Source organism: Saimiri boliviensis, chromosome 2 (assembly GCF_048565385.1).
Source record: "Saimiri boliviensis isolate mSaiBol1 chromosome 2, mSaiBol1.pri, whole genome shotgun sequence".
Taxonomy (NCBI): domain Eukaryota; kingdom Metazoa; phylum Chordata; class Mammalia; order Primates; family Cebidae; genus Saimiri; species Saimiri boliviensis.
The window spans coordinates 63,661,676-63,905,468 of record NC_133450.1 but is presented as its reverse complement, the minus strand read 5'-3'; the positions used below and the strand labels follow the sequence as shown (position 1 = coordinate 63,905,468).

At 41.4% G+C, this 243,793-nt stretch overlaps 4 protein-coding genes, 1 long non-coding RNA gene and 1 pseudogene across 15 annotated transcripts; 2 read left to right on the top strand and 4 right to left on the bottom strand.

Annotated features, from left to right (window-relative positions):
- Positions 1-490: 490 nt before the first annotated feature.
- TRIP11 (thyroid hormone receptor interactor 11) lies at positions 491-80,955 on the bottom strand. 3 transcript variants are annotated; one of them, XM_010350557.3, is made up of 21 exons: positions 80,403-80,952; positions 73,551-73,612; positions 67,660-67,770; positions 62,784-63,062; positions 59,468-59,536; positions 57,119-57,284; positions 54,990-55,352; positions 52,861-52,901; positions 52,412-52,498; positions 48,794-49,006; positions 44,903-47,932; positions 39,744-39,884; positions 39,024-39,217; positions 34,754-34,917; positions 33,262-33,365; positions 28,174-28,273; positions 10,985-11,066; positions 9,805-9,919; positions 8,964-9,080; positions 7,163-7,307; positions 491-4,384 (listed from the first exon to the last, which is right to left on the bottom strand). In XM_010350557.3, the coding sequence occupies exons 1-21, from the start codon at positions 80,539-80,541 to the stop codon at positions 4,164-4,166; spliced, it is 5,943 nt and encodes a 1,980-aa protein (XP_010348859.2). In that variant the 5' UTR covers positions 80,542-80,952; the 3' UTR covers positions 491-4,163. The 3 variants fall into 3 exon arrangements, with proteins under 3 accessions (XP_010348859.2, XP_074249564.1, XP_074249563.1); XM_074393463.1 differs by having other exon boundaries at positions 73,551-73,609; XM_074393462.1 differs by lacking the exons at positions 491-4,384; positions 7,163-7,307; positions 8,964-9,080; positions 9,805-9,919; positions 10,985-11,066 and adding an exon at positions 19,035-21,265 and having other exon boundaries at positions 80,403-80,955.
- On the bottom strand, positions 19,000-19,515 carry LOC101044343 (transcription factor Sp3 pseudogene; annotated as a pseudogene).
- Positions 80,956-81,154: 199 nt separating the features above from the next.
- Positions 81,155-140,925, top strand: LOC120363892 (uncharacterized). 2 transcript variants are annotated; one of them, XR_012516235.1, is made up of 3 exons: positions 81,155-89,715; positions 100,515-100,625; positions 140,187-140,925. It is a non-coding gene; the product is annotated as an uncharacterized LOC120363892 (long non-coding RNA). The 2 variants fall into 2 exon arrangements; XR_005579300.2 differs by lacking the exon at positions 140,187-140,925 and having other exon boundaries at positions 100,515-104,450.
- On the bottom strand, positions 94,996-141,662 carry ATXN3 (ataxin 3). Of its 2 annotated transcripts, none has more exons than XM_039468626.2 (11): positions 141,589-141,662; positions 132,725-132,889; positions 132,154-132,198; positions 129,223-129,308; positions 128,731-128,797; positions 125,470-125,557; positions 119,644-119,776; positions 118,821-118,987; positions 117,558-117,654; positions 110,203-110,357; positions 94,996-100,571 (listed from the first exon to the last, which is right to left on the bottom strand). In XM_039468626.2, the coding sequence occupies exons 1-11, from the start codon at positions 141,610-141,612 to the stop codon at positions 100,477-100,479; spliced, it is 1,122 nt and encodes a 373-aa protein (XP_039324560.1). In that variant the 5' UTR covers positions 141,613-141,662; the 3' UTR covers positions 94,996-100,476. The 2 variants fall into 2 exon arrangements, with proteins under 2 accessions (XP_039324560.1, XP_074249565.1); XM_074393464.1 differs by lacking the exon at positions 94,996-100,571 and adding an exon at positions 115,270-115,323 and having other exon boundaries at positions 110,289-110,357.
- A 5,719-nt stretch (positions 141,663-147,381) lies between these two features.
- On the bottom strand, positions 147,382-153,843 carry NDUFB1 (NADH:ubiquinone oxidoreductase subunit B1). Of its 2 annotated transcripts, XM_074393461.1 has the most exons (4): positions 153,735-153,839; positions 149,769-149,887; positions 148,769-148,913; positions 147,382-147,496 (listed from the first exon to the last, which is right to left on the bottom strand). In XM_074393461.1, the coding sequence occupies exons 3-4, from the start codon at positions 148,906-148,908 to the stop codon at positions 147,460-147,462; spliced, it is 177 nt and encodes a 58-aa protein (XP_074249562.1). In that variant the 5' UTR covers positions 148,909-148,913; positions 149,769-149,887; positions 153,735-153,839; the 3' UTR covers positions 147,382-147,459. The 2 variants fall into 2 exon arrangements, with proteins under 2 accessions (XP_074249562.1, XP_039325162.1); XM_039469228.2 differs by lacking the exon at positions 149,769-149,887 and having other exon boundaries at positions 153,735-153,843.
- A 289-nt stretch (positions 153,844-154,132) lies between these two features.
- Positions 154,133-201,929, top strand: CPSF2 (cleavage and polyadenylation specific factor 2). Of its 6 annotated transcripts, none has more exons than XM_074393456.1 (16): positions 154,133-154,220; positions 159,764-159,821; positions 162,215-162,406; positions 166,770-166,929; positions 167,008-167,113; positions 167,595-167,724; positions 170,580-170,695; positions 174,770-174,957; positions 175,611-175,901; positions 188,670-188,770; positions 189,940-190,140; positions 192,471-192,623; positions 193,650-193,875; positions 194,940-195,239; positions 197,416-197,550; positions 197,959-201,929. In XM_074393456.1, exons 3-16 carry the CDS (start codon positions 162,258-162,260, stop codon positions 198,049-198,051), a joined length of 2,349 nt encoding a protein of 782 aa, XP_074249557.1. In that variant the 5' UTR covers positions 154,133-154,220; positions 159,764-159,821; positions 162,215-162,257; the 3' UTR covers positions 198,052-201,929. The 6 variants fall into 6 exon arrangements, with proteins under 6 accessions (XP_074249557.1, XP_039325159.1, XP_039325160.1 ...); XM_039469225.2 differs by having other exon boundaries at positions 159,764-159,827; XM_039469226.2 differs by lacking the exon at positions 154,133-154,220 and adding an exon at positions 154,533-154,618.
- The last annotated feature ends 41,864 nt before the right edge of the window (positions 201,930-243,793 follow it).

Here is a 243,793-nt window from a genome sequence, read left to right as displayed (position 1 = left end):
TCTTGCAAAAGGACCAGAGGCCAATGATATACAATACCCTCTGAAGGAAAAAGAAAAAAAAGGTTGGTTAAAAGCTCTCAGATTCTTTTTTTCTCTTTTTTGAGACAGAGTCTCACTTTGTCACCCAGGCTGGAGTGCAGCAGCACAATCTTGGCTCACTGAAACCTCTACCACCCAGGTTCAAACGATTCTCCTACCTCAGCCTCCCGAGTAGCTGAGATTACAGGGACGTGCCCCCATGCCTGGCTAATTTTTTATTTTTGTAGAGATGGGGTTTTGCTTGATTAGTATGAAAAAAAGGATCCTTCTCTCATACATAATCTCAAGCATCTTTTAAATCGTTCATACTTAAAAATTTCCAAGGCTGAAATAGTATCCTAATAGCAGACATCCGGTGAATAAAGACATTAGCTTCAGTAGTTCATCAACTACTGCTACAAACAACATGTGCAAGTCATTTCTCCCCTTCTAAAGAAAAAGTCAGCAGCTGTTTGCTAAAAAAATTTTTTATTGTGAATGAAGACATTGCCAACTTACATATATCATTTTTATTTGGAGTATTTTTTTGCCTTGCAGAGCTCCTGAGAAATTCAAAAATGCATTAACTTTAGCTCTATAAATAACACAACCTAATATTAAGGTTGGGTTGGAAATTTCCCACATTTAGATATTTCCCTAAAAATCAAAAGATAATTTATCAGTTTTACATAGAGATACCTATATAAGTATTTAACTTTTTAATAAGTTAAATAGTAAAGACTGGCAAATAATCACAAATGTCAGAACATTAAAGTAGCATTTTTTCCATAGGAATATGTAAAATAAATATCATCTATACTTACTAGATATTTACAAAATTTAAAGATAAGTTTTTGTTGATGGAAGATGTTTTAAATACTTCAATATGTGGAGAACTTCATTATCTTTAAAAATCACATTCAAATGCTTTTAAGTTTGATGCATAATAGGGTTTTCTAAAAAGTTCCCATCACTCTCCTGTCCCTGAAGACAAAGTTTTCCCCACATCTACTGACTGGATAAGTATTTTGATAGTTTCTGTACTCTGTTCAATTAACTGTTAAGAGGTTAAAAGAAATGAAAGGCTTTATTTGGGGGGATACTGGACACTTAATTGGATAGTGGGAAAGAAGCCATTCCTTTATTCCTAGGTTTTTGTTGTTTAGCTCTGTTTCATTTCTTAAAAATCAAGAATGACAGGAATGAAAATTCAAACAATTTAATCCAGTATTATGCTAAAATTAAATTCAATAGTTGGATGAATTTTCTACTACAGTATAGAGGTTGAAAACCATTTGGAATGTGGTGAAAAACTATGGCAGCGAAGGCGGAATTCAACCACAAATTCTACTGAGGGGATAGAGAAATAAACAGAAGAATTACTGTAGTTAAAATATTGCAGTTAAACACACGGTTAGCAATGTCCTATTGCCAACATTAGAATTATATGCTTCATCACTGTCTGGTTACTAAGACGATTTGGTGAGCAGGTGGTTCATCTCTGACACAACTAAGTCTCAGAAAAGTCAATGACTTATATCTGGTTTAGATCAACGAACACTTAGTATGCATACCAGTCAGCTATAGTTTCAATGACATAATGAAAACATTAGGTACTATAGCTTTTTTTTTTTTAAAAGATGGGGTCTCACTGTGTCTCTCAGGCTGGAGCGTAGCGGTGCAATCTTGGCTCACTGCAACCTCCGTCTCCTGGCGTCAAGAAATTCTCCTGCCTCAGCCTCCCGAGTAGCTGGGATTAAAGGCAACTGCCACCCACGCTTGGCTAATTTTTGTATTTTTAGTAGAGATGGGGTTTCACCATGTTGGCCAGGCTGGTCTCAAACTCCTGACCTCAGGTGATCCACTCGCCTCGGCCTCCTAAACTTCTGGGATTACAGGCGTGAGCCACCGTGCCTGGCTGGTACCATAGCTTTAGGATAAGGTCACATACTAATTTAAATAGCAGCCATTTAATATCATGCTCTGTGATGTTTAGCTATGCAGTCCACCCACAACAGCTTTTAAACTTATATTAAACTACGGGATGAGAGGGGGACAGGCTCTTTTGGTCAGAGAAGGAAATACTCAATAATGTCAGAAAAGGCATTTCAAATATGATGATATACTACTTAAATACCAACCATGCATCTCTTTCAAATTAAAAGAGAAAACTTTTTACATATTCTATTTCTTAAAAATAAAGTACCATGTGTCTTTTTTTAACCTAGAAACTAGTATTTCATTTGCTCCCCACTGAACTGAAACTTTAATGGCAGGCAGCAAATACTGTAGGATAGTCAGTGAAAGTGTCTTTGTCAGGAGCATATGAAAACCAAGGAGTAACTCAGAGAGAAATAATAATGGGCAAAAACCAAGAGGAGGCGGTTGGACAGTTCTAATACTGAACCTGTATGATAACTGCCTTTAAAGCATACTAAATAAAGAATGGCAACATAAACCAGTTATCTGAGGAGATGGGAGACATTCTGAAGCAGCATTCTCAGTTACTTCATTTTTCAGAAAAACAAGTTTCACCTATCAACATATAATTAAGACTTCCAGTCTTCCAAATACATTAGAAATACAGTTAATCACAGCAAAACTTACAAACAACCCAATTTAGTTCTGGCCTCAGCCAGGCCTATTTACATATTTGAATTTGTTTTATCTTTTCTTGTTATACAAATGTTTATATTTTAAAAGCATATAGAAATTTATAAAATTTGCAAGAAATATCTTTTTAAATGTACAACTTCAACAACTAATAAAAATATGAACATCCAGATATAGTTAAGTTTCAAGTTGGGATTTTTTTATGATGGCTTTATAAAAAATTAAAGAAATACTCTCTTAAGTTTCGAACATCTGGGTACTGGTGCTATCAAAGTGATTTCACTGCCTCTGTGAACACCGTGATGAGAACAGCTGAGTCTCGGACTGCTGTACCTCATATGTCAACACCGCAGACAGGCAGGAAGTGGCACGCATGTTCAGTGATATTGCTAATTATACTTATGTAGATGCAGCTGTATAGTTTAATTTATATGAAAGTTTTATGAATTTGTGTAAAGAAACATTTAGTTTTAAGATGATATCTTTAAATAGATACCTTAGCTGTTAAAACTAAGTGATACATCTGCACTATATACTCAACAATAAAAAGAAACAACTGGTGATACATCCAAAAACTTGGATGGATCTCTTATGCTGAGTGAAAAAAAAGTCAGCCTCAAGAGGTTACATATTGATTTCACTTATAGAACATTTTTGAAATAACAAAGTTGCTGAGATGGAGAATAGTTACTGGTCGCCAGGGATTAAGGAGAGGGCCAGGGAGAGAGGTGGCTATGATTATGAGAGGGTGACACGGGGGATACTTGTGATGGAGGTGCTGTATCTTGACTGGTGGTAGTCACATGAATCTACACAGAGGGCCAGGTGGAGTGGCTCATGCCTGTAATCCCAGCACTTTGGGAGGCTGAGGTGGGAGGATCACTTGAGCTCAGGAGTTTGAGACCAGCCTGGCAGCATAGTGAGACCCCATCTCTGTTTAGAACAAACAAAAAAAGCATCTACACACATGATGACATTGCATAGGACCAAATACATACTTCATCTCAGGGCACCTATGACCTTCCAGGGACAATCTTGTTGGCCTGTCTCCACAAAGTCCTCTAAAGATGATCAATATATACTTCAGATCAACTTTCCGCAAAGCAGAGAAACCACTACTAGCATTTTTTTATTCTTCATTAAAAAAAAAAAAAACAAAAAACACTCTCTTGATAAACCACAATCTCTAGCTTAAATGAGCTTGGAAATCACAGCAGGAAATAAAAAGCTGACATACAGCTACCAGCATGTTTGTCTGTCTGTATTTCTGTAAATTAAGATAAAAGATAAATCAAATGTTCCTAGTTTAAATAAGATCAAATCAGAAGGAATAAAGCAGATTACATAGCAAACTTTTGCTCCTGACACCTGCAATTTCTAAAAGCATTAGGAATATTTTTATTAAATTCAGAGAAAGCACAACTGCAAACAAATACATGACTTTTTCCCAAAGGCCACTTTGTGATAAAGTACATACGTATAGTGTTCATGGTTCCTTTAAAGTGCTAGATTGTCTCTGGCTTGAAAATTATCTATTGCTTCAAAAGGTCTTTCAGCACAACCCCAGCGCTGTTGTCAGGTAACACTGGCAAAGGTGTAAATGTGGGCAAGACATCTGAGATGGGTTTCAGAAGAAGATGCCCGGGTCCACCAGGTCCATGTCCAGCTGGGTTAATAAGAGGCACAGCTGCCGAGCGAGGAGCCAAAAATGGATTTACATCTGTTCTTCTACCAGATCTGGATTCTGCTGTATCTAAAGAATAAAATGTGGATTTAGTCACCTATCCTTCACAAAGAAGTCAAAATGAGATAACTCTCTGAATATAAGTAATAGCATAAAAAAAGTTATCTGTGTGGCTGGGTGCAATGGTTCACACCTGTAATCCCCTGTAATCCTAGCACTTTGCGAGGCCAAGGCAGGCAGATCACGAGGTTAGGAGTTCAAGACCAGCCTGGCTAACACGGTGAAACCCCGCCTCTACTAAAAATTCAAAAATTTATCCAGGCGTGGTGGCGCACACATATAATTGCAGGTACTCAGGAGGCTGAGGCAGGAGAATCACTTGAACCCAGGAGGCAGATGTTATGGTAAGCGGAGATCACACCATTGCACTCCAGCCTGGGCAACAGAGCAAGACTCCATCTCAAAAAAAAAAAGAAAGAAAAGGAAGTTATCTGTGTAATATTGTTAAATAATTGATTAACAAAGATATTTTAAAAAATCAATTTCCCACTACTGTCAACTTAAAAATTCTACCTCGACGGTAATAACATTGGTATTCAGCACATCTTTTTGGACTGTTCTTTATTCAAAATAAAAGCACAAATAGGCCGCAATTCCTAAACACAAATACTAATTTGTATGGCTAAAATCCGACTAATGTTCACTCTTGGTAATTCAAAACATTTTCTGATAAAAACAATGCTATATATGTGTTTTAAGTTCCCAGATTTGGCCCCTGAGCAAAAGTAATTCATACGCTGCTGGGTTCTAGCTCCCATAAGCAGGGTCTATGAAACACTGGAGGTGAAAGAGGTGAGAAATAAGAGGAATTAATAGGGAAAGAAAAGGAGAGAGAAGAGTATTTGTATGCTTATCTAATACTTTATTAAACACACTAAAACTCTTGCTTTATACTTCAACACCAGATATATAACTGAAGAACTTCATTTACCATAATAACAGCTTTTTAAATGGTGTCATCTATGTTGCAAGGCAAACTCTTTACTTACCCACCTGAATAATGAAGGACTTGAGGAGTTACGTTTTCCCCAAATAATTGTAATCATTAAGAAAAACAAACCCATATTACAATCATAACAGGTGAATTAATATTACTTTACCAAAAGAAAAGACATATACATACCTTACCTGATCATCTTTTAAGCAGTCAAAGGTTTGAAAACAATCTTGATTATTCTTCTATGAAGTTGGGCTATACAATTCCTTTATATTGGAATAGTTAAATTCCTAATGTCTTAGTAACAGATTCTGCTTTAGTGCCCAAAACCACTGACAACTTCATTGGTAAAGGACAAGCAATCCTTTGAAGGTGCCCACTTCAGCAGTGAGAAACTCAAATAAGAGAGACTGGAAGCAAGGAAAGCACTAAGACAAATTCATCAAATCTGCTTATCACTGGGCACCCTTAGAGGTCTCTAGCTGTGCTTTCCTGTGAATGACAACTTTCCAAACTCTGGGCAAGTTCCTGGTGTTACCTAGTGTTACACATTTCCAAATTCAGGATTAAAGACTAAGCTTGCTTAATTCATGCAAAGCCTGTATCAACCCAGACCATCACCAGCTTTCATCTCCCATCAATACAAACCAAGCTGGGCACTGAACTTGATAAAAGGAAGGGGAAAGGTAGGAAGCAGGAAGAAAATAAAAGAGAAAAAAAGTGGAATGGAGGAAGAGGTAGAGAGAAGAGAGAAGGAGAAGGGAAGAAAAGGGAAAGGAAGGGTGGGAAAAGAAGGGGAAGGGAAGAAGGGAAGAGAGGGAGGGAAAGAGCCTGCTATAATGAATTTGGGAATCTGTTTCAAGATGCTACAACCTAGTGTAACAAGAAAAAATGTTTTTAGTATAGTTTACACCTCTTAGATAAAACTATGACTTTTCACTACATTTAGTAGGCAAAACTATTCTCTAAATGACCGATAAGTTTTACTACTTTCCCTTTCTATGTAAAATATTTGTCTAAACATTAGAAGTTTTAAAAATTTCAGAATATAAATTCTTTATCCAAATTTAAGCATCTGATGTGATATGAGTATATAACATATAACATAGTACAGTCCAATTAGTAAACACGTTAGTCTATATTAAAATATGAAGGTTTCAGAAAAGAGCTCTTCCAATAAACAATTTGTTTACAGTCCAACAGCTTATAATTCAATTTCAACGTGGGAAATTTTCCTGCATGCTGGCATACATGATATGAACATAAATAAAATCCTTACAATCTAGTAGGACAGAAAAATATGTATACACGTTAGCAACCACCAATTATCCATTTCTAGACAGATCTTTCAACATAAAAAGAGTGCTTTCTACATTCTTAAGAGTCCAGTCAGCTTATTAAACTGCGCTTATATATATTAACATACCAATGTTCAGTTACTGACTGCAGCACTTAAATTTTAAAAGGAGAAAAACCCTTTTCAAACTATAAACTATACATCCAACTCAGATTAGCAAGAAGCACCATTAGAGAGGAAGGAAAGCAGGTGGTTTAACTAGGTCTCCACCACTTCCAGAGGAAGAATTCAAAGCTGGTTAGGCAGATAGAGAAGAATTATTCTGATATACAAAGGGAAGATATTTTTACCATTTAAATTAATCTAAACCAATTAAATATCCAATTGCTACAAGAATATATGACGCAAAAGCCTAATGCCTGATTGGAATTCTGGAAATCTTCATTGCACATTTTCAAAAACGCTAAAAATTTAGTTAGTATCACTGTGAAACATAATCATATTAAACATTCAATTTTTAAAATATAGAAAAAAAACAAATCTCTAGTTTTACCTTTAAAACTTTCTGGAGTATTTGCATCTAGTTTTCTCCTTCCTGGTGAATCCAGAGGTTTCATATCATGAACAGAAAGCTTTGGTGGTGGAATGGATGGATGAGATTCTGTTTCCAGAAATTTAACAAAAAGTTCTGAAAAAGACTAAGAAAAAATACTTTGGTTTTATTAGGCTAGATAATTAAGTTATATTCACTACAACTAAGAGAATTTACCAGCTTTTCTAATTAAATATTAAAAACTAATCACGCCATTTGAATCATTTTTTTTTTTTTACAAATCAGTTTTACGAACAATTGAAAACAGCACTTTAGATAGATGATCGTTACTACAAAAATCTAACAATTTAATCCAGGCGTCCCCAAACTACGGCCCGCGGGCCACATGCGGCCCCCTGAGGCCATTTATCCGGCCCCCTGCTGCACTTCAGGAAGGGGCACCTCTTTCATTGGTGGTCAGTGAGAGGAGCACAGTATGTAGCGGCCCTCCAACGGTCTGAGGGACAGTGAACTGGCCCCCTGTGTAAAAAGTTTGGGGACGCCTGATTTAATCAATAGTCATTGATGATAACACTCACTTTTAACATCTCATGGTCAGAATTAATTAGCCAACTGATGATATTTATTTTTCTTGCCATCAATGAATAGCATTTAATGAATCTGATCATTTTAATAACTATTGACATAAACAAAAAATTATACGAGGGGCTGGGCATGGTGGCTCATGCCTGTAATTCCAGCACTTTGGGAGGCTGAGGTGGGAGGATCACCTGAGGTTGGGAGCTCCAGACCAGCCTGACCAACATGGAGAAATCCCGTCTCTACCAAAAATACAAAAAAATTGGCCAGGTGTGGTGGCACATGGCTGTAGTCCCAGCTACTTGGAGGCTGAGGCAAGAGCATCTCTTTAACCCAGGAGGCAGAGGTTGCAATGAGCAGAGGTTGCACCATTACACTCCAGCCTGGGCAGCAATAGCTAAACTCCGTCTCAAAAAAAAAAAAAAAAAAAAAATTATACGAAAGGAAAACACACATTAGACATAATTTTCTAAAGTCAGGTCCTACCAATGAATATAGCAAAAGATCACCAATAACATTATCAGATTAAAATAATGTACTGTAGACCTTTCCTTTAAATTAAATTTTATGCCAGCCAAGTAAAACAGGGTTTCCTCTTTAACCAGCTCTGGGTAAGTCATCTATCCTCAGCATCCTTTTCATTAAAAAACTGTGAGAAAGAAACTCCACATTCTAACTCATACTACTACTCAATTCAATTAATATTCATCTAGAGCCTACAACATACTAGGCACTGTGTTTTAATGTTCATTAACTGCCTCCTCCTTTAAGAATACAAGTTTTATGAGGGCAGGCACCTTGTCTATCCAGTTTGCAGCTGCATCCTCAGTGCTTGGAAGAGTCTAGCTCACAGCAGGTACTCAGTAAGTATTCACTGGCTCAACAATTTGGAACACACACGAATAAAATAAATCCTCTATCTTGCTACTATAATTTAGTAGCAATACTGCCTATGGCAGCATGATCAAGTACAAAGGAAAAATTAATATTTTGAAAAATAAAAGCACCATATAGAGTTAAAATAAAGCCTATATGCAATAAAATTATGAAAACTGTCTTGTTATCCTTAAGCTTAATCACCTCTCTGGAACTCAGTTTCAGCAACTTCAAAATAAAAGGGTTGTGTAAAATAATTTTTAAAAGACATCTGATTCTTTGCAAATGAATGCAATATACAGTCATTTCTCTGTTCACTTTAAGCAAGAATAAAATTGGTTCTTACACTATTAAACACAGATTGCTGATTTGGTCTCAAAGGTGTGGTGGGAACACTTTTTGATCCTCCTCCAAACCATCCAGTCATCCACCTGGTAACACCGCCCTGATCATCATGAAACAACTGAAAGATCATTTTAAAACAGACACATATCAGCACAAGAAAAAAAAAAGAACCACTTTCACATGATTTCTGATAGTTGTAGCATGGTTTTCAAGTTCAAATCCTAGTAAATGTTTCCTACTGATAGAGGCTACAGATACAACAAAATGCCACCCCAAGCACAATCTCAAATGAAAGTTTGGGAATATTTCAACATTTCAGCATCCTGACATGAGAAGCGCTTTGTAAGTCATAAAACATTTAGCCTGGGCGCAGTGGCTCATGCCTGTAATCCCAGCACTTTGGGAGGACAAGACGGGTGGATCATGAGGTCAGGAGTTCGAGACTAGCCTGGCCAAGGTAGAAAAACCCCGTCTCTACAAAAAAATACAAAAAAATAGCCGGGCATGGTGGCGGGCACCTGTAATCCCAGCTACTGGGAGGCTGAGGCAGGAGAATCACTTGAACCCAGGAGGTGGAGGTTGCCGTGAGCCAAGATCACGCCATTACACTCCAGCCTGGGGAACTCCGTCTCAAAACAAAAACAAAAACAAAAACACAACATTTAAACTAAAATCATACATACTGAACAAATCTACCTCCTCAATGTTGTAAGAAGTAATTCCATTTCCGCACTGAGAAAATTACACTCAGTAAAAGCTACATATAGTAAAAGGAAGTACTTGTCTACAAAGCCACTATCCGGGTTATGAATGTGTTCAGATGGCTTTCATTGTCTCGTCACCTGCTCCATCTCCTCCCTCCTGACACCCAGGATGCTCCCCATCAACCGTAACACTTCATGACGCTGATTTTTCGGTGTGTGGAAATGACCAACGAAGAGGTTTCTCATTAGGACTCTATGAAAAGAAAGGCAGAAACAGCTCAAGCAAACTCACATTAAGTGCACCCAAACACTAAACAGAGAAATATTTAATTAAACAATTACATATTTCTTTATAAAAAAAGTCTAAACAAAATATTTTAAAGTGTCTTAAAAAATCTTGACAAGTCTAATTAATATTTCAAACAAAACAAAATAAAAAAGTATTTCAAACATCCCAAAATGTATACCTTTTAAAACATCACTTCCTAGCCTCCCACTTTCTTCAACCCAGTAACTGACTGAGGTGGTACCACCTTAGTAATTCCAAGCGTCTGACTGGGCTCATGTTCACCTGAGCAGAAGCTCATATGGTGACGACTACTGTGTTTAATGTTATGCTTTTATTTCCCCATCCAAATACATTTTAAAAATATTAAATGAGCTATTGTTGCATGTATATCTAGGTTTCAGAGATAATACATTTGAGCAAGATTATGTTCACTTAAGGACAGTAAAAGAAGCAAAAAAGAACAGTAAAATTAAATTTTTTTATTTTCTAAATACTTTTTACTGAGGTGATATTTTTTAACTCTTCCTTTTTTTTTTTGGAGTTTCGCTCTTGTTGCCCAGGCTGGAGTGCAATGGTGAGATTTCAGTTCACCACAACCTCTGCCTCCTGGGTTCCAGCAATTCTCCTGCCTCAGCATGTGCCACCATGCCTCGCTAATTTTGTATTTTTAGTAGAGACAAGGTTTCTCCATGTTGGTCAGGCTGGTCTCCAACTCCCAACCTCAAGTGATCCACCTGCCTCAGCCTCCCAAAGTGTTGGGATTACAGGCATGAGACAACATGCCTGCCCAAGCTCTTCCACAGTGTTTTAAGAAAAAGAATGAGTTGAAAAAAATCTACACTAAAAAATAAAGGAAGGTAAGTGATTCTGTTGACCCCTCATTAAAGCTGCATCTTTCTTCACTATAGAGTAAGAAAAAGAAAAGGCTCTTGAAAAATTTAATCACATATAAATATTTACATGGAGGTTTTTTTTTTTTTAAACCATAATTTCCACAAAACACACAAACATTAACAGGAAAAAGCATACTTGTCCACTTTTCCTTCTGAGCTGTTTGCTAAGTTCATCAATTTCTTTTGTACATCATCCAGCATTTCTTGTCGGAGCTCATCTGTTTTAAAATATGTGAATAAAGATAGCCATTAACTGATTAAATAGTCTGGATGACTATATAATGACATTTATGAGATCTTTATTATAAACTGAATATATGCACTTATTCTAATTATATTCCCAATTACTTCATTCAATTGGAAATTCAATTACTTCCATCTCTTCTTTGGTCCAGAGAACTAGGCTCTCATACAGAAATCCTCTAGAAGCCAGAGTGCATTAATTCACATGGTTTACTCCCAAGAAAGTAATCAACTCTGTAACAGAACACTGAAAAACTAAGAAAGGTTTTTATCCTCTTTAAAAACTTAATAGCAAAGAAGAGATTTTCATCACTGCCTCCTTGCATGAAACATTTCCAGAGCCACTCTAATGGGAGGAAGTGGAAAGGACAATTTAATATTTTCCTTTTTCTATTTTCCTGGCCAGACACTGTTTTTGGTGAGCTAAGAAGTGTATCTAACACAACTAAGACCATGGCTCAGGATGTAGCTGATAGGGCAAACTATTCTGGGGGTAAGGAAATTGCAAAACATAATTTAGGCAATCAGCGCTAATATACAAAATCAAGATACTATAGCTTATGACTGACTTAGAAGGATGCCTGGACTACTTTATTTTTAAATCATTCTTTAAAAAGGAAGCAAAATCCATAAAATCTTGGTGGAATAGTTGGAATTTAAGCAGTATTAAAGGCAAAGTCTAGAATTACAACAAGAGATACCCTGTTTATAAATTCAGCCATGCCAAGGGGCAAGGATTTCTGGACTAAGGAACTCTGAGTCAAACATGAAGTTTATACCTGTTATACCAGAAATGAATAGTTTGAGCTGAAAGAGATGCTCACTAATTTTAAGCTAGATTATAAGTTTTTGTTCTGAAAGAAATGAAGAGGAGAGCTCCATTCTAGAAACATTCACATCCAAATGCTAGACTCTGCCACAAACGTTTTCTTTGGATTATGCTGCATTTTTCTAGTAATAGCTGGATACAACCTCCTTTATCAGATATATGACTTACATTTTTTTTCCCATTCTGTGAGTTGTCATCTCACTTTCTTGATACTTTTGAAACACAGGTTTTCCATTTTTATGAAGTCCAATGTACTTTTCTTGTTGCGTGTGCTTTTGGTATCTTATCTAAGAAACTATACCTAACCCAACACCTATGTTTTAAGCATTTTATGGTTTTAACTCTAAAATGTAGGTCTACCATCCATTTGAGTTAATTTTTGTGCATGGTGTGAGGTAGGGGTCCAGCTTCATTCTTTTGCACATGGATATCCAATTGTTCCAGCATTATATGGTGAATAAACTATTCTTTTGGCACCCTTGTTGGAAATCAACTGACCATAAACGTATGGTATATTTCTAGACTTTAAATTCCCACTGTAAGAATTCTCCAAATGTTTTGTCTTTTTTTTTCCTGCCTGGAAAGCTCTTTTCCATCAGTACTGCCTATTAACTCCTGTTCACCTTTCATGTGTGTTTCCAACTCACTTTCTTAAAGAATTTTCCTCTAAGCCTTAGAGATTAGGCCAGGTCTGTTTATGTTTTCATTCTGCTCTGTACAATGCCCAAAATTCTGATTTATGGTACTAAATTCATAAACAAAATATCTTGTTTAACTGTTTACGATGGCCTGTGGTTTTTCTAAATTGCAAAAATCTAACTTGCAAAATGTCATTCATGTAATAGGCCAATTTTACCAAAATAGAGATGGTTGCCATAACCATATTATAAAAGCAAGGTTTGTATTTGGAAAATCTACTACACTTTTCCTTTCCTGTCTTTCCAGTAAGGAATTTAAACTTGGACGAAAGAGAGAGAGAGAAAGAGAGAGAGAGAGAAAGAAAAGGTGGGGGTGGACAGGACTATTATTAAAGTCTGAATCAGTAAAAGACACTTTAGATTCATAATGTACACATGTATACTACTAGCATATGGTGTTATCTGGGCCTTTTCTACCACAACATTCATTCTCAATGTAAATAGAACTCAGCAAATAAATTAATCTCCTGTCCCTGTTTTGACTTAACCATTCCCCTCACAAACTAAAGTAGGAGACAGAGTAAAGATGAGCATGATCTTCTCCTTCCTCATCCATTCCTCCCCAAGGCTACAAAAAGGCAGAGGACAGCTGGGCATGGTGGCTCACGCCTGTAATCCCATAACTTTGGAAGGCTGAGTTGGGTGAGTCACATGAGGTTGGGAGTTCAAGACCAGCCTAACCAACATGGAGAAACCCCGTCTCTACTAAAAATACACACTTAGCCAGGCATGGTGGTGCATGCCTGTAATCACAGCTACACTGGAGCCTGAGGCAAAATAACTGCTTGAACCCAGGAGGTGGAGGTTGTGTCGAGCCGAGATCATGTCATTGCACTCCAGCCTGGGCAACAAGAGTGAAACTCCATCTCGAAAGAAAGAAAAGAAGGAAGAGAGAGAAAAGAAAAGAAAAAGAAAGCAGAGAAATAGAGATCAAACTTAGCTACCCTGCCCCCAATCCCCACCTTTCCTTTCTCTGAGATTTCCCTTCTCCTACCTACTTTCCTCTAAAATTAATAATTTGTACATTGATTACATGTTTCTATGGTAATAATTTGGTTATACTGGGCTATATAAAAATATATGTAAGTACATGTATTTGAGACAGGATCTTGCTCTGCTGCCCAGGCTGTGGCATGACCACAGCTCACTGCAGCCTCAAACTTCTAGGCTCATGCCATCCTCCTGCCTCAGCCTCAGGAAAGAGCTAAGATTACTAGTGTGTACTACCACAACCAGCTAATTTTTAATTTTTTGTAGAGATGGGGTCTCACAATGTTGCCTGGGCTGGTCTCAAACTCCTGCGTTCAAATAATTCTGCCACAGTCTTCCAAAATGTTGAGATTACCAGTGTGAGCCACTGTGCCTGTCCCTACATAAAACATATTATGAAACTTAATTTCACCTATAGCTTTTTACTGTCTTAACATGGCCACTAAAAAATTTAAAATTACACGTGGCTAACAGTATACTCCCACTGGACAGTACTGCTTTAGAACATAACCAGGATATAACATTACACTATACTGTCTCTTATTTAAAAAAAGAGGCTGGGCGAGGTTGCTCACACTTGTAATCTCAGCACTTTGGGAGGCTGAGGTAGCTGTATTGCTTGAGCTCAGGAGTTTGAGACCAGCCTGGGCAACATAGCGAAACCCTGTCTCTACAAGAAATACAAAAATTAGCCAAGTGTAGTGGCATGAACCTGTAGTTCCAGCTACTTAGGAGGCTGAGGCAGGAGGACTGCTTGAGCCTAGGAGGCAGAGATTACAGTGAGCTGAGGTCACGCCACTGTACTCCAGCCTGGGCAACAGTGCAAGATCCAGTCTCCAAAAAAAAAAAAAAAGGAGAGAGAGAGAAAGTGAAATGACAGACATCTTCAGAGTAAAATTCACAAAGCAGAGCTGAGCCGGCTAAACTTTTTAGTAAAATAAAGTAGAAAATTTTAACTTTGCTCTATGAAAAACTGATGAAGAAATCAAACTGTGTAAAAGTCCAAATCAAAAATACTTTCTTGATGAAAACTCATTAAGATTGGCATAATTTGGCCAGGTGCGGTCGCTCACGCCTATAATCCCAGCACTTTGGGAGGCCAAGGCGGGTGGATCACCAGGTGAAGAGATCGAGACCGTCGTGGTCAACATGGTGAAACCCTGTCTCTACAAAAAAAAAAAAAAAAAAGATTGGCATAATTTTTATTAAAGTCTCTGTATTCAGAAAGGTAGAGTCAAAACATCCTTAAAGTGAAAATGACAAGGTTAAAATTTCCTAATCTATCAGAGCATGCAGTTTGTCCCTGAGCTAATGTGATGTGGAATGCAAAGGGCTGTTGCAAATTTAAGCAATAGTTAAAATATATTCTGATGTTTGAGGAATATATTTAGGGGGAATATGTTAGGGGGAAAAACTCAGAATTTAAGGGGCAAGGCTAGAAGGATGGTATTAACTATGAGGGGTTTGGAAAGGAAAAGAAAGTCAAACACCTACTACAAAGGTCCCCACCGATGCCGCTTCTTCTCCAGGTACCCTTACTTTCCTCCCATCAGACATTCTGAGTATTTCTCTACAAAAACTAAACTCGAATTCAAACCACAATTTGAAATCAGAACTGTATTTATATGGGCAGGCAAAATATGGTTATTCAGAAATGAGTTTTAAGCCAAATAAAATATTTCTGTGAAATAATCTCACATGCCAAAATAATTTTTTGGAAGAAAAAAAATAGGTGGAGGGGGCACATTAAAAGCTCAGCAATAAAGCAATTGAGATTTAGTCTAGTTTGGAGACAGAGTTACTCTATATCTGTGACATAGTAAAACTTGCCATAGCAGAGTCTCTTCTCTTGAACACCAAAGATGGTGCCATGGTCTTCAACATTTGGTTTGAAATAAAAATTGATAACAGCACATTGGCACATCATAATTTTACATTTTGTTTGTAATTAATGACAGTACACTATAATACTCCCTTCAGACAACATCTTAAAATGAATCATACTACATCTTAAAGTGAATCACACTGCTAACAAAGTCTTTTGGATATTTCATGACTAAGCTCCTGTAGGCAAGATCCAAGTCAGATTAGCTGAACGGTCACCTGACTGAGGAAAAAAAAAAAAACAGACCTTGAGAGTCAGAAGTGGATATGAATCATGTTCCTATCACCAGGGCCAGACTTTGCTGCCTATTTTGTAAAATGAACATGCATATCTCAAAGGATTTGAGAGAATCAACTGAATGATCAAATGTGACTTTTCTAAACAGTTAAGTGCCATATAAAGAATTAGTATTTATCTAATTTCTTATAACTAAAAAGTTCATATTTCAATCTAGCCTGAATCAGTATCACATATATTACTCTGTTTAATGTTAATATTTTGTGAGGTTCCCCCCTCCATTTTGCATGTTTGTCATCTTTGAGGCCAAGGAGTCAAGAGAAGGAAGAAAAAACTGTTAGATCATTTCACAAATATATATATGTGTCAAATTGCATCTGGTATCTTATTTGCATCTAGACGCCTTAAAAATTTAAGTCTAATATAATATTCAACCTAATAAGGAAATTTAACCTCTTCATTTAATTAAATAATCAAAACTAGAAATTAGATCTTTTTTATTACAGAATTTCAAGTTACACAAGATCACTTTTAGCATCAAATTATATATATAGGTATACATACTTTTAAAAAAATTTTTTTATTTTCATTTTTTTGAGACAAGAGTCTCACTCTGTCACCCAGGCTGGAGTATGGTGGTGCCCCAGCTCAATGAAACCTCTGCCTCCCAGGTTCAAGCAATTCTCCTGCCTCAGTCTCCTGAGTAGCTGGGATTTCAGGCACCTGCCTCTAGGCCTGGTTGATTTTTGTATTTTTAGTAAAGACAGGGTTTCACCATGTTGGCCAGGCTGGTTTTGAACTTCTGACCTCAAGTGATTCACCCACCTCGGCCTCCCGAAATGCTGGGATTACAGGTGTGAGCCACCATACCAGCCTAAATAATATCTGTTTTTAAAAGATACCATATATATTTGCAATTTGAGATTAAGCTTTATAAGCATCTGCTTTTTTTTTTTTTTTTTAAAGACAGAGGCTCACTCTATCACCCAGGCTGGAGTGCTACAGTGGCACAACCTCTGCCTCCCAGGTACAAGTGATTCTTATGCCTCAGCCTGCTGAGCAGCTGGGACTATAGGCATGCGCCACCACATCTGGCTAATTTTTTTGTATTTTTAGCAGAGACAGGGTTTCACCATGTTGGGCAAGCTGGTCTCAAACTCCTGACCTCAACTATCTATCTGCCTTGGCCTCCCAAAGTGCTGGGATAACAGGCATGAGCCACTGTACCTGGCCCTGCTTTGTCTTTTAGCTCAATTATTTTCAACTATATCTGATACAGAATTTGAAGGTCTAGAGTATATGGTAAATGTTTTATTGTCCCATTATTATAATTGTTCATTGTTGAGTGAAAAGTATCTTTTAAAATTCTAGGCCAGGCCTAGTAGCTCACACCTGGGAAGCCAAGGCAGAAAGATCATTTGAGGCCAGGAGTTCAAGACCAGCCTGAGCAACATAGAGAGACTCTGTCTCTACAAAATAATAATAATAAGACCTTGTCTCTTAAAAATAAAAATAAACTTCTACTTCTTAGCAATGAACTCACAGGAAAAGAATTTTATTAATATAGTATAATAACCTCATTAATCTGAATTCCACTAGATCAGAATCTGTGATTGGTTGAGGTCTACTGGATACTTTGTAGACCAAATTTGTATTCATTGGAGTTACTATGTACACTTGATCTTATATAAATACGTGTGTGTGTGTGTGTGTGTGTGTGTGTGTGTATGTGTACATTTTTTACAAGACCAGCAATGTAACTTATTTTGTACATATTTAAATTGAAAATATAAACAATAATTAAAAAATAAAAAGAAAATACAGCATAATAAAAAACATATGTTTCTCAATTAAATGTACTGGATACACATAAATTTTAAGGGAAGAAGTAAAAAGGAAAATGATGATTAGTCTTCAAGTGCAGACTGACTACCTAGACCAAAAAAAAAGACTGTAAAAAAATCGTAAAACCTCTAGTTTTTCTAAGACTAAGATCCATATGGTTGGAGCATCGTCACCATGGAAGTGATTTTGTTATATGTGCATATGTTATACTTTACTGGTAATTTACGTGATGGCTTTTAGGGCCCTGGGAGACATACAGTTTTTGGAAACAAGACTGGATAAAAATCACTGCTAAGATGAAATACACCTTATTTTTTTTTTTGGTACTCCAATAGTCAAGAAAAGGGATAACTCACTGTAACATTTTCTTACCACCCAAATGCCTGGACCTATACATTTTAAACTTTTTTAAACATTGGTTATATTGCCCAACTTCATTATTGAAGAATATTTAACAAGACATTATTTTGGCAAATTAAATCTTAAACCTGGCTTTTCAACAGTATTCCGTGTTAAAATGTAGTTTTCAAAATCTTACAAGAGTAATGCTTAAAATAGTGTATACAGTTAACCTAATTAAAATAATTGGCCGGGCGCGGTGGCTCACGCCTGTAATCCCAGCACTTTGGGAGGCCGAGGCGGGTGGATCACGAGATCAGGAGATCGAGACCATCCTGGTCAACATGGTGAAACCCCATCTCTACTAAAAATACAGAAAATTAGCTGGGCATGGTGGCGCGTGCCTGTAATCCCAGTTACTCAGGAGGCTGAGGCAGGAGAATCGCCTGAACCCAGGAGGCGGAGGTTGCAGTGAGCCGAGATCGCGCCATTGCACTCCAGCCTGGGTAACAAGAGCGAAACTCCGTCTCAAAAATAAATAAATAAAATAAAATAAAATAAAATAAAATAAGTAGCTTCAAAATGCCAAATTGATAAGCTAAGTAAAGCCTGCATTATGTAACATTTGCTTGGAAACTTGATTTGTCAGTTATGCATAATAAAAATTCCAGTCATCAAGAAAATTACAAAATTTTTTATCATACCATGATTTCTTTCACCCACCAGCGTTCTTATCTTACAATAGATAAATACCAACATGTTCTTATTTTTACACTAAACCACACAGGATTGATGCATTTGGTTAGACCACCATTCACACTGTTAAATTCCATTTTCTCTTAATATAACTTGGTAAAATTTCACTTCTTCTAGATTCCAGAAGTACCTACAAAAGCCATGCAATTTTACCATTTTTAATATACTATGGAATATCACACAAAGGCATTTCAGTGTCATGTATAACCAAGTTACTGTCAATCCAAAAATTTTTGCACATCAATAAAAAGATATCTAAGAACTTAGGAACAATATTCTTCTTACTACTGTATAAAAATAACCACAATGAATAAGTATTTGTGTAATATTTACGCCACTGTCTCATTTCCAGAAACTGTGACAAGCTGTAAAGGTATTTCAGTGTTGGTAAGGATATCTTAATTGCTGGTGGCCAAAGTATTAACAGTTTCTATCCCTGAAACAGAACCTTGTTGAAGATCTGCAAGGATAAGTGTTGTTCCTCCTGCAGTAACCAAAGTATTATCTCACACAGCTTCCACAGATGCCAGCACTGTACTGCTAGAGTGAATATCTTTTTTATTCTGGTGTTTTAATATGTTTGGCAAGGTGGTCACTTCTCACAAAGCATTTTGAACATTCTGGACAAATTTCTTCTCACCTGTATGTGTTCTTCTGTGCCTCTGTAATTCATCACTTCGAGTAAATCTTTTAGCACAGTACATCCAGTTACAAACAAAAGGGTGTTCTCCAGAATGCCAATGCAGATGAGCTCTCAGATGTGAGGTCTTCCCACAGACTTTACCACATCCTGGTATATGACAAATGTGTTACTTGTTTTTCCCCAAGATTGGTAGTTCTCCCATCACCTTCTTTACAGTTGGGACAAGTGCAAGCTACCCTCCGAAGTCTTTTTCCTTCTTGATGTCGTTGGCCCACTTCTTCATCTACCACTTGTACTCTTAAGTGTGTTAGGTCACTGGTATTCAAGGTAGAATTACCACTGAGCTGCCACTCTTCAGGAACAGGTTCTTTTTCCTTGATCCTAGTATCTGCAGGACGGTCAGCATTCTCTCCTCGATGTAGCTGTATACCAGTAGAATCTATAGAGTTCACTGTAACTGTAGATTTGGCTACTGACTAGTGCTTAGACTAACTGGAGTGGAAGTGAAGACTCTACCTGCTGCAACTTGACCAAGTGTGAATGTTTGAACATGCATCAAAGTTATTTGTTGGGCAGTAGTATGCTGTATTTGCAAATTTTGCAAATTCTGGACCCCTTTATACTTGAAACGTTTGCCAAGTTATCTGTCCAGAAGGGGTCATTGTCAGTGCGTGAATTAAAATGGTTCCAGGATTCAGCTGCAACTGAAGATTCTGCAAAGCTTGTTGTGACATATTTTGACCACTGGCTTGCACACCATGGATTGTCTGTGGTGTAATACCTTGCACAATTTGGGCTTGACTGGTTGGCTGCTGAGACTCCTGAAGTTGTAGATGTTGTACAACAGGCTGTGCTGTAGAAATCCGAACATTTTGTGCCTGTGTCTTCAGAAACAGGCGACTGGATATAATTTCCCTGAAGATCTGAAGAATGAACTGGCCCACTAGATGTAGTCAAGCTATTTGTGTTTTGTTGTAATATACCTGAACTGTCTATCGTAACACGCAACTGTGATGAAGAGGATATTAGCACAAATAAATCTGTATCAGTATTAGTTTCATTAATATCAGGAGAAACCACAACAGTCCTTTCTGAATTTTCTGAACTAACCATAGCTTGTCCTGTGTTTATCAAATGTCCATCAGCATTAATGCCTGCAGTCATTGTATAAGAACTGCCCGAAAATCCCAAAGTATCTTGATCGACACTATTGATTGGTACAAACGTAATATTTCCTGGCAGACCAAGAGGCACATTAGCAACTACTTGGGTTTGACCAGGAAAAGATGAATGACCAATTGCAACTGCCTGAACCTGGACTTGACCAGTCTGAGATATGAGATTCTGGATGTTAGCAGGAGGTGTTCCAGAGGCAAGCAAGGTTTGATTAGAGCCAGGAATGATCAGAATTTGACTGCTTTCTTGATTTATACCCCTATTATCTGAAGAGCCTGTGAAACCAGTTTGAACCTGTTGACCATCTGTTGACTGAATCTGTGGTATTACTTGATACTGAACATTGGACATGGTATCATTTGATGAATCTGATCCTGGTACAACTGAAAATATTTGTTGATTCTGCAAATTCTGCCCACTTGAAGCAGTGGCACTTGGAATCTGTACTAGATTACCAGCTTCATCTTTTATACTTGTAGGTGTGGCTGACAAAACCTCCCATTGGTTTGGTGCTCCTCCTAACTGCGCAGAAGCCAAATCACCTGTCGCTCCGGCGGCGGCCGACTCCTCCTCGTTGTCGCCAGGCGGTGGTAGCCCTATCTTGCTGCAGGTAGTGGCCAGCAGAGTGAGGGGTGACGGCTGAGTGTCCTGGGTTGCCGCCGCCGTCGCCACACCGTTTCCATGCTGTTGCTGCTGCTGCAGATACTCGCTGTGGCCGTCGTCACTGTCAATATCCATGGCAGCCATTTTCTCTTGTTTCATGGGCTTTTCGGGAGCTGCAGGCACAGAGCAGGATTGGGGGAGGGGGTGTGCGGGAGGAAGGCAGGTGGCAGACAGGGAGGGGTCCCAAAGCCTGGACCCAGGCCCCTTTCCCTCCCCCTCTGAACCCCTCCCAACCCCATGGCCTTTGTTTTTTTTAAAGGAGTCTCGCTCTGTTGCCCAGGCTGAAGTGCAGTGGCATGATCTCAGCTCACTGCAACCTCTACCTCCCATGTTCAAGTAATTCTTCTGCCTCAGCCTCCAAGTAGCTGGGATTACAGACGTGTGCCACCACACCCGGCCAATTTTTGTATTTTTAGTAAAGACCAGGTTTCACCATGTTGGACAGGCTGGTCTTGAACTCCTGACCTCAAGTGATCCACCCGCCTCGGCCTCCCAAAGTGCTGGGATTACAGGTGTGAGCTACTGCACCTGGCCATATTTTATATAAGCATTTTTAATGTAACCAAATCAAATTTATTTCTCCACTCCATTCTCCTCCCTCAACCCTTTATTGTGAATTCAGATAATCTGTACTGTATTTTCTCCATACTGAAACAGAACTAATCTTTTTAGAAAGAGTAAATATGAGTGATTATATATTTAATTTTTACTCCTCTGGCATGTGAGACAGAATATCTATTTAATTTTAAAAGTGTTACCCACTTTCTTACTTACAGGTGGGAGCCAAACATTGGGTACATATGGACATAAAGATGGAAACAGTAGACACTGGAGACTACCAGAGGGGGAGGAATAAGAACTGAAAAACAAACTAATGGGTACTATGCACACTACCGGGGTAACAAGATCATCTGCACCCCAAACTTCAGTGTCAAGCAGTATACCCATGTAATAAACCTGTAGATGTACCCTGAATACACAATTTGCAATCAATTTTTTTTCAATGGGATATTTCACACACAAAAAAAGCAGATTTCCAGTATCTCTTGAAAGATCTGAAGACATGGCAACACTGGGCCTACATTCCTGCATGGCAGCAGCTGGGTGGAGCAGAGAATCTACTGCCTCCATAAGAAACACTCTTCAATTGATCAATCATTCAAGTAAGTTCAAGCCCTTCACTAGCCTTTTCTACCTTTCCATGCTACTAACAGCAAGTAGAAAGGATAGCTCTTTCCTTTCTAAAACATGTGTTGCATGTATTTGATGTGTGTCATCTTCCCTTCCTGCCTGACTGTAAACCTCCTGAAGGCAGGACCCTTGTCTCCGTCTTTGGATCTTTAGTGCCTACTGCAGTGCTTAGCATAGAGCAAATAAACAATGAATACTTGAGAAATAAGTCAACGACTGATTGATTTCTCTGGGAAAAGAGAATATCTGCAAAGAACACTGGACAAAAAGAACAAATACTTTATGTTCTGAATTATGTATTCACCTGTGCATAAAGAAATAAGGGCAAGTACATAAAACTCATTAACTCGAAACATTCTTATTGCTACATCATGTACTTTCCCTTTAAACTTAGAGGAATTTTTTTTTTTAAACTATAATTTCTAAAATGAGGCTCAGTTTAGATATTAATATTAGGGAGACTTACATTTAAAAATATGATAACTACGTTGAAAAAGATTTAATTGTTTATCTAATTAACATACACTTTTTTCTTAACTCATATTTTGTCATTGTCTAGTATACCCAGATGTTTATATCATCACAATTTTTTAACCATTTATGGCAATTCAGAAAACTGCATCTGGTACTTCTTATATGTTTCCTCTAAAATCACCAGTTCTGCCAAAAACATCTATAAAGAAATCCCTCAAAAGGTTTGGGTAACAAAGCGTCTGGGAATGTATTTGGCTTCTGTTCAACGGGACATTATATGTTTTCTTGTATAAATCATGTCCTGGAAAAACGGAATGTCCGTATTTAAAATAAAAACTTTACCATCCAGCACCATAAAGGTAATTCCATGAAAAACATTTTAAGTTTCATTTATATCTGTAGTTTTAAAACATGATTTTATGCTTCATATTACAGTAAGTTTAACTGAGACAATTTTATACATTCTTCTAGATTTTCTTTTAAAAAATGGTCTAAGGAAATTTTCCATTCTCAACTCATAGGAGACTTTTAAAAGTAGTCATTAAATCTTCTTTAAAAAAAAAAAAAAAATCAGGCCGGGCACGGTGGCTCAAGCCTGTAATCCCAGCACTTTGGGAGGCCGAGGCGGGTGGATCACGAGGTCAAGAGATCGAGACCATCCTGGTCAACATGGTGAAACCCCATCTCTACTAAAAATATAAAAAATTAGCCGGGCATGGTGGCGCGTGCCTGTAATCCCAGCTACTCAGGAGGCTGAGGCAGGAGAATTGCCTGAACCCAGGAGGTGGAGGTTGCGGTGAGCCGAGATCGCGCCATTGCACTCCAGCCTGGGTAATAAAAGTGAAACTCTGTCTCAAAAACAAAAAACAAAAAACAAACAAAATAAAACAAAACAAAAATCGGCCAGGCACAGTGGCTCACACCTGTAATCCCAGCACTCTGGGAGGCCAGAGCGGGTGGATCACCTGGGGTCAGGAGTTTAAGACCAGCCTGGCTAACATGGTGAAACCCCGTCTCGACTAAAAATAAAAAAAGAAATTAGCTGGGCATAGTGGTGGACGCCTGTAATTCCAGCTACTCCGGAGCCTAAGGCAGGAAAATCTCTTGAACTGGGAGGTGGAGGTTGCAGTGAGCCAAGATCACACCACTGCACTCCAGCCTGGGCAACAAGAGCAAAACTCCGTCTCAAAAAAAAAAATCAGTTATGTCACCCTTTCAGATACAGGTATAAACTAGCAAACACAACAAAAGATCTTTGTATTGCTTATGAAAACTCACTTTTCTTCCCACATTGTAAAATTCACCACCCTTCTGAATCACAGTTATCAAAATAACTATCTTGTGCTATTTCAATTTATCCAATCATTTTCTTTTTCTTTTTTTTTTTTTTTTTTTGAGATCGAGTCTCACTGTCTTGCCCATGCTGGAGTACAGTGGTGTGATCTCAACTCAGTGCAACCTCTACCTCCTGGGATCAGGTGATTCTTGTGGCTCAGCCTCCTGAGTAGCTGGGATTATAGGCATGAGCTACCATACCTGGCTCATTTTTGTAATTTTAGTAGAGACAGGGTTTCACCATGTCGGCCAGGCTGGTCTCAAACTCCTGACCTCAGGTGATCCACTCGCTTCAGCCTCCCAAAGTATTGGGATTACAGGCGTGAGCCATCATGCTCAACCAAATCATTTTCATTTAAGCAGGAATTTATGTCAAGGATGATGGTAGAGAACGAGACGGAAAGGGAAAATGTCAAATCTTACCACAAATATCACAACACAACACATAATGGTTCAGTCACAGGTGTATATTTTCTCATCAGTAATAATTCCATAGAGATTTGGAACTCTGATCAACTCCGAATAGCTAATGGAAAACACTGTCATATGTGCTTCACAGGCCACTATACTGAGTTTGGATATGGGATGGCATGTGAAGTCAGTCTTTGGAACCGTATTGAAGAACACTTTCAGGTAAAATGCTGGAAGAATTATTTCTAAAAGGAAGGATAGCAATAATTCTTTTACCAGCCAAAATTATCTATTAAACTCTAGTACTCTTAGGATCTTAGGATTTATTTTCATTGTTACTTTCCCAGGAAGAAGGATAGAGGGGGAGGGAGACAGGGAGAAGATTTAAACAGTTCCCTACTACTGGTTTAAGTCTTTACTCAAGTTCCTTTTCTCCATGGAATGCTGTCTGACCCTTCATGGGATTCTGGAGGAACTAAATATGCACTGTCTTATGATCACTGCCGTGCACCACTGTCTTAAATTACTAACCTATGGCGTATCTACAGTACGTGTCATTTCCTTAGCTAAACTCCTTGGAAAGAGATACTATCTAGCATCTCATACAGCAGCTAACAGGAAGCCAAGCAGTTGGTTCTCATTAAATACTTAGTGTCTGATTAGCATATGTCTTCATACTTTTCACAAAGGCCTGAAAATACTCTTAATTCATAACCACAGTTGCATATACATACTCTAAGAAATGACTGAAAAGTATCAACAGTCTACTGTTTCAATATTGGCGTTGTTTGCAACAGCTTTCTTTTTCATGTGTTTGACTAGACTGAATCATCTCATCTCTGGTAGCAATGACATAATCAACCATTTTGAATAAAATACTTTTAAAAGTGAGTTTCCTAATATTGTTTAAATGTTGAAACGGTATATCAACTAATCATTAGTCTACAGATGCTTACAAGTAAAACAATACTTTGTCTTTACAATTCAAGTCTCCGTGTACTTTCTTCCAACAAAAGCCAATCTGTCTTTTTCAAAACTGTTTCTCCTGGCAAATATTTTTGCTGTCTGGCCAAGTTTTGTGTTAAAAATAAAGTACAGTATTACAACATCAATCAACATTTAAAGTACTTAATGATCTAGGAGAGAAAATATACAGTGATTCTTTTGAAACAAGTAAACCAATCAAAGTTTTGTTTATATTATCAAGAGTGCAGCTTTGAGAAAATAAAATTGCATTTGTATTTAGAGATATAAAAGTGATATTAAAGCACTTAGGTAATACGAGAAAACAGATTAAGAAGAACTGAAAATGGCAAGAATGACTTAGACATAACGGAACCAACTGTCTTTTTACACCCCGTCCTGTCTGTGCAACACTGGCCTCTTGCCTGCCCTTTCAAATACCAGTTGTACAAGCATAATCAGAGCTTTCTCTGATTATTATTAGCTAATACTGATTCCACAAAATGAGTCCAAAGTTCCTATACATTCACAATGATTAATATTCTTTACATAAGAAATCTAGGCCACCTAAGCCTTATCATCTATAATCAAGAACATCTGAAAATATTCTACTAGTGGGAGCTTAAATGAGAGCCTCAACAAGTACTAAATACAGGTTGAGTATCCCTTATCCAAAATGCCTGGAACCAGAAGTGTTTCAGATTTTGGACTTCTCAGACTTTGGAATGTCTACATTATAGTACTACCAGCTGAGCATCCCTAATCCAAAAATCCAAAATCCAAAATGCTCCAATAACCATTTCCTTTGAGCATCATGTCAGCATTCAAAAAGTTTTAAGACCTTGGAGCATTTCAGACTTTGGATTAGGGATGCTCAACCTGTACTTCAAGAACTCTGATAATACTTATTCACTAAAATAAATCATAGAATTTTACATTTACCATCAAGTATTGGGAATGACTCAGATAGGTGTCTAAAAGAGGATGTTGCCTTAGATATTACAGTAGCATAACATATAGCATTGAGTTGCCACAAACCAATGAGTTGGTTCACAATACTGCTGTTTCACCTCCATTAGTTTAGCCCAACCCTAAGATACCAGTTCTCAGTGTCTCCTCTCAGTTGCCCATATGACTTCCAGATAAGGCTGTAGTTACACTGGCCTTTAATCTAACTAGACTGTTTTCTTAATAAATATTGCCTCTTGGTAAAGGCAGCCATTTCGACATTTAGGACACAATACAGAAGATGCTACCATATTTTCAGAGGAAATTGGAGATATATGGAACAAAATACACTAAGACTATAACCATTTTCCTGATAGGACTACAATAACATAGAAAGATCATGAACTATGGTAATAGGTGAAAAGACTGGAGTTCAAATCTCGCCTCTTTAATCTAGAAAACGGAACTAATACCGTCTATTTTAGAGATGCTTATAAAAAGTAAATGATGAGAAAACTAAATAAATAAATGTTATGTCAAATGTTTGTAACAGACACTCAACATATAATTGTTTCCTTGCTGCCCATTTCCAGGCCCTCGACTAGATCTAGAGATCCTAGGCTGGCCAAGTCTTACAAGGTAGAAGACTTTTGGTTGGGCAGTAACTTGCCTCAGAATCAAATCATTTTGAGGACAATTACTTCCATCTGTCTTATTTTTCTCCTTTGTATTCCTAAAAACCTCCCCTCTCCGGTCTCCTGCTGGATTTAGGTCAACTTACTTTGGCTTGTTCTTTGATGTCCATGCTTCAGTGGCTCCTGCCTGCTTGCCTCCCTAGTACCTAAGTCACTGCTTCTGTTGTTGACAGTTCCTCTGATGTACCATCGCCTTCTATTTTTGCTTATTTCTAAGTTCATGTTAGGTGGTATGTATTTCTTAATTACATGCCTGGTTACTATTGTGCCTAACCTAGACATCTAGAGTTGATGCATTCTAGGTTCTGTTATCACCTTTCCAATAACCTTGAATCATTACCTACTAAATGCAGCCCTAGAATAGTTTTGACTTCCTGGTTGCCTCTAACTTAGAGATGAAATGAGGATATACCATCTTTGTCAGCTATTGGATTCAACAAAGCCCTATAAGCCACCTGATCATTGAACCAACTAATAATCCTAAGCATATGACACACCTTAGGAATTGACAGGGCATACGAGACACCTTATAAACATCAAAAAACACATGATGTCCCTGTGGTAAAACACGATCTACAATCATAAAAATCTAGTTATACCTAGACACTCATTCCATAGAAAGTTATTCCTTTACTTGAGAATTCTGCCTTAACAGATCGGATGGCTTTAGGCAGCATGCACATGAACTGATAAGGGAGAAATCACATCCATAAAAAGTCAAATCAGTCTCATCAAGCCCTCTGATGGTCAACAGGTGACAGCCAACACAATGGCATTCCCTCAACATCCAGGAAAACTAACTGGACAGCCAGGGCCAACTTAAAGACTCTGGTTTCACTAGGACCATACTTAAATTGAAGCAAATCAGTAAGGGAAGATGCAAATGGAAGTCCCACATCAACGAAGTTGGTCTCACTCAACTCTGCCAATTTATGGCTGAAGACTACATTTGATGCTATATCAGTATTGTAGTGGGGGAAAAAAGAAAAAGAAAAAAAGCCTACTTTGTTTTTTAAGTTCTTCGATTTGTTCTTCTTTTAGGTCTAACTGTTCTGTAAGTCTTGATGCTGAATCCAATGCAGCATTTGCTTCATCCAAACGTTCCTGAGAAAATAAACTTTATTAAAAAGTATACAAAAATTATTTCACAAACTGTAAGGCTTAGAGACATTTTAGAGTCAACCTTTACATTTCGGCTGGTGAAGCTGCACCTCTATGACCTTAGGCAAATTCATCCAACTAATAAGTGTCAAAGGCAGAACCCACATTCTTTTCAATACAATACTGCCTCATTTAGAGGAACTAAATAAAAAGAGCAGATGTCACTAAAGACAACATGATGATAGAAGTTAAAAAAAAAAAGTAACAATAAGAAATAAAACTCCAAAAAAACACAAAGTCCAGAAACATAGCAACAAATGTTCTTACTCTTTTTAATTTTTTAAAGTCTAATAAAGCAATGCTTGATTATGACTTTGTTACTTTAAATTTTATTTCCCTGACCTCTACTAGTGAATTTGAGCATTACTTTTCATGTTTACAGGGCAAGTTGGATCTGACCTTCTGTGAAAACCTCTTTGCATACACTGCCCAAGTTTCTACTGAGCTATATTTCTCTTGTCCATCTGTAAGAGCACCTTGTATAGTAGATAAGAAACTTTTTAACCTGTGCTATGCAAATAGTTACCGTATCTGCCATCTGTCTACTGACTCTACAATATCTTTTGCCATGTAAACACATTACATTGTATATAATCAAACATGTTCTACTTTGCTTTTACAGCTTCTTAAGCCTTGGTCTTTGTTAGAATCCTCCTTGCCCTTAGAATGTACATGTTGTCTTCCAGATTTTATTACAAGATATTTTGTTTTTTTTCTTACAAGATATTTTATAATATAATTAAATTTTTAACACGGTGTTTCTTAATGGGAGTGGCTTTGACATTCCTTGCCCAATAAATGCCAGGTGAGACATCTATCCCCAGATAATCAACACCACTCCCAGTTGAGAGTCCCTGCTTTAATACACCTAGACGTGACTTTTGTTCATGCTGGGAGAAGGGGGTCTGTTTTTTCTTTTTCTTTGTTCCTTATGGACAGCTGCTGTGTCAACATCATTAATTAGATAAGCTATCCTTTTTCTCATTAAATTAATTTAAGATTTAGTTTCAACTTCTCAAATATATCCTGGGCTCTATTTCTGGATTCTCCTTAATCCACAAATCTAGTCAATATTGTATCAATTTATGATACTATCAGGGTATCTAGTAGGCAGGTCTCTCTCCTCACTGTATTAATTCTCATAACTTTTTTTGGCTATTCTCAAGTATTCTCACATGTAAATTTCAAGTCAAGTTTTGCCATCTTCAGTCAGTGTGACAGCCTTTTTAATGTATTATCTTGGATAGGTCACAGTCCCCAGTTATTCAATCAAACATAATCTAGATGTTGCTGTGAAGATGTTTTGCAAATGTAATCAAAGTCCTTAATCAACCGAATTTAAGAAAGGCATGTTATTCTGGAATACTTTAGGTGGGCCTGATTGAACCAGTTTTAAAGTTCTTAAAAGCCAGGGCTTAGGCTTCCCCCTAAAAGAGAAGAAATTCCCTCTTTAAGCCACAGCTTCCACCTGTGCCTATGGAGTTCCACACTGCTTGCGACTTTCCTTTCCTGGCTGCCTGTGGACAACAGCTCTGGCTCATGCCTGCTGAGTTTCAGCCTGCCTTTGATGTGGTCTTCCCATCCTGACTGCCAACATACGAATTTCAGACTTGCTTAGCCAGCCCCTACAATCATGTAGCCAATTCCTTGTAATAAATTGCATATGTGCATCCATATATATCACACATATAAATTTGACACATATACATACACACCCTACTGATTTTGCCTTTAGGGACTGAACTCTGATTGATATATAGAGGGACTGAAATTAAACAATTTAAATAAAATATTTACTATTCAAAAATCCACAAAAGTAAATTTAGTGTGAAGGAAATTTAAACTTTCAAATGATGTTTTTAACCCCACAGCATTTGTACTTACAAAGTTATTAAAGCTTAAATCTACACTTAGACTTTTCCAAAATTAGCATTTAGATTTTGCTATTCTACCGATAGTTTGGTTTTTATTTCATTAATTACAGCTTTTATTTTTATTAATTCTTCTCATTTATCTTGTTCTTCCTTTAAATGTGTATTACATTTTACATTTAAAAAAAAAAACAACCAGTTTTAAAAGAAGATTTGGCTGGGTGCTGTGACACATGCCTAGAGTCCCAGCTAGTCAAGAGGATGAGGCAGGAAGACTGCTTGAGCCCAGAATGCAAGGCTGTAGTGCACTATTATGATCACATTTGTGAAGAGCTACTGCATTCCAGCCCAAGAAATATAGCGAGATTTCATCTCTAATTAAAATAAGAAAAAAATGCCAGGAATAGAGGCTCTCACCTGTAATTCCAACATTTTGGGAGGCCAAGACAGGAGGATTGTTTGAGCCCAGGAGCTTGAGACCAGCCTGAACAACAAAGCAAGAACCTGTCTCTAAGAAAAAAGAGAAGATCTGGAATTCCATTCTAGCAGTTCCACAGACTGTATACTCTGGATCCACTAGAAACTACTACTTGGATAAAATACATCTTTTTAAATGTATTAATGACATGACAAGAAAGTAAGTATAAATGATCAATAAACAAAAGATGCTTGGCCAACTTGGTGAAACCCCACCTCTACTAAAAATACAAAAATTAGCTGGGAGTGGTGGCAGACACCTGTAGTCCCAGCTACTTGGCAGGCTAAGGCAAGAGAATTGCTTGAACCCAGGAGGCGGAAGTTGCAGTGAGCCAAGATCCCACCACTACACTCCAGCCAGGCAACAGAGTGAGACTCTCTAAAAAAAAAAAAAAAAAAAAAGATGCTTGACCTCACTGGTAATTAGAGACATACAAATTAAAACCACAAGAAGATAGCCCTTCTGCTATGGCTTCAATGTAGCCCCCAAAGTTCATGTGCTGAGAACCTGATTCCCAATGTGGCAGTATTGGGAGGTAGGGCCTAATGGGAGGTGTCTGATTCATGGGGGCATCACTCTCATGAATAGATTAATGCCCTTATTGTGAGAGTGGTTCATAATCAAGGGTGTGGGTTCCTTACAAGTGGAGGAGTTTGGCCCCCTCCTGCTCTCTCAGCCATGAGATGATACAGTAAGCAGATCCTTACCAGTTGCTGGCACCTTAATCCTGGATCTCCCAGCTTCCAGAATCTGTGAGCTACTAAGTTTCTGTTCATTATAAATAACTTGGTTTGTGGTGTTCTATTGCATCAGCACAAAATGGGGTAAGACATTTTCCTACCCATCAGATTGGCAAAAACTTTGAAAGTCTGATAATGTCAAGTGTTAACAAGGATTAGAACAAGAACTCATGTGAACTGCTAGTAGGAGTAAATTAGCACAATCACTTCAGAAAACAATTAACCATCATCTAATAAAGCTAAAGTTGACCATATATATCCTATAACTTACCAATTTCAATCAAGATATACACCTAAAAAAACTCTTACATGTATTGAAGATATCTTAAATATCCTTTATTAATGGGTAAATTATATATTCATGCAATGCATACAGAAGTGAAAATAATGAAACACCTACATACAGTAACACACAGTAATATGACTGAATCGCGTAAGTTTTTTTTTAAAAAAGCAAATCTCAACCCGGCGCAGCAGCTCACACCTGTAATCCCAGCACTTTGGGAGGCCGATGTGGGTGAATCACCTAAGGTCAGGAGTTCGAGCCCAGCCTGGCCAACATGGTGAACCCCTGTATCTACTAAAAACACAAACATTAGCTAGGCATGATGGTGGATGCCTGAAATCCCAGGTACTCGTAAGGCTGAGGCAGGAGAATCACTTGAACTTTTGGCGGGGGGGGGGGGGGGGCAGGAAGGAAAGAGGTTGCAGTGAGCCAAGATCCTGCCACTTCACTCCAGCCTGATCAAAAGAGGAAAACTCCATCTCAAAAAAAAAAAAAAAAAAAAAAAAAAACCAAAAGCAAGTCTCAGAAGAATCATTGAATTTACATATACATCAAATGCCATTTACATAACTTCAAAAATATGCAAAACCAAACAATGGATTGTTTGGCGCTTCAAATCTATGTGATAAGAACCATAAAGAAAAGCAGAAAAAGAAATAGAAAACAAAACAAAACAAGGAAGTAATAAACATAACATTTTGGAATCCTGGTTACCTAAGAGGTGGAAGATAAGAATGGGATATGAAGGAATGCATAAAGAACTTCAAAGGATGAAGTTTTATTTCTCACACTGGGTGGTGAGAATGCGGGCATCTGTTGCATTGTCAGTCTTATATTTTATACATATTACCTAAATTGCTTTGCAGCCACTCAACACTTAATTAAAATGTTAAAACTTTATTAGGACATATATCTTCACTTACTTGGGACATTAATGTTAAGAACAGCAAGATTACCTCCACTAATGCCAGGTAAATGAACTTTAGCTTTTCTACCAGCTATTGACAGTCTATTTATGACTTAGAAAAGTTTTTCCTAAATCTAAAAGCAAGCTGTTTTGGTGTCGTATCTCTTCACAGGAGTTCATTTTTCCTTATATATAATTTTTATATGTATGAAATACAGCATGTAATAGAAAAATCTTTTAAAGGATGATGCTATTATACAAAAGAAAAAGATTTAATGGCATAATATATATTGTTTTAATCCATGTGAAAGAGTGCTGAATAAATTTTGTTGAAAAGAGAAAATTATAAAGTTAAAATTGTAGATAAATTTGGATGCTTTTTTCCCCCAGAGATCTCTAAAATTCCTGTGTGTGCCAAGAAATGTAAATTATCATCTTACATTTGCTGTGTCTACTCTAAACTATGACACCTTAGGGAAATCCTGGGTATCTTATTCACTGTCAGGCTGCAGCAGAGAGCTCGATTCAGGGTAGCTACTCAAAAGTTTACTAACTGAACAGTTTAAGAGATCATTTCCAAGACAAAGACTCTACAAGTAACTGTTTCATGAATAATAAAACCTAACAAGAGGAAACTATTTTGTCCTACCTGTAAGGATACCACTTTTCCTTCCAGATTTTCTGCCTTTTTCTTCCATTCAGCTATAAACTGTTTTTGCTTTTCGAGTTCAGCAGAATACATAGCCTTTTCCTCTAAAGAGAACAGAAAGTCACATTAGTATTTGGCAATTGTGTGATAAAACTGGAATGTTAAGCCATTTGAAATTTTAATAATCCAATAAAAACAGTTCAAATGTCTCAAACAGAAAGAATACATGCCTCAGTGTAATGCTAAGTGGTACTTAAGTAATGAGATCACTTTGCTCTGTGTAAACCTTCTCCATCTTGTCTACCTTGCAGATTCTTCTCTCCCTTCATAAACCTACTCAAAGATTTCCTCTTTGGCAATGTTTTCTCTATAGCCTCAGTTCCATACTGCTTTGTATGCATACCCACTCGAATAATTACATTATATTGTAAAGTAGACCTGAAGAATTTTTCTTTCTTGTTTTTTGCTCTGTCACCCAGACTGGAATGCCGTGTTACAATCTTGGCTCACTGCAACCTCCGCCTCCTGGGTTCAAGCAATTCTCCCTGCCTTAGCCTCCCAAGTAGCTGGGATTACAGGTGTCTGCCACCATGCCCAGCTAATTTCTGTATTTTTAGTAGAGACGATTTTTAGTAGAGACGGGGTCTCATCCTGTTGACTCAGGTGATCCGCCCACCTTGGCCTCCCAAAGTGCTGGGATTACAGGCATGAGCCACCACGCCCGGCAATTCTTATATCTAAAATTTAAGATTTCAACCCTGAAAGGACACAGAGGTACAAATTTAAAGTTTTGCTTAGACACAAAAATAAAAGCCTCCGTTACTTCCTCATTCTCATATCCCCTAATCACTTTCCCCAACTAGTAGTTAATTTACTGTCAATAATTACTGAATGTACGAATAAACAAATGGATGGATGAATGATCTAAAGTGAGTAAATCTAAGGATAGGAAGTAGAATGTGAGAAGATCTATTTGGTTTTCAGGGTAAAACTGCTCTGGCTACTATTATTGTGTCTCCAAAAAAGCATCTTCCATATGGACTAGAGAATGTAGTTACCTCAAAGCATAGACAAATAGCTATGAACATGTGAATCACTATTTGAAAGAACAGTAATTAATGATGATTATCTCAAGTAGGTTCAACCTCCAGCCATTACCTTAAAACCTAACTATTTTTTCTAAGCACATCTCTCTCTTTCTTTGTATTCTCCTCTTTATTACTTGATCATCTTTCCTTATTATTTCCTCAACTCTTACCTCTCACTGGTAAGAGGATAGTAAAAAAATTTTTAATAATTACTAAATAAAGTTTGTTTTCTCGTCTTAATTGTAAAAGGAGTCTAAATTAACTTTCTGATGGCTACTCACCCTATCCTCTGAAAGGGTAACCTTTCAGAGATTTCCCCATGCCTCAACTAAAATAGCTCTCAAATTAGGCAAAATTTCCCGTAACTACAAGTTTTCTTCATTGAAAGTGACCGTAGAGCTTACCTTGTTGGAAATGCTCTAGTACCATCTGCAGGTTGGCCAGTGACAGAGCATACTGCTTTACTTGTTCCTGAGAGACAGAAAGCTGCAGCGCAGTTTCATCCCTTTGCTTGGAGACCACATTCAATTGTTCTTGCAATGATTCTACCTGCACACTGGCTTGATGGCTTCAAACAAAAAGAACAAAAGTCAAACCGCTTCTATCTATTTAGATACTTTAACAAGAAACCACCTTCTCTACATCTCATTGCATTTTATTTATTTTACTGTGAGACAGTCTCACTTCGGAGTGCAGTGGCACCATCTCAGCTCACTGCAACCTCAGCCTCCCGGGTTCATGCAATTCTCCTGCCTCAGCATCCCAAGTAGCTGGGATTACAGGTGCCCACCATCACGCCCCACTAATTTTTGTATTTTTAGTAGAGACGGGTTTTCGCCATGTTGGTCAGGCTGGTCTCAAACTCCTCACCTCAGGTAATCCGCCTGCCTCCGCCTCCCAAAGTGCTGGGATTATAGATGTGAGCCATCATGCCCGGCCTCTTATTGCTTTAAATTCAGGTTAGATATCAAAGTGTTTAGATACTTTAGTAAGATGAAACATCTTCCCTGCATTTTTTATTTTGGTAAAACATACATAAAATTTACCATTTTAACCAGTTCTAAGTGTACGGTTCAGTGGCACTAAGAACATTCACACTGTTGTACAACCTACCACCATCCATCTCCAGCACTTTTCTCACTTTCTCAAACTGAAACTCCACACCCATTAAATAGTAACTCCCCTTTCCCTTGAAAACTACCATTCTACTTTCTATCTCTGTGAATGTCATCTTCCTTTATTGCATTAGATTCAAGCTAAATTTCAAAGAAACTTGAAGAGTTCTTCTGGTACTTATTGTCCCTATTTTTGTAAATTCAATTACTCTTCCTGTGAAAGTGACTTTGAACAAATGGCAGTCCTTTTAAAGACTAAGAATTAAGTTAAATAAGAAAAGTCAGCAAAATAAAAATGTAGGCCAAGTGAGATAGCTCTCACATGTAATTCCAGCCCTTTGGGAGGCCAAGGCAACATGACTGTTTGAGCCCAGAAGTTTGAGGCTGCACTGAACTATGATCACACCACTGCACTCTAGCCTGGGCAACAGAGTGAGATCCTGTCTCTAACAACTACAAATAAAAGAAAAAGAAAACTGTACAAGTAAATAGACTGTAATTTTTGTGCTTCCAGGATAAAACTCTTAAGAAGTAATTTATCAAGAAATATTTTATAAGGAACTCTGGAAGTCATTTTGTCTAGCTCCCAATTTAATACAAAATGGATTCTATGACACTCCCTTGCCTTTGACCCTCTTGCATGCATGGTGAACTCACAATTTTCCAAAGGCTATCCTACTTATTATTTGCTCTGAATATTAGTTATCTTTTATTATCATCTTTCTTTCTGACTATATTAAACACAATCTCTTAACTCTCCACAGATTTCCAAGAGGTTTATATAGCACCTATCTAGGCTTATGTCACTGGTGTACTTCCTTAATGTATAATGATTATATTCAAAATACTGCACCAGTCTCCCAGGATTTTTAATTTCCAGTTAAATTCTTATTCAAGAGCAGTCCATGAAAGCTCATTAAGATCAACTCATTTTGAAGAGACTTTATCCATTAGCACCCTCTTGTGGAAAGAGCCTAAGCTGGTAATCAGAAGACCTAAATTCTGCTGCCAAATATCTCTGGACCTTATTCAGCTTTGCTGGTTAGCAATCACTTAAAGGGTGACTGTATAGGAATGAAATAAGCTATGATGGCACTCAAAAAGATAATAAATACCAGGTGTTACTATTGTTAAGTAAGAGCTCACACCACCATAATCAGGTTTATAGATCTGAGTTACTGATACAACAAATATTTACTGAGTAGCTATTAAACTATATGTAATATATACAGTGTGATGGGTAGAAAATGAATGGCCCCATTTCTATCCCCCAGTGACTTTACACTTCATTGGGTGGGAGACAGTATGGGACATGTCAACAATTACCTGTACCCTAAATTAAAGTATAAGTGCCCTCAAACTGTAAGACTCAAACTAAGTATTATGCAAGTTCAAAGGACAAACATCACACCAGGGGAAGGTTTGTTTTTGGATATGACAAGTGGGGTGCTAAATAAAGCACCCTTTAGGAGAAAATTGATTTGATGAATAGTCAAGATTCACAGGTAAAGTACAATTTATATATATATATATATAATATATATATTTTATATATATAATATATATATAAAATTTATATATATATAAAGATTCACAGGAAGACTTGCTGGGGATCTGGTTGACTCTTCAGGCAGAAGGCGGCATATGAAAACAAAAAGCAGGAAAAAAAAGAAATAGGAAAACAGTGGCTCTGAGAAAGTGAGTAATACAGTCTGGCTAGATGTAGCCGATAATGTGAAATAAGGCTAACGCGGAAGGAGCCTGGGACCATCATTGGAGTCAAGATCAGTTTTCGAAAAAAGGAGTAACAAGATCACAGCTCTATGTAAGGAAGGTTATTCTGGAAGTTATGAAAAATAAACGAAAGAAGCAGGGACTAGAAACTATTTTAATTAAGAAAAAATAAGGGCTTGAAAAACACAAAAAAGGATGAGAATAAAAAATGTTATGGCATTTCCACCAAAGTGAAACATAGAGTCAAATGATCACTCATTGTCTTAATAGCCTTTTGTTTTCCAGCGGAATCTGAAGGTGTAACAATACACTCTGCAAAGGTGGGGTAGGGGGTTCGTCCTCAGGAATATTGTCTCTACTGGCCTATAACCTCTTTGCAGATAGACAGTATCTATCGTCTCATTTTATCTCCCTTTGTGTTATAAATCATAAAAAGATAAATAAAAAGATGCACATGCCAGTAAGAAATATAAATTGACACAATTTTTTGTAAAATAATTTGGCAGTATAATCTCAGAAGTTCTGATCTTGATCTAGAAGTTCTGTTTCTCAAAACTTACACTAAGGAAATAATCTGTCATCAACACAAAATACATGTCTTGGGATATCATGTCAACACTCAGTGATTTTGAAAACTTAAAACACAATAAATGTCCAGTAATAAATGACTGGGTTAATCATGGCAAATCCAAATAACGGCATATTATGCAGCCATAAAATACTGCAAACATACATGGTTTAACATGTACTGCCATTAGTATTATTGATGGAAACAAGTTACAAAACAGACTATTATAATCTCAGTTTTGCTTTAAAAAAGATACACAATATATACACACAGACATAAAAGTATAAAAAGTCGCCGGGCGCGGTGGCTCAAGCCTGTAATCCCAGCACTTTGGGAGGCCGAGGCGGGTGGATCACGAGGTCAAGAGATCGAGACCATCCTGGTCAACATGGTGAAACCCCGTCTCTACTCAAAATACAAAAAATTAGCTGGGCATGGTGGCACGTGCCTGTAATCCCAGCTACTCAGGAGGCTGAGGCAGGAGAATTGCCTGAACCCAGGAGGCAGAGGTTGCAGTGAGCCGAGATCGTGCCATTGCACTCCAGCCTGGGTAACAAGAGGGAAACTCTGTCTCAAAAAAAAAAAAAAAAAAAAAAAAAAAAAAAAAAAGTACAAAAAGGCACACAAAAAGATGATTTCTGGGCGTGTGAGGCTCTGTGTTCTTTTGGATTTGTATGATTTTCCTAAAGAGAAAAATAGAATGTTTTCATAATTAAAAAAAAAAAAAAAACAAGAAAAAAAATTTATTGAGAGAAATTAAAATATATAAACAGGGACCAGCATCACTCAAGTGTTCTAATAAGCCCAGTTAATTCTTCATCCTGACCTTGGTCTTTACTTTGCTACTTCCTTTACTATCTTCCTTCTAATACCCACATCCTGCTCAACTTTAGATCATTCGATGAAAAATAAAACCACATAAACAGTTCTTTGGGAGTTGGACAGAGCCAATTAAAATCAGTCAGCATTTCAAACTGTACTCCTAAAATGGTAAGAGGCAATGATCTAGGTGATGAACAAGATATAGACAGTCTGAATGCCAGATCTGCTTTAGAGTCACAGACTCAAGTGTGAAACCCCTACACATACTGTGTGTGCCTACCTTGGGCAGGTTATTAAATCTCTTTAACCCCAGTTTCTTCATCCATAAAATACAGATAATGAATTTTGCAAGGATGAGCTAACATACAAAAAATACTGAGTCTGATATGCAAGAAGAGTTCAGTTAAAGTTAATGCAAAAAAATGAAAAAATTACCTTGCATTTTCCATCGCATTAGAGGATGAAACTAGCTTTTCCTCCAACACTGTGACTTTCTTTCTTAGTTTAGCCTCTCTATCTTCTGCAGCCAAAGCTTCACGGGTATAAGAATCTTCTGATTCTAAAAGATGATTACGCAATCTCTCTAGCTCCTGGTTTGACCGAAATTCTTTGTCACGTAAATGTTGAACCTAGGTAGAGGACATTATTTTTCTTCTACAAAATGCTCCCTTTCCCCAGATACAAACCACTTTGTTATCAAATATTTTCCCCATTACTGAAGTGTATTATTTGTACCAATTTCCCACACTGCAAAACGCATTTATACTAGGAAAAAAATCATCTTGAATATTTAAACGGAAGCTTTACTTTGCAAAATCTTATTCCCTGTGACCATAACGGAAAATGGAATTATACAAATCACTCTATTGTATAAAGTACTCTTTGTGACAGGCCACTTTTCCAGCAAATGTCATTTTTTTTTCATACTGTATGGGTGAGCAATTTTTTTATACCCAAGATATGCCATAGTTTTCACTTCTGAAGACTGAAAAAAAATACACCATGGGAGACTAAAATCCTACTACCGCACAGCAGAGGAAGACCAAGAAAAATCACCTAAGAGAGAAAGTCATTTTCATTGATCAGCTTTCTAGTTCTCTTAACAGTTACTAAACTTACTGTCTGACTCGTAATTCCTTTAAAGTGAAAGTGTACCTCATTCTGTAGGGCAGTGTTTTCCATTTGTTTTTGTTTCAGGGCCAACATGACTTGGTCTCTCTCCTGTTGAAACACAACTGTCTTCTCCTGCATTGATTTGACTGCGTTTAAAAGCTGATTTAACTCCCCAGTCTTGCCCTTTTGGAAAGAAACAATTTTAGATTTAAAAAAACAAAACATATTTAAAAAGAGACATTTTCTCCATTAAATTATTAATTCATTTAATTTTTAAATCAGGCAGCCTTCCGAGCCAGAGTAGGCTCAGAGAGACTCCTATTTAAAAACGTAGTTAACTATGTCAAAGTCATGAAAAACAAAGTCAGAGAATCTGTCACAGTCTAGAGGAGCCATGGAGACACAACATCTAAATATAATGCAGTATCCTGAATGACATCCTGGTACAGGAAAAGGATACTTAGCATACATTAAGGAATTCAAGTCTAGTACGAATTTGAGTTAATAGTAATACCTCAATATTGGTTCATTAGCTATGACAAATACATCATAGCAATGTAAGATGGTAACAAGGGAAACTGAGTATGAGGTCTACGAGACCTGTCTTTGCAAATTTTCTATAAATTTAAAACTCTTCTAAAAGAAGGTTATTAGAAATGTTTTAAAGGCTGGGTGCAGTGGCTCACACCTGTAATCCCACCACTTTGGGAGGCTGAGGCAGGTGGATCGCTTGAGGTCAGAAGTTTGAGACCAGCCTGGCCAATGTGGGGAAACCCCATCTCTCTCTCTCTCTCTCTCTCTCTCTCTCTCTCTCTCTCTCATATATATATATATATATATATATATGTATATATATATATTAGCTGGTGTGCTGGCCCACCCCTGTAGTCCCAGCTACTTGGGAGGCTGAGGTGGGAGAATTGTTTGAACCCAGGAGGTGGAGGCTGCTGTGAACCGAGATTGTGCCACTGCACTCCAGCCCAGGCAACAGATTGAGACTGTTCAGGAAAAAAAAAAAAAAAAAGAAATGTCTTAAAAGGTACCCAAAGGACAAAAATGTCTTCAAATTTACCCTATACAACAAAGTATTCAGAATCCCCAAATCAACAAAATGTGTATGTGTGTGCGTGCGTATCTGTCCATTCATAAGGCATCCACAATTGTTATCAGAGAAAGCACCTGCACTGCAAAGTACGGCCACAAGTTTCAGATGATAGCTGAAATTCTAAAAAGCACAAAAATGTGTCAGACTGCTTTACAGCCACTTCTTTTTTTTTATGAGACAAAGTCTTGCTCTGTCGCGCAGGCTGGAATGCAGTGGTGTGATCTTGGCTCAATGCAACCTCCACTTCCCAGGTTCAAGCAATTTTCATACCTCAGCCTCCCAAATAGCTGGGATTACAGGCATGTGCCACCAAGTCCAGCTAATTTTTGTATTTTTAGTAGAGACAGGGTTATACCATATTGGTAAGGCTGGTCTTGAACTCCTGTCCTCAAGTGATCCACCCACCTCAGCCTGCCAAAGTGCTGGGATGACAGGCGTGAGCCAGCGTGCATGGCCTCTAGCCACTTCTTTTCTCCATTTTAAACATGCATATCATATGAAACTATTTATAGTTTAGCATATTTTAAGTTTTCATGTAAACTTTCCATTTCTTTAAGAATATATAATGTATCCCCCAGGATAAATCATTATAACAAAAATATAAAACCATCTGTTCTTTTCCTATTAACACCTCTCCTGGATAGGGAGGCCGATATTTTCCAAATCAGTTTTCAGTTAATTTTCTTTTTACATTACAGAGAAAGAATAAATGTTTGAGAAATTAAATAGATTTGAATATCTCCTGTTGAGAACACTCTTTTCTCCCTTAAAAAAAAAAGTGATGTTACTCATTATGTTCAAGATATAATCTAAAGGCACTCTTCAATTATATAGAGAATATTGGAAGAAATTAGTTTATACTAATTATCTTCAAGTAATATAATAGTTAAGTACTACTTAACTTAGGGAACCTTCCTAAAAGTGAGAGAGTGTTAATAAAATCTGCACACTTTAGATCTGTAAATGTCAATGAAACAGAACTAAATTGCACAAAATGCTAAAACTCCAAAATGTCTCTAAACGACAGAAGACATCATTGCTCTATATTCCTCTGTTCTACTCTTATAACTGTAAGAAGCTACAGCTAATTTAGGTTAGTGAACAACAGGAAGCTCTAGCCTCTAAGATTCTCTTCACATCAATTACAGATCAGTACCATGAAAGCTAAGAAGTTATCTCGGAAGAACACCTTAATACTGATCATCAGTGTGCCCACTTCATCAGATGACAAAGGAAAAAAATGAAGTTTTCACAACTTTCATCTAAGAAGAAACTTAATTGTCAAATGAAGTTAAATCAGTTTGTATCTTAAGGCTGGCAGCATGTAATGCTCAAGAAGCACTAATTGAATATTTTATTGTTCTGCCTATCATCTCTTTTCCAAATTTCTGCTACTAAAAGTATAGAAATCACAGAAAAAAGGCACTACAAGCCCTACACAGCACCCTATACACTACCAAACAAGCCCTACACTATACTATCAATATACTACAGTATATAGTAAAACAGGAAATCCTCATAATTCTTACTAAAATGAATTGCATTTAAAAATTTAAATATTACCAAAAGCTACTGGCACTATCCATATAACTGCTATGACCTTCTGTCTTACGGCTTAATAAACAAATCAATAAGGTCAAAACACATCCAAAGGTGCAAAACTGACAGAATTGGGATTACAATATTTACTGAGCCTACCATGAGAAAAGCATTACTCATGTCCAATACTTTTCAAATTACAGGTTGTGACTAATCAATTCATAAAAATTAATTTAATGAGTCATCTAGCACTTATTTATTTATTTATTTGAGACAGAGTTTTGCTCTTATTGCCCAGGCTGGAGTACACAATCTCAACTCACAGCAACCTCCGCCTCCTGGGTTCAAGCAATTCTCCTGCCTCAGCCTCCCAAGTAGCAGGGATTATTGACATGTGCCACCATGCCCGGCTAATTTTGTATTTTCAGTAGAGATGGGGTTTCTCCATGTTGGTCAGGCTGGTCTCAAGCTCCCGACCTCAGGTGATCTGCCCGCCTCAGCCTCCCAAAGTGCTGGGATTACAGACATGAGCCACCACGCCCAGCAGCACATTCTATTATTATTATTATTATCATTTTTGAGATGGAGTCTTGCTCTGTCGCGGGGCTGGAGTGCAGTGATGTGACCTTGGCTCACTGCAACCTTCGCTTCCTGTGTTCAAGCAATTCTCATGCGTCAGCCTCCCAAGTAGCTGTGATTACAGGTATGCGCCACCACACCTAGCTAATTTTTGTATTTTTAGTAGAGATGAGGTTTCACCATGTTGGCCAGGATACTATCACCATGTTTGCCAGGATGGTCTCAATTTCCTGACCTTGTGATCTGCCTGCCCTGGCCTCCCAAAGTGCTGGGATTACAGGCGTGAGCCACCGCACCCAGCTTTTAATTATTATTTTTAAAAATTTCTAGCCCAAGCTGGGCACGGTGGCTCATGCCTGTAATCCCAGCACTTTGGGAGGCCGAGGGAGGTAGATCATGAGGTCAAGAGATCGAGACCATCCTGGTCAACATGGTGAAACCTCGTCTCTACTAAAAATACAAAAATTAGATGGGCATGGTGGTACGTGCCTGTAATCCCAGCTACTCAAGAGGCTGAGGCAGGAGAATTGCCTGAACCCAGGAGGCGGAGGTTGCGGTGAGCCGAGATCGCGCCATTGCACTCCAGCCTGGGTAACAAGAGCGAAACTCCGTCCCCCCCACCAAAAAAAAAAGAGAAAGAAAAATTTCTAGCCCAAGTCATTCTACCTGAATAGCACATTCTTTTTTAAACAGAGTATCACATGTAGTAAGAGCAATTTCTGGTTCCTGAAACATTTCAGTTACACACACACACACACACACACACACACACACTCTCTCTCTCTCTCTCTCTCTCTCTCTCTCTCTCACTGTGTCACAATGTAAAATGTATATCTTACTACAGATGGTTAAAGATATATGTGTATTTCACATATGTATATACATAAGAATTTCTAAGGCCAGGCACAATGGCCCACGCCTGTAATCCCAGCATGTTGGGAGGCTGAGGCGGGTGGATTACCTGAGGTCAGGAGTTGAAGGCCAGCCTGACAAACATGGTGAAACCTCATCTCTACTAAAAATACAAAAATTAGCCAGGCATGGTGGCACACAACGGTAATCCCAGCTACTTAGAAGGCTGAGGCAGGAGAATTACTTGAACATAGGAGGTGGAGGTTGCAGTGAGCCAAGATCACACCACTGCACTCTAGCCTGGACGACAGAGACTCCATCTCAAAAAAAAAAAAGAAAAAAAAAAAAAAGAAAAAATCTCTAAAATGTTAAGTTACTGAAATATACCTAAAATTTGATTAAACTGAAGTGACTTCAAAATTCTCTCATGACACACTTCTGTTATCTAAAGAAAAATATTAGGTTGGCATGGTGGCTCACACCTGTAATCCCAGCACTTTGGAAGGCCGAGATGGGCGGATCACAAGGTCAGGAGTTTGAGACCAGCCTGACCAACATGTTGAAATCCCATCTGTACTAAAAATACAAAAATTAGCTGGGTGTGGTATGGTGCACCTGTAATCACAGCTACTTGGGAGGCTGAGGCACGAGAACCACTTGAACCCAGGAGGCAAAGGATGCAGTGAGCCAAGGTCACACCACTGCATTCCAGCTACTCAGGAAGATAAGGCAAGAGAATCACTTGAACCTGAGAAGTGGAGGTTGCCGTGAGCCAAGAATGGGCCACTATACTCCAGGCTGGGTGACAGAGCAAGACTCTGTCTCCCCTCAAAAAAAAAAAAGAAAGAAAAAAAAAAAAAATTAAGTACTACCAAATTCTTTTTTTCTACTTAGCAAACTGTAAAAAAATTAATGTATCACTAAAAATATTTGGAAACACCCAGTAATTTGAGGGAGAACTTCCAGGTGTCTCTAAGGAAAATTTATTTAGAATGAATCATACCTTGAAATAAGTATTTCTAAATGAACAAATGCACAGTCCTCTTCAAAGACAATATAAATGGAATAGCATAAAAAAATCTCCTCCACCCCAACTTCCTGCAACAATACTCCATCTGGAACATACCTGTTCTTTCTCTTTCAATAGCTGTTCAAAAGCAAGAGCCTTCTCCTTCATGGAATGGCACTCAAACTCTTTTTCTCGCAGCATCATAGAAAACTTCATGTTAGTCTCCTGCAACGCTTGATATTCTGTTTCCTTTCCCCTGGATGTTTCTACTATTTTTTCATTTTCTCCTTTTAGTTTGCCAATGTCCAACTCTAGAATTAATATTCTCTCCTTCAGGTTTGTTACTGCCTGCCTCAAAAGTTCGTTTTCATTTACTTTGTTAGTGAAATTTTCATTGGAAGAAAGTAACTGATCACTTTTGGCTTTGATTAAGAGGTCTTTTTCCTTAAGTAACTTTTGCAAAACATCTTGTTTCTCCTTTAGCTGCTTAATTTCTGAATCAGTTTGCTCGTGTTCTTTTTTTTCTAGCTCTGAGGTGGCAGCAATCGAATCAGACAATCTGTGATTATTTTCCTGGAGAGTTCTAATCGTGGCATCTTTTTCCTGTAGTGATTTCCTTAGCTCTTCTATCTCTTGCTGAAGCAATTCAGACGATTCACTCAATACACCAGACTTACCTGCTCTAAGAGACTCTGCTGACTGGGGAGTCAGCAATGATGCAGAAGACAGCTGGGGTGAAATAATATCAAGTTTTCCTAAAAGAAGATCCTTGGTATTGCAAAGCTGCCCAATGCTGTGCTGAACTTGTGCTAATTCCTGTCCAAAATTTTTGAGTTTGGTTTCATTCTGCTCATAACTTTGGATCAGGCCAGTATAGTCCACTTGTAATTTAGAATTATTATCACTGTCAACCAAAACTTGTGCCTGAAGTTGGTGAAGTTCTTCCTGAAGCTGGGCTGACTCGTGTTGCATGTTTTGTACTGTGGTCATCACCTGCTGTTTCCATTCCTCCATTTTCTTTACTTGCTGTTTTAACTTGTCACGTTCCTGCAGAAGCTCTTCAAATTGATTACTATTAACACCTCCAACCTCATTACCAGTGCTGGATGTTTGTAAAACTGCCAATAAAGTCTGACATTTCTGACTTAGTGCATCTATTTCAATGTCTTTTTCTCGAATGATACGTGATAAATTCTGAATAGTTTCTCTAAACATATCTTGGCCACTACTTTCAAATCTAGTGGACAATTTTTTATTTTCGTCTTGCAGTTTGATGAGAGCTGCTTCTTTGGCAGCAATTATATCCATCATTTTGTGATATTCTGTTTTTAGATGGCTATTTTCCCTAGTCTTCTCATTCAAAACAGCGAATACCTTTTCTCTTTCCATAGCATAGGCCTGCAGTTGCTGTTGAAGGTAAACAACATCTTGAGTATAGGAAGTTGAAGAAATTCTAGCATGAAGAGCTTGTATCTCCAAATCTTTCTGCTGAATAATCTCAGTTAGTTTACCAACTTCATCTTTGGACAACTGATCAATCTGTTTAGTTAAAGATATATTCTTTTCATTTAGAAGTTTAATCTCCAGTTCTCGCTCTTTTATTCCTTTCACTAATCTTTCCGTTTCAGCTTTAGATAAATCATGCTTTTCACTTCCATTTTCTATATTAAGGCTCTGAACTTTAGTTTCTTGGAAAATATCAGAGTTATCTGTTTGAATGTCCTGTCTTTCTTCATGAAACCGGGTTTTGATCTGCTCAATTGTTTTTTGCAAACTCTTAATTTCCTCATCTTTCTCTAAAAAGAGTTGGGTGTGTGTGGCGTTCATTTGCTCATGCTGGTGTCTGAACTCATCCATTTCTTTCTTCTGCTCTTGTAAAGACTGAAGTAGTTGCCTCTTACTCTGGTTTTGATCTTCAATTATCTTTTGATGATGTTTAATTTCCTCTTCAAGATGATCCTTGATCATGTTCAGTTGAGATACTTCAGATTCTAGTTCAGCAACACTATCAAGGGTCTTAGGATCAGCCACAGGTGCAGTTCGACTCTGCTGTTCCCTAAATCGTTCCAGTTCTTCTTGCAGATGATTATTTTCTTCTTTCATGGATCCAAGACTCCTGTCCTTTTCCTCTATGGTCTGTCTTAAAATTTCATTTTTTCTTAAGGCCTCCGAATATTTATCCAATTCTTCCTGCAGCTTTGAACTTCGTTCTTTAAGTTTTTCAATAAAAATTTCTTTCTCATTTATAAGTTGTGTTAACTGCTTCTGCTCTTCTAAACTAGATGATAAAATGTCCTTAGTTTCTTTGTGATCAGTATCCATTCGTTCAATATTCTTTTTGAGTTCTGCTATTTCAATGTCTTTCTTTTGATTGAGTTTAATTAAACGCTCATGTTCCACCTGTAAGGCAGAGGCATTCAAGTTACGTGCATTTGACAGTTCTTCAATGGTTTTCTCATACTTGTTTGCTTCTTCCAACAGCCTCTTTTCAGCCCGACACAATTCTGTTTCTATCTCTCCTTTTTCCATTTTTAGAGTCTCCACAATAGTGTTTTTTTCCAGAGAAAGCTGCTTGTTACTAGCAATAGATTCTTCCAACTGATGCATCAAATCTTCATATGCTAAAACTAACTTTTCATTTTCCATTTTGACATCAAAAGCAACTTTCTTTAAATTTTCATTGAGCTGTTCTAATTCTGAAAGACTTTGCTTTAAGTGTATAACTTCAGCTTCTCTTTCTTTAAGTAAATTATCCTTAAAATTACTTCCAGAGTCTTGATTTAGAGACTGAGTTAACTCACTACTTATTCTAGAAAGCTCATCCTCATTTTGTCTAATATGCTCCTTAAGTTCCAAATTCTCCTTCTGGATGTTTACATTACTTTTTTGTGACTCATTTAGCTGATCTATTAAACTTTCTACTTTGTCCTCAAGTTTCTGCTTAGTTAAACGTAAATCATTTAGCACCACTTCACTTTGAATTAACTTCTCTTTCTGTACATCTAACTCTTTAGTAATGTCCATTTTATCATCCTCAAGTTGATGAACTCTCTTTTTTTCTTCATTTAGATCTTGTTTCAGTTTACCGATGATGCTATCTCCTTCGCTTTGTTGTTTTGATAGCTGATCTTTTATCAAAATCATATGCTGAAAGAAAAATTTGCATGGTGACTTTACAACATTTTCTCAAGTTAGTACTTAGTGAAAATTTTATGAAATCTCACACATAACAGAAAAATAATCCTCAGATATTTCTAATCCTTCTTAAAAACATTGTTTTTCTATCAAAACGCCCACTACAAAAGTACTTACTACTATTTTATAGCAAATCTATCTTTTCTTTCTTTTTTGAGATGGGGTTTTGTTCTTGTTGCCCAGGCTGGAGTGCAGTGGCCCAATGTCGGCTCACTGCAACCTCCACTTCCCAGGTTCAAGTGATTCTCCTGCCTCAGCCTCCCAAGTAGCGGGGATTACAGGCATGTGCCACCACACCTGGCTAATTTTGTATTTTTATCAGAGATGGGGTTTCTCCATGTTGGTCAGGCTGGTCTCGAACTCCTGACCTCAAGGGATCCGCCTGCGTCAGCCTCCCAAAGTGCAGGGATTACAGGTGTGAGCCACTGTGCCCAGCCCCAGCATCTTAGGGATAAGAATTTAAAACCAAAGATGTTAAATAGCATATGCTGTTCATTTTTATCTCTACACCAGAGCAGGAGTCAATGAAGTCTAGCCATGAGCCAACTCAGAGATGCTGCCTGTTTCGTAAGTAAAACTTTATTGAAACATGGTCACACTCATTTGTTGATATGACAACAACAGAGTTTAGTAGACTGAGACTATATGGCCTACAAGGCCAACAATATTTACTACCTAGCACTTTACCAAAGAGGTTTGTCAAGATCTATGAACTAAACCATTAATTAAATCACACCCATTTCTGCATGTCAATCCAGTGTTTAAGTTACTACTTAACAGAATGTGCTGCCTCACTGTATTTAATAGTGTTACCTTTGTAGCTTCTTGATTTTGTCTGTCCAATTCTTCTATCTCAGCTATCAGTATTTCCTTTTCACTAATAATCTGATTGAGTTCTTGTTCCTTTGCCTCCAAATGAAGTCTTAAGTCATGTAATTCTGAATCCAAACTTATGTCTCTTGTAGCTGTACTTTTAATTCCTTCATATTCGTCGTTCAATTTTAAAAGTGCTATCTGTAGATCTTCCTGAAATGATAAAGGGAAAAAAGCAACACATACTTTCAATTAGGGACACCAAAAAACTAAAAACATACATAGAAACAAAACTTGGGAATCTATTTTAAGTGCTCTATATTGGAAATAGTATTGAACAATACCTCAATAATGGTATGCGAAATTCAACAAACCACATCCTTCCTTCATGCGCAATTTTTCTTGTAGCTTCAAGCAAAATATCTCTATAATCCTAGACAAGATGTAATGACTGTAAGTTTGTCCTCTAGCGCCAACTTCTTTATAAAAAAAGTTCCCATTTGAAAGCCTCTCCTATCCTGCTCCACTGTGGCTTCCCTTTATCCATCCCATGGCCCCACCTACCATACAAACATACTTTTCAAAATGTCCCCAGGTCGTTCTGCCTTCCTTACTTCCATTCTCTAACATCCAGTCATCAACAGCCACAAACTATATAAAAACATAAAAAAGTAACACTCCTTCACCCAAAAGTTTTGCCTCTCTAATTAGAAAGGTTTCTTTTCTCTTACTAATTTCCCTTATTACTTATGCTTCTGTCACAATATGGAAATTTTTCTTGACCCAAGAAATAACCCTCCTTCCTTCCTTTACTTTCTGAGCACAGACTAGATTCCCCTGTCACACCTGACATTCCTCAAGATAGTATATATACATTTTATAGTCTACTACTTGGTATTTAATGCTTGCTCCAAAATCTCAGAAGTGGGGCAGTTCTCTATGCTTCAACATTATTTCTGTCTCTAGTTATGATGTTTGTAAAAAATTATATATTAAAGTCTTCTTTCATTGACAGATTTTTAAAAATCAAACCTATATGGAATCTACTTTAAAGAAGAGTCTTGAACCAGGTGTGATGGCATGTACCTATAGTCCCAGGAGGCTACTTAGGTGGCTGAGGTAGGATTACTTGAGTCAAGGAGTTCAAGGCTGTAGTGCACTATAATCACGCTGTGATCAGCCACAGCACTCTATCCTGGGCAACACAGCAAGACTTTGCCTCTCTAAAAAGTAAAATTTTAAAAAATAAGAATCTCAAATTCCTTCAAATAAACACCCTAATATATACCTTATAATAGAAACTCAACATTGCTATGGAGAGTTGGTTGAAAACCAAAGGAGACCTAATAAAATCTACAGTAGAGCACCTATATCACAATTTTTATTTCTTTCTAATTCAAAAATTTATTCTAACTACAGCTGAAAGATGAAAACGGCATTCTCTTAAGTCTTTCCAAAGCTATCTGTTCAAATTAGGAGAACCACAAACATTTTCTTTAGGTGGATCTTAAAAGCTCACAGCCTCATAGGGACTTTTTAAAAAATTTATTTAGGCTTTTTTTTTTTTTTTTTTGTAGAGATGGTGTCTCAATATGTTGTCCAGGTTGGTCTTGAACTCCTCACCTCAAGCAAACATCCTGCCTTGGCCTCCCTAAGTGCTCACCCTCATAGATACTTGGTATTCTTAATCAGTAAGCAGATACAATTCAAGGAAGAGTTACAATGGACTATTTAACATCAAAAGAAAGGAGAAACAGCGATCAGGACTAGCTACAGAAACCAAACACATCATGAAAAGGTTACAGGCCCTACCAGATAAGTGCATGGAGGTCTGCAAACTACAAACTACTAGGTCAGTCAGGTAAAGAGCAGAACACAATGGGAATAGAGATAGGAAAGAGAAATACATATAATATAGTAATTTTTTAAATGACTGGGAGATATTGCTGGCATATAGTGGGTAGAAAGAGTGGCAGCAAGAATCCCACAATACACAGGGTAGTACACACGAGTAAGAATTTTCCTGCTGGCCGGGCGCGGTGGCTCAAGCCTGTAATCCCAGCACTTTGGGAGGCCGAGGCGGGTGGATCACGAGGTCAAGAGATCGAGACCATCCTGGTCAACATAGTGAAACCCCGTCTCTACTAAAAATACAAAAAATTAGCTGGGCATGGTGGCATGTGCCTGTAAAACCAGCTACTCAGGAGGCTGAGGCAGGAGAATTGCCTGAACCCAGGGGGCGGAGGTTGCGGTGAGCCGAGACCGCGCCATTGCACTCCAGCCTGGGTAACAGGAGCGAAACTCCGTCTCAAAAAAAAAAAAAAAAAAAGAATTTTCCTGCTTAAACACCAATAGCAGTCCCTTTGAGAAATACTATATATATACTAATGTGGAAAGATGTTGGAAATATGGTATGTAAAAAGGGTATTTATAATATGCTAACATTTGTATTTTTTAATGCTATTGATATATACAATCATACATGCATAGACAGAGTCTGCAAAAAAACACTAGAATTGGTAACAGAGACTGTCCCTGGGAAAGAGTCCAAGCAATAAAGGTGCGAAAGATACTCCACTATACTGTCTGAAGGTTTTCAGTATGTATGTTTTCTGAACAGATATATCAGAAAATATGCACCAGTTTTTAAAATTAAGAATTTAAATTAAGACACTGGCCTTTAACTTAATAATACTACCTTATAACTGTCCTATATTTAAGGACCTGCCTTAGCCAATTTCCCCAAAGTGATACAAACACAAAAAGACTTCTAAATACCTTTCCCTTTCAGAATCTTATTTATTCCTTGCTATGAACATATACAATAAAGACCTTCTTTCTACCACTGAAACGGTTGCTCTGTACCCCTATAAAGGCCTTATTTCACCAAGTGCATTGTAATCCCAGCACTTTGGGAAGCCAAGGCAGATGGATCACCTGAGGCTGGGAGTTTGAGACCAGCCTGACCAACATGAAGAAACCCCATCTCTACTGAAAATACAAAATTAGCCAGGTGTGGTGGCAGGCATCTGTAATCCCAGCTACTTGGGAGGCTGAGGCGGGAGAATCGCTTGAACCCAGAAGGCAGAGGTTGCAGTTAGCCAAGATCGCATCATTGTACTCTAGCCTGGGCAATAAGAGCGAAACTCCATCTCAAAAACAAAACAAAACACCTTCTTTCTACCACTGAAACTGTCGCTCCGTACCCCTCACCACCAAGAAAGTCCTGTCTACTCCAATGAACACAGTCTGAAGCACACAGCAGTATATACAGTTATTATAGCATGCCACTCCAGACCTCCCGACCTACCTGTGTATGTTCCTGCTGTCAGGACCAAAACAGGTTTCATCAGAAACCAAAACAGGACTTCCACCTGTCTTTTCTGCTTGTTTCTATGTGCCTACTAGCTTATTTCTAAATATAAACTCAAAGCCAGCCACTTATACTCTGAACTTTGCCCAGGTACTTCAACCCAGCCTGACAAGCATCAATGAGATCAGCTCTATTCTCAGGACTTGAGCTCAATCACTAAACATTCCATTTGGATATCACCTGGCCCTTGGCTGTGGACTATAACACACACCATTTTAATTCTGCCCCATTTTTACAGCACCCACCTTTTCTTGACTCAGTAATGACTTCTCTTTTTCTAAAACTTCGATATGCATTTTAAGTTTCAGATTGTCTTCAGCAAGACCGTTATCCTACAAAAATATTAAAGCAGCGTTTTCAGGTAACAAGAAATTTCCAGTTTACAAAAAAGCAGGCAATCTATACAACTGTGTGTTTCTATTCAGTATTTCTTTAATGATATATAATAATTATAAGAATGCAACACTTATAAGAGTGTCTAAAATGAATGAAGCCAGCCATTCATTTTCAATACTCTTATAGATTTCCTTATCATACTTGAAAAAATATAAAAATATATTTACAAAATAACTTCTAATTATTAGAAAAACAACTCTTTGACTCTCTTAAGGAAAATTAACATGCATTTCTCACTTTGGTATAGTATCTGCTTCCACTGTCTCTATGCACATAACATTTGTCAAAATTAATTTACCTGGTTTAAACTACTCAATCTCATTATTTCATTTTCAGCATCTGTAAAAACAGCAAATGAACTTGAAATTAAAATTATTTAGAGTAAATTACCTTCAATATTAAACTCAGAAATGCAACCCAATTAAAACAAAGTGTATATTTAAGCACCACTGGCAAGCAGTTACTGTTCTGAGTGAAACACGTATTTGTAATTTTGTATTTCTGTTTTTGTCTGGATCAAATAAATCATAATGTAAATGCCAGTTAGAAACCACGTTAAAATACAATTCTGTGGATAAGTATGAGAAAGAATTAAAACTGTATTGTGGATGAGTCATAAGTTATTGCCTTGATAAAAACGCTAACAACTACGTTTCAAGATGAATTGACTAGTTTGAGAAGCAGGAAATAGTACATGGTTTAAGACTGGAGGAAAACAATTTAAAAGTAATAAATGTATATTTATACCACCACAAACCATAATCCCTCAATTATCTAAAGTGATTTAGACATGAATGCTGATTAAAAAAAAACAATCTGATATTATAGATAGATCCATCAGGAGAAGCAGCACACAAAAAAACACAGCTGAAATCACTGATTTGACATTTACTTAGGAAATGTTTAGCATTTACTATGAGGCCAGGTGCTAGATAAAAAGCTGGAAAAACTTAGCCCTTGCTATCAAAGAGCTTACAATTCAGAGAGAAAGAAAAACTAGTAGGCAGAGGATTACAACATAGTATAATAGAGCAAGCACGAGGTGCTATGAAAACAAGGCAAACACCTACTCCAGATGAGGAGGAGCAAATGGGGCCAGGAAGTGGCAGTGCTAGGTACCCCTCGGTGGAGGTAATAATGCACTGACTCAATACACTGAGAGTCAGCTAAAAGAGCCATAGAGACACTCCACAGAGAAAGCAGAGAATGCAAGAGTGACAGAGCAAAGAGGCAACATTGCTGGTTTAAGGAGCTATTGAAATTCAACCTGGCTCCAGCTTAGAAGGTCAGAAGCATAAGAAAAGTTTAAACTGAAGAGTAGGCAGGAACCAGATCATGAGAGACATTATCATGTCTAACTAAGAAGTTTAAACATCATCCCAAAGTTTACAGGGAGCTACAAAGTACTAAAAGCAGGAGAGTAACCTGCTTTGCATTTCTGACAAATTATTCTGGCTGCAAAAGAAAAAAAAAACTAGACTAAAGGAAACTTGGAGAAAGGAGAATTTTAAAAGCTAACTCTTCAACACTTACTACCGGCTAGACACTATCCTAAAGATTGGCAGACAGTAACTCATATAATCCTCATTACTAAAACTACAAGGAAGATACCATTATTATCCCAACCCTATAGATGAAATAATCAAGGCATAGAGATGTTCACCTGTCCAAGGTCAGCTAATTCGTGATAGAGTTAGATTCTAACCCAGTCATGTCCTTACCCATTATGCTATTCTGCTACATTCAGAGAAGTGCCATAGTTAACAGAGGCAAAAAGCAATTAGGATAGCCTAAAGTAATTCTGTGGCAATGGAAATGGAAAAAGGGGGAAGGACTAAGGCAGTGGGTTTCTTTTCTTAGCAAATAAACTCATCTGGATCACCCAATATGATAAATAAATAAATGTATTATTCTTACATTAAGTAAATTAATTTTTAAGTAAGTAAATTTGTTTTTAAAAACATGAGTACAAGTACTTTAAAATTTATTTTATTTACTGGTGTTTGGCCTATTTCATTTAGTACTTATTTTTTATAACAAAGAATACTGGTATAGTAACTAAGTATCATCATGAGCATAGAAAATGGTGGAAGACCTATGGCTCTAAGCACTCAGGGCTTTGCTTGGATATAGACCATTTCAAAAAGGTAACATGTAACTTTGAAGAAGAAAGGCTGTATTCCCTAACTGGAAGGTGTGGGCTGTGATGAGTTACAGAAAGTGTAGCAATACTTAATCCTTTTTAACAGGAAAGTCCTATTCACAATCTATTAACTCTTACTCCACTCAATTCTACCCAAATAACAGGCAGTCATTTCCAGGAATATACCATCCCCACAAAGTATTCAGTTAATGAAGCATTTATCTCTAAAAACAACTACTATGCAATGAAACAACAATCTGAAAGAAGTTACAAAGACTGTATACCAGACAGTGCTTGTTGTAGTCTGAATACTTCTTCCACTGATGCACTCTGTGCAACAAGTCTTTCCCTTTCTGTCACAGTATCACTTTGCTTCATGGCAGAAGGCTGCAATATACTACATTCCAGTTTCAAGTTCTCACATTCTTCCATTAGTTGTCTTTTCTCCACGTTTAGCTGTTCTTGTTCTCTCCTCAAGCTATCTCTGTCATTTTCTGCAGAAGACAATTTTTTATTTATATCTTTTATTTTATCCTCAAGTTCTTCAATTTTTTTGGTAGACTCCACTTTTTCCGTTTGTAGAACTTGAATAGTTTTTTGCATCTCACAGATTTTAGAGTGATCAGTTTCTGTAACTCCAGAGCCACCTAGAACATAAACACAAAACAAGGACATCAAATGTCAAGAACCAAGAACTTAGCCGGGTGCGGTGGCTCAAGCCTGTAATCCCAGCACTTTGGGAGGCTGAGGCGGGTGGATCACGAGGTCGAGAGATCGAGACCATCCTGGTCAACATGGTGAAACCCCGTCTCTACTAAAAATACAAAAAAAATTAGCTGGGCGTGGTGGCATGTACCTGTAATCCCAGCTACTCAGGAGGCTGAGGCAGGAGAATTGCCTGAACCCAGGAGGCGGAGGTTGCGGTGAGCCGAGATCGCGCCATTGCACTCCAGCCTGGGTAACAAGAGCGAAACTCCGTCTCAAAAAAAAAAAAAAAAAAGAACCAAGAACTTGGCACTTGGTCTTGCTTGCTACATACACCAAGAGATTTAAGACAGTTTGGAATTTGGAAAGCTTAAAAGTTAAGTTACTGTAATAAACTAGAGTATTTTAAAATAAATAAGAAGTTGGGGGAAAATATTTGAATCAACTACATAAAGACCTATGTATCCAAGTTTGAAAGAGAGTGACAATATCTCTGATCATTTATTACCATCACCAAACAATGCAAAGAAATCTGTAAATTATAACTATTTACCACAAAGGCAAAAAGGACATTTTCTTTCTTTTTTTTTTTTTTTTTGAGGCGGAGTTTCGCTTGTTACCCAGGCTGGAGTGCAATGGCGCGATCTCGGCTCACCGCAACCTCCGCCTCCCGGGTTCAGGCAATTCTCCTGCCTCAGCCTCCTGAGTACCTGGGATCACAGGCACGCGCCACCATGCCCAGCTAAATTTTTGTATTTTTAGTAGAGACGGGGTTTCACCTTGTTGACCAGGATGGTCTCGATCTCTTGACTCTTGACCTTGTGATCCACCCACCCCGGCCTCCCAAAGTGCTGGGATTACAGGCTTGAGCCACCGCGCCCGGCCAAAAAGGACATTTTCATTTTCACAAATTCTTTTTTTTTTTTTGAGATGGAGTCTCACTCTGTTGTCCAGGCTGGAGGGCACTGGTGCCATCTCAGCTCACTGCAACCTCTTCCTCCTGGGTTCAAGTGATCCTCCCACCTTAGCTTCCCGAGTAGCTGGGACCACAGGCAAGCACCACCACATCTGACTAACTTTTGTGTTTTTAGTAGAGATGGGGTTTCACCATGTTGGCCAGGCTGGTCTCAAATTCCTGGTCTCAAGTGATCCACACACCTTGGCCTCCCAAAGGGCTGGGATTAGAGCCATAAGCCGCCACTCCTGGCCACAGAATCTTGAAAGTAGAGATGTCATTGCAAATTTCTGGCAGATAAGCAGAACTAGTCATCTACTCATGCATTATGACTCAATACAAGTTGACAGCACTGTCCTGGTCTTAAGAGTGCTATGCCTACCATTTAATTATGTCATCTAGTATGTTAAATTAATAAAACTAATAACCAGCTAGGTGTAGGGGCTCACTCCTATAATCCTATCACTTTGGGAGACTGAGGCGAGTGGACGACCTGAGGTCAGGAGTTCGAGACCAGCCTGGCCAACATGACAAAGCCCTATTTCTACTAAAAATACAAAAATTAGCTGGACATGGTGGTGGGCGCCTGTAATCCCAACTACTCAGGAGGCGGAGGCAGGAGAATTGCTTGAACCTGGGGGGTGGAGGCTGAAGTAAGCCGAGATTGTTCCACTGCACTCCAGCCAGGGCATGAGAGGGAGATTCCAACTAAAAAGAAATAATAATAAGTAATAAAGAAATAAAACCAATAACCTTGTTGTAATAGATTTTCGAGTTCTTCAATTCGTTCTTCATAGTCACTTAATTCTTCCCGATGTCGCCGACTTATTTCTGTCAATTTCTGTTGGTGTGCATTCTGCAGTACTGACATTTCATGTTGATGGTCATCAATTTCCTGACTTCGGTTCTGTTTTAGTTCCTTAAAAAATGAAAATGAACAAACAAACAAACAAAATGAAAACAAAGTCATTCAAATTTATAATCAATAAATTTAAGTAAGCTATATATTTAACCGTTGTCCAAAAGTCTGCATTATTAAAAATAATTATCAGAACATGTTAAGGCTGAAAAGAATTTCAACACAGACCCAAAGACCCAAAATTAGGACAATTCTGAACACCTTCACCCTTTCCTTTCTTACGTCTTAAAAACAGTTTTTCTACTTCTTTTTTTTTTTTTGAGACGGAGTTTCACTCTTGTTACCCAGGCTGGAGTGCAGTGGCGCGATCTTGGCTCACCGCAACCTCCGCCTCCTGGGTTCAGGCAATTCTCCTGCCTCAGCCTCCTGAGTAGCTGGGATTACAGGCACGTGCCACCATGCCCAACTAATTTTTTGTATTTTTAGTAGAGACGGGGTTTCACCATGTTGACCAGGATGGTATCGATCTCTTGACCTCGTGATCCACCCACCTCGACCTCCCAAAGTGCTGGTATTACAGGCTTGAGCCAACGCGCCCGGCCCAGTTTTTCTACTTCTAATGAGGGAACATCAGCAAGAAAAGGCTGAAACAAAAGATTAGTAAAAATGTATTTTCCTTAATATCTGTGACCATGAACCTCTCCTTTTCCTAATAACACATTCTACCAATACCGGTGTCACCCCTCTGGCTAATCTGTACCTGCTGTTCCACTACCCCTATTGTCTCACTCAGCCTTTGCTTTTACCAATCTTATTGGGACTCCCAAACTTCAATCTTGGCACCTTCCTACCCACGTTGAGCCCACTGTGTCTCTTCCTGGAACCTGGATCTTGAGTTGAGTCTGTCAACTAGGGAAACTGGTTTGACAGGAAGCATCAGGACAAGTGTGTTCTTAAGAGTCTATCCACTGGGTCCCGCCACCCAGATTCCTAACACTCTTTCCACTCCTATTCAACCTGAGGCCCAGATGCTCAGCTCCTCCTTCAGTCCTGCAGAGGGACTACTCTGGGTTCTTCCAGTAAATCCTCTTGCTTTACTTGGCCAGAGATAGTTTTTGTTGCTTGTAACCAAGAATCCTAATCTACAAAAATACTGATGCTCTTATGGGGGGAAAAAAAAGGATCCTAATCTGTAAATTAACTTCTTACTTATGTGCCAGCACTGGGCTAAGAGCTTTACGTTTAAACCTCAAAACAATCCTATAAGGTAGGCATTATCATGGTCTCTACTTTATTGATAATAAAATAGAATTAACTTGCCCAAAGTTAGCACAGCATGTAAATAATACAGCCAGGATTTAAACACAGGTCTGATCTGGATTCTATCCACTCTAGCATAATAATAATAATAAACCCAAAACTAAAAATTCTGTAATTTTTTCACTAAAACTAATTCACAGCCACAATAATACACGTAAGACTTTTCTTTAAAGAAATAGTTGACATGAACTAGCAAAATTCTACTGCTAAATTATTTCCAATGCATATTAGTATTTTATTTTGTCCATATCCTTTCAGCCTAAACCTGGAAACTTCAGCAACCCAGCAATTACATTTTAATAAAGACAGGTTTACTAGATAGAATATAGAGACTTACGAAAGATAAACTCCCTAATAAATGTTCAAAACCAAATGATTTTGGAAAGAGAGAGTTTTATATACTTTACTTGCCATAAATAATAAAGAAGATAAAAAATATTTTTGGGCCAGGCGCACTGGCGCACGTCTGGATTCCCAGAGTTCTGGGAGGCCAAAACAGGAGGAAGACTTGAGACTAGAAATTTGAGACCAGCCTGGGCAACATTAGCAAGCCCCATCTATACAAAAAATTTAGAAATGAGCCAGGCATGGTGGCATGCCTGCCAGTGGTCCCAACTACATGGGAAGCTTATGCAGGAAGATCACCTGAACCCAGGAATCGGAGGCTGCAGTGACCTGATCATGCCACTGCACGCCAGCCTGCCAACACAGTGAGACCCTCTCTCTAAAAGAAAAAGAAATATCATGATCTATATAATGATAATGACTTTTATAACTGAGACTTTTACTAATTTAGGTTTATGCTTTTATTTTTCATTTTTTCTTTAACATTAACAGTCTGGTCTCTGAGTACCATAGGCTTATGCTTTTAACAAGCAGATTTAGATATATAACTGCCATCATCAATCAATAATTTGACTTACCTTAATAATATTTTGTAGTTTACATATTTCACTTTGATCAGAGTTATGTGTTCCTTGTGCTTTGGAAGACTAGATCAGAAAAAGAGAATTAGTAAATAATTATACTGATTTTCTTGTCAACAGAAAGTCACAAACAAACTTCATTAAAAGATACTCTTTAAAAAAGGGAGCGTTTCACAGATTCTCACTAAAGAATGCCACGTACCTTTTAGAGAACCTAGTCCAGTAGTGAATAATACACAATAAATAAAAGATACCATGTTTAAGAATTTATTAACTAATTGGGGAGACAACAGTTTTATAAAATAACTAAAGTTAAGGTAAAAAATTTATAGAATATTTTACTTAGCTTGACAAAATTTAAGCATAAAGATATTGAGCAGCTTTCTAAAAGGAAATTTTCTTTCTTTCTTTCTTTCTTTTTTTTGAGACAGGGTCTTTTTCTGTCACTCAGGCTAGAATGCAGTGGTGTGATCATGGCTCACTGCAGCCTCTACCTCCTGGGCTCAAGCAATCCTCCCACCTCAGCATTCCAAGTAGCTGGGACTACAGGTACATCCCACCATGTCCAGCTATTTTTTTTTTTCTTTTTTTTTTTTTTTTTTTTGTGGGATGGAGGGGTGATGTCTCACTATGTTGCCCAGGCTGGTCTCAAACTCCTGGTCTCAAGCAATCCTCCTGCCTTGGCCTCCCAAAGTGCTGGGATTAGACATGAACCACCATGCCTGGCAAAATCTTTTTAAAATGATTTTACCCAGAAGATCTCTACCCAATAGAGAATAATCTTTGGTTTAACAAATAAAAAAAACAACTTTTGGATTCTTCTCATTCAAAGCTGTTTGTTGATCACTTATCTTTATTAATATTACTACATAACATCTTTTTTTTTTTTTCTTTTTTTTTTTTTTTTTTTTTATGAGAGGGAGTTTCGCTCTTGTTACCCAGGCTGGAGTGCAATGGCGCGATCTCGGCTCACCGCAACCTCTGCCTCCTGGGATCAGGCAATTCTCCTGCCTCAGCCTCCTGAGTAACTGGGATTACAGGCACGCGCTACCATGCCCAGCTAATTTTTTGTATTTTTGGTAGAGACGGGGTTTCACCTTGTTGACCAGGATGGTCTCGATCTCTTGACCTCGTGATCCACCCACCTCGGCCTCCCAAAGTGCTGAGATTACAGGCTTGAGCCACCGCGCCCGGCCGACTACATAACATCTTAACGAACCAAAAGATACTCTAGGACTCAAAGAATAAAGCATAATAGAAAAACACAGGATTTAGAGACAAAACATGTGTGTTTGAATCATAATTTAAACACTGTAGCAATGGATTGTATTACTTAAAAGTTTCAGTTTCCTTATCTATAAAATAGAGGTAATAGATACATCTCATAGTTATTAACATAATAATATACTGGGATAATACACATAGAGGATCTTGTAAAGTATAATACAAATCTTAATTTTTATTATGTCTTGCTAGAAAATTAAGTCCTCAGAAAGGTCACAATAATGCCTTTTTCACCTTTGTAGTCTGGTACAAGTCTGTCATGGAGTAGGCATTCAAGACATGCAAAAGTGAACACACTAAAAACGATTCTCTTCTCTATGAAATCTTACCCTGACTATTGTTTTTTAAAATGTGTTCCTCAGGTTATCAGAATCACCAGAGCTATTTGTTTGAAAGCAGTTTAAGATCCTAAAACTGGCTAACAAATTGGTATCTCTGAAGGTACGACAGAAGATCTACAATAATGCTGAATTCTCCAGGTCATCTGTTACACATACAAAGTTTAAGAACTACTGCTTTTTGAAGATAAGATGGACCAACAGGTCATGTTCTCTAAGGCTTATTTTGTGTACTGAGAATGTCTAGCAACTTGTGAAGGAAGGAGATAATTTTAATTGGGAAGATTTCTCCTTTACGTAACTAGATTACATTTACAAAAACACAAAAAACAATCTTTTTACTCATATAATTTGTTTTTTTCTTACGATGATGAAATTAAATTCAAATGAACAATGTTTCAGTTAATTCCAGGTTTTAATGTCTCCTGACAATTTCCATAGCATACAACAGGTTGAGAATCCCTAATCCAAAAATCCAAATTCTGAAATACTCCAAAATCTGAAACATCTGACTGCCAACATGATGCCAAAAGTGGAAAACTCCACACATAAGTACTTAATGCAAACTTTGTTTCATGAACAAGTTATAGAATATTACTTAAAATATTGTATAAAATGAACGTCACAAGTACCAATGGGTATAAATTTTATATGTAACTTAAATGAATTCCATGGTTAGACTTGGATCCCATCCTCAAGATATTTCATTATGTTTACGAAAATATTCCAAAATCTGGCTGGATGCAGTGGCTCATGCCTGTAATCCCAACACTTTGGGAGCTGAAGCAGGTGGATTACCAGAGGTCAGGAGTTGGAGACTAGCCTGGGCAACATGGTGAAACCCCATCTCTACTAAAAATACAAAAAAAATTAGCCAGGTGTGGTGTCGTGTGCCTGTAATCCCAGCTACTCAGGAGGCTGAGGCAGGAGAATCGCCTGAGCCTGGGAGGCAGAGGTTGCATGGGCCAAGATCATGCCACTGCACTCCAGCCTAGGCAACACAGCGAGACTCTGTCTCCAAAAAAAAAAAAAAAGTAAAAGAAAAGACTCCAAAATCCAAAACGTGAAACACGTCTAGTCTCAAGCATTCCAGGTAAGAGATAGTCATCTGAATACAATTTGATATGTAAGATAAAAAAGGGCTCCTTGGAAGAAAGTTTACAGCCCCAAATAGCAAAGAATTACTTGCTAATGCATGAGAAACAACACAAAATACTTTATCATATTTTATAATATCAATGACCAGATTTTCATTTTGCATGTAACTAGAACTAGCAGAAACCTCAAACAATATCTAAGCAAGCAGTTTCAAACATGGTGCCTCTGAATCCTGGTGTTTTTACCCCAGGAGTCTCAGGGACTCCAGAAGAGAAGGTTCTTGGTTCAACCACAGCAACTCAATTTTTTTTCTCTTTTGAGTCCTGGACTCGTAACATTTTTTTTTTTTTAAAGATCTGTTAATTTAATTTTTTGTAACTTTTTTTCCAAATAGTGTACAGAAAGGGAAACAGACTGGGAGAGAAAGATGATGACCAAAACCACTTAGAAAGCCACTGGTAGAATTAGAATACAGGTTTTCTATTTCCTAGTCCAGGGTTCTTTCAGATATCAAACGCCCTACATATAGCTTTTTATATTACACCAGTATTTTTACTCAAAGTTTTCAAAAAGTCATAAAAAATTTTATCTACCTGGGCAATATGCCTCCAATGTCCAACTTCAGACTCAAGCCTTGAAACTTCATTTGAAAGTCGGTTTATTTCTTGTTGGGACGAAATTATATCACCAAAGTCCATATCATCGTCATGGAAAGCTGAAGGATGATGACTAATCCCATAAGTGAATGAAGATGAAGCAGTGGTGGCTGGTACACCGCCAGCTCCAGAAGGTACTGATTGAGCTGCTGACTGCAGTTTCTGCAACTGATCCTGGAGTGCAATCTGTCTGGCTTTAAGATGGCTGATTTCTACCTATATATTTATAATCCATGTTTTAGAAAGGGTACTTTAAAACAATCATATTAACCTTTTGTAGATTTGTATTAAAAAACACAACATAATAATTTGTCTAAGATTATCCAGTGATAGTCCTCTATTAACTGACTCTATCTTATAAAAGATTCTAACTATAACATTTTTATTTAAAACACAAACACAAAGCACAAATAATGTCACAAATAGTAGAAATATCAGAATTTTGTATGTTAACTAAAACAATGCATTTCTCAGTTCAACATGGGTTTGCTATCTTCTCTGTATGGGGTAGTATAGGCAATTTCTTAGGGTTCTGTTTATGATTACCAAATCTTAAATGATGAGAAATGAAAGCTGTGTCAGTCCATGCATTGGGAATTTCCTTAGAACATCTCCTGTTACAAGAGTTTTACATAACTGATTATGGCTAGACGTAGGCTTAAAAGGGACCATGAATCAGAGGTAACTTTGTACTGGTCTGCACAACACAGCTGGAAGAATGCTTTGATTTATAAATCAAATCTTTTTAGATTAGATAACAGTGAAACAGTAGGCCCAAGGTTATTAGCCCATGAATCTTAAAAAGAAATAATGTACTAAAAGAGGTCTTAGTTTTAGCTATGGCAAAGAGGAGGCAGTGAAAATCTGACCTATTCAGGAAGAGAACAGTATATAAATTCTGAAACTACCAGCAGAGTTTTGACTGAAGGCTGGCAAGTCATCGCACAAAAGAAATTATAAACATAGGACCTACCACAATGCCACATCCACTCTGAGTAAAACATCATTAGAAACACAAAAACAAACAATATAGACAGAACTGAAATAAGCTTTCTGTAAACCAGTCAAACTAGTCCAGAAGACACTGTCACAAATAAGGAAAATTTAATATTGGGAAGACAGCCAAAAAGTAACAGTATTTCTTTTTTTTTTTTTTTAATTTGTAACACAATTTATTTTACAGTCATTTGTGTCACAAATAATTTGCTTTTAGTTTGGAATAAATAAAAAGTAACAGTATTTTCTGTATGCATAGAGTTAAGCAAGTAGATAAAAGCTAAACACATGTATGTCATATGTCATAACAAACAAGCTGTTCCTACTGGAGCCCCTTCTCGAATGGAAATTTATGGTAGTGTACGAATTTCATTCATTTTCCCACAAATGACATGAGATAAATTCCATCTTGGAGAATATGAACATCACAATGAAGGCTGCAGATAGATTGAGGAAGCAGCAGATCCAATAATCATCTTTCATCCTTGTAAAAAGTACTAAAATCTACATTTTTTTCAAATGTAGCTATATTTTAAAAACTATCATTATATAAGATACTTACATCAACTTGTAGAGATATGCAATTAAAAACTGCAATAACAGATATTTCCAAACCTGAATGCTTAATGTGTCCTCTAATATGGATAGTTAAGTAGAAAATAAAATACCAAAATTTTCCACCTCAGTATTTTCAACTGTGAGGTAAGCATCAGAATCACCTATGGAGCTTTTGAAAATTAACAGTACAGGTTGAGTATCCTTATCTGAATGCTTGAGACTAGAAGGGTTTCACATTTCAGATATTTTCCAATTTGAGAATATTTTCATAAACATAATGAGATATCTTGGGGATGGGACCCACGTCTAAACACAAAATTCATTTAGGGTTCATACACACCTTAATACCCATAGGGACATGGGAAAGCAATTTTATAAAATGCTTTTAGCAATTTTGTGCATAAAACAAAGCTTGTGTTCAGTACTTATGTGTGAAATTTTCCACTTGTGGCATCACACTGGCACTCAAAGTTTTGGATTTTGGTGCATTTTGTATTTTGGTAGGAATGCTCAACCTGCACCAGGGCCTCTTCCCAGTACGCTAAGTTACAATCTCCTAGGTGGTGTAAACATGTATATGCTTTTCTTTTCTTTTTTTTTTTTTTTTTCCTTTGAGATGGAGTCTTGCTCTGTAGCTCAGGCTGGAGTGCACTGGCGTGATCTTGGCTCACTGCAATCTCTATCTCTTGGGTCCCGGTTCAAGCAATTCTCCTACCTCAGCCTCCAAAGTAGCTGAGATTACAGGCATGAGCCACCACACCCAGCTAATTTTTGCATTTTTTAAGTAAAGACAGGGTTTCACCATGTTGGTCCGTCTGGTCTTGAATTCCTGACCTCGTGATCCACCCACCTCAGCCTCTCAAAGTGCTGGGATTACAGGCGTGAGTCACCACGCTCAGCCAACATGTATATGCTTTTAAAGTGTCATAATGATTCAGCTGTAAACCCCTGGGTAAGAGGAAATATTGTTCTATCATAATGTTTATAAGTCAGTGTTATTTAAAGTGTGATCCATGGATGAATACAGTGAATGCTCACTACCAGTCCATAGCAAGTACAGCAATGGGAAGAGTAAGGTTTAAAGACTTGTAAAGCAATTTGGTGGTAATTTTATATCTGCCGAATCTTTTTTTCTTTTCTTTTTTTTTTTTTTTTTTTTTTTTTGAGACAGAGTCTCACTCTGTTGCCCAGGCTGGAGTGTAGTGGCACCATCTAGGCTCACTGCAACCTCTACCTCCTGGGTTCAGGCAATTCTCCTGTCTCAGCCTTCCGAGTAGCTGAGACTGCAGGCACACGCCATCATGCCCAGCTAAGTTTTCTATTTTTAGTAAAGCTGGGGAATCATGAGAAAAAAAAAAAGGAGGCTTGTAACTTTAATTTGAACTTGAAGCCGGGTACAGTGGCTAACGCCTGTAATCCCAACACTTTGGGAGGCCAAGGCAGGTAGATCACCTCAGGTCAGGATTTTGAGCCAGCCTGGCCAATGTGGTGAAACCCCATCTCTACAAAAAATATAAAAATTAGCCATGCACAGTAGCACATGCCTGTAATCCCAGCTACTCGGCAGGCTGAGGCACAAGAACTGCTTGAACCTGGGACACAGAGGTTGCAGTGAGCCAAGATTGCACCATTGCACTCTAACCTGGGCAATAGAGCGACACTCCATCTCAAAAAAAAAAAATTATTTGAACTTGTAACTTTGCTTTTTTTAGTATTCATTTTGTTTTTGTAGTAATTCATTTTTTACTGTATTTTATAAAATTATCACTTCCCAACAAATTGAAAATTTAAGCACTACTTTCGGGCCGGGCATGGTGGCTCACACCTGTAATCCTAGCACTTTGGGAGGTCGAGGTGGGAGGATCACCTGAGGTCCGGAGTTCGAGACCAGCCTGGCCAACATGGAGAAACCCCGTCTCTACTGAAAATACAAAATTAGCTGAGCGTGGTGGTGCATGCCTGTAATCCCAGCTACTCAGGAGGCTGAGGCAGGAGAATTGCTTGAACCTGCAAGATGGAGTTTATGGTGAGCTGAGATTGCGCCATTGCACTCCAGTCTAGGCAACAAGAGTGAAACTCTGCATAGAAAAAAAAAAAAGAAAATTTAAGCACTACTTCTTTCAATGCCTACGTATATCTTTAATGTGCTATACTTTTATCTCTCACCTTAGCATATCACAAAAGGAACCAGAAATCATGGCACCTAGATTTTTAAAACCCAAATATAAAGTTATGGTAGAAATGAACATTTAGTCAAAAACTGAAAAAGACCCAAATGATCTGGATAATAAAACAGGAAATGGTTCAATTCAACTTAAGTATTTACTGGGGTCCACTTACGTACTAAACACTAAAGAGACTTCAGTAACAGCATGACACATGAGGACACAGACTGTATTTTAAGGATTCAGAATAACATTAAACTATATAATAATATCTACTACCAGCACTGTAAAGCAAAGATAAATCAATTCCAAGGCAGCCATTTCAAACTAAAAAAACTCAAAAACATTTATAAGACAATAATAAGTAGATTACAATATACTTAATACTGTTTTTCCATGGAAAATCAAGCACTTGCCAATACAACAAATATTAGGCTTCATAAAATAGGAAATTATAAGCAACAGATTTCAAAAGATATTTTACACAAAAACATTTTCTCCTTCTTTTGGAACGAAAAAATTACACATCACATAGGTTGGTTTACATAATGTAAACTAGCCAGGTGTGTGGCTCACACCTGTAATCCTAGCACTCTGGGAGGCCGATCACCTGAGGTCAGAAGTTCAACACCAGCTTGGCCAACACACGGTGAAACCCCGTCTCTACTAAAAATATAAAACGTAGCCAGGCATGGTTGTGGCCACCTGTAATCCCAGCTACTCAGGAAGCTGAGGCAAAAGAATGGTTTCACTGTAAAGCCCTGGGTAGGAGGAACTACTGTTCTATCCTAATTGAACCCGGGAGGCCTGCAGTGAACGGAGATTACACCACTGCACTCCAGCCTGGGCGACAGAGTAAGACTGTCTCAAAAACAAAAAAAAAGTAAACAAATATATAACGTAAACTTAATAGAAAACCTTATAAAGTTCATATTAAATAAGGGATATCAAACTGAATTGAGAATTATCAAACTTATCACCTTATTTTTATAGACCTGAATACATGAATATACCTTGATCTATATTCTAACTCTAAAAACATACCTACATACATTACAGTGAAATACATATGAAGTAACTGTGATCACATTTACCTCTTTTTGTTGAAGTTGATTTCGGTAGCTTGTAGATTGTTGCTTTATTTGAAGCTCTGATGCTTCATGTTTCTCTTCTAGATCAGTACACAGTTTCTTAAGTCTTTCATTCTAGAAAAAAAAATGTATTTTCAACAAAAGACTGCAAGTAAAACACTCAATTAGTTATCTGCACAGCATTATGAAAACCATACTGCTTCCCTCCCAAAAAAAGTCAAATACAACAGGTCTCGGATAGAACTCTGGAATTTAAAATATGCTTTTAAAGTTAAAAATGCGCTAACCATGTTTATACAGAATATGCATAGTTCTAAACCAAACGGGGAAAAATTAACATTTTGCTCAGATTGATTTTCTGCTAAGAAAAAGCCACTAATCAATGTTTCCCCGTCTTTGTATACCCAGTTCTACCATATAGTAGTCAATACACATCTAGCAAATGAATGGAATACATGTTTGAGCTTCTGTTTTCTCCCCAAACAGAACTTGTTTTTTTAAAGAAATCTTTCTGGGGTGCCGGGCGCAGTGGCTCAAGCCTGTAATCCCAGCACTTTGGGAGGCCGAGGCGGGTGGATCACGAGGTCAAGAGCTTGAGACCATCCCGGTCAACATGGTGAAACCCCGTCTCTACTAAAAATACAAAAAAAAAAAATTAGCTGGGCATGGTGGCGCGTGCCTGTAATCCCAGCTACTCAGGAGGCTGAGGCAGGAGAATTGCCTGAATCCAGGAGGCGGAGGTTGTGGTGAGCCGAGATCGCGCCATTGCACTCCAGCCTGAGTAATAAGAGAGAAACTCCATCTCAAAAAAAAAAAAAAGAAAAAAAGAAATCTTTCTGATTGAAGTATAGGGAGGGGGCTAAAATCTCATATTGTTTGTTTGTCTTTCAGGCTCCCTGAAGCACCTCTGAAAACCCCCAATTTAAAAACCACTACTGGAACTGTTTGAAAAAAGTTAGAAGTACACACAATACCCTAGTTCAATGAACCTAGACATCACACACAGTCTTTTAAGATGTTGAAAAACATAAAAAAAATTACTCAAATTGTATGTACCTAAATATTAAATTATATTAACCTATTATTCATTCTTTATTTAATTGAAATAATAAGAACATAATGGGGCAAGATAAATGGACACTAAAACCCTCTACAGAAAAGAATTTACAAGTCATTGCAGATAACAATTTACTAAGCATTCTACTAATATACCTACAAACGCAGTTTAACAATAAATGAGAAAAAGGAGACTGATGGTGAGACAAAAAGCGCTTGCTAAGAGGTGAAGACTTTTTCACTTTGGGGATGTAATTTTTTTTCTTCTTAGATTCTAGGAACTTCTGATGTCAATAGATCTGAAAATAATGATCCAGGGAAGATTACATAAATTCCCAGAGAAAACCAACGGAATAATCAAAGGAATAATTACAACATGTACAAATCCTAGTTTGGGACTCCATCCCTAGAAATCTAATACAGACCTTAATTATCTGAAAGAATCAGTAGTAAAAAATAAGACCAATGGTCACAACAGCTGATTATCTTCTATCCTACTGGCTGCTTTTGCATGATTTTCTGTAAATTGTTAACATGAAAAACACCATACATAACTGGGCAATATAATATACTTAAGTCAAAAACTGGTTATAAAAGTTTACTTCAGGTTTTTTTTCCACACAAAATTACCTAAGGTTATTTGTTTATTTGTTTAACTCTGATTAGTAACTAGAACCTTAAAACTCAGCCAGGTGTGGTGGCTCACACCTGTAATCCCAGCACTATGGGAGGCCAAGGTGGGCGGTTCACGAGGTCAAGAGATGGAGACCATCCTGGCCAACACGGTGAAACCTCGTCTCTACTAAAAATACAAAAATTAGCTGGCTATGGTGGCACGTGCCTGTAATCCCAACTACTCAGGAGGCTGAGGCATAAGAATTGCTTGAACCCAGGAGGTGGAGGTTGCAGTGAGCCAAGATAGTACCTCTGCACTCCAGTCTGGTGACAGAGTAAAATTCCGTCTCCAAAATAAAAAAGAAAAGAAAAGAAAGAACGATAAAAAAGAACCTACCTTAACACTCTGAACATAGTCAATATCTACTTGGTTGTCTGCCCTGATCTCCCTAGCCATATGAGTCAGAAAGGTTGAGAAAGGGGCAGGTGCGGTGGCTCACGCCTATAATCTCAGCACTTTGGGAGGCTGAGGCAGGAGGATCACTTCAGCCCAGGAGTTCGAGATCAGCCTGGGAAACATAAGGAGACCCCATCTCTACAAAAAATACAAATATTAAAATTAGCTGGGCATGGTGGCTTGTGCCCATAGTCCCAGCTACTCAGGAGGTTGAGGAGGGAAGACTGAGTCTGAGAGGTCACGGCTGCAGTGAGCCACGAACACACCACTGCACTCCAGCTTGGGTAACAGAGCAAGATCCTGTCTCAAAAGTAAAAGAGAGGCTAAAAGAGCAAACGAAGGACAAATTCTCTTCATGTGGCTAAACCCATATAATATGAAGAGAGTTGCCAGAGACAATATTTTCAATTATGTGGAATATGAACAGAGGGGGCTGGTTTGAAAGAAGAATAAGCATAAATAGAAGAGAAGACAGTACAAATGAAAAGAGAGACTCCTGATGGCCTCCTGTTCTAGCTGAGTCCCTCTAAAGTCTGACTACATTTCTGCTGTAGAAGTCCACAGACACAGACACTCATATCTAAAATATTCCACCCTGCTTAATCCTTGGTTTTACCATCAGGGTCCTCTAAAATCAACTTAATTTCTTTTTTAAGTAGTCCTAACTATTCGTAAAACTTGATATTTATTTCTTTTATTCTTTCTTAGAGGTCTACCAACAAAGAGAAAATTTATATATTTTTCAAAATAGAATAAAATATTCTATCAATCAATTACCGTAAGGGTACCCTGAATCCTTTCATAAATCTAAGAAAAATCATGGATCACAATCAACTTGTATTTTCTTTATCTGTTTTATTTTATTATTATTTTTTTGAGACGGAGCCCGGCTCTGTCACCCAACCTGGAGTGCAGTGGTACAATCTCGCTTCACTGCAACCCCTGCCTCCTGGGTTCCAGCGATTCTACTGCCTCAGCCTCCCGAGCAGCTGCAACTACAGGCATGTGCTACCACGCCTGGCTAATTGTTTTGCATTTTTAGTAGAGATGGGGTTTCACGGTGTTAGTCAGGTCAGGTCTGGATGTCCTGACCTCGTGATCGGCCCACCTTGGCCTCCCAAAGTGCTGGGATTACAGGCATAAGCCACTGTGCCCAGCTGTATTTTCTGTAACTTAAAACATTTTGTTTTTTTACTATCACAGGAATTTTTAAAAATCAATTTAAAAATTATTCTAAAACTGATAATAAGAAAATGGAAAACTTATGAAATCACCTAGGAGAATGAACCAGAAAATAACCAGTTTCCTGACTGGACCGTCCAAAATATTACATTATCCTTTTTTTTTTTTTTGAGATGGAGTCTCGCTCCATTGCCCAGGCTGGAGTGCAGTGGTACAGTCTTGGCTCACTGCAACCTCCGCCTCCTGGGTTCAAGCGATTCTCCTGTCTCAGCCTCCTGAGTAACTGAGATTGCAGTCACACGCCACCATGCCCAGCTAATTTTTGTATTTTTAGTAGAGATGGGGTTTCACCATGTTGGCCAAGCTGGTCTTGAACTCCTAACCTCAAGTGATCTGCCCACCTCAGCCTCCCAAAGTGCTGGGATTATAGGACTGACCCACCATTCCCAGCCTATTACAAAAAAATTTTTTTTGTTTGTTTTCTTTTTTTTTTTTTTGGAGACGGAGTTTCGCTTGTTACCCAGGCTGGAGTGCAATGGCGCAATCTCAGCTCACCACAACCTCCGCCTCCTGGGTTCAGGCAATTCTCCTGCCTCAGCCTCCTGAGTAGCTGGGATTACAGGCACGCGCCACCACGCCCAGCTAATTTTTTTTTGTATTTTTAGTAGAGACAGGGTTTCACCATGTTGACCAGGATGGTCTCAATCTCTTGACCTCGTGATCCACCCGCCTCGGCCTCCCAAAGTGCTGGGATTACAGGCTTGAGCCACCATGCCCGGCCTACAAAAAATTTTTAAAATTAGCTGGGTGTGGTGTCACGAGCCTGTCGCCCCAGCTACTCAAGAGGCTGAAGCAGAAGGATAGCTTGAGCCCAGAAGTTCAAGGCTACAGTGAGCTATGATTGTGTCACTGTACTGCAGCCTGGGCAAAAAAGCAAGACCCTGTCTCAAAACAACAACAAAAAGAACTAGATGTAATAATAACATGAAATCTATTAGGGAAGTAATTGAAATTTGGAATCAATTTTGACAAGATGGCTGGGTGCAGTGGCTTGCGTCTATAATCCCAGCACTTTGGGAGGCCAAGGCGGGTGGATCACCTGACGTCAGGAGTTCAAGACCAGCCTGGCCAACATGGTGAAACCCTGTCTCTACTAAAAATACAAAAAATTACCTGGGCATGGTGGCAGGTGTCTGTAATCCCAGCTACTCGGGAGGCTGAGGCAGGAGAATCGCTTGAACTGGGGAGGTGGAGGATGCAGTGAGCCGAGATTGTACCACTGCACTCCGGCCTGGGCCACAAGAGTGAAACTCCTGTCTCAAAAAAAAAAAAAAAAAAAAAAAAAAATTAGCAGATAAAGATATTCCAGGTTGTGCAATTAAGAGTTAAAAAGCAGTTAACTAAATTCAAAGAACACTGCTTATTTTGAGTCTTTATGCTTTCAAAACCAGAAAAAAAAAATAGAAATAAAAATTTGGATTTGCTGTATTTAAATCATTAAAGTGTCTTTTTCTTTTTTTTGAGACAGGGTCTCACTCTGTTGCCCAGGCTGGAGCACAGTGGCAGTATCACAACTCACTGCAGCCCTGACTTCCTGGGCCCTAAGATCAGGTGATCCTCCCACTTGAGCCTCATAAGTAGCTGAGACTACAGGCACCCACCACCACACCTGACTACTTTTTTTATCTTTATTTTTTGTAACGAGTCTCAAATTCCTGTCCTCAAACCATCCTCCCACCTCCACCTCCCAAAGTGCTAAGATTACAGGCATGAGCCACTGCACCCAGTCTAGACACTAATAATAAATAAAACAGTAAAATTAATTTGCTATTCCTATATTCTTTTTTTTTTTTTTTTTTGGAAAGAGTTTTGCTCTGTCACTCAGGCTGGAACACAGTGGTGTGATCTCGGCTCAATGCAATCCCTGCCTCCCAGGTTCCAGCGATTCTCCTGCCTCAGCTTCCCAAGTAGCTGGGATTACAGGTATGCACCACCATGCCCAGCTAATTTTTTGTATTTTTATTTAGAGAGGTGGTTTCACCATGTTGGCCAGGCTAGTCTCGAACTCCTGACCTCAACTGATCCACCCACCTTGGCTTCCCAAAGTGCTGAGATTACAGGTGTGAGCCACTGCACCCAGCTGCTATTCATATATTCTAAACTTCTTTGTATCCAAACATTATTATTATTTTAGTTAGGGAATTTAAAATCTCCAGATTAAACAGAATTGCATTCTTCATATTATACTTAAATGTACCACTGTAATTTAGTACACTGTTGGAACACAGTAAAGCCTGGATTATGATAAAGTATTGCTACTATTAATTTCTACATTTGGTAGTTTTCCTACTTATAGCATACAGAAATAAGAGATGGCAATATTAAAGAATAGCAAACTGCAACATGTAAATATATTTTTGATATACAGAAGGTTGATAAAAGCTCAAAAAACAATGGAGATTAAACAGGAAGAGAGAAAAAGTGATAATGCAGTACATTTAAAAAGAAAGGATCAAAATAACATTTGAGTAACTTTCGTGACTTCAAAAAAAGAAAAATTTACATAGTTTTTTATTTTCCTTACCTCTGATCTCAAGATTACATGAATGGCTTCAATTTCCTTTGTCCTCGAATCAGGTAATTCTGCTACAAAAGAAACAGCAAATGTTGAGTATTTAATCAATACCATATGAATAAACAGGTATTTTCAGGAAAATATATTTCACAGAGTTTACACAGAATAGTAGGGTGATATAAGAGCATTCAGAAGAAATTTATCACTTCAGTCTCAAAAGAAAAAAAAGCGTTCATTAAAATTTTGTTGTGGGAAATTAAGTTCTGCAAATTAAAACTGTTTCTCTGTGGGCTTATGCTGCTGTAATTTTAGATGAAACTTATTCAACTGTGGTTTCAGGCCTTATTTCTAACTTTAAGAATTAAAGAAAGAGGACAGAAACACGTAGGGTAGCTTGCCAGTTAAGACAGGTTTATTTTTGAGAAAACAAACCTGAGAGGGACATTTGGCTGAGTCAGGTTAGAGGTTAGAGGCACACTCTTTTCCAGTCTAAGAGTTTTTACGCTGGGCGCGGTGGCTCAAGCCTGTAATCCCAGCACTTTGGGAAGCCGAGGTGGGTGGATCACGAGGTCAAGAGATCGAGACCATCCTGGTCAACATGGTGAAACCCCGTCTCTACTAATGGTGCAAAAAATTAGCTGAGCATGGTGGTGCGTGCCTGTAATCCCAGCTACTCCGGAGGCTGAGGCAGGAAAATTGCCTGAACCCAGGAGGCGGAGGTTGCGGTGAGCTGAGATTGCGCCATTGCACTCCAGCCTGGGTAACAAGGGCGAAACTCCGTCTCAAGAAAAAAAAAAAAAAAAAAAAAAAAATTTTTTAAGGATTTAGGGTGGGAGAGTTTATTAGAGGCTTGAGTTGCTTCTGTTTTTCTATAATGCTTAACTGGGAGGGAGAGTTGTGTGTTTATTTCACATTTTCTGGAGCTGCAGGCATACCCCCCAGGTCTGCTTTGGTGTCCTGATTTTAGTACACCTGAAGGGAAAGGAATGTGCCTATAAGGCCCACTGTTTTACTGGGGCCCACTGTATGACAGTGAAGTTTGGCAGTTACCCAAGAGACTTTCCCCCCACCTCCCTTTGTGTCTGAGCTGTCTTATTTGTGTTTTACTGTCTGCTTTTTCAGGCTGCTTGTAGTTAGAAGAGAATTGATTTCCTTGAAATGTGTGAGGCCAGAAAGGAAGCTGGAACTAGGCCAGGTGTGGTGGCTCACACCTGTAATCCCAGCAATTTGGGAAACTGAGGAAGGCGGATCACTTGAGATCAGGAGTTCAAGACCACCCTGGCCAATATGGAGAAACCGTTTCTCTACTAAAAATACCAAAAACCGCCAGGTGTGGTGGCTCAAGCCTGTAATCCCAGCACTTTGGGAGGCCGAGGCAGGTGGATCACGAGGTCAAGAGATCGAGACCATCCTGGTCAACATGGTGAAACCCCGTCTCTACTAAAAATACAAAAAATTAGCTGGGCATGGTGGCACACGCCTGTAATCCCAGCTACTCAGGAGGCTGAGGCAGGAGAATTGCCTGAACCCAGGAGGCGGAGGTTGTGGTGAGCTGAGATCACGCCATTGCACTCCAGCCTGGGTAACAAGAGCAAAACTCCGTCTCAAAAAAAAAAAAAAAAAAAAAAAAAAAAGCCAAAAAACCCCACAAAAAACAAAACTAGCCAGTTGTGGCAGTAGGCATCTGTAATCTGTAATCCAGCTACTCAGGAGGCTGAGGAAAGAGAATCGCTTGAACCAGTGAGGCAAAAACTGCAGTGAGCTGAGATCATGCCACTGCAGTCCAACCTGGGCAACAGAGCACGACTCAGTCTCAAAACAAAAACAAAAACAAAAACAAAAAAACATCATCCAGAGTTAGCTTTTCTTGTTTTTCTAGGTACTACTATTTTTTTTTTTTTTTTTGAGACGGAGTTTCGCTCTTGTTGCCCAGGCTGGAGTGCAATGGCGCGATCTCGGCTCACCGCAACCTCTGCCTCCTGGGGTCAGGCAATTCTCCTGCCTCAGCCTCCTGAGTAGCTGGGACTACAGGCACACGCCACCATGCCCAGCTAATGTTTTGTATTTTTAGTAGAGGCGGGGTTTCACCATGTTGACCAGGATGGTCTCGATCTCTTGACCTTGTGATCCACCCGCCTCGGCCTCCCAAAGTGCTGGGATTACAGGCTTGAGCCACTGCGCCCGGCCGGTACTACTGTTTTTTTCATTACAGCACCTTAATATGAAAATAACTTCTCTGAACTACAGTTTATTAGGAGTGTCCAATTTTTTGGCTTCCCTGGGCCATACTGGAAGAAGAACTGTCTTGGGCCATACATAAAATGCACAAACAATTGCTAATGAGTCTAAAAAAAAATTGACAAAAAATCTCTCTGTTTTCTTTTTTAAGACTGAGTCTTATTCTGGTGCCCAGGCTGGAGTGTAGTGGCACAATCTCAGCTCATTGCAACCTCCGCCTCCCAGGTTCAAGTGATTCCTCCACCTCAGCCTCACCAGTAGGAGGGACTACAGGCCTGTGCCACCACACCTGGTGAAACCTTGTCTTTACTAAAGACAATTTTTTTTACAAAAAAATTTTGTAAAAAATACAAAATGTTTGTGTTTTTTAGTAAAGATGAGGTTTCACCATGTTAACCAAGCTGGTCTTAAACTCCTGACCTCAGGTGATCCACCTGCCTCAGCCTCCCAAAGTGCTGGGATTACAGGTGTGAACCACCATGCCTGGTCAGAAAAACTCATAATACTTTAAGAAAGTTTAGCCTAGCATAATGGTGTATGTCTGTAATCCCAGCTACTCAGGAGGCTGAGGCTGGAGAATTACTTGAACCCGGGAGACGGAGGTTGCAGTGAACCGAGATCCACTGTACTGCAGCCTGGGCGACAGAGCAAGACTCCATCTCAAAAAAGAGGAAAAAAAAAAAGAATTTACAAATTTGTGTTGGGTCTCATTCAAAGCCCATCCTGGGCCACAAGCAGCCTGCTGACCACAGGTTGGACAAGCTTGGTTGCAATCAAAAGAAGCATGCAATAATTACAGTGACAAACACTCTTGTTTAGAAAATCACCATGTAAGGTTACATTTGTGGTTGTTTATATATCTTGCTTGAAACTATGAAAAGACTGTTTAATTGCTACTCTGAAGAGCACCAGGTATAATCTAATCTATTTAGAAAGGTAATTCTTAAAAGCAGCAACTGTTTCAATGAAGGATTTTACAAGTTCATGCAAACTCCATACTTCCCCCAAGAAAAAACTTGGCCTTTTTAAGTACAAAGGGGAGATATTATGCAGACAAAAATATTCTGACTTTGTCAATGAGGGCAAATATGACATTTACCATTCATTAATGTTTACGATTTGCTAGGCACAGTTCCAGGCGTTTTACACCCATGATTTCATTTAATCCTCTTAACCTCTCAATGGGTATGATTATCCCTGTTTAACAGATAAGGAAACTGCTTTTTGGAGGTTAATTTCTTTTTTTTTTCTTTTCTTTTTTTTTTTTTTTTTTTTTTGAGATGGAGTTTCGCTCTTGTTACCCAGGCTGGAGTGCAATGGCGCGATCTCGGCTCACCACAACCTCCACCTCCTGGGTTCAGGCAATTCTCCTGCCTCAGCCTCCTGAGTAGCTGGGATTACAGGCACGTGCCACCATGCCCAACTAATTTTTTTGTATTTTTAGTAGAGATGGGGTTTCACCATGTTGACCAGGATGGTCTCGATCTCTTGACCTCGTGATCCACCTGCCTCGGCCTCCCAAAGTGCTGGGATTACAGGCTTGAGCCACCAAGCCCAGCCTGGAGGTTAATTTCTAATAATTTGCCAAATATCCCACAGCTTATAATGCACGAAAGCAGAATTTCAACCTATGTCTATCTAATTTTAAAGCCCAAGCTCCTAACCTTGAATAAATCAGTAGTGTTAGGTAAAACTGCAACCTTCTGATACTGTAAATATGGATGGCTTTCAAGTTGTCCCTATAGCGCTATTTTGAAACTGCTTTATTTTTCATTGCTGACACAGGCAAAACACGAATACTTGTTCATTCAATAAAGTAACTGTACTCTGACCCTCCTTTCCTTTTATTTTTTTGAGACAGGGTTGTCTCTGTCCCAGGCTGGAGTTCAGTGGTGCAATCACAGCTCACTGAAGCCTTGAACTCCTGAACTCAAGCAAACCTCCCATCTCAGCCTCCCAAGTAAGTGAGACTACAGGCACATGCCACCATGCCTAGCTAAAAACTTTTTGTAGAAATGAGATCTCCCTATGTTGCCCAGGCTGGTCCCCAACTCCTGGCTTTAAGCTATCCTCCCACTTTGGCCTCCCAAAGTGCTAAGATTATAGGTGTGAACCACCGCACTTGCCCAGAGCCCCATTTTAAAAAATTTACAAAATCAATAAATTAGGTGTTAAGCAAGTCTAACCGGAATACAAAGGGAAAAGAATAAAAGCATTAAGCAACTTTGCAGATTTCTAATCATCTACTTGTGCCATTTTTATTGAGCATCTACTATGTGCCAAAAGGAAGATGTCATATATTGATAATATAAGGAGGATTCAGTCCCCACCCTGGGCATCAAGAAAACGGATAAATTATAACTCAACATGTTAAGTGTGGTCAGGGAGCGATCCACAAAGTTCTGTCAGAACACAGATCACCAGCATTCAACTTAACTTGTATGGGAGTCAGAATGGTTCACCAAGTACTTAAGTATCTGACATGTGAGCAGGGATGTACAGGAAAATTGTTTTCTGGGTGAAGGAGGAAATAGAGAAGAAAGGGCTTTCCATGTAGAGGCTTGAAGTTGTGTAAGTACCTGACAAAATCCCAGGACAGAGGCTCTGTGTATGAGCAAGCATGTGTATGCGCATACGTACAGCAATTGGTATAGCAACTAGAAAAGGTACGTTGAACGTTGAAGGCCTGTAATCTAAATACTTTGGGAGGCCAAGGCAGGTGGATCACCTGAGGTCAGGAGTTTGAGACCAGCCTGGCCAACACGCTGAAACCCCATCTCTACTAAAAATATAAAAATTAGCTGGGTGTGGTGGCACGTGCCTGTAATCCCAGCTACTTGGGAGGCTGAGGCAGAAGAATCACTTGAACCCAGGAATTGAAGATTGCAGTGAGCCCAGACAGTGCCATTGCACTTCAGCTTGGGTGACAGAGTGAGACTCTGTTTCAAAAAACAAAGTAAAACAAAAAACCCAGACAGAATGGGTCTTGGCCTTCCAAAACTAAGAGGTCTGGATTTTATCCCGTAACAAGGTCAAAAAAGTTTTAAGCACATTTGTGTTTAGAAAGTAACTGAAAATTGATTGGAGTAGGGAGAAATGGGTGACAGGACACGAAAGCGAAATAGTCCCTGGGAAAGATGATAGGAATCTAAAGTATAAGGAGTAATAAAGGAAAGGACAATTCTGGCACAGGATAAGCAAGATGTGGTGACCAACTGGAAGTTAGTGATGAAAAACGACACAAAACAAAGACATGAAGATTTACACTTTAGGCAACTGAGCTGAGAGGGAAGCCATTAAGATTGAGAAAACAGGAGCACACTGGGAGGAACAGAATGAATTCCACCTTCAACCTGGAAGACATCCAGGTTGAGGGATGCATATTCTCTGGCTTAGGGTCAAAGGAACAGCCAATCATTCTCTCCTATCTAGGATACAAGGAAAGACTAGTCATTTCCCATAGTTACCCAACCCTTCTGAGCTTCTGACTGCCCTCAAGGTCCCATGCTTTCCCCTACACATAAAGAAGCCGTTTCATTTGCCTCCCCAAACCTGCCTCACTGACGCACTTTTATAGCATGGGGAACCTCAAGCAGTAAAATGGATTTCGGTAGCTCCCCGGTCTATTCTTCCATCTAAACAGACCGCACAGAAACTCAAAACATAAGCATTATCTTTCTATTAAACTATCTTTCCCGATTTTAACCAAATAAATATGAAGAATCTGTTAAATTAGCAATCAAAAAAACTAAGCCAGAATGCTAACTTATTACATTTATTTATAAGAAATACAATTTTCAAAGGAGCAGCTCTCACCCAAAAAAACAGCCCATTATCTCCCTGGAGCAGACGTAGACTGAAACTTAAACACTGTTTTGATCCTAACAGTGCTTACTGAAATGCCAAGAAATTAAAATAGTAATTAACGTAGCCACTGATTACCATGTAACTCTGGGTCACTATTAGTAACACAAGATTGAAGACTTCAAAAATGAGTGAAGATTGCTAAGGGTACCTTAAGAATAGGGTTATCTTCCCTATTCTACTTTCGAAATATGGGAGAAATGGGCGATTATACACAAAAATACATTCTCAGCTGGAACGTTACAATATATCATCACAATAAGCAAAAATAAAAATAGAAAAACATGCCCATGTTTCGAACATACTCAAGACAGAAAGAGCAACACTCACTAAATGTTTTAAATTGAGTCATTTCAACTGTTACAAAAATAGAAAACACACATACAATTCTTTAAACTGTGTCAAAACACAGGAAGGTAAGAATGAGATCAGCCCCCAAGCTGAGGGCAAAGTAAGTGGTGGGCATGGATAAACCAAACAAAAATAAACTCGACTTAACGTAGGGACAGTTTCACTGTACTGTACTTTGAATGTCCAGAGTACTTAAAGGGAAGGGAATCAGGACTATTCCCCTGGGCCTCAGTGGTCTTTCGTCTTAGAAATCTGTTGAGAAGAGGCAAGAGGTGGTGTGTGAATAAAAAAGGGAGGAGCAGTATTCCTTGGCGACCTGTCCGCGTCTCCTGACTGATGGAAGCAGGGACCAAACGCACGTTCCCAGGGTCTTAGAAAAGCCCTCCCCTCCCTCGGTCCAGCTGTTACCTTCCACTTCCTCCGTGCCCTCCATCAGCATATCCTTTGTAAAGTTTGAAATCTGGCCAGTGAGGGAAGCCAGGCTGCCCCCGACTTGACCTAGAGACTGGCCTAATCCGGAGCCGAGGCCCCCAAGCCAGGACGACATCGCGGCGAGTTTATAGAGAACGACCTGGTCCGCTCGGAAACAAAAAAAAAAAACGTTTAGCGCCGTCAAAAGATCCCACCAAATATCCTCGGACGCCTGCCTTGGCGAGACTAGTCGAAAACACTCAGGATTCGATAACACAAAGCGGGGTTCTCAGGCAACGCCGGCTCCGGGTTCTGCCTAGAAACGCGAAGGCCTGGCCTGGAATTTTACCAGGGGCCTGCCTCTACTGACACAGTCACCCATGGAGGGCCTTCTGCTCATTCCCACGAATTCCCACCGTCCAGATTGGGCCACTTCTTCCTCTGCTCTAGTGAGTTTCCCCAGTTTCGTGGGCTACTCCTGCCAACTCGACCCAGACCGCCATGACACTCGGTCAGAAAGCGGCAGAGGATCATAGAAAGGCACCACGGTGGCGTAGACAGGCCCCGCGACGCCGCCGGATGTGTCCTTGGCGCAAGGGAGGCTGGGAACCTGGAGGACCGAGCGCGGACTGGACTGAGAGCTGCCGGCTTCGGCCGCGGGTGGAATAGCCCGGAGAACCAGGGAATCGCGGCGCTTTTCGGCCTCCTGCAGCTGCGTTTCAAAGCAGAGCCGACCCTTGGTGGGTATCCCGGGGACCCTGCGGACCCTCCTTGTGTTGTTGAAACCGAGTGTTTTTAGAATTTATTTATTTTATCTTTTTCTTTTTTTTTTCTTTCTTTTTTTTAAAGACGGGGTTTCACCGTCTTGGCCAGGCTGATCCTGAACTCCTGACCTCAGGTGATCCGCCCGCCTCGGCCTCCCAAAGTGTTAGGATTACAGGCGTGAGCCACCACACCCGGCCGAAACCGAGTGTTTAAATTGGGACTACACCCAGCGAAGCCGGGAGACTTGGGTTCCACTGTGCAGGAAGCGGCTTCAAATAACTCACACGCGTCACTGTATCGATTAGCTGCTCCCTGACAGGCACTATGGTGGGAACTGAGGCTACAAAGATAGAAAGGGTGGGTTGCAAAAAAAATAAAATAAAGGATGGGTTGCAAATTCAAGTTTCCAAGCAGGAAACACACTTGCCCTCTATGGGACAAATCTCCTCTGGTGGCTTTCTAGTTCACAATTGAAACCCTACCTTCTTTGACATACGATGAGCTTTTTTCATTAAGCTGCCCTCACCCAAGTAGTTGAAAAACGGACAACCTTTTTTTCAAAATGACTCGTTAGAGGACAGCAGGGCAACTTGATAGAGAAGTGCCTTTTAGTGTCAACGCACCCGTGGTACTGGCGGCACTAGCTATACAAATGCCCACACTGTGGCTGTAACAGTGTCCTGCCTTGCCTGCTTCCTTCCCTAAAGGAAGAAAAGCTGTCATGTGACTTTCAAGCAATTGGTGCATGATACGTGGACACACAGCACCTAGCCAGGGAGACATACACATATTTTGGTTTCAAAAGGATGTGATTGGTCTGCAGTTCTTTTAGCATAGCAATAAGTATACTGGCATCTTTCACTTTGATTTTATTCACAAGGCGGGCTACCACAGATCGCACAGTTTGTGAATAGAACACTGGGAATGCCTCCAGTATTTGGGATCTGATAGCACCGGGCAATAGGAGTTTTCCCTGAAAGCTGAAATTATTTTATTTTATTTTTTTACATCCAGGAGTCACCCTGGATATCTGAATGTGCTTAAAATCAAATTTACATCTCATTCAGGAAGTGTTTATTAAATCCTTTCCCTGCATTCATGTGAAAGACATCATATCCAGTGGTTAGATGTGCAGACTCCGAGGCCTGACTGCTTGGGTCTGTCACTTATTAGCTGTTTGACCTGGGATGGGTCAGTGAACCTTTCTGTGCACTGGTTTCTCAAAGTAAAGTGGAGAATGGTAATAGTAGTACTTACTAGGTGTGATTGTATGAGGATTAAATGAGGTAGTATTTGTAAGTACTTGAAACTTTGCCCGGTATATGGTGACTTCTATTTAAGTGTTTGCAAAGCTTTTTAAAATGGGGCATACTGATGATAAGCAACTTGTTAATGTGCTTACCATTGTTCTGGGAACAGGATACAGCAAGAGGAAAAAAAATTGCTTCATCTTATGAAGCATTCATTCTACTGGGAAGGTATAGATACTAAATAAAATGAAATAAATGTAAGACAGGTGGTGATGGCTACTGTCAGGGTGTGAGTGGGGGCAAACAAATAAAACAGGGTGAAGCAAGCCCCAGTGGCTCACACCTGTAATCCCAAGCAATTTGGAAAGCCGAGGCAGGAGGATCACTTGAGCTCAGGAGTTGGAGACAAACCTGGCCAACATGGCAAAACCCCATCTCTACCAAAAAATACAAAAATTAGCTGGGCATGTTGGTACCTAGCTGTAGTCCCAGCTACTAAGGAGGCTGAGGTGGGAGGATTGCCTGAACCTGGGAGGTCAAGGCTGCAATGAGCCGCGTGATCATGCCAGTGCACTCCAGCCTGGGCAACAGAGCAAGAGACCCTTTTCCAAAAAAAAAAAAAAAGGCCAGGCGCAGTGGCTCACGCCTGTAATCCCAACACTTTGGGAGGCCGAGGCAGGTGGATCACGAGTTCAAGAGATCGAGACCATCCTGGTCAACATGGTGAAACCCCGTCTCTACTAAAAATACAAAAAATTAGCTGGGCATGGTGGCGCGTGCCTGTAATCCCAGCTACTCAGGAGGCTGAGGCAGGAGAATTGCCTGAACCTAGGAGGCGGAGGTTGTGGTGAGCTGAGACTTCGCCATTGCACTCCAGCCTGGGTAACAAGAGCAAAACTCGGTCTCAAAAAAAAAAAAAAAAAGACATAGGAAGGATGTGTGGAGAGGGGATACTTGTAATGTTGTAGAGGGTGATCAAGGAAGGCCTCACTGATAAAGTAATCTTTGCACAGAAACTTGAAGGAAGCAAGAGAGTCAGACATCTTGGCTGCTTATGCCTGTAATCCCATCATTTTGAGAGGCCAAGAGGGGAGGATTACTTGAGCCCAGGAGTTCAGAGCCCAGGAGACCAGCCTGGGTAACATAGCAAGATCTCATCTATATGAGAAACTAAAAAAAAAATGGCTGGGGTGCAGTGGCTTATGCCTGTAATCCCAGCATTTTGGGAGGCCAAGGTAGGTGGACCCCCCTGAGGTCAGGAGTTCAAGACCAGCCTGGCCAACATGATGAAACCCCATCTCTACTAAAAATACAAAAATTAGCAGAGTGGGGTGGTGGGCATGTGTAATCCCAGCTACTTGGGAGGCTGAGGCAGAAGAATCACTTGAACCCAGGAGGCGGAGGTTGCAGTGAGCGGAGATCACACCACTGCATTCCAGCCTTGGCGACAGAGTGATACTGTGTCTCAAAAAAAAAAAAAAGAACAAAGGCCGGGCGCGGTGGCTCAAGCCTGTAATCCCAGCACTTTGGGAGGCCGAGGCGGGTGGATCACGAGGTCGAGAGATCGAGACCATACTGGTCAACATGGTGAAACCCCGTCTCTACTAAAAAAAAAAATACAAAAAAATTAGCTGGGCATGGTGGCACGTGCGCCTGTAATCCCAGCTACTCAGGAGGCTGAGGCAGGAGAATTGACTGAACCCAGGAGGCAGAGGTTGCGGTGAGCCGAGATCGCGCCATTGCACTCCAGCCTGGGTAACAAGAGCGAAACTCCGTCTCAAAAAAAAAAAAAAAAAGAACGAGACATGTAGGTATTTGGGAATCCAGGCAGAAAGAAATAGCTGATGCAAATATCTTGAGACAGGAGAATCCTTGGCAGATTAGAAAATTAGAAGGAAGTCAAGGATGGCTGGTACAGAATGGGCTGGAAATGGTTTGCAAGCAATGAGGATCCAGAGTTAGGGTGTTAAAGTGAGGAGATCACACAGGGCCTGGTAACCCATTGTAAGGACTCTGGCTTTTACTCAGATTGGGATGGGGAGTGACATAAACTTAAGACCTAATTCAGTTCCTGGGTGACAGTGAAAAGATTAGCTATTGTAAATTGAGCTTATATTTTATATAGGTGTACATTCTCTGGATTTCCATTTCTGTAAATTCATATGCCATAAAAAACAACCCTTTTTCAAAACCTTTTTTCTGCAATTAATGAAGAAAATAAATGCAAATATATGCCTTTACATCATATATTAAGTAATGAACATAAAACTTATGTCCTAAAAGAGGTTTCTCATGGGGGATTTCTTTCTGTGAGATGGATTATGACCCAAGAAACTTAATAGATGATATTGGTAAATAATGTGATGTGATATCTTGGATGTGCTTCAAAATAATGGACGTTGACTTTGCTCCTGTGTGTGTGTGTGGGTGTGTGGGTGTGTGTGGGTATGTGGTTTGTGTGTGTGTATAATAGATGTGGGGTAGGTGAAATAAGAATTGTCAGAAACATAATTGTTGAAGCTGGAGGGTGGGTACATAAGGGGTCATTAAACTAGTCTTTTGCTTTTGCATATGTTGGAAATTTTTTATATCTCTATAGCTAACATATTGCTCTTCGTCACTCAATAAGCAGGAAAACCAACCCAGCACAATAGAATACAACACCTCAAACAGCCCGTGAACCTCAGTGGCTACAGGTGGTTCGATTGAAGCTGAACTTCTGAACCTAGGATTTTTTGAAACCTCAATGTATAGAACAGGAAAAAAGACAAAAAATAACTATGAGCTGCAAGCTGGTTTCCATTTTTCAAGCAGTGGGATCATCAGTATTCCTCAGGGGAAAGTAGTTCATCTGTTTGTTTGTTTGAGAGGGAGTCTCGCTCTGTCACCCAGCCGGAGTGTAGTCATGCGACTTCCGCCTCCTGATTCAAGCAATTCTCCTGCTTCAGCCTTCTGAGTAGCTGGGATTACAAGCGGGTGCCATCGCCCCCGGCTAATTTTTTGTATTTTTTTTAGTAGAGACAAAGTTTCACCGTGTTGGCCAGGCTGGTCTCAAACTCGTGACCTCAAGAGATCCATCCACCTTGGCCTCCCAAACTGCTAGGATTACAGGCATGAACCACTACACCCAGCCAGTTCATCTGTCCTGAGAAAACCATCAAAATGAATTTATTTATGCAATTAAAAGCAAAAACTAAATTTTAAAGTAGACTTTAAAATTTAGTCTGTTATTTCTCTGAATTTCTAAGCATTAGGCTTATGATTGCCATTTTCTTATTAATTTTAGACATTACCAACTTTCTGTTATGGAAAAATAAAAGATTTAGCACTCTTGTATTTCCCCATGTCTTTATTTCCCTTCCTTCAGGCTTTCAATATGGTGATACCATAATTATTGGTAAAGTAAGTAATCAATGTTTACCTTACATGACTATATATATCTTATTCACTGCAGCTGAGTTAAATGGTGTACTAAGATTATATTGCCTTGATTTTTCTACCTTTTGTTCTTCCTGAAGTTAACAGATTCCATTTTTTAAATTTGCACAATTTTTCATTACTACAGAATCTTTCTAAAACTTCCCAAGAGCATTGTAAAGTGCTTCTGTTTTCAACAAACATCGGCCGGATGCAGTGGCTCACGCCTGTTATCCCAGCACTTTGGGAGGCTGAGGCAGGCAGTTTGAGACTAGCCTGACCTAGTGGAAAAACCCCATCTCTACTAAAAATACAAAATTAGCCGGGGGTCTCGGGGGAGCCGTGGTGGCGCATGCCTGTAATCCCAGCAGGAGGCTGAGGCAGGAGAATCACTTGAACCCAGGAGGCAGAGGTTGCAGTGAGCTAAGATTGCGCCATTGCATTTCAGCCTGGGCAACAAGAGGGAAACTCTGTCTCAAGAAAAAAAAGAAAATCAAGAATTCTGTCGTGGCTGGGTGCGGTGGCTCACGCCTGTAATCCCAGCACTTTGGGAGGCCAAGGCGGGTGGATCACAAGGTCAAGAGATCGAGATCATCCTGGTCAGCATGGTGAAACCCCATCTCTACTAAAAATACAAAAAATTAGCTGGGTGTGGTGGTGCGTGCCTGTAATCCCAGCTACTCAGGAGGCTGAGGCAGGAGAATTGCCTGAACCCAGGAGGCGGAGGTTGCAGTGAGCCAAGATCATGCCATTGCACTCCAGCCTGGGTAACAAGAGGGAAACTCCATCTCAAAAAAAAAAAAAAAAAAGAATTCTGTCAATTGGCTAGACTCAGTTCTCTCTACCCAGGACCCTATTTTCCTGCTGTAATCTCCACATTCACTGTGCCTTTTTTTCTTCCAAGAAGCTTGTCATATCTTCTCTTTATGTCTGATTCTCTGAAATTAATAATGATGTGCTTTGGTGTGGGTTTTTGTTTCATACATTATGCTGGGTACCCTGAGCCCTTTCCAAAAGAGCTTTTAGTTCTGCAAATTATTATTATTAATTTATTTATTTATTGAGACAGAGTTTTGCTCTGTTGGGAACAGGTGCCCACCACCATGTTCGGCTAATTTTTTGGTATTTTCACCATATTGGCCAGGCTGGTCTTGAACCCCTGACCTCAGGTGATCCACCCGCCTCGGCCTCCCAAAGTGCTGGGATTACAAACATGAGCCACCTCATGGCCACAAATTATATATATGTGTGTGTGTGTGTGTGTGTGTGTGTGTGTGTGTGTGTGTGTGATGAATGTTTCCTTTCTAAGGAATCTGCTATTTCTTTTTTTTTTTTTTTTCTTTTTTTAAAGATGGGGTTTCACCATGATGGTCAAGCTGGTTTTGAGCTCCTAACCTCAGGTGATCCACCCACCTCAGCCTCCCAAAGTGTTAGGATTACAGGTGTGAGCCACTACGCCCAGCAGGAATCTGCTATTTCTTTCTTTCTTTTTTTTTTTGTTGAGACAGAATCTCCCTCTGTCACCCCAGACTGGAGTTCAGTGGCACAATATCGGCTGACTGCAATCTCCACCTCCAGGGTTCAAGGGATTCTCCCGCCTCAGCCTCCCAAGTAGCTGGGATTATAGGCACCCACCATCATGCCCGGCTAATTCCGCTGTTTCTTTCAAAGAGTTTTAGCTACACCTCCTGATTTCAGTCTACATCTAACCCTCACCTCCCAGGATACTTGTTGCTGTCCTTTCCTGCATACTGCTAGAACCTCTTAAACACTCAGTATTCAGCTTCCTGGTTCTGCTCATTCCTACATCAACTTGTCATCTTCCAAAAAAAAAAAAAAAAAAAAAAAAGCATCTCTCTTCTGTTGTCTCACCTGGAAATGACTGCTAATTGTTCCCCAAAGTCTGTTCTCCCCTTCATATATAGTTATTGAGCCCCCATTTTTTACCCGGATGCATGACAGCCAAGATGCCAGTGCCCCTATTGCACCCCTCATCCCTTTACCACGTTTGTGCACACCAGCCAGCACCTGTGTCTCTGTCAGCAGGCTGCCTCCAGGCTACTGGAGCCCATACTTTCTAGGTAACCAGAAAGCTGAAACGCAACCTTATTCAGCAGGTGTTGAAAATTATATGCAGTTTGCCTGTCCTGTTTTGGACTAAGATGTGAATATCCTGCCTCCGGACTGTCTGCAAGGCTGAGGCTTTGCTTGATATGATCACCTTCCTTGGTTTCCTCCCTTCCTATTTCCACTTTCTTACTCCTCTGTGTCCTTTCCGCTTTTTCTTGGAGTACTTTTTTTTTTTTTTTTTTTTTTTAATACCCGCTCCCCTTCCTGGAGTACTTTTAAAAGATTATTTTCAACCAGACACAGTGACTTATACCTGTAATCCCAGCACTTTGGGGGGCCGAGCCAGGCAGATCACTTGAGGTCAGCAGTTCGAGACCAGCCTGGCCAACATAGTGATATGCCGTCTTTTCTAAAAATACAAAAATTAGCTGGGCATGGTGGCAGACACGAGCTACGCAGGAGGCTGAGACAGGAGAATCACTTGAACCCGGGAGGCAGAGGTTGCAGTGAGCCAAGATCACACAACTGCACTCCAGCCTTTGAGACAGAGCAAGACTCTGTCTTAAAAAAAAAAAAAAAAAAGTTAAGTGGTATGCACAACTTTGAGAAAGTAACCCAAAAGAAAAGACATATAGCCTTTTTCTGATCTTTGTTTGTTTGAGATAGGGTCTCACTCTGTTGCCCAGGCTGGAGTTCAGCATCCTGAATAGCTGAGACCACAGGTGCACGCCACAACACCTGACTAATTCATTTTTATTTGTTGTAGAGATGAGGTCTCTCTATGTTGCTCAAGCTAGTCTCAAACTCATGGGCTCAAGCGATCCTCCCGCCTTGGCCTCCCGAAGTGCTGGGATGACAGGTGTGAGCCACCAAACCTGGCCTCCTTTCTCTTTCTGCAGCATGGGCACCAGCACAGCCGTATTAGATCCATGAGCTGACCTCAGCCATGGAAGCCGTGTATGTACAGTCATTATGTCAGAGGTGTGTAAACCAGAGCAACTCCGTCTTAAATAGGAGCTGGGTAAAATGAGGCTGAAACTTACTGGGCTGCATTCCCAGATGGTTAAGGCATTCTAAGTCACAGGATGAGATACAAGGTCAGCACAAAATACAGGTCATAAAGAACTTGCCCATAGATCAGGTTGCAGTAAAGGAGCTGACCAAAATCCACCAAAACCAAAATGGCCATGAGAGTGAACTCTGGTCCTCCTCAGTGTTATACTCCACCAGCGCCATGACAGTTTGCAAATACCATGGCAACATCAGGAAGTTACCCTAAATGGTCTAAAAAGGGGAGACATACATAATCCACTCCTTGCTTAGCATATCATCAATAAATAACCATAAAAATGGGCAACAAGCAGCCCTTGGGCCTGTTGTGTCTATGGAGTAGCCGCTCTTTTATTCTTTTACTTTCTTAATTCCTTTACTCTCAATAAACTTGCTTTCGCTTTGCACTTCAGATTCACCCTGAATTCTTTCTTGCGTGAGATTCAAGAACCCTCTCTTGGGGTCTGGATCAGGACCCCTTTCCTGTAACAATTACAGAGAAAGAGCAGATTCCTGACACTGATGCTGTATCATCCCTGGACTGGCGGCCTCCACATTTTTTGAAGATTGGAGGAGAAAAAAACCCGTAGCACATAAAGTCACTGTTATATTAGTTTTTATTATTACAGCCGAACCTAATACAATGAATGCATCTCCTCTCCTGGTTCCTGAATTCTTATATATTTGTCTTGTCTTTCACCTAGGTGGCATTTTGGAAGGGAGCAAATACAGTGATCAATCTTCTGTATTTTTTTGTGGTAAGATATACATAACACAAAATCGACATTTTTAACCATTCTCAATTGTTAAATGGTTATACAGTCCACTGGCATTAAGCACATTCACGTTGTACAGCCACCACAACTCATTCACGTTGTACAGCCACCACAACTATCCATCTTCAGAACTTTTTTCATCTTCCCAGACTGAAACTCCATATTCGTTATTTTTTTCTTTCTTTTTTTTTTTTCCATATTCGTTAAATGACTCCCAATTTTCCCCTCTACTATCCTCCTGGCAACCACCATTCTATTTTCTGTCTTTATGAATTTGACTATTCCAAGGATCTTATATAAATGGAATTATACAGTAGATATCCTCTGTATTTAACTAGAAGCCCCTGGAAGATGTGTGAGATGGTGGTTCAAAGCAGTTAAATTTAGTCAGGCACGGTGGTTAATGCCTGTAATCCCAGCACTTTGGGAGGCCAAGGTAGGCAGATCACCTGAGTTCAGAAGTTCTAGACCAGCCTGGGTAACATGGCAAAACCTCGTCTCTACTAAAAATACAAAAATTAGCTGGGTGTGGTGGCCCGCGCCTGTAATCCTGGCTATTCAGTGGCTGAGGCAAGAGAACTGCTTGAGCCCGGGAGGCAGAGGTTGCCGTGAGCAGAGATGATACCACTGCACTCCAGTCTGGGCAACAGAATGAGGCCCTGTCTCAGAAGGAGTGGGGAGGGGGTTCAGTGTTGGAGACAGAGGTACCCCTGTGCAGAATTCAAACACAGCTTTTGGAAAAAGTGGATTTGAAGAAGGTACAAAAGCAATGGAGGTGGCACAGAATCTGCTCCCTCCTGGCCTGCACTAGTTTTGAGCCGCTTTAGAAGGATGAACCTGGCTGAACCGTTTTCTAGGAGACTTAGCAGGACTCTGGGCACAAGAAGAGCTGCTTGGGGCCATGTGGTGACATGTGGCTCAGGGCTGAGACAAGGAAGGTCCATTCCTCTGTGCTCAGCTTGGATTATAGTACCTCTCTGGTATTCAAGAATTTGACATTTTTGGGCTCGGTATTTTTCCATCTTATTTTTTAACCAGGTTAATGCTGGTGTGTGTTAAAACGTACACTTTGAACGAAGAGACCCTCCAAATAGGCTTTGTGTGAGCAACATGGCTGTTTATTCTCCTGTGCAGGTGGGCTGAGGCTGAAAAGGACATCAGCAAAGGGTGGTGGAATAGGAGTTGGTTTTATAGGTTGGGGCAAATCTTTTGGAGATGGGGCAGGGGTGTAACAGAGTAAGATCAGTTACAGTGTTGGGGGTAAGGGCAAGGAGTATCATTACCATAAGTTCAGTTACAACGGTGGGTTAGGTAAGGCGTAAGAGTAGTTAAGATGGTAGGGTGGGGTGGAGGGGTATTCACAGAGCAAGAACAGTTAAGATGGCAGGGTGGGGTGAGAAGCTTAATGTCCAGGGGAAGCTCTGCTGGGCCATCAGGGACAATGGTGAATGCAAGGGGACGGGGAGATCAGCTGAGGCAGGCAGGACTTCAGACTTTCTGGGTCCAGGCCTGCACATGGAGGCCTGACAGTATGTAAAAAAGCTATTGGTTTTCTTTGATGGATAAATGAATAAGCAAAATGTGTATATATCATACAATGGAATATTATTCAGCTTTTAAAAAGAAAATTTGGACATACACTACAACATGGATGAACCTTGACATGCTCATTGAAATGCACTAGTCACACAAAAAAAGTACAAATACCGCGTAATTCCTCTTACATGAGATACTTAGAATCAAAGAGACAAAGTACAATGGTAGTTGTCATGGGATGGGGAAGGGAGAAAGCATAGGGAGCAGTACTGACGATTGAGCTCCTCTCTACCCTAATACAAGAGACTCTCTCTTTTTTTTTTTTTTTTTTTTTTTTTTTTTTGAGACGGAGTTTCGCTCTTGTTACCCAGGCTGGAGTACAGTGGCGCGATCTCGGCTCACTGCAACCTCCGCCTCCTGGGTTCAGGCAATTCTCCTGCCTCAGCCTCCTGAGTAGCTGGGATTACAGGCACGCACCACCATGCCCAGCTAATTTTTTTTTTGTATTTTTTAGTAGAGACGGGGTTTCACCATGTTGACCAGGATGGTCTCGATCTCTTGACCTCGTGATCCACCCGCCTCGGCCTCCCAAAGTGCTGGGATTACAGGCTTGAGCCACCGCGCCCGGCTCTAAGAGACTCTCATAGTTAGGCAGGAATATTGTCACCCTTATTCAGCCTGTCGAAGTTACAGAAGATGGATCTTCATCTTTCTGCAACCCTTAGGATTAAGGGTTTTCTTATAAAAAGGGAGGTGGGAAAATGTCAGAGGTGTTTGAACCAGAGCAACTTCATCTTGAATAGGGGCTGGGTAAAATGAGGCTGAGAACTACTGGGCTGCGTTCCTAGATGGTTAAGGCATTCTAAGTCACAGGATGAGAGAGAAGGTCTGCACAAGATACAGGTCATAAAGACCATCCTGATAAAACAAATTGCAGTAAAGAGGCCGGCTAAAACCCACCAAAGCCAAGATGGCGATGAGAGTGACCTCTAGTCCTTCTCAGTGCTACACTGCCATTAGCACTATGACAGTTTACAAATGCCATGGCAATGTCAGCAAGTTACCCTAAATGGTCTAAAAAGGGGAGGCATGAATAATCCACCCCTTGTTTAGCATATCATCAAGAAATAACCTGCTGGGCGTGATGATTCATGCCTGTAATCCCAACACTTTGGGAGGCCAAGGTAGGCAAATCATGAGGTCAAGAGATAGAGACCATCCTGGCCAACATGGTGAAACCCTATCTCCACTAAAAATACAAAAATTAGCTGGGCATAGTAGTGTGTGCCTATAATCCCAGCTACTCAGGAGACTGAACCAGGAGAATCACTTGAATCCGAGAGGCAGAGGTTGCCGTGAGCCGAGATCATGCACTCCAGCCTGGCGACAGAGCGAGACTGTCTGAAAAAGAAAAGGAAGAAATAACCATAAAAATGGGCAACCAGCAGCCCTTGGGGCTGCTCTGTCTATGGAGTAGCCATTCTTTTCTCTACTTTCTTAATAAACTGGCTTTCAATTTATGGACTTGCCCTGAATTTTTTCTTGCGCAAGATACAAGAACCCTCTCTTGGGGTCTCAATCCAGACCCCTGTCCTGTAACATTATGTTTCAAAACTTTCACCCAATCCTAATTAAGGCTAAAATAAATAGACAACCCTCATAAAATTTGAGGACAATATATTCCTCAATCAGTCTAGGTGGATTCCAATATTACATTTGGATTCTGGTGTCCAGAGTTCGATAAATTGAAGAAAAGCAGCACTCTTAAAAATTGCTACTAATGTTTTGTTTGGCCCTAAGGGTTAAAAATCAACTGAGCAAACATTTATTATTTATTACTTTCTTTTTTTTTTTTTGAGACGGAGTTTCGCTCCTTACCCAGGCTGGAGTGCAATGGCGCGATCTTGACTCACTGCAACCTCTGCCTCCTGGGTTCAGGCAATTCTCCTGCCTCAGCCTCCTGGGTAGTTGGGATTACAGGCACGTGCCACCATGCCCAGCTAATTTTTTGTATTTTTAGTAGAGACGGGGTTTCACCATGTTGACCAGGATGGTCTCGATCTCTTGACCTCATGATCCACCCGCCTCGGCCTCCCAAAGTGCTGGGATTAGAGGCGTCAGCCACCGCGCCAGGCTATTTATTGCTTTTTAAAGGCAGGATTCTGTATGTTTTTAATAGAGATGGGGTGTTTTCCTATGTTGCCCAGGCTGGACTCGAACTCCTGGGCTCAAGGGATCCTTCCACCTTGGCCTCTCAAAGTGCTGAGATTAAAGGCTTGAGCCACTGGCACCGGGCCAATTGAGCAAACATTTAAAAATCAGATTGCAGCCGGGCGCGGTGGCTCAAGCTTGTAATCCCAGCACTTTGGGAGGCCGAGGCGGGAGGATCACAAGGTCAAGAGATCGAGACCATCCTGGTCAACATGGTGAAACCCCGTCTCTACTAAAAATACAAAAAAATAGCCGGGCGCGGTGGCTCAAGCCTGTAATCCCAGCACTTTGGGAGGCTGAGGCGGGTGGATCACGAGGTCAAGAGATCGAGACCATCCTGGTCAACATGGTGAAACCCCGTCTCTACTAAAGATACAAAAAATTAGCTGCGCATGGTGGCGCGTGCCTGTAATCCCAGCTACTCAGGAGGCTGAGGCAGGAGAATTGCCTGAACCCAGGAGGCGGAGGTTGTGGTGAGCCGAGATCGTGTTATTGCACTCCAGCCTGGGCAACGAGAGCGAAACTCCTTCTCAAAAAAAAAAAAAAAAAAAAAAAAAAAAAAAAAAAAAAATCAGATTGCAAATGAAAATTTGGAATTCCTAGCTCCTCTTGCTAAAGACTGAGGATCCAGTAATAATGGACCTTTTGGCAGCAGTAAACTGGAATAGATGGACTGTGCTGGCCTGCATTATTCATATTGTTAAAAACAATCCATAAAATTGTGCTTCTCAAGCTTCACTCTACACTTTAGTCTCCTGGGGATCTTGTAAAAAGTCAAGTTCTGAGGCCGGGTGTGGTGGCTCACGCCTGTAATCCCAGCATTTTGGGAGGCTGAGTCGGGTGGATTACCTGAGGTCAGGAGTTCAAGACCAGTCTGACCAACATGGTGAAACCCCGTCTTTTTAAAAAAAAAAAAAAGGCCGGGCACAGTGGCTCAAGCCTGTAATCCCAGCACTTTGGGAGGCCGAGGCGGGTGGATCACGAGGTCAAGAGATCGAGACCATCCTGGTCAACATGGTGAAACCCCGTCTTTACTAAAAATACAAAAAAATTAGCTGAGCATGGTGGTGCGTGCCTGTAATCCCAGCTACTCAGGAGGCTGAGGCAGGAGAATTGCCTGAACCCAGGAGGCGGAGGTTGTGGTGAGCCGAGATTGCGCCACTGCACTCCAGCCTGGGTAACAAGAGTGAAACTCTGTCTCAAAAAAAAAAAAAAAAAGTGTACAAGTTCTGATTCAGTAGGTCTGAGTGTGGCCTGAAACTGCATTTCTGAAAAACTCACAGGTGATACAGATGCTGCTGGTACTCCATCCATACTTTTTTCTTGCTTTGTCACCCAGGCTAGAATTCAGTGGCAAGATCATAACTTACTGCAGCCTTGAACTCCTGGGTTCAAGCAATCCTCTTCTGCCTCCTGGGTAGCTGGAATTTCAGGTGCAAGCCATTGAGCCCAGCCCTAATCATACTTCGAAGAGCCAAGCTATGAATTAAAAATAAACACAAATTCAAAAGGAAATGGAAAAGCAAACATTATCTTTATTTAATAATCTTTGATATTTAAAATACAACTCATTGAACATCCACATTAACAACAGAATCCTCAGCGTTCAACAGTGCTTTGGAAGCCCGGCTTTTCTAAGGACGAGACAGGAAGGCCTGTGTGTGTGATAACGGCAAATGAACTATGAGGGAGCATACACAGAAGGGCTGCAGGGCTGGGTCCTGAGCAAGCAGCACTGCCACGGTGCACTTTTATCATGACCAAACAACAATGCTTTTTGTTTCAGATATTTTCTGTACTTGAATTTCAAATATTTTACTTATACAGAACAGTAATTTTTAATAAGTTATTCCTAATATCCCAGTGTTGTAGAAATTAGATAATAATATTTAAAAGGTATGTTTTCTTCTTTCAAAAAGAAGCATGAAAAAAATTCAGAAAACATTCCTTAAACTATGCAAGAGACAACTGAGAGCTTCCTAAATGCATCAGCAATACCCATGTGTATTTCACTAGTATTTCCCATTGCTTTGTCTATGAATCCACAGGCTTAAAATAAAATGTTTTTTGATATGCTATTAAACATGCCAATTACCATAAATTTAGAAGTTAGGTTATTAGCATTAATTCTTACAATGCAAGACCATTTTGGAAAAAATTAAAATAGCAAAAGTTTTCTTCAAACTAAAAAACAAAATCAAAATTCTAGAATTTACCAACCATGTCAGTAATCTTCATTCATGAAAGCAGACTCGAACAAAAATATTTTTATTATGTATAAGACTTTAAAAAAATACAAAGGCGCTCATTTTCTAAAGCAAAAAGATGCTGGTTATAAAGGGACCAAGATTAAAAGAAGTTTTTACTTTGAATATGAAAAATAAAGTTATTTACATTGCTGACATGATTAGTTAATCCAATCTGGTATTTCCTAATTAGGGTCACATATGTATGTCCATACTTGTTAAGGCCTCGATACAGCAAACAATTCACTTTGAAAATAGTGGCCCGAGGTTGGGTGCAGTGGCTCACACAACTATAATCACTTTGGGAGTGATTGCACTTTGGGAGGCTGAGGTGGGTGGATCACCTGAGGTCAGGAGTTTGAGACCAGCCTGACTAATATGGTGAAATCTCCGTCTCTACTAAAAATACAAAAATTAGCTGGGTGTAATGGCGGCATCTGTAATCCCAGCTACTCGGGAGGCTGAGGCAAGAAAATTGCTTGATCCTGGGAGGAGGAGGTTGTAGTGAGCTGAGATCACGCCACTGCACTCCAGCCTGGGTGACAGAGCTAGACTGTCTCAAAAAAAAAAAAAAAAAAAAAAAAAAAGTAAAGAAAAGAAAATAGTGGCCAGAGGCCTCTTCAATTCTAGGGAAAGTTTGTGTGTGTGTTGTTTTTTTAAGACGGAGTCTTGCTCGTCGCCCAGGCTGGAGTGCAATGGCGTGATTTTGGCTCACTGCAACCTCCACCTCCTGGGTTCAAGCAATTCTCAGCGTCCTGAGTAGCTGGGATTAAAAGTGTGTGTCATCATGCCTAATTTTTGTATTTTTAGTAGAGATGAGGTTTTACCATGTTGCCCAGACTTGTCTCAAACTCCTGGCCTCAAAGGATCTGCCTGCTCCAGCCTCCCAAAGGGCTGGGATTACAGGCGTGAGCCACCCTGCCCGGCTGAATCGATTTTTTTATTTGTACAAGTCCAATGGGCCTGTTTTAATAATTTAGTAGCTCTTGGCACTAGCTCTTTTTTTTTTTTTTCTTTTTTTAAGATGTCATCTCACTTTGTCGCCCAGGCTGGAGTGCAGTGATGCGATCTCGGCTTACTGGAACCTCTGCTGCCCAGGTTCAAGCAATTCTCCTGCCTTAGCCTCCCAAACTGCTGGGATTACAGGTGCTGGCCACCTCGCCCAGCTAATTTTTGTAGTTTTTGGTAGAGATGGGGTTTCACCATCTTGGCCAGGCTGGTCTTGAACTCCTGACCTCATGATCCACCTGCCTCAGCCTCCCAAAGTGCTGGGATTACAGATGTGAGCCACCGCACCCAGCCAGCACTAGCATGATTTTAAAAATAGTATCAAAAATTCAGACATTCAAAACGTGACTTAGGCTCTGACTGGAATAAAATTTATTTTATTTAACAATATTAAACAATATGGACTACTGGTAATTTTGTCTACAATGATACTCAACCAGTTTTGAGATTTTATTCCTCATTAACTTTGGCATCATGAATAAAGCCTTAAGAAAAATCAAGTTTTAACGACAAAAAAAAGCACCTCCTTAAAAAAATATTCTGTGAATTGTAAATTATTTGGCCAAAATCTTAGAGTTTAAGTAGAGTTTACCTGCAGCAACCTTTGCAAACAGTTTATATTACTGAAATATTTGTATGCTGATTACTGTAAAAAACATACATTGATGATTTTAGATCAGAAGTTAACTATTCTGAATCTTAAAAACATAAATTACTCATTAAATCCATGACATCTGAAAATACGAAAGTGGTATTTCCAAGGCTTATTTAAACTTCTACTAGCATCAACACTGTAAATACTTGATCCCAGTAATACAAATTATACATTAGAAAAATGATACCAATAGTTTAAATATTAAACATTAAGATGTTCCCAATTAGTTAAACAGAATGGAAATCTTTAATACAGTTCTTAGCAGGACAGTTCTTGTGAATTTAGTTGTTCCTGACTTTCTTGCAGGTGGTTTACAGTAAATGGCAGTACCTGATGTATAAACTATAGCTTTGCATAACTTTTAGCTTTTTTGATACTACTGTTATTTGCACTGGCATCTTTTCATACTGGCCGATGAATTAAGAATGGAATCTAAACATTCAATTAAATGTAAGCCAACCCCACCAAGATGACAGTTCACTAGTGATTCTGGATCTGCCTGCTAATTGTAACAATTTCACAACAAACTACACAAACACATTCAAATGTATCCAGTGTGTGCTCAGCTCTGCTTTAAAAACTCTCTAGTTGGCCAGGCACAGTGGCTCACGCCTAAAATCCCAGCACTTTGGGAGGCCAAGGCAGGCAGATCACCTGAGGTCACGAGTTCGAGACCAGCCTAGCCAACATGGTAAAACCCTGTCTCTACTAAAAATACAAAAATCAGCTGGGCGTGGTGGTGGGTGCCTGTAATCCCAGCTACTCTGGAGGCTGAGGCAGGAGAATCGCTTGAACCTGGGAGGTGAAGGTTGCAATGAGCCGAGATTGCACCACTGCACTCCAGCCTGGGTGACAGAGCGAGAGTCCGTCTCAAAAAACAAACAAACAAAAAACAAAACAAAACAAAACTCTTCAGCAACTAAAAGTCAAACACACCACTTTTTCTTAAGTGCTTTAGGGTATATAATATATGAACTTTACAAACTCTAACTTTAAAATGTATATTGGTTTTCTCATTTTTGTATTAGGTAGCTCGTCAATTCAAGTGTATAAAGTTTAATGTAACTTTTCAATGGAAAAAGTAATGAACAAATATCCATGGAAAACAGGACTAACACAGTGGTAATAATTACATAAATGTTCAGTCTTAAAAATATTTAGCTTTTTAAATCTTGAGGGAGTAGTACTAAACTCCAACATCCCTTGCAGTTTTAAAGTTTTATAATTCTTCTGAAACATTTTCAACTATTAAAGGAAAACTTTTGATTTTAAAATAAAACTATACTTTTGTCTAAGGGAAAGTTCAGAAAACTTTGACTGGCACAAAATAATGACTTAAAAAATCTGTTCTATCCGAGAAAAAGCTATTTCAAAATAATAAATAAAAGATACTTTTTCTTCTCTTTTCAGTTAGCAATAAATCCTAAATCAAAAAGGTTTCCCTGATAAAATGTGTGCAGCCACACACCAGTAGGGTAATACACCATACTTTAATTTTCTAAGTTGTCAGCTGAAATTTCTTCTTGGATATTAGCTTACGAACAATTCAACATTCAAAAGAGCTTCCAAAGGGGATAGAGAATGAGGGATGGAGAACACAAAAACTAAAACATCAACTTCAGAGAGACAAGGTTTTCACCAAAATCATACCATTCTATTGACCCAGCAAGAAACTCTCTGTACATCTCAATTAAAGAAAATATTTATCAAAACTATGGACTTTCTTATTTACAGACCCACTAAGTACTGTGACTTCTACAGTTCTTAAGCTAGCTAAACATGATGCAAGTGTCAAATCACAGTATAAATTTCAACATACTTCCATTAGTAAATTATTTTCATGTTCCAGATCACTATCTTTGACAAGCTATACCTACTAAAAGATGTGAAGCAGACACCTATATTCCATGACTCAATTGTAAAGAGAACAGAAAGCTCCAGTCATAGGAGAAAAAATAAAATAAAACTGCTATTAAAATTGAAGGCCAAATTTCATGTATCATACATTCACGGTGGGTACGTATGTTCAGTCTTCTAACAGAAGGAAACCTGCCTGCATACTATGCTTCTCCTAGTTTTCTCAATTGGAGAAGAAAAGAAATAATGAGGTGCAGGAAGAAGGAGATGCAACAAAGCTGTAAGGTTTTGACACAAGTGAAAAGACATTCATAAAGCGTCTGGGAAAGCACATGCTCACACATTTTAAAAAATGTTCATTTATTCTCAAGTACTTGTGCAGGGCTGATTTCAAAGTTAAGGAATGCACCAGTCATAAAGAATGATCCCAACATAGGGCTTAAAACACTAAACCCTGGCTGGGTGCGGTGGCTCATGCCTGTAATCCCAGCACTTTGGGAGACCAAGGCAGGTGGATCGCCTCAGGTCAGGAGCTCAATACCAGCCTGACCAACACGGTGAAACCCCGTATCTATAAAAAACTAAAAAAAACAAAGCAAACAAACAAGACGTCTAAACCTCAGAAAAGATTACCATCTTTCAAGAGTTGTGGGAAATAATGAAAGCCAGGGAGCAGTAAAGTTGTGATCAGAGAAAATAACACAAGAAAACACTTGAGCACATGATATACAGTTGAAGGGAGAACCGTTCATCCTTCTGGAACCATTACTTTGATCAACACAGACTAGAGATACTTTCCTGAAAGATTAATTTGGTTAATGAGAAATGAAAGTGACTATTGGGTGATATGAGCCAAATTATCTACAAGAGAGAAAAAGAAAACAAACTATATGGAGAAAGCCTGAGGCAAGAGCTTATTAGTTGGTCTACAAAAAGATCCAAGAAAAAAATGCCTTAATTTTAAACATGTTAGATATTGCACACTCAAAAAAGAAAAAGAAACATTTAGAAAACCATTTTAAATGTCTTTAATTGCTGAATGCCTCTTTGGCTAATATTTGGAAGATCATTATTTAGTCCTACAACTGACGCATTGTTCCGCTTTCCCATCATTTTGTTTGCAAACCACTAAAAGTCTCATTTTTTAACACATACCAAAATGGACCCTATGCTGTAATCACACAGGATAATGTTGCAAAGTATGAATATCTAAATTGTTTTTTAAAGACACTATTTTTTTCCTTCTGTTTTCAAATCATTTCTGACAGTTTCTAAAGACATGGTCACAGCTGCCTGAAGCATGTCTTCTTCACTTATGGCATCACCTGTTGGGAAACAAAACACACTTTTCCTTAACATTTCTGGAAAGTCATCAAAGGGTAAGCTCTTAGAAAATGCATTTCTATTTGATCACACGTTTCTTCTTTTTGTTTAATTCGTATAAAGCAAAATTCACTTTTATAGTTGTGTAAATTCTGACAAATGCAGCCGGGCGCGGTGGCTCACGCCTGTAATCCCAGCACTTTGGGAGGCTGAGACGGGTGGATCACGAGGTCAAGAGATCGAGACAATCCTGGTCAACATGGTGAAACCCCGTCTCTACTAAAATACAAAAATTAGCTGGGCACGGTGCACGCCTGTAGTCCCAGCTACTCGGGAGGCTGAGGCAGGAGAATTGCTTGAACCCAGGAGGCGGAGGTTGTGGTGAGCTGAGATCACGCCATTGCACTCCAGCCTGGGTAACAAGAGCAAAACTCCATCTCAAAATAAATAAATAAATAATTTTGACAAATTCACCATCAAGATACACAACCATTCCATTGCCCCAGAAAATTCCCTCATGCTGCCCCTTTGTGGTCAATCCTCAATTCCTAATCCCAGAGAGCCACCAGTATATATTCTCTGTCCAACAGTCTTATCTTTTCCTGCCTGCCATATAAAAGGCATCAGCAGGTATGGAGCCTTGTGCATATGGCTTCTTTGACTTAGCATAATGCATTTGAGATTTGTTGTGTATATCAACAATTCATGTATTTACAAAAACTCAACTTTCTACTTTGAAAAAATTGTCAATTCAAAGGAATTTGCAAAGATGTTTTGGAGAGGTTTCTTGTACCCTTTTGCCCAGTTTCACCCAATAGTTACATCTTATGTAACTAAAGATCAAACTAAAACCCAGATATTGACATTGGCACATGTTGTATGTAGTTCTACATGGCATTTTATCACACATGTGTATTCATGTAATCACCACGACCACCACAATCAAGACACAGAAGTGTTATAATACCACAAAGATCTCCCTCCTATCGATTTATATTCACACCTACCTCTTTCACCCACTTTCTCTAACTGGTGGCAACCACTAATAAGTGTTCTCTATCTCTATACATCTGTCATTTTTAGAACGTTGAACAAATGGAATCATACAGTATAGGAACCTTTGAGGCTTTTTTACACTCAGCATAATGTCCCTGAGATCCAATCATGGTGCTGCACATGCCAACAGCTGGTTTGTCTTTCATCCTGAGAGTAGAGCACTCCATGCTATGGATGTACTACAGTTTGTTTCACAGAGGACATGTTGGTTGTTTCCAGTTTTCAATTATGACCAATAAGGCTGCTATAAACATTTGTATATATGTTTTTGTGATAATATAAATTTATATTTTTGGCTGGGCACAGTGGCTCATGTCTGTAATACTAGCACTTAGGGAGGCCGGGGCAGGCAGACTGCTCGAGCCCAGGAGTTCGAGATCAGCCTGGGCAATTGCATCAGTGGAAGAATGCGTCAGTTGTAGGACTAAATAATGCTCTTCCAAATATTCGCCAAAGAGGCATTCAGCAATTAAGAACATTTAAAATACTTTTCTAATTTTTTTTTTCTTTTTTGAGTACGCAGTATTGCCCAGGCTGGTCTTGAACTCCTGGGCTCAAGCATTCTACCTACCTTGGCCTCCCTAACTGCTGGTATTACAGGCATGAACCACTGTGCCCAGCCAAAAATAGAAATTTTGCCCAGGCTGGTCTTGAACTCCTGGGCTCAAGCAATCTGCCTGTCTTGGCCTCCCTCCCTAAGTACTAATATTACAGCACTTAGGGAGTGTAATACTAAAAAAAAAAAAAATTTTTAAATTTATTGTTTTTCTGGGATAAATGCCCAGGAGTATATATGCTATGTCATCTGGTCAGGGTTATGTTCAGTTTTTAAACAAATAGTCAAATTATTTTCCAAAGTGGCTGCATCAGTTCAAATGAAATATAGAAAGCTTACCTCCCTTTATATTCCTTGACTCTCTCCTTCATTTGTAATATAATTGCCTTAAATATTTCCTGTATATATACTGAAAACCAAATCAGCCTATTAATTCTTGCTTCAACCATCACACAATTTAAAAATTCAAAAGGAGGGGAAAACCTATTGTGTTTACCCCAATTTTACTCTTTTTATTGTTCTTTCTTCCTTCCTGATATTCCCAAATTTCTTCTTTTATCATTTCTTTTTAGAGAAATTCCTTTAGCCATTCTTTAAGGGTAGGTCTACTGGAGACAAATTGTTAATTTCCCCTTCAATCCTTAAGAATATTTCACTGGATATATAAATATATAAATCTGGGTTTAAAATTTTTTCCTTAGGTTTCTTTTTTTTGTTGAGACAGAGTCTCGCTCTGTCACCCAGGCTGCAGTGCAGTGGCATGATCTTGGCTCACTGCAACCTCCACCTCCTGGGTTCAAGCAATTCCCTTGACTCAGCCTCCCAAGTAGGTGGGAATATAGATGCCCACCACCACGTCTGGCTAATTTTTTTTTTTAATTTAATTTTGTTTTTTTGAGACGGAGTTTCACTCTTGTTACCCAGGCTGGAGTGCAATGGCGTGATCTCGGCTCACCGCAACCTCTGCCTCCCAGGTTCAGGCAATTCTTCTGCCTCAGCCTCCTGAGTAGCTGGGATTACAGGCACGCGCCACCATGCCCAGCTAACTTTTTTTTTTGTATTTTTAGTAGAGACGGGGTTTCACCATGTTGACCGGGATGGTCTTGATCTCTTGACCTCGTGATCTACCCACCTCGGCCTCCTAAAGTGCTGGGATTACAGGCTTGAGCCACTGCACCCGGCCTTTTTTTTTTTTTTTTTTTTTTAGATGGAGTCTTGCTCAGCCACCTAGGCTGGAGTGCAGTGCCACAATCTCAACTCACTGTGGAACCTTCGACTCCCAGGCTCAAGCGATTCTCCTGCCTCAGCCTCCCAAGTAGCTGGGATTACAGGCATGTACCACCACACCCAGGTAATTTTTTATATTTTTAGTAGAGACAGGGTTTCATTATGTTGGCCAGGCTGGTCTCAAACTCCTGACCTCAGGTGATTTGCATGCGTTGGCCTCTGAAAGTGCTGGGATTACAGGCGTGAGCCACTGCACCTGGCCTAGAGTTTTTTCCTTTCAGCACTAGAAAAAATGTTGTATGTAACTCTTCCTTCTGGCTTTCATGATCTCTGATGGGAAATCTGGCTGTCATTTAAACTGCTGTAGGTAAGGTCGTTTCTTGGTAATTTCAAGATCTTCATTCTTTACCTTCAGTGTTCAGAAATCTGACTATGATGCGTCTGTGAATTTCTTTGGGTTTATCGTATTTGAGCTTCACTGAGCTTTTTCAATCTGTATGTTTCTGACTTGTGCCAAATTTGGGAAATTTTCAGCCATGCCTTCTTCCTCCAGTACTTTTTCAGCTGCACCCTCTTTCTCATCGCCTTCTGGGCCTCCATGACACAAATTTAAATCTTTTGTTAGAGCGCCAGAGGTCTCTAAGGCTCTATTAAATTTTCTAGTCTATTTTCTCTCTGTTGCTCAGAATAGGTAATTTCTGTTTTTCTGTCTCCAAGCTCACGGATTCTTTCCTCTGTCCTCTCCATTCCACTGAGAGAGGACTTAAAAATACCTAAAATTTCCATTACGACTATTTTCCAATTCTAAAATGTCATGGGGGTCTTCTTTGTATCTTCTATTTCTTTGCTAAGGCATTCTATTTTTTCATTTGTTTCAAGTGTGCTCACTGTAATTGCTTACTGAAGCATTTTTATGCTGGCTACTTTAAAAACCTTTACCAGGTAGTTGTAACATCAGTGCCATCTAGGTGTGTCTACTGACTGTCTTTTCTCATTCAAGTTGAGATTTTTCTGGTTCATAAGTGATTTTCTTTTCTTTTCTTTTCTTTTTTTTGAGACGGAGTTTTGCTCTTGTTACCCAGGCTGGAGTGCAATGGCGCGATCTCGGCTCACCGCAACCTCCACCTCTCTGGGTTCAGGCAATTCTCCTGCCTCAGCCTCCTGAGTAGCTGGGATTACAGGCACGAGCCACCACGCCCAGTTAATTTTTTGTATTTTTAGTAGAGACGGGGTTTCACCATGTTGACCAGGATGGTCTCGATCTCTCAACCTCGTGATCCACCTGCCTCGGCCTCCCAAAGTGCTGGGATTACAGGCTTGAGCCACTGTGCCTGGCCGTGATTTTCTTTTCCTTCTTTTTTTTTTTTGAGACGGAGTTTCGCTCTTGTTACCCAGGCTGGAGTGCAATGGCGCGATCTCGGCTCACCGCAACCTCCACCTCTCTGGGTTCAGGCAATTCTCCTGCCTCAGCCTCCTGAGTAGCTGGGATTACAGGCACGTGCTACCGTGCTCAGCTAATTTTTTGTATTTTTAGTAGAGACGGGGTTTCACCATGTTGACCAGGACGGTCTCGATCTCTTGACCAGGTGATCTACCCGCCTCAGCCTCCCAAAGTGCTGGAATTACAGGCTTGAGCCACCGCACCCGGCCTGTGATTTTCTTTTTTTGAGATGGAGTCTTGCTCTGTTGCCCAGGCTTGAGTACAGCAGCGCAATCTCGGCTCACTGCAACCTCCGCCTCCCAGTTTCCAGTGATTCTCCTGCCTCAGCCTTCCCAGTAGCTGGGATTACGGGCACACAGCACCACACCTGGCTGATCTTTCTGTTTTTAGTAGCGATGAGGTTTCACCATGTTGGCCAGGCTAGTCTTGAACTCCTGACCTCAAATGATCCACACACCCTGGCCTCCCAAAGTGCTGGGATTACAGGTGTGAGCTATTGTGCCCTGGCTTAGTGGTTTTCAATCGAATCTTGAAAATTTGGGGCATTATGTTATGAGTCTGTGAATCTCATTTTCATCTTCCAATTTGGCAAGCCTCCTCTGACACAGCACTGCCAGCAGGGAAAAGGGAGTGCCACCTTGCCACAGCCAGAGGGAGGTGGAAGTCTAGGTTTCTTCAAGGGCTGTGATGACAAGCAGTGGTGGTCATGGGGATTACTGCTAAACACACATGGGAATTATAGCCCCCTTGTCCTCCGCTGATCTGTAACTGACTGGGAGGGAGAAGAGTGCCTTGTTACTGATCCCCCTGTGGCCTCCACGGATATTGTGGAGGTGTGCTTGCTATTGATGGGTATCAGCAACAGTCTGGATTTTCTACTAGGCCTCTTTTCTGATATCACCCACATAGGAGCCAGAGAGATGCCTATGTATTATTGGGTAGAAGTTCACTTCCTGTGACTACTGACACCGTGGAAAAGAAGTGCTATCACCTTCCAGAAACAATGAAAACCCCAGCTCCCCACTCAGCCTTCTCTGACACCACCTTGGCTGGGGAAGGGGAGAAGTGTACCTCATGACTTCCAGGTTGGGGTACATATCTTGGCTCCCACTTGGCCTTTCCTGACAGGGGTGAAGGGGCCAGTTTATTCTGTGGTATTTAACTAGAGTGCTTATTATCTAAAAGTGTTTGTCTTGTTAGGCTGCCTATTTTGGCCAGAGAGCAGGCTTTTCAGGGGGTTTTCTCTTGGTCTGAGCCCATGGCTTCTCCAGCACCAAGTCCAGGATAAATGGGGCAAAAAGAAAATCCAGGCCACTCCCCACCACGCTGCTCCTCTGGTTCCAAGGTCCCCAGCCAATCTGTCTTCTCTCTGCCTTTGACATTCAGCTTGTTTTATACAAATGTTCAGTTGTTTTGGCTGTATATAACAGGAGGAATAGGAAAAAGTACCAGTTCATCCCGTTTAGTATTTAATTGTTTGGATATACCACAGTTTGTGCATTTATTAACCAAATGAAGGTCTACATTTAGGCAGTTTGTAATTTTGGACAATTATGAATAAAGCTGCTATAAGCATTTTTTTTTAAGACTGAGTTTCACTCTTGTTGCCCAGGCTAGAGTGCAATGACATAACCTCGGCTCACTGGAACCTCCACCTCCTGGGTTCAAGTGATTCTCCTGCGTTAGCCTCCTGAGTAGCTGGGATTACAGGTGCCCGCCACCATACTCAGCACATTTTTATATTTTTAGTAGAGATGGGATTTCACCATGTTGGCCAGGCTGGTCTCAAACTCCTGACTTCACGTGATCCACCTGCAAAGGCCTCCCCACAGTGCTGGGATTGCAGGTGTGCACCAGCACACCCAGCCAGCAATAAGCATTTGATGTAAGTTTTTATGTGAACCTAAGTTTTCTTTTCTCTTGGTTATATATCCATGATTGGGATTGCTGCTGGATCACATGGTTAAGCATATATTTAAGTTTATTTTAAAAAGCGGAGAGATCCAAGATGGCTGATCACTAGCAGCTCGGGATTGTAGCTCCCAGTGAAAACGCAAAGAACGAGAGGACGCCACACCTTCACATGAATTCTTGTTGCTCACACATCAGGAGATTCCCAGCGGAGGAGCCCCACAGGTCGTCAGCGCGACTCTTGTGACCGACGACGAGGCGGTTTTGCCGGCGCCTCGGAGCGTCGGTTCTTGGTGCAGAGTCAGAAAAGCACCATCAATCTTAACGCCGCTGACTTAGTCGGCGCAGTGGGTTGCTCAGATTTCGGTGCTGAGAATCAATAAGTTGGACGTCCACTCAGAAACCCAAATTACAAAGACGGTAATTATAAAGACCACAGATGGATAAATCTACAATGAAGGGAAGAAAACAGTCAAAAAAGACTGAGAACACCCAAGATCAAAACGCCTCTTCCTCAGCAGGGGATCCCAGTTCCTCATCAGCAACGAAACAAGGCTTGATGGAGAACGAGTGTGTTCCAATTACAGAAGCAGGCTTCAAAAGGTGGATAATAAGAAACTTCTGTGAATTAAAAGAACTTGTTCTAACATAATCTAAAGAAACTAAGAACTTTGAAAAAAGGTTTGACGAAATGTCAACAAGAATACAAAATTTAGAGAGGAAAATAAGTGAATTGATGGAGTTGAAAAACACAATAGGAGAACTACGTGAAGTATGCACAAGTTTTAACAGCCGAATTGATCAAGCAGAAGAAAGGATATCACAGGTCGAAGACCAACTCAATGAAATACAACTAGAAGACAAGATTAGAGAAAAAAGGATAAAAAGGAATGAGCAAAGTCTCCAAGAAATATGGGACTATGTGAAAAGACCTAATCTACGCTTGATAGGTGTACCTGAATGTGACGAAGAGAATGAATCCAAGCTGGAAAATATGCTTCAGGATATTATTCAGGAAAATTTTCCCAACTTAGTAAGGCAGGATAATATTCAACTCCAGGTAATACAGAGAACACCACAAAGATATTCCTCAAGAAGAGCAACTCCAAGGCACATAATCTTCAGATTCACCAGGGTTGAAATGAAGGAGAAAATACTAAGGGCAGCCAGAGAGAAAGGTCAGGTTACCCACAAAGGGAAGTCTATCAGACTTACAGCAGATCTCTCGGCAGAAACCCTACAAGCCAGAAGAGAGTGGGGACCAATATTCAACATCCTTAAAGAAAAGAACTTTCAACCAAGAATTTCACATCCAGCCAAACTAAGCTTTATAAGTGAAGGAAAAATAAAAGTTTTTTGTGAACAAGCAAGCACTCAGAGAATTCATCACCACCAGGCCTGCTTTACAAGAGCTTCTGAAAGAACCACTATACATAGAAAGGGACAAACAGTATCAGCCTTTCTAAAAAATACCAAAAAATAATATATCATTATTAATTCTAAATTTAAATTGACTAAATTCCCCAATTCAAAGACAGACAGGCAATTTCGACAAAAAACTAAAACTGCATGCTGCATCCAGACCCATCTCACATTCAAGGATACACAAAGACTCAAAACAAGGGATGGAGAGAGACTACCAACCAACCAGAGAGCAAAAATAAATAAATAAAACGCAGAAGTTACAATTTTTGCCCCTGATAAAATAGTATTTAGGCCGGGCGCGGTGGCTCAAGCCTGTAATCCCAGCACTTTGGGAGGCCGAGGCGGGTGGATCATGAGGTCAAGAGATCGAGACCATCCTGGTCAACATGGTGAAACCCCGTCTCTACTAAAAATACAAAAAATTAGCTGGGCATGGTGGCGCGTGCCTGTAATCCCAGCTACTCAGGAGGCTGAGGCAGGAGAATTGCCTGAACCCAGAAGGCGGAGGTTGCGATGAGCCGAGATCGCGCCATTGCACTCCAGCCTGGGCAACAAGAGCGAAACTCCGTCTCAAAAAAAAAAAAAAAAAAAAAAAGTATTTAAAGCAACAAAGATCAAAAGAAGCAAAGAAGTACATTATATAATGATAAAAGAATCAATGCAACAACAAGAAGAGTTAAAGGTCCTAAATATATACGCACCCAATACAGGAATACCCAGACATACAAGACTTATAAAGAGACTTAGACTCCCACACAGTAATAGTGGGAGACTTCAACATTAATATTAGACAGATCAATGAGACAGAAAATTAACAACGATGTCCAGGACTTGAACTCAGATCTGGAACAAGTGGACGTAATTAACATTTATAGAGCTCTCCACTTTACACAAAATGTACACTCTTATCAGTACCACATCATATTAACTTAGAAGTTTAAACGAAATGTTGGTTGGCTCCTTGTTTGTTACTCTCTTCCCTCATTTTCTTTCATGTCTCCATTATCAAGGACAATTATAGGCATACCCATATTTAGACTGCATTCTAGCCCGGGCAACAAAGCAATACCCCCATTCTCTCTCCCTCTTCCTCTTTCTCTTTCTTCCTCTTCTTTATTCTTTTTCTTATTATTCTTTTTCTCTTTCCAAAAAAATAAAAAATAAAAATAAAAAGCCAAACTTTTCCAAAGTTGTATTACTTTTACATTCCCATTAACAGTGTATGAGTCCCAGCTGCTTGGATCCTTGCCAATACTTGGTATTGTCAGTTTTATTTCTTCATTAAGCCACACTTACAGGGATGCCGTGGTATCTCATTGTGGTTTTACTGAGCATTTCCCAGTGACTAGTGATGCTGAGAGTCTTCTCATGTGCTTATTTGTCATCCCTCTATCTTATTTGGTGAAATATCTTTTCAAATCCTTCATCCTTTTATTGAGTGGTTTTCTTATTGTTCAGTTTTAAGAGTTCTTTACATATTCCGCTTACAGTTTCTTTGTCGGATACAGTTACATTTTCACTCAACTTCTATTACTAACTAGCCAAAGTTTAAGACATATTTAAACCAAGACCTGGAAACTAACTCTGCACATCCCATTATGAATATAGTTGAGTATATTTAAACTCAAGTATTTTTCATTTTCCAGGTGGTAGAATGTATTTCTTTTTCACCTACTAGGATTCATGATTTCTAAGGAATTTTTGGAGACTGTACAAATCACTGTGAAGTTGATGTTATCATGTGGAAGTGTTCATTAAATGTTCTAGCATTTCCCCCTGCCTTGGTTTCCCAAAGTGCTGGGATTACAGGTGGGAGCCACCACATCTGGCTTTTTTTTTTTTTTTTAATAGTAACTGCTCCTTAATCTAGGGAAATTTAGTAGATTATAAATTTATTTAAGAGTCTTAATATGATTAAAGAGGGGAAACATAATAATGTAAAGCAAAAATCACAGGAAGCCTGTGGTCAGATAAAGTGTGAAGGTAACGAACATGATGAATGGTGAGCAGGCCTTACCTAGATCACTCCCAAGAGCTCCTGAAATGGTGGCTGGCCTTTCACATGGATGTGAACTCTGTCCTGATGGGTCCCCCTGCTGCTGCTGCTGCTGCTGCTGCTGCTGCTGCTGTTGCTGTTGTTGTTGTTGTTGCTGCTGCTGCTGCTGTTGCTGTCTGAAACATTCAAAAGTGAATGTACATTTAAAAAACAAAATTTAACAGGCCGCGCACAGTGGCTCACGCCTGTAATCCCAGCACTTTGGGAGGCCAAGGTGGGCAGATCACCAGGTCAGGAGATCGAGACCGGCCTGGTCAACATCGTGAAACCCCATCTCTACTAAAAACACAAAAATTAAGGCTGGGCACGGTGGCTCAAGCCTGTAATCCCAGCACTTTGGGAGGCTGAGGCAGGTGGATCACGAGGTCAAGAGATCAAGACCAGCCTGGTCAACATGGTGAAACCCTATCTCTACTAAAAATACAAAAAATTAGCTGGGCATGGTGGCACGTGCCTGTAATCCCAGCTACTCAGGAGGCTGAGGCAGGAGAATTGCCTGAACCCAGGAGGCGGAGGTTGCAGTGAGCCGAGATCGCGCCATTGCACTCCAGCCTGGGTAACAAGAGTGAAACTCTGTCTCAAAAATAAATAAATAAATAAATAAACACACACAAAAAAATTAGCCGGGTGTGGTGGTAGGTGCCTGTACTCCCAGCTACTTGGGAGGCTCTTGAGGCAGAAGAATCGCCTGAACCCTGGAGGTGCAATGAGCCAAGATTGCGCCACTGCAATCCAGTCTGAGAGACAGAATGAAACTCCATCTCAAAACAAAAAATCAAAAAACAAAAAACAAAACTAGGCCGGGCGTGGTGGCTCAAGCCTGTAATCCCAGCACTTTGGGAGGCCGAGGCGGATGGATCACAAGGTCGAGAGATCAAGACTATCCTGGTCAACATGGTGAAACCCCGTCTCTACTAAAAATACAAAAAATTAGCTGGGCATGGTGGCACGTGCCTGTAATCCCAGCTACTCAGGAGGCTGAGGCAGGAGAATTGCCTGAACCCAGGAGGCGGAGGTTGCGGTGAGCCAAGATCGCGCCATTGCACTCCAGCCTGGGTAACAAGAGCGAAACTCCGTCTCAAAAAAAAAAAAAAAAAAAAAAAAACTAAACTAAAGAATAAACACCACGAGAAAAACTATTCATGTAGAAAATACATTGTTCCACAAATCAAAGTAGTAACTGGCATGAAAAGAATGCAAGAACAGTTAGTCTGATATATATTACTTTAAAATATAGAAGTGCTGATCATAGGAATCCTAGACATAAAATTTAAATTTATCAGACAAATTAAGAGATAGGTATTTTCACCATAAAATAAGTTATCATGGCTGGGCACGGTGGCTCACACCTGTAATCCCAACAGTTTAGGAGACCGAGGCAGGTGGATTGCTTGAGGTCAGGAGTTTGACCAGTCAGCCTGGCCAACATGGTGAAACATCATCTCTACCAAAAATACAAAAATTAGGTGAGCATGGTGGTGAGCACCTGTAATCCCAGCTCCTCCGGAGACTGAAGCAGGACAATCACTTGAACCGGGGAGGAGAGGTTGTGGTGAGCCAAGATTGCACCACTGCACTCCAGCCTGGGCGACAGAGCAAGACTCTGTTTCAAAAAAGAAACAAAAAACCTATCATACAAAAAGGTTCACTGGTGGCTATTCTTATGTGAATGAGTGTTGGCTTATAGACCCTTGTTATTGTTGAAAGTCACCGAAAATAATACATTTGAGCAGATAAAGCATCTTGAACTACCATATGAATTAACATGTTTCTGAGTTTTGCTCTTGTCACCCAGGCTGGAAGGGTCGCTGTAACCTCTACCTCCCAGGTTCAAGTGATTCTCCTGCTTCAGCCTCCCGAGTAGCTGATTCTCCTGCCTCAGCCTCCTGAGTAGCTGGGATTACAGACCTGAGTCATCACACCTGGCTAATTTTTCATATTTTTAGTAGAGATGAAGTTTCACCATTTTGGCCAGGCTAGTCTCGAACCCCTGACCTCAGGTGATTTGCCCACCTCAGTCTCCCAAAGTGATGGGATTACAGGCGTGAACCACTGCACTCAGCTGAAACTAGTTTTTTTTAATGCTTGAAAACTATGATTACTTTATGCATTTCCTTTACCCATTTATGCAATTACTTTATTATTTTCTTTATGCATGAATATTGTGATTACTGCATTCAGTATGAAGCTTAAAATGCTCAAAAAAGGGAAAAGAAAAACTAGAAAATTTATATGAATAACAAATCAGCATGAGGGTCAATTTGGGGAGGGTAAGAACGAAGAGTTAGCTTGATAACCATAGAGCCAAGCTCCCAAAGACAGAACCTAGAGAGACAAGGAACTATCTAGGCTAATTAATCAGGAATTTTAGTGAAAGGCAAATATTAGCTTCTCAGCTCTTCTACTAATGAGTTCTATAAGGTTTTGAATCCAAGTCATTGTTAAGTGAACATCAAGAAGTTAAGTTAGGTCTTAACTCTTCTCAGCAACATGTGACTATGTAAGATATTCTCAAGCTCTTTCCAAGTTCTCACCAGTATTTGCAAAGTCAAGCCAAAAGGCTGAAGCTCTTAACCATCACTGCACACTTTCCTCGTCAATCAATCCTCCTCCAATTAGGAAGGAGAACTATTGCTATTCGAACATTTTTAAAAGGGTACAAGGTTGCCTGAAACTGTTTACTAACAAGCACTAATTATTGCTGACATCGTGCTTATTATAACTTACTTAGTCATTATTGGGTATTACCGAATTATCTTTACTATTCCAAAAAGTTCAATTTGTTGAAGTTTCATATTTTTAATCCAATTTAAAAAAATTAAGTAAAAGAGGGGTTTATTTTTATACTTTAAATATACTTTTCTTAGATATATCTGTAAATTTTGTATCTTAGTTTCTCTGTGAAGTATGTCTTTAGACCATTATAGTTTGGCAAAAAAGTCTGAAATAAACATGACGGAAGTATCACATGGGAATTATTCTGTAAAGCAATTTAGAAATCTGTACCAAGGCCTAAAATATGTTCACATCCTTTAACCCAATAATCTGACATCCTCAGAAAAATTAGAAGAAATGATGAGAGATTTAAGGCATAGAGGCTGTATAAGAATTGTTCATTGCAATATTGTAATAGCAGAATTCAAAAAGCTCATATTTAAGTTATGCCACATCCATTCATTTTATGAAATATCATGCAGCCTGCTACAGACTATTTACTGTCATGGGAAATGGGTATAATACTTACAAGGCAAGTGTCTATGTGTCACAGAAAGAGAATGTGCCAAAATACTAACATGAGTTACTGAAGGAGGTGAGAGTATGCTTTCTTTTTCTTTCTTTTTTTTGAGACAGTCTTGTTCTGCCACCCAGGATAGAGTGTAGTGGTACAATCATGGCTCACTGCAACCTCCACCTCTGGGTTCAAGCAATTCTCCTATCTCAGCCTCCAAAGTAGCTAGAATTACAGGTGTGTGTCACCAGGCCCAGCTGTTAATTTTTTTGTATTTTTAGTAGAGATGGGCTTTCACCATGTTGGGCAGGCTGGTCTTGAACTCATGGCCTCAAGTGATTTGCCTGCCTTAGCCTCCCAAAGTGCTGGGATTACAGGCATGAGCCACTACAACTAGCCATGTATGCTTTCTTTTAATTTTCCTATTTCTTAAAATAAATTTTCTAGAATGTTAGTTTTTCTAATTAAGTAGATTGAAGTTATTTTTTACATTAACTAGATAACTGATGATACAGAATTACAATTAATCATTATCATGATTACTATTTTATGACAACAGCATTTAGCTATGTTTAAAAAAAAGCTCAATATTTTAGAGACACATTAAAATGGTTACAGACAAATGATATAATTGAGATTTGTTACACAATAATCCAAACTTGTAGGTGGGCCAATGGAAAGAAGGAAGATGGGAGTATTAAAAAACGAGACTGGCCGGGCGCGGTGGCTCAAGCCTGTAATCCCAGCACTTTGGGAGGCCGAGGCGGGTGGATCACGAGGTCAAGAGATCAAGACCATCCTGGTCAACAAGGTGAAACCCCGTCTCTACTAAAAATACAAAAAGTTAGCTGGGCATGGTGGTGTGTGCCTGTAATCCCAGCTACTCAGGAGGCTGAGGCAGGAGAATTGCCTGAACCCAGGAGGCGGAGGTTGCAGTGAGCCGAGATCGTGCCATTGCACTCCAGCCTGGGTAACTAGAGCGAAACTCTGTCTCAAAAAAAAAAAAAGAGACTAGGCCAGGTGCGGTGGCCCAACACTTTGGGAGGCCGAGGCAGTGGATCATTTGAGGTCAGGAGTTCGAGACCAGCCTGGGCAACACGATAAAACCCTGGTGCTACTAAAAATATAATTAGGCCAGGCGTGTGGCTCACTCCTGTAATCCCAGCACTTTGGGAGGCCAAGGCAGGTGGAACATGGTCAGGAGATCAAGACCATCCTGGCTAACATGGTGAATCCTCGTCTCTAATAAAAATACAAATAATTAGCTGGGCATGGTGGCATGCACCTGTAGTCCCAGCTACTTGGGAGGCTGAGGTTGTAGTGAGCCGAGATCACACTACTGCACTCCAGCCTGGGTGACAGAGCTAGACGGCAAGTCAAAACAAACAAAAAAAAGAATTAGCCAGGCATGGTGGTGTGTGCCTATAATCTTAGCTACTTGGGAGGCTAAAGTGGGAGAATCACTCGAACCCAAGAGGCAGAGGTTGCAGTGAGCAGAGATTGCGCCACTGCACTCCAGCCTGGGCAACAGAGCAAGACTCTGTCTCAAAAAAAAAAAAAAAAAAACAAAATAAAAAAACAGCGAGATTGACCATGTGCTAGTATTTGTTAATTATGGGTGATAGATAAACACAAATTCATTTTGCTAGTTTTTCTACTTTTGTATAAATTTGAAGTTTATTAAAATAAAAATGTTACTTTTGAAACTTAAAAGTAAAAAGCACTAATAAGCACTACTTTGAAATTTAACATATAATTAGCCACTAATCTATGCTGAATAAAGACTAGAAATATCTCACATTAGGAAGATGTCAGCTGATCAGAATTTTCCTTCATTTACTTCTGAGCTGTGACTTAAACAAAACAGAAGAAAAGGTAAATATTTTCTTCATTATACCATCAAATGTAAAATGCTCCAATATTTTTAGATGCTGCTAAAATACAGTCAATATCAATGTGAGATGCTGCTTAATTTCAGAGACGTTGAAATGTGAAAGTATGTGTATCTTAGAATGTATGAAATATAGCAAATAGTAGCTCAGATTCAGCTATGAGCCTTTTGTTTTCTGACCTAGGATCAGAGGGTCTGATTTTTTTTTTTTTTTTTTTTTTTGAGACGGAGTTTCGCTCTTGTTACCCAGGCTGGAGTGCAATGGCGCCATCTCGGCTCACCGCAACCTCCGCCTCCTGGGCTCAGGCAATTCTCCTGCCTCAGCCTCCTAAGTAGCTGGGATTATAGGCACGCGCCACCAAGCCCAGCTAGTTTTTTGTATTTTTAGTAGAGACGGGGTTTCACCATGTTGACCAGGATGGTCTCGATCTCTCGACCTCATGATCCACCCGCCTCGGCCTCCCAAAGTGCTGGGACTACAGGCTTGAGCCACCGCGCCCGGCCGGGTCTGATTTTTAAAATATTTTATTAAAAAAAAAAAATACCCTCTCATCTCTCTATGATACAATAATATACATTTAAACTCCTAATGCACTGATGACTTATCACAGTATCATAGGAAATACAGCACCTGTGCAAAATGAAGTGTGATACTGAAGTGGCATTGGGAAGGAGATGGCTCTAAGGCAAGATTTTTCTTTCTTTCTTTCTTTTTTTTTTGAGATGGCGTCTCACTCTGTTGCCTAGGTTGGAGTGCAGTGGGGTGCAATCCCGGCTCACTGCAACCTCCACCTCCCAAACTCAAGCAATTCTCCTGCCTCAGCCTCTTAAGTAGCTGGGATTACAGGTGCATGCCACCACGCCCAGCTAAGTTTTTTGGTATTTTTAGTAGAGACACGGTTTCTCCATGTTGGTCAGGCTGGTCTCACACTCCTGACCTTGTGATCCGCCCACCTTGGACTTCCAAAGTGCTGAGATTACAGGCATAAGCCACTGTACCCAGCTGATTATTTATCTTGCAATCTTTAACATGGAGTTTTATTTTTCTTTAAAAAAAAAAAAAAAGGCAGGAGACAAAAGTCTGAATGCTAGTTACTTGAAAAGAAGGGACTTTCATATGGTGGAATTCTATTTAGCAAGCCCTTACAAGGCTGGCTACAGGCAAGGTTTTAGGAGTTGACCCAGATTTATGGTTTGCATCCATCCCCCTGATGCTAACAGGATTGCAGGACCCCCTGAAGCGTCCATGAGCAGCTAAATGACCTACCACATCTATTTGGGAATGTGCTCCCATACCTCACAAGCTGTTTTTCTTATTGATTGGTAGAGGAATCTTGCAGGGTTCATCATGTAAGCAAGAAGCACATCCCAAGGATCAGTAGGCATTCTTCTTGCCTTGTCCTAATTCAATTTTTCTTTTAATTAATGAAATTTTCCAAGGTTTTCTTCACTCAATTTCAGGTTTTTGTTTTGTTTCTTTTTTCTTTTTGAGATGGAGTTTTGCTCTTTTGCCCAGGCTGGTGTGAAGTGGTGCAATTTCGGCTCACTGCAACCTCCACCCTCTTGGGTTCAAGTGATTCTCCTGCCTCAGCCTCCAAAATATCTGGGATTACAGGCACGTGCCACCACATCTGGCTAATTTTCAGATTTATAGTAGAGATGGAGTTTCACCGTGCTGGCCAGGCTGGTCCCAAACTCTTGACCTCAGGTGATCCACCCACCTCAGCCTCCCAAAGTGCTATGATTATAGGTGTGAGCCACCATGCCCAGCAATTTCAGGTAATTTATCCAGTATTGGGGCAAAGCTTTTCTTTAAAAGTTTGTTTCATACATTATAAGCTGTAAAGTTTTAAAAAATACATTCAAATGGCTGGGCATGGTGACTGATGCCTGTAATCCCAGCACTTTAGGAGGCTGAGGTGGGCAGATCACCTGAGGTCAGGAGTTCGAGACTAGCCTTACCAACATGGAGACACCCTGACTCTACTAAAAAAAAAATACAAAATTAGTCGGGCATGCTGTAATCCCAGCTACTTGGGAGGCTGAGGCAGGAGAATCAGTTGAACCCACAAGGCGGAGGCTGTGTTGAGCTGAGAAAAAACCAAAACAGGATTCAGGCAGTAATCATTTACAAATAGACAAATTAGCCAAAGCAAATATTAAACACATTATTTTAATTTGTACCAACTACTTTACTTTTCAAAGTAGGCTTCCCGTCTCTTCCGAAGCTCTTCTGAAGTAAGATTTGTACCTGATGTCTGTGGAATATCTTGAGATATATTTCTGGAACTACCTGAAAACAAAACAAAACAGAACAAAAACCAATCATTGTATTTACCAATTCAAGTAACAATATGTTTGTTTATACTCATTTGAATAAGCTTTTAAAACGTTTAAGAATATTCTATTCTGGCTGGGCGTGGTGGCTCACACATGTAATCCCAGCACTTTGGGAGGCCAAGGCGGTGGATCACCTGAGGTCAGGAGTTCAAGAACAGTCTGGCCAACAGGTTGAAACCCTATCTCTACTAAAAATATAAAAAATTAGCTAGGCATAATGGCAGGCACCTGTAGTCCCAGCTACTCAGGAGAATCGCTTGAATCTGGGAGGCGGGAGGTTGCAGTGAGCCAAGATCGTGCCACTGTACTCCAGGCTGGGCAACAGTGAGACTCAATCTCAAAAAGCTGGTTTCTGTCCCTGCTAATCCAGCAGGGTTCTATTAATCAAAAATGGGATTGCACACCATATAGAGTACTCAGAGGCATGCCTAGAGGCAAGAAACATTCAGAATAAAAATAATCTTCCTATTAATGGAATCTCAATTTTATTTAGATATCTAAGGAAATCAATTGATACATAATTTCATTAGAAAGTAGAAGCAAATACATATGAGTTAGAGAAAAATAAAACAAACAACCCACTTTAAACTTTTAATTAAGCTACTTTGAGCTATGCCTTAACATTTTTCTTTGCCTAGATTGTCTAAGGGAGATGTCTTGGTTTTTCTCTATTGATGGTTTATATCACTAAAAAACTGGGTCCACTAAAGTGGGTTTAAACTTTAAATTACATAGCCAATAAATGTTGGATTTTTGTAAAATCAGCTTATATTCCCTGTCCAGGCCCTTCCATAGTGTCTAATGGCATACATTCATGAAATAGCTGGTTTGGGTAACGGTCAACTGATACTCACAAAGATTAACCTCAGTTTACTATTGTGTTAGTAGAGTATCGAAACCAAATAAAATAACCAGAAGTAAAAATATAACTACTCCTAATATAGGTTGTAAAAAGTGATTTCCATTACAAGAAATCTAAAGGAAAAGCCCACTATACAGCTATTGCTTCTGCAGTAATTGTCAAAAAACTTCTAAGAGTACATTAACTTCCAGGAATCCTAAGAATAATTGAAATTGATTCTTCAGCAATGAATAAAGCACACATCAGAATGTCTTTACCTTGCATACTTAGCTGAATGGCCCTGCGGAGATCTGCTTCCTCATCTTCCATGTCAATTTCTTGGCGGCTCAGTGCCAGAGCCCTCTGCAAATCCTCCTCGTCTTCATCTAACATTCCTGAGCCATCATTTGCTTCTAACACTCGTTCCAGGTCTGTTTTATGGACTCTAGAGAACAAAAGCACTGGTATTAACTACAACCAGTCTTCTATTTTAGACAGAACACAAAGGCATTTGTAATGTAAAGGTTTTATGTAAGTCAAAATTTAAAATGTTTTCTGGAAAATAAACTCTAGTAATATAATGATTGTGTTGTAATTTGAATCCAACTAAGTGGTTTTTTTTTTCTGTATCTTTCCTTTTTTTTTTTTTTTGAGACAGGGTCTAACTCTCTTGCCCAGGCTGAAGTGCAGTGGTGTGATTATGGCTCACTGTAGCCTTGATCTCCCCAGGCTGAAGTGATCATTTCACCTCAGACTCCCAAGTAGCTAGGATTACAGGCATACACCACTACATCTGGCTAATTTTTGTACTATTTGTAGAGATGAGGTTTTGCCACATTGCCAGGCTGGACTCGAACTCCTGGGTTGAAGCAATCAGCCCGCCTTGGCCTCCCAAAGTGCTAGGAATAGACCATACCTGGCTAACTAAGTTAAGTATTTAAAAGAGTTGATTCAAGTTTGAACTAATAAACTTTGCTAAAATATAGGGTCTAAAATAGAGTCACCAACAATACAAGAACCACATATTCAATGTAAGCATGAAAATTTAATTCTTGTAATGAAATACTATCACATATTCCATACTGCAGGCCTTATTTTTACCTTTGTTCTTTCAGTTGTGCTAATTCTTCTCCAATAAGTTTTGGTCGATGCATCTGTTGGACCCTAATCATCTGCAGAAGTTGGTCAGCTTCACAATCAGGCAGATCACCCTTAACAACAAATATAGAATAACCTAAAAAAAAAAAAAAAGGGCAAAAGTCAACCTAAACAGCTAGAAGAAGATTCAAAATTGATGTAAAATGCTGGTAAAGAGGCAGCACGGTATACTGGAAATAAAAACACAAGCTGAGGGCCAGGCGCAGTGGCCTGTGCCTGTAATCCCAGCACTCTGGGAGGCCAACACGGATGGATAGCCTTAGGTCACGACTTTGAGACCAGCCTGACCAACATGGCGAAACCCTGTCTCTACTGAAAATACAAAATTAGCTGTGTATGGTGGCGCATGCCTGTAATCCCAGTTACTTGGGAGGCTGAGGCAGAAGAATCACTTGAACCTAGGAGGCAGAGGTTGCAGTGAGCCGAGATCACGCCATTGTACTCCAGCCTGGGCAAGAAGAGCAAAACTGTCTCCAAAAAAAAAAAAAAAAAAAAAAAAGAGAAAAAGAAAAAAAGAAGCTGAGGATTCAGAAAGATCTTGATTCATCTAGGATAAGTTACCTAAAGTCTCTGAGCCTCACTTTCTCCACTGTGCAGCTGGAATAGCCATCTTATCAACTGACTGTGAGAAGTACATAAGGCTATGCACTAACTGGTATCAGAGAGATAATAAAGGAATGAGTAAGAGCAAGGGATTTAGAATCAGACTGCCTGCAAGACTGCCTGCATCTGATCCCAGTTCTCCCACCTCCTAGTTGCATTTGTCTTGGTTTACTTTACCCATTAGTATTGGTTTCTACTCTTTTTTTTTGAGACGGAGTTTCGCCCTTGTTACCCAGGCTGGAGTGCAATGGCGCGATCTCGGCTCACTGCAACCTCCGCCTCCTGGGGTCAGGCAATTCTCCTGACTCAGCCTCCTGAGTAGCTGGGATTACAGGCACGCACCACCATGCCCAGCTAATTTTTTGTATTTTTGGTAGAGATGGGGTTTCACCATGTTGACCAGGATGGTCTCGATCTCTCGACCTCGTGATCCACCCGCCTCGGCCTCCCAAAGTGCTGGGATTACAGGCTTGAGCCACCGCGCCCGGCGGTTTCTACTCTTAAACATATGATACTGGTACCTTCCTGTGATGGTTAATATTGCGTACCAACTTGATTGGATTGAAGGATACAAATTATTGTTCCTGGGTGTGTCTGTGAGGGTGTTGCCAAAGGATATTAACATTTGAGTCAGTGAACTAGGAGAGGCAGACCCACCCTCGATCTGGGTGATGACCATCTAATCAGCTGCCAGCTCGGCTACAATAAAGCAGGCAGAAAGAATAGCATGGAAGGACTAGACTTGCTGAGCCGTCATCTTTCTCCTGTGCTGGATGCTTCCTGCCCTCAAACACCAGACTCCAAATTCTTCATCTTTTGGACTGTTGGACTTACACCAGTGACGTGCCAGGGTTCTTGGGCCTTTGGCCATGGATTGAAGGCTGCACTGTCGGCTTCCTACTGTTGAGGTTTTGGGACTTGGACTGGCTTCCTGGCTCCTCAGCTTGCAGACAGCCTATTGTGGGACTTCACCTTATGATCATGTGAGTCAATATTCCTAATACATTCCCCTTCATATATATCTACCTATCAGTTCTATCCCTCTAGAGAACCCTAATACACTTACTCACAGGGCTGTTGTGAGGACACAGTCAGATAATGCGTGTAATAGCTAGTAACATGGCTAAAACGAATCATCTGTGGAAAGAGCTACCCCACCCTGACCCACACATGTATACCCCTTGTAACTGAAAATAGGAGCTGGGAAGCCAAATACCTAAAAGCTAATTAAGGTGTCAAATGTGTGGTTTGCATCCCAAAAGAATTACATTAGTCTAGTGTAACTAGTGTATAAATACGATTCCAGAAATGCAGGGTTTCCCAAGCTAGATGCTACACTAAGGGAGGGGTATATCTAAAGCAGTCTAATTGATTTAAGTTTTTCTATCATATATTTTAATTTGAGATGGAGTTTCGCTCTATTGCCCATGTAGTGGCACAATCTCAGCTCACTGCAACCTCTGCTTTCCAGGTTCAAGTGATTCTCCTGCCTCAGCCTCTCGAGTAGCTGGGATTATAGGTGCCTGCCACCACGCCTGGCTAATGTTTGTATTTTTAGGAGAGACAGGGTTTCACCATGTTAGCCAGGCTGGTGTTCTTTTTTTTCTTTTTTTTTTTTTTGAGAGAGAAAGTCTTGTTCTGTTGCCCAGGCTGGAGTGCAGTGGTATGATCTTGGCTCACTGTAACCTCTGCCTCCCGCCTTCAAGTGAGTCTCCTGTCTTAGCCTCCCAAGTTGCTGGGACTACTGGTGTGCACCACCACGTCTGGCTAGTTTTTATATTTTTTGGAAGAGACAGGGTTTCACCATGTTGGCCAGGCTGGTCTCGAACTCCTGACCTCAAGTAATCTGCCCCCTCAGCCTCCCAAAGTGTTGGGATTACAGGCATGAGCCACCATGCCCAGCCTAAGACTTCAGATAGTATTCTAAGTGTGGTGGGAAGCTAGTGAAGGACAAAGAGTGAGGGTGGGACATAACAGGCATTATACTGTTTCTGTTTCTTTTTTTCCCCCCTCCCTCCCTCATATTACGCTGTTTAAGAAGCATTCTGAGCTGCTCTATCAGTATAATATGTAGGAACCAGAGTACAAGAAGAGTCACCCTTATGGAAATGGAAACCCTGATGGATAGCATGGATAGAGAGAGAAAAAAAAAGTTTTGTAGATTTGTTCAGTTTGAAATGCTTTTTGGACTTCCAAGTGGAGATGCCAAAGCTAGGAGTTAGTCAAAGCTAGGTGTTCAGGGTAGATATCAAGACTGAAGATAAAAATTTAGTAATTACTGACATGTAGATCTTAATTAGAGATGATATTTAAAGGAATGCAGTGGCACATAATCAAGAAGTTGTACAAGATTTAAATCCTAGGTCACTTCAATAGTCAGAGATTGGAAAGAGTAAGATCCATGAAAGGAATCTGAAAGATGCAGGGTTTCAAAGAAGGGATATTGTTAGGAACCAAGGTTTTAAATAGAAAAAAGATAAGTATCTAAAATCAAAGAATTAAAAACACTATACTCCTAACTGTGAATTCACAATAACATCATAACAAACCCAGAAGCAATAAGCTGCCAGCACTCAGATTGTGATCTCTAAATACCATTGTTAAAAGGTGGTGGAGCACAGTAGCCCATGACTATAATCCCAGCACTTTGCAAGGTTGAGGCAGGTGGATCACTTGAGGCCACGAATTCGAGACCAACCTGGCCAATATGGTGAAACCCTGTATCTACTAAAAATTAAAAAAAATTAAGTCAGGCGTGGTGGCGCACACCTGTAATCCCCGCTACTCAGGAGGTTGAGGCGAGAGAATCGCTTGAACCTGGGAGGTGGAGTTCAAGAAAAAAAGAAGGCACACTAGAGACAATTCCAAGGCAAAAATAAAAACAGGGAAGCAGCTGGAGTTTCATGGAATTAAGAGAGGCTTTTTCTTTTTAATCAATGGAGATACAGTGCTTCTTTTTCTGCTTCTAGGAATACTCCAAAAAAAAAAAAAAAAAAGAGGAGGGAAACTGATTATATAAGGGAGTGGAGAGATGAAAGCAGGAACATCTTGAGTAGGTGACAGAAGCTGGGATCCAGCCCACAAGTGAGGGGCTGGTCTTGGCTAGAGGTAGGGGACCACTCATCCATGTTAATAGGCTCAAAGCACAAGTAGAGATATAAGCAAATTGATAAATTTGCTGACAGAAAGATAACATAATTTTAATTGCTTCTCTATTCTCAGCAGAATGTAACAGAAGGCCATAAGCAAGGTTTGTAAACAAGGAGAGACGAAAGTGGTTAAAGGTTTGAAGACATAAGCTGTGAAATTAATCATCTTGGCGAGTAGTACATGATTTTTTTATAAACATCTTGGAGGGTAGTACATGGATTTACTAAGAAAACATAGTAGAAATATCAGGCAGCACTAAGGACTCATTTGAATTTTGTGATTATAACAAACTTGAAGTAAAACCTTTGCTAGGTGTGGTAGCATAAGCCTGTAGTCCCAGCTACTCAGGAGGCTGAGGCAAGAGGATCCAGGAGTTTGAGGCTGCAATGAGCTTTGATTATACTGTTACACTCCAGCCAGGGCTTCAGTGGGTGGCTCAGTCTCTTCAACAGATGGATGGATGGATGAATAGGTGGATAGATCATTTAAGAAAAAAGTAAAACCAATCGTCATGTTATATGTTATTTTTAGCCATGTCCAGCTACTCTGGTACAGGAATGAACAAGGTCAAGATCTGGTTTTAACCAGGGTTGAGATTTTTGTTATTCAAGTATGATGGAGGGAGAGAAGGGGAAACAAGTTGAAGAATGCAATGAAGTGATTATAATGATGGATTATAGAAAACAAGCAGTATAAGAAAAAGAATGCATATAAGGAAAATGCTTGGGCCCCATGGTAGGGTTTAAAGAATGGTTGGAGGCCGGGCGCGGTGGCTCAAGCCTGTAATCCCAGCACTTTGGGAGGCCGAGGCGGGTGGATCATGAGGTCAAGAGATCGAGACCATCCTGGTCAACATGGTGAAACCCCGTCTCTACTAAAAATACAAAAAATTAGCTGGGCATGGTGGCGCGTGCCTGTAATCCCAGCTACTGAGGAGGCTGAGGCAGGAGAATTGCCTGAACCCAGGAGGCGGAGGTTGCGGTGAGCCGAGATGGCGCCATTGCACTCCAGCCTGGGTAACAAGAGCGAAACTCCGTCTCAAAAAAAAAAAAAAATGGTTGGAATAAAAAACCAGACAAAACATGGTTTAAAGACAGGAGGTAGAGGCCGGGCATGGTGGCTCACACCTGTAATTCCAGCACTTTTGGGAGGCCAGGCCAGGCGGATCACAAAGTCAGGAGATCGAGACCACCATGGCCAACATGGTGAAACCCTGTCTCTACTAAAAATACAAAAATTAGCTGGGCATGCTGGCAGATGCCTATAATCTCAGCTACTTGGGAGACTGAGGCAGGAAAATTGCCTGAACCCAGGAGGCAGAGGTTCCAGTGAGCCAAGATTGTCCCACTGCACTGTAGCCTGGGCAACAGAGTGAGACTTTGTCTCAAAAAAAAAAAAAAAAAAGATAAGAGGTAATTAAAGAGTAATATGCTTGCAATTGAAATCTGATGGTGGTTACGATTACTGGTAATAGCTAAGCAAGAGTAAGTGATTTTTGAAACTAAGAAGCAGGTACTGGATTGATTAGATTGATTAATGGTACAGGAATCATTAAGAAGGATAAGAGGTTGAAGTAGAAAAAAAGTAAGTCAGATCCTAAAATCACTGATGAAAAGAGACTTGTGGATGAGTGTAAAAGGGTAAGGGATAGTTTAATCTAGGGGCATGTATTTCAAAGAAACTGGAGTTTATAGGGAAGAACAGTGGCCTAGAAGAGGCAAAGAAGAACAAAAAAATCTATCTCTCCTCTCAGGTATGTGATGTATAAAAGAAAAAGCCATTACTTAGAAGGCCTGCAAAGAAGGCAGCATCCTCAGAAGAGGGGTGGCCAGGTGTCAGTGACAACTCTAACTGAACAGCCTCACCCAAATCACAGCCTAACATTCACCATGTCAAACCTAAAGATTAGTTCACTGCCACTGCCAGAGAAACAGTATTGTCACACTCACATCTAAGGTGCCGGTTTGTTTAACTGCTTTGAAAGATAACATTACAAAATTTTCAGCCTTTACTTACCTTCCTGTTGTAACTGAGCCAAGAAAAGTGCAAGATATGTATCTGATATTAATTCTGGACCCGTCAAGAGAGAATTCAAGTTAAACCACTGAAAAAATAATTGTCAATATTTTAGTGTACATTACAGGTAATAAGGAAATAAGAATAGGTATAATCCATCTAAGCTTTGTAAGACTGTTTAAACTCTAGAAATATGTCAAGTTGAGCTCTTTTCTTTAACTGAATAATATGATCATAAAAACTACAATAGAGGCTGGGTGTGGTGGCTCATGTCTGTAATCCTAGCACTTTGGGAGGCCGAGGCAGGCGGATCACGAGGTCAAGAGATCGAGAGCATCCTGGCCAATACGGTAAAACCCCATCTCTACTAAAAATTACAAAAAAATTAGCTGGGCGTGGTGGCGTGCGCCTGTAGTCCCAGCTACTCGGAAGGCTGAGGCAGGAGAATTGTTTAAACCCGGAAGGAGGAGGCTGCAGTGGGCCGAGGTCATGCCACTGCACTCCAACGTGGCGCCTGGTGACAGAGTGAGACTCTGCCTCAAAAAAAAGGTAGAAGTAGGGTTTTTGTTTTTGAATTATCTTTTATTGATTTAATTCAATATACTCTTTTTTGGCATTTACTTTTTTTTTTTTGAGATGGAGTCTGCTCTGTCACCCAGGCTGGAGTGCAGTGGTGTGATCTCTGCTTACTGCAACCTATGCCTCCTGGGTTCGACTGATTCTCCTGCCTCAGCCTCCTGAGTAGCTGTGATTACAGGCATGTGCCATCGTGCCCTGTTAATTTCTGTATTTTAGTAGAGATGGGGTTTTACCATCTTAGTCAGGCTTGTCTGGAACTCCTGATATCATGATACACCCATCTCTGCCTCCCAAAGTGCTGAAATTACAGACATGAGCCACCGCGCCCGCCTGGGCTTTACTTTTTATTTAACAAACAAACAAACAAACAAAAACCCCAGCTTCATTGAGGTATGTGTGACATGCAATAAACTGCAGATATTCAAAGCGCATAATTTGAAATTTTTTTTTTTTTGAGACAGGATCTTTTTCTGTCACGAGTGCAGTGGTGTGATCATCACTCACTGCAGCCTCGACCTGCTGGGCTCAAACCTCAGCCTCTCTAGCAGCTGGGACTACAGGGAGGCATCACCACGCCTAGACAAATTTTTTTTTTCTTTTTTTGTGTGGAGATGGGGTCTTGTGACATTGTCCAGGCTGGTCCTGAACTCCATTAGCTCAAGCAATCATCCTGCCTTGGCTTCCAAAAGTCCTGGCATCATAGACGTGACCCACCACATCTGGCTTAGAAATATTTTGACTTTTGTATACTGTACTCCCATGAAACCATTACTACAACCAAGATAGTGAACACATTGATCACTGCCATGTTTCTTGTGCCTTTCTGTAACCCTCCCTTCTAACTCCTCCTTAGACTTCTTGTCCCCAAGCAACCACTGCTCGATCTGCTTTCCATCCCTACAGATGAATCTGCACTTTTCTAGACTTTTACATAGATGGTACCATACAGCATATAATACTTTGTTTCTGGGTTCTTCTTTCAGCATAATTACTTTGAGATTCATCCGTGTTGCTGCATGTATCAAAAGTTTATTCTTTTTTACTGTACTAGCTGCTTTTCAATAAACCTCTTTCAAAAATTCAAAATTCTAATAAAAAGGATGTTAAATGATTTTGTTTCTTAAATAGCTTGCTGAAGACATATTTCATGTTTCTAAAAAAAAACAGAAGTGATTTTATGTAGATGGTATTACCTGGCTTTTGGAATCATATGAATAATCTTGTTACACTAAAGCAAACATCATTGAATGCTTTTATTCATGCTTGACACTACTTCAGGCTTTGTGACAGCACTATGCTAAATACAAATCTGTAAATGTAATAATTAACTGACAGAACATAGTCATCACATAAAAACCCACTTAAAAGTAACCACATTTGTATTGTCTTTAATAGAGAATTTTTCAGGCCGCGCGCAGTGGCTCACACTTGTAATCCCAGCACTTTGGGAGGCCAAAGCGGGCAGATCACCTGAGGTCAGGAGTTCAAGACCAGCCTCACCTACATGGAGAAAACTCATCTCTACTAAAAATACAAAAAAAATTAGCCAGGCATTGTGACACATGCCTGTAATCTCCAGCTACTCAGGAAGCTGAGGCAGGAGAATCACCTGAACCCAGGAGGTGGAGGTTGCAGTGAGCTAAGGTTGTGCCACTGCACTCCAGCCTGGGTGACAAAAGCGAAACTCCCTCTCCAAAAATAATAATAATAATAATAATAATAATAAAATATATATCGAGAGAGAGAAGACACGTGAGGGAGGGAGACGGAATTTTTCTTATGATATAGTTAAAATGCATATGCTTGTCATAAATAAATTTACAAGAAAAACTGATACTACGTTTTAAAATCACAAATTTTCAAAAAAAATAAAAATAAAAAATAAAATAAAATGACAAATTTTCTGTCTATCAAGATCAAAACCATGCCACACACACACATTACTGGTCAGTTTCCTAATTTTAAATGCAAAATCCTTTTTTAAAAAAAAAAAATCAGGCCGGGCGCGGTGGCTCAAGCCTGTAATCCCAGCACTTTGGGAGGCCGAGGCGGGTGGATCACGAGGTCAAGAGATCGAGACCATCCTAGTCAACATGGTGAAACCCCGTCTCTACTAAAAAAAATACAAAAAATTAGCTGGGCATGGTGGCATGTGCCCGTAATCCCAGCTATTCAGGAGGCTGAGGCAGGAGAATTGCCTGAACCCGGGAGGTGGAGGTTGCGGTGAGCCGAGATCGCGCCATTGCACTCCAGCCTGGGTAACAAGAGCGAAACTCCATCTCAAAAAAAAAAAAAAAAAAAAAAAATCAAAAAAATTTTTTTTTCCTTTTTATGTTTTGTAAAACAGAATCTCACTCTGTCATCCAGGCTGGGGTATAGTGGCACAATCACAGTTCACTTCGGCCTGAAACTACTGAGCTCAAGTGATCCTCCTGCCTCAGCCTCTGAACCAGCTGGAATTTCAGATGTGAGCACCATGCCTGGTCCTTTTTTTTTTTTTTTTTTTTTTTTGTAGAGACAGGACCTCACTTTGTTGCCTAGGCTGGTCTCAAACTCCTGGCTTCAAGTGATCCCCCCAGCTCTCAAACTGTTGGGATTACAGGCATGAGCCACCATATCTGGCCCAGTTTTAAATGGGATACAGAATAAGAAAAAAAGACATGGAAGGATAAGAAGTCTTACCTGTTTTCCTAATTTTCTAACTGTAAACCAGTGTTCCTTATAATTGCATATAAATGATCTTTCATTTCTAAAAAAGAAAACACACACAGTATTAACTTGAAATACTGAATTCATATTTATTTATGTTGTCTACTGGTAAATATTATATAAAATTTGTGATAACTTAAGATTATATTTAAACTTAAATATCACTGATGTTTTGAAAAGATCACACAACCATGTGAAAGTCTCTGCAGCAGCTTAGTGATGCCGTGCCAAAAGATGGCCTCACACACCACTCAAGGGTCAGCTCTGTGCTGCCACGGACACTGGGGTGCCAGGAGGGCTAGGGGGCAGATGCTCATGGACATCACAGAGATGAACTAGGAAAGTCTGAGGGAATGAAACAGGGAACATCACAAGTATTCAAAATATATTTCTCCTTTAAGAAATTGTAACTTTAAAATTCAAATTTGGGAAAAGAAATGTATGAAATGCGAAACAAAATCTTACATAGGATCGATCCTGAGCCTCTGATACTCGGGACTGTTGAACAGGATTAGTTCTAAACCCCAAACTTTCAAGGCATTGCTTATAACCTGTTAAGAAAAATAGCAACTTTCCATAAGCTAAACCACTCCATTCCAAATTTAAGAAGTGTAGCTATGTTAGTTGTGTAAACACTTTAAGAACTGTAGCTGGCCGGGCGCGATGGCTCAAGCCTGTAATCCCAGCACTTTGGGAGGCCGAGGCGGGTGGATCACGAGGTCAAGAGATCGAGACCATCCTGGTCAACATGGTGAAACCCCGTCTCTACTAAAAAAACAAAAAAGTAGCTGGGCATGGTGGTGCGTGCCTGTAATCCCAGCTACTCAGGAGGCTGAGGCAGGAGAATTGCTTGAACCCAGGAGGCGGAGGTTGCGGTGAGCCGAGATCGCGCCATTGCACTCCAGCCTGGGTAACAAGAGCGAAACTCCGTCTCAAAAAAAAAAAAAAAGAACTGTAGCTATGTTAGTTGTGTACTTCGTATACAAATTCCTCTAGAAGGCTATAGGTTTGTTGGTTTTTGAGATGGAGTCTTGCTCTGTCACCCAGGCTGAAGTGCAGTGACACAATCTCAGCTCACTGCAACCTCCTCCCACAGATTCAAGTGATTCTCCTACCTCAGGCTCCCAAGTAGCTGGGGTTACAGGCATGTGCCACCACGCCCAGCTAATTTTTATGTTTTTAGTAAAGGCCTTTCACTATGTTGGCCAGGCTGGTTTCGATCTCCTGACTTCATGATCTGCCCGCCTCAGCCTCCCACAGTGCTGGGATTACAGGCATGAGCCACTGTGCTACACTAGCTATAGGTTTTAAGAAGTGTGTGTGTGACTTTGGTAGGCCGAGGTGGGTGGACCACCTGAGGTCAGGAGTTCAAGACCAGACTGGCCAACATGGTGAAACTCCATCTCTTCTAAAAATACAAAAATTGCTTGGGTGTGGTGGCCAGTGCCTGTAATTCCAGCTACTTGGGAGACTGAGGCAGGAGAACTGCTTGAACACGGGAGTTAGAGATTGCAGTGAGCCAAGATCGCACCACTGCACTCCAGCCTGGTGACAGAGCAAGACTCTGTCTCAAAAAAAAAAAAAAAGAAAATACAAACCTGATTATTTCAATCTGTCTGACAAAAAAAAAAAAAAAAAAAGGAAATTTCTGAAAATTCACTATCTACCCTCCAAGATAGCCAACAAAGAAGCAAGTAAGCCAGGTACCAGCAAAGACAAAAAGTGAGTGCAAGGCAGCATGAACAGGCACCAAGAGCAGCAAGGCACAAACAGGAGAGGCCAAGTGCTGGGCCTGCTCTGACCTCTGATTCTAGCCCTGCAGCAGCCATCACCTGCTAACAGTGGCACGGTAAAGCACTAGATGGACGTGTTGGTGGATGAGGAGGTGTTCAGGAGGGTAGCACAAATAAAGATAACTGCAGAGAGAGGTCGCTCAGGAGAGGTTTTTTTTTTTTTTTTTTGAGACGGAATTTTGCTCTTGTTACCCAGGCTGGAGTGCAAAGGCGCGATCTCAGCTCACCGCAACCTCCGCCTCCTGGGTTGAGGCAATTCTCCTGCCTCAGCCTCCTGAGTAGCTGGGATTACAGGCACGCGCCACCATGCCCAGCTAATTTTTTGTATTTTTAGTAGAGACGGGGTTTCACCATGTTGACCAGGATGGTCTCGATCTCTTGACCTCGTGATCCACCCACCTCGGCCTCCCAAAGTGCTGGGATTACAGGTTTGAGCAACCGCGCCCGGCCCCTCAGGAGAGGTTTTGAAAGAACTGTGGATACAACTCAACAGTGTTAGAAGAATGAAAGACCCACAGATGAAAGAATCTTCCAAGTACATATGTATAACCACCACAGAATTCAAAGAGAGCTATACATTAAAAAAAAAATCAAAAGTCACAGACCATAATAAGAAAATCCAATCTGGTAGTCTGATTTAAAAGGAAGGTTGCAAGGTATTGCATTTTCTCAAATTTACCCAACAGATGGTAAGTTTGAGCATTGTGACTTCTTAGAATTAAGGGTTTTCTTTTTTTTTCTTGTTTTTGAGATGGAGTCTCGCTCTGTCGCCAGGTTGGTGTGCAGTGGCATGATCTCGGCTCACTGCAACTTCCAATCCCTGGTTCAAGTGATCTCCTGATTCAGCCTCCCAAGTAGCTGAGATTACAGGCATGCACCACCTTGCCCAGCTAATTTTTGTATTTTTAGTAGAGATGGGGTTTCACCATGTTGGCCAGGATGGTCTCGATCTCCTGACTTTGTGATCCACCCCCCTTGGCCTCCCAAAGTGCTGTGATTACAGGTGTGAGCCACCGCACCTGGCCAGAATTAAGGTTACTATTAACATCCAGATGCAAATTAAATAATCTTTCTCAAAAAAGAATTTTTAAATGCCCCATTCTAACATGAAGATTCTACAATCCCTTCATGTTTATCTATATAAAAATCCAGTATTCTAGTTGGCCAGGCATGGTGGCTCATGCCTGTAATCCCAGCACTTTGGGAGGCTGAGGCAAGAAGATCACTTGAGGTCATGAGTTCGAGACCAGCCTGGCCAACATGGTGAAACCCGTCTCTACTAACAATACAAAAAGTAGCCAGGCATGGTGGTGGGTGCCTATAATCTGAGCTACATGGGAGGCTGAGGCAAAAGAATTGCTTGAACCCAGGAGGCAGAGGCTGCAGTGAGCCGATACTGCGCCACTGCACTCGACTACGTGACAGAGCGAGATTTCATCTCAGAAAAAAAAAAAAGAAAAATTATCTAGTACTTTAGAGTATAATCTTATACTCTGTAGACATGATCTATTAGAACTTCCGAAGGTCACATTGTTGCAGTGACTACTGAAAGGCCAGTGCCTGCGACGTAAGCAACACATGGTACATGCTCGTGACTACTTACCTGAATAGAGAAGAAACCACTGTCATCCATATTTCCAGAAGGCTGCTGTTAATTTTGACAGGTAGTTGAAGCAAGGGTCAGGGTGGGGAAAGAAGGATACGAACTGTCATCAGCATGCATATTTAAAATAACATCTCATGCATTCCCATTTCCAAAGTTAAAGGCACAGTCAGAATTCACCAGTCAGATCCCTATAGGAAGAATGGCCCATTCTTTTCTAAATAGTATCCACGTTTTTAAAAGAAATGTGGGCCAGGCATGGTGGCTCACACCTGTAATCTCAGCACTTTGGGAGGCCAAGGTGGGTAGATCATGAGGTCAGGAGTTCGAGACCAGCCTGGCCAACATGGTGAAACCTGTCTCTACTAAAGATACAAAAAAATTAGCCAGGCGTGGTGGCGTACGCCTATAATCCCAGCTACTGGGGAGGCTGAGGCAGGAGAATCACTTGAACCCAGGAGATGGAGGTGGCAGTGTGCCAAGATAGTGCCATTTTACTCCAGCCTGGGTGACAGGGTGAGACTCTGTCTCAAAAAAAAAAAAAGTGACTTAGTGAGTTTAAAATCAGTACCTGTAAAAATGTGCGATAATCTTCACTAGTTACTCCTCCTTCTGCCATTCTCATCCTTTCTTCCTCATCCAGCTGATGTGCAATTGAGGATAATTCCACAGGGCTAAAATATTCTCCTTGCAATAAATTATTCAGGCAATGTTGAGCACAAAGTGAGCCTTCTTGCTAATAATTCCAAAAGAAAAAAGTAAAATGTGACGTATTAAACAGAATTGTGTAGTATCTTCCCCTAAATAATTTAATCATTAACTTTTGTTTTGTTTCTTTTGGGACAGAGTCTTGCTCTGTTGCCCAGGCTGGTGCGCAGTGGCGCAATTTTAGCTCACCACAACCTCCACCTCCCAAGTTGAAGCAATTTTCCTGCCTTAGCCTCCCGAGCAGCTGGGACTACAGGTGCCCACCACCACGCCTGACTAATTTTTGTATTTTTAATAGAGACAGGGTTTCACTATGTTGGCCAGGCTGGTCTACAACTCCTGACCTCGTGATCTGCCCGCCACAGCCTCCCAAAGAGCTGGGATTATAGGCATGAGCCCCTGTGCCTGGGCAACTTTTTTTTTTAACATAGTTGAACTGGGGCTGGGTGCGGTGGCTCACACCTGTAACCCCGGCACTTTGGGAGGCCAAGGCCTCTCTTGTCACCCAGGCTAGAGTGCAGTGCCGCGTAACTCATGGCAACCTCCGCCTCCTGGGTTCAAGTGATTCTCCTGCCTCAGCCTCCAGAGCAGCTGGGACTACAGGCAAGGGCCACCACGCCCCACTAATTTTTGTATTTTTAGTAGAGATGGGATTTCACCATGTTGGCCAAAATATTTTCAATCTCCTGACTTTGTGATCCACCCACTGTGACCTCCCAAAGTCCTGGGATTACAGGCATGAGCCACCATGCCCGGCCAACATTTATTCTTTTAACATGATAATCTTAGCCAAGCATGGTGGCTCACATCTGTAAACCCAACACTTTGGGAGGCCGAGGCAGGTCGATTGCCTGAGGCCAGGAGTTTGAGACCATACTGACCAACATGGCAAAACCCCGTCTCTTCTACTAAAAATACAAAAATTAACCAGGTGTAGTGGTGTGCACCTGTAGTCCTAGCTAATCGGGACACCGAGGCATAAGAATCGCTTGAGTCTGGGAAGTGGAGCCTGCAGTGGGCCATGTGCCACTGCCACTCCAGCCTGGGTGAGAGAGCAAGACTTTGTCTTAAAAAAGAACCAAAAACAGGCCGGGCGCAGTGGCTCAAGCCTGTAATCCCAGCACTTTGGGAGGCTGAGGTGGGTGGATCACGAGGTCGAGAGATCGAGACCATCCTGGTCACCATGGTGAAACCCCGTCTCTACTAAAAATACAAAAAATTAGCTGGGCATGGTGGCACGTGCCTGTAATCCCAGCTACTCAGGAGGCTGAGGCAGGAGAATTGCTTGAACCCAGGAGGCGGAGGTTGCGGTGAGCCGAGATGGCGCCATTGCACTCCAGCCTGGGTAACAAGAGCGAAATTCCGTCTCAAAAAAAAAAAAAAAAAGAACCAAAAACAAAAACAAAAAAAAACCTCCACTCAATCTAAACGCTTGTTGATAGAATTTAAATCTTAAGAATTAATACATATAGGTGGTGGGGAGGAAGGCAGAAAATCACACTGCCACGTGTGTACCTATGCAACAATCTTGCATGTTCTTCACAGGTACCCCAAAACCTAAAATGCAATAAAATAAATTAAAAAAAAAAAAGAATTCATACAGGTGAGAAAAATTCTGTTCCATGTTAAAACTTGCAGTTACAGGACTGAAGTTCTCTTCATGGAACTCTACAGATAATGTACACACAGTGTAGTGCAATGAGCAGAACTGTCCCAAACAACCCTGGAGCTCACTCCTGGACCAGCCAGCAGGAGGGACTGCACCCAAGCTCAGCTCCCATGACAGGCTTCCTCCTTGTGGGAAGTAGGTACAACTTCCCAAGTGTTCAAGCCCTTCAGGAACTGGGCAGCTGGCTTTCTCACACAACTGGCACTCTGCCTCCAAGTCCAGGCTGCCAGGCACTGAGCAGCCTGCATGTGACCCTCCTTCCTACAACAGTGTAGCTTTCCCATGCTATCTGATAAGAAGAGAGACTCATAGGATGGATCTGTCCCTGTAAACACCACGTTTGCCCCTCCCTGAATTGATGGCAGATGAGAGAACATTTCCTTTTCCTTCTAACCTTGGCCCTCCAAGTGCTCTCTTTCCCCAACAGGATCTATTCCTTAACCCAACCTATCTGATATCATGCAATTTGTCCCAAGCTATGTTACACGGTAGACTCTAAAGAGAACCACCTTGCAAGATGGATATTTTTCCTGATGAATCAATGTTCTAGGAACAAAATTCAGCCAGTGGAAAAAACGCAGGTTATACGTATATAATGGAATAGGAAGACTGCATTGCTACAGGAAATATCAAGTTCTGGCATTGAGACAGCCTATGTCTGAGATAAGTTTACCTTCATCTTTTGGTAAGGAATAAGTATACCTTGGAGCTAGAGAGAACACTATCCCTCAAGTCTTCTCATGAGAATAGACTTTTTGTTTCCACTTCTTTCTCCATCTTCTATACGTCTACTATCAGAGTGCAACTCTTACTGATGCAAACTGAAGGGATATACAGATGTTCTATTTACATTCTATTGAAGAACAGCCTGGCTGCGGTGGCTCATGCCTGTAATCCCAGCATTTTGGGAGGCCATGGAAGGAGGATTACTTGAGCCTAGAAGTTTGGGACCAGCCTAGGCAACATGGTGAAACCCCATCTCTACAAAAAATAAAAAAATTAGCTGGGTGCAGTGGTGCATGCCTATAATCCCAGCTACTTGGGAGGCTGAGGCAGGAGAATAACTTGAACCTGGGAGGTGAAGGTTGCAGTAAGCTGAGATGGCACCATTGCACTCCAGCCTGGGCAACAAGAGCAAAACTCCATCTCAAAAAAAAAAACAAAATTAGCTGAGCACGGTGGTGCATGCTTATAGTCCAGCTTCTTGGGAGGCTGAGATAGGAGGATAACTTGAGCCACAAAAAGGCTGAGGCTATGGTGAGCTGAGACTCTACCACTGCATTCCAGCCTAGGTGACAGGGTAAGACCCTGTCTCCAGAAAAAAAAAAAAAAAGAAGAAGGAAAGTAAAAGAAAAGAAAAATAGGCAAGACAAATAAGCACTTCACAAGACAGACAAATGGCTACAAAGAACACAAAAAAGGCACTCAACTTCATTAGTCATCAGGGAAATGTAAATTAAAACCACAATGTGTTATTTTTTTTTGAGACGGAGTTTCGCTCTTGTTACCCAGGCTGGAGTGCAATGGCGCCATCTCGGCTCACCGCAACCTCCGCCTCCTGGGCTCAGGCAATTCTCCTGCCTCAGCCTCCTAAGTAGCTGGGATTACAGGCACGCGCCACCACACCCAGCTAGTTTTTTGTATTTTTAGTAGAGACGGGGTTTCACCACGTTGACCAGGATGGTCTCGATCTCTCGACCTCGTGATCCACCCGCCTCGGCCTCCCAAAGTGCTGGGATTACAGGCTTGAGCCACCGCGCCCGGCCACAATGTGTTATTACTTTTAGAGAGTTTGTGTAGACAAACTCTAAAATGGCTAAAATGTTGGAGAAGATTAGAGATTTAGAAACTGTTGTATACTACTGGTGAGACGGTAAATTGGTATGACCAATAATAACTAATAATTATTTAATGCATCTACTAAAGTTTAACACATACATCTATGATCTGGCAATTCCATTACTACAAACATAATGTAAACAACAGAAATGCAAACATACGTTCATCAAAACGTATGTATAAGAATATTCACAAAAGCACCATTTCTGTGCTACAAAATAGCATTACTATTTGTAGTAAAACAAAATAGCATTACAGACAGCGTTACTACTTGTAATGGCCCCCAAAACTGGAAATGACCCAAAGGGATAACTGGGATCACAGCAGAATAGAAATTCTGTTTACTCACAAAGCAATACTACATTACAATGAGAATGAATTAACTACAACTACCTGGAACAGTATGGATAAATCTCTCAAACAATGGCAAGCTAAAAAGGACATAGTCAAAAGGGTATATACACTGCACAATTCCAGTCACAAAAGCTCAAAGTAAGGCCTGGCATGGTGGCTCATGCCTGTAATTCCAGCACTTTGGGAGGCCGAGGCATGTGGATCAACTGAGGTCAGCAGTTTGAGACCACCAGCCTGGCCAACATGGGAGGTTGAGGCAGGAGACCTGGGAGGTGGAGGTTGCAGTGAGCTGAGATTGTGCCACTGCACTCCAGCCTGGGTGACAGAGTGAGACTCCCTCTCATTTATGATGTCAGAATTCATGACAGTGGTTATTTTCGGTGGGAGTGTGGTGGAAGAAGAGTTAGTACCTAGAAAAGGGAGGTTATAGGATGTAGGTAAATCTTCTGTTCCTTGCTGTTTACACATGTTCACTTTGTGAGAATTCACTGAGCTGTACTCTTAATGATTTCTGTGCTCCTCTATACCCAATTTTTCTTTCTTTTTTTTTTTTTCCTGATAGGGAGTCTTACTCTGTCGCCCACGCTGGAGTACAGTGGCATGATCTCAGCTCATTACAACCTCTGCCTCCCAGGTTCAAGCAATTCTCCTGCCTCAGCCCCCTGAGTAGCTGGGACTACAGGCGCGTGCCACCATCCCTATTTTTGTGTATTTTTAGTAGAGATGGGGTTTCACTGTGTTAGCCAAGATGGTCTTGATCTCCTGACCTCGTGATCCTCCCACCTCGGCCTCCCAAAGTGTTGAGATTACAGGCGTCGGCCACCGAACTCAGCCTCTATACCTATTTTTTAAAAAAATTCAAACAGTAAGACAAAAGCCTCTGCTAACACAAATTTTCTGTCCTGCTATCAGTTTGAAGTTTGCAAACTTGGTTCACCACAGTTTTTTACAAGTAGTAAAAGGCAGAGCTGAGACTCAAACCCAGGCAGAGGTTTCAAAATCTGTGCTATTAGCACTTCAAGTCACTCACACAGAATTTGGCTTCTCCTAAAGCTCAAATGTCCTAAAGTTGGCTAAAAGCCAGCAATCACAAAAGGGCATAATGAATGCCACAGCGTCAAAGCTCAGTATCTTTTCAATCTTTTCGATAATTTTATGTATAACCCCAGCAAGTTTAGTCAGTATTCTCAGTTTGCATTACATTAAAAGCACCAGTACAACTGGCACAGCAAGTGAAGTGACTTAAAAACATGACAGAAAGCAGGCACCAGAACGAAAACAAAGGACAAAAATCCAGTAGTTAGTGGTCATAAAGTTAACATAAAGGTTGAAGTTAGAGGTCCGCAAACTCTAGCCCATGAGCCAAATTCAACTTGCCCCAGTAGCTAAGGACGCACTTTACATTTTTGGATCATTGGGAACAATGTGTACATACACAAATAAAAATGTGTGACAGAGACTAGAGCTGGCCTGCAAAGCCTTAAGATAGTTATAGAAAAGTTGTTTACTTTAGATAAACAGCACCGTATACATATCAGAAAATCAAAGACATTTCTTTATCCATTCAAAAATACATACTTTTTTCTTTTTTTATGTTGTTTTGTTTTTTTTTGTTGTTGTTTTTTTTCTTTGTTTTATATATACCTTTTTTTTTTCTTTTGAGACAGGATCTTGCTCTGTCCCTCAGGCTGCAGTGGCGTGGTGAAAATCTTGGCTCACTACAGCTTTGACCCCCATGACTCATGCATCCTCCCACCTCAGCCTCCCAAGTATGTGGGACCACAAACATGTGCTAACATGCCTGGCTAATTTTGTTCATTCTTTGTAGAGACAGGTCTCACCACACCCCACCCCATTCAAAAATTTATTGAGTACTTACTCTGTGCCAGGCCCTATCTCAAGCACTGCAGATACATCAGTGAGAAACTGTTTTTACATTCTAACTTAATAAAGGGTACTCAAAGTGATCACTTAGAAAGCGGAAACCAAGGTTCCAGAGCAAGTGGTTGCAAGGCCCTTTGTAGGCAGATATTCCTACCTGCACAGCTTCTTTAGGGCCAGAGTTGGTTTTCTGGCTCTCCAAACCCAGGACCTAGCAAGGGTTAAAGGTATATTGCAGAGAGGAAGGCAGTGAACTGAAAAATGGCATAGTAAGCCCAAACATTCCCAGAATAGACTATATAGGAGATTAACAATGGGCCCTATGGTTAGAGGTGCATACTCTTGAGTATGCCCAAAAAACTAAATTGTTGCCGGGCACGGTGGCTCACTCCTGTAATCCCAGCACTTTGGGAGGCCAAGGCAGGTGGATTACTTGTGATCAGGAGTTCAAGACTAGTCTGGCAAACATGGTGAATCCCTGTCTTTACTAAAAATACAAAAAAATAGCCAGGCATGGTGGTGGGCACCTGTAATCCCAGCTACTCGGGAGGCTGAGACAGGAGAATCGCTTAAACCAGGGAGGCAGAGGTTGCAGTGAGCTGAGACTGTGTCATTGTACTCCAGCCTGGGCAACAAGAGCAAAACTCTGTCTCAACAACAACAACAAAATACAAAAATTAGCCGGGCATGGTGGCGGGTACCTATAATCCCAGCTACTTAGGAGGCTGAGGCAGAAGAATCACTTGAACCCGGGAGGTAGAGGTTGCAGTGAGCCAAGATCACACCACTGCACTCCAGCCTGAACAGGAGAGAGAGACTCCATCTCAAAAAAAAAAACAAAAAACAAGAGGGACTTCTTTCAGGTAAGTAGATTTTCACTAGGCTAGCACTCAGCTTTTTTCATCCCATGGTTCATTAGAAATGTGTCCCAACTAGGTAACAATCAATATAGTTCAAAACCTTGTCTAATTCTCAGGAAGTAGTGTGGAACCTATTTAAGGCCTTCCACGTTGAGTTGTGGTCCCACATCAAAGCCCTTGAAAGTTAATAACAAAAATATGGCCGGGTACGGTAGCTCATGCCTGTAATCCCAGCACTTTGGGAGGCCAAGGCAGGTGGATCACCTGAGGTCAGGGGTTCAAGACCAGCCTGGCCAACATGGACCCTGTCTCTACTAAAAATACAAAAATTAGTTGGGTGTGGTGGCGAGCACCTGTAATCTCAGCTACTCTGGAGGCTGACGCAGGAGAATCCCTTGAACCGGGGAGGAGGAGGCTGCAGTGAGCCATGATCATGCCACTGCATTCCAGCCTGGGTGACAAAAGCAAAACTTGGTCTCAAAAAAAAAAAAAAAATTTTTTTTTTAAAGTAATGAAAATACATGTGTATTTTTCACCCACTCTACTGAGCCAAGTAACTAAATCTCTATTGTGTATGATTTATAAGTCATGTCAATCAAGTCAAAAGATTAATGACAACTATATGACTGAGTCTTTCCTCCCCCACTCTCAATCGGTCTATTTTAAAAGTTTCCGAGATGTTTTCTACAATCTGAAGTATTGTACTTAACAATTTGTTCCAGGCACAGTGGTTGGCTAATGCCTGTAATCACAGCACTTCGAGAGGCTGAGGTGGGAGAATCACCCGAGTCCAGGAGTTTGAGACAAGCATGGGCGACACAGCGAGACCCTCATCTCCACACACACACATAAAATTAGCTGGCCATGGTGATATGCACCCGAAGTCCCAGCTACTCTGGAGGCTGAGGCAGGAGGATCGCTTGTACCTAGGAGGTCAAGGCTGCAGTGAGCCATGATCTCTCCACTGCACACCTGCCTGGGTGGCAGTATGAAACCCCATCGCTAAAATAAAATTTTTAAAAATAGATTCATACTACAGATTTACTGTGTTTGCTTTATTTGTTGTGTGTGTGTGAATTTTAAATGTCTGGGATAATTAATGATGATAATTACTGATCATTTACAAGTATTTAATCAAACAAAAACCCTTTGCTCCTCCTATTAAATAACAGCCTTACCAGCAACTCCAAACACGAAACTATTATGAAAAAAGGTATCATATGCCAAAGTTGTTCTGGGGAAGGCTTCACTCACACACAAATGGCTGAAATAATAGTATGTGAGTAAAGACAAGTTTCTCCACTTATCACAAACAGTATCTTCAAGTGCATGGTCACTGAAGAGTTAAAGTGACAGCAGGCTAGGCAGACCACAACAAAATCATTCCAATCCACTCCCAATACCCAAAAACAAAGCTGGCCGGCTGCTCCGGAAAGATGGGAGTATCCAAAGAAACCAAACCCAAACATCCTGTAATAAAAACTCTTGTGACGACTTCCCGGTTAAGGGACACGCCGGGTTTCCTACTTCACTTCCTAAGTGTCAGGCCCCAGTGTGGGCGAGCCAAGGTCCCCTCCCTCGGGAGGCTTGCGGACCTAGTGCAGGGGAAAGACACGAACAAGATCCCAAAGATCTAAGTGTAGAGAAGACTTTACACTCCAATATAGAACTGAGCAGTCCGGAGAAGAAAAAGTTAATTCTGCTCGGAATGGGGGAGGAGGGGTCGAGGGAGATGTCCTAGAGGTGACTCTAGCTAGACCCTAGGGAGAGGGAAGGCTTGCGGAGGTCAAAGAATCCTTCGAAAAGCGATGGAAAGTGACGGAGAAAGGCAGAAGCGAACCGACTGGGCGCCGCCCCACTCCCGTGTCCCGAGACGCCCCGGCCCCGCCCATACACCCTCCCGGCTTCCCGGGCGGGGGCCTCCGAGGCGGCGGGGAAGTGGGGGATTCGGTGATGCTCCCCTTCCAGAGCCGAGGAGGCGGGAGGCTGCGGCGTCGCCCCTCGCCCGGCAAGATCCGGATGGGGGCGACTCGGATCCCACCCAGACCCCTGGGAGGCTGTGATGCCGCGCTCCACGCCCGCCACCGCGCGGCAGACAGCTCCCCACCGAATGCGGACACTCACTTTCTCGTGGAAGATGGACTCCATGTTTATTTGTCTGGAGCCAACTGCCCCCGCGCGGAACCACCCCCTCCAGCTCCGCCCCCTGCTCCCTCTCCTCCGCCCACCCCGCCCCTCCCTGGCCCTCCTCTGTCTCCCCGCCTACGTGCAGTACGTAGACCAATCAACCGTGAGGATGCTAGTCACGTGGAGCAAAGAGGCGCAAACGCCGGCGACACGTGACTTTGGTAGCTCGTCCTCCTATCTTCTGTTAGCTGGCCTTCTGGAGGATGCTACAACGCCACCTGCTGTCTGGAGGATCTCTTCCGCTTCCCATCCATTTCTATGTATTAGGTTTCTGGCCGGAGGTTTGGACCACTCACCTGGGTTCTATGTTCTTTTTGTTTTCCACTTTAGTTGAACTTTCTACTGTGTTCGAATAACTATTTATTATCTTTCTCTTCTCCTCCAATGAAAGTTTGTTAAGCAAAAGGCATCATTACATTCTCCCAAAACCTAGCACTTGTATAAAAATCATAGCTAGGCCAAGGGTGGTGGCTCACACCTGTAATCCCAGCACTTTGGGAGGCCGAGGCAGGCGGATCACCTGAAGTTGGGAGTTCGAGACTAGCCTGACCAACATGCAATAACCCCCCTCTCTACTAAAAATACAAAATTAGCTAGGCATGGTGGCACATGCCTGTAATCCCAGCTACTCCGTTGGCTGAGGCAGGAGAATTGCTTGTACCCAGGAGACGAAGGTTGGGGTGAGCTGAGAGTGCACCATTGCACTCCAGCCTGGGCAATAAGTGAAACTCCGTCACACACACAAAAAAGAAAACAAAAAAGATAGCTAATATTCATATAGGGCTTTATATGAGCTAGGCACTTTTCTAAATGCTTTACGTATATTATCAAATTTAATACAGCAAACTCTGATGTCGGTGTTGATGTTATTCACACACATGAGGAAACCAAGGCACAGAGAGATTAAGAACAGTACAATGTCCATGGTCAGGTAGTAAGTTACCTTGCCAGGATTCAAATTCAAGTGGCTTGTTACCAGCGTAGGTGTTCTGGCCCTTTAGAGGGAAATTAGAAGTGCAGTGAATTGTGTGGGAAACCGGGAGGTAGCAGCGGTTTGATGAAGCTTAAATTGAAGGATAGGTGCAGATTTTGCACCTGGAAACCAGATTAGGGTGCACTTTTTTTTTTTTCTGAGACGGAGTTTTCTCTGTCTCACCAAAAAAAAAAAAAAAGAAAGAAAGAAAGAAAGAAAGCCAGGCGCGGTGGTTCAAGCCTGTAATCCCAGCACTTTGGGAGGCCGAGGCGGGTGGATCACGAGGTCAAGAGATCGAGACCATCCTGGTCAACATGGTGAAACCCCGTTTCTACTAAAAATACAAAAAATTAGCCGGGCGTGGTGGCATGTGCCTGTAATCCCAGCTACTCAGGAGGCTGAGGCAGGAGAATTGCCTGAACCCAGGAGGCGGAGGTTGCGGTGAGCCGAGATCGCGCCATTGCACTCCAGCCTGGGTAACAAGAGCGAAACTCCGTCTCAGAAAAAAAAAAAGATGGTAGGGTAGGGCGGAGGGATATTCACAGAGCAAGAACAGTTAAGATGGCGGGGTGGGGTGCGGTGTATTCACATTATCATAATAACAGTGAAAATGGCAGTTTAGGAAGGGAAGCTTAATGTACCGGGGAAGCTCCGCTCGGCGATCAGGGATAATGGCGATCTCAGTCGGGGTTGGGGGCGCGGTGCGGGGCGATCAGCGGGCAGGCATGACTTCAGACTTTCTGGGTCCAGGCTTGCACATGGAGCCCTGACAGTAGTCAGTGTTGGCTACTGTCAAGAAATCAAGCAATATAAGGACTTAAAAGAGCCCACTACATTTTGTTGTGACTTTGGGGACTGCAGGGTCAGAGGAGCAGAGTGGCAGTGAGAGGTAAGGGAATGGAGACTGCCAGAGAGGACCAGATGAGGAAGGAGAGGCGTTGCTAACGTTTGTTGAGCATCTCAGTACAGTTCATAGCCTTGTACTGGGGAAAGTCCATATTCTTAAGGAATTGTGTGGCCTAACCAGGGAAATAAATCACAGTCTCATAAAGTGAAAAAAATTGCAAACCACCATTTCTGTTTCTTTCTTTCTTTCTTTTTTTTAAATGTAGTTAATGTCAGCCGGGCGCGGTGGCTCACGCCTGTAATCCCAGCACTTTGGAAGGCCGAGGCGGGTGGATCATGAGGTCAGGATATCGAGACCATTCTGGCCATGGTGAAACCCCGTGTCTACTAAAATACAAAAAATTAGCTGGGCGTGGTGGCGCGCGCCTGTAGTCCCAGCTACTCAGGAGACTGAGGCTGGAGAATCGCTTGAATCCGGGAGATGGGTTGCAGTGAGCCGAGACAGAGCGGGACTCCATCTTTTTATTTTTTCTTTTTTTAAAAAAATTATTTTCTCTAAGCACTGTGGTTTGTAGCAAGACTCCATCTTAAAAAAAAAGAGTGAACAACGCTAATCCTTGCTTTTATGGGTTTTAAAGTCTATATGGAATAAAGAGGGAGAAAAAAGTCTACAATGTGATAAATCTTGACACACACATACATATAACAGATGGCATGTGTACTACACCTGTGAAACTACCACCTCAATCAAGAAGAAAAATACACCCGTTTCCTCTTTTTTTTTTTTTTTTTTGAGCCAGTTTCACTCTTGTTGCCCAGGCTGGAGTACAAAGGCATAATCTCAGCTCACTGCAACCTCTGCCTCCCGGGTTGGAGTGATTCTCCCGTCTTAGCCTCCCAAGTAGCTGGAATTACAGTCCTGGGCCACTAGGCCGCGGCTAATTTTGTATTTTTAGTAGTTTCACCATGTTGTTCAGGCTGGTCTTGAACTCCTGACCTCAAGTGATCCATCTGCTTTACTGCTTGAGCCTCTCAAAGTGCTGGGATTACAGGTATGAGCCACTGCACCTGGCCCTTTTTTTTTTTTTTTTGAGACATAGTCTTGCTCTGTCACCCAGGCTGGAGAGCAGTGGCATGATCTCACCTCACTGCAACCTGTGCATCTGCAACCTCTACCTCCCGGGTTCAGGGAATTCTCCTGCCCAGTAACTGGAACTACAGGTGCAGGGCACCATGCCCTGCTAAATTTTTTTTTTTTTGAGATGGAGTTTCGCTCTTGTTACCCAGGCTGGAGTGCAATGGTGCGATCTCAGCTCACCGCAACCTCTGCCTCCTGGGTTCAGGCAATTCTCCTGCCTCAGCCTCCTGAGTAGCTGGGATTACAGGCACATGCCACCATGCCCAGCTAATTTTTTTGTATTTTTAGTAGAGACGGGGTTTCACCATGTTGACCAGGATGGTCTCGATCTCTTGACCTCGTGATCCACCCACCTCGGCCTCCCAAAGTGCTGGGGTTACAGGCTAGAGCCACCGCGCCTGGCCTCCTGCTAAATTTTTTAGTAGAGACAGGGTTTCACCATGTTGGCCAGGCTGGTCTCAAACTCCTGACTCAAATGATCTCACTGCCTCAGCCTCTTAAAGTGCTGGGATTACAGGCATGAGCCAGCCACCTTCTGGACCCTGATCTCTGAGGCAACCACTGAACTGCTTGGTTACTGCAGAGTGCTATTTATAACATTTTATATTTACATAAATGGAATCCTATAGCATGTATCCTTTATCTGGCTTCTTTCATTCAGCACTGTTTGAAATCCATCCATATTTTGTATCAATAGATCATTCCTTTTCATTGCTGGGTGGTAGTCCACAATATGGATTCAATACAATTTACCCATTCATTTGGGTAACCTCCTTTTTGGCTGTTACGAATCAAACTGCTATGAACATTCATGTGTCTTTGTGCAGACATATGCTTCCATTTCTCCTGGGTAAATAACTCAGACTGGGATGGCTGTGTCAAGTGTTAGGTGTATGTTTAACCTGAAACTGCTAAACTTATTTCCAAGGTGTTAAAATCACTGGTGGCTACATCTTATATTCCTGCCAGCAGGGTGTGCCTTCTAGCTGCTCTATATCCTTGCTAACAATTAGTAGTCAGTCTTTTACATTTTAACCATTTCATTTTTTTAAATTTAATTTTTTTTTTTTTTTTTTTTTGAGACGGAGTTTCGCTCTTGTTACCCAGGCTGGAGTGCAATGGCGCGGTATCGGCTCACTGCAACCTCCGCTTCCTGGGTTCAGGCAATTCTGCCTCAGCCTCCTGAGTAGCTGGGATTACAGGCATGTGCCACCATGCCCAGCTAATTTTTTGTATTTTTAGTAGAGACGGGGTTTCACCATGTCGACCAGGATGGTCTCGATCTCTCGACCTCGTGATCCACCCGCCTCGGCCTCCCAAAGTGCTGGGATTACAGGCTTGAGCCACCGTGCCCGGCTAAATTTAATTTTAACACAGAATTTTGCTTTGTCACCCAGGCTGGAGTGCCGCAGCATGATCTCTACTCACTGCAACCTCTGCCTCCTGGGTTCAAGCAATTCTCCTGCCTCAGCCTCCCAGGTAGCTGAGATTACAGTCATGCACCACCACGCTCAGCTAATTTCGTATTTTTAGTAGAGACAGGGTTATCATGTTGGCCAGGCTGGTCTTCAACTCCGGACCTTGTGATCCACCCACATTGGCCTCCCAAATTGTTGGGATTACAGGCATGAGCCACCCAGCCTAGCCTAATTTTAACCATTTTAATAGGTGTATAGTGCTATCTCATTATGCTGTTAATTTGCATTTCTCTAGTGACTAATAATGCTGAGTATCTTTTCATGTGCTTACCTGCCATCCTCTTACCTCTTTTGGCAGTGTTTGTTAAAATCTTTTGCCGATTTTAAAAGTTCAGTTGTTTATTATTAAGCTATAAGGATTCTTTACATATTCTAGATATGTTTTTTGAAGAGCAAATGTTTTAAATTTTGATAAAGTACAACTTAACTGATTTTTTAAATTAGTTAATGTTTTGTGTGTTATATTTTAAAAATCCTTGCTTCCTATGTGTATCCCAGATTTTACAAAAGGAAAAAGCTTTGCCAAACCTAAGGTCACTAAAATTTTTAGTTATGTGATTTTTATCAAAATCTTAGCATCATCCTTTTAAAGTCCCACCGAAGCACAAGATTTGAAATTTTTTTTCCCTGAAAAATATCTGATAAAAAATTGGCTCTATGATTTAATAGCACTGTGGTCCAAAATGAGAAACAGCAAATTAAATGCTAATTATTAAAACCAATGTTTACAATAGGTATACAATTAGTTAATACAATAATTACCTAATCATTATTTTGTAAGCTAAGTATGCTTGTTACTAGAAAGACTCTGCTGCAAAAGAAATGGCACTTGAAGATATGTCATCTCAGCAAGGCAGTTTACTTCTATAGACAGGTGCAATGATGGCTGCCACAGCCTTGGATAAGGCGGGAAGGGTACTTATGCCTGGTGCAGGGGAGGGTCGCCCCTGTTGGTGTGTCGTCCCCTATTGGCTAGGGTTAGACAACACAAGCTAGACTAATCCAGACTGGCTATTTTAAAAAGAGCAGGAGTCCAAGCTGGAGTGGCAGGGTGGGTGTTTCAGCGAGCAGGGAAGTGACTGGGATGAATCAGGATGGTGGGGAGGAGGAGCAGATGTGAACTACTGATTGGAACCTGGGGAGAAGGTTGTTAACTAGAATTACGAGGAAGTTAAACTTTAAAATAGAGAACTAAATAATAAGAGAACTGAACATATTGACATACTGATTCTTTGAAGAGAAACTTGAGATTCACTGTAACAACTACCTTCGTATAAAAAGAAAGACATTTCAGATTCTTCAAATTCAATAATGACACGTTTTTATTTCTCTCAGAACTTTAAAATGTGAACACTGCATATGTCGGCCAGTCTTTACTTCCAGGTATATTCTTCATTGGGTCGCAATTCCCTGTGTGGAAAGCAAAAAAGGAAAAAATGGAAAAAGTGAAAATAAAACTTTGCTAAGAAATAAAAGGGGAAGTCAGTCAAAATTTTAATTTTATTTTTTGAGACGGAGTCTTGCTCTGTCGCCCAGGCTGGAGTGTAGTCGCACAATCTTGGCTCACTGCAAACCCCACCTCCTGGGTTCAAGCTATTCTCCTGTCTCACCCTCCTGAGTAGCTGGGATTACAGTCCTGCCACACCACACCTAATTTTCTATTTTTAGTGGAGAGAGAGTTTCACCATGTTAGCCAGGCTGGTTTTGAACTCCTGACCTCAAGGGATCTGCCTGCCTTGGCCCCCAGCGTGCTAGGATTACAGGTATGAGCCACCATGCCTGGCCAATATTTTATTTTCTATTACACTGATCCATTTAAAAAATTTACATATCCAATTCATCATATTCATTCTTTTCTCTCATGATTTTAACCATATCATCACCTTCATTTTTCTGGGTTAAAGAATTGTAATTACTGGCTGGGCGTGCACTGTGCCCAGCCTATATCATGTCTTTCTTTTTTCTTTCTTTCTTTTTTTTAACCTCTGCTTTGCAAACTTCCTCTTCAATATCATGTCTTAAGTAAGATAATATATATGACAATGTATGTGGAAGCTGTATCTAAGTTAGGCTTTGGTCAACTGCTTTAAAACTGTTTCATATTAAAATGCACTTTGAATTAAAATAAGAGGATACTTTCAAAGACCTGAAATAGCCTATTCATAAAATGAAGACTGTTTACATTCTAGAGGTAATCATATTGCTTTATCCAAGGATTCAATAATAAACAAGACTAAAAAACAGTATAATTTGAATCTAAGTCCTCGGGGGGGGGGCAGGAAATTACCCCTTCCATTTATTTATTTTTTTATTTTTTGAGACGGAGTTTCACTCTTGTTACCCAGGCTGGAGTGCAATGGCGCGATCTCGGCTCACTGCAACCTCCGCCTCCTGGGTTCAGGCAATTCTCCTGCCTCAGCCTCCTGAGTAGCTGAGATTACAGGCACATACCACCATGCCCAGCTAATTTTTTTATATTTTTAGTAGAGACGGGGTTTCACCATGTTGACCAGGATGGTCTCGATCTCTTGACCTTGTGATCCACCCGCCTCGGCCTCCCAAAGTGCTGGGATTACAGGCTTGAGCCACCGTGCCCGGCCCCTTCCATTTATTTTTGGCACATATTAAAAAGAATATTCCCCAAATCTGGCCAATTGCTGATTTAAAAAAATGCAGACTAACCTTTTATATAACATACTCTTGTTCCGGAAGGCAGTTAGCTTTTCATCATTCTTTCTGTCAAGATAACATCCAAGGACAAATCCCACAGGGACAAAAATACCCACCCAGAGGTCCCGCACAAATTGAATGAAGCTCACCATGATCACTAAAAGAAAAAAGAAAATATCAGAAATACACCCCCCCTGCTTTTTTTGAGAGGGAGTCTTGGCTCTGTCACCCAGGCTGGAATGCCGTGGTACTATCTCAGCTCACTGCAACCTCTGCCTCCCCAGTTCAAGCAATTCTCCTGCCTCAGCTTCCTGAGTAGCTGGGATTAAAGGTGCCTGTCACTACACCGTGCTAATTTTTTTGTATTTTTAGTTGAGACAGGGGTTTTACTACATTGGCCAGGCTGGTCTTGAACTCCTGACCTCGTAATCTGCCTGCCTAGGCCTCCCAAAGTGCTGGGATTACAGGCATGAGCCACTGCACCTGGACTTTTTTTTTTTTGAAATAGCTTTTAAATTGCATCTGGGCTGGGCGTGGTGGCTCATGCCTGTAATCCCAGCACTTTGGGAGGCTAAACTGGGTGGATCACTTGAGGTGAGGAGTTTGAGACCAGGCTGGCCAACATGGCAAAATACCGTCTCTACTAAAAGTACAAAAATTAGCCAACTGTGGTGGTGCATGTCTCTTATCCCAGCTATTGGAGTGGCTGAGGCAGAACTGTTTGAACCCAGGAGGCAGAGACTTCAGTGAGCCAAGATTGTGCCACTACACTCCAGCCTGCGTGACAGAGCAAGACACTGTCTCAACAAAATAAATAAATAAACAAATTGCACCTGAAACAGGAAGATGACAGACATAGATGTAAGAGACAGGTGTTAAAAGCATAAGCCTCTCTGCTTGCCTGGCATCAGAATGTAGTGTAATGCTTAAAATAGAATTCAAGATTATATATGGGACAATGATTAATATAAAAATTACACTGTACCAAGTATATTTATTAAATTTTACTTACAGCGGCTGAGCGCGGTGGCTCAAGCCTGTAATCCCAGCACTTTGGGAGGCCGAGGCGGGTGGATCACAAGGTCAAGAGATTGAGACCATCCTGGTCAACAAGGTGAAACCCCGTCTCTACTAAAAATACAGAAAGTTAGCTGGGCATGGTGGTGCGTGCCTGTAATCCCAGCTACTCAGGAGGCTGAGGCAGGAGAATTGCCTGAACCCAGGAAGTGGAGGTTGCAGTGAGCTGAGATCGCGCCATTGCACTCCAGCCTGGGTAACAAGAGCGAAACTCCGTCTCACACACACACTCACACACACAAAAAATTTTACTTATAGCTTCACTAGTGATGTGATAAGATACAAAAATTGTACTTGCCAACAGTTGATTGTTTGCACCCTCCTCATGCTGTTTTGGAACCTTTTTCTTTGTAAAAGAGACGAGGTCTTACTACCTTGCCCCGGCTGGAGGGCAGTGGCTATTCACAGGCACTACGGCTCTCAGCTCCTGGGCTTAAGTATTCTTCCTGCCTCAGCCTCCCAAGTAGCTGGGACTACAGGCATGCACCAGTACACCTAGCTCTGATTAAGAACTTTTACATGTGTAAAACATTTAGAATTTCTTGCAAGGCAAAAACAAATTTAATAATACAATTTTGCCAGAAGTGGAATTCTTTAGGTAAACTTACTGAAAACTAATTTTAGAAGGAAAATTAAGATATGAGAGGAAAAAAAAACTACATTCAATAATGTCACAGTAGATCTGAATATCAATTACTCTATAAAAGGTAAAGGGGCTGGGTGTGATGGCTCACACCTGTAATCCTAGCACTTTGGGAGGCTGAGGCAGGCAGATCATGAGGTCAGGAGTTTGAGACCAGCTTGGCCAACATGGTAAAACCCCATCTCTACTAAAAATACAAAAATTAGCTAGGAGTGGTGGTGCACGCCTGTAATCCTAGCTAGTCAGGAGGCTGAGGCAGGAGAATTGCTTGAATTCAGGAGGCAGAGGTTGCAGTGAGCTGAGATGGTATCACTGCACTCCAGCCTGGGGGACAGAGAGACTCCATCTCAAAAAAAGAAAAACAAAAGGTAAAGGAAGAAAACTTACTTTTACAGAATGACTACTAGGTGGCTCATGCCTGTAACCCCAGCACTTTGGGAGGCTAAGGTGAATGGATTGCTTGAGCCTAGAAGTTTGAGACGAGCCTGGGTAACATGGCAAAACCTTGCCTCTACAAAAAAAAAAATCAAAAAATTAGCTGGGTGTGGTGGTATATGCTCGTAGTCCCAGCTACTCAGGAGGGTGAGGTGAGAGGACTGCTTGACCCCAGGAGACAGAGGTTGCAGTGAGCTGAGATCACAGATCACCTGGGTAACAGAGCAAGACAATGTCTCAAAAAAAAAAAAAAAAAAAACAATGAATGACTACTAGGTACCAGAGCCATCATACATTTCTACATGTAATGTGAAATAACTATTATCTACGTTTTACAGATAAGAAAATAGCTTAATCCTTCAGACATAGACTCATGCCACAAAAAAGAAAAAAGAAAAAAGAAAAAGAAAATAGCTTAATCCAAATTAAGTATAGAGCTATTAAGTATAGAGCTGGAGTTCAAATTCAGCTTCACTCAACAGCTTTGGCTCCTATTATATTACAGCTTGTGCCTAAGAAACCTCTCCCTGAATTGACGTTTATGGTACTTAAAAACTTTTAAATGCTGAGTTTCCAGAAGGTGGACAAGGAGGAATAGAACTATAGGGTTCTAAACTATTGGGTTTTCTGTATCTGAAATGCTTGGGACCTGAAGTATTTCGGATTTGTTCAGATTTTGAAATATCTGCATATACATGAGCTATCTTGAGGATAGGATCAAATTTAAACATAAAATTCATTTGTGCTTTATAAATATACCTTATACACATAGCCTGAAGGGAATCTTATAGGAATTTTTTTTTTTTTAAAGTTTTACTCTGTCACCTAGGATGGAGTACAGTGGAGTTATCATAGTCCACTGCAGTCTTGAACTCCTGAGCTCAAGTGATCTTCCCACCTCAACCTCCTGAGTAGCTGCAGCTACACATGCTAATTAAAAAAAAAAAAAAATCTTAAAAAAATTTTTTTTGTAGCTCTTGCTATGTTGCCCAGGCTGGTCTCAAACTTGTGGCCCCAAGCTTCAGATCTGGGGGCATTTTGGATTTTCAATATTCTGATCAGGGATGCTGAACCTGTAATAATTATCATGTGGAAAATAAATTGCACTAATTCAATAAAAACATAGTTGGATTGCCAATTTTCTGTAAAAATTTGTATATACACAGTAAGTCAAAATACACCTGTGTGCATTTGGACCTAAATTAATAAATCATGTACAATGACTGAGAAGACATATTATCATACAAAGACAATCAACACATTATTGTTGTCAGCACTTTCTCAGCACTAAGCTGTGCTAGGACTATGTAGACTAAATTTCTGCCTCTCCTCTGACACTGGGTGGCATAGTTATCCAATTCATACTTTTTTCTTTTTCTTTTCTTTTCTTTTTTTTTTTTTTGAGACACAGTCTTGCTCTGTGGCCCAGGCTGGAGTGCAGTTGTGCAAATTCAGCTCACTGCAACCTCCGCCTCCTGGGTTCAAGCAATTCTCTTGCGCCTCCTGGGTTCAAGCAATTCTCTTGCCTTAGCCACCATGCTCAGCAAATTCTCAGCCATGCCACCATGCCCGGCTAATTTTCGTATTTTTAGTAGAGATGGGGTTTCACTGTTGGTCAGGCTGGTTTCGAACTCCTTACCTCATGATCTGGCCACCTTGGCCTCCTAAACTGCTGGGATTACAGGCATGAGCCACCGCGCCTGGCCATACTTTTCTTTTAAAAGGCAAGGTCTTGCTCTGTTTCCCCGGCTGGAATGCAGTAGCATGATCATAACTCACTGGAACCTCAAATTCCTGGGTTCAAGTGATCCTCCTGCCTCAGCCTACTAAAGCTCTGGGATTACAGGACTGAGCCACAGCACCTGACCTCACAATTCAAATTATTTCTCAGACTTCCAAAGTGTTTGGTTTAGGAAGTGGTCATGAACTTAAAAGTCCCATAATTATTATATACTGTATTTTATAAAGTGTAATGCTACACATGTTCCAGTATATCACTGGTCTAGAAAATTATGACAGCGGTTAAAGATTAGATAAATAGTTAATTTACAACTGCCATCAATTTGTTTTAAGTTTTAGTCTATTATTTACAGCTGGAGTTCTTTTTTTTTTTTTTTTTTTTTTTTGAGACGGAGTTTCGCTCTTGTTACCCAGGCTGGAGTGCAATGGCGCGATCTCGGCTCACCGCAACCTCCGCCTCCTGGGCTCAGGCAATTCTACTGCCTCAGCCTCCTAAGTAGCTGGGATTACAGGCATGCACCACCACGCCCAGCTAGTTTTTTTTTGTATTTTTAGTAGAGACGGGGTTTCACCATGTTGACCAGGATGGTCTCGATCTTTCGACCTCGTGATCCACCCGCCTCGGCCTCCCAAAGTGCTGGGATTACAGGCTCGATCCACCGCGCCCGGCCTTCAGCTGGAGTTCTTAAACTTGACTGTACATCAAAATCACCGGAGGAGCCCTTTTCCGTCTAGGGATTTCTTGGCCTTACCTCCAGGGTGGGACTGGAAAATCTGTACTTAAAAGAACTTCCCACAGATTTTGATGCAAATGGTTCTTGGACATATAAATGTAAGTGTAATCAACCTCACTTTAATTCCTAAAAGATGGTGCCATGGCAACATTATTTGTATTTATATCTTTAGGTCTTTTTTGTGATACAGACCAAGCGGCCATGTTAGCCGCTTATTTGCTTTCTCCATATTGGTCAGGCTGGTCTCAAACTCCCGACCTCAGGTTGTCCGCCCACCTCCGCCTCCCAAAGGAGGACCCCTCCACCCTCGCCGATCGGCACCGCGGCCGCCCGGGCTCCCCAGACCCACCTGCAGGCCCAGTGGCAACAGCGACCGCAGACCCCAAGGACAACGGAGAACTCAGCCACCCGCTCCGGTAGAAGCTGCGACCTCGGGACTTGCCATTTGCCGCGTCCGCAGGGAGCAGAGGGGTGGCGCCGGCAAATCACATCGCTTCTTCCTCCTCAGGGTCGACTCCTCTCATTTTTTCTTAGCTACTAAACATTACCAATAATATCTGAATAAAACTTGGCTCAACGCCGAAGAGGCATGCAGGCGTAAGCGCCGTCTTCTTCCCACAGCCCTGTGCCCACCCCCCGGAGATGGTCTCGTCCTGGGTGCTCTTTGCTTCCGCCGCTGTCCTCCAGCTCCAAAATGGCGGCCGCCACTGTGGGGCTTCTGCCGGCCGGTTGTCCTCGGCGCTGCTGAGCCAGCATCGGCTTTTCTCCCTATTGAACCTGGATTCGCCTAGGGGTTGGGAAGGGAAGTGGACGGCACTAGGGGAGGCCAGACGAGGCAAGTGAGGGCGGGAGAAAGGAGCGAGCCTCTGGCTGGGGGGGCGGCGTCATCGGCCCTCCGGGAGCGCCGGTCCCTAACTCCGACCCGGTCTCCCCAGAGTACGCGTCCGCCGGCTGCGACTGTCCAGGCCGTTTCCGGCAGAAGTGGTCAGCGAGGGAAAGAGAAGTGACTTCTCCATGGGTCTCAAGCTCCCGGCTGTTTTGCGGCAGCCCATGCGGTTCCCTCCCGGGATCTCCTTCCGTCCTTTCTGTTTCTCTGTGCTTCCCGCTTTCATCTCTCGGCGCTGGAGGAGTTAAACCGACGCCAGCTTTGGGTTCTTGGCCTCGTGGCTGCGGCGTTCTCAGCCTCCAGCCCTCGGGCTCTTTCCGTCGTTTTGGGCTGAGAGACCATACCACGTAGGCGTCCTTTTTGTTCATCGATTCCAGAGACTTTTCGGATGTTTGTATCATGCTGTACTAAAAGGGTCTTGCCCTCCCCCCGTCGCCCTCGAGTGCTTCCACTATCACTGTGAAGTCCTAAGTCCTAATTCTTTTTGACTACGTGCTTTTTAGAAAACAAGAGGTCAGATTAGCTCCAATCCCGGCAAGTCTGGCCTCCTGTGACCCGGTGAACCTGAGCTATCTTTTTTTTTTTTTTTTTTTTTAACACGGAGTTTCGCTCTTGTTACCCAGGCTGGAGTGCAATGGCGCGATCTCGGCTCACCGCAACCTCCGCCTCCTGGGTTCAGGCAATTCTCCTGCCTCAGCCTCCTGAGTAGCTGGGATTACAGGGACGCGCCACCATGCCCAGCTAATTTTTTGTATTTTTAGTAGAGACGGGGTTTCACCATGTTGACCAGGATGGTCTCGATCTCTCGACCTCGTGATCCGCCCGCCTCAGCCTCCCAAAGTGCTGGGATTACAGGCTTGAGCCACCGCGCCCGGCCTACCTGAGCTATCATTTATACCCATTCCCTTATTTATTTATTTATTTTTATTTGTAAAAAGTTTTAAAGAGAGATGAGGTTTCATCATGTGGGTCAGGCTGGCCTCGAACAACTGACCTCGTGATCCACCAGCCTCGGCCTCCCAGAGTGCTGGGATTACAGATGTGAGCCTCTGCGCCCAGCCCCATCCCCTATTATTTAATTTTACAATCCCATTAATCTCTCTCTCACTCGTTTGCTCTTTCTTCTCTCTTCCCCCACCCTTCTTTGAAACGGCGTTTCACTGTGTTGCCCAGGCTGGTGTCGAACTCCTGGGCTCAAGAGATCCTCCAGTTTTGGCCTGTGCTGGGATTGCAGTCATGAGTCACCATACCCGGCCTTGCAACCCTCAACTGACTGGGAAGAGACTTCCCACTAAGTGAGCTCCGAGGCTAACCCAAACTCTTGTGTTTTCCTTGGATTTTGCTTAGTTCACCTTAGTTGTCATCAACATGCACGGTCATGATTTTTTTTTTTCTTTTCTTTTTTGAGACCGAGTTTCGCTCTTGTTGCCCAGGCTGGAGTGCAATGGCGCGATCTCGGCTCACCGCAACCTCCGCCTCCTGGGTTCAAGTGATTTTCCAGCCTCAGCCTCTGGAGTAGCTGGGATTACAGGCATGTACCACCACGCCCAGCTAATTTTGTATTTTTAGTAGAGACGGAGTTTCTCCATGTTGGTCAGGCTGGTCTTGAACTCCCAACCTCAGTTGATCCGCCTGCCACAGCCAGGATCCCAATGTTGGGATTACAGGCGTGAGCCACCTTGCCAGGCCACGGTCATGATTTTTTATTCTTTTTTTTTTTTTTTTTTTGAGATGGAGTTTCGCTCTTGTTACCCAGGCTGGAGTGCAATGGCGTGATCTCGGCTCACCACAACCTCCGCCTCCTGGGTTCAAGCAATTCTGCCTCAGCCTCCTGAGTAGCTGGGATTACAGGCACGTGCCACCATGCCCAGCTAATGTTTTTTTGTATTTTTAGTAGAGACGGGATTTCACCATGTTGACCAGGATGGTCTCGATTTCTCGACCTCGTGATCCACCCGCCTCGGCCTCCCAAAGTGCTGGGATTACAGGCTTGAGCCACCACGCCCGGCCGATTTTTTATTCTTTGAGATGGGGTCTCGCTTGTCTTCCAGGCTGGAGTGCAGTGGTGCCATCTCAGCTCACTGCAGCTTCCACTTCCTGGGCTCAAGCAGTCCTCCCACCTCAGCCTCCCAAGTAGCTGGGGTGAGCAGTGCAGCCACTGTGCCTGGCTACTTTTTTGTGTCTTTAGTAGAGATGGGGTATTGCCATGTTGCCCAGGCTGGTCTGGAACTCAAACTCCCAAGGTGTTGAGATTACAGGTGTGAGCCACCGCACCCAGCAACATGCACGATCATTTGATCATTATTGAGAGGGCAAGTTAACTTTGATAGATATTTGCGATGAAGTACTATCTATCAAAACCAGGGCCTTGAAGGAATTTATGATGTGATGAGGCTTCGTTCCTTCCTGCAGTACCCATTTATGCTGCCTTGACCAGTGAGCCTGGCATTGGAAATACAAAGCTTATCACTTTTACTCCTTTGTACATTGGACATCCGTTCAACAAATATTCTTCATGCCCCCTTTATAACAAAATAACTTTGCCTAGGGCAACAAGAAAGCTTTGTAAAGGAGTAAATATTTGAGCTGGGTCATTAGGATGAAAAGGAATTTGCTGAGCTCAAAAGGAGAAGGTAATTCCGGGATTCAGTGCAGAATACAGAGCTTTGAGAAGCTTTAGCATACTTAGGGAGAATGGGATAATAACCTGCTTGAGCATTTAGTGCAAGAGTGATTGGTGAAGGAAGAGGTAGGTTAAGATCAGCTTTGGAGGATCTTGATTTCCAGTAGGGAGTTCAGATTTTATTCAGTAGTTAGCAGGAATCCAGTGGATACTTTGTGCAAGGAGTGGGCAGAATACTTGTTTTTTTAGGATGGTCTCTGACAGCTATATGAAAGATCAACTGGGAACAGGAAATCTAGATGAAAGGAAATTGGCAATCATTCAGGTAAGGCCATGAGCATCTGTGGAGGCACAACAGTGAAGCAGGTCAGAGAGACATGAGGTAAATGTCAAATGGGATTCACATGGTCACTGCCACGTTGATGGTAAGAGGTGACTTGAGTTGTTTTTTTTTTTTGAGATGGAGTTTCGCTCTCGTTACCCAGGCTGGAGTGCAATGGCGTGATCTCGGCTCACTGCAACCTCCGCCTCCTGGGTTCAGGCAATTCTCCTGCCTCAGCCTCCTGAGTAACTGGGATTACAGGCACGCGCCACAATGCCCAGCTAATTTTTTGTATTTTTAGTAGAGATGGGGTTTCACCATGTTGACCAGGATGGTCTCGGTCTCTTGACCTCGTGATTTTTTAATCTGGGAGAGTAAATGTTTGGCAATACCCTTAAAATCCAGTCTGAGACATGTAAAAATAGGAAGTCTAGAGCTACACTATTACAGTAGCCACTAGCCACGTGTAGCTACTGAGCACTTCAGATGTGGTTAGTCGATAATTCAAATAGGCTGTCAATATAAAATGCACACTGGATTTTGAAGACTTAATATGAACATAACTTCATATTTATGTAAAATATTCAACATTATTACATGTTGAAATATTTTGGACCTATTGGGTTAAATACAATATGCTAAAATTCATTTCACCTGTTTCTTTTTCACTTTTCCATGTGGCCATGAAGAAATTTAAAAGTACATTCATGGCAGGTATATATGTCTGTTGACAGAGCTGTTCTAGTCTATGCTAGATGTGGGAATTTGTAAGGAGGTGGTATATGAGCTGGGCCTGACGACATTGAGCAGTGATGTCAGGATGACTTCCTCCATTGCCAGTTAAGGCATTTGGTTTGTCTTTTCTTAAGCAGTACTTCAAAGATTTCTGAGCAAGGGGTAATATGTGCAGGGTGTTTCTGAAGATGAATCTGGTAGCAATGTTTAGGTTGGATGAAGGGAGGAAAGACCGGAGGCAGAGAAACTGAGAAACCCAAATGTAAGGTAATGAGGCCCTTCCTGTATTAGGGTGCTGGCAGTAGGAATAGAAAGGGAATGATAGGCAAAGGGTTCCTGAGGGAAGAATGATCAGGAGCTGGTAATAGACTCTTGGAAGTGAAGAATCAGCATGTAGCATTTCAAGCCTTGATTATTTAGATAGCAACTAGTGTATTGATGCAGAGCTATAAAATACATTTGAGACTGAAGAAATTTGGTCCCAAGATAGAATCGGCAAAGTTAGGAGGGAATGGTGCACTAAATACTTTGTTTTTTTTTTTTTTGGACAGAGTTTTGCTCTTGTTACCCAGGCTGGAGTGCAATGGCGCGATCTCGGCTCACCGCAACCTCCGCCTCCTGGGTTCAGGCAATTCTTCTGCCTCAGCCTCCTGAGTAGCTGGGATTACAGGCACGTGCCACCATGCCCAGCTAATTTTTTGTATTTTTAGTAGAGACGGGGTTTCACCATGTGGACCAGGATGGTCTCGATCTCTGGACCTCGTGATCCACCCGCCTCGGCCTCCCAAAGTGCTGGGATTACAGGCTTGAGCCACTGCGCCTGGCTAAATACTTTGTTTTTATCTCCCTGCTTTCTCTATCTTATCAATTATACACACCAGATAATTTCCCCAAAATACAGAATTACCTGTATCATACCATCTTTCTAGTTGGTAATGAATCTTAAAATGTTTCTGTTGCCTGTAGGACTAGGTTCGAAATTTCCAAGGCCTTTTATTATATGGCCCCTTACTGTTCATTAGGCCTTTTATTTTTTGCTTTTGTGAATGTATGCCAGGTTGTTTTTTCTACCAGTACTTTAAGTTTTTACTCAAAAGTGCAGAAATCTGAGATTTCTGGTACTCTTAAGCTTTTGTTTTATGCCTTTACTCCTGTCATTCCTGTTTTGAGTACCTTCTCTTTGTTTCTATCCATGTATACCAATCCTTAGTGAGTAATCTTTTTTTTTTTTTTTTTTTTTTTTTTTGAGACAGAGTTTTGCTCTTGTTACCCAGGCTGGAGTGCAATGGCGCAATCTCGGCTCACCGCAACCTCCGCCTCCTGGGTTCAGGCAATTCTCCTGCCTCAGCCTCCTGAGTAGCTGGGATTACAGGCACGCGCCACCACGCCCAGCTAACTTTTAGTATTTTTAGTAGAGACGGGGTTTCACCATGTTGACCAGGATGATCTCGATCTTTTGACCTGGTGATCCACCCGCCTCGGCCTCCCAAAGTGCTGGGATTACAGGCTTGAGCCACCGCGCCCGGCCCCTTAGTGAGTAATCTTAAATCTCACCTCTTCTATGATTCTCAATAACATAAGGTTATGTCAGCTTAACCTTCCTAAATATTTTTATGTCTTTTATTATTTATCTGTTTATGTAAGCTTAAGCTTCCTAAAATTATGACAAATCTGTTTTTTAAAAAAGGACCATATATTATACCACTTGCTGCTGCTCCTGATGCCTTAGGGCAAGATACAAGTTAAATACCATAATTATTAACAGAGTGAAATCATAATACCACATTCCTAAGGCTCTTACTTATTTTTTAGATTTATAAAGAACTCTTCAGAATTCCTGGTGTTTCATCATACATACGACTGAGATCAGGTATCAGTAAGTAATGAATATTTAATAAAGATACAGCTTTTTTTTTTTTTTTTTTTTTTTTTTTTTTGAGACGGAGTTTCGCTCTTGTTACCCAGGCTGGAGTGCAATGGCGCGATCTCGGCTCACCGCGACCTCCGCATCCTGGGCTCAGGCAATTCTCCTGCCTCAGCCTCCTGAGTAGCTGGGATTACAGGCACGCACCACCACGCCCAGCTAGTTTGTATTTTTAGTAGAGATGGGGTTTCACCATGTTGACCAGGATGGTCCCTATCTCTTGACCTCATAATCCACCCGCCTCAGCCTCCCAAGTGCTGGGATTACAGGCTTGAGCCACCGCGCCCGGCCAAGATATAGCTTTTTTAATGAACATTTGTAGTAAAAATATCTTTTTGTCTGTTGAAGTCTTGATCTGTCTGCAAATAAGTTTTAACATGAACTTACTCAGTTCTAGCTGCAAGATAGTTTACATGTTACTTCATAACCTAAATGAAGGAAGTGGGAATTAAAGAACACTTAAGTAGAAAAGCGTTTCCTTTAGGCCATTAATGTAATTGTGGCACAGTAAGCTTTTTGGCAAGAATTTTCAAGGTTCTTCCCCAAATTTTATTTATAAACGTTTTTCATCAAATAGAGAATTAATGTCCCACACCTGTAATTGCAGCATTTTGGGAGGCCCCGGTGGGTGGATCACTTGAGCCCAGCCTGGGCAACATAGTGAAACTCTGTCTCTACAAAAAAATTAGCTGAATGTGGTGGTATGTACCTGTAGTCCCAGCTACCCAGGAGGCTGAAGTGCGAGGATCACTCGAGCCCAGGAGGTTGAGGCTGTAAATGAGCCATGATTGCACCACTGCACTCCAGCTTGGGTAACAGAAAGATCCCATTTTAAAAAACAAAAACGAGTCAATATATTTTAAATTTTAGCTTACCAACATTTATTGAACAAACACTATGTGCAGGTATGTGTTCTTGTACTAAGGATACAAAAGTGGATCAAGAGAGCTCTCCCAAGCAAGGGCAACTACATGTAAATAGGTTCTGGTTTATAGTGTGTTAAGGACAATGAGCTTATTTAATACTAGCCATGCCCCATTCTTAATTTATCTACTACCACTGTCTGTTAGGCACTGTGAAGGCGCTGGAATGTAACTGTGATCAAAATAGAGAAGGTCTTTACCTTCATGGAGTCCACATTGCCGTGTGGGCACAGGTGGAGAGATGATAGACAAAGGAAGTAAATAAATAAGTAGCAATTATAGAGAACTAAGTATTTTGTAGAGACAGAGTCTCACTACATTGTCCAGGCTGGTCTCAAACTCCTGCCTCGGCCTCCCAAAGTGCTGGGATCACAGGCATGAGCCACTGTACCTGGCCTATAAATGTGTTCATGTTATATGTTCCTGAAATACATGTAGTAGGCATCCCAATTTGCATTCCATCGGATATATGTTGATTGTGCGTCAGGTTCTATTTGGGAGTTGCAAACATAAGATTCCACCTCTGTTTTTCACTTGCTCACATTCCAGTGCAGGGGTTCTTAATGTTAAACTTCCTGAAAAGTTTGTGAATTTCTACATGTGTATGTACTCTTGTTTTTTGTTTTGATGTGTTGAGAGTTGGTGGGGGGAGAGGGGAAGGTCCATAGGTTTTTACGAGATTCTCAAGGACCACTGGTCTAACTAATAGGAGAGAAAGGCATGTAAACTAATCATTGTAATAACAGTGAAATCAGTGCCATCACAGAGCAAGATAAAAAGCAACAAATTCACCTTCAAGGATGAGATAATTAATTCCTAAACATTTATTTATTGAGAAACTTGGATGCAGTAGTATCTGTTATGGGTAATTTATACATTATTTGAAATACTTCAATATCCTTTTTACATATATATTAATGTTTTATAGACTGATATATATACTGAGATATATAGGTGAGGAAAGGTTAATTAACTTGCTTCAAATGACATAGGAGTAGATTCATATATTGGCCTATTTAATTGCAACATTCACTACCTTTTATTTTTATTTTTATTTTTTTTATTTTTTAAAGGCGGGGTTTCACCGTGTTGGTCAGGCTCGTCTTAAACTCCCGACCTCAGGTGATCCGCCCGCCTTGGCCTCCAAAGTGCTTGGATTACAGGCGTGAGCCACCATGCCCGGCCCCTCACTACCTTTTATTAAACCCCACTGGGGAGCCACTAAGGGACTCATTGTGTCTAAGATGATGTTTGTGCTTTTAAACTTGGCAATGATGGAAATGGGCCTTTGAACTGCTTTTTGTGTTAATGGAATTTCTATGCACTTAAATATTTGGAATAATTTTAATCAATTTGTCTGTTATATATGCCATACTGTGCTTTTATGTTTAATTATGTTTTCATTTCTTTTGAAAGATCCTTTTAGCCTGCTGTCTCTGGACCAAAAAAAAAAAAAAAAATGACATCTATTATCAAATTAACTACCCTTTCTGGGGTCCAAGAAGAATCTGCCCTTTGCTATCTTCTCCAAGTTGATGAGTTTAGATTTTTATTGGACTGCGGCTGGGATGAACACTTTTCTATGGATATTATAGATTCCCTGAGGAAGTAAGTTACATTTCATAATTTTAGGTTTTTATTAAATCAATTTTCTTTTCTGTACTATATTACCATTTCAATGTGATAAATACTGCCTTTTTATACTAGTTTATAGCAAAAGGCTTAATTTTACTTATGCCAAAAAGCTATAGTGACCATTTTAACTTGTAAAGCTTTGATTGACTTAAAAACTTTGCTTGTTGAAATTCAGCAAAATCTTAAGCTAATGTATTTTAGTAGAAATTTTTGCATGCTAATTTTTGGAGAGAACAAGAATACCTAAGAATTTGAGAAGATGAAACACTTTCCATGTGAAAGTTCTATAGTCAGATCACATTAGTTTACTTTCTACATCTTTTTTTTTTTTTTTTTTTGAGACGGAGTTTTGCTCTTGTTACCCAGGCTGGAGTGCAATGACGCGATCTCGGCTCACCGCAACCTCCGCCTCCTGGGTTCAGGCAATTCTCCTGCCTCAACCTCCTGAGTAGCTCGGATTACAGGCATGTGCCACCATGCCCAGCTAATTTTTTTTTTTGTATTTTTAGTAGAGACGGGGTTTCACCATGTTGACCAGGATGGTCTCGATCTCTTGACCTCGTGATCCACCCGCCTCGGCCTCCCAAAGTGCTGGGATTACAGGCTTGAGCCACCGCGCCCGGCTACTTTCTACATCTTTTGATGCTAAACATTGTGAATTGGTTCTCAGAATGACCATGCGATACAGCCTGGCCAACATAGTGAAACCCCAACTCTACTAAAAATAACAAAAATTAGCTTGGTGTGGTGGTGCACACCTGCAGTCCCAGCTACTCAGACTATAGGCGTGCACCACCACACCGCCACCACCAATACTGGAGAATTGCTTAAACCTGGGAGGCAGAGGTTGCAGTGAGCTGAGATTGTACCACTTGTACTCCGGCCTTGGCAACAGAGCAAGACTCTGTCCCAAAAAAATAAAATAAAATAAACCAATTATGTTTTCAGTATTACACTAATTTTGCAAGAAAAGAGAATTTATTTATTTTATTTAATTAATTAATTTATTTATTTATTTATTTATTTATTTGAGACGGAGTTTTGCTCTTGTTACCCAGGCTGGAGTGCAATGGCGCCATCTTGGCTCACCGCAACCTCCGCCTCCTGGGTTCAAGCAATTCTCCTGCCTCAGCCTCCTGAGTAGCTGGGATTACAGGCACGCGCCACCACGCCCAGCTAATTTTTTGTATTTTTAGTAGAGACGGGGTTTCACCATGTTGACCAGGATGGTCTCAATCTCTTGACCTTGTGATCCACCCGCCTCGGCCTCCCAAAGTGCTGGGATTACAGGCTTGAGCCACCGCACCCGGCCCGAGAATTTTATGTATATATATATATATATATATATATATATATATATATATATATTTTTTTTTTTTTTTTTTTTTTTTTTTTTTCCCTGAGACAGAGTTTTGCTTTGTTACCCAGGCTGGAGTGCATTGGCAAGATCTTGGCTCACTGTAACCTCTGCCTCTCTGGTTGAAGCAATTCTCCTGCTTCAGCCTACTGAGTAGCTGGGATTACAGGCATGCACCATCGTGCCTGGCTAATTTTTGTATTTGTATTTTTATTTATTTATTTATTTTTTTGAGACGGAGTCTTGCTCTGTCACCAGGCTGGAGTGCAGTGGTGCAATCGCGGCTCACTGCAATCTCCGCTTCCTGGGTTCAAGTGATTCTCCTGCCTCAGCCTCCCGAGTAGCTGGGACCACAGGCGTGTGCCACCATGCCCAGCTAATTTTTTTGTATTTTTAGCAGAGACGGGATTTCACCATGTTGGCCAGGATGGTCCCGATCTCGACCTTGTTACCCGCCCGCCTCAGCCTCCTAAAGTGCTGGGATTACAGGTGTGAGCCAACTCGCCTGGACAAATTTTGTATTTTTAGTGGAGACGGGTTTCACTATGTTGGTCAGGCTGGTCTCAAACTCCTTGATCTTGTGATCTGCCTGCCTTGGCCTTCCAAAGTGCTAGGATTGCAGGTGTGAGCCACCGCTCCTGGCCCAAGGACTTAAATATTTTAAAACTTTAGAACTTGGAAAAAAAAAATCCAAACCATCTGAATAATTTCTTATGTCAATGAGAACATATGCTTCCCTGATTAATTGAAGTTTTACCATTCAGTTAGCAAAACTGTCTGTGGTTACCATGCGAAAAAGGTGGGACAAAAATCTATTGTAAATATGTGGCCATATAAATCTATAAATATCTTTAATAATTTCTGAAGTGGTTTTTTTTTTTTTGAGATGAAGTTTTGCTCTTCTTGCTCAAACTGGAGTGCAATGGCACGATCTCAGCTCACTGCAACCTCCATCTCCCAGGTTTAAACATTTCTCCTGCCTCAGCCTCCCGAGTAGCTGGGATTATTGCCATGGGCCACTATGCCTGGCTACTTTTTTTTTTTTGAGACGGAATTTCACTCTTGTTACCCAGGCTGGAGTGCAATGGCGCGATCTCGGCTCATCGCAACCTCCACCTCCTGGGTTCAGGCAATTCTCCTGCCTCAGCCTCCTGAGTAGCTGGGATTACAGGCACGCGCCACCATGCCCAGCTAATTTTTTGCACCTTTAGTAGAGATGGGGTTTCACCATGTTGACCAGGATGGTCTCGATTTCTTGACCTCGTGATCCACCCCCCCTCGGCCTCCCAAAGTGCTGGGATTACAGGCTTGAGCCACCGCACCCAGCCTTTTTTTTTTTTTTTTTTTTTAAGACAGAGTTTCACTCTTGTTGCCCAGGCTGGAGTGTAGTGGCGTGATCTTGGCTCACCACAACCTCCTTCTCCCACGTTCAAGCTATTCTCCTGCCTCAGTCTCCCAAGTAGCTGGGATTACAGGCATGCGTCACCACACTTGGCTAATTTTTTACTTTTCAGTAGAGACAGGGTTTCTCTATGTTGGTCAGGCTGGTTGGAACTCCCAACCTCAGGTGATCTGCCCACTTCAGCCGCCCAAAGTGCTGGGATTACAGATGTGAGCCACCGTGCCAAGCCAGTTTTTCTGTTTTTAGTGGAGTTGGGATTTCGCCATGTTGGCCAGCCTTTCCTGAACTCATGACCTCAGGTGATCTGCCCGTCTTGCATCCCAAAGTGCTGCAATTACAGGCATGAACCACCGTACCCGACCAGTAATAATTTCTGAAATTCTAAGCTGAGCTCATGCCTATAATCCCACTACTTTTGGAGGCTGAGGTCGGCAGATCACTTGAGGTCAGGAGTTCGTTACCAGCCTGACCAACATGGAAAAACCCCGCCTCTACTGAAATTACAAAAATTAGCTGAGCATGGTGGCACATGCTAGTAATCCCAGCTATGTGGGAGCCTGACGTAGGAGAATCACTTGAACCCTGGAGGCGGAGGTTACAATGAGCGGAGATTGCACCATTATACTCCAGCCTGGGCAACAAGAGTGAAACTCCATATCAAAAAAACAAAAGAATTAAGCAAGGCTGGGTGCAGTGTGGCTCATGCCTATAATCTCATAACTTTGGGAGGGGATCACCTGAGGTCAGGAGTTTAAGACCAGCTTGGCCAACATGGTGAAACCCTTCTCTACTAAAAATATAAAAATTAGCCAGGTATGGTGGTGGGGGTGCATGTAATCCCAGCTACTCGGAAGGCTCAGGCAGGAGAATCGCTTCAACTGGGCGGCAACGGTTGTAGTGAGCCAAGGTCATGCCAGTGCACTCCAGCCTGGGCAATAGAGCCAGACTGTGTCTCAAAAAAAGAAATAGTATGCAGGTTAGCTATTAAAAATAAATTTATTTGTGATATCTACTGTTCTATTTTGTTTTTGTTCTTGTTTTTATTTTTAGGCAGGGTTTCATTGTGTCACCCAGGCTGGAGTGCAGTGGCGTGATCTCACCAAGCTCAATCTCCTGTGCTCAAGTGATCCTCCCACTTCATCCCCCTGAGTAGCTGGGACTACAGGCTCATGCCATTATACCTGGCTATTTTTGGGGGACGGGGAGGATTTTTAATAGAGATGGTGTTTTACCATGTTGCCCAGGCTAATCTTGAACTCCTGAGCACAAACAATTTGCCTGCCTTGACCTCCCTAAGTGCTGGGATTACAGGTGTGTGCCATCACACCTGGCCTTTTCTTCTTTTTAAAATGTGTCTACAAACATATATTTAAGTGTGCCTTATACCACAGTTTTTATAGCTATGCAGAGCACAGGTAGTAATAATTGAAATTCACAGGTAATCATAATTTTAGGTCTTAGTTTTGCTCTTCTACCCCAGCGTAGTCTTCAATCCAGAATTGGTGAATAATTTTGAATATCCTGCCTTTACCCTTAAAAAGATTCAAGAAGTAGTCCTTTGGATTGTGTTCCTCTAGGCATGTTCACCAGATTGATGCAGTACTGTTGTCTCACCCCGATCCTCTCCACCTTGGTGCCCTCCCGTATGCTGTTGGAAAGTTGGGTCTGAACTGTGCTATCTATGCAACCATTCCTGTTTATAAAATGGGACAGATGTTCATGTATGATCTTTATCAGGTAATTTAAGCAATTTAAAAAATTTGCTAGCACTCCTTCAGTGGTTATTTTTCACCTTTATTTGTTTTATTCTTTTAGTCTCGACACAATACAGAAGATTTTACACTCTTTACATTAGACGATGTGGATGCAGCCTTTGATAAAATACAGCAGCTAAAATTCTCTCAAATTGTGAATTTGAAAGGTAAAAAGAATTTCCAGTAGTGGAAATTTAAACGAATGGGGTTTAACTTGCTGGAAAATACTGATGAGAATTTGGAGTGAAAATTGTAGGCATTATGGTCTGAAGAATAAATAAGTTGGCACATTCTGCCTTGATACAGAACTCTTAATTTCCATTTGAATTTGAAAAATTTCAGAATAAATGCTAACAAAACTTTAATAGTTCAGGCCTTTTCATATTTAGCTTAAGACTCATTTAGTGTTTACTGTGTATAATAAGCAAAAGTTAACATGGCCATTTCTTCCTCCTTAGAGCTTACAGTTAGGTTGAGGAGACAGAGTAGCTGAGATGGCTAAATGTAGTGATTGGGGTAAATGAAGTGCTATGGCAGCACAGTAGAAAATGACTGAATTCCAGCATTGGACATTAAGAGTTTATTATTGAACTAACCTTTCTTTAGGGTTGTAAAAGAAATCTGAGTATTATTATCTTGTTGACATAGGTAAAGGACATGGCCTGTCTATCACACCTCTGCCAGCCGGTCATATGATAGGTGGAACAATATGGAAAATAGTCAAAGATGGAGAAGAAGAAATTGTTTATGCAGTTGACTTTAACCACAAGAGGGAGATGTAGGTATATCAAGGCGAAAGCTAAAGGAAATGCAATTGGTATTATTTTATTCTTTGGAGGGAAAATCAGAAACACAGTTTTGTTTTGTTTTTAACCAGAAATCTAGAGCAATTTAAAAGCATCAAATAGGGGATGTTTTCAAAATTAATTATTTGCATAGTAAGGGGAAAAGTTTGGTATGAGACATAAGAGATTTAAAAAATTTACATGTAAGTGTACACTCTGCAAAACAGATATCTCCCTGGAGATGTTGCAAAGGAGATGAATTTTTACATACTAAATTATATGTTCTTGACCTCCTGTTTAACAAAACTTTGTGGATGGGGTTCTTCTTTTGTTTTGTAACGTGATATGGGTTGGCTCTGTGTCCCCACCCAAATCTCATCTTGTAGCTCCCATAATTCCCATTTGTTGTGGGAGGGACACAGTCAGAGATGACTGAATTATGGGGGCAGGTCTTTCCCATGCTGTTCTCGTGATAGTGAATCAATTTCACGAGATCTGATGGTTTTAATAACAAGAGTTGCCCTGCATGTAATGTAATTACCGTCTAACGTAACTGCCCTGTATGTTCAAAGTCAGTTCCTTTGAGAGAGAACAATGCTAATTACTATTTTATACACTTTATTTGGTATTCAGAGCATTACTATAAAATATTTTGGTGTTTAGTCTCTTACAGGCTTATTTTGTTTTATCTGCACATTAAGTTCATAGGTATTTTGTGTTACATTACAGTAGCCTGAGGATCTGAAATATTTAAGAGAAACAGACTGAATTTTAGACACTTATAACTAGATTAATGAGAGATGGCTATGTGAATAAATGGTAATGAAGGATTCAACCGTTTTGAAAAAAAATCAATTCGTGTCTTTATATAGCAAAATAAATTTCAGATGGATTAGTACTAAATAGAGATGAAGCAATATTGGTGAGTCTGAGCTCTGATTTGGAAAAGACTTTGTAAGCATAGAGATAATGGACCAAGTTATAAAAGAAAAGTTTGATAGATTTGATGACATACAGGTTTAAATGTCTGAAACAACAAATAAAAAAAAAAATCAAACTAGGAAACAAGTTGCCCCAAAATTTATAATGTAGATGTAAGATCAGGTATTAATTTATTAATGGCTGGGTGCGGTGGCTCATGCCTGTAATCCTAGCACTTTGGGAGGCTGAGGAGTGCAGATCATGAGGTCAGGAGTTCAAGACCAATCTGACCAACATAGTGAAACCCTGTCTCTACTAAAAATACAAAAAATTAGCTAGGTGTGGTGGTGTGCATCTGTAATCCCAGCTACTCGGGAGGCTGAGGCAGGAGAATTGCATGAACCTGGGAGCTGGATGTTACAGTGAGTCAAGATTGCATCATTGTACTCCAGCCTGGGTGACAATGCGAGACTCTGTCTCAAAAAAAAAAAAAGAGGAAAAAGATTAATAAAAAATAAAAAACATACCAGTTGCAAGATGAACAAAAGTTATAAAGTCAAAAAAGAGAAAATTTAAATGATCTTTTAAATTAGATATCATTAAAATTACTATTCTTTTTTTGGGGGGGACGGAGTTTTGCTCTTGTTACCCAGGCTGGAGTGCAATGGCGTGGTCTCGGCTCACCGCAACCTCTGCCTCCTGGATTCAAGCAATTCTCCTGCCTCAGCCTCCCGAGTAGCTGGGACTACAGGCATGCGCCATCATGCCCAGCTAATTTTTGTATTTTTAGTAGAGACGGGGTTTCACCATGTTGACCAGGATGGTCTCGATCTCTTGACCTCATGTTCCACTGGCGTCGGCCTCCCAAAGTGCTGGGATTATAGGCGTCAGCCACCGTGCCCGGCCTAAAATTACTATTCTCATTGATATTTTTATTTATTTATTTTTGAGACATAGTCTCACTCTGTCGCCAAGGCTGGAGGCACAGTCACTGCTCACTGTAGTCTCAACCTCCCAGCTTCAAGCGATCCTCCCACCTTGGCCTCCTTAGTAGCTAGGACTACAGGAGCGCTCTACCATGCCTGGCTATTTTGTGTGAGATGAGGTTTCACCATGTTGCCCAGGCTGGTCTTGAGCTACTGGGCTCAAATGATCTGCCCACTTCGGTCTCCCAAAGTGTTGGAATTACAGGCGTGAGCCACTGCACTAGACCAAAATTATTTTTAAATAGTGACTTTCTTCAGGGAAGTATGTAGAGTTGGTTAGTTTTTTTGGTTGAACTTTTCTGGAAAAGATTAAATATTTCTGGAAAGCCTTTTAGCAGTACTATGTATTGTAGTCAATACATTTCTAGGAGTGTGACCTAAAGAAATAATCAGAAATGTAATTGAAGCTTTTTTTAAAAATGTTCTTTGAAAGATTATAATGGCAAAAATAAATGACCTAAATATCAGTAAAGGGAAAGGATCAAATAAATACAGTGTAGACACAATAAAGTGTTTTTATAATTGTTAAACATTTAGTTTAGAAAAACATTTATGTGTCATGGGTACAAACCAGGATATAGAACTGAGTATATAGGAATGTATATGGGATACCACCTTTGCAAAATACATATGTATGTTAGTACCATAAGGCAGGGTGAAAAGAAAAATTAAAAATATATATGTGCATAGAAAAACATATGCTTAGAAGGGTGTACACCAAAAATATTGTTATCAGTTATCTCTGAGTAATGGTACTCTGGAAGATTTTTATTTTCTTCTTTACTTTTTTTGAAGTATAAGAAATTTCTTATCAATGAGCATGTCTAATTTACAGTTAAAGGATGGAACACCTTATAAATGAAGCTGCTTGTTTTTTAAGTAAGAGAAGCTATTTTTGTTTACTTGAAATGATATATTCCTGTTCTTAAACTTTCTTATAGCCATTTAAATGGATGTTCCCTGGAAATGCTAAGCAGGCCCTCCTTACTTATCACAGATTCATTTAATGCTACATATGTGCAGCCTAGAAGAAAACAGAGAGATGAGCAGCTTCTGAGTATGTATTCTTTAATGTCCTTCTTCTTCTTATTATTATTATTTTGTAACTTTTTGTATTTTTAGGGAATATAAGCACAGGTTTTTTGTTTTTTTGAGACGGGGTCTTGCTCTGTCATCCAGGCTGGAGTGAAGTGGTGCGATCTCAGCTTACTGCAACCTCCACCTCCTGGGTTCAAGCGATTCTCGTGTCTCAGCATTCTGAGTAGCTGGGATTACAGGTGTGTACCGTCATGCCTGGCTAATTCTTGTATTTTTAGTAGAGATGGGATTTCTCCTTGTTGGCCAGGCTGGTCTTGAACTTCTGATCTCAGGTGATCTGCCTGCCTTGGCCTCCCAAAGTGCTGGGGTTACAGGTGTGAGCCACCACGCCTGGCCACAAGTAAAGGTTTCTTTCTTTTTTTTCTTTTTTTTTTTTTTGAGATGGAGTCTTGCTCTGTTGTCCAGGCTGGAGTGCAGTGGAGCAGTCTCAGCCCGCCACAGCCTCCATCTTGCGGGTTCAAGTGATTCTCCTGCCTCAGCCTCCCGAGTAGCTGGGACTACAGGCTCGCACCACCATGCCCAGCTAATTTTTGTATTTTTAGTAGAGATGGGGTTTTATGTTGGCCAGGCTGGTCTCAAACTCCTGACCTTGTGATCTGCCTGCCTCAGCCTCCCAAAGTGCTGGGATTACAGGTGTGAGCCACTGCACCTGGCCAAATATAGGTTTCTTTTTTCTCTTTTCTTTTTTTTTGAGACAGAGTCTTGCTCTGTCACCAGGCACTGAGCTGGAGTGCAATGGCGTGATCTCGGCTCGCTGTAACCTCCGCCTCCCGGGTTCAGGCAATTCTCCTGCCTCAGCCTCCCGAGTAGCTGGGACTACAGGCACACGCCGCCACGCCCAGCTACTTTTTTGTATTTTGGTAGAGATGGGATTTCACCATGTTGGCCAGGATGGTCTTGATCTCTTGACCTCGTGATTTTCCTGCCTCGACCTCCAAAGTGTTGGGATTATAGGCGTGAGCCACCGCACCTGGCCAAGTACAGGTTTCTTAATGCATATAATGCACAGTGGTGAAGTGTGGCCTTTTACTATGTCTGTCCCCAGAATTGTGAATGTTGTACCGAATGTATAATGTCCTTTTTAAGGAGCTGTGGAAATACATGGTAGCGGGAATGACAATTTATTCTGTTTAACACTTTTCTTGGTCATAAGAGATTGATTAACTTTAGTATTTTTGAAAAAATATTAAGTCATTATCAGTATTTGTATAAGAAGAAACTTTAGCTGGTTTGAATTTACTTTTGTGGAAGAATGTAAAGATTGGCTTCTCTATGCCAGTCAGTACATAGCTAGCTATCCCTGGCACTCACTGGCATATGTCTATATATAAAGACCTCATACAAATCTATTAGAAAAATACACTCTAAAAGAAAATGAACAAAGAGATAAATGGATAAATGAGGGTACAAATAGTCCACTAATTTTTGGGTGTTGTTAATATAGGTAGGCCATTGCTGTTTGCTTCATCTTATATTCTTTTTTTTTTTTTTTAACATGGAGTCTTGCTCTGTTGCCTAGGCTGGAGTACAGTGGCATAGTCTTGGCTCACTGCAACTGCCACCTCCTGGGTTCAAGTGTTTCTTCTGCCTCAGCCTCCCGAGTAGCTGGGATTACAGGCATGTGTTACCATGCCTGGCTAATTTTAGTATTTTTAGTGGAGACGGGTTTCACCATGTTGGCCAGCTGATGTTGAACTCCTGACCCCAGGTGATCTGCCTGCCTAGGCCTCCCAAAGTGCTGGATTACAGTCATGAGCCACTGTACCCGGCCTTATACTCTTTTTAAATAAGCTATATGGGATTTCAGCAGGGAAAATTCGATTCCATTTTTAAACATGTTTGCAACCATTGTTTTAGTTTATCTACTTTAAAAGTATAACTGTTAATAATACACTGTGGGCCAGGCGCGGTGGCTCAAGCCTGTAATCCCAGCACTTTGGGAGGCCGAGGCGGGTGGATCACGAGGTCAAGAGATCGAGACCATCCTGGTCAACATGGTGAAACCCCGTCTCTACTAAAAATACAAAAAATTAGCTGAGCATGGTGGCGCGTGCCTGTAATCCCAGCTACTCAGGAGGCTGAGGCAGGAGAATTGCCTGAACCCGGGAGGCGGAGGTTGCAGTGAGCCGAGATCGTGCCATTGCACTCCAGCCTGGGTAACAAGAGCGAAACTCCGTCTCAAAAAAAAAAAAAAAAAAAAGTTTTTTTTGCCAGGCATGGTGGTATAGGCCCGTAGTTCCAGCTGCTTGGCAAGTGGGGGTGGGAGGATTGCGTGAGGCAAGGGGGTTGAGGCTGCAGTGAGGTATGATCACACTACTGCACTCCAGACTGGGTGGCAGCAAGACCCTGTCTTAAAAAGAAGAAAAAACAAAAAAAAAATAGCAGCTCTTTAATTCTTATTTTTGCTAAAGTTCAGTTTTATCACATATTTCCAAGGGGATTTTCATATAGAGCAAGGAAATCCATAAAGATACACTTCTTAGAAGGGACTATGATCTATATTTTATTCTATAGGGATACATACATACAAACTGTGTATTATACATAGTTGGCCCTCTAGCCGCTGTTCCACATCTGAAGATTCAGCTAACTGGATTGAAAATGTTTGAAAAAACAATATAAAATGATAACATAATAATTTAAAATAAGTAAAAAATACAGTGTAACAGCCATTTGCATAGCATTTACATTGTATTAGTTATCATAAGCAATCTAGAGATGATTTAAAGTACATGGGAGTATGTACATAGGTTATATGCAGATACTTTTTTTTTTTTTTTAGACAATGTCTCTCTCTGTTGTAAATGCTGGAGTGTAGTGGTACAATCACAACTCTCTACAGCCTCAAACTCCTTGGATCAAGCAGTCTCCCACATAGCTAAGACCACAGGTGTGTGCCAGCACGCCTGGCTAATTTTTCTTTTTTTTGAGATGGAGTCTTACTCTGTCACCCAGGCTGGAGTGCGGTGGTGAGATCTCGGCTCACTGCAGCCTCCACCTCCTGGGTTCAAGTGATTGTCCTGCTTCAGCCTCCTATGAGTAGCTGGGACTATAGGTGCATGTCACCATGCCAGCTAATTTTTTTTATTTTTGTATTTTTATTTTTATTTACTTATTTTTAAATAGAGATGGGGTTTCACCATGTTAGCCAGGATGGTCTTGATCTCCTGACCTCATGATCCACCCATCTCCACCTCCCAGAGTGCTGGGATTACAGGTATGAGCCACTGCGCCCGGCCAGTTTTTTGTATTTTTAGTAGAGATGAGGTTTTACTGTGTTAGCCAGGATGGTCTTGATCTCCTGACCTTGTGATCCGCCTGCCTTGGCCTCCCAAAGTGCTGGGACTACAGGCATGAGCCATGGTGCCTGCTAGTTTTTTTTATTTTTATAGAGACATAATCTCCCTATGTTGTCCAGGCTGGTCTTGAACTCCTGGGCTCAAGCCATCCTCCTGCCTTGACTTCCCAAAGAGCTGGGATTACAGGTGTGAGCCATCATGCCTGGCCACCATTTTATATGAGGAACTTGGGCATCTGATGGTTTTGGTATTTGTGGGGGGTCCCAGGGCTAGTACCCATGGATACTGAGGGATGACCATATTATAATTATGTGAATGTGTATATGTGTGTATATAAATTTGGGAATTCAACATAACAAAGTTCATTGGGGTGGATAGGTGAGACCAGGGCAGCCCGGAAACACCAGGCTGGTTACATTTGGCCTAGTCATAGAATTTCCCCAGTGATACACCATTTTCTATGTGTATTATGATGTATAAAGTGTTGAGGACTACTGATTTATAATTTTTCAATGAAAAAAGATTGAGAGTTACTGACACTGAATATATGAAGAGATATTCAGCAGAGTTAAAAGCAGTTGTAATGACCTGAACAAAATTCTTTCATTTAGTATCTGGCTTAGTGTAGTTGTTTATTTGTAAATTACAGTCTTTCTAATTAAAAAAGGGAGATGAAATTTAGTTTTGTAAGATACTATTATGTACTATAGGGATTTTACATTCTTGTTTTCTAGCAAATGTCCTGGAAACACTTCGAGGTGATGGAAATGTTTTAATAGCGGTGGACACAGCAGGCAGAGTTTTGGAACTTGCTCAACTTCTGGATCAGATTTGGAGAACTAAAGATGCAGGATTGGGTGTTTACTCATTGGCACTCCTGAATAATGTCAGTTATAATGTGGTGGAGTTTTCTAAGTCCCAGGTTTGTTTTCATGTTATCACTTGTAATAAAGAAGTTTGAGACAGTGATTGGGTCCCTGAAAGTGAATGTCTTAATTGTTTTGGATTTTATTTTTCTCTTGAAGAGATTGTTAATAATGGTGGTAACTTGCCGTTATTTATTGTTCTGTGTGCTTTAAATGTATTATTTCATTTAATCCCTATATATTCTGTTAAGTAGTTTTTATTTTTGTCCCTGTTTTAAAGATTAGGCAAATTGCTTCTCTTCTAACTCTTAGTATCTCAATCTGTAAAATGGGGACAAAAATAGAACTTACATCATAGCATATACATGTTAGAATTCATTGTTCTTTCTTTTAAATAAGCTCATTGCCTTGAAATAGCAGTCTCTGGGAGTAAGGTTTTCACTGAGAACATATACCTTGCCTTTTCAAAAAGGTTTAAGGTGATTTATACGTGAAATATAATGCAAAATTGGTTTTTGGGTGGATGAAAACTAGAGTGGGAGAATCTAAAGGGAAATGGAAGTAGAAAATAAGCTTCTTGTCAAAACAGTACAAATTTAAGCAACCAGTAGGGGTAAAAGATAGAACTTAAGTTCCTTGACTATTAGATAATATATTGAAGTTATAATGTAGTATTTATAATTATTGTCATCTTTCCCTCCCATATTAGGTAGAATGGATGAGTGATAAATTGATGAGATGTTTTGAAGACAAAAGAAATAATCCGTTTCAGTTTCGCCATCTCTCTTTATGTCATGGTCTTTCTGACTTGGCCCGGGTACCTAGCCCTAAAGTTGTACTTGCCAGCCAACCTGACCTGGAATGTGGATTTTCAAGGGATCTCTTTATTCAGTGGTGTCAGGACCCTAAAAACTCAATCATCCTAACTTACAGAACTACTCCTGGCACTTTAGCACGTTTCCTAATTGATAATCCTTCTGAAAAAATTACAGAAATAGAGGTAAGCACTTGCATGTGAACTTTATTTTACAACTGTTTGGGGGAAACATTATGCATGATGTGTGAAAAATAGTGACCAAAAATAAAACTTGGAGTTGTTTTAGGATTTTTATCAGAATTACTCTTGAGAGCCAGGAGCAGTGGTGTGTGCTGTAGTACCAACTACTTAGTGAGTTGGAAGGATCACTTGAACCCAGGAATTTGAGGTCAGCCTGGGCAACATAGCAACACCCACCACCCCATCTCTAAAAAAAAAAATTACTGTAGAAGAGAGCCTTTAATAGCATAAATTTCAGAGCTCCTTAACTGGAGATTCTCATTCTTCTTTTTTGAGATGGGGTCTTGCTTTGTTACCTAGTCTAGAGTGCAGCGGTGCTATCATAGATCCATGCAGCCTCAAACTCCTGGGCTTAAAGGATCCTCCTGTCTCAGCCTCCCAAGTAGATGAGACTACAGACATGTGCCACCATGTCTGGCAATTTTTTTTTCTTCGAAATGGAGTCTTCAAGCTCTGTCGCCAGGCTGGAGTGCAGTGGTGTGATCTCGGCTCAATATAGCTTCTGCCCCCGGGCTCAAGCGATTCTCCTGCCTCAGCCTTCTCGGACTGCAGGCACGTGCCACCATGCCTGGCTAATTTTTGTATTTTTGGTAGAGACAGGGCTTCATATTTTTTGTATAGAGATGTTGTCGTCTTATGTTGCCGTGAGTGGTCTCAAAAGAAGCTCTCTTTCTTAAACTCTTCCTTGGTACCCTTCTAGTTTACCCAGAGGGTAAGCATATACAATGTTTTCTCAATCTCTGAAAGGTTCCTTTCCTGTCTCTTGCTTAATTTAAATCAAACTGTTTCCTAAGGACGTTTTTATCCTGTAGCTCCCTGAGGTAAGTACTCTTTCTATGTTTCATGTACTTTGAGTGAAGTACATGTCTTCCTTGTTCTGTATTGCAGCTTCCTAGCTATTAATCTTCTGTTTGCAGTTTTTGCCTTCAGACCTGCTGATATGCTGGCCACATCCTTGTTTCTGACATTTAATGATCTCTTGGTCATTCTTTTACTCATTGGTGACATTTAACCCTGACTGACAGTAGTCCTGTCCACTGGTATTTAGGACTTCATTCTCGTTGACTTTAGCATTCATGTGTACAATCTGTCCAATTCTCAGTTACTTGACACCCTATTTCTTAATCTTTTCCTTCATTTTACCTCATTCCTGCTATCATGTTGTCTGCTCCTGTGGTTATACCTGAAACCTTCTTATGGCTAAACAGTCTCCAGATCTCCACCTCGAGCATCCCATTCTGAATTTACAGTTGACTTTCCCTATTATTCCCATGACAACAACTTTTCGGTTCCATTGGCACTTTCAGTTCATGAACCTCACCTTTTACTGTCCATCATCCTTCCAGCCTTAAAGTCAGTAGTCCATAATTAATCATAATTTTGCAAATACCTTTAACTTTCTTACACTTTTATTTTAGTCATCTGGAAAGGCTTTGACCTTAGTTAAACCATTTGCTTGGTTTGTGCCTGTACTTAGCAGCTTTATGTTACTGAAGTTAAACACTGTGGTACATACAGATTTGTTTTCACATTCATTACTTCACCTCAAAAGGGGACCCTACACCAGTGCTCAGCATTCGGTAGGATGTTCCCTTTCTCATGGTAAGGCAATTTTATATCTTCTTTCTCCTCAAACATCCCACAGCTCATTCTTAGCCTTCATTCATAGCACATGATCTTGTCTCAAACTTAACATGGAAGTCAGGAATTCCTTTATCTTTCCACCACTAAGTTTACTAACTTGATTCTGCATCTGCATTTGCTGCCTTATCTCCTGTTATAGGAACCAGACAATTAGCTCAATGACCAATATACCCAAAGATCATTTGCTTAATAACCAGCCCATCAAATCTGTCGGTTTTTTAAAAACTAGTATATCATTAAAGTTTGTAGCAATTGATATAATAGGATGGTTAATAACTGCCAGAGTTGTGCAAAGATTTAGGTGACTAAACCTTAACATAAAGCTTTAACATAAAGCAGTATCATAAAGCTGCTTCTCATTTTGTTTTTGTAACACTCTTTTTTTTTTTTTTTTTTTTGAAACACAGTCTCACTCTGTTGCCCAGGCTGGAGTGCAATGGCACAATCTTGGTTCACACTGCAGCCTCCATCTCCAGGGTTAAAGCAATTCTCCTGCCTCATCCTCCCGAGTAGCTGGGATTACAGGTGCCCGCCATGACACCCACCTAATTTCTGAATTTTTTTTTTTCAGTAGCAACAGGGTTTTCATCATTTCGGCCAGTCTGGTCTTGAACTTCTGACCTCACATGATCCACCAGCCTTGACCTCCCAAAGTGCTGGGATTACAGGTGTAAGCCACCGTCCCCGGCTGTAGCACTCATTTAATTATTTAATTAGAGACAGATTCTTACTCTTGTCACCCAGGCTAGAGTGCAGTGATGCCATCATAGCTCACTGTAACCTCAAACTCTTAGGCTCAAGCTGTCCCTACCCCCACCCCATGCCATTCCACCTTCCAGAATGCTGGGATTATACATGAACCACCACACCTGGCCCTTAGCAGTCATTTTAAGGAAGGTTTAGTTCGTTAAAAGCTATGTGGTAGGGTTATCTGTCTTCCAACTCTACTTGAGAAAAGCATAACATCAGTATCTAAAATCTGAGATACGTGTACTGTAAGTACAGAATTGTTGAGCAAGGATTTTGAGCAAGTATAGGAAAGTAAAATGGTGTCTTTGGGGTTATTTAGTAGCTTAGAAATACAAAGTTAAAAGAACTCAAGTACTTGAAACGATTTCATCAGGCATGAAATACTGAATTTGAAAATTTTAATTACTAGAAATTCAGTTAGGTCTAATAAACCATTTGAGGAATTAGTAAAAGAAAAATGATTTAAGTTTGGAAAAAAGTAGGAAATGATGTTCAGAGGCATGCTAAGAAAATGAGAAACAGCCAAAACATCAAGTGTTAAGTTTTTGATCTTTTTAATGACTAACGCTGATGCTCAGGAACCTTTTCTTGCTCACTTTCTTAGCAATATTTCTTTTGCAGTTATCCCGCCTGTCTTCATTATCTGTCAGTTTTTCCCTCTACTTGATACATCTGAAACAATTTTTACTCTTTTCTACTCCCAATACTGTTCTGTCTTAGAGAATGCAGCACTTCCCACATATTCAAGCCAAAAATCTGGAAATTTAAAAAATGTTCATTGAAGTATAATATATACTGAAATGTACGTTAAGTGTATAGCATGATGAATTTTCACAAATTGAATATACCTGTCTAGCCTGTACCCTGATTAAGAAATAGAATATTTTTTGTAGCATGTTGGGCAGAGCCAACTAAAATAAAAAATAGAAATGATAAAAAAGAAATAGAATATCGGCCGGGCGCGGTGGCTCAAGCTTGTAATCCCAGCACTTTGGGAGGCCGAGGTGGGTGGATCACGAGGTCAAGAGATCGAGACCATCCTGGTCAACATGGTGAAACCCCGTCTCTACTAAAAATACAAAAAATTAGCTGGGCATGGTGGCACGTGCCTGTAATCCCAGCTACTCGGGAGGCTGAGGCAGGAGAATTGCCTGAACCCAGGAGGCGGAGGTTGCGGTGAGCCGAAATCGTGCCATTGCACTCCAGCCTGGGTAACAAGAGCGAAACTCCGTCTCAAAAAAAAAAAAAAAAAAAAAGAAATAGAATATCACCAGCACCCCACAATCCCCCCTCTGACCCTCCTTCCCTCCCCTGAAAGGGCAGATACTGTCTTGACTTGTAATACACAGATTATTACAGCTTATTTTTTCATTTTTCTTTAAACTTCACAATCCATCAGCAAATCTTCCAGACATATTCTAAATTTGTCAGCTCTTCTCTCTCCACCATGGTTATCCTACCTAGCCCATGCTAAATGGACTTGCCTGGACTTAATGCAGTAGTTTCCTAACTGGCTTTTCTATTTCTACATTTTTTGTTTGTTTATTTTTTGAGACAGGGTCTCACTCTGTCACCCAGGCTGGAGTGCAGTGGCGTGATCATGGCTCACTGTGGCTTTGCCCGCCTGAGCTCAAACTGTCCTTCCACCTCAGCTCCTGAGCAGGCACTACAGGCACACACTACCATGACCAGCTAATTTTAAAATTTCTTGTAGAGATTGAGTCACATTATGTTTCCTAAGCTGATATGTTTTTACTTTTTTACTCCCTTAATCCTTTCTTCTCACAGCAGATGAAGAGGTCTGTTTTTTTTGGTGGTGAAAAACACATACACAGCCAGGTATGGTGGTGTGCACCTGTAATCCCAGCTACTTGGGAGGCTGAGGCAGGAGAATCATTTGAATCTGGGAGGTGGAGGTTGCAGTGAGACTGGATGGTTCCACTGCACTCCAGCCTGGGTGACAGAGAGAGACTCTGTCCCAAAAAAAACAAACAAAAACACATGCAGTTCACTATCTTAACCATTTTTATGTGTACACTGTAGAAGTGTTAACTATATGTACATTGTTGTATGACAGATCTCTGAAACTTTCATGTAGCAAAACTGAAACTCTACCTATTGGATAGCAACTCCCAGAGATCTTTTAAACATTCATCATTTCATGTCATTCACTTGCTTAAATGGCTCCAAAGCCTTCCTTCTTCTCTTTGGATAAAATCCATGCTACTTAACAGGCTTTTGAGATCCCACATGATCTAATCCCCACCTCCCTTTTGACCTTAGCTTATTCTACTTTCTCTATGCCCTACAGTGCATCAGGATCTTTGCACTAGCTGTTCTTCTGCCTATAATGTTCTTTCCTGACTTTGCATGTGGCTGGTTCCTGGTCATTCAGGTCTCAGGTTAAACCTGAGGTCTACTCCCTCAGGTAGGTCTCTGACTGCAGATTTAAAATACCTGCCTGGTTTAGCTGCCCATCACCTTACTTTAATTATTTTTCCTAGCACTTGTCACCACCTGATGTATTCCTTGTTTGTTGTCTTCCTCTTCCCACCATCAACTGCAATATGAATTCCGTGAGAAAAAGGCCTTGTGTTTTGGTATCCCTAGCGCCCAGAACAGTGCCTGACATATTGGAAGCCCTCAATGAGTGTATTGGTTTCATTCATGGATGATCAAAAAAGTGAATACGGAATAAACCAGATTTCTGATTGTGCTAGATAAGAAAAGTTTGCTAAGTATGGTATTTTTTCATCTGTGTCCGATGCCCTTCTAAATCAAGTCTTACTCATTTAGAAAACAGAAATGATAAACGAATAAGGATTAATAGGTTGGAGTAGTTTTGAATGAGAAAAAGGAGTAAGTTGGAGATAATATGGTGAGGAGTGGGAAGAAAAATATTTTAGAGTTGGTTGTTCTAGAAATCTGTTTCTGAATAAGCTATTAATCTTACATATTTTAAATGAAAAACAAGATGGAGAGCAAAATGTATTATAGCAACAGGCATAAACTAAATCAGAGAGATAAATACGTTGTTAAAGATTATTTTTGGGTAAAAGGCATCTATGTAAGTTGCTAACTGCAAGAAAACCCACTATTTTCTTTTTTCTTTATTATTATTATTATTATTATTATTATTATTATTTTATTTTTTTTGGAGACGGAGTTTCACTCTTGTTACCCAGGCTGGAGTGCAATGGCGCGATCTCGGCTCACCACAACCTCCGCCTCCTGGGTTCAGGCAATTCTCCTGTCTCAGCCTCCTGAATAGCTGGGATTACAGGCACGTGCCACCATGCCCAGCTAATTTTTTTGTATTTTTAGTAGAGACGGGGTTTCATCATGTTGACCAGGATGGTCTAAATCTCTTGACCTTGTGATCTACCCGCCTCGGCCTCTCCAAGTGCTGGGATTACAGGTGTGAGCCACCGCGCCCGGCCTATTATTATTTTTTTAAGACGGGGTTTCATCATGTTGGTCAGGTTGGTCTTGAACTCTGGACCTCAGGTGATCCGCCCGCCTTGGCCTCCAAAGTGCTTGGATTACAGGCGTGAGCCACCACGTCTGGCCAAAACCCACTATTTTCTAAATGAAGCTTATTTTCAAATAAGATAGTAGGCAAATGTGGGATGCCAGATATAAACATGTTATTCATTTTTTTATTTTAACTTTTTTTTTTTTTTTTTTTGAGACAGGGTCATGTCATGTCCTGTTACCCAGGCTGGAGTACAGTTGTATGATAATAGCTCACTGTAGTCTTGAACTCCTGTACTCAAGTGCTCCTCCTGCTTATAGCTTCCCAGGTAGTTAGCACTGCAGGCATGTGACACTATGCCCAGCTAATTAAAAAAAAAAAAAAAATTATAGCGATGGGATCTTGCTGTGTTGCCAAGGCTGGTCTTGAACTACTGGCCTCAAACAGTTCTCCCACTTGGCCTTCCAAAGTGCTGGGATTATAGGTGTGAGCCACTGCTCCTGGCCTTAAACGGTTAAATCACCTGTTTATTTTCTACATGAAAATCATCTCATTTTGGCTTGATTTTTTTGTTTTTACTTGTCTTCCCTTCTCTTACCCCACCGGGCAGCCCCTGAACCAGAATAGTTTCAGAGAGATTCCCCTTTTTTCATTACTTTCAATTTTGAAAAAAATTCAAACTTAACAGAAAAGCTACAAATATATTCTACTTAGATTCCCCAGCTGTCAACATTTTTTTTTTTTTTTTTTTTTTTTTTAGACGGAGTTTCACTCTTGTTACCCAGGCTGGAGTGCAATGGCGCGATCTCGGCTCACCGCAACCTCCGCCTCCTGGGTTCAGGCAATTCTCCTGCCTCAGCCTCCTGAGTAGCTGGGATTATAGGCACGTGCCACCATGCCCAGCTAATTTTTTGTTTTTTTAGTAGAGGCGGGGTTTCACCATGTTGACCAGGTTGGTCTCGATCTCTCGACCTTGTGATCCACCCGCCTCGGCCTCCCAAAGTGCTGGGATTACAGGCTTGAGCCACCGTGCCCGGCCCCAGCTGTCAACATTTTAATGGATTTGCTTTTCACTTGTATATCCACAGACACAATATTATTTTTTCTGGACCATTTGAAGAAAAAATACAAATATTTCATCATTACCTCTAAGCATTGCCAGTGTGTGTTACCTAAAAACAAGGGCAGTCTCCAGCAAAACCATTTTACATCCACTGAAATCAGGAAATAAACACCATACTACCATTTTACCCAGTGACCCACTTCAACATTCACCTTTTACCGATTACCACAGTGTCCTTTATAATTACCCTTACCTTTTTTGTCCAGGTCACGACTACATACTGCATTTAATTGTCATGACTGTTGACATTTTTGAAGCATATATATTCTGTTTTTTTTTTCTTATTGATATACTAATATCTGGTTTTTATTTTTGTTTTTGAAAAAAGCTGGGAGCAAGGTATGGTGGCATGTGGCTGTAGTCCCAGCTGTTGAGGCAAGAGGATCGCTTGAGCCCAGGAGTTTGAGGCCAGCCTGGGCAACATAGCAAAACGTCATCTCAAAAAAAAAAAAAAAAATAGAGAGATGGGACCAAATTATCACATATTTCATGTATTCTGAGACTTGTATTTTCACTTGAGTCCTTGAAGAATGTAAGAAGATATGGGTCTACCTTTCATAGTGCCCGGTATATTATAAACATTTAAATGTTTTTGAATAAATAAATGAATGCTTTTTAGTAATTTTATGATAGTACATTGTATATGTGTACTGTGATTATTTAATCTAGTGCTTCTCAAAAGTGTGGTTTAATGACCCTTGGGAGACCCTTTCAGGGAGTCCATAAGGCCAAAACTGCTTTTGGTAATACTGGTCAGATGATATTTGCCTTTTCACTGTGCCTATGTTATAGATGAGTAAGATCAGTGATGCATAAAGTGCTTGCATCTTGGCCTGAAACTCCACTAGTAGTCACTGCAGTTTTCACCACCATACACTTGTCATTTAAAAAAAGAAGTGCTACTTCCACTTAAGAATATCCTTGAGAGGCCGGGCATGGTGGCTCACCCCTGTAATCCCAGCACTTTGGGAGGCCGAGACGGGCGTATCACGAGGTCAAGAGATCAAGACCATCCTGGCCAACATGGCGAAACCCTGTCTCTACTAAAAATACAAAAATTAGCTGGGCATGGTGGCACGCGCCTGTAATCCCAGCTACTCGGGAGGCTGAGGCAGGAGAATTGCTTAAACCCGGGAGGCAGAGGTTGCAGTGAGCCGAGATTGTGCCACTGCACTCCAGCCTGGCAACAGAGCAAGACTCTGTCTCAAAAAAAAAAAAAGAATATCCGTGAGAGGCTGAGCATAGTGGCTCATGCCTATAGTCCCAACACTTTGGGAGGCCGAAGTGGGAGGATCACTTGAGGCCAGGAGTTTGAGACCAGCCTGGGCAACATAGCGAGACTCTGTCGCTACAAAGTATAAATGTATATTAAACAAAAGAAATTTTAAAGAGAATGTCTTTGAGGGACCAGACGTACTAGCTTATGCTTGTAATCCCAGCACTTTGGGAGGCTGAGGTGGGAGAGGATTGCTTGAGGCTAGGAGTCTGAGACTAGTCCAGGCAACATAGCAAGACCCTGTCTCTACAAAAAAGAAAAAAAAAATTCCTTAATGGAGTAGTAAAAGTTACTAAGTAATAAAAGTTACTAAGTTCTTTTAGTAAAAGTTTTTGAAAAATAATTTGGGTGGCGAGATGGGAAGTATTAATAAAGAACTTGTGTTGTGTACTAAAGCATAATGGCTGTTTCCAAGAAAAACACTTGTATGTTTATTTGAGTCATGAGTTAAACTAGCCACTTTTTTTTCTGGGAACACCTTTTTTTGTTTTTTTTTGAGTTTGGGTCTCTGTTGCCTAAGTTGGAGTGCAGGGACACAATCATATCACTACATCCTTGAACTTGTGGGTTCAAGTGACCCTTTTGCCTCAGCCTTCCTACCAGCTAGGACTACAGGTGTGTTTCCCCACATCTGGCTAATTTTTAATTATTTTTTGTAGAGACTGGGTCTTGCTATGTTGCCCATAGTGGTCTTGAACTGGCCTCAAGCAATCCTCTCACCTCCGGCTTTCAGGGTGCTAGAATTACAGGCATAAGCCACTGTGCCCAGTCTGGGACACCATTTTTATGTGAAATAATGACAGAGTTACTCAGATTTGGGTGTTTGGCAGACATTTTCCTGAAAATTAATAAACTGAGCCTGACACTCTAAAGAAAACAATTGACAGCATTTGTTGGCTTAAATCTGATAAAATTCTAACTTTCAAATGAAAATTAGAATTTTGGAAAACTTATACCCAGTACTGACATTGACAACTTAAACTTTTGAAAAGACTTTTGATAAGATTGGTGGTGATATTTGTAAATGTGATTTAAAAAATATTGTCAATGTTTGTAAGATCTGGATAACTTGGTGAACGAGTATTTTCCAAATAACCAATTAATTATGTCATAAAATAATACACAAATTAAAAGATCCATTCAAAGTTTAAGATACAGGGTGGGCACAGTGGCTCACTCCTATAATCTGAGAACTTTGGGAGGCTGAGGCAGGAGGATGGCTTGAGTCCAGGAGTTCAAGACTAGTCTGAATAACATAGTGAGACCTTGTCTCTACAAAAAATAAAAAATTAGCTGGGTATGTTGGTGCACATCTGTGGTCCCAGCTATTTAAGAGGCTGGGAGGTGGGAAGGTTGCCTGAACTGGGAGTTTGAGGCTACAGTGAGCAGTGGTCACATGACTGTACTCACGTAGGCAATAGAGCAAGACCCTGTCTCAAAAAAAGAAAAAACAAAAAAACCCACAAAGTGTGGATGCATCAAAAAAAATCTAATGTAACACAGTACAGAAAATCTATTGGTATGGTTTCAGATTCTACATTAAAACTAATCTTTAAGAAACAACCACTTTCTGAGTTTTAATGTAGTATCAAGGAATAATATTCATGAAAGAACTAATTACATATTTTTCCCTTTTCAACTCTACATGTCTGTAAGCCTGAATTTTCTTCGTATACTTTAACCAAAACAACATATTGCAAGAGAGTGAATGGAGAAGCAAATGTGAGAATCCAGCTGTCTTTGGTTGAGCTAGACATTAAAGAGATTTGCAAAAATACAAAATAATCCTACAGGCCAGGTGCAATGGCTCATGCCTGTAATCCCAGCACTTTGGGAGGCTGAGGAGGGCAGATTGCTTGACCCCAGGAGTTTGAGACCAGCTGGGGCAATATGGCAAGACCCCATTTTTACCAAAAAAAAAAAACAAAAACAAAAACCCAAAAATTAGCTGGGCGTGGTGGTGGGTGCTTGTAGTAGTCCCAGCTACTCAGAAGGGTGAGGTGGGAGGATTGCTTGAGCCTGGAACATTGAGCTGCAGTGAGCTTTGATTGCACCACTGCACGCCAGCTTGAGCAATGGAGCAAGACCCTGTCTCCAAAAAATAAAATAATGCCATTCTTACTGTCTTTTTTTGCTTTGGAAAATGTAATTTTTTTTTCTTTGTTTTGTAAGACTCTGTTAATGTTGCCATGTGGTTTTATTTGTATTATTTATTTTTATATATTTTTTGATACAAAGTCTTGCTCTGTCGCTCAGGCTGGAGTGCAATGGCGCAATCTCACTGCAGCCTCTGCCTCCTGGGTTCTGGTGGTTCTCCTGCCTCAGCTTCCTGAGTAGCTGGGATTACAGGCACGTGCCACCATGCCTGGGTACTTTTTGTATTTTTAGTAGAGACAGGGTTTCACTCTGTTGGCCAGGCTGGTCTTGAACTCCTGACCTCAGGTGATCCACCTGCCTTGGCCTCCCAAAGTGCTAGGATTACAGGTTTGAGCCACTGCGCCCAGCCAGTTTTGTTATTTTTTTAATTTATTTTTTATTTTTTATTTTTTTTGAGACGGAGTTTCACTCTTGTTACCAAGGCTGGAGTGCAATGGCATGATCTCGGCTCACCGCAACCTCCGCCTCCTGGGTTCAGGCAATTCTCCTGCCTCAGCCTCCTGAGTAGCTCGGATTACAGGCATGTGCCACCATGCCCAGCTAATTTTTTGTATTTTTAGTAGAGACGGGGTTTCACCATGTTGACCAGGATGGTCTCGATCTCTCGACCTCGTGATCCACCTGCCTCGGCCTCCCAAAGTGCTGGGATTACAGGCTTGAGCCACTGCGACCAGCCCAGTTTTGTTATTTTTTAATGAACAGATAAATATTTTTAAATTGCTTAGTGTTAATTTCTGATAAGGTAAACATTGATAAATATAACCCACAAAACCAAAAAGCTCTTTGGGACTCTCTAATTTTTAGAAGTCTAAGGCAGTCCTGAGATAAATGTATGAGAACTACTGATTTAATCATTCCATTGACTAGATTTTCAAGTTTTATCCAGTTTTTTTACTATTATAAACATTGCTGCAATGTACTATTGTACTTTTTTTTACACATTTATGATTGCTTCAGTAGGATAAATTTCTAGAAGTAGAAATACTGTATCAAGTGACAAGAAAATTTTTATTTTTAGATGTTAGCAAATTGCCTTTTAACATTGTTGCACTAATTTTCTCACAGACAATGGAGGAAGTTACTCTTTCCCCATGTATGTCATTGCCAATCTCATAGATTAAAACAATTATGTTTTTTATATTTTGTACTTTTTGAAAATTAGTAAAATTAAGTAGCTTTTCATGGCCAGTAGTTATTTGTCTTTCTTATTTTTTAAATTGCCTTTTTAAGTATTTTGACCTTTTTCATATGTTGATTATCTTTTTCTTAACTAATTTAGAAGAGCTCTTAGGAAAAAATAGTTTTTGTTGGTCATAGTGCTGAAAATATTTTTCTTAGTTTCTTTTTTTTTCTTTTCAGTTTCTGATTTAATGGATTTAAAATGTCAAAGGGAGATTTTCTTTATTCATGTTGCTGCGTTTATTTATCTTTCCCATTATGGTTTTTGGGCCTCACCTACTCCAAATTATAAAAATATGTATCTTTATTTTCTTTTCCTGATTGGTGATTTTTAACCAGTTGATGTCTTGTTTTGGCAGACTCAAGTGATCCTCAGACTCAGCCTTCTGAGAAGCTGGGACTATAGGAGTGTGCTGCCACTCCTGGCCTTTTTTCTTTCTTTTTTTTTTTTTTCCTGAGACAGGGTCTCACTTTGTCACCCAGGCTGGAGTGCGGTGGCCTGCAGCCTTGTCCTCCCAGGCTCAAGTGATCCTCCCACTTTAGCCACTGGAGTAGCTGGGACTACAGATGCATGACACCATGCCTGGCCTTTTTTTTTTTTTTTCTTTTTTCTTTTTGTGGAGATGAAGTCTTACTATATTGCCCAGGCTAATCTCAAACTCAAGTGATCTTCCTGCCTTGCAAAATGCTAGGATTATACAAAAGCATGTCTTTTTTTTTTTTAAATTCTAGGATTATAAATGTGAGCCACTGTGCCCAGCCTCCCAGCTAATTTTTAAATTATTCATGGAGTCAGAGTCAACCTGTACTGCCCAGGCTGGTCTTGGAACTCCTGACCTCAAGGCGTCCTCCCACCTTGGCCTCCCAAAGTGCTAGGATTATATAATAGGTATGAGCTACTGTGCCTGGCCAACCAGTTTGATTTAAATCAAACCCATCCTAGATGATGTGTGACAGCTCAATTTTAATACTAATCTAAATAGGACCTATAATTGCATGTAATGGAAACTTGATTAATTAATTTCAGAGGAAAATCAGTTTAAAGATGATGGCCATTGTTTTAACCCCTAATATTAACATTTCCTTTTGTCTGTTATTTTTCTTTAGCTGAGGAAACGTGTGAAGCTTGAAGGGAAAGAACTTGAGGAATACTTGGAAAAAGAGAAACTAAAGAAAGAAGCTGCTAAAAAGCTTGAGCAGTCAAAAGAGTGAGTGATTTTCAGACGATTATAAGTTTATGGATGCAATTTGAGAATAATGTGTCTTTGACTTAAATGTTTCATTGAAAATATTTTTTAAATTTTCATAAGACTTAATTTTGTTACAGGCATCTTTCAAATGGCTGGAATACCAGATCCTGTCAGTGCTAATATTATTATGCATTTATTTGTTATGCTTTATAAAATGTCAGTCCAATAATATTGAATGTTATTTCAGTCACGTGTCACTTAACAATGGGGATACGTTCTGAGAAAAGTGTCCTTAGAATTTAGTCATTGTGTGAACATTAGGAAGTGTGTTTATACAAACCTTGATGGTATAGCCTACTATGTATCCAGGGTATGTGATATGGCCCATTGTTCCTAGGCTACAAACCTTTACAGCATGTTACTCTACTGAATACTACAGGCCAGGCATCCCCAAACTTTTTACACAGGGGGCCAGTTCACTGTCCCTCAGACCGTTGGAGGGCCGCCACATACTGTGCTCCTCTCGCTGACCATCAATGAAAGAGGTGCCCCTTCCTGAAGTGCAGTGGGGGGCCGGATAAATGGCCTCAGGGGGCCGCATGTGGCCTGCGGGCCGTAGTCTGGGGACGCCTGCTATAGGCCATTGTAACACAGCGTTAAGTACTGTATTTATGGCCAGGCGTGGTGGCTCACGCCTGTAATCCCAGCACTTTGGGAGGCCGAGGCGGGTGGATCACGAGGTCAAGAGATCGAGACCATCCTGGTCAACATGGTGAAACTCTGTCTCTACTAAAAATACAAAAAATTAGCTGGGCATGGTGGCACGTGCCTGTAATCCCAGCTACTCAGGAGGCTGAGGCAGGAGAATTGCCTGAACCCAGGAAGTGGAGGTTGCGGTGAGCCGAGACCGCACCATTGCACTCCAGCCTGGGTAACGAGCGAAACTCCGTCTCAAAAAAAAAAAAGTACCGTATTTGTGTATCTAAATGTATCTAAGCATAGAAAAGGTACAGTAATCTTATAGACCACTGTTGTATGTGTGGCCCATTGTTGTTGACTGACATAACTGTATATTATCATTTGAGTTAATATTGAATTTTAGTATTGATTCAGTAATAAATTTATACATATTAATTTAAAATATCTTTGAAACTTTATGACCTTGATCTATTCTAAAATCCTCCTAGGGCAGATATAGATTCCAGTGATGAGAGTGACATTGAGGAAGATATTGACCAGCCATCAGCTCATAAGACGAAGCATGACTTGATGATGAAAGGTGAAGGCAGTCGTAAAGGAAGTTTTTTCAAACAGGCAAAAAAGTCTTATCCTATGTTTCCTGCCCCAGAAGAAAGAATTAAATGGGATGAATATGGAGAGATTATCAAGTATGTGAGCAAAACAAACTTTTCTCTCTTACAAATTGGAGGTATTAACTGTGTTATTTCCCTTCAGTGGATTTGATCTTTCTAGTCATATATACTTGGTTAACTTCTGAGTACCTCAGCCTGAAGACAGAGAAGACTTGTAATTTGAAACATAAAAATAGAGATGCTGAGGAACAACTAGAGAATATTAAAACTGGCAGTGTTATTACTTAGTTGTATAAACAGTTTAAAAACATGATCAAGACTTTTTTCCCCACTTAAAAAGAGAGGAAGATGTAGGATAGGAATAACTTTGGCACTGTGAGTGGTGGCTCATGCTTGTGATCCTAACACTTTGGAAGGCCAAGATGGGAGGATCACTTGAGCTCAGGAATTGGCAATATAGTGAGACCCCCATCTCTATCTTCAAAAAAGTAAAAGAACTTTGGGTGGCTGGTGATCACATTACCAATGGATTATGTCTTAAATATTATACAGGTTTTTTGAGATTAAGAGAAATATGAGATAGTATGGAGTGGAACCATGGAAAATCTACAAAATCTATACTTAGCATTAGAAAAACAACTGAAATCACATGTTGTCATTGCAAATTTGAAAACTCTACCATCCTGGGTAAAAAAAGTCTTTCAGGATTCTTTTTTCCCTGGTAAATGTAAAATGTATAATGCAGTGTTTTTCACTATCTGGTTCCTCCCTACTTTTCCATCATGTTTCTGTATATTTCAGTGTGTGTTTCCTCTCTGGTGGTATAAGCCTTCTCTGTTTCCTTCTGCTTGGTTTCTTTTTTCTTTCGGCTTGGTTTTTTTAATGTCATGTCTTTGCACATGCTTTTTCTTCAGCCCTGTTTCACCTTCCATCCCAGATTTCCAGGTGCCGAATCTGGCCTCAGAAACTATAGAAACTTTTCCTGTCTTCCAACACAATCAGGTCCCTCTCTTGTATTTTGTTTGTACGTCTATAATGCCCTCTTGAGCATATAGTGGATTTAGGTCATTACTGGGCTTAATTAGGAAATTTCCAGCCAAGCGTGGTGTCTCACACCTGCAAACCATTGCTTTGGGATGCTGAGATGGGAGTATCACTTGAGCCCAAGAGTTTGAGGCTGCAGTGACCTAACGATTGTGCCACTGTACTGTATAGCCTGGGTGACAGAGTAAGAACCCTGTCTCTTAAAAACAAAATAAAGAAAAAAGAAAAATCCACTGTCTATTTGGCCCTCAAACCATAGGGAGGAAACATAACAACATTGATTGAGCTTGCTTACCATTCCACTTAACAAGTGGCCAGTCCGTTTAAGATACGGACAGTAATCTTTAGCTTCAATTCCCTTAGCTAAAAAATGGGGATAAGAATTAAATGAGGTCATGTGTTTAAGGTACTTAGCCTAGAACCTGACTCATGGTAAATGTGCTTTAAGTGGTTGCCACTGCTCTTGTTATTATGTGGATTACACGTGGAGATACTGGACTCCAGGGACTAAGAAGCTGCTGCAGCAATCTGGGTCTTGGGAAATAGAGGCTGGGATTTTCAGAGAGGAATGTGTGAGTGGATTTGTGGATGGGACAAAGACAATTACAAGAGGCTAAAAGATGTTAAAGTATGATTATATTAAAAAGTAGAACACTCTGATATTGGAAGTAAAAATGGGAAGATAGATGTGTTAATAGAACATTGAAATCAAGATGAAGGCTTATGAGGAAGCTAATGAGTTTGTGTCTTGGTTTTCTTGATAATGTGGAAATGAAGAGGTATCCACTTTCTTTGGATAGAGAGGAAATAATGGGGTCTTAAGGACATGAGAGGAGTTCTGAGATTTGCAAATATTAGGAATTAGCAAAGGAAACCACAGAAATCAAGAAAATCAATTGAAAAGTATACAGGGTTGGTTGCAGTGGCTTGTGCCTGTAGTCCCAGCTATTTGGGAGGCTAAGTTAGGAGTGATTGCTTGATACCTAGAGTTCAAGACTACAAACCTGGGTAACATTGTGAGACCCTGCCACTTTAATTAGAAAAAAAACAGGACCAGATTGTAACAGTACTTGTGATAGCCACTAAGAGCATCTAATGACCTGCCCATTATGTGGGCTAGTGCCTTTCACTAGCCCACACTGTGTGTTTTAAAGAACACTTGTATATGGTTATGAAAAACGTAATAAATACAGTCATTTGGTAATTGATATTATGAAATAGCATTGGCTTTGGATCAAATGTATATTTAAATCTTGAGATACGTGAGGACTTCAAAAATTATGCCACCTACTAGTTAGTTATATATGTTATGTAGTATTAGCTTCGTTTTTACTACTTCTAATTAGAGACTTATTATTTAGACCAGAGGATTTCTTGGTGCCAGAGCTTCAAGCTACTGAAGAAGAAAAAAGCAAATTAGAATCTGGTTTGACAAATGGAGATGAACCCATGGATCAGGATTTATCTGATGTTCCTACTAAATGTATTTCTACAACAGAGTCTATTGAAATAAAGTAAGTGGTTTATTTTGAAAATAGATTATAAGATAAAATTTCAAGCAGTTGAATTATGTAATTCACATTATTTCAAGCAAAATGTCTGAATATTCTTTAGTAAGTTTGTGCTTTTAAAATTTCATTTCTTTTTGTATGAAGAGACTTGTGAAGTATGGTGGCATGGTATTTTCTCTTCATTAATGGTATGTGAATGCCAAAGTAATTGAATTGGTGATGCTGGGGGTGGGGGCTTAGATTGTAACATTAAATTGTACATTTATGTGAGAAAATATTATTTTTGGCCTGTTTAGTCTGTAAGCAGGTGAAAGGGAATAGTGTATGTAACTCACAATTTAATTTTTCTGGGTAATTGCTTGTTTCATAAAATATACTCGTTGACTTAAACATCTCTAGTACCCTCATGTCTAAAAAATACTGTTGTGATCTGAAGTAGTTAAGAAACCTTTTTTCCCCCTTCTACTTAGTTAAATATTACCAGCAAATGATCATTTTGGAATCTTTTTTAAATCATCAGAGAACAAAGTGTTTTATTTGTCCAGTAATATCATTTAGTATATATTTTTGAGTGTGGATAAGGTCTAAATAATACAGATAGGTCCAGGCAAGGTGGCTCATGCCTATAATCCCAGCACTTTGTTAGGCCAAGGTAGGTGGATTACTTGAGATCAGGAGTTTGAGACCAGCCTGGTCAACATGGTGAAACTCCATCTCTACTAAAAATTCAAAATCGTCCCAGCATGGTGGAGCACGCCCATAATCCCAGTTACTTGGGAGGCCAAGGCAGGAGAATTGCTTGAACCCAGCAGGTAGAGGTTGCAGTGAGCCAAGATCATGCCACTGCACTCTAGCCTGGGCAAAAGATTGAGATTCCATCTCAGAAAAAATAAATAAAAATAAATAAATAATACAGATAATATAATGTGTATTTCTCAAATCCTAGTTTTATATATTGTATACATGATAAAAGCCATCTTTTTTAGAATTATGAGAGAAGTAATACTGAATAATCATATTTAATTACAGAGCCCGTGTTACCTACATAGACTATGAAGGACGCTCTGATGGGGATTCCATTAAAAAAATCATTAATCAGATGAAACCACGACAGTTGATCATCGTCCATGGCCCACCAGAGGCCAGTCAAGATCTGGCAGAGTGCTGTCGTGCCTTTGGTGGGAAAGATATTAAAGTGTACATGCCAAAGCTACATGAAACAGTTGATGCCACTAGTGAAACTCACATCTACCAGGTAAACATACCAGGAGTTGCCACTGAGTAGAAATAAGTACTTTTTGTTGCAGCTTAGGACAGATACATTAGAAATACAAAGATGTGTGAGACAGACATGGATGGTCTCCTGCCGTCTCAGACTTGATAGGGTAAGGGGCTTAGAACAAGGAAATACCATTTATCACGTTGTTGTGCCACTGAGAGAAGTATAGGATGCTATAAGAGTATCAAGAGGGGAAACCACTCACATTTAGAGGTTTAGAAAGGGTTTGCTGCAGAAAGTGATGTGTGATGTTTAGATGGGTTGCCAGAACAGATAAAGTAGGAAAGGCAGGGAAGAAAATTCCAGGCCGAAGGAACCATATTTGCAAAAGTACAGAGGTGAGGAAAATAAAAGAATTCAAAAGTTTTAGAAAAATTCCCAGATATCAGGGTTCTACTCCTAATTGGAACAAATGGAGATGGATACCAAATACAGGACTAGCACAGTACAGGGATGAACTCTGTCTGATAATGGTAGCTGGTGTCAGTTTAAGGCCGGAGTGATGTCTATATCTGGAAGAAATGGGTGCGAACATACCAGACAGGAAATTTATTCTGGGCAGAGTAAGAGGAAGCAACATTCCAAGAATATGGAGATGTGAAACAGTATGGTATATTCAGGAAAGGACAAGCAGTTCAGTAACTACTGAAGTATGCCAAGTACTAGAGGATGGGACCAGTCAGTGGTTCTCAACCTTGACTGCACATGAGAATCATCTGGGGAGCTTTGTAAGGGTCAGAGGGACTCAGTGCTCTGGTCTTAATCTTACCAGTTATATTAGAGGTCCTGATTTAATTGTTTTATTTGCCACGTGATTTCATTGTGTAGTCAGGGTTAAGAATCTCTATTTTGGAAAGTAGACTGGGGCCTAATGATCTACAGGTCATGAGGTCATTGCAGGTCGTTGTGAGGCTCAGATGAGTGAAAGATTTTCCAATTTTAATATATTACCAGAATTAGAACATGATAATAGGTTATATTTAATTTGTTAATCTGTATTCTGTGAGTTTTATTTCTCTCCCCCTCCTTTGCATATCTAGGTGAGATTAAAAGACTCACTTGTCAGCTCTCTTCAGTTTTGTAAGGCAAAAGATGCTGAATTGGCTTGGATAGATGGTGTCTTAGATATGAGAGTTTCCAAAGTGGACACAGGGGTTATTTTAGAAGAAGGAGAACTAAAGGATGATGGAGAAGACTCAGAAATGCAAGTGGATGCTCCCTCGGATGCCAGCGTTATAGCACAACAAAAGGCCATGAAAAGTCTGTTCGGAGATGATGAAAAAGAAACAGGTGAAGAAAGTGAGATCATTCCTACTTTGGAACCCTTGCCACCTCATGAGGTAAAAAAAGCATGTGCTTTTTTGATTTCTTCCTGAATTTGTCATCCTTCTAGTTTTCATATCTTTTGAGTTTTTTCCCCCACTCCAAAACTAAGTGCGTCTATGGAACCGCTTATATTTTTAACCATTTAAAATACGTGTCAGCTGGGAGCAGTGATTCACGCCTGTAATCCCAGCACTTTAGGGAGGCTAAGGTGGGAGAATTGCTTGAGGCCAGGAGCTCTAGATCAGCCTGATTAACACAGTGACACCCTGTCTCTACCAAATATGGCAAAAACCTAGCCAGGCGTGATGGCGTGCGCCTTAGTCTCAGCTAAGTAGGCTGAGGCAGGAGGATTGCTTGATGTCAGGAGTGCAAGACTACAGTGAGCCATGATTGTGCCACTGCATCCAGCCTGTATGATAGAGCAAGACCCTGTCTTGAAAATAAAATAGGTTTCACATGTAGGCTGATTTTGGAGTTTTAAAAAGAACTCGTGACATGTTTCTGTGTATATGTCTTTGTGTATATATCAATTGTATATCAGTTCTATACAGCTAAGGAATGAAATATCTTTAGCAAGTCTTTTAAGGTACATAATTGTTTCATGATTTGTTTTTTGGTATAGATTTTTAAATATTAAGTTTGATGATTGTGAGGATCACCTGCCTGCTTCCAGTCAGGAGATTTATACTAGTTTTCTTTTCTTTCTTTCTTTCTTTTTTTTTTTTTTGAGACAGAGTTTCACTCTTGTTGCCCAGGCTGGAGTGCAGTGGTGCGATCTCGGCTCACCGCAACCTCTGCCTTCCAGGTTCAAGCAGTTCTCCTGCCTCAGCCTCCCGAGTAGCTGGGATTACAGGCTTGTGCCACCACACCTGGCTAACTTTTATTTTTAGTAGAGATGGAGTTTCACCATGTTGGTCAGGCTGGTCTCGAACTTCTGACCTTCTGATCCGCCTGCCTCAGCCTCCCAAAGTGCTGGGATTACATGCGTGAGCCACCCCTCCCGACCTGAGATTTATAGTTTTCTAAGAAAGTCATACTTCTTTGTTTGTTTGTTTGTTTGAGAAGGAGTCTCGCTTTGTTGCCCAGGCTGGAGTGCAGTGGTGCAGTCTCAGCTCACTGCAACCTCCACCTCCAGGTTCAAGTGATTCTCCTGCCTCAGCCTCCTGAGTAGCTGGGATCATAGGCACCTGCCACCATCCTCGGCTAGTTTTTGTATTTTTAGTAGAGATGGGGTTTCACCATGTTAGTCAGGCTGGTCTTGGACTCCTGACCTCAGGTGATCTACCCACCTTGGCCTCCCAAAGTGCTGGGATTAAGGCATGAGTCACTCCACCCAGCCGAAAGTCATACTGTTGCACTCCATTTTTTAATGTTGTTCATTCAGTTGAAATAACTTTTGGTTTTGATATAGTTAGAAATCTTTAAGTTTAGATATAATTTAGTCTAGCATTTACATATTCTTGAAAGATATCTAGTTAATTAGCAAAGGCTCTAGGTAATTAAACTTGGGAAAATATTAAAGCTATGAATCATACATGCATGTCAAGTGATGTTTTTAGCCCTACTATGAAATTCAGAATAGAGGAACAGTCTCTGTTGCCGGATTCCTTTCTAGTACAACCCTCAAAATTGGGAGGAGGAATTAGAATATTTTTTTCTTCTGTGCTAAAGTTAGTGCTCTTCAAAGTATCAAAGCAGAAAGCAGCAGCGTTAGGCAGTAACCACTTTCCTTGCTGATTGTAGAACCTGTGGCATCCATTGCATTTGCTCTGAGGAAGGAGAGACAGGGAAAGTGGGATAAGGGAGGAACTGGCCTTTGAAGTAAGCAAACAACTGGGATCTAGAAAATGAATTTTTGGTTCAGTCCTGCCCGTGGCACTCTAGTTGACCCCCTTAGGCAAGTGGGTGAGTGAAGCATAACCTTACGCAATGTCTCTGTTATGATGAGGCCTGACTAATAAAACTGATTGTGAAACAGAAAATGTGAAGGGCTTTGTAATGTTAAATAATGGGGTAAAATTTAGAATAACAACTTGGAATGTGATTTACGGTCTTGAAATGATCTGTCAGAGGACTTCAGGGAATAATAGAAAATCTCTTAGAGATCATGTAGTATTTTACTTTATTCAGTACAGTTGTGTGTCTGATGTTTCACTTGAAGTTATTCTTTCCCCTTTGACCTTATCTAAGGTTCCTGGACATCAGTCAGTTTTTATGAATGAACCAAGACTGTCAGACTTCAAACAAGTTCTTTTACGGGAGGGAATTCAAGCTGAATTTGTAGGAGGTGTACTTGTTTGCAACAATCAAGTAGCAGTCCGTAGAGTAAGTGTGTTTCAATAAGGGCTGAATTGAACACATACCTCTGATGTTTTGTCATTTTGAAATTCTGTAATTCTTGATTGGTATTTTCACAAAACTGTAAGATCAGTAATTTATATTCATGATGATGACCTGGAAGGATTATAAAAGTCTTATTGACCTGAAGGCTTATGGAAGACTCTTGAAAAAATGATACATAATTTTATTGTAAATTTTAATTATTTGAATCCTCTGACATTTATATATCTATGTAAAATTTATGACTTCAGTATTATATCCATATGCTGTGAATCAGAGAAACCCATGTCCTGACCAATCATAAAGTAATCTATTTCATATTATTTCAGTTACTATGTCTGCATATTAATGAATAGAAAATGTACTAAAGAATTTTTTTTGTTTGGTTTTTAGACGGAAACTGGACGCATTGGATTAGAAGGCTGCCTTTGTCAAGATTTTTATAGGATAAGAGACCTTTTATATGAACAATATGCCATTGTGTAAAGGACATGATGTCAAGAAGTATCTGCTTGACCTTTCTAAGGAGAAAGGATTCTTACCTTACTCTGAGCTTTTGATGTTTTGTTTTGTAAGATACGAAAAGAATCTGCCAGAAAAACTTACATGTATTAGGTTTTTAAAAATGTAAATAGAGAACATTTTGCAAATGCTCATAAGAGCATTCTATCTTTTGGCTTCCAGAGTGATAGAGCTCCAACAGGCATACAGGCCCAAGAGTTAAAGGTGATTGGTTTTCTTTGCATACTCCTTGTTCTAGAAGGGCTTTTTACTTGAATAAAACAATGCAACTTAGCAAACCAATTCATGGCCTTAGAGAAACATTTTTGCATGGGTTCTTACAAACTGTTATATTTTCTGGAATGATAAGTAAGAATTATTTTGAAAAGACATGCTCCAAAAAAGAAAACAAAACTGTTAAAACAATTTTTTGAAGCTTATTTTAAAAAGCATACGTGCTATGACTCCTTCCAATTTGAATATGCAGTTGTTTTCACAGCCAGGATATCTGTTTTCTGCTCATATTTCCCAGTGATTCACTCGATGGTAAGGTAGTACACATTTCATTCAGAAATCAATTTTTATTTCTCCCGTATCTTGTTTTATCAAGATTTTGTTGCATTTTAATTTAAAGTATAGCACCATCATTTCAATATACATAATTTAAAAGAACTCCTTGGTGCAATATAGTCTTAAGAGTTCTGCATACATTTTAGAAACATCTTTACCATCAGTTAGGTTCTGTATTAAACTGTTTAGTGCTCTGTTTTTTTTTCTTTTGTTTTGTTTTTGTTTTTGTGGTGGAGTCTAGCTCTGTTGCACAGGCTGTAGTGCAGTGGCATGATCTTGGCTCACTGCAACCTTTGCCTCCCGGGTTGAAGCAATTCTCCTGCCTCAGCCTCCTGAGTAGCTGGGATTGCAGGCACCTGCCACCATGTCCAGCTGATTTTTGTATTTTTAGTAGAGATGAGGTTTCACTGTCTTGGCCAGGCTGGTCTTGAACTCCTGACCTTGTGATCTCTCCGCCTCAGCCTTGCAAAGCGCTAGGATTACAAGCATAAGCCACTGTGCCCGGCCAAGTGCTCTGTTTTTAGGAAAACAAATGTTGAACCTCACACTTTTATGAGATGACGATATAATTTAATTAAAAGGTGTAAATGTTTTCGTCTCTTAGGCTTGCTCTCTCCTAAGGTCACCCAAGCAGTGGTTGGATTTTATACACCTTACTACTAAAATAATACTGAAGTTGGATAAGGTTTTCCTTTCTGTGTTCATGTCTTTTTTGTGATTAACCACTCTGATATAGTATAAACCAGCAGTGAAAACCATGTTGCCCTATTGTAATCCACTGATGCTTTTTTAGAAAGTAGTTTAATCGTGGCAGACCTTGATGTTTATTTCTCAAATGGTTAAGCCCTCCTCTTTACCCTTAGTTTTTTGTTTTTGTTTTGTTTTTGTTTTTCTTTTTGTTTTTGAGACAGAGTCACCCAGGCTGGAGTGCAGTGGTGAGATTTCGGCTCACTGTAACCTTTGCCTCCAGGGTTCAAGTGATTATCCCACCTCAGCCTCCCAACTAGCTGGGACTGCAGGTGTGCACCATTACACTTGGCTAATTTTTGTATTTTTAGTAGAGACAGGGTTTCACCATGTTGGCCAGGCTTGTCTCAAACTTCTGAGCTCAAGCAATCCACCCACCTATGCCTCCCAAAGTTCTGGGGTTACAGGCATGAGCCACAATGCCTGGCTTACTCTTGGATTTTTGGGAGAATCAGTCTTCTTATTTAACTATGTATAGAACAACCCAGTAATATCAGACTTGAATTACTATTTCATTCTGTTTCAAATGCTTCCAAAGCTTCTATTGTAGAGTATAGTGTTAATGCAAAGTTTATAGACTTTCGATATGGAAAACCAGATACACAAAACAATGTTATAAAAGGCAAATATAAAGAGTATATATATATATATATATATATATATATTTTTTTTTTTTTTTTTTTTTTTTTGAGACGGAGTTTCGCTCTTGTTACCCAGGCTGGAGTGCAATGGCGCGATCTCGGCTCACCGCAACCTCCGCCTCCTGGGTTCAGGCAATTCTCCTGCCTCAGCCTCCGGAGTAGCTGGGATTACAGGCACGCACCACCATGCCCAGCTATTTTTTTTGTATTTTTAGTAGAGACGGGGTTTCACCATGTTGACCAAGATGGTCTCGATCTCTTGACCTTGTGATCCACCCGCCTCGGCCTCCCAAAGTGCTGGGATTACAGGCTTGAGCCACCGCGCCCGGCCGAGTATATATATTTTTTAGTGCTTTGAAAAAATTTCACTTAAATTCTTATTACTGTATAGATTAAGCCCCATAGTGTTATTTATATTCCAAGGGAAAGGAAATCTGAATTTGTTTTATGGTTTAAAGTATCTGGTTTACATATTATATTGTAATACTGATATGGTTTGGTTGTGTTCCCACCAAATTGAATTGTGTTAATAGTTTCTATAATCCCCACGTGTTGTGGGAGGGACCCAGTGGGAAGTAATTTAATCATGGTGACGGTTACCCTCATGCTGTTCTTGTGATGGTGAGTTCTCATGAGATCTGATGGTTTTATGAGGGGATTTCCCCGCTTTTGCTTGGCACCACTTCTTCCTGCTGCCATGTGAAGAAGGACATGTTTGCTTCCCATTCCACCATGATTCTAAGTTTCCTGAGGCCTCCCCATCCCTGTGGAACTGTGAGTCAATTAAACCTCTTTCCTTTATAAATTACCCACTCTTGGGCAATTCTTTATAGCAGCATGAGAGCACACTAATATGAATACCAATATTGTAAAATTGTTTCTTGCCTAACTTTTTTGTTGTCCTAGGAAGAGGAATTAAATTTTCAAGTACTGCTTTAAGATGGCTGTGCTAAATAATAATCATTTCAAGAGCAATGCGTTTCACCTGTTTCTAGATAACACTATTACTAAAATTCCTTAAATGAAAACTTTGTTTTAGCTTCAGTTACTTCAGAAAAATATAAATTTTAAAAATGACTGAGGCTGGGCATGGTGGCTCATGCCTGTAATCCTAGCACTTAGGGAGGCTGAAGCAGGTGGATCACCTGACATCAGGTGTTTGAGACCAGTCTGGGCAACCTGGTGAAACCCCATCTCTACTAAAAATACAAAAATTAGCTGGGTGTGGTGGTGGGTGCCTGTGTTCCCAGCTATTTGGGAGACTGAGGCAAGAGAACCACCTCAACCTGGGAGGCAGAGGTTGCAGTGAGCCAAGATTGCACCATTGCACTCCAGCCTGGGCGACAGAGCGAGACTCTTGTCTTAGAAAAAAAAAATGACTATGAGATAAATCATGAACTCAGAGGAATTTTCAGATCTTTATTATTTAGAAGCAAGAATAGGTAAAACATTTGGGCTATCAACTGATAACTGCAAATAATTTGGCTAAAAAAATTTGATTATAGTTATTTGTTGTGGTAGGATTATAAATGTCAAATATCATTGCAAACATTTCTGTATTTTTAGAAATCTCTTATGTGGCCTGAAATAGAAGTGAGGAAATCGTTTTTTAAGGTGAGCCATTTGCCCTTTTAAAAAAATTGAGATACAGTTTACATACCATAAAATTCACTCTTTTAAAGTGTACAATGGTTTTAGTATATTTACAGAGTTGTACAACTATTACCACTATATAATCCCATAACATTTTCATCATTCCAAAAAGAAACACCATACCCACTAGCAGTCACTCCTCATGCCCCCTTCCTGTGACCCCTGGCAACCATTAATCTACTTTCTTTCTCTTTGAATTTGTGTTTTCTGGACATTTCATGCAAATTGAATAATACAATATATGATCTTTTATGTCTGACTTCTTTCACTTAGCATGTTTTCAGAGTGTATCAATGTTGTAGCATGTATCAATATCCTTTTTGTGACTGAATATTATTCCATTGAATGGATATATTATATTTTATTTATCCATTCATCCATTGATGTACATTTGAGTTGATTCCAAATTCTGGCTGTTAGGAAGAATGCTGCTGTGACCATTCATTCATGTTTAAGTTTTTTTTGTACAAATGTGTGTTCAATTTTCTTGGGTATATATCTAAGAATAGAATTGCTGGATCATGCGGTAATTCTTCTTAACCTTTTGAGGAGCTGCCAGGCTCTTTTCCAAAGTGGCTACACCATTTTGCATTTCCACCAGCATGTGTTTGAGGGTTCCATTTTCTCCTCATTCTTGGCAACATTTATTACTCCCTTTTTAAATTTTAGTCGTCCTAGTGTGTGAAATGTCTCATTGAGGTTTTGATTTGCATTTACTTAATGACTGATGATGTAGAGCCTCTTTCCATGTGCTTATTGACTTTTATATCTTTTGGAGTAACGTCTGTTCAAATCCTTTGTCCATTTTTAAACTTGTTTATCTTTACTGTTGAATTGTAAGTTTTTTATATATTCTGGATACTAAACCATTATATATTGATTTGCAAATATTTTATTCCATTCTGTGGCTTGTCTTTTCACTTTCTTGATAGTGTACTTTGGAGCCCAAAAGTTTTTAATTTTGACAAAGTCTAGTTTTTTCCCTTCAGTTTTTTGTGCTTAGTTTTATATCTTTTTTTTTTTTTTTTTTTTTTTTTTTGAGATGGAGTCTTGCTCTGTCATCCAGACTGGAGTGCAGTGGTGCAGTCTCAGCTCACTGCAACCTCTGCCTCCCAGGTTCAAGTGATTCTCCTGCCTAGCTGGGTTTACAGGTGCTCACCACCATGCCCAGCTAATTTTTGTATTTTTAGTAGAGACATGATTTTGCCATGTTAGCAAGGCTGGTCCTGACCTCAAGTGATCCGCCCATCTTGGCCTTGCAAAGTTCTGGGTTTACAGGTGAGAGCCACCTTGCCTGGCCTTCGTTTTATATCTTAAAAAGCCATTCCTTCATCCAAAGTCATGAAGATTTACACTAATTTTTTTTTTCTATCTAAAAAACCATTCCTTCATCTAAAGTCATGAAGAGTTACACTAATGTTTTTTTTAACACTTTTATAATTTAGGCTCTTATAGTTAGGTCTTTCATTTATTTTGCATTATTACTATTATTTTGAGGCAGGGTCTCACTCTGTCACACAGGCTGATGTGCATTGGTGCAGTCACAGCTCACTGCAGCTTCAACCTCCTGGCCTCAAGCGATCCTCCCACCTCAGCCTCCCAAGAAGCTGAGAGTACAAGTATGTGCTACCATGCCTGACTAATTAAAAATTTTTTTTTGTGAAGACAGGTTCTCACCATATTGACCAAGCTGATCATCTCAGACTTCCAGACTCAGACATTTCTCCCACTTTAGCTGCCCAAAGTGCTGGGATTACAGGCATGAGTCACCATTCCTAGCTTTAATTTTTGGATATGGTATGAGGTAGGGGTCCAGTTTCATTTTTTTTTGCATGTGGATCTCCAGTTGCACCAGCATCATTTGTTGGAAAGACGATTTCTCCATTGAATTTTTCTCCCACCCTTGTTTAAAATAAGTTGCTCATGAGTGTATGGGTTTATTCCTGGACTTGAAATTCTGTTTCACTGATCTATATATCTATGCTAGTACCACATGTCTTCATTACTGTAGCTTTGTAGTAACTTTTGAAATTGGGAAGTGTGACTTCCCGAACTTTTGTTCTCTTTCAAGATTGTTTTGGCTATTCTGGGTCTCTTGCATTTTCATATGAGTTTAAGATTCTGCCTATCAATTTCTTTTTCTTTCTTTCTTTTTTTTCTTTCTTTTTTTTTGAGACAAAGACTCACTCTGTGGCCCAGGCTGGAATGCTGTGGCTCAGTCTTGGCTCACTGTAACCTCTGTCTCCTAGGTTCAAGAGATTCTCCTGCCTCAGCCTCCTGAGTAGCTAGGACTACAGGCATGCATCACCATGCTAGGCTAAGTTTTGTATTTTTAATAGAGACAGGGTTTCATCATGTTGGCTAGGCTGGTATCAAACTCCTGACCTCAAGTGATCTGGCTGCCTTGGCTTCCCAAAGTGCTGGGATTGCAGGCATGAGCCACGATGCCCAGACTAAGATTAAGCTTATCAATTTCTGCAAAAAAGCCCACTCTTGATTTTTTTTTTTTTTTTTTTTTTTTTTGTGATGGAGTTTCCCTCTTGTTGCCCAGGCTGGGGTGCAGTGGTGTGATCTTGGCTCACTGCAGCCTCCGCCTCCCAGGTTCAAATGATTCTCCTGCCTCAACCTCCCAAGAAGCTGAGATTACAGGCATGTGCCACCATGCCTGGCTAATTTTGTATTTTTAGTAGAGATGGGGTTTCTCCCTGTTTGGCAGGATGGTCTTGAACTCTCGACCTCAGGTGATCTGCCCACCTCGGCCTCTCAAAGTTACGGGATTACAGGTATGAGCTACTGTGCCTGGCCAGCAAAGGTGTATTTTTTTTTAACCTCTTTTGTTTTTGTCTCGCTTTAATCACTTTGTATTTATAGGAAAATACCAAAAATTACCCAAATCTAAAAACCCAGGGCTTTGCTGGAAGTGAGGGTATCTTGTTGGTTTTTCCATTTCTTTTCCTCCCCACCAATATACACATAGCTCCATTTTTTAGTACTTTTCATTCATTACTCACTCCCATTTTATTTTAGCTCTTGAAGTGAAAATGTGATTCCAAATAGCAGAAGTTTGGAGAGTTGGAAATCTTTCCTCGTGGCTGGACACAGTGGCTCACGCTTGTGATCCCAGCACTTTGGGAGACCAAGGCAGGCATACTTCTTGAGTGCAGGAGTTCAAGACCAACCTGGGCAACATGATGAAATCCTGTCTCTACAAAAAAATAGAAAACTTAGCTGGGCTTGGTGGCCGTAGTCCCAGCTACTTGGGAGGCTGAGGTGAGATGATCACCTGAGCCTGGGGAGGTTGAGGCTGCAGTGAGCCCTGAATGAATGAATCCATTTTTCTCTCTCCCTCTCTACATTATAGTCAGAGAGAACCAAAAGTGTATGTGCTTTTTTTGTGAAATTGTTAAGGATTCCATGGATCCTACTAAAATTTTTGATACTGGGTGATAATTTCAAGTGGAGAATATTAAAGGATTTGTGAGGTCCTCCTACCTCACTTTCTGAGGTTTTGTTAATTTTAATGTTCAATTTATCTTCGGTGTTTTTTTCCCCTGACATAATTGTTATGTTAAAAACAAGAAAGGAACATTCAAAACTACTGAACATTCAAAACTAGTGAAGTGTTTCAAATGTATCCCTGTGGGAAACTTTTTATTCCGAGGGTGCTACCGCTGCCCTTGTTTTAAATATCTTTGCAACTTCATTTCTCTTCAGGTCTATTTATCAAACTTACTAGAAATATTTTAAGTTATTTTAGAAACACATTGTGGTCTTGGCCTCAGGTGGCATTCCCACTTGATACTACATGATCCCACACTCCCTGAAAAGAAAAAAGACTTTAAAAACCTTCTAAGGACAAACATTTGCTACCATAGATGATTTTTAAATTTTACATTAACTTTTAAATATCAAACTATAACTAAAATACAAGTAGTGAAATTATACTTTTATAAATTATCAAATTATATAGATAATAAAATTATAATGTTACTGTAATTTCCAACTTCACCCATAGGTCATGGTATAGTTGAAATTTCATATTTAAATATCAAAGAACATAAATGTCTAAAGAGATTGTGTCATGAGGAGGATTCAGAATATTACTATATTCATTTTATCTACATTACTGCCTATTAAGAAAAGCTTTACATTTATTTCAGCAATTCTGTTGAATATGTTTACTTAAGATGATGAAACCATTAAGCAGAGATTTTTCTAATAGTATAAAAACAAGTGTAGGCCCGGCACAGTAATTCACACCTGTAATCCCAGCACCTTGGGAGGCTGAGGCAGGGGGATTGCTTGAACTCAGGAGTTTGACCAACCTTGGCAACATAGTGAGACCTCATCTCTATTAAAAATCAGAAAAGTTGGCCAGGTGTGGTGGCTCGTGCCTGTAGTCCCAGCTACTCAGGAGGCTGAGGCAGGAGGATCCCTTGAGCCCCTGAGGCTTCAGTGAGCTAATGAGCACGCCAATGCCCTCTAGCCTGGGTGACAGAGTGAGACCCTGTCTCAGAAACCACGAAAATCCCAGGATAACAGATTCCTAACAGGTTAAAGACTACTTGTCTTATTCGTTAACTATTTTGAAATAATTTAAAACCTGCAGAGAAGTTAGGATAGTTCAAAAGATCCTGTATGTCCTTCCCCTAGATTCTTCTATTGTTAACATCCAGCCCATACCACTTGGTAGCTAAGTATACACATGATTTTTTGAACCATTTGTTACTAAGTTGCAATTGTGATGTCTCATTAGTCCTAAATACTCAAGTCTATACTTTTTAAAAACAAGGAGACTCCTCCATAATTACAGTACTTAAAATCAGGAAACCAGCATTGATAAAATTCTACCATTTGATCCATGAACCCCATTCTAATGTTGCTGTTTACTCCAAAAATATCTTTGTAATAACCCTTTTGTTTTTTGGCCCATGGTCCAATTCAGGATGACACAGGCATCTGGTTACCTTTTCCCTTTAGTCTTCCTCAATCTGGAGTGGTTCCTTGGTTTTTCCTTTTTTATGACCTTGACATTTTTGAAGAATGCAGGCCAGGTACTTTGTAGAATGATTTACACTTTGGGTTCCTCATGATTAGATTCAGGTTGTGAATTTTGGGCAGGAATACCAGATTGGTGATGCTGTCTTCTTTCCTGCATTATATCAGGAACATCATCAGTTTTTCCCATTACTAGTGATGTTAATTTTTAACGGTTATGATGTTTTCGGGATTTCTCCGCTGTTAGTATTTTCTCCCCTTGTATTTTTTTTTTTTTTTTTTTTGGTATAAACTTAAAAAGTACAACATGACGTTTATGTGTATATATATGTATATACACATATACATATGTATACACACACAGTGAAATGATTATTACAGGTACTTATTAACGAGGAATTAGGTATTTTGTGGGTAGCCATTTTGAGACTGTCAATATCCTATTCCTCAACATTTTACCCTTTACTTTTAGCATCCATTTTGATGATCCCCTGTCTGAATCAGTTATTGCCAAATGGTTTTCTTTTCTTTTTTCTCTCTTTTTTTTTTTTGATACAGGGTTTTGCCCTGTCGCCCAGGCTACAGTGCAGTGGTGAGATCATAGCTCACTGCAGCCTCAAACTCCTGGGCTCAAGCCATCCTCCCCTCAGCCTTTGGAGTTAGCTGGGACTACAGGCATGCACCACCACACCCAGATTATTTTTAATTTTTTTGTAGAGACAGGGTGTCTTCTTCTCCATTTATTTAGTATTTATATCAGTATAGAAGATGGGTTCCTGTTTTAGTATCTATAAGTTATCATGGTTTATTCTGATGCCCCTATTGTCCGAGATTTGACTAGTGGGAGCACTTTCCAGCCAGCTCTTGTGTCCTTTGGACATATCCCCATGGTTCACTGAGCACTTCCTTGCTTTCTGGCACCACAAGATGTTCCAGGCTCATCTTTAATTTTCCGTACCCCAGTCCTGACATCAGCCATTTCTCCAGAGTCCCGGTTCATATTAGTGGAGAATGGTATTTAAAAGCAGGATCTGGATGCTAAGGCTGTGCTCATTGCCCCTGTGCGTTCTCCCAGTGGACAGATTTGGAAATGTGTGCATCTGTGCTTGTTACCTGATCCATCCATATGTACATTAAAAACAAGGACACACTGATCTATTTCACATCTGCTTCACAGGGTTTATTCTAGTCTTCTCCCTTTCCACAATTGTGTCTTCTCCACCCTGCATTTAAAAACTAGACTCCCGAAATCTTCAATAAATTTGCTTACTTGTTCATTCTCCCTGCGATTAACCAACTTCCTGACCATATGGTTGGCTCCCTTGCCCCATCTCTACCCCTCACCTCCACCGTGCATCACTGCTGTGAGGACTGAGTTTCCCCCCTTTCCTCGATCCATGACAGCACCTGCCAACTGAATCCCACAGTGGGGATTTTAAAGAAGGCACTTTGGCTCAGATGGCAGTGCCGGAATAGACGTTCCAATTTACAGGGTGCTCTAGCAATTGTGAAATAGATTCTGAAGATCTCCTGGACTGTGTATAGTCTTTGGGTTTCTGTCTTGCTTATTTTGTTAAAATGTTTTCCTGATGACTTTCTACTCTATAACTAAGCCTTATACATAATGTTCAAGCAGGTGTCAGACAAAATAATGATCATTGTGGAGTGGAGTTAGGAAGGAAGAGATGAAAAGGAAGAAGTCGTAAATTCAGACTTGAGAGGTGAAATGGGTAAGGCTGGAGTAGCTGTCTCAATCAGAAATGCTGTCTGTGCCAGGACACATTCACAGTCAGAGATCTTAAGTAATGTGTTAATATTATTTTGTAGCTGTCCTTGCAAAAAAAAAAAAAGAAAGAAAGAAAGAAAGAAAACTACCTGTCAATTCATTTGGATCTTCCACTCCCTTAACTCTTAAGTTTTAGGAGTGTCAGGACCAAGTTAGCTGTATTGAGTGCTGAGGTGTTCTTTTATTAAACAGTCAGCTAGTCTTCAATCTTAACGATTTGTAGTGGGAGGAATAATATGCCCCTGGACAGATAATTCCTTGGAAAGCTCAGGTTGGAGTCCACTTAAGTAACAACTGTGGGCAATCTGCATGATAATCATTCGAACTTATCCCTATCTGTGGGAAAATGGAGTCTTTGGCCGTAATTATTTCCATTTCAGAGATTTGGTTCACCTAATGGGAATAATTACTTAAGTGCCCCTTTTCTAAAAAAATAACTGAGCACTTAGCAATAATAGGTGTCACTGAGTACTTTCTACATACCAAATGCTGCGCCAAGTACTTTGTATGCATTGTCTTATTTAATCATACCAATTATGGGCAGTTTGGGTACTGTTATTATCCCCATTTACAGATGAGGAAACCGAGGCTTATAGTTGTTGGTAGTCCTCCACTTCTCACACGTGATACATACTACAGTGTGTAGTAGTTTTGACGTATCACTTCTTCAGATTTGAGCAAAAGAAACTGTCTCTAGCTAACTTAGGAAAAAAGAGGGTTTACTGGGACAGTAACCACAGGTAACTCTTCGAATCCAGGTAGCAGGCCCTATAGTCTTTTTTTCTTTGAGACACAGTCTCATGCCCTTGTCCAGGCAGGAGTGCAGTGGCACAAACATGGCTTACTGCAGTCTCAACTTGGGCTCAGGTGATCCTATCACCTTAGCCTCTCAAGTAGCTGGGACTACAAACATACCACCATGCTCAGCTGAATTGTTGGGTTTTTTTATTTTTTTATTTTTTTGAGACAGAGTTTCACTCTTCATCCAGGCTGGAGTGCAGTGGCACCGATCTCTGCTCACTGCAACTTCCACCTCCTAGGTTCAAGCAGTTCCGCCTCTACCTCCTAAGTAGTTGGGACTACAGGCATATACCACTATGCCTGGTTAATTTTTGTATTTTTAGTAGAGGTGAGGTTCCACCACGTTGGCCAGGCTGATCTGAACTCCTGACCTCAGGAGATCTACTGTGCCTGGCCTAATGTTTGTGTTTTTTGTAGAGACTGAGTCTCACCATGTGGCCCAGGTTGATCTCAAACTCCTAGACTTCAGTGATTCTCCTGTCTTGGCCTCCCAATGTGCTGGGTTACTGGTGTGTGCCACTGTGCCCACCCCCAGTAGCCTTCCAAGGCATTCCTAAGGGAATGGATTAATACCTCCATGTGTGATGTCATGAGGGAAATTGAGACTGGCTTTTGTCATGGCTAGAGATGAACATCCTGATTGTTAGTCTCACCAGGATTAGACACAGATAGGGGGAGTCTAAGAATTTAAGGGTCTGTTATCAAAAGATAGAAGAATGAATGCTGGGAGGCAAAAAGAAATATTCACTCAGTAGCTGTCATCCTAAGAGTGTAGGCTCTGGAGTCAGGCTTCAAATGCCAGGGCCACCACTTTCTGTGTGGATCAGGCCAGTTACTTCATATCTTAGCACACTGAGAACATGGGGATGGTTATTGTACCACCTCCTAGGATCACGTGAGGACTAAATAATGTGAACCGTGCAAAGTACTGGAGTGTATGGCACACAGCACCTTAAAATATGTTACCAATGATTAATTCCCTCATTCTGTCTTTAGTGCAGCCCCTAAGGCTAGGTATCACCTCCGTTTTTACAATTTAAAGAAGCTTGCTCTGGGGGTGGGGAGTCCAAGTGGCTTTTTCAAAGTCATGCAGCTGAGCACTGGTGAATCAGTACCTTTACCATGCTATGTGACCTACGCAAAAAAGTGCTCTAGCATTTATCCTTTTAGCTTTTAGACAATAATCCTTTAAGGTAACTTCCAATGTATTATATTTTCCTCTAGATAATAGTGGAATTTATACCATATGACCTAATAGAGATCTAACACATTTTTATCTTTAAACATTTTCTAAGACACTTTTTTTTTTTGAGACCGAATGTTGCTATGTTGCCCAGGCTGGAGTGCAGTGGCACAATTTTGGCTCACTGCAATCTCCACCTCCTGGGTTCAAGCGATTCTTGTGCTTCAGCCTCCCGCCACCATACCCAGCTAATTTTTTGTATTTTTAGTAGACAGGGTTTCGCTGTGTTGGCCAGACTGGTCTCGAACTCCTGACCTCAGGTGAGCTGCCTGCCTCAGCCTCCCAAAGTGTTGGGATTATAGGTATGAGCCACCATGCCTGGCTCTAAGACAATTTAAATTCATCAAACTTTTGGTTTGGTCAATGTGATAATGCATTAATCTAGAGATAATAGATTATTTTCTCATCTTTACTGATGATTTTATGCTATTCCCTGTAGAAAAGCAGAAAACAAGTATTCCTTGGTCAAAAATAAGAAAATCCACAGGCTGTATGTGAATCTTGTAACATGTTTATTCAGGAATGCTTATATGTTGGTTCCAAAGAGTCACCAAACAATTTCTCATGAAATCTTTGGATAAGTGAGAGAGGGTTGGGTAGGGATTTAATGAAGTGGGTGTCTCACCCTTCCAAAGCTGTTTTCAAAGGTGCTGGGATTATAGAAGTGAGCCACTGAGCCTGACCAAAATGCTTTATAATTTTTAAAATGCCTTGTTATTCAGCATCTCATTGAAGATCCTCCTCAAATTGATTTCTCCTCGGTTTTTCGGGTTTCTGTTTGTTTTGTTTTGAGACAGGGTCTTGCCCTGCCGCCCAGGCTGGAGTACAGCGGTGCTGTCATCGCCCACCGCAGCCTCAAACTCCTGTGCTCCAGTGAGCTTCCCACCTCAGTCTGGGGAGTAGCACCACCACATGGCACATTTTTAAGTATATCTTTAGAGATGGGGGTCTTGCTACGTTACCTAGGCAGGTCTCAAACTTGTGGCCTCACGTCCTTTCTCAGCCTCCCAAGTTGTTAGGATTACAGGCAAGAGCCACTAAGCCTGGCTCCTCTTCTGTTAACAGGGCTCAGGGAAGGGATCACCCAGTTGATAAATCGGAGAGCTGAGGGTGGGGTCCAGGGCTCCACCCTCCCTCTTCCCTCTCCTCCCAGGGCTCTTTTCTCCCTGCTCTTCCATCACCCTTTCCTGGCCTTGCCTGCTGCCTGCCAAGCCCTTCCATCTGCTCTCTGATTTCACCGCAATTACAGTGTCCCAAAGCAGCCCAAGTCAAAGTGTGATTCCCCATAAGTAGCCCATCACTGATATGTGTGTCTCTCTGCAAGGATGGCCTGCCCGTTTCTTCTGTCTTACACACCCCTAAGGGAGGCAGGTCAAGTGGCAGAAGACATAGGATTTGGTGGCAGAGCAAGCCTCAAAAACTGGTTGTCTTAATTTTCCACATGAACTTGACTCAATAACCTACACCAAGTTCACAGTTTTCTAATCCATAAAGTAGTGATTACACCACATTTCATCCATTCTGGGAAGCACACATGCCCATACTTCCACACCTCTGAAATTGGGAGAGTATTACAATTTTTTGCACATCAGAGTTTTAGTAGCTTCATCTTTCCTTTTTTAGTGGTATATAAAATAATGGTGCGTCATAGAGTTGATAAAAAATGGTAACGTTTTTACCTCTTAGAGTTATTGTGGGGGCTTGAAATCCCAAGAGTGACAAAAGAAGAATTCATCTATTTCAGTCTCACCAGGAGAGGGTGTCCTGGTAGTCAGAGAAAGGCCTGTGACCGACTCGAAGTCAGAGGTTTTTTTGTCTTTTTTTTTTTTTTTTTTTTTTTAAATAGAGATGGAGTCTTGCCGTGTTGTCCAGGCTGGTTTTGAATTCCTGGCCTCAAGCAATTCTTTCACCTTGGCTTCCCTAACTGCTGAGATTACAGCCTGAAGTCAGTTTTAAGTAGTGGAACTAACATGAAGATCCTAACCCAACATGAACTCTTATCTACCTGTCTAGGCCCCTGAACTGTTATGCAAGTCTTGGGGTCCCTGTGCCAATGGGATCATCCTGCAGGAAGCCTGGCACCCCTGATCTTGGGGAAATGCATTTCTGGAGGTGGGGTATGGATCCTCAATGGGGACCGAGCTTGTGTATGGTGCAGGGACGCGAAGGGCTTCTGCCTTGCCTCTCCTGGTGCCGGGGGAGGGAGCTCTGGATCCCAGATTCCCCATGCGGCCTGCAGAGTTATGGAGGTGGCACCAGGTAGAATTGCTTCAGGACAGTGGGGAACCCCAGGGTTTCTAACTGGAGAAGCCAGGGAGCCTGACGCTTAGACCTTCTCTGGCCCCATTTGGTGTGGAGGACTCTGACTCTTGAGGGAATGATGGAGGTGGGGGCACAGGTAGACAGTACCCTCCTCAGTAACATCTTAGCCAGGGGATACTCCGGGCTCAGTGCCATTCTGACTACCATAAAACAGTACTGGGAGTGTTATCTCTTGAGCTCTGAAGCAAGACTACAAGATTACCCTTAGATGTTTCTGTGCCTCAGTTTCTCATCTGTAAATTGGGGTTATAATATTACCTACTTTATATTATTGCAAGGATTAAATGAGCTTATAGTTGTAAAACACAAAGAACAATGTCTTCTGGTAAATAAGTGCTCAATAAATGCTAATTATTTATATTATTGAAAGTATCTTTGAATAATTCTGATTGTATTGATTTCATGTGGATTATATAATTTACCTTTGGAGGTAAATTGAGTTACATCCCTTCCATGTCCCTGGGAGGAAAGTCTGTTGTTTGTTAGCAGTCATTTCCATACATCATCCTCATCTCCTCTTTTATGCATTCATTAATTCATTTATCATTTATTCATTTATGTCAGTCTACTGTCACACATACATTGCTATAAAGAACTAACTGAGACTGGGTAATTTATAAAGAAAAGATGTTTAATTGCAAGCTGTATAGGAGGCAGGGTGGCTTCTGCTTCTGAGGAGGCCTCAGGAAACTTACAACCATGGCAGAAGGTGAAGCGGAAGCAGGCACGTCTTACATGGCTGGAGCAGGAGCAAGAGAGAGAGAGGGGAGGTGCCACACACCTTAAACAACCAGATCTCATGAGAACTCACTATCGTGACAAAGCACCTTAGGCAGGATGTGTTAAACCATGAGAAACTGCCCCCGTGATCCAATCACCTGCCACCAGGCCCCACCGCCAGCATTGGGGATTACATTTCAACATGAGATTTGGGTGGGGACACAGATCCAAACCACATCATCATTCAACTGTGAATTCTTTCTCCCCGTAGGTGACAATTTGGTCTCTCTCTCTTTTTTTTTTTTTTTTTTTTTTTTGTTACTGCCTTTAAACCTGGTAGGAATTCCTTTTTTTCTCTCCAATCCCTTCCCTTCTCATTTGAATCAAGCTGTCTCAGGGCATGCGAGCTAGGTGGCTGGATAGGTCACCGGCCCAGCACTCTCATTATACAGGTGAGGAACGAGGCCCAGAGGGGAAGGTGGCTTGCCCAGGTGTCCTGGTGAGTGGCAGAGCAGGGACTGGGCCAGGTCTCCTCATTTCCAGATGACACCAGCTGTCATCTGCTGAACTGGTGCATGCTGGCTGTAACCCTGCTGGTGGGAGGTCGTGGAGGAGGGGACAGGTGGGGAACATAGCAGCGCTGGCCTTAAAGGTATTGCCTCCTTAGGTGAGGGTATCCCCTCAGCCAGCTTCTCTAGCTCATGACTGACTCTTCTTCCTGTCAACCCTTTGTAAACATTTAGAGCAGCGAGTGCTCATTCTCAGCTAAAGGGAGCATCAGTCCTTTGCAGATGGGGGCTGTTGGGCCCCTGGTTGGAAGGTTGCCCTAATCCTGCTCTCTCCCACTTTAATTCCCTGCAAATAATCTTCCCAGGCTGGCCTTAGCCTACTTCCCCGGGCCTGGAAGGCACATGAGGTAAGCCATTCGGCTTAACGCTGGTGTGGCAACACTCAGAACTCACAACACGTTGCTAGCACAAACCACCCGGAAGGGTGGAGCACTCCCGATTCACAGACCAGGAACTGAGGCTGTGCCAGGTTGAGTCGCTGTCCCGGGCCATGCAGTTATGGATTTAAATTCTGACTCTGCGCTACGAAGCTCTGACTTTGGCAAACAATTTCTCGCTGTGAGCTGTTAATTATTAATGAGGCTTGCTCCTGCTGCTGGAGCCTGTCCGCCTTCTCAGGGATGTGCTGGCCGTGGAGCTGGCCTCACTGCAGCCCCTGAGGGGAATGTCTGCTTATTTTTCTTGAAATGACAGGTGCAGCATGCCTGCTAATCACCATTGTGAAGGCTTATTTTGGAACATGCGCCATGGAGCCTACTTTAGCCTGGCTCCAGTGCACGCTTGCGCTGGCCGGCGTGTGGGTATGTGGATGCTACATGCTGGCTGGACTACCTGCAGCAGAAGAGCTGACTCAAGTCTGTCAGAGGCTTCAAGAGCTGTCCACTCATTCAACAAGCACTGATCTAGCACCTACTATGTGCTGGCACTGCTGTGAGAGTTTCAGGAATGTTAGTTCTCATAACAACTCTAGGAAATGGCATATGTGATTAGCCCCAGTTCCTGTTTATGGGTGGGGAAACCGAGGCACAGAGAAATGAAGTTTCTTGCCAAGGCCACACGGTTGGCAGATTGGCATAGCTGGGATTTCACCCACACTATCTGACTCCAGAGCCCCCTGCTTGGAACTGTGCAGTCACTGTTGGAAGTCTGCTCCCCACGCAACCCTTAGAGATGGCTGGGATAGAAATGGCCAGTCTCCCAAAACATACTAACTGGAAAATCAATACCTGAAATATAAGGGAGAAAGGCAACAGTGCCCAAAGCAAAGTAGAGCTAAAGCTTCTGGGACTTTGGAGCAAGGGGGTCACATTTAATTAGCTAATTCAGTATATATGTGTGTAAGTATATACATTGCTTGTTTAGCTTTATTTGCTCACTTGTCTATTGTCTGTGGCCCTCACACTCAAATTTAAGCTCCATAAGAGCAGGAACTTTATCTTGTCACCTCTGCATCCCCAGGACTTACAAAAATGCCTGCCAGGTAGTAGGTGCTCAATACATATATATAGTTTGATAAATGTGGCAAGTTAAAGATGGCCATAAATTCTTTGCTAATTCTCTCATTTGAAACATGGGTCTAATTCTCCTCCCTTCGAATTCAGGCTTGCCTTGATGACTCGTGTGACCAACAGAACATGGCAGAAGTGATGTTCTGGGACTTCTGAAGCCAAGTTGCAAAAAGCATTGCAGGTTCCATTGGGGTTTCTTAAAATTCTTATTCCTGGATTGGTCCCTCTTAGAACCTGGCCTTGCTTTGAATAGTCTGAGGCACATGAAGAGGCCACATGTAGGCATGTCAATCAACAGTTCCAGTGGAGTTCCCAGCCGACAGTCAGCATCAACTGCTGGTCACAATAGGGAACCAATTTGGATATCCAGCCCAGATGAGAATTCAGATGACCACAGCTCCAGGCATTTGACTACAACTACATGAGAAATTCCATGTGGGAACCACCCAGCTGAGCCCAGTCAATCCAAAGAACCATGAGCGAGGCAAGTGGGGTTCTGATGTTGGAGGAGAGAGGAGAAGGCAACACACCTAGGACAAAAGAGCATGTATGTCCTGGGCTCATTTATGGAAGATCATATATGTACGTGTGAGCATGTATGAAGAGGGGCTTGAAGATGATCACCAAATTGTTAATGGCAGTTATCTCAGGATGGTGACATCCAGGTGACCTTTGCTCTCTTTATATCTTTATGAATTGTTCAGGTTCTTGATAATGGGTATATATTCTTTACACAATTACATACAATCAGTGAAATTACTGATTCACTGGAGTGAGAGAAGAATAATAAGTTGAAGTCAAGGTATTTATTCAACACAGTGGATACCTTTGAAGATTGTTAGGACAACTATCTTTGGGTGGTAAAATTAAGAGGACTTAAATTTGTCATCGTTAGGCTTCTGTTCAGATCCTGGTTCAGGTGAGGTTAAAGAACTTACCCAACATTGCAGGGCTGGTATATCAGTTAGGGTTTCTACTTGAAACAGACATCATTTCTGGCTGATTTAAGCATAAAATAAATGTACTAAAAGGTTGGACATCTATTCATGATTAAAAATCTCAGTGAACTAGGAATAAAGTGAAATTTCCTCATTCTAATAAAGAGCATCTACAAAAACCTGTATCTAACATCACATTTAGTGATGAGACACCAGGCACTTTCCTTCAAAGACTGGGGAATATGTAAAGATGTCTGTTTTTACCACTCCTAGTTAATATCTGAGTACAATAAGATCAGAAAAAGAAATGAAAGCCATAAGGATAAGGAAGAAATAAAACTATAGACAATATGGTTGTCTACATAGAAAAGTCCAGAGAATTTCCAGACACTATTAGATGTAACAGGTCAGTTTAGCAAGAATGCAGGATACAAGATAAATACACTAAAATCTATCTATTTATTTAGTTTTTTTTAATGCTAGCATTGAACAATCAGAAATGAAAGTTTAAAAAAATGACACCATTTAGAATAGTACCAAAAAGCATAAAGTACTTAAAGATGAGTAATATGCAGTATTTGTAAATTGAAAACTAAAAAACACTGATGATAGAAATTTTAAAAAGACGTAAGTGATGTATACCATGTTAATGAATCTGAAAACTCAACACTGTAAAGATGCCAGTTCTCCCCAAATTGATCTCCAGATTCAATGAAATCTTAGTCAAAATCTAAGCAGGCTTCTTGGAGAAATTGACAAGGTGATTCTAAGATTTATATAGAAAAGCAAAGGACCTAAATTGGCCAAAACAATGTTGAGAAAGAAGAACACAATTGTGGGATTTATATTACCTGATTTCAAGACTTACCATGTAACTATAGTAATCAGTACAGTTTGATATTGGTGAAAGGTTAGATGCATAGATCAATACAACCAAAAATAGAACCCAGAAATGGACCCATACATATATCAACTGATTTTTCTCATAAATGCCACAGCAACTCAACAAAGAAAGCATAGTCTTTTAAATAATGGTTCTAGGATTACTGGATATCTATATGCAAAAACAAAAAAACAAAATTAATTGAAATAGGTCATAGATGTTACTGTAAAGGCTAAAATCATATAACTTCTAAAAAACAGGAGAAAATCTTTGATACTTTGGGTTATGTAAATATTTCTTAGGAAACAAAAATCATGAATCACACACAAAAATAAGATGAACTTATTCAAAATTGAACACTTCTGCTCTTTGAAAGACTTCTGAAAACAAAAAGACAAGCCACAGACTGGGAGGAAATATTTGTAAAAAAAAAAAAAAAAAAATCTGATAAAAGACTGGTAACAAAAATGTATAAAGAACTCTTAAAACTCAAAAATTAAAAAAATAAAATAAAAAATTACCAGAAGATTTAAATAGATAATTCACCAGAGAAGACAGAATAGCAAATATCACATGAAAAGATGTTCAACAGCATTTGAATTAGGCAAATGCAAATTAAAATCATTATGAAATAGCACCACACACCTACTAAAGTGGCTCAAAAATGTTTTTACTTTTGATTATTTCCATAGGTTTTTGGGGAACAGGTGGTATGTGGTTACGTGAGTAAGTTCTTTAGTGTTGATTTGTGAAGCTGTAGTGCACCCATCACCCAGGGAGTATACACTGCACCCAATTTGCTGTCTTTTATCTGTCAACCCCCTCCCGCCCTTTCCTCCGAGTCTCCCAAGTCCACTGTTTCATTCTTATGCCTTTGCATCCACATAGCTTAGCTCCCAGTTATGAGTGAGAACATACGATGTTTGATTTTCCATTCCTGGGTTACTTCACTTAGAATAATGGGCTCCAATCCCACCCAGGTTGCTGCAAATGCCATTATTTCGTTCCCTTTTATGGCTGAATGTATTCCACGGAGTGTGTGAGTGTGTGTGTGTGTATATGTATATATATAAAACTATTTATCCACTCATTGCTGATGGGCATTCAGGCTGGTTCCATATTTTTGCAGTTGCAAATTGTGCTACTATAAACATGTGTGTGCAATATCCTTTTGGTATAATGACTTCTTTTCCTCTGGGTAGATACCCAGTAGTGGGATTGCTGGACCAAATGGTAGTTCTACTTTTAGTACTTTAAGAAATCTCCGCACTGTTTTCCATAGTGGTTTTACTAGTTTATATTCCCACCAGCAGTGTAGAAGTGTTCCCTTTTCACTGCGTCCCTGCCAACATTATTTATTTATTTATTTATTATTTTTTGAGACGCGGTTTCGTTCTTGTTGCCTAGGTGCGATGGAGTGCAATGGTGCCATCTTGGCTCGCTGCAACCTCTGCCTTCTGTGTTCAAGCGATTCTCCTGCCTCAGCCTCCCAGGTAGCTGGGATTACAGGGGCACACCACCATGCCCGGCTACCTTTCTGTATTTTTAGTTACAGATGGGGTTTCACCATGTTGACCAGACTGATCTTGAATTCCTGGCCTCAAATGCTCTGCCCACTTTGGCCTCCCAAAGTGCTGGGATTACAGGCATGAGCCACTACACTCTTGTCTATTTTTTCTTATTTTTTGATTATGGCAATTCTTGCAGGAGTAAAGTGATATCACATTGTGGTTTTGATTTGTATTTCCCTGATCATTAGTGATGTTAAGCATTTTTTCATATGTTTCTTGGTCATAAAATGGCTCAAATTTTAAAAACTTGATGATATCAAATACTGGTGAGGATATGGAACAACAAGAACTCTCACACATTGCTGGTGAAAATGAAAACTGGCACAGCCATCTTGGCAAACAGTTTAGCAGTTCCTTATAAAGTTATGTATATGTGTATTTTACTATACGATGTAGTCATTCAACTCCTTGGTATTTATCCAAAGGAAATAAAGACATGTGGACACCAATATCTATATGTGAAAGCTTACAGCAGCTTCATTCATAATCGCCCCAAGCTGGAAACAAATGTTCATAACATCCATCAACTGGTGAGAGGATGAACAAATTCTGATAAATGCATAAAATGGAATTACTACTCAGCAGTAAAAAGGAACAAGCTACTTATGTATGCAGCAGCATGAGTGGCTTAAAAGCGTGATGCTAAGTAAAAGAAACCAGACGCAAAAGGCAGCACACTGCAGGATTCTATTTCCATAACATTCTGGAAAGGGGAAAACTGCAGGAAAGAAATCAGGTCAATTGTTGCAAAGGTGTGGAGACTGGGAGAGGGGAGTGACTGCAAAGGGGCAAAGGGGAAGTTTTTGGTGTGAAGGAAATAGTCTATAGCTCGTTGTGGGGGTGGTTATGCAACTGTATAATTTTGCCAAAATTTCTAGAACTGTACACTTAAAAAGAGTGAATGTCACTTCATATGAAATATACTCTAATGCACCTGAAAAAAAAGAAAGGTCAGTGGGTGGGACAGAGAAGCCGTGACGGTCACGAAAATGTTCGAATCACAGTGTACACTAGGCTCAGCCAGCATCAGCGAGTGCTCAGCCAGGAAAGCAGAAAACACCTCAGGTTTTCAGGCAGAGACCATGAACACACAGGCTGAATTCAAGGAATCCACGGAGCCTGGGTCATGATCCTGTGCCTTACATGCAAGGGAGGTGGGGACTGGAGACTCTGGCATTTTCAACTGCTAGAGTGAGAGGCAGGCTCCAGCTTTTCAGATGGGAGATTAACCACAAAATAAAGCGGTTCAGATGCTGGGAAGCAGAATAACAAATGCCCACCATGGCCAGTTAAACATGAAAGTTGGGTTACCAACTGCATCTTTCCAACAAGGACCAAGCTGTTAACTGCATACTACGTAGCAGAGCTTAAGACAATGCCTAAATGACACTCCCAGGATCCAGAACCACTTATTTCTGGGTTAAAAACTGTGGACAGACAACCACAGACGATAAACAAAAATTAATTTGAGACTGGGTGCGGTGGCTCACAACTGTAATCCCAGCACTTTGGGAGGACGAGGCAAGCAGATCACTTAAGATCAGGAGTTGGAGACCAGCCTGGCCAACATGGTGAAACCCCGTCTCTACTAACAATACAAAAATTAGTCGGGTGTGGTGGTATACACCTGTAATCCCAGCTATGTGGGAGGCTGAGGCAGGAGCATCACTTGAACCCAGGAGGCAGACGTTAGAGTGAGCTGAGATCATGCAGTGGAACTCCAGCCTGGGTGATACAGTGAGACTTTGTAAAACAAACAAACAAAAAAATTAATTTAAAATGGGTCATAGGTGTAAATACAAAAGCTAAAATTATAAAGCTTCAAGGAAACAGGAGAAAATCTTTGATACTTTGGGTTAGGTCAGTATTTCTTAGGAAACAAAAAAGATGAATCATAAAAGAAAAAATAAGATGTACTTCATCAATATTTAAAACTTCTGCTCTTTGAAAGACTTATGAAAATAAAAAGACAGGATTTCCTCACAGAAAAGAAATATTTCCTCCCAGTCTGTGGCTTGCATTTTGATTTTCATAAGTTTTTATGAAATACATACATGCACTTTGTCCCTGTGAGGGTGGAGAGCTTCAGGCTTCCCGTCAGTCCTGCCCACGCTTAAGGCTCCTCAGGGCCCTTCATTACCATGTAAGGAATGTCCTTTTTCAGGCCGGGCTCAGTGGCCCACACCTGTAATCCCAGCACTTTGGGAGGCAGAGGTGGGCAGATCACTTGAGGTCAGGAGTTTAAGATTAGCCTGACCAACATGGCGAAACCCTATCTCAACATAAAATACGAAAATACAAAAATTAGCCAGGCATGGTGGTGCGCCTGTAATCCCAGCTACTCTGGAGGCTAAGGCAGGAGAATCGCTTGAGCTTGGGGAGCAGAGATTGCAGTGAGCAGAGATTGTGCCACTGCCTGCCCTCCAGCCTGGGTGACAGAGTCGGACTATGTCTCAAGAAAAACCATCAGGAATGTCCATTATGTCCTTTTTTGGCTTAGGAGCAGACAAGTCCTCTCATAACAGAAGGAGGAGTGGGAGAGGCGCCTCCTCCCTGGACCTGCACAGCTGAGGCTGGAGCTTTGAGTAGCATCAGAGTCCAGAAGGAACAGGAAGGTGGAGACGACGGTCAGGGTGGTATAAGGAGGAAGAGAAGAAGCCAAATGGAGGTTTTGAAATAAAATCGCTTTTCTCCCTTCTTTCCTCCTTAAACTGTTCCCAGAGAACCTCTCGCTCAACTCAAGGCCAGCCAGGCTTCTCCCCCTTCCTCCCGTCTCAGCCTCTGTTGACCCCCCAGGCTGCTTAGTGGTCTGTCCGCCTCCTCCCTCCAGGGACACCTGGATTTCTCTCTGAGGAGTTCTTTCTATCCCCCAGCGCATGCTCTCAATACGCCAGCAGTCCGAGGCCTCGTTCGCCAAACGCCCACACACCTGCAAAACCACCTGCAGCCTCTCTTTTCAAACAGAATAACACAGCTGTGAGAAAGGTGCGGACTCCCTAATTCAAAACCAACAAAGGCTGAGGGTGCTTCGGGAAAAGGAAACGCAAGAGCAGAGAGGAAAAGGAAGAAAGGGGCAGGGAAGCGCTTGGGCGTACCCTACCGTCCGTGCGTCCGTCTTGGCCCTTCTTCCTCTCCCCCAGCAAAGGGCTGACAGAGCCAGATACGCGACATTCCCATCCTCCTTTGCAACAAAAATGGGTGCGTGTGCTCTAATCTTGGCCAGTGGAACCCATAGGAGGAGGGGTTTCTTGGTGTCTTCTGGGTAAGGTTTTCTTCCCTCATTCAAGGAGATGCCTGCGTGGAAGTGCTCTTCCTGTCTCTCCAAATGTTGTCATACCCATATGTGATGATGGAACCATCATCTTGGGAACACAAGGACAAGCTTCGGACCAAGTCATTATGCTGAGGAAGGCTGAGCAGACACACGGAAAAGAGTCTGAGTCCCCCATGACATCCTTGAGAACCAACCCTGGAACTCCCCTAAGGTAGGTTTTCTGATTATGTGAGACACCAAAGCCCCTTATTATTTAATCCTCTAGCCCAGGTGTCCCCAAACTTTTTACACAGGGGGCCAGTTCACTGTCCCTCAGACCGTTGGAGGGCCGCCACATACTGTGCTCCTCTCACTGACCACCAATGAAAGAGGTGCCCCTTCCTGAAGTGCGGCGGGGGGCCGGATAGATGGCCTCAGGGGGCTGTATGCGGCCTGCGGGCCATAGTTTGGGGACGCCTGCTGTAGCCGTTGGGTATTTTGTCCCAGGCTGGAGTGCAATGGCACCATCATAGCTCACTGCAGCTTCAATCTCCAGGGCTCGAGTGATCCTCCCACCTCAGGCTCCTGAGCAGCTGGGACCACAGGCGTGATGCCACCGCACCTGGTTAATTTTATTTTTGATAGAAGCGAGGTCTTTTTATGTTGCTAAGACTGGTCTCAAGCTCTTGGGCTCAAGTGATCCATCTGCCTTGGCCTCCCAAGATGTTGGGATTACCTCTCCAAAACTTGCAGGGTGCCCGGCATCATTGCAGGAAATGCTTAATACATTTTTTAAAAAGAGCAGACGTTTTATTACATCTCTTTTTTTTAGTTTTCTGCCTATGCTTGGCCAGTTGAAAATATTCTGACAGACACAGAAGAAAACAGCATTTGCTAAATTTCCGTGTGTGTAAGACTGTGCCAGGGCTTTATGTAAGGTAATTGGCACATTATCCCTGTTTTACATGGGAGGAAATAGAGTCTTAGGTTAAATACCCTGCACAAGGTTACGCATTAAGTGCCAGAGGCAGAACTCTAAGCGATGGTGACTTAAAAAACAGAACAAAACAGAAGCATTGTCCATCAACAAATGAATGGATAAACAAAATGTGGTTTATACATACATGGAATATTATTCAGCCTTAAAAAGGAAGAAAATTCTGGTACATCTTACAACATGGATGAAGCTTGAAAAAAGCTGAGTGAAATAAACCAGATACCAAAGAACAAACATTGTATGATTCCACTTGTATAAACTAGGTAGAGGACTCGAATTCGTAGAGGTGGCAAGTAGAATAGTGGGTACAAGGGGCTGGGTGAGTGGGAATGGGAAGTGATGTGGTTTGTGTCCCCACCCAAATTTCATCTTGAGCCGTAGCTCGCATAATCCCCATGTACTGTGAGAGGGACCCAGTGGGAGATTACTGAATCACGGGGGCAGTTTCCCCCCATACTATTCTCATGATAGTGACTAAGTCTCATGAGATCTGATGATTTTATAGGGGTTTCCCCTTTTGCTTGGCTCTCATTCTCTCTTGCCCGCCACCATGTAAGATGTGCCTTTCACCTTCTGCCGTGATTGTAAGGCCCACCCCTAGCCACATGGAACTGTGAATCCATTAAACCTCTTTTCTTTATAAATTACCCAGCCTTGGGTATGTCTTCCTTAGCAGCATGAAAACAGACTAATACAGGGAGTTACTGTTTTACAGGCGTAGAGTTTCAGTTTGGGAAAATAAAGTTCTGGAGCTGGATGGTGGCAATGGTTGGGCAACAGTGTGAATACACTTGGTGCCGCTGAAGTATCTGCTTAAAAATGGTTACAATGGTAAATTGTGTGCTATGTATATTTTACCCCCAAAAAACTAAAAAACAGATGTAATGAAACCTCTGCTCTAAGGAAAAAAAGAACGTTTTAAGCACTTCCGGTATGATGTTGGGCACCCTGCAAGGGCTGGAGATGTAATGCAAAGGAGATGGACGAATCTGGGCTTTTGTGGAACTTCCATTCCAGTAAGGGAGGCTGGCAATACACAGGTAAACTAACAGGACCACTGCAAATTAGTGATCACCGCTAGAATGGTAATAAATAGGTGCTGTGATAGAAAATAATTGGGGTTTCTAGTGTGTGTTAGGCGACATTTTAGGTAGGGTAATTAAGTTCATCAAGGAGTCACATTTGAATGAAGCCTTGGCAGATGAGAAGGAGCCGCCATCATTATGTGAAGGCACAGGGAAAGGCTTTCCAGGCAGAGAGAGTAAGAAGGGCAAAGTCCCTGTGGCAGGAAAGAACTGGGGACATTTGAGGCCATTATTATTAGAGCTCAGAGGCTTGGGTTGGAGGAAGTCAGAAGCCAGATCCCGTGGGGCCTGGTGGGCCACAGTGAAGGGTCTGGATATTATTCTGATCGAGATGAGAAGGCACTGAAAGGCGTATCTGATTTACATTTTTGGCAGGTCTCTCTGGACACTGTGTGGAAATTGGATTTTAAGGAGCAAAATGGAGGCAGCAAGACCCATTAGGAGGCCATTGGTGTAGCCCCAGAGAGAGCTGATGGTGGCTGGGAATTGGGGGTGGTTTAGAGAGAGGTGAACAGATTCCACCCAGGTTTTCAAGTCACAAACCACAGGGCCTGCCAATGGGCTGGATGAGCAGCCTGCAGAAGAGGGAAGAATCAAGGCTGACTCCTAGGGGTGGGGCTTGGGCAAGGGGACAGGGGGTGCGGGGGATGGTGACGCCTCATGGACAGGAAGAGGTTTGGGGCAAAATCAAGAGTTCTGTTCTGGGTCTCCAGACAGTGCACTCTTTTCCTCTTTCCACTCCAACATCTCCCTAAAGTTAATTATATCAGAACGTTGAACCTGGACCTGTGGGCAAATCTAAGTGGTGGGTGACATGATGTGGTACTAGGAAACACGTGAGACTCTCAGGGACAGCACAGACTCCAAGGGCCCATTTTCTCGTCACCTCAACAGTGTTCAGAAAAGAGAAGTGCTACCATTTGACCACTGGGGTTGGTACCTTAGTACAGTGTCTTGGATAGGGCTTTCCCAGGAGCAGATCCTGAGATAAGGGTGTGTGGACAAGGAGTGCGATTGGGAGGCGACCTCAAAAGGCACTGGCAGAAGAATGGGTGTGTGAGGGAGGGAAGAGATGAGCCAATCAGGGTTTGCTAACAAGCAGGTTATACCGTGGACAACTGGGTGTGGTCCTGCTGGGACATCTGAGAGAAAGCAGACAATGTGCACTGAATTGTCCCACCCTGGGACAAACACTGGGCTATTTTTTTTTTTTTTTTTTTTGGAAACAAAGTCTCACTCTGTTGCCCAGGGTGGAATGCAGTGGCACGATCTCGACTCACTGCAACCTCTGCCTCCCGGGTTCAAGCGATTCTCCTGCCTTAGCCTCTTGAGTAGCTGGGACTACAGGTGTGCGCCACCATGCCCAGCTAATTTTTGTATTTTTAGCACAGATGGGGGTTTCCCCATGTTGGCCAGGATGGTCTCGATCTCTTGACTTCATGATCCACCTTCTTTGGCCTCCTAAAGTGTTGGGATTACAGGCGTGAGCCATCACGCCCAGCAACACTGGGCTATTTATCCTCCGTGTCCTGTTCATCATTTACTGAAGGGTGCACCTGGGGGCATCAACGCTCCAGCATCTGTTGGCCCTTCATGCTGGCCCTCAGAGAAGGCCTGCGGGTGGAGCCTTGCAGCCTTTTTCAGGAGGAACCTGGCGGTGAGTGCCCAGAGGATGTGGAGGGGGCCTTAATAGTTTCTGTTATTGCTGTACCAGCATCATGCTTTTACTTCCGCTAATTCTTTAGAGCAAGTCTCAAAGCTATTAGATGGTACTGTTCAGAGTGTGGTCCATAGATTTGTGTCACCAACTCTGTGCTACCTTTCAAAATAAAGAAGTTGTAAATCACTCCCTTCTTGCTATAAAAAAATCAACTGATCTAGACGGTGTGCCTAGTGATGAAAATGGATTTGCATCCTGGTGAACGCTCCTAATCATATTGCATACTGGGAGTGAATGATTCACAGACTGGCACATTCTGCCACACTGTGCTCAACTCAGTGAGATCCCTGAGGAAAGGTCCCACATACATTCTTCTCTGCTTCCTCAAGGCCTGGGACGGAGTCTAGCTCGGAGGAGGCAATTGGTGAGTCTGTATTGTCCCATTGTACAGAGGAGGAAACAGGGACATGGAGGTGGTGCGATAGTTGGGGTGTTTGTCCCCTTTAAATCTCACATTGAAGTGTGATCCCCCACGTTGGAGGTGGGTCCTAAGGGGGGTGTTTGGGTTGTGGAGTGGATTAATGCCCTCCCTGTGGGAGGAAGTGAGAGGAGTGGTTCTCACTCCGTTAGTTCCCTCAAGAGCTGGTCGTTAAGAAGAGCCTGGCACCTCCCCCCGCCTCTCTTGCTCCCTCTCTTGCCATGTGATTTCTGCACACACAGGTCCCCTTCCACCATGAGTAGAAGCAGCCTGAGGCCTTTACCACATGCCCCATGTTCTAGCCAGCAGAACCATGAACCAAATAATCCTCTTTTCTTTATACATAACCCAGCTAAGGTTATGTATAGCAACACAAAATGGACTAGGACAGGCAGCCTCCCATCTCTGGGGCTTGATGCCTCCAAACCTCAATGCTGTCTTCCGCCTTGATGGATCCACTCGAGATGAACTCTCTCCTAGGAGGGTGACACTAATCAGATTCAAGTTCAGTGTCATTCCCTCTCCTGCTCTAAGAATTATGTATTAGGCAGTGTGTATTTCTAGGGACCACTCATGCAGCCAAAGCTCTTCCCCACATCTGCTCCTGCCTGCACCAGGTTTCATCCTGTTCCTAGTGGATGCCATTGAACACTCTTGATGCTGATTCTATGATTCCACCATGAAATGGGAAATCCCAGGTACTGAGGAGAATTGCCTTTTGGTGGTTAGTCTTTTCAACCACATAAGGCTGGCAAAGGACTCAGAAACTCCTGGGAGTTCCTGATGAAGAAAAACTTTAATTGTCACAGTAACTCATGGACAGATGAATGGGAGAAAAGTCACAGAAGTATGGTGATGGGAAGAAGAAGGAGCAGATAAGGACAGAAAGGAGAGAAGTGGAAAGGCGGCAACAGTGTTCATTCGTAAGTCATTTGTTGGGTCCTTTATGCTTCAGGATCTAGGACTGTTATTTTACCAAAGATGGGACAGCTGACTGAGATTCAGTATTTTGACAATTTCTAGCCAGGGGTGATAATCTGGCTCTGCCATGGGCCGGGTTCCACCACTACTGACTTTTGTTTGGCCAGCAAGGTGTTTTAAAAATATTTGCATTTCCAGTGGCTGGGCTAGGTTAGGTTGTACTGCAGTAATGAGTAACCTCCCTCACACCTGTAATCTCAGCACTTTAGGAGGCTGAGGCAGGCAGATTATGAGGCTAGGAGTTCAAGACCAGCCTGACCAACATCATGAAACCCCATCTCTACTAAAAACACAAAAATTAGCCAGGTGTGATGGTGCACACCTGTAATCCCAGCTACTTGGGAGGCTGAGGCAGCAGAATGGCTTGAACCTGGGAGGCGGAGGTTGCAGTGAGTCGAGATTGTGCCACTGCACTCCAGCCTGGGCGACAGAGCAAGACTCTGTCTCAACAACAACCATCACACAAAAAAACCAAGTAACTCCCATACCATAGGGGCTGAACACAACTAGAGTTTATTTCTTATTCATGTCATCTGTCCAAGAATGTATTCTTCTCATAGCGTCCACTCAGGGACTCAGGCTCTTAGCGGCTTTCTCTTGACATGGGCTTGCAGGACCACGGCCACTGTGAAGGGAAGGAGGCAGAGTGACTGGCTTGCTGGTTCTTGAATCTCTGTCCCGGAAGGACACATGCCCCTTCTGTCCAGATTTCATTGCCAGGGCAAGCGGCCTGACTCTCCTAACTTCAGAGGAGGAGGGGAAGGTAAACCCTAACAGATGCCTGGAGAGCTGATCAGCTCTAATGGGCACAGCACTGATGACAGCCAGAGCTGTGCCCTCTGCAGCTGGCATGTTCCCACCCCTCCCTACTGTCTTACATTTTATGTTACCTGTCAGTTCCAAAAAGCAGTGAAGTTTGTTAAACCTTGAGCAGGAGAATATGAAGCATTCTATGCCCAGCTCTCTGGCACTCACCATTTAATAACTCAATCTCACTCCTCAGGCATAATCACTAGCTCTGTTGCCCAGGCTGGAGTGCAGTGGTGCGATCTCAGCTCACTGCAACCTTCGCCTCCTGGGGTCAAGTGATTCTCCTGCCTCAGCCTCCTGAATAGCTGGGACTACAGGCTCGTGCCACCATGCCCGGCTAATTTTTTACATTTTTAGTAGAGACGGGGTTTCACTGTGTTAGCCAGGACGGTCTTGATATCCTGACCTCATGATCCACCCGCCTTGGCCTCCCAAAGTGCTGGGACTACAGGTGTGAGCCGCCGTGCGGGACCAACACGAGCCTTTTGTTCCTTTTTACTTGCCCACTCTACCACCTGTTGATGTTGGAGTGTTAGTTATTTCTTGCACCTGGGTCCTCTATCAACCTCACCTGACCTTCCTTAGTCCCTCGTTATTTGGACTACTGTCTGTTGCTAATCAGTGTCCTCTCCAGGCACCGTGGTCTCTCCTTGGTATAGGAGGGCTTTTGGGAGGCACTTTCTGCTGCTTCCTTCCCCTGGCCTACCCCTGGCTCCATTCCTCACAACTCCACCATGGGCATGTCTAGAACCAGTCCCTCTCCCCGCCCCGCCTATCCAATTAGACTGCACCGTGAACATCCCTCCCTAGGTGTTCGTATTCCAGATTACACTAAAGCTATAGCCACATGAATGATGCACCCATCCACTGTTTCCATGCCCTTAGCCCCGGCGGGAGGTACATCTAAGGTTGGTCAAGGGGAAGCCAAGGTCAAGGCCAGGAAGAGCGTGCCAAGTGCAAGAGGCAAGGAGAGGATGGGAACTCAGGGCGCAGCCCGGAGTGGCCTTTGCCAGGAGGCTCAAGAGTAGAAAGCGAGGGAGGGTGTGGGTGGACAGGGCAAGGTTCAGACCCAGGCTGTGAACAGGCCCAAGCGCCCTGGGCCACCTCGCTGGCCTCCCTGGCGCTCCACACCTTGCAAGCACTTCGAATCCAGTGTCGAGAAAAGCTGACTTGAGAAGCAGAGACAAACAATAGCTGAGAATCCGTGGGCCTGTTGCTGTGGTGGTTTAGTGCCCTCTGAGCAAGTGCAGTGAAGCAAAGGGCGGGGACCATGAACAACGTCCCTGAGGGAGTTAGGCTGGAGGGGAGGAGCTTTTGCATGGGCTCCGGGCTCTGCAGAGGAGGGGAACACAGGTGGAGTCTCTCTCAGGTCCCTCTTGGCCTGGCCCTGCCCAGGCAGAACACTCTTTGGGGACACAAGGGCACCAGCAGGGCTGATGTGATGCCGGGTGTCAGCCGAGGTGAGGGGGAGGAAGAGAAGTAGGAAGAGGAGGAGAACTCTGCTTGCTGCTGGCAGATCGCAGGGGGGCTCCATGAGGATGCCCCAGAGGGCAGCACGCTCTGTGCCCCTTTGGACCTTTGGACCAGCAGCTGGGGAGCGCTGAGGGACAGCTCCCTGCGCTGCGGTTCCCTAAGAGTGCCTGTGAGAATGGATTCCCAGGCAGCTGGCTTTAGTAGGGTGGGGCAGAGGGATCCCTGAGGACCCCTCCTGAGTATGCAGGGGTTGCCTCCGGGGCTTCCCAGGCTGCTGGAGGGTGCTGTGCAGGGGTGCTGCTGTGATGCCATGGTAAGAGGAGGAGACGCCCTTTGCGCTGGGGCTGTGGTCCTACCACCTGGGGAAACCTCAGGTCATGTGGGGTCTGCAGTTTCCCTAAGGAGGCGTGGAGCCTTCACAGGCAGACCTCAGCCTCTCAAGGGTCTTTCTGCATCCCTGTGGTCTTAGGGCTGGAGGATGGGAGGAGACTTTGGTCTAAAAGGTTGCACCGCATCCCACGTCGGGCCACTCCCAGTTCTCCACATGCCGGGAGTGCCCCGGAGCTCTGACCTGTGCCCTCAAACTTCTCGTGGGGTCCCATCCACTGGGCGGCTGGCCGTGTACCACACACACCTGGGTTTAGAGGAGCGGGGGCGAGGGCTCGTCAGGTGTATCCCCATGTGCAGTCACTTTTCTTTCTCTCAGTTCGCTTCAGCCACATTTTTCCCTTCGTCCTTACTGTGAAGGCGGTAAGATCACAGAAGCTCTGTGTGCTGTCCGAGGGCGATGTCTTTTCGCTGTGTGCCCAGGGGAACCCCGCAGGATTCTCAGCATTATCCCTTTTCCCCCATATCTTGGAACCGGCACAGAGTGAAGAAGTCCTGTCTCCCATGTTCTGCCCGCCCTCGGCAGGCACCAGGGATGCCTGCCACCCACCACATGCAACACCTTGAGCGTCACTGACCCTCCTAGTTCCTACTCTCTTTGTTGAAGCCTGAGACACTTTTTTCTTTTCCTTTCGTAGACAGAGTCTTGCTCTGTACCCAGGCTGGAGTACAGTGGCGCGATCTCAGCTCACTGCAACCTCTGCCTCCCGGGTTCAAGCAATTCTCCTGCCTCAGCCTGAGTAGCTGGGACTATGGGTGTGCACCATGACACCCAGCTAATTTTTGTATTTTTAGTAGAGACGGGGTTTCTCCATGTTGGCCTGCCTGGTCTCTAACTTCTGACCTCAAGTGATCCTCCTGCCTTGGCCTCTCAAAGTGCTGGCATTACAGGTGTGAGCTGCTGTGCCTGGCCTTAGAATTCATTTTATTTGCAGTTCTCTTTGAGGGTGTTTGGTATCTTTAGGGCTTCAGCAGGTAAAACTCCAATCTATCAGCAGCCCTTCACTTTTATAAAATAAAAGGTGCAACAGGCCTGCTGAAACAAGCTTCTTTTGCATGTGCAGTTATTTTTGTTTTTCTTCTTTCTTTTCAGCTTACATTTTTAGCTACATTTCCAGAACCCTGAGGGAAAGTGGCAGGAAACTCTCTGGCGGCCTCCATGCTCATTGTGCCTGAGAGATGCTAGAGAGAAACGCCTCATCTCTGTAGATATGGTCTTGTCACGTTCTGATGTTGTGTGTTTTGGAAGTGAGGTGCTGCTAAGCTCGCACTGAAACAGAAAGAGGTTGACTCAGGAGCGATTTATGGCAGGACTGGAAGGAAGCCTGCCGAGGCAGTTGCGGAGGGCCTGTGAGGAAGTGCTGAATGTGGAAATCCTATCATTGTTTAAAATGAGCCAACTCAGACACTCTGGCTTCAAAGAGCTCAGCCTCACACAGCAGCGGGCGGCAGCCAGGAGAGGCCCGCCTGTGAGCCTGTCACACGGAAGGGGCTCGCTTCCTCTCCAAGATCCAGCCATGGAGCACAGCAGGGTGCAGGCCTAGCTCTGGCTGCTGCCTGGAAGGCTGGCGCTCTGGATGGCAGCGTGGGGCCAGAGGGTCTGGCAGCAGAGGCCAAGTAAGGGAAAGAAATCAAAGGGGCAAGGAATGAGGATGAAGGCTGCGTTTGCCTAGATAGCGCCTGACACATTGCGGAAGGGCAGTTCTGTCTGCGGGACGGATGCGTGAGTGCAGGAATGCCTCATCCATGCTACCATTCTAGGTACTGGGGATCCATCCGGAACCAACCAAATAGTCCAACATTCCTGCCCCCGTGGAACTTCTATCCTAGAGGCAGGGGAGACAGATGACAAATATAACAGACGCACATGCTGTGTAGTGGCCTGGAAGGGGACAGCGTTCTGACAACAATCGAGAAGGCTGAGGGGGCTCGGAAATGCGGGGGGCTGTGGGGTGTTGCAGATGCTTGAGGCTGAGCTCTTTGAAGCTGGAGTTTCTGAGTTTGCTCAGTTTTGAAGTCGTCAGGGCAGGCAGCACTTCGCATGCCATAGCTGAGAGAGGCCTTGCAAAGGGGCGAGAGAGTCAGTTGTGTGGATAAGAGTATCAGGAAAGAGAAGGCAGGGAAAGAAAGGCTGTGCAAAGGTAGGAGTGATAGAGAGGGAGAATGCTAGAAGGCAAGGCCAGAGAGACAGGAAGGGGATGTCAGTCAAAATCCTGGCAGGAAGCAGGTGGCCTTCTCCCACTGGAGGACTAGCGGGGAGTTTACTTAAGCGACTGTTGCAGAGAGTAGGCAGGTGTAGAGACACCCCAAGGAATAGCACAGTACCCCCTACCCCAGGTGCCATTACCACCCCTGGAATTAAAGAGGCGAGAATAGAGAAGCTAGGCTGGGTGCGGTGGCTCATGCCTGTGATCCCAGCACGTCGGGAGGCCGAGGTGGTTGAATCATTTGAGGTTGAGAGTTTCAAGACCAGCCTGACCAACATGGAGAAACCCCGTCTCTATTAAAAATACAAAAATTGGCCAGGCGTAGTGGCACATGCCTGTCATCCCAGCTACTCAGGAGGCTGGACAGGAGAATCGCTTGAACCCAGGAGGCGGAGATTGCAGTGAGCTGAGATTACTCCATTGCATTCCATCCTGTGCAACAAGAGCAAGACACGTCTCAAAAAGAAAAGAAGAAGAAAAGAGAAGCCACAGGAACCTGGGGAGAGAGGAGAGGGCTGCTTCCGGTTGATTGGCAACTGCTGGCCCATGGGGACCCCTGCAGGGAGAAGGCTGGGGGGGATGAGCACCCCAACTCCATTCTCCTCCCACCCAGTCTCCTGCCCAGGTTCCCTTATTGTTGGAACCCAATGCAAAGCCAGAGGACCTGTTGCAGGCTGGCCTTCTGGGCCAGGGACCTGCAGAGAGCGGAGTGGAAAAATGGGGGGTGGATATGGAGAGGCCAACCAGAGGCGCCCGGCCAGTGCAGGGCACTGGGGCCCACGAAGGACTTGGGCTTCCCCTCTGAGTGAGACACAGGCCCCTGGGGTGCTGGACAGAGTGACATGATCTGACATCGCAAGTAAGTACCAGCTGCCACCGTTAGTGACCAGGAGCTGAAAAAGGGAGGCAGGTAGAGAAGGAGGTGCAGGGAATGAGAACGGGTGGTTTGCGCAGGCCAGGTGGGGAGAGACAGGTGCACAGCCCCCAGCACCTCCAGCCCGGGGCAGCTTGGGTCCGCCAGGGCTGTCCTCCTCCCCACTGAGAGGAGTGCTCTGGATCTGAGTTTACTCTCCGCCAGTGAGGTAGGCCTGGGCCCCGCAAAGGACTGCCACGGACAGCAGGTATGTGGGTGTGGCCGTCCCACGGGAACCTCATGCAGCCTGAGTTGGACCGTGTGTTGCCCTTTGCTTATTGCTGTGGGCTCAATCGTGCCCTCCCAAAATACGTTGACGTTCTCTCCCCTAATACCTCAGAACGTGATCTCATTTGGAAATAGGGCCATTGCAGGTGTAGTTAAGATGAGGTCACCCTGGAGAAGGGTAGGCCCTTAATCCGACATCACTAGTACCTAATAAGAAGAGGGACGGGGGTGTAGAGACAGACGCGAGGCACACAGGGAGAAGGCCACGTGTAGTCAGAGGCAGAGACCAGCGCAATGCCAGGAGCTGGCGGCCGCCAGCAGAAGAAACCAGAAGAGGTGACGAAGGACTCTACCCAGAATTTCAGAGAGAACACAGCCCTGCTGACACCTTGATTTTGGACTTCTGGCCTCTAAAACTGAGAGAGCATCAGTTTCCACTGATGAAGCCATCCAATTTGAGGGGCTTTGTTCTGGCAGTCCGAGTATGTTAGTCCATTTTCAGTTGTTGATAAAGACATACTTGAGACTGGGTAATTCATAAAGAAAAAGAGGCTTGGCCGGGCACGGTGGCTTACACCTGTAATCCCAGCACTTTGGGAGGCTGAGGTGGGCGGATCACAAGGTCAGGAGATCAAGACCATTCTGGCCAACATGGTGAAACCCTGTCTCTACTAAAAATACAAAAAAATTAGCTGAGTGTGGTGGTACACACCTGTAGTCCCAGCTACTCAGGAGGCTGAGGCAGGAGAATTGCTTAAACCTAGGAGGCGGAGATTGCAGTGAGCTGAGATCACGCCACTGCACTACAGCCTGGGTGACAGTGCGAGACTCTGTCTCAAAAAAAAAAAAAAAAAAAAAAAAAAAAAAAAGAAAAAGAAAAAGAGGCTTAATGGACTCATAGTTCCATGTGGCTGGGGAGGCCTCGCCATCATGGCAGAAGATGAAAGGCATGTCTTACATGGTGGCAGATGAGAGAGAATGAATGAATCAAGTGAAAGGGGAAACCCCTTATAAAACCATTTGATCTTGTGAGACTTATTCACTACTGCAAAAACTGTATGGGGGAACCAGCCTCATGATTCAGTTATTTCCCACCAGGTCCCTTGCATAACATGTGGGAATTATGGGAGCTATATTTCAAGTTGAGATTTGGGTGGGGACACAGCCAAACCCTATCACCGAGGAAACTGACAGACTCTCTCAGTTCAGATGCCCGATAAGGGGCTCTCAGGCTGCTTGGCTGACGTCTGGCTATATTGTGCTGACTTCTCAACTTGGGTTCTTTTCCTGGGGCCTGTGATAATTTCACAGCCAGACTGACCGGGAAGAAGGGGCCCCTTGCTTGGCAAGCCCTAGCCCTCCCCTGCTGTTTGGGGCCCTGGGTTGCTGGAGGGTGACAGCTGCAAATAGCTGCATGGCCAGGCACTGACTGCAGGATGAAGGTGCAGTAATTGTCCAAGAAGCTGCGAGGCCTCCGGTTGGGGGGCAGGGGGAGGGCTACAAAAGACACTGAGTCCTGCATGAGTCCGGCATAGAGCTGGCATTCAATAAATCCAATAAGCGACCTTTTCTGGACTTTTGAGCTGGTGTTGAACAGCGGCCTCCAAAAAGATACCTGTGCACTCACATCCTGGGAATCCGTGAATGTGACCATTATTGGAAAAAAGGCATTTGCAGATGTAATTAGGTTAAGGATCTTGAGATGAGATTGTCCTGGATTAACAGGGTAGGCCCTAAACCCAATGACAATTGTTCTTATAAAGAGACAGGAAAGAAGATACCAACGTCGTGTGAAGATGGGGGCAGAGACTGGCATGATCTGGCCCCAAGAGAATGAGGCCAAGAATGGCTGGCAGCCACTTGGCGCTGGCAGAGGCAAGGAATTCTTCTTCTCCCCTAGAGCCTTAGGAGGGAGCATGGCCTTGCTGACACCTTGACTTCAGACTTCTGGCCTGCAGAACCAGGAGAGAATACATTCCTGTTGGGTAAGCTGCCCAGTTTGTAGTGATTTGTTGTGGTAGCTCTAGGAAGCTAACAGAGGTGGCAACCTTCGCTAGAGGAAAGGCTAGCTCTGATGATGACGGAGAAGCTTCCCGTGTCTGAAGAAAGCCCTGGCGTGGGACTGAGTTGTTGGTGGACTCTGGAGGGCTCCGTTCTAGGGAAGGTCGGAGTGAGTAGAATAAAGCCAGGGGCCAGCACAGAGCCTTATTAAGCATGCGTGGGTGTTTGTGCCCTTGCATGGCTGGCTCTGGTTTGCTTCTCTTATTTGTTATTTGTCATGATCCCGGTTCATGCCCCTGATGAAAACATTCTTTAATGAAGAGTAGAGAAACGGTCTAGTTATGGCTCCATCTCAGGGGGACGTTCTCTTGACAAAGACAGTTCCTCAGCTTCCTGGGATCCCACTGGCAGTGGTGTGGGCTCCCTGGGCCACCAGGAGGATTGTTTACTTCTGTTTCCTGGACAGCCGGCTTGGCCAGGGTGGCCCAGAGCAGGTTCCTCACCTCTCTGCTGAGGGGCTTCTGCCAGAGACAGTAGGCTGCAGTGCTGATAAGGTTTGGCTGTGTCCTCACCCAAATCTCATCTTGAACTGTAGCTCCCATAATTCCCATGTGTTGTGAGAGAGACCTGGTGGGAGATAACTGAATCATGGGGCGAGCTCCCCCATACTGTTCTGGTAGTGAATAAGTCTCACGAGATCTGATGGTTTCATAAGAGGAAACCCCTTTTGCTGGACTCTTGTTCTCTTTTGCCTGCTGCCATTTAAGATGTGCCTTTCACCTTTCACCATGATGGTGAGGCCTCCCCAGCCACTGTGAGTCCATGAAACCTTTTTTTCTTTATAAATCACCCAGTCTTGGGATATGTCTTTATCAGCAGTGTGAAAATGGACAAATACACTTGTGGGGAACATTCCCGTGTGAGACCCCCAAAAGGTGTGGGTCTCACTATACGGTGAGTTTGATCCCAAACACAGTTTCCTGTTGGAGGCAGTCGAGCTATCGGGAAAAAGGAACTGAAAGATGGATGATCAGTTTCTAATATCAACCACGATATCATTTGGGCGTAAAACTATGCGGTGCTGATAGACCGAGTGACTCCCTGCCAGCAACCAGTTTCTGCTTTTAACTTTTTATGACTCTTTCTTTAAGAATAAGCTTTACACTTTTCTTTACTTGCCTGACTGCCTTGTACCCTAGATAATGGTTTAACTGTGGGGATATTTGCAAAGCAAATGCCACCATACGGGATGGCTTTGATCCCTGACTCAGAGACTCCTGAATGGGGGAGTTGAGATAAGTTGAGTCAGGAGCAGACAAAGGAGAATCTGGTTAAAAGATATTCTGATGAGGAAAACCAGAAAACCTTTTCACATCTCAGTTCTAAAACAAGATCAAACCAGAAATACCTGCAGCCAGGAGGAATAATGTCTGGATGTAAACAAGCTTTGTGAAAGGAAATAGGAAATTCTGTTACTTTTTACAATCACTGATTGTGTATCTGACTTCTCTATTGTATAGGCCATGTAAGGTATAGATTTGCATTTCCTCTTGCAATGACGTAAACCAGAACAAAGAAAGTGTATTTATTCCTGGCCTTTGAAAAATAAAGGCTGCTGCTTAGGCACGGCCTATCCAGCCCTCCAGACGCCTCGCTTTCTCTGTCCCTCTTATTTCTTCAAGTGCACTCTCTCTTCCAGGTATTGGGACCCTCTTGCAGGTCGAGAGACCCCCGGCAGACGTGCCTACCCGTCCCGGACGGTCCCCGACATACACTGCCATCTCAGGCAGTCATAACGAGGTGGCTGGCACCAGTGCCAGGCCTTCTGCCCCACGTTCCCATCCAGCTGGCCTTGCGGGTCTTGCCAGACTCAGAGCCCAGTGCAGAACCTGAGTTCCTCGCCTCCACCCTCCCCACTCACATCTGCTCTTTGGGACTGAGGGTTCTTCTGTCCACATGAAAACACAAGCATGGTATGAAGAAGAGATGAAGAAGGTGAGGATATTGATTTAGTCTAGAGAGAAGACAGAAGGACCCATAAATGCAGCCTCAGGTATGAGAAAGGTAATCTCTTCCCATAGCCAATGATTGACTAGGGCTGTTCTGGAAGGTTCCTGACCCAGAGGGGGTCAGACTCAAGAGATACATTTTAGCTCTGTAGTAAACACAAACGTGACACACTATCAGAACATAGTGGTTGTGCATGGAGAGTTTCCCCCACCCCCGCTCTGCCTGTCTCCGTGGTGACTACTGAAGCCCAGAGCCTCTGTGGGAGGACCAGGTCATGACACTTCCATAGACCCTGATGACTGAGCAGCAGATGGATGGGGTGAGGGCCACCAGCTGACCTGGGGCCAGCCAGTCCTCTGGCTGACCAGTGACCAACCAGATGCTCTCCCTTACAAATTTGTCTAAGAGACATAGATTGGTCCATGGAGGGGCCAGGGAGGCACGCTTGCAGGAGGGGATGTGATCAGTGCCCCACGCGTGTCCCCTCCACTCTTACCTCTACACGCTCGAGGCGGCTTCATGGCCATACCTGTGTGGTCTCTATCAAGTTAATGACCCTAGAAGCAGCCCTCACCACGATAAGCTGATTTAGCAGGGAAATGCCTGGCTTCCTCATCCCTTGGTTGAAATAACTCTCTTTTCTGGAGTTTCCCAGCAGGATTGAGTTTCAGTTGTCTGTGGTAATTCATTTGATAATGTCCTTTTATTGACGTCCATCTTCCCTGTCTCACTTCCCCACTCCTTTACAAAGGGATTCCTTTCGAATAAACTACTTGCCTAAAACCTTTTCTTTTTTCAGCGTCTACTCCTGGAACAACTCAGACAAAGACGGGATTGGATCTACTGGGTCATGTAGACTTAAGGCTGGTGACCATGTTGGGTCAGATATTAGTGGGAAGCCAAGCCCAGAGAAAGATGGGGTGGAGGGAACCTGACTGGGAAGGTCCCCATGGCCTCTGAGAGACAAGGAGATAGAAGCCAGAAGTCACCTTCGAGACAGAGGGAAGAACCCTTACTCCCCACACCACAATCTCATCTTCTGCTACCCGGCTTCTGCTCCTTGTAGTTGAAGGATCTTAGCAACAGTTAACTCTAGAAAACTTACTACCTGCCAGGTACTGTCTTAACCTCTACGCCAGTAGGGTAGCCAGATTTAGCAAATCAAAATTCAGGATGCCCAGTTAAACATAGGACATAGTTATAGTAAACAATTATTTGTTATCTAAAATTCAAATGTAGTGAATTTAAATTTAATCTGGCAACTCTACATACTATCATATAAGGCACGTTCTCTTATTGTTTTACAGCAGAGGAAGCAGCAATTGAGTAACTTATCCAGGTTCCCACAGCTGCTAGACAATAGGGCCGGCCTGTGCGCCAGGCAGTTTGACTCCAGAGCTTTCCCTCTGAGCTGCCTCTTCAGTACCTTTACTGGTCCCATATCACCCAGCAGTGAGGTGATTTGTCTCTCAAAGGAGTAAGTTCCCTGTCGCTTATTTTTTTGTGCCCAAGCAGTTGAGGAGCATCATGGATTGGTGTTTGATTCCTACCTGGGAAATCTTTAAGGCAAGAGAGAGGAATCTTAGTGTTGCCTTGGCAGAGGAGCAAATGGGAGTCGCTGCTCTGCAGGGACCAGAGCTTGTGTGGGCAAAGGATGTGTGCGTTTTCCTCTGAATCAGTTGTGAACCATTGGTGTGCAGCCACTGTCCCTAGTTTGCACAGGATGGCTTCTGTTTAGGCATGTCATCTCATAGTTCCCATCTGGTTCACCGTTTTACTTCCAAGCAAGGTGTTATAATCATAGTTGCGAAGCAAACTTCCAAGTAAACTATTATAATAATAGTTGCATTCAAGCAGACTGGATGGGGTTGGAGACCACTGGATATTTCTAGCTCTATACCATGGCCTCATCTAGTTATGGGGACTGCATGGGAACAGTTTGATCTGTGGTTAAATTCAGAAGCGGCCTAGCAACATCTCTCTGTTGCATGCCATAACCAACACCTCTCTTGTCAGGATAGCACACAGTGCGCTCTCAAATGAAGTGCACTATGACATGAGTGATTCGGTAAAGGTAACCGCTGCCAGCTGCGCCTGGTGGGAGGAGAAAGTATTTGATGTGATGCTGCTGACCTCATGGGCAGTTGGCATGCCAGCCAGTTGTGCCAATGGCCTGTACCAATAACGTGCGCTATGGCCTGCAAAATACTCAAAGCCACCAGCCTGCCAGTCGATGGTATCAGTGCGAAGATGGGAAACTGTAGATGAGACGTTTTAAAATATGTGTGGGAAATTCAGGCTAAATAGTCCCACTGGGGGTAGGGGTGGTATAGAGCGAGAAGGCTGAGTGCTTCTGCTACAATCGCACTGTCATTTACCACGTGGTGCAGCTCTCCTTCCTCATTGTATTGTTTGGTAATGATTTCTACCTTTTTCAATAACCCCTGTAGGCCATAACGAGCTCAGAAACATTTCCATGCGTATTTAATAAAAACTTAAATGCCACATTTCTGTTTCTCAAGCAAGTTGATGATGAGCGTGCACCTAGCACAAAGCGTTGATGTTTGCCAACACACCGCAGCGGCTGAAGTCACTGACCATCTGAAAACCAGTTAGTCACAAATCTGCCATGGAAGCATCAACATCTAAGGCAAAAGTGAGTGACTGTTTGTAGGCAGCTGTGCCCAAAGAAGATGATTTAACATGTGCAGTTACAGAAAAATGTATTTACACTCCACTTCACGAACTGTGATTTTTTTTTTTGTTTTTATCAAATGATTGTTCTTTAAAATTAATCATGTTCATTTTGGGGGGGAAAGTACTTGAATAAGATATTACTTCAAAGAAGATATACAAATGGCCAATAAACACACAAAAAGGATGGTCAACATCATTAATTATTAGAGAAATGCAAATCAAAACCATGGTGAGATGCGCCTGACACCTATCAGGATGGCTATTACCAAAAAACAGAAAATAGGCGGGTGTGGTGGCTCATACCTGTAATCCTAGCACTTTGGGAGGCCGAGGTGGGCGGATCACAAGGTCAGGGGTTCAAGACCAGTCTGGCCAACATAGTGAAACCCCGTCTCTACTAAAAATACAAAAATTAGCTGGGTGTGGTGGCACACGCCTGTAGTCCCAGCTACTCAGGAGGTTGAGGTAGGAGAATCGCTTGAACCCTGCAGGCGGAGGTTGCAGTGAGCTCAAGCACTCCAGCTTGGGCGACCAAGCAAGACTTCGCCCACCCCCCACAAAAAAAGCAGAAAACAACAAAAATAACAAGTGTCGAAGAGGATAGGGAGAAATTGAAAGCTTTGTGCATGATGAATGGGAATGTAAAATGTGACAGCCAGAGTGGAAGATGGTATGCCAGTTCCTCAAAAAATTAAACCTAAAATTATAATGCGATCCAACTATTTCTCTTCTAGGTATCAGCCCAAAAGAATTGAAATTAGGAACTCTGATACTGTACATCCATGTTCATAGCAGCATCGTTCACAACAGACAAAAGTAGAAGCAACCCAACTGGATGAATGGAGAAACAAAATGTGGTGTATACATAGAGTGTTATTCTGCCTTCAAAAGGAAGGGAATTCTCATACATGCTACAACATGGATGAACTCTGAGGACATTAGGCTGAGTGAAAGAAGCCAGTAACAAGAGGACACATATTGTATGATTCCACTTATATAAGGTACCTAGAGTAGTCGGATTCATAGAAACAGAAAGTAGAATGGTGGTTACCCAGGGCTGGGGTAGAGGGAAATTGGGAGTTAGTGTTTAATGGGCATGGAGTTTCAGTTTGGGATGATATATAAGTTCTGGAGGTGAACAAAGGTGATGGTTGCGTGACAATGTAAAGGTACTTAATGAGAACTATAATATACTTAAAAATGGCAGTGGCTCACACCTGTAATGCCAGCACTTTGGGAGGCCGAGGCGGGTGGATCATGAGGTCAGGAGTTCAAGACCGGCCTGGCCAAGATGGTGAAACCCCGTTTCTACTAAAATTACAAAAATTAGGCAGGTGCGGTGGCACGTGCCTGTAATCCCAGATACTCAAGAGGCTGAGGCAGGAGAATTGCTTGAACCCGGGTGGCAGAGTTGCAGTGAGCTGAGATTGCACCACTGCACTCCAGCCTGGGCGACAGAGTGAGAGTCTAAAAAAAATGGCTACAATGGTTAATTTTATGGTATGCGTATTTTGCCACAATAAAAAAAAATCAATCTTGCTCATTTTATATCCCAAGTTTTTTTGTAGCTATTCAAAGAGAAGTGGAAACTGAATGTGTGGGTTTCATTGGCAGAACAACTTTGCAAACAGATAAATGATGCCAGTTTGTCATTAGTGTTATTTGATATTCCACCTATCAGCTAACTCTCAGAAGGGTTTGATATTTTTCAGCCAACTCACAGAATCAAAATAAAGCTTTGGGAGGTTCATTTTGTCAAAGATGAACCATCCAAAATAAATGTAAACATTATTTTAAATTTAGTTAAAATGTTTAGCCTTGAAGATAAGATTGTTTTTGTGGCCTCAATACAAATATATATTTTGCCAAAACACAGCTTCATGATAAAAACAATGTTTTGCTAAATTTGACTACCGAGTAGCAATGACCTTGGAATTGGTTGTAATGAACATGTAATTTCTACTTTATTCAAACCAGCTGTGATAGTCTACCAACTGAACTACAAGCTGCAATTGTTAAATGTTACAAATATTTTTATACCTACTCAGAGTAACTATGATTAAGCTGAAATAGTATTAAAAAAAAAAAAACTTTGGCAACATAGTATATAATTTTTTCTTTGCTGCAAGTCATTAAACAGATTTTAGAAATGTTTGAGCTTTTGCAGAAGTACTTTGTAAATCAGCCCAACAGCCTTCTGAAAGGAACTGGACAAATTCAAGGGTGAGAAGATTCATAGTACAATCCACTATTGTGCTTTAGCAAATTGTAACTTGAAAACATGCTCAATATCGTTGCTCATTAGAGAAATGCAAATGAAAACTACAATGAAGTATCATCTCACCTCAGTTAAAATGAATTCTATCCAAAAGACAGGCAATAACAAATGCTGGCAAGGATGCAGAGAAAAGGGAACCTTCGTATACTGTTGGTGGTTATGTAAATTAGTACAACCACTGTGGAGAACGGTTTGTAGGTTCCTCAAAAAACTAAAAATAGAGCTCACTGCAACCTCTGCCTCCTGGGTTCAAGTGATTCTCCTGCCTAAGCCTCCCAAGTAGCTGGGATTACAGACATGTGCCACCATGCCTGGCTAATTGTTGTACTTTTAGTAGAGATGGGGTTTCACCGGGTTGGGCAGGCTGTTCTCAAACTCCTGACCTCAAGTGATCCAACCGCCTCAGCCTCCCAAAGTGCTGGGATTACAGGTGTGAGCCACCACGCCCAGCCAAAGTGTACTTTCAAATACAGTTTTTGAATAGAATGATTTCATAGGCCCCCTAATGTGATAAAACCAATTTGTTTGTCTCTCTAGAAATACTTCTATGTAATTTCAATTATGTTTAGGGTCCTGTATTCCCATGGGAGAGCGATAAGTCTGTAGAGTTTTAAATCCTGCTCAAGAAGGCTATTTGGAGAGGCCATGGGCCCCAGAGACTGCGTGAAGTTATTGGGCAGCAGGAAAAAGGGGAAAATGCATTGCCCACCTCAAGATGTTTGCAGCTCGAGGGCCCCAGTGGGAGCTGTGGAAGAGCACAAAGCAGATGTTGAGAAAGGTTGTGAAATGTTCATCAGACTCGGAGAGCTTAGAGCCAGTTCACTATAGTACCAGTTAGGTGGCAAACTTTCTTCCCCTTTCTAGGGGCAGAAAACTCTTTCTTTCTTTCTTTCTTTCTTTTTTTTAAAGACGGGGTTTCACCGTGTTGGTCAGGCTGGTCTTGAACTCCCGACCTCAGGTGATGCGCCCGCCTTGGCCTCCAAAGTGCTTGGATTACAGGTGTGAGCCACCACGCCCGGCCTAGAAAATTCTTTCGTTCCTCATGCTCCAGCCCATAGGGGCCAGAAACCAGAAACAGAAGTGAGCAAACTAGGGAGGAAAAAAGAGGAAAAGAAGGACGCTGTCTGCTGTCCCCAAGGGTGGTGGCCTTCCTGCTGGTGGCCATGGCAAGAGCAGGGGCAGGAGGCTCATCTGTGAGTCAAGACTTAAGTGTGGATTGGACTGGAGGTTTGATTTTCTGAATGGAGACAATGTTTGCAAAGAAAGTCACCTTAAGGCCGGGCACGGTGGCTCACGCCTGTATCCCAGCACTTTGGGAG

Excerpts from the sequence above, each read along its gene's own strand:
- TRIP11 (XM_074393462.1), bottom strand. The coding sequence starts at position 80,541 with ATGTCGTCCTGGCTTGGGGGCCTCGGCTCCGGATTAGGCCAGTCTCTA. Across the intron at positions 59,537-62,783 it reads ATTGGAGGCATATTGCCCAG|TCTTCCAAAGCACAAGGAAC; the intron begins GTAGATAAAATT and ends TTTCTGATCTAG. Across the intron at positions 33,366-34,753 it reads ACTAGAGCATTTCCAACAAG|AGGAAAAGGCTATGTATTCT; the intron begins GTAAGCTCTACG and ends TGTTCTCTTTAG.
- NDUFB1 (XM_039469228.2), bottom strand. The coding sequence starts at position 148,908 with ATGGTGAGCTTCATTCAATTTGTGCGGGACCTCTGGGTGGGTATTTTT. Across the intron at positions 147,497-148,768 it reads AAGAGTATGTTATATAAAAG|GGAATTGCGACCCAATGAAG; the intron begins GTTAGTCTGCAT and ends CTTTCCACACAG.
- CPSF2 (XM_074393456.1), top strand. The coding sequence starts at position 162,258 with ATGACATCTATTATCAAATTAACTACCCTTTCTGGGGTCCAAGAAGAA. Across the intron at positions 175,902-188,669 it reads AAAAAATTACAGAAATAGAG|CTGAGGAAACGTGTGAAGCT; the intron begins GTAAGCACTTGC and ends ATTTTTCTTTAG. Across the intron at positions 197,551-197,958 it reads ATCAAGTAGCAGTCCGTAGA|ACGGAAACTGGACGCATTGG; the intron begins GTAAGTGTGTTT and ends TTTGGTTTTTAG.
- ATXN3 (XM_039468626.2), bottom strand. The coding sequence starts at position 141,612 with ATGGAGTCCATCTTCCACGAGAAA. Across the intron at positions 118,988-119,643 it reads GCACAACTGAAAGAACAAAG|AGTCCATAAAACAGACCTGG; the intron begins GTAAAAATAAGG and ends TTTGTTCTCTAG. Across the intron at positions 100,572-110,202 it reads AGCTCTTGGGAGTGATCTAG|GTGATGCCATAAGTGAAGAA; the intron begins GTAAGGCCTGCT and ends GTTTCCCAACAG.